Source organism: Somniosus microcephalus, chromosome 27 (genome assembly GCF_052327205.1).
Source record: "Somniosus microcephalus isolate GS21.2 chromosome 27, FLI_Smic_1.0, whole genome shotgun sequence".
In the NCBI taxonomy this organism is placed as follows: domain Eukaryota; kingdom Metazoa; phylum Chordata; class Chondrichthyes; order Squaliformes; family Somniosidae; genus Somniosus; species Somniosus microcephalus.
In genome coordinates this window covers 36,396,484-36,684,841 of record NC_141013.1, presented here as the reverse complement: position 1 = coordinate 36,684,841, position 288,358 = coordinate 36,396,484, and the positions used below count along the sequence as shown (strand labels likewise).

At 46.5% G+C, this 288,358-nt stretch overlaps 1 protein-coding gene and 1 long non-coding RNA gene across 6 annotated transcripts; one reads left to right on the top strand and one right to left on the bottom strand.

Moving 5' to 3' along the window:
- Positions 1-34,858: 34,858 nt before the first annotated feature.
- On the top strand, positions 34,859-47,332 carry LOC147100127 (uncharacterized). The gene is made up of 3 exons (XR_015073837.1): positions 34,859-36,755; positions 40,038-40,205; positions 41,037-47,332. It is a non-coding gene; the product is annotated as an uncharacterized LOC147100127 (long non-coding RNA).
- A 19,733-nt stretch (positions 47,333-67,065) lies between these two features.
- sh3gl3a (SH3-domain GRB2-like 3a) lies at positions 67,066-224,052 on the bottom strand. 5 transcript variants are annotated; one of them, XM_085968849.1, is made up of 10 exons: positions 223,792-224,052; positions 97,424-97,492; positions 89,723-89,795; positions 86,879-87,022; positions 84,610-84,743; positions 81,388-81,546; positions 79,602-79,705; positions 70,755-70,882; positions 70,124-70,177; positions 67,066-69,401 (listed from the first exon to the last, which is right to left on the bottom strand). In XM_085968849.1, the coding sequence occupies exons 1-10, from the start codon at positions 223,834-223,836 to the stop codon at positions 69,196-69,198; spliced, it is 1,116 nt and encodes a 371-aa protein (XP_085824975.1). In that variant the 5' UTR covers positions 223,837-224,052; the 3' UTR covers positions 67,066-69,195. The 5 variants fall into 5 exon arrangements, with proteins under 5 accessions (XP_085824975.1, XP_085824976.1, XP_085824977.1 ...); XM_085968850.1 differs by lacking the exon at positions 223,792-224,052 and adding an exon at positions 223,704-223,739; XM_085968851.1 differs by lacking the exon at positions 223,792-224,052 and adding an exon at positions 207,872-207,893.
- Between the last annotated feature and the right edge of the window lie 64,306 nt (positions 224,053-288,358).

Genomic DNA, 288,358 nt, shown 5'->3' with positions numbered 1-288,358 from the left:
GCCATGGTAGATTGGGAGACTACACTAAAAGGTATGAAGGTGGACATACAATGGCTAACATTCAAGGAAATAATGCATAATTTGCAACAAACATATATTCTTCTAGGGCATAAAAACCCAAAAGGAAAAGTGATCCAACCATGGCTAACAAAAGAAATTAAAGCTAGTATTAAGTCAAAGGAGGAAGCTTATAAAGTTGCCAAAAAAGCAGTCAGCCTGAGGATTGGGATCTTTTTAGAAATTAGCAAAGGGGGACCAAGAAATTGATACAGAAAGGGAAAATGGAATATGAGCACAAACTAGCAAAAAATATAAAAACAGATTGTAAAAGCTTCTATAGGTATGTGAAAAGGAAAAGACTGGCGAAGGTAAATGTAGGTCCTTTACAGTCAGAGATGGGAGAATTTGTACTGGGGAATGAGGAAATGGCAGAGAAATTAAATAAATACTTTGCTTCTGTCTTCACAGAGGAAGACACAAAAAACCTCCCAGAAATACGAGAAAACCAAGGGTGTGGCGAGAATGAGGAACTGAAAGAAATTATTATTAGTAAAAAAAAGTACTAGCAAAATTACTGGGACTAAAAGTTGATAAATCTCAAGGACCGGATGACCTACATCCTAGGGTTTTGAAAGAGGTGGCTATTAGGATAGTGGACGCACTGGTTGTCATCTTTTGGAATGGTTCCTGCAGATTGGAGGATAGCAAATGTAACCCCGCTATTTAAGAAAGGAGGGAGAGAGAAAACGGGGAACTACAGACCTGTTAGCCTCACATCAGTAGTTGGGAAAATGCTGGAATCTATTATAAAGGATGCAATAACTAGGCACTTAGAGACTAATAGTAAGATTGGGCAGTGTCAACATGGATTTATGAAAGGGAAGTCCTGTTTGACAAACCTATTGGAGTTCTTTGAGGATGTAACTAGTGGAGTAGACAAAGGGGAGCCAGTAGATGTGGTGTATTTGGATATTCAGAAGGCCTTCGATAAGGTCCCACACAAGAGGTTGGTGAACAAAATTAGGGCACATGGAATTGAGGGTAATATACTTGCATGGATTGAGAATTGGTTAACAGACAGAAAACAAAGAGTAGGGATAAACATGTCTTTTTCAGGATGGCAGGCTGTGACGAGTGGGGTACCGCAAGGATCGGTGCTTGGGCCCCAACTATTCACAATCTATATCAATGATTTGGATGAGGGGACTAAATGTAACATTTCCAAATTTGCTGATGACACAAAGCTAGGTGGCAGTGGCAGTTGCGAAGAGGCTTCAAGGGGATCTTGACAGGCTCAGTGAGTGGGCGAGAACATGGCAGATGGATTATAATGTGGATAAATGTGAAGTTATCCACTTTGATAGAAAAAACAGAAAGGCAGAGTATTTCCTAAATGGTGAAAGATTGGGGAATGCAGATGCTCAAAGGGACCTGGGTGTCCTTGTACATGAGTCACTGAAAGTGAATGTGCAGGTGCAGCAAGCCATTAGGAAGGCAAATGGTATGCCGGCCTTCATTACAAGAGGATTTGAGTACAGGAGTAAAGAAATCTTACTCCAATTATATAGGGCCTTGGTGAGACCACACCTGGAGTACTGTGTACAATTTTGGTCTCCTTACCTAAGGAAGGATATACTTGCCATAGAGGGAGTGCAACGAAGGTTCACGAGATTGATTCCTGGGATGGCGGGACTGTCGTATGAGAAGAGATTGAGTAAACTAGGCCTGTATTCTCTTGAATTCAGAAGAATGAGAGGGGATCTCATTGAAGCATACATAATTATTACAGGGCTTGATAGGGTGGATGCTGGTAGAATGTTTCCCTTAGCTGCGGAGCCTAGAACCAGGGGCCACAGCCTCAGGATAAAGGGTAGGCCATTCAGGACTGAGATGAGAAGAAATTTCTCAGAGGGTGGTGAATCTTTGGAGTTCTCTACCCCAGAGGGCTGTGGAGGCTCAGTCATTGGGTATATTCAAAACAGAAGTCGATATATTTCTGACTAGTAAGGGCATCAAGGGATATGACAATAAGGCCGGTGAATGGAGTTGAGGCAGAAGATCAGCCATGATCTCATTGAATGGCGGAGCAGGCTCGAAGGGCCGAATGGCCTACACCTGCTCCTATTTCTTATATTCTTATGTTCTAACTGGTCTATGCTCCATACAATCCTCCTCGCACCCTACTTCATCTAACCCTATCTGTGTATCCTTCTATTCCTTTCTCTCTCATGTACTAATCTAGCTTCCACTTAAAGGCATCTATGCTGTTCGCCTCAACTACTCCCTGTGGTAGCAACTTCCACATTCTAACCGCTCTCTGGCTAAAGATATGTCTCCTGAATTCTTCAGTGGAATTATTAGTGATTATCTTATATTTATGTCCCTATATTAATTGCAATAAAAGATGCAATCCTAAATTATATGGAGTTAGGGCATATATCAACCATGATCCCACTGAATGGCGGAACAGGCTCGAGGAGCTAAATGGCCGACTCCTATTCCTATGTTCCTATACCAGCAGGTGAAAGGCAAAAGTAGCTGCTACCTATATGGAGCTGGATTGGATTAAGTTTATGAGCTCCTGAAATGTCTGTGTTATTTCAGAAGACAGGGCCTAATAATGCATTACTGTGCACCATCTCCTAAATACTTCCATTTCTAATTGTAAAACTTCTGAACAAAACCTTTACCTGCAGCAGCAAAAGTGATGACAGTGCTTAATTTCTACATGACTAGTACATTTTAGGCACCTGTAGGGCATTATTTGCTTTGCGGTTAAATGCTGTAAGGGATGTTACAGATGGACATGCAGACAGCCACAGCAGTTTTAGCCTCAAAGCCAGCAGCAGCTGAGGAAAGCACGTTTTCAAAAATGTTTTTATTTGTTTATGGGTTGTGGGCATCACTGGCAAGGCCAGCATTTATTGCCCATCCCTAGTTGCCCTTGAGAAGGTGGTGGTGAGCCGCCATCTTGATACGCTGCAGTCCATGTGGTTAAGGTACTCTCACAATGCTGTTAGGTAGGGAGTTGCAGGATTTTGACCCAGCGATGATGAAGGATTGGTGATATACTTCCACGTCAGGATGGTGTGTGACTTGGAGGTGGTGATGTTCCCATGCACCTGCTGCCCTTGTCCTTCTAGATGGAAGAGGTCGCAGGTTTGGGAGGTGCTGTCGAAGAAGCCTTGGTGAGTTGCTGCAGTGCATCTTATAGATGGTACAGGAAACTTTGGTTTATCCGGAGGTTGTATGTCCGGAATACTCGATCTAACGGCAAAAATCAGGAGCCATTTTCTGTAAGGTTTTTTCGATCTCGTTCTTTTTTTTTCCCAGTCAGCCACTGCAAGGTCTGTAGCTATAGCAACAGCTTCAGCTACAGACGCTTGCAGCTGACTCTTTAGAAGCTGTTGCTAAGCAACAGTGTATGTTGTCAGATACGGAGATGAAAACCTCCGTATGCTTCAACATTAACTTTGTATGTCCGGCAGCTTTGATAGATCGGCAACACGCCGGTCCCGTCGGTGCCGGATATCACAAAGTTTCCTGTACTAGGGTTGCGAAGGGGTGGAAAGTTTCCGGTAAATTTCCGGAAATTTTCCACGGGAAGTTTAGCTTGGGAATTTTGTGAATTTTGCCCAAAAAAGTACGTTAGCATAATATTATTATTTTTTTTAATTTCTTTCATTTTTTTTCATAGGTCCTCTCTTAAAATTACTAACAGCGATGGAATCTTAATTATTAAGGAATTTCTTAATCAATATATGTTTATCTTCTTACTTGACTTGTTTTAATAATTACAAGTTTTGTGTGTGACTGTGAACAAATGTGTCCTAATTGGTTGGATGAGTGGATGAGCAATTAGCTCCCTCTATTGGTGATGTAGCATTGTGTGTGCACAGGTCATGCTTCCATCACATGGAGTATCAGGAAAAATGTGCTCACCCTGTTGCAATCGTGCTGATCGACCACAGTTCGACACAGAGAAGAATGCCCTTTATTTCTCTGCACAGAACAATGCCACGTTTACCGTCAGATGTGTGGAAGCATTTTACCCCAGGCATTAAAGATGGAAAAACTGTGTACATGTGCAAACACTGTACAAAGCCATATGTAAAGAATGCCACAAAGATGCAGCAGCATTTATCCAAATGCAACAACTTCACTCAAAGCTCATAGCAGTCAGCCCAGAGTTCCTCTGCTTCCATTCAAGAAGATGATGGTTCACATTCAGCATCAGGCTCCTTATCATCAGCAACTCCTGGCCCACTTGGAAGGTTCTTTGATACAATGGATAACCATAGCCAGAAGAATGCAGATGAGTGCCTTGCTTGAGCTGAATATGCGACAGGCTCACCCCTCATGCTCACAGCCAATGTGTACTGGAAGAGATTTTTCAATGTTATTCGCCTTGCATACTGTCCTCCCACCAGACATGCTTTGTCTACTTATTTGCTGGAGGCTGAGTATAAGAGTCCAAGGAAAGCTCAAAGAAACGATAGAGATGGCAGACTGTGTTGTAGTTATCTCAGATGGGTGGTCAAATGTACAAGGGGAGGGCATCATAAACTATATCATCTCCACTCCTTTCCCAGTGTTCTTCAAGAGCACAGACATGAAGGACAACAGACACACAGGCACATACATTGCTGATGAGCTGAAAGCGGTCATCAACGATCTTGGATCACAAAAGGTCTTTGCAGTAGTTACTGACAATGCTGCGAATATGAAGGTTGCTTGGGCTCAAGTGGAGGAGGCCTACCCTCATATTACGCCTATTGGGTGCGCAGCTCATGGGCTCAACCTGCTCCTCAAGGACATCATGGGATTGAGAACCATGGAAACACTGTACAAGAGAGCCAAGCAAGTTGTTAAGTATGTCAGGGGAAAACAGGTAGTTGCAGCAACCTACAACTCCAAGCAAACGACAAAGATCAAGAACACCACACTGAAGCTGCCCAGCAACACTAGATGGGGTGGCATTGTCATAATGTACAACAGCCTTCTGAAGGGTAAGGAGTCGCTGCAAGAAATGGCAATATCCCAGTCTGGGGATATGGAAACCACCATCAAGAAAATACTGCTGGATGATGTGTTTTGGGAGAGAGTGGTTAGCAGCCTTAAACTACTCTCACCAGTAGCATCTGCAATTGCTCAGATTGAAGGAGATGACACTGTCTTGTCAGATGTTCTCAGGCTTTTTGCTGATTTAAAAGAACAAATCAGCATTGCCCTACCCACATGCCTGCTGCTCAAAGCAGAGGAGAAGACAATTTTATGTCAGCTGATTCATGCTGCAGCATACATGCTGGACCCAAAGCATGTTGGGAGACCCAATACTTTCTGGAGAACAGATCAACAGCGCTTACAGTGTGATTTCTACCCTCTCACGCCACCTCAATCTGGACGTGGGCAAAGTTCTGGGAAGTCTGGCAAAGTTCTCTGCCAAACAAGGTCTTTGGAATGGGGACAGGATATGGGAATCATGCAAGCATATCAGTGCACATACCTGGTGGAAGGGACTTTCTGCATCTGAGGCCCTGTCACCCATTGCATCGGTGATACTCCAAATCATAGAAACATAGAAGATAGGAGTAGGAGTAGGCCATTCGGCCCCTCGAGCCTGCTCCGCCATTCAATAAGATCATGGCTGATCATCCAAATTCAGTACCCTGTTCCTGCCTTCTCTCCATATCCCTTGATCCCTTTAGGCTTAAGAAATATATCCAACTCCTTCTTGAATATATTTAATGAATTGGCCTCTACTGCCTTCTTTGGCAGAGAATTCCACAGGTTCACCACGCTCTGTGTGAAGAAATTCCTCCTCATCTCTGTCCTAAATGGCTTACCCCTTATCCTTAGCCTGTGACCCCTGGTTCTGGACTCCCCGACCATCGGAAACATCCTTCCAGCATCTAGTCTGTCTAGTCCTGTTAGAATTTTATAAGTTTCAATGAGATCCCCTCTCATTCTTCTAAACTCCAGCGAGTACAAGCCCAATCGACCCAATCTCTCCTCATACGTCATTCTTGCCATCCCAGGTATCAGCCTGGTGAATCTTCGCTGCACTCCTTCCATGGCAAGAACATCCTTCCTCAGATAAGGCGACCAAAACTGCACACAATACTCAAGATGTGGTCTCACCAAGGCCCTGTATAACTGTAGCAAGACATCCTTGTTCCTGTACTCAAACCCTCTCGCTACGAAGGCCAACATACCATTTGCCTTCTTAACCGCCTGCTGCACCTGCATGCTTAATTTCAGCGACTGGTGCACAAGGACGCCCAGGTCTCGTTGCACTTCCCCTTCTCCCAATCTATTGCCATTCAGATAATAATCTGCCTTCCTGTTTTTGACACCAAAGTGGTTAACCTCGCATTTATCCACGTTATATTGCATCTGCCATGCTTTTGCCCAATCACCCAACCTGTCCAAATCATCCTGGAGTTTCTTGGCATCCTCCTCACAGCACACACGCCCACCCAGCTTTGTGTCGTCTGCAAAGTTGGAGATATTACATCTAGTCCCCTCGTCCAGATCATTAATATATATTGTGAATAGCTGGGGTCCAAGGACCGATCCCTGCGGTACCCCACTAGTCACTGCCTGTCACTCGGAAAAAGAGCCGTTTATTCCAACTCTTTGCTTTCTGTCTGCCAACCAGTTCTCTATCCAAGTCAATACCTTGCCCCCAATCCCATGTGCCTTAATTTTACATGCTAATCTCTTATGCGGGACCTTATCGAAAGCCTTTTGAAAATCCAAATACACCACATCCATTGGTTCTCCCTTATCTATTTTACCAGTTACATCCTCAAAAAATTCCAGTAGATTAATCAAGTACGATTTACCTTTTGTAAATCCATGTTGACTTTGTCCGATCCGGTCACTTTTTTCCAAGTGCTCTGCTATTACATCCTTTATAATGGACTCTAGCATTTTCCCCACTACCGATGTCAGGCTTACCGGTCTGTAATTCCCCGCTTTCTCTCTACCACCCTTTTTGAACAGTGGGGTAACATTAGCTACCTGCCAATCCATGGGTACTGTTCCAGAGTCTATCAAATTTTGGAAGATGATCAGCAATGCATCTCCTATTTCTAGGGCCACTTCCTTAAGTACCCTAGGATGTAGATTATCAAGCCCTGGGGATTTATCGGCCCTCAATCCCATCAATTTCCCTAACACCATTTCCCTACAAATACTGATTTCTTTCAGTTCCTCCCTTTCATTAGACCCTATGTTCCCCGACATCTTTGGTAGGTTATTTGTGTCCTCCTTTGTGAAGACAGAACCAAAGTATGTATTTAATTGGTCAGCCATTTCTTTGTTCCCCATTATAAATTCCCCTGATTCTGACTGCAAGGGACCTACGTTTGACTTCACCAATCTTTTTCTCTTCACATATCTATAAAAGCTTTTACAGTCAGTTTTTATGTTCCCTCCAAGCTTACTCTCATACTCTATTTTCCCCCTCTTAATTAATCCCTTTGTTCTCCTTTGTTGGATCCTAAACTGCTCCCAATCCTCAGGTTTACTGCTTTTTCTGGCCAATTTATATGTCCTCTCCTTAGATCTTATGATATCCCTAATTTCCCTTGTTAGCCACAGTTGAGTCACCTTTTTTGTTTTATTTTTATGCCGAATTGGGATGAACAAATTCTGTAGTTCATCCATGCGATCTTTGAATGTTTGCCATTGCCCATCCACTGTCAACCCTTTGAGTGACAGTTCCCAATCAATCCTACCCAACTCGCACCTCATACCATTGTAGTCTCCTTTATTTAAATTCAGGACCCTAGTCTCTGAGTCAACTATTTCACTCTCCATCTTAATGAAGAATTCTATCATATTATGATCGCTCCGACCCAAGGGGCCTCGCACAACAAGATTGCTAATTAATCCTTTCTCATGACATAATACCCAGTCTAAGATGGCCTGATCTCTAGTTGGTTCCTCGACATATTGGTCCAGGAAACCATTCCGTATACACTCCAGGAATTCCTCCTCCACAGTATTGTTACTAATTTGGTTAGCCCAATCTATATGTAGATTAAAGTCACCCATGATAACTGCTGTGCCCTTATTGCACGCTTCTCTAATTTCCCGTTTAATGCCATCCCCGACCTCCGCATTACTGTTTGGAGGTCTATATCCCACTCCCACTAACGTTTTCTGCCCCTTGGTATTTCTCAGTTCTACGCATACAGAATCCACATCATCAGAGCTAATATCTTTCCTTTCAATTGTGTTAATCCCCTCTTTAACCAGCAATGCTACCCCATTTCCTTTTCCTTTTTGCCTATCTTTCCTGAATATTGAATACCCCTGGATGTTGAGTTCCCAGCCTTGGCCACCCTGGAACCATGTTTCCGTAATCCCAATCATATCATATTCGTTTACCTCTATTTGCGCAGCTAATTCATCCACCTTATTACAAATCCCACCTTCATCAGCGGCCTCTGAACAAAACTGGTCACTTTTTGGGAATACGCATACAAAGGTGCGCAACAGGCTGACTTAACAAGGGAGTGGAGAAACTGGTGGCTATCCAGGCGAACCTACAACTTATTGAGCCAGATACAGAAATGTCCACCACACAGCTAGACAGTGACACAGAGGAGGAAATGGACACGTCAGAGCCAGAGTCAGAGAATCAGGAGGAGCAATGATGAGTAGAAGACTCATGAGTAGAAGACTCAAAGGGACAAAATAAGAACAAATTACAGGCTAAATAAGCTGACGCTCTTTTTATTTTATTTTAGATGAGTCGTTTTTGTGGGGGTTCAATAAAGCTCAAAATTATAACCTAAATAAAGTTTTGAAAGCCTGTTTTTATTTGTATGGAACAGTATGTCTATTTTGATGGCAAAGATAATATAAGGGTCAGAGACAAAAACCATCAGTGTGCAAAAAAACTCAAAATTCCCATGGAAAGTTTCCTCTTTTAAAAATTCCCAGAATTTTGCAACCCTAGATGGTACACACTACAGCCATGGTACGCCGATGGTGGAGGGAGAGAATGTTTAAGGTGGTGGATGGGGTGCCGATCAAGCGGGCTGCTTTGTCTTGGATGGGGTCGAGCTTCTTGAGTGTTGTTGGAGCTGCACTCATCCAGGCAAGTGGAGAGTATTCCATCACACTCCTGACTTGTGCCTTGTAGATGGTGGAAAGGCTTTGGGGAGTCAGGAGGTGAGACACTCGCCGCAGAATACCCAGCCTCTGACCAGCTCTTGTTGCCACAGTATTTATGTGGCTGGTCCAGTTAAGTTCCTGGTCAATGATGACCCCCCAGGATATTGATGGTAGGGGATTCGGCGATGGTAATGCCGTTGAATGTCAAGGGGCGGTGGTTAGATGCTCGCCTTTTGGAGATAGTCATTGCCTGGCACTTGTGTGGCTTCCTAAAGGTGCAGGGCATCACAGACGGTGCCCACAGTATCAGTTATGATTCTCCCACCAATTCAATGGCTTATATGAACAGTTGACAATTTCGACCTCAGGATGTCCCAAAGCACTTTACAGCCAATGAAGTACTTACATTTTGAAATGTAGTCACTGTTGTAATGTAGGAAACATGATTGCCAACTTGCGCACAGCAAGGTCCCACAAACAGCAATGAGATATTGAGGTAATCTGTATTTTAGCAATGTTGGATTAAATGTGCAAATGATGTATGATAAAAGTCTATACATCAATCTTCACTTCCTATGAGAAACCAATGATTCTTACATACTGAGATAATCAAGTTTGCCTGAGGTATTTGAAGTGCACGTTAGACTGGATAGCTGGGTGATGGATAATGTGGCATTCCCACTGAACTCTGTTGGTTGACACCTTTGTAGCACCTACCAGGAGGTACATGGCCGTACAAGGACACTGATAGAGCAGATGATTGTGTTCTGAAACAACAGTTTCTGCCTGGACCATTCTAGCCTAGGCTGACCATACGTCCCCGGATGAGATACTGTGTCCCTGAGCAAACAACGTCCCCGGTTCAGGAAACTCATCTCCGAAAATAATGTTCAGCGATTAAATGTAAAATAGGCAATAAACAAGAACTCTGGCCTACATATTTAAGAAAGTAAATGTAAAATTTCTCCCCCATCAGTTACATCCAAAAACAATATACTATAATTAGTCATCGCAGGTGCGGCTGATGTTTACAGTCAACAACCTTGGTTGTCACGCGCCATGTTGTCAAACCGGGGTGACTGATGATTGATGGCGGAATTGACCAATCAAAGCAGGGGGAAATTCAGCTGCCTCTACGTCATAAATAAATTAGATGAATGAAATGCAGGCAGAGGAGGGATTATCCGGTGAAAGAGGGAGGGCGAGTGGGTGGTGTATTTGTGAAAGAGTAGAGTAAGAATTGAGCAAAGAAAGCGCACCAAATTTAAGAAAGTAAGTTCATTTAACCAGCATCTTTTAAGTACTTGAATATGTTGTGTACTTACTAAGGGGGTTTATTCAACCCCTAGTTTTAAAGAATTCTGGTCCTAAAAACAGTTTTTTTCATAGATGCTGATTGAGCTGTTTGTTTTTGTTTCAAATTTCTAGCCTATGTTGTTCTTTTATCTTGTCTTATCAATCTTTACCGCCCACAGATTCACTTTTTAGGCCCTTTCGTCTTAGTTTTTAGCTTGAGTGCAGTGACACTGAAATAAACACTAGTAGTACATTGGTGGCCAACAGTTTAGTGGGAATGGAGTCAAGCGAGCCAGGAGGTGGGTCTCATCCACAATAAAAAGAGCAGGAGGTAAGGGAGAAACTAGAGAAAGACATGGGTTCAGGGCCAGGGCACAGGGAGCCTTGGGAGAGGTTTGGTTTGGTGGACGAGGGGATTGCGGGATGTGGCAGAGGCAGAAAAACAGATGGTCTTAACCTTCGTGACAAACAAGTCTGTGAGCTCCTTCCACATGTTGTTGGCGAGAACATTGGAATTTCCATCATACATACACTGGAGAAAATTCTGAAAGCTAATTTTCTTTTAAAACTCAGATTTAGGAGGGAAGGTGGGCTGAAGCAGGAGCAGAGATGGGCAATGTTACGGAGGTGGAAGTGGGCGGTCTTTGTGAAGGAGAGGATTATGGAGTTGTGCAGCTCAGTCTAGGGAGGCTGCGGTGGCAAACCATTTGGTTCAACCTGAGATCGTGGCCAGGGAACAGAGAAGGAATCGGTGGCCAAGGAATGGAGTTTGTGGTGGGGCTGAAAACAATGGTTTAGATGTTCCCAATGAATTGTTGGCTTATCCAGGATTGGGTGTCCGATAACTCAAAGGCAGTGGAAGTGTTGAGAGAGGCAGTAGCGAGGTAGAGCTGGGTGTCAGTCAGTGTACTAACGGGTGGAAGCTGTTTGTTTGTACTTTGTGGTCATCAATGTGCAAACTAAAGATAGGAACATGGGTAAACCATCAGAGACCCTCCCATGTAACCTTTCACATCCTGGAACTAGCATTCCACATATCCACATTATCATTGACTGCGTGATGGTTGATGGAAGTTAATCTCGAACGTGTTTGTTTTGCATTTGTAGCATATATGTGCAAATGTTATAATATAGGCTGCTAAACCATTTTGTCTCGCTACGCTGTGCAACCTACATTTTCCGTCCTGGCTACCTTGCTGTGCTCCCTCCCTGTGTGTCCCTGGATTCGGTTTAGAAAATATGGTCGCCCTAGTCTAGGAGGAACCTTTTAATATATCACAGTAAAGGTAAATAAGATGGCAGTTGTGCCCTCTATGCTACATTATATTTCCACTGAAAGAGGTCACCCCATGCCTAAGGATAAGTACCAGCAGCTGAGATATCTGAGCAGGCAGATAGCTAATGGACCCGATGGATAGCAAGTCTCTTTATAAGGTTGCAATATTTTACACATGCCAATATTAGGACAGATATTATCATTCTATCTGCACGTAGTACATGCTGCGGCTAATCTTCCTTCTTTTCTTCAATGCTTATGTTGTGCTACATTCATTCCAGTTGCAATAAGTGCAAAGAAGCACAGAGCTCCATGTACTTGCACGACTAATTACATTTTATTTAACAATTTCTTCAACCTGTGAGTGTAACTTGTGCTCAGCACCTTAGTGCGTGCCCTTAGCGAAACACAAATTACCAAGCAAGACAGCTCCTGATTACTGCTAAGTATAACCCCTCGTGGAAGGAGGACAAGTGCTGGGATTTGTAAAACTGCAGGCATAGCCATAGAGACAGGAGGCATGACATGGTCTATCGGTGACAACGCCTGATGTCCCAGCACAGTGACAGGGATGTCCCATGGCTGCAGTTACTATGCCCCGAATATTTACTGACAAACTGCCTTCTGTTACGTGGTTAATCATGGAGTGCGCCAAACCCGTGATGACCGGAGAGCCAGCGAATGCCACTTGTGCTGGCAATGGCTTCCTACTGATCAGAGCTGGCATTGAACTGTGAGCTTGACAGAAACTAGGGCCAGGATTTTCTGGGGTCCATGCGGGTACGATTGCAGGCGGGTTGGGTGGGAAAATTGCAGTATCTTGGAGCGTGTCGGAAACCCGCCATCATCCCACCCCCACGTGCCTTTCCCTTGGGCGCGTTTGCTGGTGCAGCAGCGACCCAAACGGCAGAGGCGGGCGAGCTAATTTAAATTAATATCAGACCCTTAAGAGTCTTTTTCAACCTACCTTTCAAATTTGCCTGGAGGACCACAGGAATCACGCAGCTCGGGACGCACGTCTGTGAACCTGAGGTGGAAGTTGAGTGGCCATTGATCCAGCTGATTAGTGCACAGAGTACAATAAAAGTACAATAAAAACACCCACCTCACAGCTGAGCACTTTCCTCAGGCAGAAGCTGTTGCTGACTGCATTGTCAGCACAGATTTAGCTTCTTACAGGCTGCAAGTGTTTCCAGCAAAGTTGCCCTCCAGTGTCACCTCATGGTTAGAACCTTGTTAGAATCTCTACTTGACCTGCTATCTATTCCATCAGCATTGGTGCCATCTACACTGTCTCACCTTGGTCCTCAGAATCAGAGCACGATGAGCCCCAATACCAGCAGCACCAAGCACACCAGCAGCACCAACAACACCACCAACCTTCTCCACAACCACCTGATGCTGCACAGGACAGAGGACATCAGCACAGGGCTGCACCACGCAGTAGGTGATATTGCCAACACAGGGTATACAGGCAGAGGATGAGCTTCCTCAACATGACTGAGCAGCAGTGCCAAAGGTTGTTGCAGACGTCTGTACATTGCTGGAGCAAGACCTGCAGCCCAGAGGAGCGGGTGGACACAACTTACCAGTGGCTGTCAAAGTCACCAGCGCCCTCAACTTCTTCACCTCAGGCTCTTTCCAGGGATCTGCAGCAGACATTTGCGGCACCTCGCAGTCGGCCACCCACAGATGCATCTCACAGGTCACCGATGCCTTGTTTGACAAGTCAGCCAATTATATCAATGTTGCCACTGATGAAGCCAGTGTTACTGAGCGGGCGCTGGCCTTTGCCACTCTGGCTGGCTTCCCACTGGTGCAGGGTGTCATCGACTGCACACATGTGGCCATCAGGGCATCCCATCATCACCCAGGAGTCTTTGTCAACCGTAAGAACTTCCACACCCTCAATGTGCAGCTTATCTGCAACCATAGGAAGAGCATCATGCATGTGTATACCAAATTCCCAGGCAGCTGCCATGACTCTTTCATCCTGCACCAGTCCATCGTCCCTCAGCTCTTTGCTCCTCCAAACAGACTTTTCGGCTGGCTGCTTGGAGACAAGGGCTATCCACTGAAGACGTGGCTCATGACACCCTTGAGGAGGCCAAATACTGAGGCCGAGGAGAGATATAATGAGATATAATGTCATAGAGCAGACAATAGGCATGCTGAAAATGCACTTCAGATGCCTTGACAGATCTGGAGGAGTCCATCAGTATGCACCAGCCAGGGTCTCCAGAATCTTCGTGGTCTGCTGCGCCCTGCACAACATAGCGCAGCAGCGAGGATTAGCGCTGCATGAGGACCAATGCTCGAGTGCACAGCCTCTTCAGAGGAGGAGAAGGAGGAGGAGGAGGAGCAGCATCAGCGGAAGACGAGGAGGAGGAGCAGGAGGAACCTGCGGTCCAGATCCCACCAGCACCCGAGCATATTGCTGCCCAGGAGGCCAAGGATGGGCTCATCATGGCCAGATTTACTTAACTTCACACATTACACCCATATGGCTGCTACATGCTGCGCCAGGCTCCCAGCACCCCACACCAACACCATAAAGCATCCCTACAATGACCAAGCCATTCCTTTCACACTGACCACCATTGCCGGAGGTAACATTATGTGTCAACATTCACTCCAACTCACTAAGCCACTTCCAAAGGTGCACACAAATTTGTCCATGACCGGAAAGTGGTGAAAATAAAGATTTTTATGTGTGACATCACACTAACGGAAACTTTACAGAAACATTGAATAAAACACCCAAGTGGCAACCCTTGTGAATATACTTGTGTGTCATCTTTCTCTTCCGCGTGCTTCTATGAGGTGCTACCCCTGTGGCTTCAGCAGAGGTGGAGGCAGCCTGCTCACTTCCCTGCTGCGACTGCTTAGACACTCTTGGCGGATGTCCTCTGGGCCGTGGAGCCTGTGAGGGCCCCGTCAAAGTCTGCTCCTCCTGCGACTGTGCAGGAGCAGACTCGGCCATCGCTGTCCAAGGAGGCATGTGGGGTTCTGACTCAGGGGGTGGCAACGGGGGAGAAGTGTGAGCGTTTTGAGAGGAGCCCTCACTTCCATGTGCCCTCTCACCATCATCCCTCTCAAGGGCCACCTGCGCATCCCTGCTAGCAAGGAGCTGGAGAGCACCTTGCTGCACTTCAGTGGGGCCATGAGCACCCATGTCCACGTTGACATCCCTCCTAGACAGGAGGTCTATGAGCCCCTGTCATCTATTCTCCATAGATAGCCATCTATTCTCCATAGAGACCATGTGTTCCTGTGAGTGGCGCATTAGCTGCTCCATTTAGATGGCCATCCTTATCCATGGAAGAGTCTACAGTCGCCATCGCCTGCGACACAGTGGCGGTTGCCACCCTCTCCATGGCGGAACATTCATGCGCCATTGCCTCCACAATGGCAGTGCTCATGTTAGAGATAGACGCCTCCATTCTCGGCACACTCGCAGTTACCCTGGATGCAAACCCTGTCGGAGACTCCTGCACTTGCTCCTGGAGTTCCAGCACCGCTCTCTTTCTGGATGGCCCCGAGGCACAGCGTCTGCATGCAGCTGAGCAGAGCTAGGGGAGTCCTGCGACCTCCGATGAGGACTCTCCACTGCTGTTGCTGCCTCCACCATCTGCTGATGCTCACTTGTGAGCTGTGATACACCAGGTGACAACACTACTCTATGTTGCGAAGGCCCCACCGAGGTGTGCGTTGCTGCGCTGGTGCTGGGTGCACTGAGTCCTGGTGACGCTGGTCCCTCAGAGGCTGCAGGTTCCTCTGACGAGTTGTCCGGCTCTTCCTCCTGGACAGTGGGGAGGGGGGCGCTCGATGGTCCTGTGGGAAAGTAAAGGCATGAGTTAGACATCTGATTTTTAGGTAGCAGACACATCCTTTTCTGCAGATGATACAAAGTGAATCTCTATGAACATCATGTGCCATTGCAGTCAATCATTAAATGTAAATGAGAGGGATGAAACTCTATTCTGTCACCAGCTTTGTCTAGTGCGCCCGTCTCTCCGTCCCGCACTTCCAGCTCCTCGCCACCTCCAACAATCTTGTGCACAGCCTCCTCAGCACTTGTCAATGTTGCGAGGGATGGTGTACCTCCTCCAGTCGGTGCTCTCTCCCTCTTATTGTGGGCTATCTTTTCCTGCAAGGAGGGACACAAGTGTTGTTTCAGCGAGAGTGATGGAGTGACTGTGACGAATCCATAACATAGAAGGTTAGAGGGAGACGAAGATGGAGTGAGGTGCCAAGAGGAAGCTGGCTCCCTGTACGTTGTTAGTTGGTGTCATTGCATAACAGTGAGAGCAAGTCTGAGGGGTGCATTGGAGGATGGTGAGGTCATTCAGTAGAGAGAGAGAGAGGGATAGGTAAGGGTGCAAGGGAAGTAAGGGTAAGGTGGGATGTGGAGGAGCAGGCTGACAAAGCAGAGTGCTGGTGATGAGAAGAGAAGGGAAGCAGATTGAAGGTAAGGGTGATGTGGTACTCACTTTTGCTGATCGCAGAAAATCATTAAACTGTTTTCGGCACTGGATCCAGGTGCGTGACCTTGCGCTGACCTCCTCAGCAATTCGCAGCCAGGCTGCTTTGGTCTGCTGAGGAGGCTTCCTCCAGCCATCGGGAGGGAACAGAATCTCCCTGCGTCCTCTTACTCCCTCCACAAGAGGGAGTCCTCATTGAAGCGTGGAGCAGCCTTTGGTTTGGAAACACTCATGGTGACCTTGCCACATTCAGACACCAGCAGAAACAAGAAATGAAAGGCTGAGGCTGCATGGGACCCTTAAAAACATCTGCACCAATGACGTCATCAGAGGCGACTAACAGACCCGATCCCGGTCACTGGACCGGCCAGCGCGCACCACAGTACTTAAGGGGCCAATTAAATTAAAATTTCAACTCGGGAGCGGCTGCAGTGGCAGTGGGTCCGGACCCCGCCCACCAGGCAACCCGACTCCAAGCCGCCTCCTCAATTAAATTTGCCACCATAGAGTACAAAAGCGTGGAAATTATGATAAACCTGTATAAAACACTGATTCGGCCCCAACTGGAGTATTGTGTCCAATTCTGGGCACCGCACTTTAGGAAGGATGTGAAGGCCTTTGAGAGGGTGTAGAAAAGATTCATGAGAATGGTTCCAGGGATGAGGGACTTCAGTTACGGGGATAGACTGGAGAAGTTGGGGTTGTTCTCCTTAGAGCAGAGAAGATTGAGAGGAGATTTGATCGAGGTGTTCAAAATCATGAGGGGTCTAGACAGAGTAGATAGAGAGAAACTGTTCCCATTGGCAGAAGGATCGAGAACCAGAGGACCCAGATTTAAGGTGATTGGCAGCAGAACCAAAGGCAACGTGAGGGAAAACTTTTTTACTCAGCGAGTGGTTAGGATCTGGAATGCACTGCCTGAGAGGGTAGTGGAGGCTGTTTCAATCACGGCTTTCAAAAGGGAATTGGATAAGTACCTGAAGGAAAAAAATTTGCAGGGCTACGGGGAAAGGGCGGGGGAGTGGGATTAGCTGAAGTGCTCTTGCAGAGAGCCGGCACAGGCTCGATGGGCCGAATGGCCTCTCACTGTGCTGTAATGATTCTATGATTCAGTCCAATGGTGCAGTGTGCTGCCTGCACACTCCTAGACGAACCTTCAAATGCACTGTGGCCATGGCTCCTTTAAATATCCTAGCTGAAAGCGCGTCATCGATGACATCATCAGACCCGCACCATTTAATAGGTCCGGGTAACGCGCAGGGCGGGCTTAATAGGCCCCATTAACACAAAGTCGATCTGAGAAGCAGGATGGAATCAACAACGGAGTCGCGACCGCCAGCACCTGACCCGCCCAGATAACCAAATTTCCAGCCTCAGTCTCTTCCTGTTTGCCTCATGTTTGTTATGAAGCAATGACTTACTTTCTGCTCGTGATCTGAGTTTCCACAGCAACCACTGGATTGGTGGCAGCTGTCCTGAAAGATGGGCCCCCTGTGTCAATTGGATGCATGTTAGAGGTCACTGCTGCTGCCACGTGCTCCGTGCAGTAGTGCTGTGCAGAAAACCATTCCCCATGACATCTCACAAGCTTGTAGTGCTAGAGCCCAGCTGCTTAGAGGACTCCAGAGATTTGAGCACGTAATCCAGGCTGTCACTCCAGTGCAGCGCTGAGGGAGTGCTGCACCGTCGGTGGTGCCGTCTTTCAGATGAGACGTTAAACCGAGGCCCCAGCTTCTCTCTCAGGTGGACGTAAAAGATCCCACGGCACTATTTCAAAGAAGAGCAGGGGAGTTCTCCCTTAGCCAATATTTATCCCTCATCTAATATCACTAAAACAGATTATCTGGTCGTTATCATACTGCTGTTTGAGGGACCTTGCTGTGCGCAAATTGGCTGCTGCATTTCCTATATTCCTGAGGTTGTGAAAGGTGCTATATAAATATAAGTCTTTCTTTGTTTAATGCAAAACTGATTCATGGCACCAGTCAAGGCAGTGATCAACAATTCATGTCAATGACTGGCTCTCACTGTACTATATTAGCCCCTACTTCCAAACAGGCCCTCTGACATCTATAGAATCATAGAATGATAACACACAGAAGGAGGCCATTCAGCCCATCATGATTTCCTGTTTTTCCCCGTAGTCCTGCAAATTTTTCCCCTTCAAGTATTTATCCAATTCCCTTTTGAAAGTTCTTGTTGAATCTGCTTCCACCGCCCTTTCAGGCAGTGTATTCCAGATCATAACAACTTTCTGTGTAAAATAAATTCTCCTCAACTCCCCTCTGGTTCTTTTGCCAATTATCTTAAATCTCTGTCCTCTGCTTACCGACCCTCCTGCCAGTGGGAAACAGTTTCTCCTTATTTACTCTGTCAAAACACTTCATGAGTTTGAACACCTCTATCAAATCTCCCCTTAGCCTTCTCTGCTCTAAGGAGAACAACCCCAGCTCCTCCAGTCTCTCCACGTAACTTTATCCACTTGTAAATGCATTGAACAATGTAAGCCCGTGTTGTCTGAGCCTTGTTCCTTAAACTTGGTTGATTAGCATGTGTCGTGTATTGATTGCGAGTTTGACACCAATCAATACGGTAATGTGATGTGCGAGTTTAACACCAGTTAATACGGTAATGTAATGTGCATTGCATTATGGGAATTACCCGGGAAAGCTGCAGTCAGCCATTTTACCAATAAAGTAAAGATCACAGTTATAAGCCTGTCTGCCTGACTCTGATTTAATTCGACGTATCTACATGCTTGATTGAACGTATTAAAGCATAGATATAACATTGGCAACGAGGATAACGAAAGGAATCATTTTAAATAGGTAGATGCCCAAGTTTTTGTTAGCTAGAATGGAGAAGACCGGCATTCAAAATTTTCAATGTTTCGCTGAGCCAGCCACGTTGGGTCCAAGATGGACGAGGTGGTTAACGTCTTTTGAGCTTTATGCCGACGGCAAAGGACTCATTATTGACGATACCTCTACAGCTGCCACAAAGCAGAGGAGAAGAGCTCTACTTCTACACCTAGCAGGACCAGATGTCCAGGATATCTTTTCGACTCTACCGGACACAGGAGAGCCAGCAGACTACACGGCGGCGGTTAATGCTTTGAATCACTACTTCGTGCCCCAGGTCAACGCAGCATTTGCTAGACAGACTTTTCATAAGTTGTCCCAGAAGACAGGTGAGACTGTGCAACAATTTGCTACTCGCTTGCGGCAGGCTGCTAAAGACTGTGCTTTTGGGGGGGCTGCGGATAATCAAATAAGAGACGCTATCCTGAGTAGGTGCACGTCAGCCTATGTGCGGAGGAAATTGCTAGAGGAAGAGCATGGTCTAACGCTCGCCCGCACATTACAATTGGCCTCACAATGTGAAAACGTCGAGGAGCAGATGTCAGCCATGTCATGTACAGAGAAGGCGGAGACAGATACTGTTCATCGTGTTACACAGAAAAGAGGGTATTATATGAAAAGCTCGACAGAGAAACCAAAGGGAAATGGCGATAGGAACGAAAGGAAATGTTACAGATGTGGACACACAGACCACATAGGCAGAGATCCGAAATGCCCAGCACGCGGACAAACGTGTCATAAGTGCAAGGGAAAGGATCATTTCTCCAAAGTATGCCGCACAAAGGGTACAAAGAAACACAGTGTGAACAATGTAGAGGAACAAAATAACTGTGCATTTGCTGTTACTGGAAATAACGGGACAGAGAGACTTACCTTTTGTGTGGGGGGAGTAAACCTGAGAATGTTAATTGATTCGGGTGCAACTAGTAATGTGATAGATGAGAATACATGGGAAGGATTAGAGTCAGAACACATTAAGTGTCAGTCACATGTCCCTAAGACAGAGAGAAAGTTATTCTCTTATGCTTCTAGCCGACCACTGTCAGTTAAAGGTGTATTCACATGTGGGATTACAATAGGTAAGAGAACTGAGCAGGCGGAGTTCATTGTGGTTAAAGGCCATGGAGAGCCGTTGCTAGGAAGGGAGACAGCCATGAAACTGGGAGTTTTAAAAATAGGCGCAGATGTCTCAGCTGTGGCAGATGTAAGACAGCTACTAGAACAGCGGTATCCAAAGGTGTTCCAGGGAGTAGGAAGGCTGAACACAAAACAGACCAGTTTGTATATCGACCCACAAGTGAAGCCTGTGGCCCAGCCACTCAGGCGTATACCATTGAACCTAAGGGGTGCAGTAGAGGCCAAAATAAAACAATTGAGGGACATGGACATTATCGAACCTGTAACTGGTCCCACCCCATGGGTAAATCCTGTGGTTATTGTACCAAAAGCGGATAAGGATGTAAGGTTATGCCTAGACATGAGACGAGCAAACCAGGTAATAGTGAGGGAACAATAGCCAATACCAACCGTTGATGAGATACTCCAAGGTATGAACGGCTCGACGGTGTTTAGCAAGTTAGACCTGAAATGGGGTTATCACCAGCTAGAACTGACCCCCGAGTCACGAGAAATCACAACGTTTGCAGTACATAACGGAGTATACAGGTACAAGAGGCTGATATTCGGTGTATCTTCAGCTAGTGAGCAATATCAGCACGAGATAGCTAATGCCTTAGCTGGAATAGAGGGTGTTGAAAACATCTCAGACGACATTATCGTGCATGCACACGACCAGGAAATGCACGACAGACCATGCTGTCATGACCAGACTAATGGAAAGTGGACTGACACTAAACTCAGAGAAGCGCCAATTCAACATGGACCGATTGATTTTCATGGGAATCCTGTTGTCTGAAAAGGGCATTGGACCAATAGCAGAGAGAGTGCGAGTGGTGGCAGAAGCTCGGGAACCAGAGAATGCTACAGAGGTGAGGAGTTTCTTGGGACTCGTTGGGTAAAGTAGCAGATTCATCCCACAGTTTGCAACGCTATCAGAGCCACTGCGACGCCTGACGAGAAAAGGCACACCATTTAAATTTGGATCACAACAGAGACAGTCATTCAGTGCACTCAAGGAAGAGTTGGCCAGAGCCGGCACTTTAGCATATTTTGATAAGGACACACCAACCAAGGTGATAGCAGATGCCAGTCCTGTAGGTTTAGGCGCAGTACTAGTTCAGGACCAACAGGGACAAGAGGTGCCAATATGCTATGTAAGTCGTAGTTTAACAGACTGTGAGAGGAAATACTCTCAAACAGAGAGAGAGGCCTTAGCTCTTGTATGGGCTTGTGAGAGGCTGCATCCATATGTGTATGGCCAAAAATTTAACTTGGTAACTGACCATAAGCCATTACAGGTGATATACGGCCCACAATCTAAACCCTGTGCCCGTATAGAGAGATGGGTACTTAGATTACAGCCGTACGATTTCAAGGTGATACACATTCCAGGCAAGCAAAACATTGCAGACCCACTGTCACGATTGCTGGGGGAGACAGCAAAACAAGAGAGATATTCTCATGGCTCAGATGAATATGTGAGATTTGTAGCTGTGAGTGCGACACCAAAAGCACTCACTACTAGAGAGGTGGAGGAAGCTTCTGCTACCGACCCAGAGTTGATTGAGGTACAGAAGGCAATCACAAACGGACATTTTGAGAACTGTAAAGCTTATGCAGCAATTGCAAACGAGCTGTGCGTAGTGGGGTACCTAGTTCTTTGGGGAACACGCATCGTGCTACCCACAGTGTTACACGCACGAGCCCTGGTGTTAGCACATGAAGGACACTTGGGAATAGTTGGAACAAAGCAACATCTCAGAACCAAGGTTTGGTGGCCTGGCATGGACAAGGCAGCTGAAAAACACTGTAAAGCGTGCCACGGCTGTCAGATAGTAGCCAGACCTGACCCACCGGAACCGTTGAAACCAACACCATTACTGGAGGGCCCCTGGCAGGATGTAGCTATAGACTTACTGGGACCCTTGCCATCCAACCACTCCATTCTTGTGGTAGTTGATTATTATAGTCGCTACTATGAATACGACATCATGACCTCCACAACAACAGAGAAGGTTATTGATAGTCTAGAGTCAATCTTCAGCCGTCATGGTTTGCCAATCACCTGCAAATCTGATAATGGTCCCCAATTCAGATCTGAATTATTCAAAGAATACTGTGAAAACAACGGGATCAAACACCTGAAAACAACAGCAAAATGGGCTCAGGCTAACGGAGAAGTCGAGCGCCAGAATGCATCGCTGATGAAGAGAATCAGAATTGCTCAGTCAGAAGGACTAGATTGGAAACGTGAACTTAGGAAATATGTGACTGTGTACAGGAGCATTGACCATGCCACGACAGGAAAGAGCCCGGCAGAGCTGCTCTTTAAACGGAAAATGAGAGGAAAGCTGCCAGACATCACAGAGTCACGCGCAGACATGGAAGTACGTGACCGGGACGCAGAACAAAAAGGTAAGTCCAAACTGTACGCAGATGAACAGCGGAGAACATAATACTCAGAGGTGGAAGTTGGCGACACGGTGCTGGTACGGCAGGACAAAGTGGACAAGTTCACCACTCCTTTTAATGCCACACCGCACAAAGTTTGGAGTAAAACAGGGAGTCAAGTTGTAGTAGAATCTCCAGATGGAGCACGCTACTTGAGAAACACTATGTTTGTGAAGGAATACAGAACCAATGGACCAAAGGAGACACTCCGTGAGCAGGAGGAAACACAAGGGACTGAGGACAGTATAGTAGACCCTGACACACATACCACTGTGACACAGGCAATACCCACTGACACCAACATGTCAGACATACCCAATACAGCCAGACCTCAAAGGGTTAAAAGAAAACCCCAAAGACTGTCTGATTATGTCACAACATAAACTGTGCGAGAACTGCATGGGTGATGTTAAATATTTAAACCTGGGAATTATTTAGTTGTGTGGTAAGATGCAAGTTTGTAAAAAGTTTATAAATCAAATAAGTTATGCAGTGTTATTGTAAGCAACTGTTTGTAAATTGCAAGTTTGTTTCCAAGGAAAAGGGGGATGTCGTGTATTGATTGCGAGTTTGACACCAGTCAATACGGTAATGTAATGTGCATTGCATTATGGGAATTACCCGGGAAAGCAGCAGTCAGCCATTTTAGAGAATAAAGAGAACATCGTAGTTATAAGCCTGTCTGCCTGACTCTGATTTAATTCGACGTATCTACATGCTTGATTGAATGTATTAAAGCATAGATACAACAACATGGACCTGAGACATTAACGAAAGGTGGAACAGACTGGTGTTCCTGTGTCTGAAACCTGATATTGAGCCTGAGGCAATCTGGATTTCTTTCAGGTCTACATTGTACAATCGCACTGTATATAACGGGGCTTTATATAATGTAATGCAGCAGCAAGTATTTAATATGCACTATGCCTGGCAATCTGTATAACAATCTCTAGGACATTACAATCCATTCTTTGATTCATACTAGTAAACATTGCTTGTTAAATGAAAACAATTCAAGAGTCTTACCTTCGGCAGAATTTCCTTTTTCAAATAAATGTCGATAATTTACAGGGAAAAATATAACATTGCAGTTGCATACTACTTCATATGGTACATCACCTGAAGGGCCCAAAAACAATTATTATTACATTATTAGTCTATTTAAAATGCACAGTTATATGATTTTTTTTTAGTAACAGTATGTAACTTTTTTGCATTCCTACATCTATACATCGGGCACAAAAGCACTGCAGATGCTGGAAATCTGAAATAAAAACAGAAATTGCTGGAAACACTCAGCAGGTCAGGCAGCATCTGTGGAAAGAGAAACAGAGTTAACATTTCAGGTCGAGGTCATCGGATTGCCTCAGGCTCAATATCATGTTTCAGTGCAGGAACATCAGTCTGTTCCAGCTTTCATTAAAATGTATTTATGTTAAGCATTTTTTTTTAAATAGAGAGGGTGTATGTATGTGTATGTGTATGTATGTGTATGTGTATGTATGTATATGAGTGTGTGTATGAGTGTGTGTGTATATGTGAGTGTGTGTGTGTTTATATGAGTATGCATGTGGGTGTTGTATGTGAGTGTGTGCGTGCGTGCGTGTGAGTGTGTATGTATGTAAGTGTGTGTGTCTGTGTGTGTGTATGTGAGTGTGAGTGTCTATGAGCTTGTGAGTGTTGTATGTGATTGTGAGTGTATGTGAGTGAGTGTATGTGAGCTTATGATTGTTGTATGTGATTGTGAGTGTATGTGAGAGCGGCGAGTGTATGAGTGTGTGCGAATGTATGTGTGTGTGTGTGTGTGTGAGTGTTGTATGTGATTGTGAGTGTACATGAGAGCGTGCGAGTGTGCCAGTGTGTGCGAGTGTGTGTGAGTGTTGTATGTGATTGTGAGTGGATGTGAGAGCGTGCAAGTGTGTGTGAGTGTGTGAGAAAGAGAACAAATGACAGTGTTCTGATTAAACACCGGTCATAGCTTTTGTTTTTGTTCTAGAAATTTTCAAAAGCATATAAGAGCTAAGGGGGAGAGAGAGAGAGAGAGAGGGAGAGGGGGGGGGTGAAGTTTCACTTTTATCACCGGGTGGATCGGCAGCAGCAGATCAGCCGCCTGTTACACACCCTGCCCAAAGCTCCTTTCCATTTACTACAATTGAAACATCGAGCTGCCGATCCACTACCGCCCATTTTCCACCTGTTTTTATTTTCAGATTTTTGCCTGTGTTTAAAATTTAGGCCAAGAAATTCAGTATCGCCCCGTTTGGAGCGCCAGCCTCGCCAGGGCGCTAAAAGTAGCGCCCCGGAAGCATTCGCGGCCGCCCGCCGGAAATTCAGTGGTAGCGCCCCAAAGGGAAGCACGGCGTTACTGGAGGCGCCCCGCATCCCTCTTGGGGCGCTGCGACTGAATATCGTGGTGCAACGTGCCGCAGCGCCACACGCTGCAGCACGTTGCGCTGCGGTACTGCAGGCCTTTCTCCCCTACTTAAAGGGGAGGGGCCTTGTGCAGCGCGACCTGGGGCCCAGCTGGGCCCCCGAGGATCGCGAGTGCTGGCAAAAGAGCCCGGCACCGAGGAGAAGTGACGGGCTCTTGGAACGCAGCCGGCACTCCGCGGGGGGGGTTCAGGAGGCTGGGGACGGCAGCGCAGAGAGGTGCTGGCAGGCGGCCAGCAACAAAAATGGCCGCCCCGCACCTCCTTTAATTTGCGCCTCCACCGCCGCAGGTAGGCCCCCCTGAACCGGTCGCACATAGCGTCCGGCGGTAAATCAGGGGGCGCATCCAAATATCGCGGCCGGGGCATCAGCAGGACGCTGCGCACACCGATGTCGGCATCGGTAGCGGCGCAGCGCTAACGGCTAGCGCCACCACTAGCGTCCCGCTGAATTTAGCGGGAGGTGTGGCCAGTGGCTTCCGACCCACTTAGCGCCCTCTTAAGGTGCTAATGGGTGGCGCAGCCAACTGAATTTCTCCCCCCTTAGTCTTTTAAGTAATATTTTCTTTTTAAAATTGTGTTTGGTGCCCACAGCTCACATTAATGGGCTTCACAGGAGAGTCATAGAGTCATAGAGTAATACAGCACGGATAGAGGCCCTTCGGCCCATCGTGTCCGCGCCGGCCATCAAGCCCTGTCTAATCTAATCCCATATTCCAGCATTTGGCCCGTAGCCTTGTATGCTATGGCATTTCAAGTGCACATCCAAATGCTTCTTAAATGTTGTGAGGGTTTCTGCCTCCACAACCCTTTCAGACAGTGAGTTCCAGACTCCAACCACCCTCTGGGTGAAAAAGTTCTTTCTCAAATCCCCTCTAAACCTCCCGCCCTTTACCTTGAATCTATGCCCCCTAGTTATTGACCCCTCTACTAAGGGAAAAAGCTCCTCAGCATCCATCCTATCTATGCCCCTCATAATTTTGTACACCTCAATCATGTCCCCCCTCAGCCTCCTCTGCTCCAAGGAAAACAAACCCAATCTGCCCAGTCTCTCTTCATAGCTGAAGCGCTCCAGCCCTGGTAACATCCTGGTGAACCTCCTCTGCACCCTCTCTAACGCGATCACATCCTTCCTGTAGTGTGGCGACCAGAACTGCACACAGTATTCCAGCTGTGGCCTAACCAGTGTTTTATACAGCTCCATCATAACCTCCTTGCTCTTATATTCAATGCCTCGGCTAATGAAGGCAAGTATCCCATATGCCTTTTTTACCACCTTATCCACCTGTTCCGCCGCCTTCAGGGATCTGTGTACTTGCACACCCAGATCCCTCTGACCCTCTGACTTGCCTAGGGTCTTTCCATTCATTGTGTATTCCTTTGCCTTGTTAGTCCCCCCAAAGTGCATCACCTCGCACTTTTCCGGGTTAAATTCCATTTGCCACTGTTCCGCCCATCTGACCAACCCATCTATATCGTCCTGCAGACTGAGGCTACCCTCCTCGCTATTTACCACCCTACCAATTTTTGTATCATCCGCGAACTTACTGATCATACCCTTTACATTCATATCCAAGTCATTAATGTAGACCACAAACAGCAAGGGACCCAGCACCGATCCCTGTGGTACCCCACTGGCCACAGGCTTCCAGTCACAAAAACAACCTTCGACCATCACCCTCTGCCTTCTGCCACTAAGCCAGTTTTGTATCCAATGTGCCAAGGCACCCTGGATTCCATGGGCTCTTACCTTCTTGACCAGTCTCCTGTGCGGGACTTTATCGAAGGCCTTACTGAAATCCATGTATACCACATCCACTGTGTTACCCTCATCCACACACCTAGTCACCCCCTCAAAAAATTTAATCAAATTAGTCAGACATGATCTTCCCTTGACAAAGCCATGTTGACTATCCATGATTAATCCTTGCCTCTCCAAGTGGAGACAAATTTTGTCCCTCAGGATTTTTTCCAATAATTTTCCTACCACTGATGTTAGGCTCACTGGCCTGTAGTTCCCCGGTTTTTCCCTACTACCCTTCTTGAATAATGGTACTACATTAGCGGTTCTCCAGTCCTCTGGCACATCCCCTGTGGCCAGAGAGGTCCTGAATATATGTGTTAGAGCCCCCGCAATCTCCTCCTTTGCCTCACACAGCAGCCTGGGATACATTTCATCCGGGCCTGGGGATTTATCCATTTTTAGGCCAGCTAAAACCGCCAATACCTCCTCCCTCTCGATGTTAATATGTTCGAGCATATCACAGTCCCCCCGCCCTATTTCTATGTCTACATCGTCCTTCTCCATAGTGAAAACAGATGCAAAAAATTCATTTAGAACCCCTCCTACATCTTCCGGCTCCACACACAGATTGCCACTTTTGTCCCTAATGGGCCCTATTTTTTCCCTAGTTATCCTCTTACCCTTAATATACTTATAAAACATCTTCGGATTTTCCTTTATTTTGCTCGCCAGTGTTATTTCATGGCCCCTCCTTGATCTCCTAATTTCTTTTTTAAGTATCCCCCTGCACTTTTTGTACTCCTCTAGGGCTTCCTCCGTCTTTAGCCTTTTGTATCTACCAAAAGCCCTCCTTTTTTTCCTAATCCATTCTCGTATATCCCCTGACATCCAAGGTTCCCTGTGGTTTTTGGAACCACCCTTGACCTTTACGGGAACATGTTGCCATTGTATGATCTCAATCTCCCTTCAGAGGGATTCATACTTACAGATTGTTCCCTGTGTTTAAAGTTTTGTGTCGTGAAAACCGTGGTTTGCAGCTGTTGGGCAGGTTCCATTTTGCATTTGGTGTAATTTTGCCTTTTTTTCTGTGTCCCTCCCTTGGTCCCTGTCAATTTGTGCGGTTTCAATTATCTCAATTTGTGTCGCTTCAGTGCTGCCCAGTGTCAGCCATGAGTCGGAAGGTTGTGGGTTCAAGTCTCACTCTAGAGACTTGAGCACATAAATCTAGGCTGACACACCAATGCAGTGCTGAGGGAGTGCTGCACTGTCAGAGGTGCTGTCTTTCAGATGAGATGTTAAACCGAGGCCCCATCTGCCCTCTTGGGTGGATGTAAAAGATCCCATGGGCACTATTTTGAAGAAGAGCAGGGGGAGTTCTCCCCGGTGTCCTGGCCAATATATATCCCTCAATCAACATCAGTAAAACAGATTATCTGGTCACCATCACATTGCTGTTTGTGGGAGCTTGCTGTGCGCAAATTGGCTGCCGCGTTTCCTACATTACAACAGTGACTACACTTCAAAAAGTACTTCATTGGCTGTAAAGCGCTTTGGGACATCCAGTGGTCGTGCAAGGTGCTATAGAAATGCAAATATTTCTTTATGTACTGGACAAGGAACCAACTGAATCATTTTAAATTGTGTGATTTTAGTATTTATTTAAGTTCTTGTATGTTTTCATTTGTCTTTTTGTTGCCCGAGGAGTATCTAGTGTGATTATAGAGTTATGCTGGGTTGGCTGAATAAATGCAGTTAATTTTAGTAATAAGAACATAAGAAATAGGAGCAGGAGTGGGCCATCCAGCCTCTTGAGCCTGCTCCGCCATTCAATAAGATCATGGCTGATCTTCTACATCAAATCCACTTTCCTGCCCGATCCCATATCCCTTGATTTCCTTAGTGCCCTGACTTATCCTTGCATGCTGCGGGGCCAATCATGCCCCATCTTCTAACTCTGCTGGGCCTGAACAGCACTTGGTCTTGACTCTGTGCGCAACACAATGGGAAATACACTGATAATAAATTATGTGTCTGGTTTGATGTGGACATACCACAGCTTCAGTGTCATAGAAACATAGAAAAATAGGAGGAGTAGGCCATTCGGCCCTTCGAGCCTGCTCCGCCATTCAATATGATCATGGCTGATCCTCTATCTCAATACCATATTCCTGCTCTCTCCCCATACCCCTTGATGCCTTTTGTGTCTAGAATCTATCTATCTCCTTCTTAAATATATTCAGTGACTTGGCCTCCACAGACTTCTGTGGTAGAGAATTCCACAGGTTCACCACCCTCTGAGTGAAGAAATTTCTCCTCATCTCAGTCCTAAATATCCTACCTCGTATCCTGAGATTGTGACCCGTCGTTCTAGACCCCCCAGCCAGGGGAAACATCCTCCCTGCATCCAGTCTGTCTAGCCCTGTCAGAATTTGATACGTTTCAATGAGGTCCCCTCTCATTCTTCTAAACTGAATACAGGCCTAGTCGACCCAATCTCTCCTGATACGACAGTCCTGCCATCCCATGAATCAGTCTGGTGAACCTTCGCTGCACTCCCTCTATGGCAAGTATATCCTTTCTTAGGTAAGGAGACCAAAACTGCACACAGTACTCCAGGTGTGGTCTCACCAAGGCCCTGTATAACTGTAGTAAGACATCCTTGCTCCTGTACTCAAATCCTCTTGCAATGAAGGTCAACATACCATTTGCCTTCCTAACTGCTTGCTGCACCTGCATGTTTGCTTTCAGTGACTGGTGTACAAGGACAACACCCAGGTCCCTCTGTACATCAACATTTCCCAATCTATCACCATTTAAATAATACTCAGCCTTTCTGTTTTTCCTACCGAAGTAGATAACTTCACATTTATCCACATTATACTCATCTGCCATGTATTTTCCCACTCACTCAACTTGTCCAAATCGCCTTGAAGCCTCTTTGCTTATGTTGTTTTAAAGAACAAATCAGAAAATTAAAAAGCTGGTATCGGCAAGTGTGACCATGAAGCTGTCGGATTGTTGTAAAAACCCAACTGGTCATGAATGTCCTTTAGGGAAGGAAATCTGCCGTCCTTACCCGGTCTGGCCTACATGTGACTGCAGTCCCACACCAACATGGTTGACTCTCAGGCTGGAATTTTGCCGGCGCTCAGAGGGCGGGTTTGGAGGCAGGTCCGCTGTCAAAATAGCAAAGATTGACAGCGGGTAGGAAACCCGCTGTCAACCCGCCCCCACGCGAGTCTCCCAGGTGTCGGGTCTGTCAGCGGAGAACTGACCCGACACCAAGTAGCGGGGGAGACAATTGAGCTCATTAAATGGCTTGTTAACAGCCAATTCAATGGTATTTTGAGGCTTCTTTCCAATTTTACGTTCTCCCCCACAGGTTACCCGCTGTTCGGGGAACATACCAGCTCACCCTGGCATGAGTTCAGTTTGCTCTGATGTTTCTGATAAGCTGACAGCTGCAGAAGTGGTGTGAAGGATACCATGTTGTAGATGGTCAGTTTCAGAGCGCAGAAACTGTTGGTTACTGCATTTGTAATACATATAGAGATTTCTTTAGCTTGCATGTGTTTAGAGGCAACTGTATGTCCAGTGCCACCTCACTGGAACAACCTCTCTCACCAGTGACAGATCGCTTCTATCATCTCACCTGCAGCTGCCATCTATTCCAGCAACATCGGTGCCCTTGAAAAAATCAGACCTTGGTCCTCTGAATCCTTCCACGATCAGCCCCAACACCAACATCACCAACCTTCTCCGCCATCACCTGATGCTGCCCTGGACACAGGGCATCAGTCCCTGACAACACTGCTGCCCGGGAGGCCAGCGATGGCATCACCATGGCCAGATTTACTTCACTTGACGCTGTTAACACTGGCTGTCACATGATGCACCAGGTTGACACCATCCCACACCTGCACCATAAAGCATCCCTTTAATGTCCAAGCCATTCCTTTCACACTCATCACTATAGCGGGGTGGGGGGGGGGGGGGGGGGGGGAGGTAGGGGTGGGGGGGGGGGTAAGTTATTTCTCAACATTCACTGGAATTCAGTAAGACACTTCTCAAGGTGTGCACAGATCTGTCCAATAAGGGGCAGTGTTGAAAATATAGATTTCACTGTCTGACAACACATGACCAGAAACTTCACATGGACATTGGCTAAACCTCTCAAGTGCCCACCCTTGTGTGTTGTTAGTTGGTATGCTTGCAGTAGGATGAGGGCGAGTGTGGCTTTGCAGTAACATTTCGTGATCCACTGAGATCATTGAAAGGTTGGGGCCACTGCAGCCAGGGACCCCTAACGACATCCCTGCTTTTGCCCTCCTGTGCAATGTGCAACCAGGCTGCGTTGGTGTCCTGGTGTCTCCATAAGCATATGGAGGGAAGCATTGGAAAGCCTGGGTACAAGCGTCCGCCTTTGTGCAGTGCTTGTCAGTGTTTGCAGCTCCTCAATGCTGTCAAACACTGACAGAACAACCGTCAAACTCAATGTGGCCGTGGTCCCTTTAAGGAAACCGGCTGGTGACACGTCATCAGACCCGCTTCCTGTTAATTGGCTGGGAAGCCCGCAGGGCGGGCTTAATAAGGCCAATCAAGGGAAAATCCCATTGGCAGCCGGGACTGGGACTGGAACCCAGAAACCAGCTCTCCCGCCACCATCCCGACACCGCTGAGAAAATCACAGCCTCAGTTGTATCAAATCGCTTCTCAGGGCAACTAGGGACGGGCAATAAAAGCCCGCCTTGCCAGCAACGCCCACATCCCAAGAATGAATTTTTGAAAAAGCATTATGCACCTCAACCCAGTAATAAATGGCTAAATGAAGATGGTATTAGAGATCATGTGCTGATCTTTCTGCAAAGTGGTCTCAATATTCCACATTTAGCTGTGTGTCATCATTCAGCCCCAGTCATACTGACTGCCAATGTAAACTTATGCTGTGAGCTTTATACTCAAGGTCAGTGTTTATTATAGTTAGGGATTAGGTGGATAGAACAGGCAGGTTGGACCTGTGGAATCTCTTTCCCTGAGGCACTGAACCATCCTCACTAAAGTAGCAGAATTCCAATAATGATTTATTCTTGGGGATTTCTGTGCACAGACACAGTAGCCCTAAAATCCAACTTTTCAAAATTCAAGTGTAAAAGCCATGTTTACACTCGTAAATATACCAGTAGAATAATTGATTTTTAAAATTACAATCTGCAGTACCGAACAGATTTGAAAAAACCTGCCCACGTTAAATGTTCGAACAGCAGGTGCATGGGATGTCGTCATAATAATTAACAGTTAAGTTAAAAACATACATGAATAAAACCTCCGGAACACTTTTTTTTTTAAATACGTGATTTTTTTCTTCACAACACACTTCAAAAATATGAATGAGTTTAGCGAAAGATACAATGGTCATTTCTAAATAATCTGAACTGACCACACTCTCTAAACTTAGCAACAAAAGCATCCCTTGAAGTCAAAGCACATTCACTCACTCTGGCGGAAATTCCAGGTCTAAAAAAGTTTGGGTGGTCGAATGTTACGTGCAATTGCAGCGTTCGCGTATTTACAGCCTTTCAAATGTAAGTTCACTTTGACCGACCTGGGAAAATAGGTTGACAATCACTCGGGTGTCGAGACTTGCAGCTTTTCATTCAGTGACTGGCGAGTTTCTGACATTGATCTCGACAGTGTCAGCCCTGAAACTGAGAAAAACAAAACCCCTTCGTTCCTGGCTCCAGGAAAACGCTAGTTTCCTGCAACTTTTCCACGTATTGCCAAACCCCTCCTCGCACAGTTAGAAATTGGTCCCGATATCATCGTCTCAACTAACACAGCTCAGTAATTCACCGACTCAGCAAAAATAACAGGCAGAAAAATCAATGAAACTGACGGACACAGCGGTCCAAATTCCCAATGCAGTTCTTAAATACCCTGGTTTCAAAATAATGCTTTGCAATTATGTAATATATCCGATAATTAAGCCTACACACAGACAAAGGCCCAGGGGAGATAAAACTGGGTCAGGAGGATGACTGTCACCAGTTGAACCCTCCCCTATTGACGTCTGATTATAAGTCCACAGGCCCTTGCTCAATGCGGATTGTGCAGCTGAAGGGGAGATGTATGCACCGAGAGAAACTAACTCTCGGGGTGCTTGTTCGTGCTGTTCCCTTGCAATCCTGTGGATTGTCACCGGTAATTTACAGTGATTTACATTAAAACTTCTCACTGGGGATATATTATGCATGTGTTGAGGCTGCATTTACACTACAAAAGGGGCCTTGATGTTACAGCTCTAGTGTAAATACAGTCTAGTCCTGCACTGCCTCTCACATTCCACTAGGACAACAACTTGCATTTCTATAGCACCTTTGATGTAGTAAAATCATCCCAAGGTGCTTCACAGGCGCGTATGCAGACAAAATTTGACACCAATCCACATAAGGAGATATGGAGAGATGACCAAAAAGCTTGGTCAAAGAGGTAGGTTTTAAGGAGCGTCTTAAAGGAGAGAGAGGTAGAGAAGCAGAGATGTTTAGGGAGGGAATTCCATAGCTTAGGGCCTAGGCAGCTGAAGGCACGGCCACCAATGGTGGAGCGATGAAAATTAGGATTGCGCAAGAGGCCAGAATTGGAGGAACGCAGTGATCTCAGGGGGTTGTAGGGCTGGAGGAGGTTACAGAGATAAGGAGGGCCGAGGCCATGGAGGGATTTGAAAACAAGGATGAGAATTTTAAAATCGAGGTGTTGCTTAACCAGGAGCCGATGTAGGCCAGTGAGCACAGGGGTGACGGGTGAACGGGACTTGGTGAGAGTTAGGACACGGGCAGCAGAAGTTTGGATGAACTCAAGTTTGCAGAGGGTACAAGTGGGGGCCAGCCAGCAGGGCATTGGAATAATTAAGTCTGGAGGTAACAAAGTCATGGACGAGGGTTTCAGTAGCAGATGAGCTGAGGCAGGGGTAGAGACCAATGTTCCTGTTATGCTGCGTGGCCGCGCAGTGGTCTGGAGGTCCCGTGCAGGCTGCTCACTGGCTTTTAAATGGAAGAAAATGCACATGTGCGACAATTTAAATGGGCCGCACAGCCCGTTAAAGGGGCCGTGCACCCAAAAAAAATTAGCAGGAACATTGGTGGAGACGAGCGATATTACAGAGGTGGAAGTAGGTGGCCTTGGTGATGGAGTGGATATGGGGTCTCAGCTCAGGGTTAAATAGAATGCCAAGGTTGCGACCAAATACATAGAAATGGAACCAGGCGAGTGCAGTCCCACCCCACTAGACAACGGAGGAGAGGCATTGGAGGAGGATGGTGTGGTCAACTGTGTCAAAGGCTGCAGACGGTCACAGTCACACAGGATGTTATTTGTGACTTTGATAAAGGCTGTTGCAGTGCTGTGGCAGGGGCGGAAACCTGATTGGAGGAGTTCAAACATGGCATTGCGGGTAAGATAGGCATGGATTTGGGAGGCGACAACACGTTCTAGGACACCAGCTGCTAAACAAAACAAAATAAGTAACTTGCATTTATATAGCACCTTTCACGTTTTTGGCATATTCGAAAGCGCATCACAGCCAATAAATTACTTTTGAAGTCACTGTTGTTATGTAGGCAACTGCAGCAGCCAATTTATGCACAGCAAGATCCCACAAACAAGAACAAAATGACCATTCAATCTGTTTTGGTAGAGGGATAAATGTTGGCCAGCACACCAGGAGAACTCCCCTGCTCTTCTTCACAGTACCATGGGATTTTTGCATCCACTTGAATAGGTGCACGAGGCCTCCATTTAACATCTCGTCAGAAAGACGGTACCTCCGACATTGCAGCACTCCCTCAGTACTGCACTGAAGCGTCAGCTTCGATTTTGTGCTCAAGTCGTGATGTGGGGCTTGAACCCACCACCGTCTGACTCAGAGGCGAGAGTGCTACCACTGAGACAAGCTGCCACATGCTGAAAAATGGATTAAGCCTGTCCCTTCTATTCCACAGTCTCCAATATAAAAACAGAGTAAATACATCAGAATTTTACAAAGTGGTAGTGAGAAGTTCAAATGATAATTGTAAACCTCTATGCCAGGCTATGTGATCACCTGAACAGCTTGATGGAGATTCTCTCTCTCTGCATTCAGTCTCCTCTCCTGTATGTTGCTAGGTCCATTGTTGCTATAGTACCAGTCAGATGATGTCATAGATATGGGAGTTCTAGGTCACTATCTTGCCCTTTCACCTAAGTCACACTACATTTACATTGTTCAATGTGCTCACAAAACAACGGTAACAGTTCTTCAAAATTGTTCAGATGATAAATAAATACTTACGGTAGTAATCCCACCCTGAGGTTCTTTTGACAGTTTAAGATATCAGAGCTGTTTGACTGCATTATTCCCTGTCATAGCTGCACTATAAATTCTATAACGAATATATACTAGAACCATAGACTTTTACAGCACAGAAGGAGACTATTTATTCCTCCCATTGTGTCTGTGCTAGCTCTTTGCTCGAGCTGTCCGAACCTGATCCCACTGCCCACCCTCTCCCCAAAGGCCTGTGTCTTCCACTGCTTCAAAAACATATCCAATTTTCTCTTAAAAGATGGTCCCTGTCTTATTTATTTGATCCCCAAGGTGCCTCTATTTACCCGTTAGCATCTTTCCATTCAGTGTATACTCTGATTCTTTGTTTCTCTTTCCAGGATGTATTACCTTGCACATATTCACATTACAATGCATTGGCTACCTGACTGCCTGTTGTGCTAACCTCTCTATGTCTTCCTGAAGTCTCTTACAGTCCTCTCTGTTTGCCAAACTTGCTATTAGTAGATATCCTGTGGGATATACTGATGGGAAGCATGCCTGAGGCAGAAAGAAAATGATATGTGATCATGTTTTAGAATGAGATAAATAAAATATATAATCCCTCACTTGAAGCCACAGGCCTTTCCAAACATCCATATAACACATAGATTTGCATTGGTGAACTGCAGCCTTGACCACGGCTGGGAGCTGGACCTTTACTGAAAGCAACTTTTTACAATGTGGCTGCAAATAACAATTAAAATCCACTTTAATCACTGCACTTTGATATTTATATGGTGTCTGTTGACACATGGAAGGTAGGAAGAAGATTCGAGAGAGTTAGTCTAGCCACAGTTGATAAAAAACAGGAAGTCGCTCATGATTAAAGGCAAGTCCAGGCACGAAGGAAAATTACTAAAGGGGGAAGCACCATATGAGGTCATGTGGCAAGAGGGACCCAATAGAGGAGAACAAGTTTTTAGTACAGGTGGCTGGTGTAATACCTGAAGGGTATCTGAAGCTGAAGAACACGTGACCACGCCTGAGTGTACACTGCTTGTGTAACTTCTCCACGCCGAGCTTAATAAAGGCGAAACAAGAAAACTCTGACGTCTAAGGTGGCCTCGTCTGCTCTCTCAGGTGGACATAAAAGATCCCATGGCACTATTTCGAAGAAGAGTAGGGGAGTTATCCCCGGTGTCCTGGGGCCAATATTTCTCCCTCAACCAACGTAACAAAAACAGATTATCTGGTCATTTTCGCATTGCTGTTTGTGGGAGCTTACTGTGCGCAAATTGGTTGCCGCGTTTCCCACGCTACAACAGTGACTCCACTTCAAAAATACTTCATTGGCTGTAAAGCGCTTTGAGACGTCCGGTGGTCATGAAAGGCGCTATATAACTGCAAGTCTTTCTTTCTTTCTAAAGACTCGCACTTAATTCAACTTCGTAATTAATGAACAATTCTACATTGGTGAGCTAGTCCCGACCTGAACTTGAGGCTTTACGAAGACCGGGGACAGTCGACACCGGCCTGAAGTGAAACCTGAATCGCCAAGCACTCGATCCGGACGAGCCCTGGGACAGGAGGTAGACTACTTCCACCGTCGACAACCCACGGTGACAACTATGCAGCAAGACACAGGCTAAAGAACACATACATGAGTGAGTAGTAATTAAATTGGATAGTGAAAGTAAGACAAGTACAAAGTTGTACGGCGTTATGACATGCTAGTGGCTGAGGAAATTACTAGACTAGTTGCACAGTCCTCAAATCTTATAGTCACCTAGTTAGGGGGAGTTGTTCTAAGGGGTAAAGCCATAGTACGGGAGACTGATCATCTCCACATGGGAGCCGGACCCAAAGATAAAGGCACTAAGCGGGTCTGTATTGTAGCTTTTAAAAGCTCCTTATAATAATGTGTCCGTGACTACACAAACCACTCAGGGTCCAGGTATATTGTGTATTAGTAAAACAGGTTTATTAAGCATTAAACATCCAGTACAGAGAAAGTAATACTTAACAAAACGATAGTCACAATCTGATCGTTGAACCCCAGCGTTCCTTACGAGTGACTGTGGCACGGTCTCTTTATTCTCTTGCTGTGTTCTGTTGACTGAAGCTTCTCATCCTCTGGTTTCTCGCTGTGCGCTGCTTTTAGTGTTCAATAGCTGTTGCTTTATATCTTTTTTTTCCTTCAAAATACATAGCAATTTGCAGCTGCTTGGGCTATCTCACCATTCTGACCTTCACAAGAACGGTCTAACATAGAAACATAGAAGACAGGAGCAGGAGTAGGCCATTCGGCCCCTCGAGCCTGCTCCGCCATTCAATGAGATCATGGCTGATCATCCAAATTCAGTATCCTGTCCCTGTTTTCTCCCCATACCCCTTGATCCCTTTAGACTTAAGAAATATATCCAACTCCTTCTTGAATATATTTAATGAATTGGCCTCTACTGCCTTCTGTGGTAGAGAATTCCACAGGTTCACCACTCCCTGGGTGAAGAAATTCCTCCTCATTTCTGTCCTAAATGGCTTACCCCTTATCCTTAGGCTGTGACCCCTGGTTCTGTACTCCCCGACCATCGGGAACATCCTTCCTGCATCTAGTCTGTCCAGTCGTGTCAGAATTTTATAAGTTTCAATGAGATCCCCTCTCATTCTTCTAAACTCCAGCGAGTATAAGCCCAATCGACCCAATCTCTCCTCATATGTCATTCCTGCTATCCCAGGTATCAGCCTGGTGAACCTTTGCTGAACTCCTTCCATGGCAAGCACATCCTTCCTCAGATAAGGCGACCAAAACTGCACACAATACTCAAGATGTAATCTCACCAAAGCCCTGTACAACTGCAGCAAGACATCCTTGTTCCTGTACTCAAACCCTCTCGCTACGAAGGCCAACATACCATTTGCCTTCTTAACCGCCTGCTGCACCTGCATGCTTACCTTCAGCGACTGGTGCACAAGGACACCCAGGTCTCGTTGCACTTCCCCTTCTCCCAATCTATTGCCATTCAGATAATAATCTGCCTTCCTGTTTTTGCCACCAAAGTTGATAACCTCACATTTATCCACATTATATTGCATCTGCCATGCTTCTGCCCAATCACCCAACCTGTCCGAATCATCCTGGAGTTTCTCGGCATCCTCCTCACAGCACACACGCCCACCCAGCTTTGTGTCGTCTGCAAACTTGGAGATATTACATCTAGTTCCCTTGTCTAGATCATTAATATATATTGTGAATAGCTGGGGTCCAAGGACCGATCCCTGCGGTACCCCACTAGTCACTGCCTGCCACTCGGAAAAAGAGCCGTTTATTCCAACTCTTTGCTTTCTGTCTACCAACCAGTTCTCTATCTAAGTCAATACCTTGCCCCCAATCCCATGTGCCTTAACTTTACATGCTAATCTCTTATGCGGGACCTTATCGAAAGCCTTCTGAAAGTCCAAATACACCACATCCACTGGTTCTCCCTTATCTATTTTACCAGTTACATCCTCAAAAAATTCCAGTAGATTAGTCAAGTACGATTTACCTTTTGTAAATCCATGTTGACTTTGTCCAATCCTGTCACTGTTTTCCAAGTGCTCTGCTATTACATCTTTTATAATGGACTCTAGCATTTTCCCCACTACCAATGTCAGGCTTACCAGTTTGTAATTCCCCGTTTTCTCTCTACCACCTTTTTTGAAGAGTGGGGTTGTAGGATTTGACGAATTCCTACGAATAACTGAGATCGACACAGGAGAACAATGAAACAGGTCTTTACTCAACAGAGATGCCACGAGGACTGCCTGGGCAGTCACGTGGTTTGCGATGTGACGTCATCGCGTTTGCCCGCGCTCTTAAAGGGACCACGCCCCGTACATGCAAACTCTATATACAAAACACAGTAATGCCTAACACAATGGTACAGGTTTAGGCTGGTGTTAGAACATCGTTAAAGAGAATTATATACAATCAGCCAGAGTCATTCAGTGGTTCTGCCACAGGGTAACATTAGCTACCCTCCAATTCATGGGAACTGTTCCAGATTCCATTGAATGTTGGAAGATGATCAGCAATGCATCTACTATTTCTAGGGCCACTTCCTTAAGTACCATAGGATGTAGATTATCAGGCCCTGGGGATTTATCGGCCTTCTATCCCATCAATTTCCCTAACACCATTTCCCTACAAATACTGATTTCTTTCAGTTCCTCCCTTTCATCAGACCCTATGTTCCCCGCCATCTCTGGGAGGTTATTTGTGTCCTCCTTTGTGAAGACAGAACCAAAATATGTATTTAATTGGTCTGCCATTTCTTTGTTCCCCATTATAAATTCCCTTGATTCTGACTGCAAGGGACCTACACTTGACTTCACCAATCTTTTTCTCTTCACATATCGATAAAAGCTTTTACAGTCAGTTTTTATGTTCCCTGAAAGCTTACTCTCATATTCTATTTTCCCCTTCTTAATTAATCCCTTTGTCCTCCTTTGTTGAATCCTAAACTGCTCCCAATCCTCAGGTTTACTGCTTTTTCTGGCCAATTTATATGTCCTCTCCTTGGATCTTATGCTATCCCTAATTTCCCTTGTTAGCCACGGTTGAGTCACCTTTTTTGTTTTATTTTTATGCCAAACTGGGATGAACAAATTCTATGATTCCCTCTCTTTTTCTGCTGTGAGCTTTTCTCTGCTTTAGCCTTTCCCATAGCCCATTATCTATGTTTTGTCCTTCACTGTCTTTTTGTTTTTAACATAACAGAAAATCTACATGACCTCAGCACTATTCTCGCAGTTAACATAATGTTGGCTTAATTTTACCATCATGCTTTGGTCTTAGTCATTCGCCATTTTATACTGGCTTTTTAGGTTTTTAACATACAATTTCACATATTATAGTTATTTAATAATGGTTATAGAATCTTAATAATGTTTACTAAATCCTACAGGTACATTCTATTCTACAGTGTGACCGAGAGGGTCTGTATGACCGAGAAATGGAGAAGGTCCATCTTATCAACTTAACTGAAGTCGAGACAGCATTGATTAAGAAATTGGAGAAGACCTGTGTGACCAACCTGATCTCCGTCCTTACCAGAGAAACTTACAGAGAGGCTGTGAGTTTCATTCAGAAACAGATAGATGATGAGATAGTCTGGAACCGGGTAAAATCCTGTTCGAACGAGGCGGGTCGGATGCAGTCAATGGCTGCTACTGTCTCTGAGGATTGTGCAGGAGGGAGCAGAGTTAATACCAGCAAAGTTAATATCAGGCCTGTCACGGCATACTAATGTGGTAAAAGAATTCCTTAAAAAAAAACCTGGGTTGGACACTTGAGGTGTAAAAAAAGGGTTAGGAAAAAGAGAAAGAAGTTAAAAGCCCACAGCCAAAGTTAAAATTGCTGTGCAAAAGAAATAGGCTGTGCTGGTTGCCATGTTGGGATGGGCAATAACGTACCGTTGCCTGCGTGCGCCGGAAGAATTCAAATGAGGCAGGTCGTGACGTCAATCAGCGTGTAATGCTGATTTGACCCACGACCTGATATTTTGGACGTCGCTGCTCGGCCGTACGCTCTCTTTCTTAAAGAAGTTGGTCTCACACCTTTAGAGCTTCCAGCACTTCAACCTGCTTTTGAATGGCTAAACCAGAATGCCTGCTGCAACACCTAGATGGTTTGCTGCTAGCTACAATAACAAAGGAGGAACATCTCCTGTTGTTAGGTGAGCTGCTTAAATTGTTAAAAGGGGGAGGGGGCTGGGAGGCTAACTGGGAAGGTCCGTATGAAATCATGGATAAATTGGGAGAGACCGATCTGAAATTGGCCATTCAAAAACGGGGAAAGAAAATCCAGTACACATGGTATCATGGGGATCAGTGTAAACCCTATAACAAGAAGGGTGCAGATGCTGAATAAAGAATGGATGTCACATTTGGTTTTGCCTCCACAGGTAAACGATGGCCAGGAATATGGAGACAACATGTGGAAGGAGACGACGTATGTTGTGATGATGAAGGAGGAGCAAACGGTGCGATCTTTCCGCAAATATAAAAATCGTATTGAAACCAAAGAATGACACAACAGAACCAGAAAAGAAAAAAACCCGGCTGTCCGGTCCAAATAAATAACCCCAGCGTCAACGGACTGGAAGTACAGGAAACTCTCTTTTTACCGGCACCTAAATAACCGGAAATCTCTCTTAACCGGCAAAATTCAGGAGTAGGTTCAGGTAAGTTTTACTTCATATTAGTGGCCATGTAACCGGGGTTCCTGCACCTGTTGCCATGCAACAGGGACGCCTGGATCTGTGGCCGTGTACGGGGCTCTCGTACCTTAGTAACTATACCTCTCTGTAATCCGGACTTTTTGATCAACCGGCACCGCGCCGGTCCCGTCGGTGCTGGATAAAAGAGAGCTTCCTGTAATAGAATCAGCAACTATTATATAACGATGTGCGCTTTGAGATTGTACCGGTTGTGTTAAATATGAGCTTGAATATGTCAACAGAATTATGTGAAGGGAGTTATTCACAATTAATAGACAAAATGTTAAGAGAATTGGTAAAAGAATTGCGAGTGAAAAATCGGAAACAGGAACCGAGGGCTGAAAGATGTGCCTGAGGGGTCCAGATCATGAAGGAAACGAGGTTTGACAGAATGGCTCGGAATAGGAGCCACAGCAGGGTTGGCAGGAGTAAATAGGATAGATACAGACAGCATGTGGGAACACGATGAGGTAATGAAGAGACGACTAAAGGGATTGTTGGCAAAAATGAACCAACAATGAATTCACTGAGATCATGGCTGACCTGCGACCTAACTCCATATACTCGCCTTTGACCCATATCCCTTAATACCTCTGGTTTTACAAAAATCTATCAATCTCAGATTTAAAATTAACAATTAACCTAGCATCATTTGCGGAAGAGAGTTCCAAACTTCTACCACCCTTTACTTGTAGAAGTGTTTCCTAACTCCACTCCTGAAAGGCCGGGCTCTAATTTTTACACTATGTCCCCTAGCCCTAGACTCCCCAACAGCGGAAACAGTTTCTCTCTATCTACCCTATCAGTTCCCCTTAATGTCCTGAAAACTTCGATAAAATCATCCCTTAATCTTCTAAATTCCAGGGAATATAACCCTAGTTTGTGTAATCGTCCTCGTAATTTAACCTTTGGAGTTCAGGTATCATTCTAGTAAATCTACTCTGCACTCCCTCCACGGCCAGTATATCCTTCCTAAGGTGTGGTGCATAGAACTGAACGCAGTACTCCAGGTGTGGTCCAACCAGGGCTTTGTACAGCTGTAGCATGGCTCCTAACCCCTTGTATTCTAGTCCTCTAGATATAAAGGCCAGCATTCCATTAGTCTTTTTGATTACTTCCTGTACCTGTTCATGACATTTTAATGATCTATGTACTGGACCCCCAAGTCTCTTTGGACCTCCACTGTTTCTAGTTTTTCACCATTTAGAAAGTACTCTGATTTATCCTTTTTAGATCCAAAGTGGATGACCTCACACTTGCCTAATGGATTGAAATCCATTTGCCACAGTTTTGCCCATTCACTTAATCTATCAATATCCCTTTGTAATTTTATGCTTCCATCTACACTGCCTACAATGCTGCCTATCTTTGTCTCATCTGCAAATTTGGATATGTGGCTTTCTATCCCATCATCTAAGTCATTAATAAATACAGTGAATAGTTGAGGTCCCAACACAGATCTCTGCGGGACACCACTAGTCACATCCTGCCAATTTGAGTAACTACCAATTATCCCTACTCTCTGTCTCCTGCCGCTCAGCCAATTCCCGAACCAAAAAGCTAATCTAGCCATTTTAACTCGCTATCTCAGGAACCCTTGCCTCTCCATTGTGGGAGGGTTAGCAGTACTGCTTAATAGTGCTGAACTAGCTGATGGCTTCAAGGGATTGCAAAGAAATGCCAGATATTTCTCCAAATCCAAGCAGTCCAAACCAGTGAGGGATTTCACTGGTCACTAAGGACACTGGGGTCAGATAAAAAAAAGATTTCATATGGGAAGGAGGCAGAAACACTCACAACTCACTAGTGGGCCAGAAATTCGGGGGTCCACACGGGTGAGTACGTGCTGGGTACTCACGCCTAGGCCCAACGGAAGTGCCGGTTTCATACATGCACTGTGCATGCGTGGGAAACCGGAACTTCCGTTCCCTTAAAGGAAGCGGTTCACAGGTCGAACGCGTGCGCCGGAGAGGCAGCGTGTACGCCTGGAACTTCCATTTTTTTTGCAGGTTTCTCCAGGAGGGTAAGTCTCCAGGAGCTACGCTTGTAAAAAGCAGTCGCAGGGCCTGCTTTTAACAAGGTAAGTGGTGAATTAAGTTAAATTAAAACATTTTTTCCACAGGTTTATTATTTTTAAATACTTTAAAGGTAAGTTTATTTTTAGCCCCATTAGAAACTGTAATTCATTTTTTCAAAAATTAAAATTATTGTTTAAAATAGTTACTTTATGTAATTTATAGTTATTTTAAAAATGTGATTTAAAAAAAAAATGTATTTGAAGTTTTAGTGATTTTTGGGGCTGAATTGTATTCATAGATTTGACAGCTCTTCCTGTCAAATCTATGAATACAGATTCCCTGCTACCATTGGCTCTCCATGGCCCACATGATCCCAGGGGACATATCGAACTAACTGCGCCCCTGGGATACGCAAGTACTGCGCGTCGGCAGTTGGAGGAGGCCCAGGATCGGAAACCCACGCGGACCCACAGCTCAAAGGCCGGCGCGTTAGGTAAGTGCAGGTCGGAGGCTTGCACCCACGGGAAGCCTCCAACCCGAATTCCTGGGCCATTGAATACCCATAAAAGAAAGAAAGACTGACTTGTATTTATATAGCGCCTTTCACGACCATCGGACGTCTCAAAGCGTTTTACAGCCAATGAAGTACTTTTTGAAGTGGAGTCACTGTTGTAATGTGGGAAACATAACCATAACATAAAAAAATTATTTGTCAGTGGCACAAATTTGAGCTGTCATTAAAAGACACTTAGAAAGCCAACACCTTTCATGTTTTGAGGAAGCCACGTATATTTAAGGTTGATTCATGGGTACCTGCCATTCCAAAGGAAGTGGGAAATCTGGCATCAATATTCTTGAAGGTCACACACACACACACTAGATCAACTGGGGGAGTAAGTACAACAACTGGGGAAGAGTGTTTATTCCAAGTGCATAGACTCTGCCTGCATTTAATGTGGCAATGCACCCCAAGAGGCTGAAATCATTAAAAATTATATACATAATCAAAGAGCAATTAATCCTATATAAGGGTGTTAGTAATCAACGCCATCCAGTATTTGAACTCTCCTTAGAACCAGTTCTTTGATCGAGCTGTTACCCGGCTAATGTCTCCTGCTTTGGCTCAGCGTCCATAGTTGCCTGATTACGCTTCTGTGAAGCACGTTGGGACGCGATCCGATGTTAAAGTCGCTAGATAAATGCAAATTGTTGTTCAGCTGTGGCTCATCCAAAACTGCAGGAAGTTTCATTAAAAGAAAAATAGTGAAATAAAATAGCTGAGTAAATATCTGTTTTTGAGATTCTGAGAGGTGTGCGGGGGAAGGGGAATAAATCTGAGTGTTACAGTTTTATCGGAAATAATTTACAAGTGTACCCTATCATTTGGTAATCCCGGTGCGGGTGTGTTCAGGGGCGCTGTGGGTGGTAGAGCGATACAGTTGTTTTCAGTTCAAGAAAATTAATCGTCCTGTAAAAATGGCACGAACTGAAGACAACAGCTGTTAATTCGATAAGAGTGAATTACCACAGTTAGCAGTGGCAATTGCAACAAAGGCTTAAAATAACTTGCTTTTAGAACCGTTGTTCATTAACAATCAAAAAATTGTGGGGAAAAATAACCTATTTAAGTAGGATAATGATATTGGTCTGGAATTTGCGGTCCAGATGACGACGAGCTGACAGCATTCGGCGCCAATCTGCCTTTGAAACTGACCGCACCTTCGGGATTTGGCGCATGTGGAAATCCTGAAGTTGCGGTCTGTCATTCACTGCTCCGACACAGGCTGCGCTGTGCCCCCACCCTCCCCCCACAGAGCCGGCAAACCATGAAATCTCTCAAATCAGGGAAACTGACGAAATTGGCTCTTCTGCGGTAACACCGCTGTTAAATTCCCCACTAAAGGTTAGACCCAAAGGGATTAGGTGTAACTGGGGTTTTAACAGTGGATTGACTGCTAAACAAAGGTTATGGGCCTGTATAACTAATTTTAATTTTGTGCAGTGTGAAATTCATACATTTTAATAAAAATTAAAAATTTTAAGAAACTTTTTAAATAAACATTTTTTTAAAATTTTGTTCATCTTTATTTCAGGTTTGTCTTTTCCTCATGTGAGAGCCCCAATCTTTGTTTTGCTCTCTTTAACATTTTTGTAAAAAGTTAGAATTTTCAGAGCTTACCGACTTCCTTGTTCGCTATCGGTGAGAATTCTGCGTTTTGATTGGTTGCTTAGACAGCTTGTTGACGTCACAGCAGCTCGCACTCGGGGAGCCCCACTATACTCCGTTGATATGAATTGAACGTCAGAAAACCCGAACTTCTCGACACAGGGATCGCAAGATCTTTGAGCGAAGCTTACTTCGGGGCCGGCGGTGAACGCATTCACTTCGCCACTGACCGCAAATTCCAGATCAAGACATGATAAAATCCAGATAACCTTTAGCACTTTTTAAAAATTCATTCATAGGGATGTGGGGGTCGCTGGAAAAGCCAGCATTTATTGCCCATCCCTAATTGCCCTCGAGAAGGCGGTGGTGAGCCGCCTTCTTAAACCGCTTCAGTCCGTGTGGTGAAGGTACTCCCACAGTGCCGTTAGGGAGGGAGTTCCAGGATTTTGACCCAGCGACGATGAAGGATCGGCCGATATACTTCCAAGTCAGGATGGTGTGTGACTTAGAGGGGAACTTGGAGGTGGTGGTGTTCCCATGCACCTGCTGCCCTTGTCCTTCTAGGTGGTAGAGATCTTGGGTTTGGGAGGTGCTGCCAAAGAAGCCTTGGCGAGTTGCTGCAGTGCATCTTGTAGATGGTACACACTGCAGCCATGGTACGTTGGTGGTGGAGGGAGTGAATGAATGTTTAAGGTGGCGAATGGGGTGCTAATCAAATAGGCTGCTTTGTCCTGGCTGGTGCCGAGCTTCTTGAGTGTTGTTGGAGCTGCACTCATCCAGGCAAGTGGAGAGTATTCCACCACACTCCTGACTTGTGCCTTGTAGATGGTGGAAAGGCTTTGGGGAGTCAGGAAGTGAGTCAATTGCTGCAGAATACCTAGCCTCTGACCTGCTCTTGTAGCCACAGTATTTATATGGCTGCTCCAGTTAAGTTTCTTGTTACATACACAGTGTTATGTAACATAAAAAGCAATTGTGGCTCTTTCCAAGCAAAATGTTGGCTTAACAGCAGAAAAATTAATGTCAGAGTGAGCTAATGCTGATAGAAATGCACAATGAAGGAAGGGAACAGCGAACATCTAATTAAACATGTATATTCCCCTTAATGTGTCCAATTTTTGGCAATAACATTTGAACAAGTCTCAACAAGCAATGCCCTGAACATGGGGGTAAAGTCCTCATTTAACAAAGGCTAACACAAGGATCTTCTCTTCAACATCATTCTCCTAGAAACAGACATTCTGGTCCCACAGCCATACAGCATTTTCAGTAAATATACTTTTGCTGGCCAATATATCAGATGAAATTTGGAATGAGGTAACTGAAGTCTGAAACAATCGGCTGGTTTATTGTTTTGAGTGTTTGATCTATCCCTCTCTGAAAGAATACAAAACGTCTATATTTTATTTGAACCATATTACATTTTTGCAACAGAATACATGCCAAGAGAAAAAAAACATTAAAAAAATTTACATTCTGTAATGCCATTTATAAAATTACAGATCACGTTTACTTTGCCCAGACAGTGCCTTGTATAAGCCAAGGAATATTGCAAGAAAATGGAAAAATGATGACAAGATGATTATGTGTAACCCAGAACACCTGGATTTGAAAAAAGGCATCATCTGTTCTCGTCTGTGTGGAACTTATTTAATTTACTCTTAAGCCAAAATCTGAGACACTGAAAGTTCTTTATATAAATAGCCTGTAAAGTTAATTCTTGTAATATAGTGATGGATTGCCCTCAATTTTTATATTTTGGCTAATAAAAGTAATCCTGAATCAGGATTTCCCTATGCTTGTTCTAAATATTTGTAATCATTAAGGTCTTTCCCACAATCTCTACGTAGTTGACAGCAGCTTCACATACAACATGCCTTGGATCACATCTGATAGTTACATTAAAAGATGACTATTGATAAAAGCTATCGGTCAATGCCAAATGGAATTGTGAGATGCTGGTTCAACATTCCCAACTATCCCGAGTTCCTGATCTCAGCCATGTCACAAACTGCGCCACACAGAATCTGGAATTTTAACCTCCCTTGCCTGGCGAGAATGGTGCGTAAGGGAGGGTGAAAATTAGGCTGAGCCCACTTACCTGAGCCTGAGGTCGCTCCGTTCCCGGCCGGCGTCATTTCACCGTCGCCGATTTTCAAGTTGGCCGAGGCTCCCGCTATAGCCAGGCAGGGGCCTCTATAACATTCAAAAGTCACGGCCCAATGACATCATCAGCGTCGCAATGTGATATTAACTTAAAGTCAGGAGGAGAGCCACACTGTCTGCAGCAGAACCACAGCAGGAGATACCAACTGGCCAGAAGAGGCCAAGTTACATTTTAAAAAACGACTTCTGTCAGAACTCCTTGTGGCCCCAGAGGAGCAGGAGGGCTCCCCCCAGGCCCCGCAAGCGTCCTTGGGCCTCTCGAATCCTGGCCTCCCTCTGATCACTTCCAGACCCCTCGTCCCAGTGAGTGTCAGGGACTGTTCCCAAGAGACACCCTCTGACCCCTCCTCCCAGTGAGTGCCAGGGACTGTTCCCAAGAGACACCATCTGATCCCTCCTCCCAGTGACTGCCAGGGACTGTTCCCAAGTGACACCCTCTGACCCCCTCATCCCAGTGTCAGGGACTGTTCCCAAGAGACACCCTCTGACCCCTCCTCCCAGCGAGTGCCAGGGACTGTTCCCAAGAGACACCCTCTGACCCCTCCTCCCAGCGAGTGCCAGGGACTGTTCCCAAGCAACATCCTCTGACCCCCTCCTCCCAGTGAGTGCCAGGGACTGTTCCCAAGTGACACCCTGTGACCCCCTCATCCCAGTGTCAGGGACTGTTCCCAAGTGACACCCTCTGACCCCTCCTCCCAGCGAGTGCCAGGGACTGTTCCCAAGCAACATCCTCTGACCCCCTCCTCCCAGTGAGTGCCAGGGACTGTTCCCAAGTGACACCCTGTGACCCCCTCATCCCAGTGTCAGGGACTGTTCCCAAGTGACACCCTCTGACCCCTCCTCCCAGCGAGTGCCAGGGACTGTTCCCAAGCAACATCCTCTGACCCCCTCCTCCCAGTGAGTGCCAGGGACTGTTCCCAAGTGACACCCTGTGACCCCCTCATCCCAGTGTCAGGGACTGTTCCCAAGTGACACCCTCTGACCCCTCCTCCCAGCGAGTGCCAGGGACTGTTCCCAAGCAACATCCTCTGACCCCCTCCTCCCAGTGAGTGCCAGGGACTGTTCCCAAGTGACACCCTGTGACCCCCTCATCCCAGTGTCAGGGACTGTTCCCAAGCGACACCCTCTGACCCTTCCTCCCAGCGAGTGCCAGGGACTGTTCCCAAGAGACACCCTCTGACCCCTCCTCCCAGCGAGTGCCAGGGACTGTTCCCAAGTAACACCCTCTGACCCCCTCCTCCCAGTGAGTGCCAGGGACTGTTCCCAAGTAACACCCTCTGACCCCCTCCTCCCAGTGAGTACCAGGGACTGTTCCCAAGTAACACCCTCTGACCCCCTCCTCCCAGTGAGTACCAGGGACTGTTCCCAAGCGACACCCTCTGACCCCTCCTCCCAGTGAGTGCCAGGGACTGTTCCCAAGCGACACCGTCTGCAGCTTCCTGCTGCAAAATTCCCGCTCCTGCCAGCCGGCCAGCCAGGTCGTGGATCTGGCTGGGCCCCTGGGAGCATTTATTTAAAGGAGGCCCTGTCGGCCTCATCCCCGGACTCTCCGTGTGAGCCGCCCGCTTTGGGGCTCGTGCGCACCGCTCCCGCCCCCCTTTTAAAATCAGGGCTAGAGATTCAGTGCCTCCCCACAGGGAAAAGGGAAGGCAGATCAGTGGGTAAGACATAGCTGGGCTGGTGCCATGCCTCCCCTAGTGGACAGCTAAACAGCACTTCAGTGGCTGTAAATTGGGCTGTTTGCTTTCTTAAACTAAGTGAATCAAGGGATATGGGGATAGTGAGGGAAGGTGGTGTTGAAATAGATCAGCCATGATCTTATTGAATGGCGGAGCAGGCTCGAGGGGCCGTATGGCCTACTCCAGCTCCTATTTCTTATGTTCTTATTAAACATGGTGCTCAAGCTTCCCATTGGGACATCTGAATTGGTGAATATTTAATTTTTCATTGGAGCTGTACAGCTCTTTAAGGTGCCAGTGATTATCGTGGCAGCATGCTGATTGGTTACTTCAATTAGAAAACCCGAGCCCTGATTTTAACTCGGCACATTTGGGGTGGGTGGGAATCGCCTGCAGAGAGGTGAATGTGAGTGCCGGGTCATTTAAACTGTCCTGAACTATTTACTGCCCAAGGTCAACAGGAACGACATCAAGGCCGGTGGGTGGAAGCGGGAGTTCGCACCGGTGTAGGTGGTTTGCCTTGGTGGTTCGAATCATTTCTCCTACTTAGTTCTGGACGACAGGAATTACGGTGAACAGGATTGGAACACAGACAAGCTTTTCAGACTCAACCGTACGGTATTTAATGAGGTTAACACACACACCCGCCTCCAGTACGTAAAATGCCTGGTGGCATAAAACAAACAGTACAACAATACAACTTGGCCCGTCGAACAGGCCCCTGTCTCATATTAAGACACCTAAAATCACACTGTGTTGCTATACAGAGTATAACATGGACTTGTCCCACAAACCCCAGAACATACACTATATAATACACACAGAACCTCCCCACTAAACCCCTCTGGCTTGGTTGGGACACACAACACCCCCTCGCACAGTACCGGTGGTCTTAAGGATGCGTGGGCTTGGACAATGCTCACCCCCATTGTCCATTTTCTTGCTCGCTGCTTCCCTATGTAAAGCGTGTCTCCTGGTTCCGTATCGCCGATGCAGTATCCAAGTCCCAGTTTCGAGGTTCGTTCCTACAGTCGGAGAGCAAGGCGAGGCTCTTGTCACTCATGGTGGTTTCTCTTCTCCGTCCCGGACGGAGTGCTTGGTTCTTGGTTCAGAGATGAGGGCACGTGAAGGCGAGAGCAAACGAGAAGGCCAAAGCTGCCTTCTCTTATACCCTAAAAGTTCATTAAGGTCTGTGTATTGCAGTGATGTCTTTTTAATCACCCTTCTTTGTCTGGTTTCCTGCCTTTCGGGGCTATCCCATCTAGGTGCTAGTGTTAATGGCAGATGATGGGCCGCACTTCTCACCCGATCCCGGGTTAAGTGGTTTCTCATTCATTTACAATGGCCCTCCATCTTCTGCCCGTTACCGTATGAGTCACCTACCCGGGTCCATTGTTTCCCAGAGAACTCTGTCTGCTCAGACATTCTCCCCTAATCAGTTTGTCGGCCTGGCTGGATTCTCCTGTCCATCACGAACACCTGGGCCCCCCTCCCATCTTCTCCAAACAGGCTGCTGGTCAATCAGCAGTAACAATCGTACAAAATGTCCGATACAAAAAATCCATGGGGCCTGCGCTGATGCTTACACCAGAGCCTGAAACACGGGGGACCTAAGGGAACAGTCCCCGGCATAAGGTTAATGCTGCGGAGGGCGGGTGTCTCTAAACTGATGCCGGTGCTGGGAGGGAGAGGACTGACCTGGGCTGGGAAGGCTCAAGGATTCTTTGTGGGACCCGGAACAGCACTCCTGCTCCTCCGAGCCCACAAACAATCATCTCAGAAAAATTATATTAAAAATACTTACCGTCAAGCTCTTCTGACCACTCTGCTGTGCCCGACCAGGTTTTGTTGGTGGCTTTTGTGCCGTTCAGGCCTCCCGATTTTTCCGGTTAAAATGTTTGCATTGCGGTGCTGATGACATCACCAGGCCTCGACTAGGTCTGTGGTGGGCTGTCCTCCTCCCCCCACTGAAGAATTTTTTTGATGAGTTAAAATGGTGTCCGGGGGGAATGTAACGTGAACCCCACCCTAACCATCGGTTAACCCCATTCGTGCCGGGCGGGCAGGGTGATCTAATGGAGGCCTATAGATTTTGAAAGGTTTTGATAGGAGTAGACACAGAGGGGGTGATTTTCATTCAGAAGTCAGGAAGGAGGCGGGACTACAACTTTCGGGGTTGTAGTCCCACCTCCATCGAGATGCGGCCAATCCACACGATTTTGACTTGATTGACCTTGTTGAGCCTGCCCAGCGGGCTCAGCAGGCCAATTAAGGGCCACCCGGCAACAGGTGACGTCACAGACTGAAATGTCATCTGTCAAGACGTTTTGACAGATGAAATATCAGTGTTTCACAGCTGTTTGAAGCTGTCAAACACTGACAGTCTTACTTCTAACCTGAGTCCTTCTACACAGATTCAGTTAGAAATCTCACCGGTACAGAAAGCTGCAGGCTGTCACTTTTGACAGTTCACAGCCATTTTGCTTTCTGTGCCAGTTAGATGATGGACTCCCGAAACCTAGAGGAAGGAAGGCTGAAAAGGTAAGTACAGGTAATTTAAACTTCTTTACACAATTTAGACACACCAAACACACTTACCTTTGCACTCATGCACCCATCACTCACCTGAACACCGACATCTCGACCCCTCCGAGTCCTTCAACCCGACGGCCCGACTCCTCTAACTTGGCGTGGTTTGGAGCCGTCGGGAATCCCACACTTCAAGCTTTAAAATAGGGATTAGGCTAAAAACTGCCTGTTAACAGGCAGTTAATTGGCACTAATCCCTTCCCGCCTCGGGTCGGCGAGTCCCAGTGCGGGGCGGGTACCCACCTCCTTTGAAACTTACATGGAGGCGGGTTGGGAGCGGGATGGTGTCGGGACCCCCGAATTCAGGACTTTAACCCCCCGCACGCCTCCAATCCCGACTCCACGGGTCAATGAAAATCGACCCCAGAGTGTTTCCACTTGTGGGGAAGAGCAAAACTAGAGGCCATCAATGTAAGATAGTCAGCAAGTAATCAAATAGGGAATTCAGAAGAAACTTCTTTACCCAGAGAGTGGTGAGAATGTGGAACTTGCTACCGCAGGGAGTGATTGAAGCGAATAGTATAGATGCATTTAAGGGGAGGCTAAATAAGCATATGAGGGAGAAGGGAATAGAGGATTATGCTGATAGATTTAGATGAGGAAAGGCAGGAGGAGGCTCGAGTGGAGCATGGACTGGTGGGGCCGAATGGCCTGTTTCTGTGCTGTATATCCTATGTAGTCCTATGTAATCCTATACAAAATTGGGGCTCAGGTAACTCGGATCTGCTAAAAGGGAGCTGTATTGTGGCCACTTGTTTGTAACTTGCTGCTGTACACAAGCAATTGCTCCACTGAAGGCCCAAATAACCAGTAACGATTACCACCCCTCCCCTGTTTCTAGAATTAGATTCCGAGATGCTCACTGCTCTGAACATAGTAACAGAGTACTGCACACATCCACTCAGTGGAGTTTGTCTTCTATTTCTGATGTGCATGAAGCAGGTAATAATGATGAAATAGTAATTTCTTAGAATTCAGCAATTTTAAGTAACGGCTTATTTCTCCTGGGTATCCATATACCATGGTGGCATATCAAGTAATGTTGGTCAGCGAGTCAGGTGGACAAATGAAGATTAAAGCCGTCAGAAGGTCCACCTTCTGTGCCAAGAATTTACTATGGGACATTTCAGGCTCAAAAGAAATTAACATCAGTCCATACAATTTAACTCCAAATTTTGATTCGCTTTCCCAAGAGTGTCTGGTTTCCAAGCCTATTTTCATCAAACTAGACAAAAAGGTTTCATGACTGAGCTTCCTGCTATAAAACAGTGGCAAGCAGCTACCTCTGCTGCACGGAACAAGTTCCGAGACTAAATGTTAGTCATCAAAGAAAGGGAGTTCCCAAAGAAAGAAGAATTGTCATTCTGGAAAACTTGTCCCCAAAGCATCACTGAGTGGTAGGTTGTATCACTCTCTACAGTAAGCCTGGGGTAATTTTCTTATTCTGTTCAATAACCAGGCACTCAGTTCTAGGTTGGTTCATGTGGCGTGACAGAATTTCTGGTGGCAAACCATTCCTTTCTTGGACAGTCAGTATCAGAATTTCCAAGAGAAAGGACGGTGTACATTTCCCAATTGGTATTTGTTTTTGTATGAATGCGGAACGTGCTTGTACCAAATTACTCCCTGTGCTATTTTAACACAGGAGTTAACTAGTTTCAAAGAAGTGGGTCAACATCTGCACAAATCAGTGAAGAGGAAATGTTGGTACGAGTGCATTAAAAAATCAGCACCAATCAGAAAATACATCCCAACAGGCCCTGGAGCTGAGGCCTTTGTGACTAAGGATAAACTTGGTTCTCCTGTCTTTCCAGAGTACCATCAAATGGAAAGGAATTAGGACATTCAATTTCCTGGCTGGAGAATTATTGTAAGATCCTGGAAGAGCTTTGTTTTTCACTATGTCAAACAGGCTTATTTCTGGCACCAATTACTGCGCTGGGCAGTCAGCGATGCGGTTTCCAATATCCTTGCCCATTGTCCAGTATAGCATTACAGTGCAATCGATTTGAAGGACTGTCTGGCGTGTAAAGATAATTCCCTACCTTGTAGAGTCATCTTCCTTCTGCAAATGATAGAAGCTTGGCCAAGTCTGATTGGTCTGGGGATGCTGAACATTTAAAAAAAAAATGAATTCCCACAATGTGGGCGTCACTGGCAAGACCAGCATTTATTTCCCCTCATTAGTTGACCTGATGATTGAGTGTCTTGCTAGGCCCACTTCAGAGGGCAGCTGAGAGTCAACCACGTTGGTGTGAGGACTGGAGTCACATGTAGGCCAGGCTGGATAAAGACGGCAGGTTTCATTCCCTGAAGGACGTTAGTGAACCAGCTGAGATTTTACGACAATCCGACAGATTTGATTTGAATTCAAATACTCCAGTGCATTACTGAGCGAGTGCTGCAGTGCTGTCTTTCAGATGAGATGTTAAACCAAATTTGCCCTCTCAGGTGGGCGTAAAAAATCCCATGGCACTTTTCAAAGAAAGGCAGGGGAGTTATGCCCAACATTTATCCCTCAACCAACCTATTCAAAAACAGATTATCTGGTCATTTATTTCACTGCTGTTTATGTGACCTTGCTGTGCACAAATTGGCTGCTGCATTTCGTACATTGCAACAGTGACTACACTTCAACCATACTAAATTGGCTGTATCCTGAAGTAGTGAAAGGTGCTATATAAATGCAAGTCTTTCTTCTTAAACTGCCATGGTGGGATTTGAACTCACGTTCTCTGGATTATTATTCTAGTAACATAACCACAATTACCGTACCTGCTATATATGTGAAGATTTTTGTACTGATGACATGGTGGATGGTGACACACATATATCCCTGTATAAAATGACAGGACCTGAACAATAACACTGGTTCACTTTTGACCTGAAGCTAACCTCTGCTGATTTCTCTCTCAAACCTCTAACCAAACCCAAAACAAACATAGCAGAGCCTGAAGGGATGGTTGAGTGAGGTCATGGTGTGTGAAGCAATCCTATTATTTGAAGAATAAAAGAAAGCCTATAAATTAGGCAATCTGTCTTCTTTATTGAGGCAGTGTATGGACTGATGGTTATTGATTGGTTTCCGCTTGTAATCTCAGTTTAAGAGTGACTGATGGGGGACGGAGGATTGTGTGTGGCTTGACTGGTACTTTTGATTGACAGCAGCTTGTAAATTCTTGGGTCCTGCCTTTAGGGGAAGCACCAAAGTACGTCATGGGACAAATACTTGCAGAGCTGTCTAGTGGGTCATCTTGCAGCGTGCCCAGTTAGTTAAACTTTTTCCCTCATCCTTCAGCTCAGAAATCTTTTGCACAAGTTGTTGGAAGTACGAGGGCAACGGGGTATCTGGGATCTTGCTGAACGACAGAACCAACCGTCTACCTCAACCACTGAGATTTAAAGATTGAGAAAGAAACAGAGGAACAGCAGAGAAGGAAATAAGGTGAATTAGAGTACAGAAAGAGAAATAGAGAGAGAAGGAAAGAAAGATTGGATTGAGAGAAAAAAGAATGAAAGGAAAAGTAGGAAAAAACTTTCTAAAGTTAAAATTTAAAAAATTTCTAACAACAATTTACTACCTGCAGGAATGAGACTCCGCAGTTCCAATCGTTCCCTTTCTGGGCCAGAGAGGTTGAGCTGCATTGCATAAATTAAAGGGCAAGACTGTTGAAATGCAGTGGCGGACATTTAAGGAGATATTTCATAACTCTCAACAAAAATATATTCCAGTGAGAAAGAAAGATTTTAAGAGAAGGGAGCACCATCCGTGGCTAACTAAGGAAGTAAAGGATGGTATTAAATTGAAAATTAAGGCATACAATGTTGCCAAGATTGGTGGGAGAGCAAAGGATTGGGAAGTTTTTAAAAACCTGCAAAGGATGACTAAAAACATAAAGAGAGAGATGAAGTATGAGAGAAAACTGGCAAGAAACATTAAAACAGATAGTAAGAGCTTCGACAGGTATATAAAAAGGAAGAAGGTAGCTAAAGTAAACGTTGGTCCCTTACAGGATGAGACTGGGGAATAATGGAGAACGGGGAAATGGCAGAGACTCTGTACAAATATTTTGTATCTGTCATCACGGTAGAAGACACTAACATTCCAAAAATGGATAATCAAGGGGCTACAGGGAGGGGGGAACTAAAGACTATCACTAAGGAAACAGTACGTGGTAAAATAATGGGACTAAAAGACGACAAGTCCCCTGGACCTGATGGCCTGCATCCCAGGGTCTTAAAAGAAGTGGCTGCTGAGATAGTGGATGCATTGGTTGCAATATACCAAAATTCTCTGGACTCTGGAGAGGTCCCAGCGGATTGGAAAAGCGCAAATGTAACACCCCTATTTAAGAAAGGAGGGAGACAGAAAGCAGGAAACTATAGACCAGTTAGCCTAACATCTGTCGTTGGGAAAATGCTGGAGTCCTTCATTAAGGAAGCAGTAGCAGGGCATTTGGAAAATCATAATGCAGTCAGCATGGTTTTATGAAAGGGAAATCATGTTTAACAAATTTACTGGAGTTCTTTGAGGAGGGTAGATTATTATCTAAATGGCAATAGATTGGGAGATGGGGAAGTGCAGAGGGACCTGGGTGTTCTTGTGCACCAGTCACTGAAGGAGAGCATGCAGGTGCAACAGGCGATTAAGAAGGCAAATGGTATGTTGGCCTTCATATCAAGGGGGTTCGAGTATAGGAATAGGGATACCTTACTACAGCTGTACAAGGTGCTGGTGAGACCGCATCTGGAGTATTGTGTACAGTTTTGGTCGCCCCATCTGCGGAAGGATGTTCTTGCCATGGAAAGAGTGCAACGGCGATTCACCAGGCTGATACCTGGAATGGCGGGAATGACCTACGAAGAGAGATTAAATAGTTTGGGCTTGTACTCACTGGAGTTTAGAAGATTGAGAGGGGATCTCATCGAAACATATAAAATTATGGCAGGCCTGGACAGGCTGAATTCAGAGAGAATGTTTCCAATGGCCGGGGAGCACAGAACCAGGGGCCACAGTCTAAAAATAGCGGGCAAATCATTTAAAACAGAGATGAGGAAGAATTTCTTCACTCAAAGAGTGGTGAGCCTGTGGAATTCCCTGCCACAGAGGGCTGTGAAGGTTAATTCAATAAATATTTTCAAGAGAGAATTGGATATATTTCTGAAGGCTAAGGGGATTAAGGGTTACGGAGAAAAGGCGGGGACGGGGTACTGAACTGGTAAGATCAGCTATGATCTCAGACGAAGATCAGCCATGATCTCATTGAATGGCGGAGCAGGCTCGAAGGGCCGAATGGCCTACTCCTGTTCCTATCTCTATGTATCTATGTATCTATGATATAACAAGCAGGGTGGACAAAAGTGAACCAGTAGATGTGGTGATAATTGGATTTCCAGAAGGCATTTGATAAGGTGCCACATAAAAGGTTACTGCATAAGATAAGAGCTCACGGAATTGGGGGTAATATATTAGCATGGATAGAGAATTGGCTAACTAACAGAAAGCAGAGAGTCGGGATAAATAGGTCATTTTCCGGTTGGCAAATGATAACTAGTGGGGTGCCAAAAGGATCGGTGCTGGTGCCTCAACTATTTACAATCTACATTAATAACTTGGATGAAGGGACCGAGTGTAATGTAGCCAAGTTTGCGGATGATACAAAGATGAGAGGGAAAGCAAGTTGTGCAGAGGCCTCAAAGAATCTGCAAAGGGATATAGGCGGCTAAGTGAGTGGGCAAACATTTGGCAGATGGAGTATAATGTGGGAAAGTGCGAGGTTATACACTTTGGCAGGAAAAATAGAAAAGCAAATTATTATTTAAATGGAGATTACAAAATGCTACAGTTCAAAGGGACCTGGGGATCCTTGTGCATGAAACACAAAAAGTTAGCATGCAGGTACAGCAAGTAATCAAAAATGCAAATGGAATGTTGGCCTTTATTTCAAGGGGGTTGGAGTATAAAAGCAGGGAAGTCCTGCTACAACTGTACAGGGTATTGGTTTGACCACACCTTGAGTACTGCGTACAGTTTTGATCTCATTTAAGGAAGGATATACTTGCATTGGAGGCAGTTCAGAGACGATTCACTAGGTTAATTCCAGAGATGAGGGGGTTGACTTATGAGGAAAGGTTGAGCAGGTTGGGCCTATACTCATTGGAATTTAGAAGAATGAGAGGTGATCTTATTGAAACATATAAGATACTGAGGGGGCTCGACAGGTAGATGCAGAGAGGATGTTTCCCCTCGTGGGGAAATCTAGAACTCGGGGGCACAGTTTTAGAATAAAGGGTCGCCCTTTTAGAACTGAGATGAGGAGGAATTTCTTTTCTCAGAGGGTCTTAAGTCTGTGGAATTCTCTGCCCCAGAGAGTCATTAAATACATTTAAGGTGGAGATAGACAGATTTTTGCAAGATAAGGGAGTGAAGGGTTATGGGGAGTGGGTGGGGAAGTGGCTTTGAGCCCAAGATCAGCCATGATCTTATTGAATGGTGGAGCAGGCTCGAGGGGCCAAGTAGCCTATTCCTGCTCCTATTTCTTATGTACGTAAATTTTACCATTAAAAAGGTACTTACACTGTTAAGTAGCAGCTCTAACTTCCTGCGGCGGGATTAATTGGCAATGAATGTGTAAATGCAGCAATTCCTTGAAACCCACAGGGAGGTTGAAACCGAGCTGCCGCTATTATGAGGCCAACGGCAACTTGCAGAGATCCGCAATTCACGGGATATCTCTTCCTTGACTTAAGTTACTGGACGATTTACACATTAATAATGGCATGCGCATTAAACTCACTGCTATATTTGCCGCAAATTCTGGCCAATTATGTCAGTAGGCGAGTGGTAAATCTGTGTAACAGGCTCCCTAGGGAAACAGACCAATTCGAATTGGATAGATTTCTTTCAGAAAATATTATTTTGGGAGTGTATATGGATAATTTGAGATATGACGTGGTGAGTGTAGCATGCTCGAGAGGGAAAAAGGGTGTTGTGTATGTACCTTTAAGGGGAGAACTACTTTTTACAGCTCCTGTATACTGTAGTACCGGCAGTGACCACACCTGTATATAAACCCTGAGTAGGGATCTGTACTTTAGTTTTAGAGTAACCCTCATCCAGTAAACACCTGTTGATTGTTCCTCTGCAGTCTGTCGATTTATTGAAGGACACTATACATCAAGATTCACGGATTTAACATTGGCGACGAGTGGATTCAAACCTACCTGCAACTCTGCATCACCTCCCAGGGATTCGCTCCTGGAGAGCAGTGAAAGGGGAAGACCGAGTCCAGAAGTGCGGGCGTCGACCATCCCGAGAGGACTTGAACATCGCAGAGGAGGCTGTGGAGAGTTGGGCTTGGTTCTCCAGTTGCGACGATCCAGCGCAGCGGGCTGGCAGCAGGTACGGCGCAGACCCTTCCCGGACAGCGGCGGTGGGAGCCGACCGACGGCACAGAAAAAGGCCGAGCAGCATCGACGAGGTAAGAGAGGGTAAAGCGCACAGGGTGCAGCCGGGGTTGAAGACCGAGTGGCGTCAACGAGAGAGGGTAAAGCGCACAGGGTGCAGCCGGGGTTCAGGACCGAGCGGCGTCAACGAGAGAGGCGCACAGGAAAACGCGCAGAGCGCAGCCAGTGTTCAAGGGCCGAGCAGCGTCCGCGGAGAAGGGAGACGCCATTTTTTTTTTTAGCCACAGCGGAGAAGAAGGGAAAGCGCGGGAGATGCCATTTTGAGCCAGCAGAGAAGAAGGGAGAGCGCGGGAGACGCCATTTTGAGCCGGTCTAACCACACCGAAAAAAACAAAAAAATGCCGAAGAGTGGCAGTATCACAGCGTTCGACAATGAAGTCGAAGATTGGACGACATATGTCGAACGCATTGAAGTGTACTGCAAGGCGAATGAAGTGCCAGATGACAAGAAAGCGCTGGTATTGTTGAATTCAATGGGTGCAAAAACATATGGCTTACTGCGAAACCTAGTAACCCCAGAGAAACCAGTGGAAAAGAATTTTGAAAACATAGTGTCAATCCTACGGGACCACTTAAACCCCACACCGCTGCTGATAGCAGAAAGATTTAAGTTTCACAAAAGGAACCAGCATAAAGATGAAGGTAATGCTGAGTATTTAACGGAACTGCGCAAGCTATCGAAACACTGCCAGTTTGGAACGGGACTAGCAGATACTTTAAGGGACAAGTTCGTGTGTGGGCTTCAAAGTGAAGGAACCCAGAAAAGGCTTCTATCAGAAAAGGATCTTATGCTGGACAAGGCTTTCAGCATGGCAGTATCACACGAAGCGGCAGCACGGGGCGCGGCTGAGATACAACGGAGACTGCAAGAATATGGCACAAATGAAATGGCATACGGAACAGTGCGGTGCTATCGCTGCGGCAGAACAACACATGACCATAAGGATTGCTGGTTCAAGGACCAAGTGTGCAGACAGTGTGGAAAAGTAGGACACATAGCAAGAGTCTGCAGGTCAGAAAAGAAAACCAGCAGCAAGAAATCTCCACAGGAGAAGTACAAGAAGGTACATAAGGTGACGGAGAGTAGTTCAGACGAACAGAAAAGGGATACAGACTCCGGAAGCAAGGAGCTGGGTTGTCTGAAACTACATGTGATCAAAACGGAGGATCACCAAACTATTTGGGTCACGCTCAAGACAGCCGGAGTCCAAGTGAAAATGGAATTGGACACAGGATCAGCCCTAACAGTCATAAACCAAAGGGACTACAATCGGCTATTCTCACATATACCCTTGAGAGATACAGAGATCGTCTTGAAGACGTACACGGGGCAAAAAGTCTACCCCAGAGGAAAAATAAGGGTGACCGTTATATATAACGGCAAGGAAACACCAAAAATGGACCTATATGTATTGCCAGAGGGAGGACCACCACTACTAGGACGTGAATGGATCTGGAAGATACAGCTAGATTGGCATTCCATACAAGCGCTGACTGTAGATGCCAAAAAGGATGACTGCGCAACGGCTACAAAGATGGTCCCTTTTTCTAGGGGCGAACCAATATGAAATCGAGTATAAGGGCACGAAACAGCATGGAAACGTTGATGGGCTATCACGCCTGCCACTGCCTACTGCGGAGGAAGCACCAGCAGTCGACCCTGTCGAAATATTTCATTCGACTATAATTGAACGCTTGCCTGTAACTAACGCTGATATAGAGAAGGAGACCCAAAATGACCCGACACTGTCTCGGGTATATGACTTGACGGTAAAGGGATGGCCAACACATGGCGACTCACTGTTGCCAGCATTCTCATCCAGAAGAGAACAGCTGTCAGTATGCCAGGGGACCTTGATGTGTGGATCCCGAGTGGTAATTCCACCCAAGTTAGAGAGAGTGCTCAATGAGCTTCACGAAGGCCATCTGGGAGGGGTGAAAATGAAAAGCCTTGCAAGGGCTTGTGTGTGGTGGCCGGGGATCGATCAGCAAATCGAGGACCTGACAAAGAGCTGCTCAGGATGCCAGAAGGTCCAAAATGCACCACCACATGCCCCTCTACACCCATGGGAGTGGCCCTCATCTCCATGGCAACGGGTGCATATTGATTTTGCTGGTCCATTCATGGACTCAATGTTTTTAATAGCCGTGGATGCGCACTCGAAATGGCCTGAGGTGATCAAAATGTCCTCCACCACCACGGAGAAAACTATTGCAGTCCTACAGACCATATTTGCCAGGAACGGCTTGCCAGAGCAGATTTGCTCTGATAACGGACCACAGTTTGTGTCCGAGGAGTTTTGAAGATTTATGAAGAGGAATGGGGTAAAGCATTACACATCCGCCCCGTATCATCCAGCCACAAATGGATTGGCTGAGAGGTTCGTACAAACCTTTAAGAAAGCAGTAAGGGCCATGTGCGATGACGACATTCCACTGCAGCACAAGGTGGACAATTTCCTGTTAGCCTACAGAAATGCAACACATGCAGTCACCAACCAGACCCCGGCCATGATGTTCTTTAACCGAAGGTTGAGATCTCGTATGGATTTGCTCAGACCAAATGTACGAAGAGATGTTGAGAATAAGCAATTCCAGCACATCAATGAGAAGCCGACAAGGAGCTTCAATGTAGGGCAACCAGTCTTGGCCCGCGACTACCGAACAGAGAAATGGCAACCAGGAATGATATGCACACGGCAGGGGCCACTCATGTACACAGTGGATGTTGGGGAGAACATTGTGAGACGCTATGTTGACCAGATCCTCGAGTCACAGGAACGAGTCAACCCCATGTCTCGCGTACCTGGTGATGAACCCGACATACAGGTAGCATCTACCCCAGAAACAGTAGCATCGGAAACTGATGAACCAACCGATGACAGGGGGCCAGAATTGCCTCCGCACCAAGAGCAAGACACTCAGGAAAGGCGCTATCCAGAAAGGATCAGGAAGCCGCCCCAAAGACTGAATTTATAAATGGACTATTTTCAGTTAATGTTGCATGTTAAAAGTGTTAACTGTTAAATGAATGTTATGGTATTGTTAATCTAAAAAGGGGAGGAATTGTTGTGTATGTACCTTTAAGGGAAGAACTACTTTTTACAGCTCCTGTATACTGTAGTACCGGCAGTGACCACACCTGTATATAAACCCTGAGTAGGGATCTGTACTTTAGTTTTAGAGTAACCCTCATCTAGTAAACACCTGTTGATTGTTCCTCTGCAGTCTCTGTCGATTTATTGAAGGACACCATTGATATACCTATCAATTCGTCCAATAAAAGGCGACGAGTTAGGAACGTAACTAAAGGTTTTTATTGACTAAATAACAGAGCCCACCCTCGTGGGTGATCGGGTCCAACAAGGAGGAATACCAGCCAGTCGACTACCTTTATACCTGGGCAGGTAGGTGGAGCCATGGGCGGAGTCGGAGGTGGTCAGCCCAGGTATAACAGCGCGACAAGAGGCGACCTCGTATCGTGATACAACAGTGATAACGGTGATAACAATACAACAGTGATAACTATAGTGTAACGATAAAAGTGGTTTACCACATTCACCCCTTGTTTAGATTTGAGTCCGGCGGGGTGAAGTGTACTACCAGTTCTGGTATGTCAGTCTGTCCGGAGGCCTCGTAAGCCTCTCCGATCGTCGCAGCGGCGGTGCTGCATTATCCGGTGTTAGTGCTGGTGTCTGCGTGGTCGGCGAAGGCTCGTGGGGTTCCGGCATGCTGTCTACCTGGGCTGGAATTGGGGGGGTGGTAAGGGTGGTGTCTCCGGAGTGCCCGAGGGTGCGAGGTCTCGTAAGGAGACAGTGTCCTCCCGCCCGTCTGGGTAAGCCACGTAGGCGTACTGGGGGTTGGCGTGCAGGAGGTTCACCCTCTCGACCAGGGGGTCTGTTTTATGGGCCCTCACGTGCTTTCGCAGCAAGACGGGCCCCGGAGAGGTCAGCCAGGTTGGTAGAGTGGTTCCCGTAGTCGACTTCCTGGGGAAAACAAACATTCGTTCATGGGGGGTGGCGTTAACGGCAGTGCAAAGTAGTGACCGGATGGAGTGCAGCGCTGTCGGGAGGACTTCCTGCCAGCGGGAGGTTGGGAGGCCCTTAGACTTTAAGGCTAAGAGGACGGCCTTCCATACTGTCGCGTTCTCTCTTTCCACCTGGCCGTTCCCTCGGGGGTTGTAGCTGGTGGTCCTACTTGCTGCAATACCTCTCGCTAGTAGGAACTGACGGAGTTCCTCGCTCATGAAAGAGGAGCCCCGGTCACTATGTATATAGTTTGGGAACCCGAACAAGGCGAAGAGGTCGTTCAGGCATTTAATGACCGTGGTACTGGTCATGTCTGGGCAGGGGAAGGCAAAGGGGAAACGGGAGTACTCATCAACAATGTTGAGGAAGTACACATTACGGTCAGAGGACGGGAGGGGCCCCTTAAAGTCGATGCTCAGGCGCTCGAAGGGGCGGGTCGCCTTGATCAGGCTTGCTCTGTCTGGCCTAAAGAAGTGCGGTTTGCACTCGGCACAGGTCTGGCAGTTCCTGGTTATGGTCCTGACCTCCTCGATGGAGTAGGGCAGGTTGCGGGCCTTAATGAAGTGGTAAAGTCTGGTGACCCCGGGGTGGCAGAGGTCGTTGTGGAGGGTCTGAAGTCTATCACTTTGCGCGCTGGCGCATGTAATTCGTGACAGAGCATCGGGGGGTTCGTTCAGCTTACCTGGCCGGTACAAGATATCATAATCGTAGGTGGAGAGCTCGATTCTCCACCTCAAGATCTTGTCATTCTTGATTTTGCCCCTCAGCTTGTTATTAAACATAAAAGCGACCGAACGTTGGTCGGTAAGGAGGGTAAATCGTTTGCCTGCCAGGTAGTGCCTCCAGCGTCGTACCGCCTCCACAATCGCCTGGGCCTCCTTCTCGACCGACGAGTGTCGGATCTCAGGGCCCTGTAGGGTCCTTGAGAAGAAGGCCACCGGTCTCCCCTCCTGGTTAAGGGTGGCGGCTAGGGCGAAGTCGGATGCATCGCTCTCGACTTGGAAGGGGATGGACTCATCCACTGCGTGCATAGTGGCCTTGGCAATGTCTCCCTTAATGAGGGAGAAGGCTGCGCACGCTTCCTCCGTAAGGGGGAAGGATGTGGACTTCATGAGGGGTCTGGCTTTGTCCGCATAATTGGGCACCCATTGGGCATAGTAGGCGAAGAGCCCCAGGGTTCTCTTAAGTGCCTTAGGGCAGTGGGGGAGGGGTAGCTCCATGAGGGGGCGCATTCTTTCGGGGTCGGGGCCGATGAGTCCGTTCTCTACTACACAGCCAAGGATGGCAAGGCGCGAGGTGTTAAACACACATTTCTCCTTATTGTAGGTGAGGTTCAGCCGTTGGGCTGTACGGAGGAATTTCTCCAGATTCACGTCGTGGTCCTGCCGGTCGCGGCCGCAGATGGTGACGTTATCTAGGTAGGGGAATGTGGCCTGCAGTCCGTTCTGGTCAACCATCCGGTCCATCTCCCTTTGGAAGACCGAGACCCCGTTGGTGACACCGAACGGGACCCTAAGGAAGTGGTATAGGCGCCCATTCGCCTCGAAGGCGGTGTACTGGCGATCCTCGGGGTGGATAGGGAGTTGGTGGTAGGCCGACTTAAGGTCGATGGTCGAGAATACGCGGTATTGTGCAATCTGATTGACCATGTCAGATATGCGGGGAAGGGGGTATGCGTCCAGCTGGGTGTATCTGTTTATGGTCTGGCTGTAGTCGATGACCAGGCAATTTTTATCGCCGGTCTTAACGACCACGACCTGGGCACGCCAGGGGCTGTTGCTCCCCTCGATGATGCCCTCCTTCAGGAGACGCTGCACCTCAGAGCTAATGAAAGCTCTGTCCCCAGCGCTGTACCGCCTGCTCTTGGTAGCGACGGGTTTGCAGTCGGGGGTGAGGTTAGCGAACAGGGAAGGTGGCGGCACCTTGAGGGTGGATAGGCTGCAGGTGTTACGCGGTGGGCGGTTTAACCTTCGCTGGTTGTCGACTGTGAGTGGGGGGAGGGGTCCACCGTATGCTAGGGTTACACTTTGGAGGTGGGATTGGAAGTCCAGCCCTAGTAGGACGGCAGCGCAGAGCTGGGGGAGGACGAGGAGTTTAAAATTTTTATACTCTGTACCCTTAACCGACAAGGTCACAGCACAGTAGCCGCTAATGTCCGTGGCGTGGGACCTCGATGCCATCGAGATTCGGTTGCGCGTTGGCAGGACAGGGAGGGAGTAGTGGCTCACCGTGTCTGGGTGGATGGAGCTCTCCGTGCTTCCGCTGTCGAACAGGCAGGTCGTGGCGTGGCCGTTTACTTTGATGTCCATCATCGACTTGGACAGGTGGTGTGGGCGGGCTTGATCCAGAGTGACGGAGGCTAGTGTGTAGGTAAGCGAGTCGTTGTCGTCTGCGGGCGAGGCGGTCGTCGGGTCCGGGGGCCCGGTGGCAGTCGGGCGCGGTGGGTAAAATGGCGTCTCCCACGAGGTAGGACAAAATGGCGGAGAAGATGGCTGCCCCTATAACTCACATGAGGCACTATTGGGGTCGGTTGCCTTGATCAAAGATGGCCGCCCCCATGACTCACGTGTGGGGATGCTGGCCTCAGTTGCCGTGAAAGAAGATGGCCGCCCCCACAGTTCGCATGAGGCACTGCTGGCCTCTGAAGATCTGCTCCTGCAGGCCTTAGAGAAGTGGCCTTTCTTCCTGCAGGTTGCGCAGGTAGAGTTCCTGGCTGGGCAGCGCGACCTCGGGTGCTTCTCCTGGCCGCAAAAGAAGCAGCCGGCGGCCCGATCGCAGGTGCCCGATGTCGGAGCCGGTACCGGGGGTGGCGGGCCCGGTCGGGTCCGGGACGCCGACGCTGAGGTAGGTCCCGGGGGCGGCGCTGCGAAGGGTATTGCGGTAGGGGTCGGGCCCGAGTCCCAGGGTCGCGAGCAGTACCTGGAAAACGCCTCCTGGTCCTGATGGGCCACCTCCAGGGAGAGAGCGAGGGCTTCAGCTTTGTCCAGGTCGAGGTCTTTAGCTTCAAGCAGTCTTTGCCGTGAGTAGTCGGACCGTAGGCCTTTCACAAAGGCATCGCGGATATTATCTTCCGTATTTTCAACAGCCGTCACCGCTTTAAAGTCACAGTTCCTGCCGAGTGCTCTTAGCGCCCGTAAAAATTCAGCTACAGACTCTCCTGGCTGTTGCGGGCGGGATCTTAGGAGGTGCCTGGTGTACATGTAATTTACCGGGCTGCGGTACTGCTGTTTCAGTAGGTTGATAGCGGCCTCGTATGTAGTCGTGTCCTGGATGAGTGCGTATACTCTCGGGCTCGCTTGGGCGTTCAGAAGTCTTAGTTTGGATCTCTGCGGGACGCCGGATTCTTCCAGGTAGGATTCGAAGCAGTCCAGCCAGTGTTTGAAGTTGAGGGCTGAGTTTGCTGCCTGTGGGTTTAGATCCAGGTACGGTGGTTTGAGGGCTTGCAGCCAAGCCGGCTGGTGTGGCTGGCGTAGCCCGGTGTCTGAAAGCTGCTGTGGCTGTGCTTCTGGGAGGGCTTCTGGCTGGCCAGTAGTAGACATCTTTAAAATTTAGTCAATAAAATTGATATACCTATCAATTCGTCCAATAAAAGGCGACGAGTTAGGAACGTAACTAAAGGTTTTTATTGACTAAATAACAGAGCCCACCCTCGTGGGTGATCGGGTCCAACAAGGAGGAATACCAGCCAGTCGACTACCTTTATACCTGGGCAGGTAGGTGGAGCCATGGGCGGAGTCGGAGGTGGTCAGCCCAGGTATAACAGCGCGACAAGAGGCGACCTCGTATCGTGATACAACAGTGATAACGGTGATAACAATACAACAGTGATAACTATAGTGTAACGATAAAAGTGGTTTACCACAACCATACATCAAGATTCACGGATTTAACAAAGGGGACTTTGAACCTATGGTTCCTACAGCTCTCCACTACTTTCCTCACCTCATTGCTACGATTAGTCAACAACTCCATTATCATTGAACCCATTATTGATGTATCATGTGACTTACCAGGATAGTATAAGGTGACCTTGGTCATCTTTTGTCTATTAATTCCTATGTTCTCATTTTTGCACCTTCTACTTTCCTTATGGCTCTTCCGACGTTTTCCTTACTTCCTTTCTTTGAGATTTTCACTACCGAATCCCTTCGCACAACAGAGAGACAAGCTCTGACCCCCTTCATTAAAGGGTAAAACCTTGGCATTATGTAAAAACAGAAAGCACAACGCTCAACATTATTACTGCTATTCCTCTTATGATCGTACTCTGACTGGCTACAAGTACAGGTATCAGCTTTGTGTCGCTCTTCTCTCCGTGTGCTGCAGCCAGTGTCGCTCTTCTCTCCGTGTGCTGCAGCCAGTGCAGCTCTGTCATGCAAAGGACATTGCGGACATCCCTAGACCTAACGTGGGTGCTTCAACGCTCTCTCTATTAATACTGCGCAACTTCAGCATCTTGGCAGCCTAATGTTGAACTACTTCCAGCTCTACCACTCCCAGGTCCTCATTATTCTCACAGTCGAATGTTGCCACATCTTTTTCTGAAAGCTCAATACTCGGTTGGTACATGCATTGGAAGGATGTTGGTGTGCAATAATTGCCTTTGGTTAAGGCAAATTTAGATAAAAACAGAATGCAAATTTTAAAAATATACAACAAAGACAACTTGAGCAAGACAAAAGATAAAAGAGGTCTTACAGCATTTTGATTCCATTTTTATTGGCAAGTATATTTTCAAGTGAGTTATCTCCATTCTTCCGCTCACCTGGATTCACACCTGCGACTGAGGAGAGGGGAGGGGAGGTGTCTCCTTGTTTCCATCAATGTCTGATCGCCCTGTCCCTTTCTCCCCATCCATGTAATGCTAAAGTCTTCACCTGGCATCTCTGGCTCAGTGTAGTTTAGATCAGGAACTGAGCAGAGTAGGGAACTGAACCTCTAACACTGGGGTACCGAGTACCAGTACTTCAATGTGTAGCATCATGGCGCCCTCTCGCATTAAGGATCTTGACTCTTTCACATACCAGCAAGAGTCCGCTGCTGCTTTTCCTGTTAACCGAGCAGAAAGCCAGAGCATTGTGTAATCTTAAATAGTGAGTGGTTCTTAGATGAATCCTGAATAAAAGTACATTCAAGTCTTTTTTTTTCCTACAAATAATCAAAGCACATAAAATCCAAATACATAATTGGCAAAAGCTGCGTAACAACAAGAGCTAGTGCTACTTAAATTACAGTTTTTTATTCACATTTATTATAACATCTTTTTGCATAACAATAAGTTACACTGCCAAATAAAATGGCTCAAGAACACTTGTCAGAGTCTTAAAAAGGAGTTAATAACAGTTCATTATAACCACAATAATTGAACTGTATCAAGAATATTCTTCATTACAGCTCGATAGAAAATGTCCCCACTGTATCACTGTAATCAGCAACAGAAGGTTCTGAGCAAACAAAGAAAAGTTAAATAGATAAAGCCATATACTTAGAAACTGTAAACTTCATGGCAGAAATAGGTTAGATTTGCATTACTCTTGTAGCAAATGACGTAAACATTCTCAATACAAATGGAACATGTAAAAAAATAAATACACAAATAGAAGACATGTACAAAAGTCGATCAAATAGCAAGGCTTTCACAGAATGCCACATTGATGAAATGTCTGTGTTCAATCAGCTTTCAGCACGAGTTGATATCCGAAAATTTACAAAAGCAGATCAAATGCAGTTTCACTGTGGCAAAGGCACAATCACTTGAACATAATTAATAGGAAAGAAGCCAGATTCACCACTTATCATGCCTTCAAACCAATTCTCGTCGATCTGATTTGTCAGAGTGATGATGTCGCCTTCCTTGAATCCAAGTTCCCCCTCATTTTCAGGCTCAAAGTCATAAAGAGCTTTACAGCAAGGCTGATCCGCTTGTGTGCAAGAAGCTGGATGTAATGGGGAACAGCAATTCTGTATTACATCACGTTGTATAAGAAATTAGAGTCATTAAACAGGCTACATTCAGCCAATAACTAACATTTAAATATACAAGGTAGTTCACTGCAAAGCATAAAAATCATTCCTTTTTGGGGGAAAAAAGGCTCAGAAAACACATGAAATAAGATGCGCCTTGTTCCTGTTTCTAACATTTTCCCAAGACACTCCTTCATTGTGAGCTGGCACACACCAAAAAACATCTCCAGTTTCTCTCAAAATTCCTGGCATTTTAAATAAAAAAAGTCAAGTGTTGTACCAATATTTCCAAATCCAAATACTAATTACTTAGGACAGCAGTAACCAAACACAGTGTCGTGCAAATAACCTGCAACAGTAAGAGCAAATTGAGACGGGTAATATGCCCCAACTGAAGTTCATTCACCTTCAGAAATTATGAGAATGGACTTTAGAATATAATAAAAATTAAGCACATTAGTTTAGGATTTAAAAAAAAAAAATTCCTTGGGACACTACCAGGAAAAGTTAGTTAGTCCGTCCTAAAACAGATAAGCAAGAACACATTCTATTTGCTATCACAGGGCTGATAGTGCATTAGTGATTAGTAATTAATCCAAAAACAGAGACACATTTTGGGGGAAAGTGATAGTGATCTTCAAACATGCAAAAATAGGGGTGCATCTCACACACATCAGCTTCAGAAACTACTCACAGGGTGAACATGTCTGCTTTGACCTGTGAAGGAACCTGAATGGGGAAGGTTTGGCTAAACGGTGACAGAAAGGGAAATGACGGATTAGGCATGCAGGGTGGTTCCAGTGCTATGAGAGCCAACAGATATAAACCACTCATTTTAGCAAATTAAATAATTGTACAGTCAGGTTCAAAACAGAAATTATAGTAATATTGCCATTAAAATTCAGTAAACTGAATAATAGTTATGTAGGATATCAAGCATTCAAAGGACCTAGGAAGGATTTATAGGAACAACACACAAAGGTAATGCTGGAAATACTCTTGTGATCGAGTAATATACACTTTATACGCTTATTGTGTGTTTCTATCCACCTCGAACTCTTGCAGTGTGGTAATCTGGTAATAAAGCATGTGTACGATCACCAAAGCACTTCATAAGAACATAAGAATTAGGAGCAGGAGTCAGCCATTCGGCCCCTCGAGCCTGCTCCGCCATTCAATAAGATCGTGGCTGATCTTCGACCTCAACTCCACTTTCCTGCCCGATCCCCATATCCCTTGATTCCCCCTAAAGTCCAAAAATCTATTGATCTCAGTCTTGAGATAGAAACTTCAATCTTCAAATATCCACAAGTAAATATTCCTACCAGATGACTTGAATGACGAACTGTATGAAAGACCATTGTGCTGCTGGTTATCATTAGGCTCAAAAGATGGAGCGACCACAGGCTTTGGCTTGAAGTCCCGCTTCGGACGGCTAGAGGCTGAACTTATCCTTTTGAGAAAAAGACACAAAGATGAAAAATGTTTAGAGAAAACAAAAATGGTATATAATTAATATAATGATTGTAACAGAGGGAGTCATTTTCCTTCGCGGGGGGGGGGAGCCTTTGCCCGCTGAGAGCGTCTATTGGAAATTCCATCATATGCTGTACATGACTTCCGACTATTAGGAACATAGGAAACAGAAGGAGGCCATTCAGCACCTCGAGCCTGCTCCAACATTCAGTTAGATCATGGCGGATCTGCACCTCACCTCCAATGACCTGCCTTAGCTCCATATATCTTGATACCCTTACCTAACGAAAATCCATCCATCGCAGTCTTGAGAGCTCCAATTGTTTCAGCATCCACAGCCTTTTGGGGGGAGGGAGAGAGTTCCAGATTTCTACCACCTTTGCATGAAGAAGTGCTTCCTGATTTCCCTCCTGAAATGGCCTGGGTCTGATTTTAATATTATGCCCCCTCACTCGTGATTCCCTCACCAGAGTAAATAATTTCTCCGTATCCACCCTATCCAATCCTGTTAACATTTTAACACGCCTTAGTCAGATCACCCCTCAATCTTCTCTACCCAAGGGAACACAAACCAAGTCTATGAAGCCTGTCATCGTACTTTAACCCTCTAATCCCCCAGTAGCTTTCAGGTGACTCTGCGCTGCACCCCATCCAAAGCCAATATATCCTTCCTGAGGTGTGATGCCCAAAACTGAAAGCAGTTACTCCAGATGGGGTCTGACCAAGGCTCTCTATCTCAAATTTTAAATGGTCAGAACATTGTGCAGTGTGCTGGAATTTCTGATCTGCATGTGATGAAATATGCCATTCATCAGGCACTCTGTATTCTCTGTGTTTGATTGTGCCTGTGACAAGCAGGGGAGTTTAGTTTCAGTTTCATTTCCTTACCTGTATTGTATTGTGTGTAGGGCTCCGCCCATACCTGGCCCCTACTTAAGCAGGCCCCAGCGTGTCTCACAGGCAGTACAGCAGATCTCTGGATGAGAGACACTTCTCCACTGTGTATTACTTTCTGAGTTAATAAAAGCCTTGCTTTGCTCCGTTAACGTTGAGTCTCGGATTCATTGAGGTACATCACTGCAGCCTGTGGGCAGGCTCCAGTAACTTTGTGGATGTCACACATTTGCCTGGCACAGACGTCCACATGTTGGAATCACCCACACCAGCAACATAAACCATCCAATCAATGACTACTTCCTTCTTTTCATCATCAGCACCATTGCTGCATGTCCAATCAACCCTGACCACACACTCTGCTACCTCCATTCTATCTCACACATCTGGCTGTGATTGTAAAGTGAGAGAAATAAATTATTTAATTACATAGCTCCATATTTTTACAATCATCATAATCATACTGATAAACACACCTGAGTGAAAACCTTTGTGACTATTTGTGTGGGATCTTTCTTTTCCGGGTGCTTCTACGTGGTGCTACCCCTGTGGCTGCAGCAGAGGTAGAGGGTACCTCCTCACCTCCCTGCTGCAACTGCTTAGACGCCTTTGGCGGTCGTCCTCTGGGTTTTGGGGTCTGTCAGGGCCCTGCCAAAGTCTGCTCCTCCTGCGACTGTGCAGGGGCAGACTCGGCCATCACTGTCTGGGGAGGCATCTGCAGCTCTGACCGAGGGGCTGGCAAACGGGTGGAAGTTTGAGCGCTTGGAGCCCCCACTTGCATGTCCGGTCCCACCATCATCCCTTTCATGGGACACCCGCACTTCCCTGCTAGCAAGAAGCTGGAGAGCACCTTGCTGCACTTCAGTGCAGACATTAGGGCCCATGTTTATACTGACATCCCTCCTAGAAAGGACGTCTATGAGCCTCTGGTTTCTCTCCTCCATGGATGCCCATCTATCCTCCATAGATGCCCATCTATTTAGAAGAGAAACCATGTCATCATGGTGCTAGTAAGAGTACAGAGCCACGTGCTAGTAAGAGTACAGAGAACAGGATAGTTAGGCTAAATACGTGGCTTGAGCAGTGGTGTAAGAGGGAGGGTTTTAAATTTTTGAGGCATTGGAACCAGTTTTGTGGTAGGTGTGACCTATACAAAAGGGACGGTCTACACCTGTGCAGAGATGGAACTGATGTTCTCGGGGTAATTTTTGATAAAGCAGTTCGGGAGCATTTAAACTAGTATGGCAGGGGGCTAGAAACCTATGTAGTGAAATAGAGGAAAGTGAAAGGCAGACAGAAATAAATGGTAAAAGGGTGAGGAACAAAAAACAAAGGGCCAAACTAATTCATAAAAAATGTGAGCATAAAAAAAGCCTGAGGGTTTTATACCTTAATGCGAGAAGCATCAGGAACAAGGTAGATGAATTAGCTGTGGAAATAGAGGTTAATAATTATGATCTAATTGGGATTACGGAAACATGGTTGCAGGGTGAGCAGGGCTGGGAGCTTAACATACAGGGGTATTCAGTATTTAGGAAGGATCGACAAAAAAGAAAGGGAGGAGGGGTAGCATTGCTAGTAAAAGAGGGGATAAATGCAATTGAAAGGAAGGATATTAACTCAGTTAATACAGAATCTATATGGGTGGAGCTAAGAAATAGCGAGGGGCGAAAAACATTAATAGGAGTGGTATATAGGCCTCCAAATAGTAAAATAGAGGTTAGGGAGGGCATCACGAGGGAAATTAGAGAAGCGTGCAATAAGAGCACAGCTGTCATCATAGGTGACTTTAACTTACATATAGATTGGACTAGCCTAATCAGTAAAAATAATGAGGAGGAGGAATTCCTTGAGTGTTTAAGGGATGGTTATCTGGATCAATATGTCGAGGAACCAACTCGGGAACAGGCTATATTGGACTGGGTACTGTGCAATGAGAAGGGACTAATCAGTAATCTTGTTGTACGGGGACCCTTGGGTCAGAGCGATCATAACATGATCGATTTCTCACTCGAAATGGAGAGCGAAGAAATTGACTCAGAGACTAAGGTCCTGAATTTAAACAAGGGGAATTATGATGCCATGAGACGGGAACTGAGTAGGTCTGATTGGACAACGTTCCTGAGAGGACTGGAGGTAGATAAACAATGGCAAACATTTAAAGATAGAATGACAAAATTGCAAAAATTGTTTATACCAATCTGGCATAAAAGGAAATCTAAAAAGGTGACTCAACCGTGGATAACAGGGGAAATTAGAGACAGCATAAAATCCAAAGATAGGGCGTATAAAATAGCCAAAAAAAGCGCCAGAGCGGAAGATTGGGAACAGTTTAAGATAGAGCAAAGGAGGGCAAAGGGCATGATCAAGAGGGGCAAAATAGCTTACGAAAACAAGCTGGCGGAAAATATAAAAACTAACTCCAAAAGCTTTTATAAATATATCAAAAGGAAAAGACTGGTGAAAACCAAAGTTGGTCCATTGCAGTCAGATACGGGGGAATATATAATGGGAAATAAGGAAATGGCAGATCAACTAAATGCATACTTTGGGTCAGTCTTTACGAAGGAAGACACAAAAAACCTCCCTGGGATATCGGGAAAAATAGGGACATTGGCAAAGGAGGAACTGACGCAAATCAATATCTCTAAGGATATGGTGTTAAGGAAGCTAAAGGGATTGAAGGTGGACAAATCCCCAGGGCCTGATAACATGCATCCTAGGGTACTGAAGGAGGTGGCCCTAGAGATAGCGGATGCACTAAGGATGATTTTTCAGAATTCATTAGACTCGGGAACAGTGCCGATGGATTGGAGGGTAGCTAACGTTACCCCACTATTCAAAAAGGGGGGTAGGGAAAAAGCAGGTAATTACAGACCTGTAAGCCTTACATCAGTTGTGGGCAAAATGCTGGAGTCCATCATTAAGGATGAAATAGCGGAGCACTTAGCAAATGGGGACAGGATAGGACAGAGTCAACATGGATTTACAAAGGGTAAATCGTGCTTGACTAATCTATTGGAATTTTTTGAGGGAGTAACTGGTAGAATAGATGGGGGAGAGCCAGTAGATGTGGTGTACCTGGACTTCCAAAAGGCCTTCGATAAGGTCCCACATAAAAGATTAGCATGGAAAATTGAGGCTCATGGGATAAAGGGGAAAGTTTTGGCGTGGATAGGGAACTGGCTGTCAGATAGAAAACAGAGAGTTGGAATAAACGGCTCATTTTCTGAATGGCAGGCAGTAACAAGTGGGGTACCACAGGGATCTGTCCTGGGCCCCCAGCTGTTCACAATTTACATTAATGACCTGGATCAGGGAGTCGGATGCAGCATTTCCAAATTTGCAGACGACACTAAACTAGGAGGGGGGGTGGGCTCAGAGGAAGAGACCAGGAAGCTCCAGAGCGATTTGGACAGACTGGGCGATTGGGCGGATAAATGGCAGATGCACTATAATGTGGACAAGTGCGAAGTTATCCACCTTGGGTGCAGGAACGGGAGGGCAAATTATTATTTAAATGGCAATAGATTGGGAGAGGGGGAAGTACAGAGAGACCTGGGTGTTCTTGTACACCAGTCACTGAAGGCGAGCATGCAGGTGCAACAGGCGGTCAAGAAGGCAAACGGTATGCTGGCCTTCATAGCAAAAGGGTTAGAATACAGGAACAGGGATACCTTGCTGCAGCTGTACAGGGCACTGGTGAGACCACACCTCGAGTACTGTGTACAGTTTTGGTCGCCTCATCTGAGGAAGGATGTTCTTGCCATGGAGGGGGTGCAGCGGCGATTCACCAGGCTGATACCAGGAATGGCGGGAATGACCTATGAGGAGAGACTATGTAGTTTAGGGATGTACACACTGGAGTTTAGAAGATTGAGAGGGGACCTCATAGAAGTGTATAAAATTCTGACAGGTCTAGACAGACTGGATGCAGAAGGAATGTTTCCCTTGGCGGGTGAAAACAGAACTAGAGGACATAATTTAAGGATAAGGGCTAAACCATTTAGGACAGAGATGAGGGGGAATTTCTTCACTCAGAGAGTGGTGAACCTGTGGAACTCATTGCCACAGAGGGCAGTGTACGCCAGCTCATTAAATATATTTAAGAGGGAATTAGATATATTTCTACGGGCAAAAGGGGTTAAGGGTTACGGAGAGAAGGCGGGGACGGGATACTGAATTAAAGGATCAGCCATGATCTCATTAAATGGCGGAGCAGGCACGAAGGGCCGAATGGCCTACTCCTGCTCCTATCTTCTATGTATCTATGTATCTATGTATCATTATACGGGCGCTGTGATTCCTCCATGCAGGTGGCCATCCTATCCATCGAGGAAGCTATAGATGCCAGTGACTGCGCCACGGTACTACTCTTGTTGGAGATGGATTCCTCCATTCTCTGCGCATGCGCAAAACCAGTCAGAGCCTCCTGAACTTGTTCCTGCACCTCCAGGATCGCCCTCTTCTTGGATGGCCCCCGAGGCTCAGCGTCTGCATGCAGCTGAGCAGAGCTAGGAGACGCCTGTGCCCTCCGACGAGGAGCTTCCACTGCTGTCACTGTCTCCACCATCTGCTCTTGCTCACTTGTGATCTGTGAGACACCAGGTGACAACACTACTCTAGCTCGCGACGGCCCCACCGAGGTGTGCGTATCTGCGCTGGTGCTGGCTTGCGTTCTGTGAGGTGATGCTGTGCCCTCAGCGGCAGGAGGCTCCTCTGAGGAGTCTTGTTCCTCTTGCTCTTGGACAGTGCAGGGGTGGGGGAGCTCCTGATGGGCCTGTTGGAGAGTAAAGACATGATTTAAATATATGACAGCTTAAGTGCAGACACATACCATTATACACATCATCGCCATTAATTTTCTGATCACATAACACCCCATATGAGTGACTGATGAAAGGCATATAACTGTATGGATAATAATTCTGTCACCAGCTTCTTCTATTGAGCCCCTCTCTCCGTCCCCCACTTCTGGAACCTCCACCACACCAGCAATATCGAGTGCTGCCTCCTCTGCGCCTGACAAAAGAAAGATGGACTGAGGGCCTCCTCCCGTTCTCTCCCTTTCCTTGTGGGCAATCCTTTCCTGCAAGGAGGCAAAGAAGGGAAGGTCTAAAGAGACGGATGGAATGACCGTCATTAATGGACTGGCATACAGCTTCACAGGGAGACTTTGATGGAGTGGCTAGACGAAACCAAGTTGTCTCCTTTTGTGCTGTTACTTGCTTTCATTGCACAACGATGATGCTGAGTGTGAGGGGTGGAATTTAAGATGGGGGCCTTATAATGTAAATAGAGAGAGACGGAGGGATGAAGGTCTAAGGGATCTGGGGCTGAGTCACTTTGCGCAGGATAATGGTTGGCAATGCACAGTGGTGGGGATGTGATGACAGGTACAGCATCATCAAGGTAAGTGTAGGTTTATACTTACTTTTCCTGATCTTAGAAGATCATTAAACCTTTCCCAGGTGTGAAACATTACTGAATTCGCCGTTATCTCTTCGGCTATATTGAGCCACGCTGATTTAGTCTGTTGGGGAGGCCTCTTCCAGCCATCCACAGGGAAGAGAACCTCCCTACGTGCCCTCACTCCCTCAACAAGATGCTGGAGGCACTCATCGTTGAAACGAGGTGCAGATCTCTGCCTTTCAGATCTCATGGTACAGACCTCCACTCACTAACACAAGCTTCACCAAAGAAAATCCAACGGTCAGCAAAGGGGGCCATGGCCCCTTTAAATGCACCGGTAAGAAGCGCATCGCCCAGTGACGTCACCGGACCCGCTCCCATTAATTGGAACGGGAAACGCGCAGGGTGGGCCTTAATGGTAAGATCTTATTTTTGGCCGGGATCACCGCAGGAGCGGGTTCATCAGCCGCCGCCGCCGCCATCTCCCGCCTTCACCCCGCCCAGGTTGGGGAAATCGCGGCCCATTGATGTATATTTTCCTCTGTGTGTAAAGGTGAAGAAAAATTCTACCACTAAACTAAAGACAGTTTTGTAAAATATTTTTCTTTAACTTTACACTTGGGGGGGAAAATGCACCTTTCAGCATTTGCTCAAAATATTGTTTAATTTTCCACAGTCACCTTCATGTTGAATAAAGAAATGTTTGCACTACAGTGACTTTCGCGCCATCTTACCCTCGTATTCTGTGCAGCAGTGGTAAAGCGTCCCATTCAACATTATTAAAGCCAGAGGACATTTTGATTATGAGGCATGTTGGCAATAGTGCTGCAGAAGCACATTTTCCAGGTGCGGGATTGCCAAATTCCTTCCGGTTGCACACATGCAGGTAAATTTTTATACATTTTTAGACCCTTTTTAAGTCTGGAAGCCAGGCTGTTTGAGCTATCGGCTCTGCCACGGTTCCCACTAGTACTGCTCCATGATCAGCTGACCGCAAGCTTCTTTTTTTCTTCCAAGGCAGGACTGGCCCCGCTCATCACAGAATCACAGAAACCCCAGTGCAGATAGAGGCCATTTCGGCCCATCGAGCCTGCACCGACACATATCCCACCCGATCCCCGTAACCCCTACACCAACACATATCCCACCCTATCCCTGTAACCCCACGTATTTAATCCCCCTAACACTAAGGGTCAATTTATCATAGCCAATCAACCTAACCCGCACATCTTTGGACTGTGGGAGGAAACCGGAGCACCCGGAGAAAACCCACGCAAACACGGGGAGAATGTGCAAACTCCACACAGACAGTCGCCCGAGGCCGGATTCGAACCCGGGTCTCTGGTGCTGTGAGGCAACAGTGCTAACCACAATGCCACCGTGCTCTTAAGTCTTCAGAGCACAGGGCTTAGTACATACATGCATCATCTGGCACTAATGGGCATTAGTCCAGAAATTACGTCATTCAAATGCTTAGCACAACTGTTTGAAACTCCTGTCTCTACTATTTTAGTGGGGATGTCAACCCACTTAAAATAAAAAGGATTAACTTTCACCAAAATTGTGAGAGAGGAACTTCAGACCACTGCATTCGATGTTGTATTCTAGTATCCTATGGCCTAATTGCAGGGCTCATGTCCACTGAGGAGAATGAAGTTCAAATGGGGATCCAGATTTGGAATTGAAGTCATCGCTTCTTAAAGGAGGTCTAGTCCTCCGTTGGTATTGCTAACTAGGCTGCTATGTCTACAATATCTTGTTTCATATGTGGAGCTAGAGGTTTACGCACAAGGATGCCTTTTCTCTTCGAACAAAATAATGCCTGTTTGGTGGGAGGAGAGAGGAGGTTTAGAAGAGGCTGTGATCAAAGTTATTAGCTACAAATTCAAGATGGTACAAGTGGAAGCAGGTAGAGAGATGTTTTCTGTTGGAAGGAAAGACTCCTTTCCTTTTTCATTATTGAGATATTGAGGTTGAATGAAGTTATTGGCAAATTGAGGCAAAAAAAGACATAAGCAAGCATTAAAAGTAAAATCAGTGACCTGTGCTCCTAGTGGAAGACTGCATTGGAAGGAAGCATGAATCAGAGATAGGGCTATGAAAATGTTGGTCAGATTCTCCAACCCACATTTCCGTCGAATACAACATCCTGCTGGGAGCATGATAGCGCTGATTTGATTACTATTAGCAGTTGTCTATGGGCTATTAAATCCCACCAAATATCACAAAAGGTGAAAATCATCTCGACCCTCTATCACGTTCAGAACTTTTGCTCTTTGCGTTCCGTTCTTCCTGCCCAATTTTGAAATGACAAAGAATCACACTGTCCTCTGCCTCAACCCCATATCCTTTGACGAAGGATTAGTAACATACATGGTTCACAATTTCACCTGTGCTGTAGTGTGCGATGAAGCTCCTCCAGAATTGTAGTGGATTCTTTATGATAGCTCAATGCTGCCTCCACTAGAGCTAACAGTTGGCTTATTTGCTCTACCTACAGGAAAGAGGAAACTTCTTTAGCAAGATAAGACGACTGGTTTTGAAAATTATCCAAAGCAAGTTTGTGATTACTTTTGGGAGGGGCATAAGAAATAAGAAGTTGACAAGAGGTTTAATTCCATGAAGCTTTAGTCACAGCATTTATTGTGCTAACCAGGAGTTTCGGTTTACTCGGCCGGGCAAGTGTTAATTTTTCAACCTGCAGTTAAATCACACTACACTTTTTCGGCCAAACTACCTGCATATCGCTCACCTGCTAATGAAACTTTCTCATAACAGAGACATTATCCAATTTTTCTTGTTCTATGTAAGCTGAAATTTAAAACGGTTAAAAAACAAGTCTTTTAAACGACGATCTTCTCAGAAACTAATGTACTTCAAAAATATCAGATTAAATGCTGGGCTGTAAATTTTTCAAATTCTATACGATACTCAATCTTTAATTCAAGATGATGTTTAGGAGTCATAGCAAGTCATGTTGTGCAGATAATACTTTTTAGTAATTTTACCCATACATAGCAGCTTGTACAAAATTCTGCATCAGCTTTTATTGAGGTGTGATTACAATTCTGTGTTTTTATACATTCCACCCCTGTTTAGCACTTTGTGAATTAATGCAATTAATTGATGAAGCTTGTTATCAAATAGCACAAATATCAACTATAATTCTGCAACAGCTAAAACTCTGTAAAGTGGTCCCAACCAAACCTAGTGCAATAGTAAAGGGAAAGCAATGGGAAGGAATGAACTTGCATTTATATAGCGCCTTTCCCGACCTCAGGACTTCCTAAAATGCTTTATAGCCAATGAATCGCTTTTTTTTGAAGTGTCGTCACTGTTGTCTTGTAGGGAAACATGGAAACCATTTAGCGCACAGCAAGGTCCCACAAACAACAATGAACTAAATGGCCAGATCATGCGTTTTAGGGCCAATCGCCGGGAAAATGCCCCTGCTCTTCTTCGAAATAGTGCCATGGGATCTTTTACGTTCATCTGAGGCGTCAGTTGGGGCTTCAGTTTAACGTTTGTTCTGAAGGAATGGCACCGCCGACAGCGCTCCCTCAGCACTGCACTGAAGTGTCAGCCTAGATTATGTGCTCAAGTCTCTGGAGTGGGACTTGAACCCACAACCTTCTGACTCGGAGGCGAGAGTGCTACCCACTGAGCCAAGGCTGACAACTTGCTGCCAGCGAGGAATGCAGATTTCTCAGCTCATAGCATGGTCTCAAGTGATTCTGGAGCAGATCTGTGGCCAGTTCGAAGTCACAATGTTTGCTATGTAATGATTTAGGGTTAGGATGCATGGGCAGGCTCCACCTCGGTTACTGTATTGGAGCAGACTCGAAGGGAGAAAGAACCAACTCAACGGCCTCCATGCTGGTAAGAAACGTGACTTTTTAATTAAAATGTCAGTCAAAATTCCCCATAGCCTAATATTTTCTCCTGTAAAAGGGGTAGTACTCTGAATAACCATTCCCCCCCCAGCCCGCAACGCTAGATCTTTCTCCCCTTTAATTATATACCAGCACACTTTATTAAACATATTTAAGATTAATGAACTGAATCATACTTGGGTGCAGTTTACGAGGTTTTATGGGCAGCTGGTTTTAGTTAGTTGTAAAAGGTTCATTGTAAACACGAGGGGTTTCTGTTAATGTGCATGTTTTGTAAACTTACATCGTTTTCCAAAAAGTTGAACATACTGATCTCAGCGAGCTCTTTGGACTCTTCAAATTTGTCTACAGCTTGTCTTATCTCTTCATCGGGGATCTTACCGTGCCGCTTCTTTTTGTAATCATAATCTAGACGCCGACCTTCCAACTTTTTTAAATGATGCTGATAAAAATAAGAAAACATCATGAGTCCCCCACGTGTCAAGGAATATGTACGTTTGAAACATCTCAACTTGTTGACTCCCTCCATTAGGGGGATCGGAAAGGAATTCTCCAGAGCAATTTTTCCCTTATTGGTCCTGGGTTTTTTCCTGTTTTTCAGCCTCTCCCAGGAGATTACAGGGCTGCGGGGGGCTTGGTGGGCACGAGCGGGTAGGAAGAGGAGGGAGGGAGAAAGTGATTAGTCACAATACTCTGCCCATCATGGTGTGGGGCAAGCTTTGATGGGTCAGCTGGTCTTGTCCTGCCCATCAATTTTGCATGTTTCATGTCCCATGAGACTTCCTTCATCAATTGAAATACGATAAATTGCCACTGATACTGCATGGGTTTCAGGGCCAGTTTTTAGTCTCCGCTACATTTCAGAAACAAGTACAGATGTGGCATAATGAAGGGTGGCATTCGACTTAGCTAAGTCCTGGCTACGTTCTGAGCATTCTGCATGCTGTTGGATTTTCCATCTTGGCTGGGGGTCCCATCCGAAATGAGGGGGCTTCATAAACATATTGAGGTGGAAGTGACATCAAGTAGACGACAATGGGATTTAATGCTGTTTCTACCAGGCTTACATCAGTTCCTTATCATGCCCGATGCAAGGCTGCCAGTCTGGGTTCAAAACATTTAAAAGGCCCTATTGCTTTCAACAGGTGCGTTGGGAACGTTGCATTGTTTGGCTTCTGGATAGCTTATTGTAACTTTTCTTTGCACTGTGTGGTCATCAGAAAGACCGGTGCAGAAGTGTGCCATCTTTTGCAAGCACCTGTGGCCACAATGCAGTATAGGATTGGTTCAGCCAGTGGCAGCACTGGTTAGCCGTAGCACTCACTCCTGTCTTCACTTGCTTGCAGGCCTGCTGTGAAGCTGACCCATGTGGATGGTGCCATGGAATAGCAAACAGGACTACCTCCTACATAACTACCGCAATCACCTCTACTTCAGCACCCATCAAACCAGGGTTGGGTGCTGATCTGCTCTGTCACTTGCCTCTAAGATGCATGTCTGCATGGACGGTTTCCTCGCCCTTCATTTTTGCCTTCTCTTTGCATTCTTCCCTTCCAGCCTTGGTAAAGGCTGCCCATGGGTTAAAGAAGCGCGCTGCGCCTTTCCAAAGGCTTTCATAAGTTTTGCCTCCCTCTTCTGACACGCCCCTTTAATTGTCCTCATCCCTTTAAATTTCATTTGTGGGTAATTTTCCACTAGTGTGCTCCATGCACCGATTCAAATCTGCACCTGGACCTATGCATAACTATGATATTGAACTGATTCCAGAAAACATAGATACATAGAAGATAGGAGCAGGAGTAGGCCATTCGGCCCCTCGAGCCTGCTCCGCCATTCAATGAGATCATGGCTGATCATCCAAATTCAGTACCCTGTCCCAGCACAGTACAGGAAAATCTCGATTTACCTGCACCTAAATAACCGGAAATCTCTGTTAACCGGCAAAATTCAGGAGTAGGTTCAGGTAACTTTTACTTCATATTAGTGGCCGTTCCGGGATCTGTGGCCATGTAACCGGGGTTCCTGCACCTGTTGCTATGCAACAGGGACGCCTGGATCTGTGGCCGTGTACAGGGCTCTCGTACATTTTACTATACCTCTCTGTAATCCGGACTTTTTGGATAAACCAGCACCACGCCGGTCCCGGATAAAAAAAAGAGTTTCCTGTACTAATGGCTCATTACCTCCTGGCGAGATCTGCACCCATTCTTAACCACTTACACCAGTTGAAGAAATTCTGCCCCTGTGAGCAATGAAGATGAATGATGTGTTCTGACCACCGCACCAGCTGCTGGTGATGGCTTGTTTTCTTTAGATTATAAATAAATTGAAGAAAATCAATTTTACTGGGCCCCCAATGAGGTAAATATACACCATAACACAGGAAGTGCGGGGCTTATTCGGTTGATTGTCTGTTTACAGTCTCATTGCAAATGATTTTTTTCCGCCATTCTGAGTATTTATATTTCAGCATAGAAATGTAGAAAACACAAGGCTGGGAAAAAAAGGTCCATCCTAGTCCATCTTCCTGCTGCTCCAGCAGTTGTATCTGTTGACTCAGGTTCTTTTAATTAAGCTTAAGTGCAATAAATTCTCAGAGACCCCGCTATTGACAGGGGCAGGTTTCAAAAGCGGGTGGTGGGCAGGAGTTTCGGACCCCACGTCAGGGCATTTGACCTCCACAGCATGCGTCTTATTTCTTCTGCAAGATTTACCCCCACTCGGAAGTCAGCCTGACTGACGGGTTTGGCTCCCAGTTGGGCGGGGAGATCTCCAGAGCAAGCCGCAGGAGCAGGTAAGGAACCTGGGGGTCAAACACCTCCCCCCACCACCCACCGCTTATGAAACCCGCCACCCTCAGTATCAGGCATCTCTCGGAGGTCCGATCCCGGCGGGCTTTGGATGGGGGGTGGGGGGGATGGGTCCGATGTCTGGGAAGAAGGTAAGCTTGGAGGGCTGGGGGGGAAGCACTCCTGCTTCTCTTGGCCCACAAGCAGTGCTGTAAAGGCACTTTACCCGTTCCCCAAAGCTGTCCTCGCCTCCCTTGAGCTGCCGGGTTTCCCGGGCCTCCGGCCAGGGTTAAATCTGCAAGACAGGTTAAACGTGAGGCTCCCAGCCTCATTATAATATGCTCGCCCCACCCCCCGCCCCCATCCCAACTCTGTTAAACCCGGAAGTGGACGGGTTGGGGTTGGATTTGAGATTTAAAACATTTTTTACATCTCACCCGGCCCCAACCCACCCGTTTTTGGTGGTTAAAATTACCTCCTTAAACTGAGACAATAACTTATTAAACAAAGGCACAGTGCAGTAGCTAACTGATGGAAGCAGCCTAAACTCGCTATAAAAACAAACAGCACTCCTGATGGATCAGAAGAACCACAACAATTTATGATGTTACCATCATTCACAGTTTTGATAATTAAATCAAATACTATTTAAAATTAACCATTTTAAAAGAGACTTTCGCACAATACAAATTGTGTTCACAAAGACAGGTACTCACCCCAATCTCTTTTAAGTCTTTTTCTTGTAAAATTTGCAATGGATCAATAAAGTTCTGTTTTACATCAATATCAAGGGAATCCTTTACTTCTGCCATTTGTTTCAGAGCTTCACCAACATCGACCAAAGCAGGGCCTATGAAAATCAGACAGAAAACCATGAAATAGAAACAACATTCAAAACCTACAGAAGGGAATGTCTAGAGGAACGTTCAAATTCAATCATTTTATGTGACTAATACTCAGCTTTGATAAATAGTCAGAAAAGCATCTTTATTGTACAAGCGAAGAACTACCTCGACTGAATCACAATTGGACAAATACCGATTTTAAAAATGGTTTTGAAACAATTTATTTCTATTTCAAAAAAAATTCTAATTGAGTAAACTAATTGGGGGGAATTTTTCGGAGGGGTCAGCGGGCGCGTTTGGTGGCGGGTCAGGTGGAAAAAATTTTTTGACAGTGGGTAGGGACTCCGCCACCACTCTAGTTTCCCAGATATCGGGCCTACCATCGCTGAATAGACCCGACACCAAGTGGCGGGGGAGGCAATTTAGATGATTAAGAGCTTGTTATCAGGCACTTAAAAACTATTTTAAGCTCAGCTTTAGATTTTAAGAGTTCGCCCACAGCTTCCCCGCTGCTCAGGATCGCGTCAGGTAAGCAGGTGGGGAGTTGTGTCAGCACGGGATGATTTCTTAACTTGACAGCTGCAAATGGTCTATAAAAGCTCCCAGCTCACAGCTGTTCACTTTCCAATGTCAGAAGCTGTTGCTTACTGCATTTGGAAGACAGATTGAGCTTTATGCAGCTTGTATGTGTTTGGAGCAAACTCTGTATCAAGTGTCACCTCATAGGAACAACCTCGCTCACCATTGACAGATCGCTTCTGTCATCTCAACTTCACCTGTCATCTATTCCATCAGCATGGGTGCACTTTATACTCTCTCATCAGAATCCCACCACTATCAGCCCCAACACCAGCAGCACCAGGCACATCAGCAGCAGCACCAACAACACCACCAACCTTCTCCGCAATCACCTGATGCTGCTCAGGACAGAGGACATCAGCACCCGAGCACATTGCTGCCCGGGACACCAGGGATGGCCTCACCATGGCCAGATTTACTTCACTTGACGCTGTACACCATGGCTGCCACATGATGCGCCAGGTTGGCATCACCCCACACCGACACCATAAAGCATCCCTACAATGCCCACGCTATTCCTTTCACACTCATCACCATTGTGGGGGGCATGTCTCACCATTCACTGCATCTCACTAAGGCACTTCCAAAGGTGCACACAAATCTGTCCAAGAATGCAATGTGTTCAAAATAAAGGGTTCAATGTTTGACACCACATTAACAGAAACTTCACATGAACATTGCATAAAACACCCAAGTTCCTACCCTTGTGTGTTGTTAGTTGGTATGATTGCACTAGGATGAGGGTGAGTGTGAGGGGTGGCTAGTGAGATGGGGAAGTGATTATGTAGATAGAGAGGGATGGGTGGAGGTGCAAGGTAAGTTGGTGTGAGTAAGGATGTGCAGGAGTAGGGTAGAGAAGGCAGAGTGATGGAGATGTGATGAGTGGCAGGGTAGGATGAGGTTAAGTGTGGCTTTGCAGTAACATTTCGTGATGTACTGAGATCATTGAAAGGTTTGTGTCACTGCAGCCTGGTCCTCCTGACCACATCTCTGCTTGTGCCCTCTTGTGTAATGTGCAACCAGGCTGCGTTAGTCTCCTGAGGAGGTCTCTTCCACCCATGGGAAGGGAAGAGGACCTCCCTGCGTGCTGTGACTCCCTCTAAGGGAGTCATGGGAGAGCCTGGGTGCAGCCCTGCACCTCTGTGCAGTGCTCGTCAGTGTTTGCAGCACCTCAATGCTGTAGAACACCGACAGCACAACTGTCAAAATAAATTTGCGCATGGTCCCTTTAAGGAAACCGGCTGATGACGCATCATCAAATGATGCCATCAGACCCGCTTCCTTCAGTTGGCTGGGAAACGCACTGGGCGGGGCTTAACAAGCCCAATCAGCGTAAGATCACTTTGGACAGCGGGCTGGAGCCAACAGCGGGGTCGCACCCCGCCACCGACCCGCCGAGGTTGGGGAAATCGCGGCCATTGTATTCATTCTGTTCACAACCCCACCAAAAATGAAATGCAAGATATCTTGATAAAACTTTGTCACGTTAACAAGTTACCAGAACAAATAATTACATGAATAGAAATCCGCATATTACTCAGAATGTCGCCAATTAACCCACCAAAATTGGAATCATCACCGAGGTCCTTTCCATTTCGCAGCATGCATTCACCCAACAGGCCTTCGGGCTGAGGGTAACCCGTTGTCTTCACTTGTCCTCGGATCTTTGACATGGTGTTCAGCATACCTAACTTGGCTCTGTAGGCTTCAAAATGACATTAATCATTTAAAAGGCATTAATGCAGCCTGTAACTTTCAAAGCGAAGATGCCAAATTATAGTAGAATTTCTTCAGAGAAGTCCGCAATTATCCTGGGGGCTTTCAGATGCTTTTATTTTGCGTAATAATCAAGTCACCAATACATAATTTTCTGACTTGGCACTACTGGCAGGGAGCTTTTGCCCGCTGGCTACGCAGGCACGATTTTCTGACCAGTTTAAAATTAAAGGTCGGAAAACTGTGCAGCGTGTGACTGAATTTCTGATATGTTCTGCAGGAAGGGAGGGCTCCCCACCAGCTAACGGTTGGAGAGTTAGCTGTAAAAGTGCAATAAGTGTATGCGCTTACCAGAAGCAAACTGAAAAAAAAAAAATTGGTGTGCGCTTATTCTAAATCTAAAGAAATCCAATTCTTAGTTTCTTATCGGAGGACGGCAGAAATTGGTTATTAAATGCATGGGGGTAATTTTAACTTTGGGCTATATTGAGTTATCCGCCCATTGTACACCAGATCCGATTGTGCTTTGCATCGAAGTTAATTAAAGGGAAAATGGGCGGGTAGTTCGATATCACCTGTTTTGCACTATTGCCCAAGGTTAAAATCATCCCCCATGATTTCTTCAAACTCACATTGTTAGGGAAAACAAGCTCAAATATAACTCAATATAATATAATAGCATGTTCGCTGAATTAAAACATTCAATTACATGAACATCTTTCAATTGCCTTGAGTATGTTACTTGCATACTGTAAGAAACATGAAGGCGCAAAGCCCAGCTGGTCTTTGTCCATGATCTGAGACATAGAGATCCTTATCCTGGCATGTTGCTGTGGGACCGTGCTGGTTACAGGCCAGAGTTTCCCCATATGGAAGGATAGAAAATTGGCTGAACAGTTGCTGGGGCCCATTATGCCTGTTAGTGAATGGTTTCAGAGTGATATTGGCCAAAGCTGGGAAATGGCTAAGAGAAACGTAAGGAATCTATTAAGATAACCATGGCAGCTCTATCTTTTTAATCCCAATTCCATGCCTTTTCTCCATCTCCCTTAATACTCATACTGCCCAAATATCTCTCCCATTTACTCCATCTCCCTTAATACTCATACTGCCCAAATATCCCAACCGTGGCTAACAAGGGAAATTAGGGATAGCATGAGATCCAAGAAGAGGACATATAAATTGGCCAGAAAAAGCAGCAAACCTGAGGATTGGGAGCAGTTTAGGATTCAGCAAAGGTGGACAAAGGGGTTAATTAAGAGGGGGAAAATAGAATGAGAGTAAGCTTGCAGGGAACATAAAAACTGATTGTAAGAGCTTCTATAGATATGCGAAGAGAAAAAGATTGGTGAAGTCAAGCGTAATGGGGAACAAAGAAATGGTAGACCAATTAAATACATACTTTGGTTCTGTCTTCACAAAGGAGGACACAAATAACCTCCCAGAGATGTCGGGGAACATAGGGTCTAATGAGAGGGAGGAATTGAATGAAATCAGTATTTGTAGGGAAATGGTGTTAGGGAAATTGACGGCATTGAAGGCCGATAAATCCCCAGGGCCTGATAATCTACATCCTAGGGTACTTAAGGAAGTGGCCCTAGGAATAGTAGATGCATTGCTGGTCAACTTCCAAAATTCTATAGACTCTGGAATAGTTCCCATGGATTAGAGGGTAACTAATGTAACCCCACTATTTAAAAAAGGGGGTAGAGAGAAAACGGGGAATTATAGACCGGTAAGCCTGACATCGGTAGTGGGGAAAATGCTAGAGTCCATTATAAAAGATGTAATAGCAGAGCACTTGGAAAACAGTGACAGGATCGGACAAAGTCAACATGGATTTACAAAAGGTAAATCATGCTTGACTAATCTACTGGAATTTTTTGAGGATGTAACTGGTAGAATAGATAAGGGAGAACCAGTAGATGTGGTGTATTTGGACTTTCAGAAGGCTTTCGATAAGGTCCCGCATAAGAGATTGGCATTCAAAGTTAAAGCACATGGGATTGGGGGTAAGGTACTGACTTGGATAGAGAACTGGTTGGCAGACAGGAAGCAAAGAGTTGGAATAAACAGGTCTTTTTCCGAGTGGCAGGCAGTGACTAGTTTGGTGCCGCAGGGATCGGTGCTGGGACCCCAGCTATTCACAATATATATTAATGATCTAGACAAGGGAACTAGATGTAATACCTCCAAGTTTGCAGATGACACAAAGCTGGGTGGGCGTATGCTGTGAGGAGGATGCAGAGAAACTCCAGTATGATTTGGACAGGTTGGGTGATTGGGCAGATGCAGTATAACGTGGATAAATGCAAAGTTATCCACTTTGGTGGCAGAAACAAGAAGGCAGATTATTATCTGAACGGCAATAGATTGAGAAAAGGGGAAGTGCAACGAGACCTGGGTGTCCTTGTGCACCAGTCGCTGAAGGCAAGTCCTCCATTTAGATTGTAATCCCATCTGCCGTCCTTGTATCCAAAATGTATTAAGTCACACCTTGTTACATTAAATTGCATCTGGCACTGTTCCGCCCACTCACTGAACCTTTCGAAATTTTCTGCTCTCGTCGTCTCGATTCACTATGCCTCCTACTCTAGTGTGAACGAAAAGTCTTATTCTCACCAAAAAGCACAAGAAGAAGAAATCATAATGGAAAATAAAATAAAAAATTTTAATGACCATTTAATACCTGGATTTGGCTGTAAGTACTCGGTGGTTTTAGACAGAAGCTCTGCCACGGCTTTGCTTGTAGCATCTATTTTCTTAAATAAGAAAAAAATTGAAGTTCTTGTGAAAATGAAATAAGGAATATACACAATAGTTAATACCTTTGTATAAAGCTGCTTCATAGTCTAACTAAACATAACGAGTATAGGTACTATTAGTGCTCCAAAAGCACTTTATTAGAGTTACCATCTCTCCACGAACCTTAGATAAGGCAAGATCTACAGACCAACATTTTTCTAGATAACTCATAGGGGGGAGAAATTGGGTGAGTAGTGCCACCTGTTAGCGCCTAAAGAGGCAGTCAGTGGCTGTAGCGCCACTGGCTGCGTCTCCCGCGATATTCAGTAGGGGCGCTAATGGTGGCGTTAGGCATTTGCGCTGCGCCGCCACCGATGACGTCATCGTTGTGCGCAGCGCCCCATTCGCGATATTTGGTAGCGACCGCCGCAGTTGCGCCGCTCGCTACCCGCGCCCGGTTCACGGGGCCTTACTGTGCCAGCAGCGGCGCAAGTTAAGGTGGAGGTGCGGGGCGGCCGCCTGCCAGCACCTCCGTCCCCGGCCTCCTAACCGCAACCCCCCCCCCCCCGCGGCATTGCCGGCTGTTTCCCGAGAGCCCGGCACTTCTCCTTGGTGCCGGGCTCATTTGCCGGCACTCGCGATCGGGGATCGCGCTGTTGCAGGCACCTCCCCCTTAACAGTGGGAGGAAGGCCTGCAGTACCACAGCGTGCCGTGCCGCAGCATGTGGCGCTGCGGCACGTTGCGCTGCGATAATCAGTTTCAGCGCCCTAAGAGGGACGCGGAGCGCCTTGAGCCTCGCCCAGTGTCCCTCGAGCGGCACTGAAACTGAATTTCTGGCGATCGGAATTACTCCGATCGCTGCACTAAATCCTGCGCTCAGGCAACTTCTGCGCCCCAATCCAATTTCTAGGCCATAGAGTCATAATGGCACAAAAGCAGGCCATTCGGCCCATCAAGTCCGTGCCGGCTCTCTGTAGAGCAATCCAGTCAGTCCTATTCCCTCGCTCTATCCCCGTAGCCCTGCAAGTTTATTTCCCTCAAGTGCCTATCCAGTCTCCCCTTGAAAACATTGAGTGTCTCCGCTTCCACCACTTCCGTCGGCAGCGAGTTCCAGGTCCTCACCACTCGCTGCGTAAAAAAGTTTTTCCTCACACCCCCCCTGTATCTCTTGCCCAAAACCTTAAATCTGTCTTCATTTGGAACTCAGAGCAGCTTCCTTCACAACACATGTAAGATCACTCCCTTCATAAATCAGCTTCAGCTCTGTCAATCAGAGAAGGATTAATATACACTATTTTAAATGTTGAGTTTCTTCATTGTTATTTAGTCAAAGCAAGCAACAAAACTGAGAACAAGGAATATGATTTGTTTTGTAGAAAACAACGTGTAAACAAGGGAGTAAATTCAAAGCTTTAAATCTGTGCTACATATATTTCTTCTTAGGCAGTCCCTCGGAACCGAGGATGGCTTGCTTCCACATTAAAAATGAACTCCCAGGTGACTGATAAGTCCAGTGCAGGTCCTACGGTCTCTGTCACAGGTGGGGCAGACGGTGGTTGAAGGGGCAGGTGGGTGGGGTGCTTGGGTTGACGTGCGCTCCTTGCGCTGCCTGCGCTTGCTCCTGGCGAAGAGACTCGAGGTGTTCGGCGCCTTCCCGGATGCTTCTCCTCCACTTTGTGCGGTCTTGGGCCAGGGATTCCCAGGTGTCGGTGGGGATGTTGCACTTTTTCAAGGAGGCTTTGAGGATGTCCTTGAAGAGTTTCCTCTGCCCACCTGGGGCTCTCTTGCTGTGTCGGAGCTCCGAGTAGAGTGCTTGCTTTGGGAGTCTCGTATCAGGCATGCGGACAATGTGACCCATCCATCGGAGCTGATCGAGCGTGGTCAAAGCTTTGATGCTGGGGATGTTATGCAGAGAACATAAAAACTGACTGTAAAAGCTTTTATAGATATGTGAAGAGAAAAAGATTGGTGAAGTCAAGCGTAGGTCCCTTGCAGTCAGAATCGGGGGAATTTATAATGGGGAACAAAGAAATGGCAGACCAACTAAATACATATTTTGGTTCTGTCTTCACAAAGGAGGACACAAATAACCTCCCAGAGATGCCGGGGAACATAGGGTCTGATGAAAGGGTGGAACTGAAAGAAATCAGTATTTGTAGGGAAATGGTGTTAGGAAAATTGATGGGACTGAAGGCCGATAAATCCCCAGGGCCTGATAATCTACATCCCCGGGTACTTAAGGAAGTGGCCCTAGAAATAGTAGATGCATTGCTGGTCATCTTCCAGAACTCGATAGACTCTGGAACGGTACCCATGGATTGGCGGGTAGCTAATGTTACCCCACTATTCAAAAAAGGTGGTAGAGAAAAGGCGGGGAATTATAGACCGGTAAGCTTGACATCGGTAGTGGGGAAAATGCTAGAGTCCATTATAAAAGATGTAATAGCAGAGCACTTGGAAAGCAATGACTGGATCGGACAAAGTCAACATGGATTTACAAAAGGTAAATCATGCTTGACTAATCTACTGGAATTTTTTGAGGATGTAACTGGTAAAATAGATAAGGGAGAACCAGTGGATGTGGTGTATTTGGACTTTCAGAAGGCTTTCGATAAGGTCCCGCATAAGAGATTAGCGTGCAAAATTAAGGCACATGGGATTGGGGGCAAGGTATTGACTTGGATAGAGAACTGGTTGGCGGACAGAAAGTAAAGAGTTGGAATAAACGGGTCGTTTTCCGAGTGGCAGGCAGTGACTAGTGGGGTACCGCAAGGATCGGTCCTAGGACCCCAGCTGTTCACAATATATATTAATGATCTGGACGAGGGAATTGGATGTAATATCTCCAAATTTGCAGACGACACAAAGCTGGGGGGGAGGGTATGCTGTGAGGAGAATGTCGTGAAACTCCAGCACGATTTGGACAGGTTTTGTGATTGGGCAGAAACATGTCAAATGCACTATAATGTGGATAAATGTGAGGTTATCCACTTTGGTGTCAAAAACAGGAAGGCAGATTATTATTTGAATTGTAATAGATTGGGAGAAGGGCAAGTGCAAAGAGACCTGGGTGTTCTTGTACACCAGTCGCTGAAGGTAAGCATGCAGGTGCAGCAGGCGGTTAAGAAGGCAAATGGTATGTTGGCCTTCGTAGCAAGAGGGTTCGAGTACAAGAACAAGGATGTCTTGCTGCAGTTGTACAGGGCCTTGGTGAGACCGCACCTTGAGTATTGTGTGCAGTTTTGGTTGCCTTACCTGAGGAAGGACGTTCTTGCCATGGAAGGAGTGCAGCAAAGATTCACCAGGCTGATACCTGGGATGGCAGGAATGACGTATGAGGAGAGATTGTGTCGATTGGGCTTATACTCACTGGAGTTTAGAAGATTGAGAGGGGATCTCATCGAAACCTATAAAATTCTGTCAGGCCTGGACAGACTAGATACAGGAAGGATGTTTCTGATGGCCGGGGAGTCCAGAACCAGGGGTCATAGTCTAAGGATAAGGGGTAAGCCATTTAGGACTGAAATGAGGAGGAATTTCTTCACCCAGAGTGGTGAACCTGTGGAATTCTCTGCCACAGAGGGCGGTGGAGGCCAGTTCATTAAATATATTCAAGAAAGAGTTGGATATATTTCTTAAGGCTAAAGGGATCAAGGGATATGGGGAGAAGGCAGGGACCGGGTACTGAATTTGGATGATCAGCCATGATCTCATTGAATGGCGGAGCAGGCTCGAAGGGCCGAATGGCCTACTCCTGCTCCTATCTTCTATGTATCTATGTTGGCCTGAGTGAGAACACGGACGTTGGTGCGCCTATCCTGCCAATGGATTTGCAGGATCTTGCGGAGGCAGCGTTGGTGGTACCTCTCCAGTGCTTTGAGGTGCCTGCTGTACATGGTCCATGTCTCTGAGGCATACAGCAGGGCGGGAATCACTGCTGCTCTGTAGACCATGAGCTTGGTGCTGGGTTTGAGGTCCTGGTCTTCAAACACTCTCTTCCTCAGGCGACCAAATGCTGCACTGGCACACTGAAGGCAGTGTTGGACTTAGTCATCGACATCTGCCCTTACATATATTTAATATTCTATAAAAACCCAGATAAATACAGCTGAGAAAATAATACCTGGGGAAGTATGCACAGATAAATCTGCAGAGTGCAAGAATCGTGAAATATTGAAGAGGAGGCATCCCTGGATAGCAAGTTGTGTAATGAATGCAGACACGGTCGATCTCCCAGCTTCCACACTCTAAACTTTAAATCATACAAAACTGCTGCCCGTATCCTAACTCGCACCAAGTCCCGTTCATCCATCACCCTTGTGCTCGCTGACCTATATTAGCTCCCGGTCTAGTAACACCTCGAATTTAAAATTCTCATCCTTGTGTTCAAATCCCTCCATGGTTGCGTCCCTCCCTATCTCTAATGTCCTCCAGCCCTACAACCCTCAAAGATCTCTGCGTTCCTCCAATTCTGGCCTCCTGTGCAACCCCAATTTCCTTCACCCTGCCATTGGCAGAGGTGCCTTCAGCTGTCTGGGCCTGAAGCTCTGGAATTCCCTCCCAAATAATCTTCGTCTCTCCGCCCCATCTCCTTTAAGAGGCTCCTTAAAACGTACCTCTTTGACCAAGCTTTTGGTCACCTGCCCTAATACATCCTCATGTGGGTCGGTGTCAAACTTTGTTTGATAACGCTCCTGTAATGCGCATTGGGATGTTTTACTACGTTAAAGGCGCTATATAAATACAAGTTGTTGCTGATGTAAGACTGTAACATCCGAAACCAGTACAGAGGGCAGCCAGAGTGGGGACACGTGTAGCCTTTTCTTGGAAGCTATTGGAAAATCTCAGTTACAGCTGGTACTTTCCTCAAAGTGTTCGAATCAATGTTGTTCTCTATTTGGAGGATTTCCTCTCGGCTTTGTCCCTATGCAAGGACGAATAACCTTTACAGTGAAGGCAGAGGGGGCTCCGTCTGCACTTGCCCTCTGAATTCCAAAGTTAAGACCGGCAATTTGTGCCAATTGTTGGGCAGCATCGCTCATCCTCTCAAATCTACTTCTCGTGCAAGGGCTTGCAAGCCTTTAAACAGCGGTCGAGCACTGATACGATCAGTAAATAGAAAAACGTTTCTGTAAAATTATACAATAATGGACGGTCAGCACAAGAGAAGCTTTCCTAAAATTTGGACAAACTTTTGATACACAGTCTAGAAAGTGCAAGATTATAACTGATGCCAGTAACAAGAGAGAGAAAAAGGCCTCAAGGTGAACCTATGAAGAGGCTCTCATATTGATGGAAGTATTGCATGGGTACTATCTGAAAATATTATAATTGTAGAAAAAGGTCCTAATTTTCCTGGTTGCATGCACAGTTTAAACATTTTATTCCATGTATAACCTGATATTTAATCATTTTGAGAAAGAATTCCTATGGAATTTAGGTCTCAAAAAAGAAACACAACACAACGGACAGTAAAGTAAACCAGGTTACAGGTACCATCTCAAAAGCCCAAATAAATCCGCTACACAACATCTAACAGTGAATATACTCGTTTTTTTTTAAAGGAACACTCTAAAATAAGGCTGCCATCTTATCATGGTTTCTGAGGCTGCAGAAAAAAAACGTGGTCACCCAGTCCACAGCTGGGAGTTCCAGCAAGTCTTTTTTCTGCCTTTCTGATAATACTTTATTTGGATAATTTGCAGACTAAAAATGTTTGAATCAACTGATAGAACAGGTACACAAAAAGATTTCATGGATTCGCTACTTTATTCCCAACTTCTATTACTGAACAATGAGCAATATAAATTTAAACCACACAAAATGCATTTGGACATGTACTACTGCATTTAGATTGCCATCTTTTCTAGGCAACATTTGTAAATTTTGAAGAGCCAGTTAAGTGGCTTAGATCTTGATGCACATAAGCAGGATGTGGGTTTTTTGCGGATATCATGCGCAGTGAATTCCCAGTCTGTGAGTCACTGCGGTAAACAAGTGAACGTACATTAAGTACTTAAGGGAGGGAAGGGGAAAATTGGTCCATCATTCTGGACTGCATTCGAATATCTCCTCGCAGCAGGGTAGAAATCTGCTAACAACCTCCAATTCTTTCCTCCTGAGCATCCCCGATTTTCATTGCTCCACCACTGGCAGCCATGCCTTCAGCTGCCTAGGCCCTAAGTTCTGGAGTTTCCTCCCTAAAGCTCTCCGCCTCTCTCTCCTCTAGACTTGACTATTCCAATGGACTGTTGGCTGGCCTCCCATGTCCTATCCTACACCAAGGCCCCAAGCTCTGGAATTCCCTCCCTAAAGCTCTCCGTCTCCCTCTCTTCCTTTAAGATGCTCCTTAAAACCTACTTCTTTGACCAAGCTTTTGGTCACCTGACCTAATATCTCATGTGGCTCGGTGTCAAATTTTGTTTGAGAACGCTCCTGTGAAGCACCTTGGGACGTTTTACTACGTTAAAGGCGCTATGTAAATATAAGTTGTTGTTGCCTGTTTGTTCCTTCAGTTGGGGAATGAATTGTGTTGCAAGGTTTGGGGAAAATATCTTTAAAAATAGGATAATAATTCAGCCCCTCCCACCCCCCCCAATCAAGTAAATAAATTGTTTGAGAAGATAAAATTTTACCTGCTCTTTAAAAGTAAGAATCAGGTATTTACATTTTACTGGGATGATTTATAAATTAGACAGCAGGTGGCACTCTCTGTTTTCGAATAAGCTTGTTTGAGTCAGAATACTGGAACAGGACTGTGGTGTTTAGTATGATACTGAATTTTAGAACATGGCAGTGCAGAAACAGGCCAACATCCTGGTGCTGGTGTTTCTCTCCATATGAGCCACCTTGTCTAATCCAAATTCCTAATCATTCCCCATACCCTTTATTATTCCTTGTTTTCAAATTACTATCTACTTCTCTTTTAAAGAATTTACGGACTGTGTTTCAGCCACAGTTTGTGCTAGGTATTTCCGCACTCCAACCACGGTCTATGTAAAGAGACACTTGGCTTTTTTCGAAGCGCCCCTTCAATTCTTTCTGCGATTATCTTAAGTTTGCTCCCTCTTGTTCCCATCTCATCGGCCAGTGGAAAGAATCCATCACTATTTACCTTGCCGTAAACCTTCGTAATCTTGAAGTCCTCTCATCAGGTCACCTTCTCAGCTGTAGTTTATCACAGAAATCACAGAAACCCCACAGTGCAGATAGAGGCCATTTCGGCCCATCGAGCCTGCACCGACACATATCCCACCCAATCCCCGTAACCACTACACCAACACATATCCCACCCTATCCCTGTAACCACTACACCAACACATATCCCACCCTATCCCTGTAACCCCACGTATTTAATCCCCTAACACTAAGGGTCAATTTATCATAGCCAATCAACCTAACCCGCACATCTTTGGACTGTGGGAGGAAACCGGAGCACCCGGAGGAAAGTCCTAACTTTTCAAGGCTTTCTTCATAAATGAAACCCATGTTTTACATACAAGGCTATAGTCAAGGAACGTCAAATACTTTCTTTCGTATACAACATTTGAAATATATTTGCTGTGTTTAACCGCCACTGCGCCCACCTGATGAATATTTTTGCGCCTATTGCTGTAAATCTTACACAGCAGCGCCTTCACTTACCCGTTCCATTTCTACAAAGTCTTCATCTAGTTTTGTTCCTTCAGCTCCACCCATTTTCTCACTAACAAACTGCAAAACAAAAATGTTAAAAATGTCAAAAAGCCAGCTGTACACACATGTACTGTACATGAAAATGCAAATAAAATTAACAGCTAATTAACACTTTTAATTTTTAAAAACTGCTACCAATTTATGGTACGCAGACTCCTTAGGAGTAGCATGTGGATACACTGCATGTGACCATGTGGATATAGGAGGAGAAACCATACGTACAAGAAAGAATGGAGGACATGCCATCAATGAGTGAGGTCTCGGTCAGGCTTGTGCTGTCAATACATCCATCAAGGATGAGATCATGGGGGAGGGATGTCTTGTTTGTTTGTAAGAAGTCACACAACACCAGGTTATAGTCCAACAGTTTTGTTTGAAATCACAAGCTTTCGGAGCGCTGCTCCTTCGTCAGGTGAAGTGGACGAAGGAGCAGCGCTCCGAAAGCTTGTGATTTCAAATAAAACTGTTGGACTATAACCTGGTGTTGTGTGACTTCTTACATTTGTCCACCCCAGTCCAACATCGGCATCTCCACACCTTGTTTGTTTGTGAGGGTGGATCTAGCAGATTTTGTAATGTAATGAAGAGAAAGCAGGAAAACACTGTTAGAGAAGGCAGGATTTTAGGACACATGGGAGAAGCAGAGTGGAGCGATGAGAACGTTGCAGTAAGTGGACCCAGAGGAGTAAGGCAGAACAGGCACGTGAAGGGAGAGGAGTTTAAACAGCTTGCAATGCTGTTTTTGGCATGTGCTGCTGTAAGTGAGATGGAGAATGCCCATTCTTGTTGGAGCAGAGGGGGTTTAGGGGCCTATGGGCGACGATCCTGGGATCGTGGCAGGACAGGAGTTCAGTGGGGGAGTAGTGACAGATGGAGAGGGCGATTGACACTAGCAGTGTAGCACGAAGGAGCATGCGAGGTCATTGCCAGGAGAGAAAAGGATAAGGGAGCAAGTAGGGTCGACAGAGGAACAGGAGAACTCAAGTCTGAGGCAACAGCCAAAATCGGAACTCTATACAGTTACAGAATTACATATGACCTCGGGGTTGCTAGTCCAGTACCTCGGACACCAAGCTGCCGTAACAAGCATCTGCAAACACAGACTCAGCTTTTACATACATGCCAACAACACCTTCAACTCCCACGTCTGCTGCTGTATTAACCTGCTTGGCCAGCATCAAGCCATGGATGAGCTGAAATTTCCTTCGGCCTAATGTCGGGAAAATCAAAGCCTTCCTTTCCAGTTCCCACCAGCATCCTCTGGCTTCAACCCCAGTAACCTCACTGTCAGTGCACTCAAATTGAACCAAATGGTTAGCAACCTCAACATTCTGCTCAGCCCCGAGCCGACATTCCCACCTGACATTAGATCATTTGCCAAGACTGCATTCTTCTGTGTCCAGAGCATCACCCACTTGTACCCTGCCTTATTCCATCTCCTGATGAAACCTTAATCCATACTTCCATCACCTCTGAAACAGATGTCTCCAATGCTCTGTTCACCAGCCTCCCTTCTTGCATTTTCCCAAACACCAGTTAATCCAAAATTGTGTGGCCCGAGTCCTGTCTCACTCAAAGTTCTATTCATCAAACACAGTTGCCCTCTCCAAGCTCCACTGTGGCCCAGTCCATTAACTTCAAAATTCTCATATTCAAATCCCTTTACAGTCACACAGTCCCTCTCTGAACAATATCTAACCATATATCCAGACCCTCGCTCCTCCAGACTACTGTTTCCTCACTCTCTTCACTCCCCCATTGATGGCTGTGCCTTCAGTGAATACATCTCCGCTCCTTGGAACGTTCTCCCTAAATCATTGTCTTGCTGCCCCTTTCACCTCCTTAAACAGCCTCGTACAAATCCTATTTCTTTGACCATGTTGCTGATCTGCCCCTGCTAAAACCTTCCCGTCTCTTAGTCAGTATCCTTTCCCTCTTGTAATGTGTTTTCAGAAACTCTTCTACGTAAGTGGCACTACAGGTAGACTATCCTTTATCCGAACTTCCGAAAACCGAAAACCTCTAAAAACCGAAAGTTTTTTCGTTCAGCGTAAGTCGTGCGCACGACATGACCAGAGTGGCGCAGGACTTACGCTGAGCAGGGCAGACGGTCACAGAGTTCCCTCCTGGGTAGGAGATTGCAGGCCGAGCCGGGCAGTGTGAAGGAGGTATACCGGGAGAGTGAACCCAACAATACAGCGGCCCGTCCGATAGCTGCAGCGGCCCGTCCGATATTCTTTTCTCTCCCCCCACCCCCGACCCGACCCGTCCGATATTCTTTTCTCCCCCCCCCCCACCCCCGACCCGTCCGATATTCTTTTCTCCCCGACCTGACCCGAACCGCGGCCCGTCCGATATTCTTTTCTCCCCCCGATGACCCCCCCCCCCGACCTGAACCGCGGCCCGTCCGATATTCTTTTCTCCCCCCCCCACCCGACCCCCGACCTGATTTGCGAGCCAGCTTAGTAGGAGTCAGCCGATATCTGGCTTTCCAGAGAAGCAGGAAGGGGAATGAGACACGGAACAGTCGCAAGAGGTAACCTGAACTTTTAAAATTTATATTAAATACAAATTTTCCAGTCTTATAATAATACCTTCTGAAATCCGAAAAATTCCGAAAACTGAAACTCAGCTGGTCCCAAGGCTTTCGGATAAGGGATAGTGTACCTGTATAAAAGTTGTTGCTGTTTATCTCTGCTCTGTTCTCATTGAGTGTCACTGCATTTTTCAGCCAACACTTGTAAACCATTTATACTAACCAGTTCAAGCCAAAGAAGTTTCAACTTTGCATCAGCTCAAACTGCGTAATGTAATGTCGGTGCAAGATTGTCAAGTGCACATAAGGCCACTTCCAGGAAGTAGGCACACGGTGCATGGGTTTGACACCATACTCAGTATAACTGTAGTCTGGTGCAATGTCAGACTTGAAAAGTTGCCAGAATGCTCCACTGGGAACTTTTTAAACTTGACATTTCATTCTAACAGAGAGCTGATGGTCCTGACAGCTCTTCCCTAAGGTTCAAATCTCATTTGGAAGATGAGGAGGACAGAACTGTTGCCCCTGGCCCGAGAGAGACTGAAACTGATGGTGTAACCTGGGGCTGCCAATCCTGTGCTGCACTCTAAAGGTATCTAAAGTAAAAAAGACCCACTTAACATCCAAACAAGATTATGTTTCCCACATTAACAAAAATACAGTCACTGCTGCTGTTTAACATTGTGGCTCAGTCAAATTAAAGTTGAAGTATATATGATCATTTGAACAGGAAACAAATTAATGGATATGATTGAGACAGAAGTTGTGTATAGGAGGCTGGGCGCTACATTAAATCCACATGTGGATTACAAATCGTTACTTTTGACAGCTGGGTACCAATTGGAATAGTTGGGAATTTTGAAGCTTCTGAGAAATCCACACAGGTAGAGTTCCAGTTTGCCTGATATGGAAAACTCACTCTCTTCTCATATGAACACCCTAAGGGCAGAGAACTTAGGAGCAGGTTGGTAACTGTCAAGACTGAAGAGCCCCAGTTGTATGTAATAGTAGTGCTTAAATTTAACCAGCTAAAACTGCAGTACTGAGCACTGCTAAGTTTCCAGCTAGGGCCATTCCTACCCATTTTGGATATTGGCTTGCGTTATTTGGAGGAGAGTGGGATGCATCACATCCAAAATGACAAGTCAACCCCTCCAGGTCCTTTTAAGAGGCTGGGCTGACTGGTCAAGCATCAACAGTGCCCTGGAGTATTGCAGACCTGCCTGCTTTAGGTCTCAGATTATTTTTGTGTGCCTTACAGGTAGGTGTTGACTTGGTTCCAATTTTCCATCGTTGGCATGTCATCTTAGAGCCACTGGTCCCTAAAGAGGTCCCATTTAGCTCTCCCCATGGAGGAGATTCTTCATTAGACGGCTGTCAAACATGAGTCTGACCCGTCATTACCAAGAACACCTCAGAAGTTCCTGGTGAGCAGCAGAACTCGCAATCAAATGTACAAGTACATTGTAGCAATCGCCCTGACTGCAGCATGGCACACACTGTACCAGTTGGGAGGTGCAGGCTTGAGCAGCAACTGCTTCCCTCTCTGTAACATAATCATGCTAGGCACCGAGTCTGGACATGAGCGAGTACATCAGCTGCAGGTAATGCACGTCAGCAGCTGTCATTCCAAGACGCAGGATTGCTGTCTCAGCTACAAGACCGACACCTGCCTTCAGAGTGCTCGAAGATCCAAACCGGCAAAGCTTGGATATGCCAACTATCCTAATGTTCTAGGTAACCATGTCCAGTGTTTCCATTTCTGGGTTATTAGACACAAATGGCTTAATCCAGATCCTCAGGCTTTGGCAAAGGGACATGTGATGTAATAAAACTCACTACGCACTTGGTTCGAGTATAAAGCAAGGCTTTAATCAACTTGTTTCAAAACATGGAGGTCGAGTTGCACTTCACTAGTTCCTGTCTTACAAAATGTCCCTGAACAAGCTGGGCCCACGCCCGAGTATTTATATTCCTTGGACGGCGCCACCAGCTGGCCATCCAGTGTTATTTCATGAGTCATTTCTTCATGATGATGAGATTTATAACAACATGTCGACTGTGAAGATACTGAGCAGGTCAGGAAACTCCTTCCCTTAACCGTTTCTCGTTTGTGCCACAAATCTACCTCACAGTTTGGTCTTAGACCTTGCACATGGCGAAGGTGAGTTTTTTGGTCTTAGACCTTGTACATGGCGAAGGTGAGTTTTTTGGTCTTAGACCTTGCACATGGCGAAGGTGAGTTTTTTGGTCTTAGACCTTGCACATGGCGAAGGTGAGTTTTTTGGTTGCATGCCTAAGGGATCTTAACAATGAAGGAGAATTGTTTGGATACATCTTATACACCATGAGCTTAACTTGCATTGGCATTTCGCTGTCAATAGAGAAAGATGAGTAAAACCAAAGAGATCTACATCCCTTCTTAGTGAAGTTCGAAAGATTGCATCTAATCAAAGTCGGCACCCAGCAGAACCCCCAAGTACTAATACGCTTCAACAATTGGGGACAGACACCCCTTGTATATTCCAATTTATACCTTTGCAATCCTCTCTTGACCCATACAAAGCCATGATAGCACATTATTCAATGTCTTGGCCATTGTTCAAGTTATCAAGTGAAGCACACTGAACCCTACAAAAGTCCACCAATGACACAGCATCATCTGTAGAAAGGATCGCCGTTGTTCTTTCAGAAATGCCTTTAACAGATACTCCGATGCCATCCAATGATGTCACAGATGAAGACATCGATTAGGACAGGTGACAATGGAACAAATTTAATGTATTCCTCTCCTGAGAGGAGTATGGCATCACAACTAGCCCAAAGCAGCACTTGATTCAAAACAAACTGACAATCTGAGTTCCTCGCATTATTTTAAAATTACAGCATTCCTATGATGTACAGTTGCCTCGGGCTGCACAGATGCTGAAGCTAGTCTAATGCTCATCATCTGCTGAGAGCACACTAGTACAAAACATCAGCGTCTTCCTTTTCAACCACAAATCAAAGGATTGACTGTTGGAGTATTTGGTTTGGTTTTTGTTATAGAAGAGCAATCACATAATATTCGGAATTATCCGCCTTAGGCTGAGATTTATGTATAAACACAGACTGTAATTGGTTTATGCGGCGTCCACAATGAAGAATGCCATTATGTTGGGTGCAGATTTCAGCCAAGCCCAAAACAGCACTTTCATGGAAGAAATATTTGTGCTTCAGCACTTTAATCTAATTTGAATGGAGTAGGTCTTGGCACTTCTTTGTTTTCCAAATGCTGATGAAACGTACAGTTGCGGTTACTTAAACCAGCATACTACAGGAAGTTACCTGGATTAATACCACATTCCTTGTCATTTTTCCAATTATTTTTTTCTCCCTCTAGTTAGAAGGTAAATTCAGCACCCCGACGTTCCCAGTTGTGAGCCTCCCTCGAAGGGAATGCAGATTGGAGAATCTACACTGCAGTGTTGCACATTTATTTTCCCTTATGCTCCCTTTGAGTGAGGCACCCTGCTGGGAGCTGAGTCACTGAATTTATCTTTAACAGATTGGCCTGGGGGGTCCAGCCATCTGATCACTTCTTGGAGGTGACTGCAAACAAAAGGTTTCCTGTCCTGTGGAAAATATGCTTGACAAGTCCCAGTTATGGACTTGCTTTGTGAAGAACTATATATTCCATAGAATTTGCAGCACAGAAACAGGCCATTCATCCCAACTGGTCCACATGAGCCTCCTCCCACACCCTACTTCATCTGACCCTATCCACATATCCTTCTATTCCTTTCTCCCTCATGTACTTCTCTAGCTTCCCCTTGAATGCATCAATGCTAATTGCCTCAGCCACTCCCTGTGGTAGCGAGTTCCACATTCTCACCACTCTCTGGGTAAAGTAGTCTCTCCTGAATTATTTATTGGATTTATTAGTGACTATCTTATATTTATCGCCCCTAATTTTGGATTCCCCACAAGTGGAAACATCTTCTCTACATCTACCCTATCAAACCTTTCATAATTTTAAAGATCTCGATTAGGTCACCCCTCGGCCTTCACTTTTCTAGAGAAAAGAGCCCCCGCCTGTTCAGTCTATATCCTGATAGGAATAACCTCTCAGTTCTGGTATCATGCTTGTAAATCTTGCTTGCAGCTTCTCCAGTGTCTCTATAGCCTTTTTGTAATAGGTAAACCAGAGCTGTACACAGCCACGGTTCTATATTAATCTTTGCCCTCTCAATCCAGACATCATAATCATCTGGTACTTTACAGACAAACTGAGCTCTTTATTGGTCAGGGTGAACATTTATTCAGTGCAGTAAGCTTGATCAAGAGGCTTATAGGGATGAGAAACTAGTCTGATTCTTCAAAAAGGATAAAGGCAAAGCACAGCATTTGTGCTTTAGAAAAGGGTGGGACTTTTCTGTACCAGACAGTTTTATTATTTCTGTTATCGGTTAATGTTCATTCTTCTGTATGTGATCTGGGTTCCTGAGGGGGGTATTATTTTTAAAGATTATTTTTGCCCCCTCAAAGATTTCTGTAATCTTCTGGGTTTTTTTTTTTTTTTTTTAAGGAGAATTGATTTTATATATTAGAGAGAGAAAGAAATGAGGAAAAGCAGGCTTCCCAACTTCAACATTCCAGTGAAGGCAGTCAGGTACGGGAGGAGTTCTTGTTTTTCTGATAGTAGAGTAAATGGTCCAAGTTGTTTGCCATGGGTTTCCTCAGTGTTACTCGGTGCTATTTAGGCACGTGGCTGAAATGGCAAATATTAAATCTTGCTGCAAAATCAAAATTGTGAAGTTGAAGCAGGGATGGGAGAGGGAATTAAAATATGGTTTGGGGAGCTTGTGGGGATAGACTTAGCAAAGTGAGCGTCGCAAGCATTTTTTGGCCAGTTACATTTTTATGATTCAGGCCTGTTGATGCAGAGGTGCACGTGATGGGAATGCAGGTAGTGAGTCGAGGAGGCTGACCTCTGCCCGCAAATTTCCAAAATGCATTCCCCTTGTACGTAGCTCAGTGCAGGAGCACCAAATTGTGAAATTTACCCCAAAGCACAGCTCAGATGGTGAGGTCTAAGGGATACTATTTGGCACATTTGCTCTTTTTCTCAATAGTTGAACTAACCCTAACTCTTCAAGCAAATACATGGGGGTAGCTGTCAGATACATTGGCCCCGATATTAACGCCCACCGCACCTCTTCCCCCCCCCCGCCCCCCACGATGGGCAGGAGGAGGTCGGAGTGGGTGGGGGATTAAAGATTTAAATATGGGGAATGCCCTCGCCGCCATTTTTACAGTCCCCAAGAGTCCCCGGCTGCATCCAGGTTGTAAAATTTGTCCGGCTGCCGGGCAGGAAACAGAACAAAAAATGATGAGATCTTGCCGTTAAATCCACCACCAGCGCACCGTGGCTGCAGTGTGTACCATCTACAAGATGCACTGCAGCAACTCGCCAAGGCTTCTTCGGCAGCACCTCCCAAACCCGCGACCTCTTCCACCTAGAAGGACAAGGGCAGCAGGCGCATGGGAACACCACCACCTCCAAGTTCCCCTCCAAGTCACACACCATCCTGACTTGGAAGTATATCGCCGTTCCTTCATTGTCGCTGGGTCAAAATCCTGGAACTCCCTCCCTAACAGCACTGTGGGAGTACCTTCAGCACACGGACTGCAGCGGTTCAAGGCGGCGGCTCATCACCACCTTCTCAAGGGCAATTAGGGTGGGCAATAAATGCTGATCTTGCCAGTGATGCCCACATCACATGAGCGAATAAAAAAATAATTCTGCAGCACTTGCGCGTCCCTGGCCGTAAATATTGGGGCCATTGAAAGGACTGGGAAAATTGATGAGAAATTAGAAATGAAGGTGGTATCTGGACTTAATAATATACTAGTATGGATATAGAAAAGCAATCGATGGTGGAGATAGCACGTCGCCAGGAATCTCCCATGGATAGAGACAGAGGACGCACCAATGGACTTTGGATAGTTTTAAAAACACAAATAAAAATCAGTACCATAGACAAATTGATGCACTATCAACAACACCAAAGACTACGAGTTGAACTTATACGAAGTAGGCTTTTATTGACTAAGAACTGGAGCATGCCTCTGCTAGTGGATCCATCCTAAGAGCTCCCGGGGGAAGGGTGGTGAGTCACCTTTATACCCGGGCTTAGGGGTGGAGCCAGGGGCGGAGACATGCCCGGACCTGTACAGAGTTAACAGTGGTTTACCACATTCACCCCTCGTTTAAAAAAGAGTCCGGCGGGGTGAAGTGTTTCAAAAGTTCGTATACGAAAGTCTCTCCGGGGGTCTTGTCTGCCGTAATGATCTTCGTGGTGCCGGTTGCGGCGGTTCTTTGCCCGCGGCCGCTTTTTGCGTGGGACGGAGCACTGGCGTGTCGTCCTCTCAGGGTAGGGATGGCACCGGCATGTCGTCAGTTCGTGGTAGACACCCCGGTGGTGCGTCGTGGGTAGTGGTGGTGGGTGGAGGTAGTGGATGGTGATCGATGGTGTTTCGGGTGGTACCTGAGGGTGCGAGGTCTCGAATTGAGACTGTGTCCTCCCGCCCGTCAGGATACGCCACGTAGGCGTACTGTGGGTTGGCGTGGAGGAGGTGAACCTTTTCGACCAGGGGGTCCGTCTTATGGCTCCTCGCGTGTTTCCTGAGCAGGACGGGTCCTGGAGACGTCAGCCATGGCGGTAGTGATGTCCCCGAGGTGGATTGCCTGGGGAAGACGAACATCTTCTCGTGAGGGGTGGCGTTTGTGGCAGTACAGAGCAGTGATCGTATGGAGTGGAGCGCATCGGGGAGGACATCTTGCCAGCGGGAGATTGGGAGGCCCTTGGATTTTAGGGCGAGCATGGCGGTCTTCCACACCGTTGCGTTCTCCCTCTCTACCTGTCCGTTACCCCGGGGGTTGTAGCTGGTAGTCCTGCTCGTGGCTATGCCCTTCTCGAGCAGGTACTGGCGCAGCTCGTCGCTCATGAACGACGAGCCCCTGTCGCTGTGGATGTAATTGGGGAAGCCAAATATGGCGAACAGGTCGTTGAGGCACCTGATGACTGTGGCGCTGGTCATGTCCGGGCAGGGGATGGCGAAGGGGAAACGGGAGTACTCGTCAATAATATTGAGGAAGTACGTGTTGCGGTCAGAGGAGGGAAGGGGCCCCTTGAAATCGACGCTGAGACGTTCGAAGGGGCGGGTGGCTTTAATCAGGTGTGCCCTGTCTGGCCTATAAAAATGCGGTTTGCATTCGGCGCAGACCTGGCAGTTCCTGGTCATGGTCCTGACCTCCTTGATGGAGTAAGGCAGGTTGCGAGCTTTAATAAAATGGAAGAACCTGGTGACCCCCGGGTGGCAGAGATCATTGTGGAGGGTCCGTAGCCTATCGACTTGTGCGTTGGCACATGTCCCATGGGATAGGGTGTCTGGGGGCTCATTAAGTTTCCCGGGCCGGTATAAGATATCGTAGTTGTAGGTGGATAACTCGATCCTCCACCGCAATATCTTATCATTTTTGATTTTCCCCCTTTGTCTGTTGTTAAACATAAATGCTACTGACCGTTGGTCAGTGAGCAGGGTGAAACGTTTACCGGCCAGGTAATGCCTCCAGTGCCGTACAGCCTCCACTATCGCCTGGGCCTCCTTCTCGACTGAGGAGTGTTGAATTTCGGGGCCCTGGAGGGTCCGTGAAAAGAAGGCCACGGGTCTCGCCGCCTGGTTAAGGGTTGCGGCTAGGGCGAAGTCGGATGCATCGCTCTCCACTTGGAAAGGGATGGACTCATCCACTGTGTGCATTGTGGCCTTCGCAATGTCCTCTTTTATGAGGGTGAAGGCCGCACGGGCCTCTGCCGTCAGGGGGAAGGAGGTTGACTTGATGAGGGGCCGGGCTTTGTCCGCATAGTTGGGCACCCACTGGGCGTAGTAAGAGAAGAACCCTAGGCATCTCTTCAGGGCTTTTAGGCAGTGGGGGAGGGGTAGTTCCAGGAGGGGGCGCATTCGGTCGGGGTCAGGGCCGATGACTCCGTTTTCCACCACGCAGCCAAGAATAGCGAGGCGCGTGGTGCGGAACATACATTTTTCTCTGTTGTATGTCAGATTCAGCCGTTGGGCCGTACGGAGGAATTTTTCTAGGTTGGCGTCGTGGTTGATATACCTATCAATTCATCCAATGAAAAGCGACAAGTTAAGAAAGTAACTATAGGTTTTTATTGGCTAAATAACAGAGCCCACCCTCGTGGGTGATCGGATCCAACAAGGAGGAATACCAGCCAGTCGACCACCTTTATACCTGGGCAGGTAGGTGGAGCCGTGGGCGGAGTCAGCAGTGGTCAGCCCAGGTATAACAGCGTGACAAGAGGCGACCTCGTATAGTGATACAACAGTGTGAACAGTGATAACCATAGAGTAACGATATAACAGTGATAACTATAGTGTAACGATAGTGAACGACAAAAGTGGTTTACCACATTCACCCCTTGTTTAGATTTGAGTCCGGCGGGGTGATGTGTACTACCAGTTCTGGTATGTCAGTCTGTCCGGGGGCCTCGTAAGCCTTTCCGATCGTCGCAGCGGCGGTGTTGCATTCTCCGGTGGTGATGCTGGTGTCTGCGTGGTCGGCGAGGGCTCGTGGGGTTCCGGCATGCCGTCTACCTGAGCTGGAATCGGGGGGGGGGGGGGGTGAAGGTGGTGTCTCCGGAATGCCCGAGGGTGCGAGGTCTCGCAAGGAGACTGTGTCCTCCCGCCCGTCTGGGTATGCCACATAGGCGTACTGAGGGTTGGCGTGCAGGAGGTTCACCCTCTCGACCAGGGGGTCCGTTTTATGGGCCCTCACGTGCTTTCGCAGCAGGACGGGCCCCGGAGAGGTCAGCCAGGTTGGTAGTGTGGTTCCCGTAGTCGACTTCCTGGGGAAAACAAACATTCGTTCATGGGGGGTGGCGTTAATGGCAGTGCAAAGTAGTGACCGGATGGAATGCAGCGCTGCCGGGAGGACTTCCTGCCAGCGGGAGGTTGGGAGGCCCTTAGACTTAAAGGCTAAGAGGATGGCCTTCCATACCGTCGCGTTCTCTCTTTCCACCTGGCCGTTCCCTCGAGGGTTGTAGCTGGTGGTCCTGCTTGCAGCAATACCTCTTGCTAGTAGGAACTGGCGGAGTTCTTCGCTCATGAAGGAGGAGCCCCGGTCACTATGTATATAGTTTGGGAACCCGAACAAGGCGAAGAGGTCGTTCAGGCATTTAATGACCGTGGTACTGGTCATGTCTGGGCAGGGGAAGGCGAAGGGGAAACGGGAGTACTCATCAACAATGTTGAGGAAGTACACATTACGGTCAGAGGACGGGAGGGGCCCCTTAAAATCGATGCTCAAGCGCTCGAAGGGGCAGGTGGCCTTGATCAGGCTTGCTCTGTCCGGCCTAAAGAAATGCGGTTTGCACTCGGCACAGGTCTGGCAGTTCCTGGTCATGGTCCTGACCTCCTCGATGGAGTAGGGCAGGTTGCGGGCCTTAATGAAGTGGTAAAGTCTGGTGACTCCGGGGTGGCAGAGGTCGTTGTGGAGGGTCTGGAGTCTATCAATTTGCGCGTTGGCGCATGTAATTCGTGATAGAGCATCAGGGGGTTCGTTCAGCTTACCTGGCCGGTACAAGATATCATAATCATAGGTGGAGAGTTCGATTCTCCACCTCAAGATCTTGTCGTTCTTGATTTTACCCCTCAGCTTGTTATTAAACATAAAAGCGACCGAACGCTGGTCGGTGAGGAGGGTAAATCGTTTGCCTGCCAGGTAGTGCCTCCAGCGTCGTACAGCCTCCACAATCGCCTGGGCCTCCTTCTCGACCGACAAGTGTCGGATCTCAGGGCCCTGTAGGGTCCTTGAGAAGGCGGCCACCGGTCTCCCCTCCTGGTTAAGGGTAGCGGCTAGGGCGAAGTCGGATGCATCGCTCTCCACTTGGAAGGGGATGGACTCATCCACCGCGTGCATTGTGGCCTTAGCAATGTCTCCCTTAATGAGGGAGAAGGCAGCGCATGCTTCCTCCGTAAGGGGGAAGGATGTGGACTTCATGAGGGGTCTGGCTTTGTCCGCATAATTGGGCACCCATTGGGCATAGTAGGCGAAGAGCCCCAGGGTTCTCTTCAGCGCCTTTGGGCAGTGGGGGAGGGGTAACTCCATGAGGGGGCGCATTCTTTCGGGGTCGGGGCCGATGAGTCCGTCCTCTACTACGCAGCCGAGGATGGCAAGGCGTGAGATGTTAAACACACATTTCTCCTTATTGTAGGTGAGGTTCAGCCGTTGGGCCGTACGGAGGAATCTCTCCAGATTAACATCATGGTCCTGCCGGTCGCGGCCGCAGATGGTGACGTTATCTAGATAGGGGAACGTGGCGTGCAGCCCGTTCTGGTCAACCATCCGGTCCATCTCCCTTTGGAAGACCGAAACCCCGTTGGTGACGCCGAAGGGAACCCTAAGGAAGTGGTAGAGGCGGCCATTCGCCTCGAAGGCGGTATACTGGCGGTCCTCAGGGCGGATAGGGAGTTGGTGGTAGGCCGACTTAAGGTCGATGGTAGAGAATACTCGGTATTGTGCAATCTGATTGACCATATCAGATATGCGGGGAAGGGGGTATGCGTCCAGCTGGGTGTATCGGTTTATGGTCTGGCTGTAGTCGATGACCAGGCGGTTTTTATTGCCGGTCTTAACGACCACGACCTGGGCACGCCAGGGGCTGTTGCTCCTCTCGATGATGCCCTCCTTCAGGAGACGCTGCACCTCAGAGCTAATGAAGGCTCTGTCCCCGGCGCTGTACCGCCTGCTCTTGGTAGCGACGGGTTTGCAGTCGGGGGGTGAGGTTAGCGAACAGGGAAGGTGGCGGGACCTTGAGGGTGGATAGGCCGCAGGTGTTACGCGGTGGGTGGTTTAAAGGCTGCTGGCTGTCGACTGTGAGTGGGGGGAGGGGTCCGCCGTATGCTAGAGTGACGCTTTGGAGGTGGGATTGGAAGTCCAGCCCTAGTAGGACGGCAGCGCAGAGCTGGGGGAGGACGAGGAGTTTAAAATTTTTATACTCCGTGCCCTTAACCGACAGGGTCACGACACAGTAGCCGCTGATGTCTGTGGCGTGGGACCTCGATGCCATCGAGATCCGGTTGCGCATTGGCCGGACAGTGAGGGAGTAGTGGCTCACCGTGTCTGGGTGGATGAAACTCTCTGTGCTTCCGCTGTCGAACAGGCAGGTCGTGGCGCGGCTGTTTACTTTGATGTCCATCATGGACTTGGACAGGTGGTGCGGGCGGGCTTGGTCCAGTGGTGACGGAGGCTAGTGTGTGGCTCAGCGAGCTGCCGTAGTCTGCGGGTGAGGCGGTGGTCGAGTCCGGAGGCGAGGTGGCGGTCGAGCGTGGAGGGTAAAATGGCGGCGCCCACGAGGTTGGACAAAATGGCGGAGAAGATGGCTGCCCCCACAACTCACATGAGGCACTGCTGGTGTCGGTTGCCTGGATCAAAGATGGCCGCCCCATGACTCACACGTGGGGATGCTGGCATCTGTGGCCTTGATGGAAGATGGCCGCCCCCACAACTCGCATGAGGCACTGCTGGCCTCTGTTGATCTCTGTTGGCCTCTGCAGGCCTTAGCAAAGTGGCCTTTCTTCAGGCAGCTTGAGCACGTCGCGTTTCTCGCTGGGCAGCGCGCCCTAGGATGTTTCACCTGGCCGCAGAAGAAGCAGCCGGCGGCCCGATCACGGGGGTCTGAAGTCGCAGCCGGTACCGGGGGTGGCGGTCCAGATCGGGTCCGGGACGCCGACGCCGAGGTAGGTCCCAGGGGCGGCGCTGCGAGGGGTATCGCGGTCAGGGTCGGTCCCGAGTCCCAGGGTCGCAAATTACTGTACCTGAAGTACGCCTCGAGGTCCCGATGGGCCACTTCTAGGGAGCGAGCGAGGGCTGCAGCTGTGTTCAGGTCAAGGTCCTTTGCTTCAAGAAGTCTTTGCCGTGCGTAGTCAGACCGCAGGCCTTTCACGAAGGCATCGCAGACATTATCTTCAGTATTTTCTGCCGCTGATACCGCTTTAAAGTCACAGTCCCTGCCGAGTGCTTGTAGCGCTCGTAAAAATTCATCTGCCGACTCTCCTGGCTGTTGCGGGCGGGATCTTAGGAGGTGCCTGGCATACATGGAGTTTACCGGGCTCCGGTACTGTTGTTTCAGCAGGTTGATGGCGGCTTCGTATGTTTTAAGGTCCCGGATGAGTGCGAATACTTTAGGGCTCACTTGGGCGGTCAGAACTCTTAGCATGGATTTCTGAGGCACGCCGGATTCTCCCAGGTAGGATTCGAAACAGCTCAGCCAGCGTTCGAAGTCGAGGGCTGAGTTTGCTGCCTGTGGGTTTAGATCCAGGTACGGTGGTCGGAGGGCTCGCAGCCAGGCTGGCTGCTGTGGCTGTTGTAGCTGGGCGTCTGGCTGGTCGCTTGGCTGGTCGTTTGACTGCTCAAGTGTCGACATTTTAAAATTTAGCCAATAAAATTGATATACCTATCAATTCATCCAATGAAAAGTAACTATATGCCGGTCATGGCCGCAGATGGTGACGTTGTCTAGATAGGGGAAGGTGACCTGCAGTGCGTTCTGGTCAACCATCCGGTCCATCTCCCTTTGGAAGACCGAGACCCCGTTGGTGACGCCGAAGGGGACTCGGAGGAAGTGGTAGAGGCGACCGTCTGCCTCGAAGGCCGTGTACTGGCGGTCCTCAGGCCTGATGGGGAGCTGGTGGTATGCCGACTTCAGATCAATCATCGAGAATACCCGGTATTGTGCTATCTGGTTGACCATGTCAGATATGCGGGGAAGTGGGTATGCGTCTAATTGCGTGTATCGATTGATCGTCTGGCTGTAATCAATAACCAGGCGCTGTTTTTCGCCGGTCTTCACTACCACCACTTGGGCTCGCCATGGGCTGGTGCTGCCCTCGATAATCCCTTCCCTCAGGAGTCTTTCTACTTCTGATTTAATAAAGCTCCTATCCCCGGCACTGTACCGCCTGCTTTTAGTAGCAATTGGCTTGCAGTCTTTGGCGAGGTTAGCGAACAACGGGGGGGGGGGGTTTGACCTTCAGGGTGGACAGGCTACATACTTTGCGCGGCGCCGTGTTTAAATTCTGCCGGCTGCAGACTGTAAGTGGGGGCAGGGGCCCGCCATATGCCATCGTGACGCTCTCCAGATGGCACTGGAAGTCTAATCCTAGCAGTACGGGAACGCAGGGCTGTGGCAGGACGAGGAATTTAAAATCTCTGTACTCCACGCCGTTCACTGTCAGAGTCGCTACACAGTAGCCGCCGACGTCCGCCATATGGGACTTTGAGGCCATAAAGACCTGGTGGCGTGTGGGCATAACCGATAGGGAGTAGCGTCGCACCGTGTCGGGGTGGATGAAGCTCTCCGTGCTTCCGCAGTCGAAAAGGCAATTTGTGGCATGGCCATTTACCTTTATGTTCATCATGGACCTGGCTAGTTGATGGGGCCTAGATTGGTCCAGGGTGATGGAGGCCATCGTCGAGGTCGGTGGGTCGCTGTAGTATTCGCCCGCGCCGGGGGCCTGGTCTCGAAATGGTGTCCAAGATGGCAGCTCCCCCGCGGCTGGTGGTGCCCAAAATGGCGGCCCGCACGGCTCACACGTGGTTGGTGGGGTCCAAAATGGCGGCCTGCACAGTTCACACGCGGCGCTGCTGGAATTGGGGGTCGATTTCGCCCTGCACACTCTCGCGTAGTGGCCTTTCTTGCCGCATTTGGAGCAGGTCGCGTCCTTTGCTGGGCATTGCTGTCTGGGGTGCTTGGCCTGGCCGCAGAAGTAGCATTTCTGGCCTCTGGTCATTGCAGCTGTAGTTGGGCTGCTGGCGGCTTGTGGCCTTACCGGGTCCCAAGATGGCTGCTCCCGTGACATCCACGTAGCCATCCGGTCAGGGGGGTAAGCGTCCATGTTCTGGAGGGCCACGTCTAACGAGTTAGCGAGGGCCACCGTCTTCTGCAGGTCGAGCCCCCTCTGTTCCAGCAGCCTCTGCCGAGTATAGTTGGACCTGATGCCGGCTACGCAGGCGTCTCGGATCAGGTCTTCCGTGCATTCCTTGGCCGTCACCGCTTTGCAATTACAGGCCCGGCCGAGGACTCAGTGCCAGTAAATATTCGGCACCCGATTCCCCGGGGCGCTGTTTTCGGGTAGCCAGGAGGTGTCTGGCGTAGACCTCGTTAACAGGCCTCACGTATTGTTCCTTTAGCGTCGCGATGGCGGCCGCGCAAGTTGTGGCGTCTCGGATGATCGAGTAGACTCGGTGGCTCACCCGTGAGTTCAAGACAAGCCGTTTCGCGTCATCTGTAGTGATGGTAGTGCTGGAGGCCTCCAGGAAGGCTTCGAAACAGCTCAGCCAGTGTTCAAAGTTATTGGCTGCATCTGCTGCTTGAGGATCCAGGTCTAAACGTTCCGGCTTCAAGATTTGCTCCATGTCGAAAATTTAGTCAATAAAATTGATGCACTATCAACAACACCAAAGACTACGAGTTGAACTTATACGAAGTAGGCTTTTATTGACTAAGAACTGGAGCATGCCTCTGCTAGTGGATCCATCCTAAGAGCTCCCGGGGGGAAGGGTGGTGAGTCACCTTTATACCCGGGCTTTGGGGTGGAGCCAGGGGCGGAGACATGCCCGGACCTGTACAGAGTTAACAGTGGTTTACCACACAAATGCAACATGAGATTGGCAAGGAGGTTCCTAGAATCAGGCCGATGAAACCATCTTGGCAATGGTTTACCACAACTAAAGTGCTGAGAAAAATTCTTGGGGCCATGTCAACAAACTGAACACAAGTCCAAAGGAGCTAATACTGGATTTGTGCAGTGCTTCAGTTAGGCCACTTTGTGCTCTGTTTAAGTCTCTATACTTACATTCGTTGTCCTAGATCGAGTGCAGCAAAAGTGTTCTCAGATTTATGAGCTATGCATACAGATTAAAGGAGAATAGATCATTCACGTTAAGTGATGTAGGGGGTGCGAACAGAATACAAGTATTTAAAGTGAGGTCAAAAATATCTGGCAGAGTGAAAATAAGTTATGAGTGCTTATGTAAACCATTAAATGACAGTGTACAACAGCAACATTTGGAGGATTATGTCAGAGTAGGAAATTAGTATTGGCATAATCTTCTGTCAGATGGTAGAAGGTAGATCATCTGTCTGAAAAGAAATGATCACATCTCTAAACTTAAACTATATTTTCCAGCTTTAATTCAGAGTTTGTAGATATGAAACATGGAAATTGAGGGATTTTATGTTGATGGGCAAATGCTGTGTATGCAGGTCCTTATCGATTCTTACAGTAATTTGCTTTGATCAGATGCAGTTATAAATCAAATGTACTGTGTGCTACAATACAATAATGTGTGCTATGCTTACTAAAAAAGGTTGACAATGTTTGAGATGGGAGTGCTGAATATTGCATGAAAGATGAAGGTCAATTTGAAATAAAGGGCATAGGAACGAAATGTAAATATGTGGAGCTATTTTTTGTGAGGTGAATTCAGAACAGAAAGGGTTAAAAATCTGTGGTTCTGATGGTACAAGCAGATTGGAGCTTTTTCTTGTGACTATTCTAGATTAAACACTCTGAAGTTAGAATGAGCAGAATGTAGTATGTGCTGAACCTGGATACCAAGTTGAGACCCCTGTGCAGACAGGAAGATAAATAATTGCAGTTTATTGCACTAGTTGGAGCGAGCCTTTGCCTTAGCGGTAGCATTCCCGTCTCCGAGTCAGAAGGTGCACGGTTCCAACCCCGCTCGAGTGGAGGCCGGAGCTCCGGCTCGGAGTTCTGGTTTGATGTCCAGCGGGAATCTCGCGTCTGGTTGGCATCGTTTGGGTTGTGGGAGCCCATAAAACCCTAAAATCATAAAATTAGTCCATATCGGACTAATCGGCTGGTTATAAAAGAAAGAAAGACTTGCATTTATATAGCGCCTTTCATGACCACCGGACATCTCAAAGCGCTTTACAGCCAATGAAGTACTTCTGAAGTGGAGTCACTGTTGTAATGTAGGAAACTCGGCAGCCAGTTTGCACACAGCAAGCTCCCACAAACAGCAATGTGCTAATGACCAGATAATCTGTTTTTTGTTAAATATTGGCCAGGACACCAGAGAGCTAACTCCCCTACTCTTCTTCGAAATAGTGACATGGGATCTTTTACGTCCACCTGAGAGCGCAGACTGGGCCTAGGTTTAACGTCTCATCCGAAAGATGGCACCTCCGACAATGCAGCACTCCCTCAGCACTGCACTGGAGTGTCAACCTAGCTTTATGTGCGCAAGTCCCTGGAGTGGGACTTGAACCCACAACCTTCTGACTCAGAGGCGAGTGTGCTACCCACTAGCCACAGCTGACATAAATATGGTTGCGGCTACAGAAGGAGTGTTCACATTGCGGCCTGTCAGACTGTTAATCAGCCTGAGAATCCTTCCGCTATTTCATGCTATTCCCTCCAAGGGAAGAGTATGAAGATGCGAAAATAATATTGCACGAAGTTTATTGCAGCCATTGTCTTGTTCTATGCACGAAGATCCACTTGAGAATAAGACTGATGCTTACTCTAATTGGTCAGTCTGATGTCCCTGAAGTACAGACTGGCAATATGAACAAAGAAAATGCCATGGTAATGCAATATCTTATGAGAGATTAGAGTACACTGACATGAGAATTTAAAGGGATCATCACTGCCAACTTTTTCCAAATCTAAAATTTAATCTAAACCTTAATACAATACTGTATGTTGTTTTTTGATTCACTGTGGTGAAATGATCTGTTCTGTAACCATGCCACTATGTGTTGCTACCCATTACAATAAATACTAGATAAAATCCAGAAAATTAATTTTGGATGATGTGGGGATAACGTACCCAACAGCAGCTTTGGGACTCAATTATAGAACAGTTGAAACAGTTGAAACTCTCGTTCACGTGACCAGGTTACTTATCATCTACGTTAGCATTTTCAAAATCAATTACCGCCCAGACTACCTTCATCTACAATGGTCATCTGACAATCTTACTGGGAATATGAACAAATGTAAGAAGTCACACAACACCAGGTTATAGTCCAACAGCTTTATTTGAAGTCACAAGCTTTCGGAGCGCTGCTCCTTCGTCGGGTGAAGTGGAGAAATGCATAAAGACACTTTATGCATTTCTCCACTTCACCCGACGAAGGAGCAGCGCTCCGAAAGCTTGTGACTTCAAATAAAGCTGTTGGACTATAACCTGGTGTTGTGTGACTTCTTACATTTGTCCACCCCAGTTCAACTCTGGCATCTCCACACCATGGGAATATGAACAGTTGAGACTTGAACCGATATGAAGAGCCACCTGGACATGTCTGAAGATGATGATCGAAGATTCCACTGATTCAGTAATATATTGTGGAACAGCCAGAGAGGGTTTAACTTCCTCGGTTGGCATGCAGTCACAGAAAATTCCGTTGTGCATTACTTTAACACAGAAATGTTAAATAAGGAGGTTAAAGATTGCAGCAAAATTGTGCACGAAGAAACCTTATTTGACGGCGTTGAGCAGTGCCCTACCAGAGGAAATTAAATCCCAACAGGTTATTGTGGCCAATTTAATTCAAATGAATTTGATTGCACTACTTGTCTATACTTAAATCTTTGACTATTGGCAGGTCCAAGGAAATGGCCACCTTCTTGGGCTAGCCAATGTGGTTTTCAGCTCATTCACCGTGATGGTGAAACTAACACTACTCTTATGGTGAGAATGCATCTCAAAAAATGCCACAAGTAGTTTCAGTGATGTAATTGTTACTTTCTATTACTAAATACCTAAAATACAATGTTGATCAAAATTTCAAACACCGAGCTTCTGCTCAACTACCCAACCTTTCCCATTCTCGGCCGTGTTTTTTATTTTCTTAGTCTTAATTTTACTTTTTTTTACTAACAAATCCAATTAATTCCTTAACTTGCATTTTTTGCCCTAAAAAATATCCTTGACTCATGTGTCCCTGTTCACATCGTCAATGTTGCTGGTGAGAACAGCTACTGCATTACATTGGCTAAAGGCTGGCTGCAAAAGGTCCACTGTGTCAGTCAATCAAAAACTAGCGAAAGACAGACTTGCACTTAGGCCCAGAAATTCGGGTCGGAGGCTTCCCGCGGGTGCAAGCCCCCGATCTGCACTTACCTAGCGCGACGGCCGTTGAGCTGTGGGCCCCCGTGGAATTCCGATCTGGGGCCTGCTCCAACTGCCGGCGTGCAGTGCTTGCGTATCCCAGGGGCGCAGTTAGTTCGATGCGTCCCCTGGGATCACGTGGGCCACGGGGAGCCAATCGGAGCAGGGAATGCTCCATTCATAAGTCTGACAGGGAGACCTGTCAAAACTTAGAAATACTACGGGCCCCATAACATCACTAAATCTTCAAATAATTTTTTTTTTTAATCACATTTTTTAAATAAACTATAAATTACATGAAATAACTATTTTAAACAATAATTTAAATTTTTGAAAAAAATAATTTTATTTTCTAACAGGGCTAAAAATAAACTTACCTTTCTTTAAAGTATTTAAAAATAATAAACCTGTGGAAAAAATGTTTTAATTTTAATTAATTCACCACTTACCTTGTAAAAAGCAGGCCTTACGCCTGCTTTTTACATGTCTAACTTCTGGAGACTTACCCTCTCGGGAAAACCTGGAAAAAAAAACAACGTTCTATACGCACGCGCTGCCTCTCCGGCGCACGCGTTCGACCTCTGAACCCCTGCTTTCAGGGGGACGGAAGTGCCGGTTTCCCACACATGCGCAGTGCATGCAGGAAACCGGCACTTCCATTGGTCTTACGGGTGAGTACCCCGTGCGTACTCACCCGTGGAGACCCGAATTTCTGGGCCAATGTCTTTCACGGCCTCAGGATGTCCCAAAGAAATACTTTTAAAGTGTAGTCACGGTTGTAATGTAGGAAGCGTGGCAGCCAATTTATACACCGCAAGTTCCCACAAACAGGAATGGGATAATGTCCAGATAATCTGTTTTTTTAAGTGATGTTTGTTGAGGGAATAATATTGGCCAGGACACCGGGGATAACTCCCCTGCTCTTCTTTCAAATTGAGCAACGGGATCTTTTAAGTTCACCTGGGAGGGCAGACAGGGCCTCAGTTTAACGTCTCATCCGAAAGACAGCACCTTTGACAGTGCAGCACTCTCTCATTGCTGCACTGGAGTGTCAGCCTAGATTTTGTGCTCAAGACTCTGTCGTGGGACATAAATCCACAACCTTCTGATTCAGAGGCAAGAGTGCTATCCACTGACACAATCTGCTTACATGATAGATGTGACTAGGCTACTTTCTAATGCATAAAAACATGTCAACATAGTAAGGATTGCCAATGTACAGGTAATCCATCAGTGGCCCACAAGATTGTTGTTTGGTCAAACGTATGCTTCAACATTGCTTTAGCAATTTATCAAGTCAGCATTTGGTGTTCTACTTACAAGAACAGAGCTCCCACAACTCTTTGTGTGATACATGGTTATGATTTGTTGAATATTACTAACCAACTAGTCCCACTCTCACGCTCTTTCCCCATAGCCCTGTAAATGTTTCCCCATGAAGTATTATCCAATTCCTTTTTGAAAGGTACTATTGAATCTGCTTCCACCACCCTTTCACTGCGATCACAACTCGCTGTGTAAAAAAATGTTTCCTCTGCCAAGCACCTTAAATCTGTGTCCTCTGGTTACCGGCCCTTCTGTCACTGGAAACAGCTTCTCCTTACTTGCTCTATCAAAACCATTCATGATTTTGAACAGCTCTATCAAATCTCCTCTTAACCTTCTCTGCTTGAAGCAGAGCAAGCCCAGCTTCTCCACATAACTGAAGTCCCCCATCCCTGGTACAATTCTGGAGTGTCAGTCAGTGGCTCAGTTGGTAGCACCCTGGCCTTTGAGTCAGAAGGTTGTGGGTTCTAGTTCCACTCCAGGGACTTGAGCACAAAAATCTAGGCTGACACTCCAGAGCAGTACAGAGGGAGTGCTGCACTGTCAGAGGTGCCATCTTTCGGGTGAGACGTTAAACCGAGGCCCTGTCTGCTCTCTCAGGTGGACGTAAAAGATCCCATGGCGCTGTTTCGAAGAGGAGCAGGGGAGTTATCCCCGGTGTCCTGGCCAATATTTATCCCTCAACCAACATCACTAAAGCAGATTATCTGGTCATTATCACATTGCTGATTGTGGGAGCTTGCTTTGCGCAAATTGGCTGCCACATTTCCTACATTACAACAGTGACTAACTACACTTCAAAAGTACTTCATTGGCTGTAAAGTGCTTTGGGACGTCTGGTGGTCGTGAAAGTCGCTATATAAATGCAAGTCTTTCTTTCTTTCCTTTTAAATATCTTCTGCATCCTCTCCAAGGCCATGACATCCTTCCTAAAGTGTGGTGCCCAGAATTGAACACAATACTCCAGCTGAGGCCTAACCAGTTGCTCAACTTGTCCTGCCACCTTCAAAGATTTGTGTGCATATACTCCCAGGTCTCTATGTTCCTACACCCACTTTAAAATTGTATAATTTAATTTACATTGCCACTCCTCATTCTCTCTACCAAAATGCATCACTTCACACTTCTCTGCGCTAGATTTCATCTGCCGAGTGTCTGCCCATTTCACCAGTCTGTCTATGTCCTCCTGAAGTTTATTATGATCCTCCTCACTGTTTACTACATTTCCGAGTTTCGTGTCATCTGCAAACTTTGAAATTATGCCCTGTATACCCAAGTCCAGGTCATTAATATATATCTAAAGAGCAGTGGTCCTAATACCGACCCCTGGGGAACACCACTCTATACTTCCCTCCAGTCTGAAAAACAACTCTTCACTACTACTCTCTGCTTTCTGACCCTTAGCCAATTTTGTATCCACGCTACCACTATCCCTTTAATCCCAATAGCTTCAATTTTGCTAACAAGTTGATTATGTGGTATTTTGTCAAATGCCTTTTCAAAGTCCATGTACACAACATCAATCGCTCTACTCTCATCAACCCTCCCCAGTACTTCATCAAAGAACTCAATCAAGTTAGTCAAAGAACTCAATCAAGTTAGTCAATGTTAGAGTTACCTATGAGCATTTGATAGTGACACTGGGCTTCCAAAATGGAAGACAGTGTTTCTTTCCTCAGCAACTACATTCCTCAACCTGAAGAGCACAAACAATAAAAAAGTACTTTAGTTTGATTCCTGTAAATGGTGCAGCAAGTTAAATTTTGAGACTGGAGCCAAAAGACCCGATTGTTTTGAAAGGCAGAAACTTGAGCTGGCAGGGTGACAAAGAAGTATGAAAATTCAGTATTGTTGAGACACCAAACTGGCATTAAGAACTAAATGTTTTGATCTTCCAAGTGTCTTTGTGAGCTTTGACATCCACCAGGGCATGTTAAACTGAAATGAGCTCCAGATTAAGCTTGTCTAAGCCTGATTTAAGATCTCAATCATCTAAAATTATGGATCAAGCAAGACTGTTGGAAAATAACATTTTAAGTAGTTGAAGTGGCTGTTCCAAGACCGATGAACAAATCTCATCCATTTTAACATTATGGATGAGAATTTGTGTCAACTGACCATGAGTGGTTGAAAATGGACCCTTTATGCCTTGAAAGTGGAAGAGATTTCGGATGCTACAGCAGTGCTACCATAGAAGTTCAAAGCCTTCGAACCTAGAAACCTTAGATAGCTTCCCAGTAGAATCCTGCATCTCAAGCTAAATTGCCCTGAAAGAATCTTATCTTGATGTAAGCTCAGAAATATTTGACATCAAGCATCTCAAAGAAACGTCCAGCATTTTTTCTTTGTTAGTGAGAAACCATAGCTTCCTTAATAAATTTAGCGCTTGTGAACTGTGGCCATTGCCAAATCCTGACTGTAAAGCAAGACTCAGTGACCAGTTAAGCAAATGTAAGGGTGCAGTAGCTGAAAGAAAGGTCCCTACTACTGAGAAACACTTGGTCAACACACTTGTTGCTGAAGTTAACTCCGCGTCGACAACCTTGTCTCCTGATTGGTGAATAAGTAATTTTGGTATTAGTGCTTATTTCAAAAGTACACATCCTTGAGGTCCAAAGCCGTCAGCTGTCTCCCAAATGTAAGGGATTTGCATTTGCATTCAAAGTTCTGTTTGAACATGGAGGTAGAGCTGATCCGTGTGAACTGAACTAAAAGAAATAGTAAAAGTTTGTTGTACTTATTCCCAGGTTTAGGCAGCTTGTAGCTACAGAACTGTCAATCAAAATCAGAACAAGACGCAAGCAGACCATGTTAATGAACTTCACAGCCAGTGACTGCAATGTACAGGAATTGTTAATGCTGAAATAATGTGCCCTGTAATACAAACATAGTATCTCCTTATAAATTACCAGATCAAACAATCTGACCTGCTTTGATGCAGGCAGCCTGACCCCATTCTCAGATGGTCTTAAGCGAAAGTTTTCATGTTAACACTTGCCAATCCAGAAATCTCACTAATTCTCTATATATGTAATTAAAGGAAAAATACAGAAGACCACAATCTTGTAATTTGAAATTGGATGGACCTACTCAGTCACAGTCCCAAGAGACCAAATGATCAAAAAAAGCAAAAACCATTTGTTTTCCTGCCCTCAGGAAGTTTCTCTACTTCTTGAACGGCCAGAAGCTAATTCTAAAACCAACAGGGCTTCTGCTGGTGTGAGACATAGCCAAAATATTAAGAACTGGGGCTAATCTGCCCGAATGGTACAGGAAACTCTTTGGTATCCGGCACCGACGGGACCGGGATGGTGCCGGTTGATTAAAAATTCCGGATAACAGAGAGGTATATCTACCAAGGCAATTTTTAACAAACAAAAATTTAAAAAAATCAAGACGTGCAGTATAATTGGGTACTCACCTACAGAATGTTGTGTTAAATGGATGGTGGAAGATGCTTGATTAAGTACAGTACTGCCAGTTGAGGGTAATCCGTAACTCTTTAATTACGCGCGGGAGAGTCAGACCCCTGTTACTGAGGTGTTCGGATCGGAAGAGACTTCTGACAGCGCCAAGAAGCCGAGTAGTGGCAGTTTGGAGAACTACCCCCACTGACTAACTCGGCCACCGCAGGAGACTCGGACTCGGCAACATTTCCGGTTATTGAGGTGTTGTTTTCGGAGTGAGAATTTTGCTGGTTATTGGAGAATTCCGGATATTTAGGTGCCGTTTAAACGAGAGTTTCCTGTAATATGCTAATAGCATTCAAATTTCCTGGAACCGCTCATTTGCATTATCGCCTTCTTCTTAGGCAGTCCCTTGGAACCGAGGATGACTTATCATTTTGAAGGGTGGAAGATGCCTGTGCGTGAATTCTTTTAACGTGGGGTGGCCGTTGCACACCAGCTACCACACGGGCTGACAGAGCAAGGTCTTGGTCCAATGGTGAGGGGTACAAGACGATTGGAGACCAGGCTCTGCAACATCGGCCTAGCACACACACACAAACATACTGCTACTGTCCGCCTCCCTCCTTCCCGCAGGTCCTCTCTGCCTGGGTTTCGTAGGATGCATTGTGGAATGTTGGCCTGTGCCGCACCTTCCCTGGGCCCCGACCCTGCTGCATTATCACCGATCCAGACAAGATCAAGATAGCAAGGCTGCATTTATTACTCAATGCATTGTTGCCGTGACAAGGTGCTGGTGGGCTGTCATCTTGAACTGCAGCATTTCTCCTGTTTGAAGAGCGAGCCGTGTAGTTCCTGAACTCATAAGGCTGGATGCAGAGAGAAGCCGGTCTTCTTTGAAGAGGCACCGATCATTCATCAAACGAGGAGTTTCCTCTATTCAAAGGGATCAGGCCAGTCTGTGGCGGTCCTTCTATCAAGCTGAAGATTCGCCGCATCGCTGATTTTGTAACTCAGGCTTGCGACGGCAGCTGTGGGAGGTGCTACCTGGAGACTGGGGATGAGAAGGTACGCTCACCAGTCCAGGGCTATGGAAGGGGGGCATTGCGCGTGTGGATGTCGAGTGAGGCGGGGATTGTGCTCTGCTGTGATGAGGCTCACTGTCTAGGCACAGGCGTCAACAGCTGTCACTTGGTTGAGGTTCTGCTGCTGGTCTCTTACATCAACAAAATCCAGCACCTCCAGGAGAAAAAGGGGAAAATGTTGCAAGCAAAATGCGGAATCGAGCAGAGCAGCAGAAGAAAGTGGAGCATAAAAGTGCATCAGCACTTGAGCGCTGAACCTGCAGATGTCTGGTTTAGCATCTCCAGGCAAGTTCAAATTATGGTAATCAGCAATTAGAACCAAAATTGTGTGCTAAAAGCTGACTTTCAAACAGACTAATCTTAATGGCACAACACCCATTTAGCGCCTGTTTTCACCCTTCGGCCAAAATAACCAAGGAAATCCCAAAGATGTTTTATAAATACATAAAGAGCAAGAGAATAACTAAGGAAAGAGTAGGGCCTATTAGAGACCAAAATGGTAACTTATATGTGAAGGTGGAAGACATGGGTATGGTTCTTAATTAATACTTTGCATCTGTCTTCACAGAAGAGAGAGACGATGCAGACATTGTAGTTAAGGAGGAGGAGTGCGAAATATTAGATGGGTTAAATGTAGAGAGAGAGGAAGTATTAAGAGGTTTAGCATCCTTGAAAGTAGATACTTTGCCAGGCCCGGATGAAATGTATCCCAGGCTGTTAAGAGAGGAAATAGCAGAGCCTCTGATCGTCATTTTCCAATCCTCTCTGGCTACAGACATGTTGCCAGAGGATTGGAGGGCTGCTAACGTTGTGCCATTGTTTGAAAAGGGAGAAAGGGATAGACCAAGTAATTACAGGCCAGTCAGCCTAACCTCAGAGGTAGAAAAATTATTGGAAAAAATTCTGAGGGACAGTATAAATCGTCATTTAGAAAGTCACGGATTAATCAAGGACAGTCAGCGTGGATTTGTTAAGGGAAGGTCGTGTCTGACTAACTTGATTGAATTTTTTGAGGAGGTAATGAGGAGGGTCGATGAGGGTAGAGCATTTGATGTAGTCTATTTGGATTTTAGCAACGCCTTTGACAAGGTCCCACATGGCAGGTTGGTCAAAAAAGTAAAAGCCCATGGGATCCAAGGGAAAGTGGCAAGTTGGATCCAAAATTGGCTCAGTGGCAGGAAGCAAAGGGTAATAGAAACATAGAAACATAGAGATAGGAACAGGAGCAGGCCATTCGGCCCTTCGAGCCTGCTCCGCCATTCAATGAGATCATGGCTGATCTTCGTCTGAGATCATAGCTGATCTTACCAGTTCAGTACCCCGTCCCCGCCTTTTCTCCGTAACCCTTAATCCCCTTAGCCTTCAGAAATATATCCAATTCTCTCTTGAAAATATTTATTGAATTAGCCTTCACAGCCCTCTGTGGCAGGGAATTCCACAGGCTCACCACTCTTTGAGTGAAGAAATTCTTCCTCATCTCTGTTTTAAATGATTTGCCCGCTATTTTTAGACTGTGGCCCCTGGTTCTGTGCTCCCCGGCCATTGGAAACATTCTCTCTGAATTCAGCCTGTCCAGGCCTGCCATAATTTTATATGTTTCGATGAGATCCCCTCTCAATCTTCTAAACTCCAGTGAGTACAAGCCCAAACTATTTAATCTCTCTTCGTAGGTCATTCCCGCCATTCCAGGTATCAGCCTGGTGAATCGCCGTTGCACTCTTTCCATGGCAAGAACATCCTTCCGCAGATGGGGCGACCAAAACTGTACACAATACTCCAGATGCGGTCTCACCAGCACCTTGTACAGCTGTAGTAAGGTATCCCTATTCCTATACTCGAACCCCCTTGATATGAAGGCCAACATACCATTTGCCTTCTTAATCGCCTGTTGCACCTGCATGCTCTCCTTCAGTGACTGGTGCACAAGAACACCCAGGTCCCTCTGCACTTCCCCATCTCCCAATCTATTGCCATTTAGATAATAATCTACCCTCCTGTTTTTACCCCCAAAGTGGATAACCTCGCATTTATCCACATTATAGTGCATCTGCCACGTATCCGCCCATTCCCCCAACCTGTCCAAATCGCACTGTAGCCTCCTGACATCCTCATCAGAGCCCACCCCTCCTCCTAGTTTAGTGTCGTCAGCGAATTTGGAAATATTGCATCCAATTCCCTGATCCAGATCATTTATATATATTGTGAACAGCTGGGGTCCCAGGACAGATCCTTGCGGCACCCCGCTGGTCACTGCCTGCCACTCCGAAAACGAGCCGTTTATTCCAACTCTCTGTTTTCTATCTGCCAGCCAGTTCTCTATCCACGTTAATACTTTGCCCCCAATCCCATGAGCCTTAATTTTGCATGATAATCTTTTGTGTGGAACCTTATCGAAGGCTTTCTGGAAGTCAAGGTACACCACATCCACTGGCTCTCCCCCATCTATTTTACCAGTTACTTCCTCAAAAAATTCCAGCAGATTAGTCAAACACGATTTACCCTTTGTAAATCCATGTTGACTCTGTCCGATCCTTTCCCCATTTGTCAAGTGCTCCGCTATTTTATCCTTAATAATGGACTCTAGTATTTTGCCCACAACCGATGTAAGGCTTACTGGTCTATAATTCCCTGCTTTCTCTCTACCCCCCTTTTTAAATATTGGGGTAACATTAGCTACCCTCCAATCCACGGGTACTGTTCCCGAGTCAATGGAGTTCCGGAAGATGATCCTTAGAGCATCTGCTATCTCCAGGGCCACCTCCTTAAGTACCCTAGGATGTAGTTTATCAGGCCCCGGGGATTTGTCGGCCTTCAGTCCCCTCAACTTACCCAACACCATATCCCTAGAGATACTAATTTCTGTCAGCTCCTCCCTCTCATTAGTCCCTATGTTTGCCGATATTCCTGGGAGGTTATTTGTGTCCTCCTTTGTGAATACAGAACCAAAGTATGAGTTTAATTGGTCTGCCATTTCCTTATTCTCCATTATATATTCTCCCGAATCGGACTGCAAGGGACCGACTTGGGATTTTACCAGTCTTTTCCTCCTGATATACCGATAAAAGCTTTTGCAGTCTGTCTTTATGTTTGCTGCAAGTTTACTTTCGTATTCTATTTTCCCCTTCCTGATTAATCCCTTTGTCCTCTTTTGCTGTATCCTGTACTGCCCCCAATCTTCCGGTCTGGTGCTTTTTTTTGCCAGTTGATATGCCCTTTTTTTTGATTTTATGCTGTCCCTAATTTCCCTCGTTATCCACGGTTGAGTCACCTTTTTAGGTTTATTTTTATGCCAAACCGGTATAAACATGTTCTGGAATTCTTCCATTCTATCTTTGAATGCTTGCCATTGTCTATCCACTGTCAATCCCCCCAGAAACACCACCCAATCAATCTTACCCAATTCCCGTCTCATACCCTCGTAATTCCCTTTATTTAAGTTCTGGACCTTAGTCTCTGATTCAATTTCCTCACTCTCCATCTCGACTGAGAGCTCGATCATATTATGATCGCTCTGACCCAAGGGGCCTCGTACAAGAAGATTGCTGATAAGTCCCTTCTCATTGCACAATACCCAGTCTAAAATGGCCTGATCTCGAGTCGGCTCCTCGACATATTGGTCCAGATAACCGTCCCGAAAGCATTCCAGGAATTCCTCCTCCTCAGAATTTTTACTAATTTGGGTAGTCCAATCAATATGTAAATTAAAGTCACCCATGATGACAGCTGTGCTCTTATCGCACGCTTCTCTAATTTCCCTTTTTATGCCTTCCCTCACCTCCATATTACTATTTGGAGGCCTATATATCACACCCACTAACGTTTTCCTCCCCTTGCTATTTCTCATTTCTACCCATACAGATTCCGTTTCATCCGAGTTAATATCCTTCCTTTCCATTGCATTAATCCCCTCCTTTACCAGCAATGCTACCCCACCTCCCCTACCTTTTTGCCGATCCTTCCTAAATATTGTATATCCCTGGATGTTAAGTTCCCAGCCTTGCCCACCCGGCAGCCACGTTTCTGTAATCCCAATCAAATCATACTTGTTTACCTCTATTTCCACAACTAATTCATCCACCTTGTTCCTAATGCTTCTAGCATTAAGATACAAAGCCTTCAGGCTTGCTTTTTTCACACTCTCATTATGAATTAGTTTGGCCCTTTGTGTTTCTCTCCTTTGCTTATTGCTTCTCACCTTTCTACCATCTATTTCTGACTTCATATGACTTCCCTCTTTTCCGCTACCTAGGTTCCCATCCCCCTGCCAAATTAGTTTAAATCCTCCCGAACCGCCCTAGAAAATATTACCCCGAGGACATCGGCTCCCTCACAGTTCAGGTGTAGACCGTCCCCTTGGTACAGGTCACTCCTCCCCAAGAACTGGTTCCAATGCCTCAAGAATTTAAATCCCTCTCCCTTGCACCGATAGGTCGATAGGTGTTTTTGTGACTGGAAGTCTGCTCCAATGGGGTTCCACAGGCCTCAGTACTAGGTCCCCTGCTTTTTGTGGTATATATTAATGATTTAGACTTCAATGTACGGGGCATGATGAAGAAGTTTGCAGATGATACAAAATTGTGGTTGATAGTGAGGAAGATAGCTGTAGACTGCAGGAAGATATCAATTGGCTGGTCCGGTGGGCAGAAAAGTGGCAAATGAAATTTAATCCAGAGAAGTGTGAGGTAATGCATTTGGGGAGGGTTAACAAGGCAAGGGAATACACAATAAATGGTAGGATACTGAGAAATGTAGAGGAACAGAGGGACCTTGGAGTGCATGCCCACAGATCCCTGAAGGTAGCATACGGAATACTTTCCTTTATTAGCCGAGACATAGAATATAAGAGCAGGGAGGTTATGTTAGAACTGTATAAAAACACTAGTTAGGCCACAGCTAGAGTACTGTGTACAGTTCTGGTCACCACATTACAGGAAGGATGTGATCGCACTAGAGAGGGTGCAGAGGAGATTTACGAGGGTGTTGCCAGGACTGGAGAATTTTAGCTATGAGGAAAGATTGGAGAGGCTGGGGTTGTTTTCCTTGGAACAGAGGAGGCTGAGGGGAGACTTAATTGAGGTGTATAAAATTATGAAGGGGCCTAGATAGAGTGGCTAGGAAGCACCTATTTCCCTTAGCAGAGAGGTCAATAACCAGGGGGCATAGATTTAAAGTAATTGGCAGGAGGATTCGAGGGGAGTCGAGGAGAATATTTTTCACCCAGAGGGTGGAGGAGGTCTGGAACTCACTGCCTGAAAGGGTGGTAGAGGCAGAAACCCTCATCACATTTAAAAAGTACTTGGATATGCACTTGAAGTGCCGTAACCTACAGGGCTACGGACCAAGAGCTGGAAAGTGGGATTAGGCTGGATAGCTCTTTTTCGGCCGGTACAGACACGATGGACCAAATGGTCTCCTTCTGTGCCTTAAATTTCTATGATTCTATGCCCCTAAGAGTGTGTGAATAGTAGCGAGTTGTGATCACTTTTGATTAGTGTGCTAAACAGCAGACGTTGTAAACCGGAGTGGGGCCGATATAGGAAGAAGAGAGTTTTGAACTACGTGATCTGTAACAGGTTTGAATTTGCCGCACTAAGCTACAAATGATAACTGACGTGACAATAACTTTTTTTTAAAAATGTGCGGTGTCAAATTTGTGTGACCAAACTTGATTTCTTTTCGAATCGTATCACAAACCAAAACACGCCTGGTACACATTTTGAATTGTCAAGCAGCTCCGTCCCCCCAGAGCTGTGGCCAGGTTCAGGATTCCTGTTGTTTACGTGCTTCAAGCCATGCATGAACCGTAGGGCACACTGAAAATGAAATGTATCACTTCAGTCGCTGTCCAAAGTTTTTCAGAATTAAGGACAAATTCAATTATTTTAAATTAAAATGCTTTGCTTGCCTTCTGTGAGGTATTTCACTCAGTCCTCGGGCTAAGTCAGAAAATGAATCAACTGCAGCTGCTGTGGCAGTGGAACAAGATGCCTACCTGCTCGTACTCCGGATCAATCAACTCTGGAGGGGAATCAATCTTTTTCTTCTGTTTCATGCAGATTCAGCATTTTAGTAACTTACCTTGGAGCAAATCGAGGTTTTTAATTGGATTCATAATTGGAAGTTCTGGCAGACGGAACGCACCTTGAAACTGATACTGAGGTTCGACCCGTGCTTCCAAACTGTGCTGATTGTCAGCTTAGAGGCAGCTTAGAGGCACAGAAAAACTGGAAGCGCTCCTACTTGGATGCTCAATTCTTCATAAGTACAGAGGAGAATGAGAAATGTAATTTAATTTGACTCCTTCCCCAAACTTTTCCACTTCCCTTTCCATCTTCAAAGCCCATCCGCTTGAACAAGCTTTCAGTCACCCCTCCTAATCTCAGCCTCCATGGCCCCATTGTCTGTTAACGTTATTTGTTTCTATTTTTAAAGCATCTTGGGATTTTTTTTTTACATTAAAAGGCATTACATAAAGTTATTGTTGCTGCTAAATCGCTCAAAGCCTTCAAATGCTCGCAGGCTGGTTCCCCAGGTAACCTGCCTATTTTCTAGCACTTAGGAAAATAATCCTGGCTAACTAACTTGTGAAAAACAAACTTGGATTTTATCTAATTATTCAGTTGCCTGTGCATTGGAGGATTTGTGCAGACATCCTCCCACAGTAGACTATTGGGCTCAGAGGGTTTATTGCAGGTGTACCAGTTAACAAATAAAGGTACTTTTAATGGGCCATAGGAGCCTTCATCTCTATCTCGCTTTTATCATTATGGATCAGTGAACATTTTGTATGAGATACATGTAGAATGCTCAATATGAAATATAAAATGGAAAACTAGATAAATTCTACAGGATATGGTCTCCGTCCTGGTGTAAATATTAAAATCTCTGATACATTCTGTATTTATCAGATCTTCAGTCCCCATGTTTGCTACTGCACAATAGGTGTCCAGTTTAGGTGAACCCAAGTATCAGTGAAAGTTAAGTACTGTACTGCTGTTTATCTGCCAATTAATTTTGCTTCTATATAATTTAACACTTTACAATAAATACAATTTGTTTAGCCTGAAATATAGTGGTCTGCTAACATGGTATGGCAGAGGTCAAAGTTCAAAACGCCACAAACTCCGGTGCCTGGCAACTGTTTCCATCCCTCTCCCTGGCAACTGTCTAAAGCTGAGCCAGACCATTTGCAATCTTGGTATTGTGTTTGACCCTGAGAGGAGATTCCGACCACATATCCGCTCCAACACCAAGACTGCCTACTTCCACCTCTGTAATATTGCCCAACTTCGACCCTGCCTCAGCTCATCTGCTGCTGAAACCCTCAACCATGCCTTTGTTACCTCCAGTCTTGACTATTCCAACGCATTCCTGGCCGTCCTCCCATCTTCCACCCTCCATAGAAACATAGAAGATAGGAGCAGGAGTAGGCCATTCGGCCCCTCGAGCCTGCTCCGCCATTCAATGAGATCATGGCTGATCATCCAAATTCAGTACCCTGTCCCTGCCTTCTCCCCATATCCCTTGATCCCTTTAGCCTTAAGAAATATATCTAACTCTTTCTTGAATATATTTAATGAACTGGCCTCCACCGCCCTCTGTGGCAGAGAATTCCACAGGTTCACCACTCTCTGGGTGAAGAAATTCCTCCTCATTTCAGTCCTAACTGGCTTACCCCTTATCCTTAGACTATGACCCCTGGTTCTGGACTCCCCGGCCATCGGGAACATCCTTCCTGCATCTAGTCTGTCCAGGCCTGACAGAATTTTATAGGTTTCGATGAGATCCCCTCTCAATCTTCTAAACTCCAGTGAGTATAAGCCCAATCGACACATTCTCTCCTCATACGTCATTCCTGCCATCCCAGGTATCAGCCTGGTGAATCTTCGCTGCACTCCTTCCATGGCAAGAACGTCCTTCCTCAGATAAATTTGTGCTCATCCAAAACTCTGCTGCTGTATCCTAACCAGCACCAAGTCCCATTCACCCATCACCCCTGGGCTTGCTGACCTACATTGGTTTCTGGTCAGACAATGGCTAAATTTTAAAATCCTCATCCTTATTTTCAAATCCCTCTATGGCCTCGCCCCTCCCTATCTTTAACCTCCTCCAGCCTTACAAGCCTTTGAGATCTCTGCGTTCCTCCAATTCTGGCCTCTTGCACATCCCCAATTTTAATCACTCCACCATTGGCGGCCGTACCTTCAGCTGCCTGGGCCCTAAGCTCCGGAATTCCCTCCCTAAACCTCTCCGCGCCGCTACCTCTTTCTCCTTCTTTAAGATGCTCCTTAAAACCTACCTCTTTGACCAAGCTTTTGGTCATCTGTCCAGATTATCTCCTTCTGTGGCTCGGTGTCAAAATAATTATTGATAACGCTCTTATTAATTGCCTTGGGACATTTTGCTACGTTAAAGGCGCTATATAAATGCAAGTTGTAGCAGTAGGTCATGCAGTGGCCATTTTGTACTATTTCCAGTGTAAACCTCACTAGTACAGAGGTACACTGTGAACCCTGAGGCACAGTATCCAATCACTTCCTATAAGATTTAAGTTTGGTTCATAAGAGGTGCAGATCTATCTGTGCAAACTGCCCCTTTTGCCCTGTTGGAAAGAGCCTCAATAGTTTCAATGTTATAGTCACAAAATCAACTAATCACAATGCAATTCTACAACCATGACAGCTCTCTATATTCCATCATAATTAAAGTTAAATGGGTAGATTTTAGTTATTTAATGCGTATGTTTATTGTTTCATTTACTATTTATATAGCTTGATAAAGTAAACATTCAAAACAATTAAATGTCTTTTTTTAAAATCTTTGTCCTTCTCCTAAAGACGATGCAGCTGTTTCTTGGGGTTTTCAGGAGCTGATAGCTGCGATCAGGCCAGCTATCTCGCTCATCAGTGGGGACACAAATCCAGGGCTCAGTGTAATGGTGACGGCTGGAGTCCATCTGCCTGATACTGCCATCTCTCAGGATAGCAACACGTGCCAGGCTTCCGCCCTTCCCCTTCAAAGCATCGCGCCAGTGGAATGTGAGAGGTGACACCCAGGCTTCCCAACAATGAGCTGCTGAGATGCAGCTAGAAGCAGCTCCCTGCCAGTAGCAAGCAGCCATGAGGAGAGCCACCTCAGTCTCATGATCCTTCTGTAGCCTAGGAGCAGCCAACCACCTCTTGTGATACTGGCCCGTAGGTTGCATCTAGGAGAAGCACTAGAATAGGTGAAAGAAAGGCATGTGCAGCCACCCAGCGGAAGCACGGTGTTAGGAAGAGTAGGCTGGGTTGTGTTCACTTTTATATTTTGCTGTAATAAAATAGAATGCGCACTGACATCGAGCTCTGTTATTTAAGGAGGTTAGAGTCATACTGAAGAATGTGCACTTATTGGTATTGACTTATTCAGTCAGGTGATGATTCTTAGCACGATCATGTAGGGGCAAAGAGGGCTGATGTGTTGCCATGTTGTAGAATGGGTAGTGGATTGAGAGAATGTCCCTTCATTTCACAGTGTCACAGAAGAGATGAGATGTGCTCCGATGCCCCTTGCATTGGTCACGGACAACTCCTCGGCGTGCCTGATGCTCTCCTCTATTTAGTTCCAATGAAGCCAGGGTCTCCTCATCAGCAATGTCAAAGTCCAGCCCTTTTTTAATGGCAAAGTTGTGAAAGGCACAACAAGCTACAACTACTTGTGACACATAATGGTCAGTGTTGGTTCCCAATGGTCAGTGCTGGTCCCCAATGGTCAGTGCTGGTCCCCAATGGTCAGTGCTGGGGCCACTGCTTGTTTTGAGATATATAAATGACCTGGATATTGGAAGAGAGAGTAGAATTTCTAAATTTGCTGATGACACCAAACTTGGGGGTGTGGCAAACAGTAAGGATGATATCAACCGACTGCAACAGGACGTAGAAAGGCTCGCAGAATGGGCAGACAAGTGGCAGATGAAATTTAATACAGAGAGGTGTGAGGTGATGCATTTTGGCAGAAGGAACAGGGAGAGGCAATATACACGTAATGGCACAGTTTTAAAGAGTGTGCAGGGACAGAGGGATCTGGGAGTTAATGTGCATAGGTCCATGAAGGTGGCAGGACATATTGAGAGAGTGGTTAGCAAAGCATATGAGATCTTGGGCTTCATAAATAGAGGTACTGAGTACAAAAGTAGAGAAGTTATGCTGAACCTTTATAAAGCGCTGGTTAGGCCACAACTGGAGTATTGCGTCCAGTTCTGGTCATCACACTTTAGGAAGGATGTGAAGGCCCTTGAGAGGGTGCAGAGGAGATTTACCAGAATGGTTCTGGGGATGGGGGATCTTAGATACAAGGACAGGTTGGAGAAGCTGGATTTGTTTTCATTAGAGCAAAGCAAGTTGAGGGGTGATTTGATTGAGGTGTACAAGATTATGACAGGTATGGATAGCCTGGATGAGGAAAGGCTGTTCCCGCTAGTTGATGGTACAAGGACTAGGGGACACAGATTTAAGATTTTGGGCAAGAGATACAGGGGGGATGTGAGGAAAACCTTTTTTATGCAGCGGCCTGGAATTCGCTGCCGACGGAAGTGGTGGAAGCGGAGACACTCAATACTTTCAAGGGGAGATTGGATAGGCACTTGGGGGAAATAGACTTGCAGGGCTACCGGGATAGTGCGGGGAAATGGGACTGACCGGATTGCTGCACAGAGAGCCGGCACGGACTCGATGGGCCGAATGGCCTCCTTCTGTACCGTATGACTCTATGGGGGAAAAATTTGGTTGATTTGCGCCTCCGGGCAGCGCCTCCTTAGGGCAACTAGTGCAAGGGCGCGGCGCCGCGAACGAAATTCAGCGGGAGGTTAGTGTCGGCGGTAACCATTAGCGCCCCGCAGCACTGTGCCTCTGGCGATGACGTCATCGCCGTGCGCAGTACCCCGGCCGTGATCTTGGGTGCGCCCCCTGACTTACCGCCGGACGCTATATCCGACAGGGTCAGGGGGGCGTACATGCAGTCGGGACAGCGTGAATTAAAGTGGAGGTGCCGGGCGGCCATTTTTGTTGCTGGCCGCCTGCCAGCACCTGCCCCAGTTGCTGACCCGGCCTCCTGTGAAGCCCCCCCCCCCCACTTTGTGGGGTGCCGGCACTCCGATCCCTGGTGGCCCAGCTAGGCTCCTCCTCTTTAATAAGGGGAGGAAGGCCTGCAGTACCGTGGTGCTGCGGCACATCGCGCCACGATATTCACTCGCAGGAACTTATAAAATACTAACAGGACTAGACAGAATTGATGCAGGAAGGATGTTCCCGATGGCGGGAAGTCCAGGACCAGGGGCCACAGTCTAAGGATAAGGGTAAGCCATTTAGGACTGAGATGAGGAGGAATTTCTTCACCCAGAGAGTGGTGAACCTGTGGAATTCTCTACCACACAAGGCAGTTGAGGCCAATTCATTAAATATATTCAAGAAGGAATTAGATATATTTCTTAAGGCTAAAGGGATCAAGGGGTATGGGGAGAAAGCAGGGACAGGGTACTGAATTTGGATGATCAGCCATGATCTCATTGAATGGCGGAGCAGGCTCGAGGGGCCGAATGGCCTACTCCTGCTCCTATCTTCTATGTTTCCAAGAGTGAGGCGGGGCACTTCCAGTAGCGCCCCGCCTCCCTCTTGGGACGCTACCAGTGAATTTTGGGCGCGGGGGCACTAACTTTTTCGGGGTGCTAAAAGTAGCGACCCAATTTTGCCCCCTGTGACTCTATAATCTGGAGCAGACTGCAGAGCCTCTCCCCACCTGTCCAGGTAGCAAAAGCATCTTTAAGACAAGGATGGCCCCTTCGATGACCAATCCTACATTACAGCAGTTCCTGCACTTCAAAAATACTTTATTGTCTGTAAACAACATAGGGGCATCCTGAGGCCATGGAAGGCACTATATAAATGCAAGCCTTTCTTTCTTTCAATTTAGTAGAGGCAGATGCCTCATTGTAGTCCTCCTGTTACTGTTTGGGCCACTCTTGGGGTCCTTATCCATGGGAATGGGGGGGGTGGGGGATAAGATTTTGTCACAGAGGCCATCCATAGGCCTGATTTTCATCTTTGAAGAGGTGAGGGAAGGCCACATATCGATGGGTGACTGTCTTGTGACAACTTGCAGCATATTGGGCGTTGACACGTGGGCTCCTCGACATGTTGCCGGACACAATCTGTACACGGTGGCATAGTGGTTAGCACTGTTGCCTCACAGCGCCAGAGACCCGGGTTCGAATCCGGCCTTGGGTGACTGTTTGTGTGGAGTTTGCACATTCTCCCCGTGTTTGCGTGGGTTTCCTCCGGGTGCTCCGGTTTCCTCCCACAGTCCAAAGATGTGCGGGTTAGGTTGATTGGTTATGATAAATTGACCCTTAGTGTTAGGGGGATTAAATACGTGGGGTTACGGGGATAGGGTGGGATATGTGTTGGTGTAGGGGTTACGGGGATCAGGTGGGATATGTGTCGGTGCAGGCTCGATGGGCCGAAATGGCCTCTATCTGCACTGTGGGGTTTCTGTGATTCTGTGAATAAGGGAGTGGAAGCCCTTCTTGTTGAGGGAGTTGGAAGGGGGTTTTCTGTCGAAACTCTGGGCCTTGGGGAAGTACGTAAAACTTTATGGGCCTACCTCGCTGCGGCCTTGCTGTGAGATCAGAGGTGATGAATTCGCCAGCTATCTGTAAAGTGTGCCAGCCATCTGATGAATGCATGCCCGTACTGCAGCCAGGCTGATACTAACAGAGGTTGCCTGTGGTTGGCTGAAATAAGCCCGTGCCATAAAAGTTAGTGTGGTAGTCACCTTCCTAGCCACAGCGAGAGCAATGTGGACAGATGAGCCTTGCTGAAGGTTCTCGTACAATAGGTGACACGGTTGTTCTATTGCCTCTTCAATGAAGCGTGTTCTTCTTATCCAAATCTCAATAGGATCCTCAATGTGACTTGTGCTGCCTGTAGATGCTGAGCAGGATACTATCTGATGGGCTGCATCTTCCTTTAATACTGCCTGACTCGCCTTTGCTCCAAACTGTGCTGCTGCTGCTGCTCCTCCATGATAATTGCATACAAGGGTATACTCGTAGGCAATGGTCACACCTGCCCCTGAGATGCCCTCAATGTGGGTAGGGGATGGGGCCAAAAATCTGCCAGTAGTCCGACCCGGTCAGAAACAAGTCCAGGTGCGTAGATAGAATGGGAGGGAAATCTCTGCAAAAGCGGTTTCCTGCTGAAGAAACTGCGAGTGAAACGCTCCACAATCCTCAAGCTTGAAACGCCTCACTTCCACCCGTTTCTGTGACCTTGGGACATTTTACTACATTAAAGGCGCTATATAAATGCAAATTCTTGTTCAGCTGATCTTGTCAACAGCTGGGCCTTATAATTCTCAGTCTAAGTTACCCTGAGTGTACTGCAAGTGCAAAAGCCGGAAACATGGAGCTGCAGCACCATTGAGCCTCATTACTATATAATTAAATTAGGTCACCTGGGACTTGGCGGGTGGAGTGCAGGATGGGCTAAAATGCGCAAGGTAAGCTTGGGGGAAAGTGATTTAATTGCAGAAAGCTGGAAGAAATTACTTCTGAAATTCTCATCATGTTCAAATTCCTCCATGGCCTTGCCCTCTGCAACCTCCTCGAGCCCTAAGACACTCCGACATCTCTGCCTTCCTCTAACTCTAGCCTCTTATGCATCCCCCCAGTCCCTTCGCCCACCATTGGCGGCCGTGACTTCAGCTGTCTGGGCCCCAAGCTCTGGATTTCTCTCCCTAAATCTCTGCGCCTCTTTCTCCACCTTTAAGAGCCTCTTTAAAACCTACGTCGTTGATCAAGCTTTTAGTCACTCAACATATCATCTTCTTTGACTCGGTATCAATTTTTGTCTGATTATGTTCCTGTGAAGCACCTTGGGGAATTTTACTTTGTTAAAGGCACTGTATAAATTGTAGGTTGTAGGTTTGTCTGATAACGTGACTTCAAAGTATTGGGTGGTTAAATACAGGGGGGTGGCGGTGGGGAGGAATTTTCGATTAGTGTGTAAATCGGATAGGTGCTGGCCGGGCTCCGCTACTCAACGCTCACTTCTACTATGTGGAGCGTGCGAACTGACCAGTGGAAGATCAAAAATACTTGGAGGGCTCCCCCAAAAGTACGACGTTGGACCCGGATTTGCGTATTCTGAAAAGGCTCCTGCCCATTTCCTGGCCTACTCCACAATCGCGTCGGACTGGACGTTGGCAAGAATGGGTAGTAAGTGCTGCACCATAGAATCATAGAAATGTACAGCACAGAAGGAGGCCATTCGGCCCATCATGTCTGTGCTGGCCGAAAATGATATATCCAGCCTAATCCCACTTTCCAGCGCTTGGTCCGTAGCCTTGCAGGTTACGGCACTTCAAGCGCATATCCAAGTACTTTATAAATGCGATGAGGGTTTCTGCCTCTACCACCCTTTCAGAGGTCCAGACCCCCACCACCCTCTGGGTGAAAAAAGTTCTCAACTCCCCTCTAATCCTTCTACCAATTACTTTAAATGAATGCCCTTGATTTTAGGTGAAAATTGCCCCCAGATTACTGGAAAAATGGCATTTTTTGTAGTATCAGGAAGGCTCACTTTTAAACCAGACCAAACTATACATCAATTTAAACAGATCATTAGAGAAAATTATTAAAACGTAGTACACTCGCATTTGTCTTTCGATTTCAGATTAGAATACAATTGAAAAATCAGCATTTATGAATCTAAGATGAGAAAAGCTAAATGGCACCATGAGTTAACTATACCATTCAAATGACATTACAGGTTGGTGAAATGTTTAGGGCGTACTTAAAAATAACACTGATTTGACTGTTCCCATATATCTCTTGGTACATTTTCACTGAAGGGGATATCGTGGAACATAGGAAAAACCCGATTGGCCAGTGCTGAATTTGGACAGAATAGCCGTTAGTTACAATTTTCTCATGTAGCGGCCCTCGGTTGCCAACAAACCTTTCTGGGAATACAGTTGCTTACTAAGCACCAACAATTTTGCAAGATAAAGCTTCACAAGGAGGCTGAAGATGGATTGTAAAACTGACACTCTGATCAAAGTTGACCATTGCCAACTTCTGGAAAACAACAGAATCAATACTTCAAAAAATAAATGACCCACTCAACCCCAATAAATTACAGCGCAAAAATAGTTGGCAGTGAAAATCAAAGCTTGGTCAATATGATTCATGCTCATTAGGCAAGTTGTTGGAAATGATGAATTTCAGACTATAGGCAGCTCATAATTGGATTTGGACATAATTGATCTGAGCACCACTCTGCTGAAACTGTTTCACAGCTGCCCATTTACTACAGCAAGATTAAAAAACACAACCATTACTCGTGCTTCCATTGGGTTTCATTGTGCATTTAAAGTAATTCACTCCTTGTGGAGCAAAGTGACAATTTAAAGGGGCAGCACAGTTCATGTTTGACCAACAAGCTGATTTTAAAGCCGCAAACCATTAAATCTACACTGAACAACCTCTGCAGTATCACTGTTAGCCAGTTTGATTAAATGTATGAGTGCGGGAAACCACTAATTTATTGAGAGCACTGAGCAATGTGGAGCGAGACACTTAAATGCAGTTATAGATCAACACTCCTCAAAATAATTGAACATTTACTATGTTCATGCAGTAATAGGTTTCAAAAGCATAAAAGCTGGCAACATCCTAACTAGTGGTTTAACAGCACTTGCGCATATTTCATAACTCTCAATCAAAACCCAACACTTAACATACTGAAAGCAACAGAGGAGCGCAGTGTCCTGAACCTCTGCCTCACGGACGGTGGGGCCTGGCTTGCAAGATTCGATGGCCGACAATGAAAGCATGTACAGAAGGCAATGGTTGTTCATTGAATATATTCAAGGCAGAGACTGACAGACATTTGAACTACAAGGGAGTCGAGGGGTATGGGGAGAGAGCGGGAAAATGGTGTTGAGGCCAAGATTGGATCAGCCATGATCTTATTGAATGGCAGGGCAGGCTCGAGGGGCCGATTGGCCGACTCCTGCTCCTGTTTCTTGTGTTGTGCACAATGCTTCAAATGGCACCTCCTGGTAGGTGCAGCGGTTGCTGAAGTTTATGTCACGGTTTAATAGCCCCACAAGAAATGTGTGCGAATTGAGCAGCACACTTACCTTTGTCTTGCTTCTGGAAGCTGCAAACCATATCATTTGCAGCATGATATGAGGGATGACGGCGACTGTCTTGGTCCCAGTCAGCTGCCCTCTGCTCCCACCAACAGCGGGCCACTCTCTTCCCACCTCACAGCCTCCCCACAAAAGAGACAGAGTAAGCGAGGTAGAGGTTGGAAAAAGGGGAGATTCAATAGGAGGAGCGAGCAGCACAAGAGAGAGACAGAGAAGCAGAAGAGGGGAGAGAGAGAAAAAAGGAAGTAGAAAAAGGGGGAAATATTGGGTCAGCAGCCCGCCTCCCTCTTGGGGAGCTGCGAAGGAATATCGCGGCGCTACGTGCCGCAGCGCCACATTCTTATTAAAGGGGAGGGGGGGAGAGCAGCTCGACCCGGGGCCCAGCTGGGCCACCAGGGATCAGAGTGCTGGCAAAAGAGCCGCCGGGCTCACGGAGCGCAGCCAGCACTCCACAGGGGGGCGAGTCAGGAGGCCAGGATGGCAACGGGGGCAGGTGCTGGCATGCAGCCAGCAACAGAAATAGCCGCCCGGCACCTCCCCTTTAATTTGCGCCGCCCCAGCCACAGGTAGGTCCCCCCTGACCCTGTTGGACATAGGGCCCGGCGGTAAATCAGGGGGCGCTACCGAAGATCGCAGCCGGGGCACTGCGCACGGCGATGACGTCATCACCAGCAGTGCAGCATAGCAGGGCGCTAACGGTTACCACTGCCGCTATCCTCCTGCTGAATTTCGCGGGAGGTGTTGGCGGCACCGCGCCCATGCGCTAGTTGCTTTGTGCCCCATTAGCGCCCTCTTGGCACAAAGCAACTAGCACATGGGCGCTAACAGGAGGCGCAAAGCAACTGAATTTTTAGGCCAAACACTTTAAAAAATGTATTACAAGCCTCAGTATCCTTAGTTTGAGAGGCGGGGTGTGTTTTGGTGCAGCTAGCTGTAGAAAGTGTTGACAATTACTGAATTGAATTGTTTTGCTGATATTTATGGTCAGCGATGGCATGTTGGATGTGTGAGCCGTGGGCTTAAAAAAAAAACCTTAAAGATAGCAGTTTGCTCTAGGATTTCAGGATTCTGTTCCAACAAAATTAGTTGTGTCCACGCTTGTTATCTCCAACACCGATCCTTTATTCCTTTTGTCAGAACACTGAATCTATTTGAAGAATAAGGAGGTCGGTTTCAAGGCCGTGACACCAAGCTCAGATTCCTGAAGCAGTGCACAATACTTGGGGTGGGAGTGGTTAATGCTCCAGTAAACCTGCTTAAATAAATGCATGGAATATATAAAATATAAGTATGTAACAAATATTCCACTCACTTTTTTTTTTACATGTAATCAATTTTCAGCTTTTTTTATAGTGTGCTTTTGATAATGGGAAATAATACCTTTAAAAATAGTGAGCATATCATATAAAATTTATGATGTGCATGTAAATCATTTTATTTTTACTCCTTTTAAATGAATACCAAATACGTGAAGGGGAATACTGTAGGCAAGCGCAGAATTACGGCAATACAGCTCTCATTATAGAAATGGGTCAATAGCACGATCTTCGATTGAAAGCCGTTAATTAGTCTCAAGATTCTGATTATAGACATGATTTAGGTTATAAAAGAAAAGCAACGGCATAACGAAAGGTTGATTTATAGTCTACAGCCTTCCCCCCTATATCCATCATTCAAAATCCTTTCAGGAAATATTACTGATCCGGTCCATCATTATTGTCAGTAAAAGTTCAGTTGTACAAACAAAAAAATAATCACATTGACTGTGAGTCCCGTGGAACTATAGGCTTGATTTTTTTTCCCTTTTTTGTTTCCCGCTGTGGTCCCCTGCTTTGTTTTTCTATAAAAAGGGTAGGATGATTTGAACAGTCTCTCCATGACTTATCGATTGACTGGCATGAAGGGAACTTTCTATGAATACGTGCAAGTGCTTATTTGTTTTGTAGGAAGGAAGACTTAATGATATGGTACGAGGAGGATTTACAGATGTTCCTTTTCTTCAGTTAAGTGTCCAGTTTAGTACAGACCAGTAATTGGTGGGGTGGAGCAAAGCTCAGTGAAGTGACACCAACAAGCATAAGTGCCCCTTCCCTGGGGAAAAGGACAACACTAACAATGGATCGTCTTTCTTGAAAGTGGGACTGGTTTTTCCAGGGTGTTTTTTGTTTCTTTCACAGCGTCATGAAATGCTCTGTTGCCATACAATAATTTTTCCAACTACCTGTCTAAGAATTGATAGAACAATGGTTGAATGGAGTTCAATCTCTGTATGATAATCATTTTTGTTTTGATACTGTGAGACACCAGATCTTTTCCAATTGCTTTTAAGCATCTATTATCAGCGAGTTGGCCTTCACTTCTTACTTAAACTGATATAGCAGATACTGTGAAATCCTCTTTTCAGTTCAACACAGTTGGTCGTCCCTTGACAAGTTATCTGAATCTGCAACAACCTTCCTTGCAGTAGGCACACACGATAAAAAGTTGAAAAGGGCATATGTTAGTTATGATAGGAAAAACAAGAACATTCAACAATTTGATATCTTAAGTGTCCATTTGTTTCTCTACAGTTTATATTCATAATGTTTGCAATACTTGCTCCATATACATATATAAAATAAATATATCAAATAATACATTTTCCATGTTTTATTGTATATAGTTTTGGGAGGTAAGCGACAAGTTGTACATGTTTTAGACCCCGTATACTACCTTTGTACTCTTCTTATGCATGGCCCCTTTTCTGACTTCAAGATAGCTCATGCAACGCAACCTTGTGTTAACTGCAACTGTAGCTTAACAACCTACCGTAGTATACATTCAGTTAACAGGTATATGTTGTGATCATCTATATACTTTTTTTTTTAAAAACAAGGTACGCACTTTCTGTCCACAAACCACACGCCCCGTTGTCGCAATTTTTTGCATCAAAATTTACCACTGCAAGTGGCCAACGTCGCCGTTTCCCATTCACCTGGGAATGGTTATGGTGTTGCTGCAGGTTCCGGCTGTGAGGTGGTTCCAAACTCTTTCCATCGCCATTTCGTATATTTGAAAATCTCATATTCACCAACTGACTGCGGCCAATGCTGGGAACAAGTTGCTAGTTGACAGCGGCCTGTAAACCCGTCTTTGAGCGGCAGCGCAGAACGGGTCGCAGCAAATTGACGTCAAATGGAAAAGAAAATCGGATGGCGTGTAAACAAGGCTGTCAATTTGCACATCTGCCCCAGGTGAATTTATACCCCAATATGTTTGTTTAAAAAAATAAAAAAAAATTCACCCATTTCTAAACAGAGGTAAATTAAATGTTTTACTTTATGTTAACTGGCCTCCTGACAGGAGCCGCTGTTTTCATTCCATTTAACACTGATTATAACAGCGTTGTTGAGGCTGCCGCGGAACACGAATGGAGGCCGAACTGATCTGAGGAACACATGGCTTTTATTACATTCTCTTGAGAGATGGCTGCCCCAGCTCCTCTCTCTGCTAAACCCGAAAACAGACTGAGGGCGATACCCGCGCTTTTGAGTACACACTGAGGGCGACGCCCGCTCCTTTGTCATGCCTTCAAGGCAGCATGCTTCTTAAAGGCAAGGTGCCCGATTTATTGTCCACGGACGGAAAAGTGGATTGCGCCCGTTTAGGTGGCGATCCGCCACAGCGTGATATTTCTGAGGATGGGGGCCAAGGCACAACTTGGGGGTAATTTTGACTTTGTGCAATAGAGTAAAACGGGTGATAGCGAGTCGTCAGGCCCTTCTGCACCTCTCCCGATTTTTATTTCTATTGACTTCAATGGAATTAAAAATCAGGAGAGATAACAAAACGGGCTGCCGACTCGCTGTAACCCATGTTACACTCTCGCACAAAGTCAAAATGACCCCGAACATCTCTGAACTCAGGCCTGGCTGCACAGTCTCTCCTGACGCACTGCTTTCGAGCCACTCACAGAAGTTCAGAGTTAACAGCTCAGTTTATGCTCTTTAGGAAATAATACTGCAGGAATAAGGAATCAGACTTCTGAGGAAAGGAGAGTTGGGTATTCCAACTTGAGTTTGCGATATTTTAATCCAGGCAGTTCACATTTTTTCCAATTCAAAATTAAGTGCAGCTCCATAACAACAGAGAACGCTGGAAAAACTCAGCAGGTCAGGCAGCATCCGTGGAGAGAGAAACAGTTAACGGTTCAGGTTGAAGTCCTTTTGTCAGAACTGGAAAAAAGCAGGAAAAGGAACAGATTTTAAAGCAAGTTTAGGGGCTGGGAGATGGGGGAGGGGATGAAGGAACAAAAGGGAAGGAGGTCTGTGATAGGATGGAAGGCAGGGGAAGAAAAGAGGCATTAAGAGATATTCAAGGCAAGAGGAGATGGTAATGGGACAGGTTAACAAATTATGGCGCTAGATGGAGTGTGAATTGCGCTGGCAGAATGAAAGACAGCTGCCATGTGGGAGGGAGAAAAAAAACAAGCACAAACAAAAAGTGTTGATAAAAAAAAAGTGATAGGGGCCAAGGTTATGATCTGAAATTGTTGAACTCTGTGTTGAGTCCAGAAGGCTGTAAAGTGCCTAATCGAAAGAGGAGGTGCTGTTCCTCGAGCTTACGTTGAGCTTCAGTGGAACAATGCAAGAGGCCGAGGACGGTGAGGTCTGAGTGGGAGTGGAGCGGAGAATTAAAGTGACAGGCAACCGGAAGCTCGGGGTCCCCCTTACAGACTGAACGGAGGTGTTCCGCAAAGCGGTCACCCAATCTGCGTTTGGTCTCCCCAATGTAGAGACCACATCGTGAGCAGCGAATACAGTATACTAGATTGCAAGAAGTACAAGTAAATTGCTGTTTCACCTGGAAGGGGTGTTTGGGGCCCTGGACAGTGGGAAGGGAGGAGGTAAAAGGGCAGGTGTTGTATCTCCTGCGTTTGCATGGGAAGGTGCCCAGCGAAGGGGAAGGGGTGCTGGGGGAGATAGAGGAGTGGACCAGGGTGTCGCGGAGGGAGCAGTCCCTACGGAATGCTGAAACAGGAGGCGAGGGGAAGATGCGTTTGGTGGTGGGATCACGCTATAATCGTATTTCCCCTTTCAACCCAAGCAGATTTGTCAAAACCGACTCCCTGTTAAGAGCCCCACTGTCAGTACTGAGATCAAACCACTAGGTGGAAATCCTTCTGCTGATTTTGGAACTTCCACAGTAATCATATACAGTTTCTTTTTTTTTAAATTAAGCAGAACTCGACAGTTAAAAGAACAAATGAAATGTGTTGCAAACTGACTCAGTGATTTCTAACATATTAAGGCCAAAATAACAAACAATTAAGACTGGATAATTGCCATGCTATGTGGTGCTGTTACTTCCTTGTAATAGGGAAAGCATTTGAAATGTTTCCCCAGCAAGCAAAGCTTCTGTCGCTTGGTCGATGCACTGGTGCACAGATAATGGCAAATGCCCCTAATGCCATCGAGATTTAATGGTGCGGTCACCGCCACAGCCATTGGGGACACACACGATCCCAGTGGTGGGAGCTGTCTGCAGGGCGGACTCAAGAATAACCAGAGACAACCAGGCATCCTTGGTGAAGAGTGGTGAGTGGGGGCAGAGGCGTCTTCTGAAAAACCCAAGCAGGCCGGCCTAAATATGAACGCCCAGTTCCTGGGACGAAGGCGGACGGGTACCAAATGCTTCAGGTGATACTGAATCTGCCTCCATAAGAAACTCCTCTTCATCCATATCTAGGAGTGCCATAAGAACGCTCAAAGGAATTCCCACACTAAGCATTTTGCTTCTTGCTCTTCAAATAACATCTTGTTGGCCAGGCACTTGTGGGAAAAGGATTTGAAAGACTTGCATTTATATAGCGCCTTTCACAACCTTAAGTGCTTTACAGCCAATGAAGTACTTTTGAAGCGTAGTCACTGTTGTAATGACATCCTTTGTGACTGTGACAAAGGTAAACTATCCCTCCTCGTCCTTCTTGACCTGTCTGCAGCCTTTGACACGGTTGTCCACTCCATCCTCCTCCAACGCCTCTCCACCGTCATCCAGCTGGGTGGGACTGCACTCACCTGGTTCCATTCTTATCTATCTAATCGTAACCAGAGAATCACCTACAACGGTTTCTCTTCCCGCTCCCGCCTCGTTACCTCTGGTGTCCCCCAAGGGTCTATTCTTGGCCCCCTCCTATTTCTCATGTACATGCTGCCCCTTGGCAACATCATCCGAAAACACAGCGACAGTTTCCACATATACGCTGACGACACCCAGCTCTACCTCAGCAACACCTCTCTCAACCCCTCCACGGTCTCTAAATTGTCAGACTGCTTGTCCGACATCCAGTTCTAGATGAGCAAAAATTTTCTCCAATAATGGGAAGACCGAAGCCATTGTTTTCGGTCCGAGCCACAAACTCTATTCCCAAGCCACTGACTCCATCCCTCTCACTAACACTTGTCTGAGGCTGAACCAGACTGTTCGCAACCTTGGTGTCATATTTGACCCTGAAATGAGCTTCCGACCACATATCCGCGACATAATGAAGATCACCTATTTCCACCTCCATAACCTCGCCTGTCTCCGCCCTTGCTTCAGCTTATCAGCTGCTGAAACCCTTATCTGTGTCTTTGTTACCTCTAGACTTGATCATTCCAACACACTCCTGGATGAGCTCCCACATTCTACCCTACGTAAACTTGAGGTCATCCAAAACTCGGCTGCCCATGTCCTAACTCGCACCAAGTCCCATTCACTCATCACCCCTGTGCTCGCTGACCTACATTGGCTCTCGGTTAAGCAACGCCTCTATTTCAAAATTCTGATCCTTGTTTTCAAATCCCTCCTTGGCCTCGCCCCTCCCTATCTCTATAATCTCCTCCAGCCCCACAACCCCCCACGCCGAGATATCTGCACTCCTCTAATTCTGCCCTCTTGTACATCCCTGATTATAAATCACTCAACCATTGGTGGCCGTGCCTTCTGTTGCCTAGGTCCTAAGCTCTGGAATTCCCTCCATAAACCTCTCCGCCTCTCTAATTCTCCTTCCTCCTTTAGACGCTCCTTAAAACCTACCTCTTTGACCAAGCTTTTGGTCATCTGCCCTCATTTCTCCTTATATGGCTCGGTGTCAAATTTGTCTTATAATACTCCTCTGAAGTACCTTGGGATGTTTTATTACATTAAAGGTGCTATATAAATACAAATTGTTGTTGTAGTAATGTAGGAAACACGGCAGCCAATTTGTGCACAGCAAGCTCCCACAAACAGCAATGTGATAATGACCAGATAATCTGTTTTGTGTTATGTTGATTGAGGGATAAATATTGGCCAGGACACCAGGGATAACTCCCCTGCTCTTCTTCGAAATAGTGCCATAGGATCTTTTACATCCATCTGAGAGGGCAGATGGGGCCTCGGTTTAACGTCTGATCCGAAAGACGGTACCTCCAACAGCGCAGCACTCCCTCGGCACTGCACTGGAGTGTCAGCCTGGATTTTGTGCTCAAGTCTCTGGAGTGGGACTTGAACCCACAACCTTCTGGCTCCGAGGCGAGGGTGCTGCCCACTGAGCCACAGCTGTTTCTTTGGGAAAAACAGTTTTGTAAATGGAAACAATCAGGGTAAACAGAACCAGGAAATAATGCAACAAAGGTGATGCAGATAAAGATACATCAGAAAGCCAAAAAGAACCACAACTATAGATCCAACAGTAAACACTCAAACACACCTTCAAGAAATAAGCCCCAAAAGGGCAGAGCAGCAATTCCCACCAGTACCTGTTTTACACGCTCGAGTGATACTCGAGGAATAAACAACTGAAAAATAATCACTGACTTAACATGGAGCTAATGTGATTACACAGGATATACGGCACAGAAACAGGCCATTCGGCCCAACCAGTCCATGCCGGCGTTTATGCTCCACTCGAGGCCTCCTCCCGTCTTTCCTCATCTAAATCTATCAGCGTAACCCTCTATTCCCTTCTCCCTCAGATGCTTGTCCAGCCTCTCCTTAAATGCATCTATACTATTTGCTTCAACCACTCCCTGTGGTAGCGAGTTCCACATTCTCAACACTCTTTGGATAAAGAAGTTCCTTCTGAATTCCCTATTGGATTTCTTGATGACTATCTTATATTGATGGCCTTTAGTTTTGCTCTTCCCCACAAGTGGAAACACTCTCTCTGTATCCACTCTATCAAAACCTTTCATAATTTTAAAGACCTCTATTAGGTCACCCCTCAGCCTTCTCTTTTCAAGAGAAAAGAGACCCAGCCTGTTCATCCTTTCCTGATAGGTATACCCTTGCATTTCTGGGATCATCCTTGTAAATCTTTTTTGCACCCTCTCCAGTGCCTCTATATCCTTTTTATAATATGGTGACCAGGACTGCACGCAGTACTCCAAGTGTGGTCTAACCAAGGTTCGATGCAAGTTCAGCATAACTTCCCTACTTTTCAATTCAATCCCTCTAGAAATAAACCAGAGTGCTTGGTTTGCACCATGGGATCTATTTTAACCTTGAAGGCACCTCTGGATTTCTACTCCATCTTGCCTGAACACTCTTTATTTATAGGTTGCTTCTCAGGTTAGCTATGACTTGGATATTCCTTAGTCATAATTCTTCAGTGACACAAGAGACTCAGGTTCAAGTACCTTAATCTTAATGCTTCCAACATTCATGTAATGCCTCTTATTACAGATTCACTTAATCTTTTAGCCTTCAATGTCTTCCAGTATTTCTCACTGTGTTCATGACCATTTATTGGCTAACATCCACTATTGATCAAATTTGCTTACAGCCACAACAACTTGCATTTCTATAGCGCCTTTAATGTAGGCGCTTTACAGGAGCGTTATCAAACAAATTGTGACGGCGAACCACACAAAATGATATTAGGACAGATGAACAAAAGCTTGGTGAAAGAGGGAGCTTTTGAGGAGCATATTAAAGGAAGAGAGAGAAGTAGAGAGGTTTAAGGAGGGAATTCCAGAGCTTAGGGCATAGACAACTGAAGGCAGAGTCCACAATGGTGGAGTGATGAAAACTGGGGATGTGCAAGAGGCCAGAATTGGAGGAGCGCAGAGATCACGGAGGGTTGTAGAGTTGGAGGAGGTTACAGAGATATAGGGAAGGGCGAGGCCATGGAGGGATTTGAAAACAAGGCTGAGAATTAAAAAATTTAGGCATTGCTGGCCCGGGAGCTAATGTAGGTCAGCGAGCACAGGGATGATGGGTGAACGGGACTTAGTGCGAGTTTGGACACGGGCAGCAGAGTTTTGGATGATCTCAAGTTTATGGAGGGTGGGAGGCCGGCCAGGAGAGTATTGGAATAGTTGAATCTAGAGGTCACAAAGGCAAGGATGAGATCCAATTCCACCCTCCTGCTCCAATCTAGATTAAATGATTCTCAATAATTACTTTGAGATTTCTTGCAAGCTTTGTGTTCATGTTCTATTTCACTGCAGTTATTCCCTCCTGTATCAGCCCTCTAAGTCCCAAAAATTATACATTACTTATGAAAGTTGCATTATTTTGCCTCACACTTATTTACATCCTCAATGTTCTTTGTAAACTCCTCTCCTTTAATAAACACAAGTATACCATGGCCGAAAAATTCATCTCAGATGGCAGCGCAAAACGGGTGGTATCGGATCAGCCGCCATTATTTACAGCACCCGATAACTTTTCTTTTATTCATTCACGGGATGTGGGCGTCGCTGGCAAGGCCAGCATTTATTGCCCATCCCTAATTGCCCTTGAGAAGGTGGTGGTGAGCCGCCTTCTTGAGCAGTCCATGTAGTGAAGGTACTCCCACAGTGCTGTTAGGGAGGGAGTTCCAGGATTTTGACCCAGCGACGATGAAGGATTGGTGATATACTTCCAAGTCAGGATGGTGGGTGACTTGGAGGGGAGCTTGGAGGTGGTGGTGTTCCCATGTGTCTGCTGCCCTTGTCCTTCTAGGTGGAAGAGGTCATGGGTTTGGGAGGCGCTGTCGAAGAAGCCTTGGTGTGTTGCTGCAGTGCATCTGGTAGATGGTACACACTGCAGCCATGGTACGCCGGTGGTGGAGGGAGTGAATGTTTAAGGTGGTGGACTGGGTGCCAATCAAGCGGGCTGCTTTGTCCTGGATGGTGTTGAGCTTCTTGAGTGTTGTTGGAGCTGCACTCATCCAGGCAAGTGGAGAGTATTCCATCACACTCCTTACTTGTGCCTTGTAGATGGTAGAAAGGCTTTGGGGAGTCAGGAGGTGAGACACTCACTGCAGAACACCCAGCCTCTGACCTGCTCTTGTTGCCACAGTATTTATGTGGCTGGTCCAGTTAAGTTTCTGGTCAATGGTGACCTCCAGGATGTTGATGGTGGGAGATTTGGCGATGGTAATGCCGTTGAATGTCAAACGGCAGTGGTTAGACTCTCCCTTGTTGGAGATAGTCATTGCCTGGCACTTGTATGGTGCGAATGTTACCTGCCACTTATCAGCCCATGCGTGAACGTCATCCAGGTCTTGTTGCATGCGGGCATGGACTGCTTCATTATCTGTGGAGTTGTGAATGGCACTGACCACCGTGCAGTCATCAGCGAACATCCCCATTTCTGACCTTATGTTGGCGGGAAGGTCATTGATGAAGCAACTGAAGATGGTTGGGCCTAGGACACTGCCCAACTGAATATCTGACGCTGCATATAACGGGCGGCCGTTCCGATATCTCCCGTTTTGCACCACCATCCAAGATGAATTTCTAGGCCCACGCTATTAGTTTCCAATTTTTATTGAATTGAGATGATTCTTGCACAAAAACCTTTTAAATTCCCTGTATCGTTTGTCTGTTTGCAATTAGCCTCTATGCTTCTCTTCCTAACACGTTCAGTAACCCTTCCAACCTCTCACATTATAGCTTAAGTAAGCCTATCGCTATTGGGGGCTAAGTTTGATAGCCCCAAAAACGGGCGCGGGGGTCGTAATGCGGGATTAAATTGCGCCCATTGCTTCCAATGCTGGCAGCACGCAAACTCCGTGCTGCCTGCTAATTTTAATAATTGTAGCATTAAGGCAGCGCTAAAGCACTGTTGAGCGACTGGACGCCTCAGCTGGGGGCCCAAGTTCGTGCGAGGCCAGCACCACTTAAAGCCAGCCTGCGCAAAAAAGAGATAAATATTGGCCATAAATCTCCTGCTCTTCCCTGAAATATTGTCATAGATCTATTACGTCCACCCGAGGGGGCAGATGGGGCACTGGTTTAATGCCTCATCTGAAAGACAACACCTCCGACAGTGCGGCACTCCTTCAGTGCTGCACTGGAGTGTCAGCCTGGATTATGTGCTCAAGTCTCTGGAGTGGGACTCCAGCCCACAACCTTCTGACTCAGAGGAGTGCTACCAGCTGAGCCATGTCTGACACCTTGAAAAGTACTTCGTTGACTGCAAAGCACTTTGGCATGTCCTGAGGTCTTGAAAGATGTTATATAAATGTAAGCTTTTTCTTCTTCCTAATATAATTGCTGAGTGTAGAAATATAAGTTTATTGTTTCAGCAGGGGATCAAACACGAGGGGGAGAAAAAGCAGGCAACATTTTTGGCCAGCTTGCAAGTAACGTTACATGACGTTGATGAAGGGTTCTATAAAATCACAATTGACCTGTTTCGACATAAACCCTTTTCATGCAATGACTGTCCAATCATTAATGGTGGAAACATGAATGGGACTTAAAGACTTGAATTAAAGACTGAAAAATAAACCACAAGAAAGTTAGATTGAAAATGAAGATGATTGAACAAGTACTTGTGTAATAACATAGATTGAAGACATTCTGCTGTGCAATTAAACCAGTCAATGTTGCTGCAGCACAAAATGGTAAATTGAAATGGGAATAGCGCTCAATTTTGCAAGTTCTTAACATGGAGAAATATCGACTTTTCTCCTGCAATTTTCAAGATGCTGTCATGATAGCACGAAGCATCTCTGAGCAATAGAACAGATGCTTTAATGATACTGATAACAATTGGTGGCATTTGACGAATTGCTCTTTTTAAAAAAACACAGCTTTTTAAAAGTAATTTTTATGTACTTGTTTTAAAAACATTCCTGGAAAACAGAAAAAAGGTCAATTTTTCTATCTTTCCTCCCCACTGATACCTCGATTGACCCAGTAGGTGTAGCCAATGAAAATGAAGGACTGTATTGTTTTAGTCTTATCTAGCTAGCAGTTTACTTCTTTTTGAAGGTTCCTCTCCTAATGTTTGAGGAGTTTGCTAGATATCTTGGAAAATTAAAACTGATAAAAGGTCTGTAGAAAGCCCCAGTAAGCTGGCTAGAGCAACAGCTTAACCAGAAAAGCTTAGTGTTCAGTCAAACGCTCCCTGCTAATTTTATATTTTTATAAATGGTAAAGCAGACCCCTTTGCCCTAGTCTGTCCCATCGCTATCAGCTGGAGCAACAAGAGTAATAAAGAGTGTTATTGTGTCTGGCATAGTACCATGCACTGGCTGGGAATGGGTTCAGGCTGCAGGTGGGTGGGAATGTGCAGTCTCGTCAGCACCCACACGTGTGAAATGGTAGAGTAATAGCAATGCCAGTCAGTTTGAAACTAATTTATGTATATGGCAGATTATTTACCGTAGATTTGCAAAAATACACTACCAGCATGTTACAACAGTTCACCTTACACTGGTATTGAAATCAAACACAGAGTATTTTAATACGGTGCATATGGACCCAGAATCTGCTGGTTCTGTATTACATCGTGTAATGCTTCTATCATTAAAAAACCTCATATCCTGGAGCTCACAGTGAGCAACACGAAGGGAAGTCTGCTCGTGTGAATGAATCCATTAATGTATCCATTAATCCATTTAAAATATTTATGTCCAGTTGCAGAGATAAAAGTAAAAGAGACAAACTGAATACAGTGCACAACTTGGCACAATTTTCTGCGCTCTTCAGGTTACCCAATGACTACTTCACGATACTGCCATGCTTCATGAGTGGCCTTACTTCAGAAGTACAACAATTCTGTCCTTTGGAAACTGGGTCTGGACTTCTACTCTGTTTCCAGACTTAGTAGGACCTCTCCCAACCCTCCCCCATGCCACCAGGATCAATTACCTTTGCCAATCAACATTCCCAGGATCTCAGCGGGACTTGCACCAGTTCTTAGCTGGGATGAGCTCCGCTGCGGCCTTTTACGGGTGTAAAGGATAGAATCGCTGGGGTTGCCCAGGAACTCCCACAGGCACACCCTCTTGCTGTCGCAGAGCAGGCAGAAGATCTGCCCGTCACGCCCGCCACTGGAAAATGGCTGCGTGGAAAACACGGAGCAGGATCTTGCCCCAGTTCCAATCCCCAGTGGGGTTTTCCACCCAGAGCATGATCGGAGGCCCATAGCTTCCAACACACCTTTCAACAAGCCCACTTAACTCTATGGCAAGCCTTCTCAGTATTTAGGGAAATCATCAGACTAGATTTGTGTAAGGAATTGACTGCATAAATAATTCTGAGACGATGCCTTCTGCAGATAAACAAACCCCAGTTGACCAGGGTGGGCCAATTTATGAATCACATGGTTCTGACAGGATGTCAATTTCTTCGCAAATAATTTAGAATCAGAATTCTGGAATGGTATTGGTCTATAGGCGCTGCAGTCGGAAGATTCCTGCCCTTCTACGGTTGAAGATAAATGAATGAATCTCTCCAAGTGTCAGGGGTCAAACAAGTGCCAGTAATTTACTGGAATATACATAGTCGAAGGGGAGCCAATTTGGGAAGGAGCTTTTTATAGACGTCAGCTGGATAGCTATCTGGGCAAGGCATCTTGCCAGATTGTAAAGACTTGAATGACCTCCCAAGGGTATTGAGAGAATCCAAAAGAACAGTCTTCCTCATCCAAACAAGACAACTGGCAACTCATTCCCTAATCGCAATTGAATTAGACATTTCCCTTTGCAGTCCAAGAGAATCTAATTCCCTCCTAGTCTCCTGGAGGGAATCAAAAAACCTTTTGAGTCTGAGTAACTTTAAGGACAGAAATCACTCTTCCAACTGAGGTAGTAAGAGACTCCTGCTTCTTAAGCTAATACAACAATCTTCCCAATCAAGACCATTTTAGAGCTAGATGATGGCCTAGGATTATGGTGAAACTTAAAGAATGGAAACAGACACCCTTGAATCTCCTCCAGAGAATGCAAATCCCCAAAAAGGGAGGAGGTCCAGTGTCATCTGCCTAAACCTTACTGGACACCCTAGCATATACAGATTATAAAGTCAACAGCGCACGATCTGAAAACTCTATTGAGCAAGAGATGATTGTAGTGACGAGAGAACAAAAATACATGATCAATCCCAGAGTAAAACTTGTGCAGACTCAAGCAGAACAAAGTGCAAGGTGGTTGAGCTATGGATCCACACATCCACAAGAGCAAGATCCTCATAGCCCAGTAAGGGGGATAAATCACCACCAGAAGTTTGTCTACTCTAGGCTGGAGAAAAGAATTAAAATCCCCAGCTAGTATGGCAGTCAGGAAAAGCTCATGAGCCAAAACAAGCCTAAGAGAAAAAGGGGGAGAATTACTTATAGCAGGAGGTAACAGCTTGGGATTGTCACTTTGGGGAAGTGGGCATGGTGCCTACTGATTTTTGTCTGCAAATGCGGACACATTTGCAGTGCCACCAAAATGCTGACTTCACTTTCAGGTGGCAGGCATGCGTGTGGTGATAGTAATCCTGTGGGTCACTGGGAAATATCACAAATGAGCCAAAACAAAACTTATGTGCTACCATCTCTGAGAATGAGCGTGACCAACCATTCAGCAATATTAAGTGGCATTAATTGATCGAAGTGACTGGTGGGTAATGAGAAACTATTAAATAGCTAGCAAATTTAGGTGTTCAACAGAGTGTCAACATTATTTACCATGTCACCCTCCTCAAAAGTCTCTTCTCCACGGTCCACGTCCACAGCACTTTTCTTCCAAGGGTCCATCCTACTTGTCATATTGTAGGCATTACATCACCCCAACACCTTCTCCTTTTATGCCTGCATGGTCACCTCTGATGCATCCTGGGGTCTCATGCTTGGCTGTCTCCTTCATTATTTATATGGTGCCCTTTAATTGTATCATGGGTCAGCATCCCCGTGTACACTTATGACATTCGGTTCTACCTCTTTCCCACCTCTACTGATACTAAAGCTGTAGCCAGTCTTGCCTGACATAAATATATGGATGAGTCAAAACCTCCTCTGGCTAAATGTTGGCACAACTGAAGCCTTCTTTTTTGGCTCTCATAAGCTCCTATACACCACAACCTCACCAGCTGCCATCTTAGGCTAAGATGAGAAGTACAAAACCTGAGGTTATTTCTTGACCCCCCCCCCCCCACCCCCCCGGAATCAGCTTTCTCTCCACAGCTAGTTATCAAGACTGCTCTTTTTCAGCTCCTACCATCACCCAACTCCAGGCCACCTCCCCCTTTGCTGCTGAAAGCTCTGTAAAAAGAAAAAGATTCGTGAAGACAAATGTAGGTCCCTTACAGTCAGAAGCGGGAGAATTTATAATGGGGAACAAGGAAATGGCAGAGCAATTAGACAAATAATTTGGTTCTGTCTTCACGAAAGAGGACACAAATAACTTCCCAGAAATGCTAGGGAACCAAGGGTCTAGTGAGAAGGAGGAATTAAAGGAAATTAGTATTAGTAAAAAAATAGTGCTGGAGAAATTAATGGGACTGAAAGCCGAAAAATCCCCAGGGCTTGATAATCTGCAGCCCAGAGTACTAACAGAGGTAGCCATAGAAATAGTGGATGCAAAATTCTATAGATTATGGAACAGTTCCTGCAGATTGGAGGGTGGCAAATGTAACCCCACTATTTAAAAAAGGAGGGAGAGAAAAAACAGGGAACTATAGACCAGTTACCCTAATATCTGTAGTAGGGAAAATGCTAGAGACTATTATAAAGGATGTGATAACAGGACACTTAGAAAATATCAACAGGATTAGACAAAGTCAACATGGATTTATGAAAGGGAAATCGTGTTTGACAAACCTACTGGAGTTTTTTTGAGGATGTAACTGGTAGAATAGATAAGAGAGAACCAGTGGATGTGGTGTATTTGGATTTTCAGAAGGCCTTTGATAAAATCCCACATAAGAGGTTAGTGTGCAAAATTAAAGCACATGGAATTGGGGGTAATATACTGGCATGGATTGAAAATTGGTTAACAGACAGGAAACAGAGAGTAGGAATAAATGGGTCTTTTTCGGGGTGGCAGGCAGTGACTAGTGGGGTACCGCAGGGATCAGTGCTTGGGCCCCAACTAGTCACAATATATATCGATGGTTTGGATGAGGGAACCAAATGTAATATTTCCAAGTTTGCTGACGACACAAAACTAGGTGGGATTGTGAGTTGTGAGGAGGATGCAAAGAGGCTTCAAGGTGATTTAGACAAGCTGAGTGAGTGGGCAAATACATGGAGGATGCAGTATAACGTGGATAAATGTGAAGTTATCCACTTCGGTAGGAAAAACAGAAAGGCAGAGTATTATTTAAATGGTGATAGATTGGGAAATGTTGATGTACAGAGGGACCTGGGTGTCCTTGTACACCAGTCACTGAAAGCAAACATGCAGGTGCACCAAGCAGTTAGGAAGGCAAATGGTATGTTGGCCTTCATTGCAAGAGGATTTGAGTACAGGAGCAAGGATGTCTTACTAGTTATACAGGGCCTAGGTGAGACCATACCTGGAGTACTGTGTGCAGGTTTGGTCTCCTTACTTAAGAAAGGATATACTTGCCATAGAGGGAGTGCAGCGAAGGTTCACCAGACTGATTCCTGGGATGGCAGGACTGTCATATGAGGAGAGATTGGGTCGACTAGGCCTATATTCACTAGAGTTTAGAAGAATGAGAGGGGATCTCATTGAAAGGTATAAAATTCTGACAGGGCTAGACAGACTGGATGCAGGGAGGATGTTTCCCCTGGCTGGGGGGTCCAGAATGACGGGTCACAATCTCAGGATACGAGGTAGGACATTTAGGACTGAGATGAGGAGAAATTTCTTCACTCAGAGGGTGGTGAACCTGTGGAATTCTCTACCACAGAAGGCTGTGGAGGCCAAGTCACTGAATATATTTAAGAAGGAGATAGATAGATTTCTAGACACAAAAGGCATCAAGGGGTATGGGGAGAGAGCAGGAATATGGTATTGAGATAGAGGATCAGCCATGATCATATTGAATGGCAGAGCAGGCTCGAAGGGCCGAATGGCCTACTCCTGCTCCTATTTTTCTATGTTTCTATGTTTCTCCTTGCCTTTACTACCTCAAGGCTCATTTTTTCCAAAGCTCACCTTTCCAGCCTCTACAAACTACAGCTCATCTAAAACATCGATGCCTGCTCCCCCATTACCCCTGTCCACGCCAGGCTCTGCTGGCTCCCCATGCCCCAGTGAATCAACTTTAAGATCCTCATATTCAAACACTTCACTGGCCTCACCCTGCCTGACCTCAGTGATCTCCACCCATGCATCTCCACTCCTCCATCACCAACCTACTTCTTGTTCCCACATCTCCTCCCTCCACCTGCTCCAACAGCCACCACGCCCCCTCCCGCTGGAGGTCCCTTCTCCAGCACCTCCATCTTGCCCTTTCTCGCCCTGCCTTCAAAAGACTCTAAGAACCTTCGCCTTGGCGGTACTTTCACCCCTCCCACCCACCCACCCTCCGCCGCCACCCCCCCCCCCCCCCCCCCCCGCCCCACATTTATTTTTTCCCTTTCACTCTTTGTCCACCATCCTGTAAAGCACTCTCGGGTGTCTCTCATCAAGCAGGGAGAGCTATCCAAATACATGTTGTAGTTTATGATTTACACTAACCAGGCTGACTTGGCTGCATGCAGGTGCCAACTTGCCTTCCACAATAAGGAGGCAAAATCAATGGAAACTTGATATTTGACATTCACCTTAGTCAACTCAGACTTGGAAGCAGAAGCGCATTGACCAACCTTCACAAATCTAGGCCGACAATGAAGAATAATGCCATTGTTCCCTGGGTACATACACCGATAAAGTACATATTAAACAGATCCAACCGTATAAAACACAAACATACCAAACAAATTAACAAAGATTCCTTTCCAGCACTTAAACAAAAGTCGTGCCAATTTATAAAGATAGGCTGCATAGTCCCCAGACAGAACAATATGACCAATCTAATCACAGCAGCAGAACATTGCACAGACTGCCTTCCCCTAAAGAATAATACTTCAGCATGCCATGAGAACAATTAAAAGAACAATTATTTCAACGCTGAGCAAACTAGAATAGCAATTAAACACCTAATCAGCACAGTAAAAGCTCAGCCCCAGAGAATGGGCAAAGTATGACCTGAAGAGTTCGCTGAAAAAGGCCAAGAATACATGTGATTAGATCCAAACCGGTCCCCATTACTCATGATGTTAAAGCCTGAGCAGTGGGTTCGACCTGGTCTGCCTAGACAACAGCAACAACTTGGATTTATATAGCACCTTTAAAATAGCAATGCGTTCAAAAGGCGCTTCACAGGAGCGTTACCAGACAAAATTTGGCATCAAGCCACATGAAGAGCTGGGTTACCAAAAGCTTGGTCAATGAGGTAAGTTTGAAGGAGTGAATTAAAGGAAGAGAGGTTCAGGGAGGGAATTCCCGAGTTTAGGGCCTAGGCAGCTGAAGGCACGGCCGCTAATGGTGGAGTGAAAGAAATCGGGGGATGCACAAGAGCGCAGAGAATGTCGGAAGGTTGTAATGCTGGAGGTTACAGAGATAGGGAGGGGCGAGGCCATGGAGGGATTTGAACACAAGGATGCAAATTTTAAAATCGAGTCTTTGCAGGACCGGGAGCCAATGTCGGTCAGCGAGCACAGGGGTGATGGATGAGCAACAGCAAACTTTTAATCTTTCACTCATCTGCAGCTTCTAATGTCATACCTAGCACAAAGGAAGATGGTTGTGGTGGTTGAAGGTCAATCATCACAGCCGCAGGACATCGCTGCAGGAGTTCCTCAGGGCAGTGTCCTAGGCCCACCCATCTTCAGCTGCTTCATCAATGACCATCCCTCCAACATAAGGTAAGAAATGGGGATTTTCGCTGATGACTGCAGTGTTCAGCGCCATTCACAACTCCTCAGATAATGAAGCAGTTCATGCCCGCATGCAACAGGACCTGGACGACGTTCAGGCTTGGGCTGATAAGTGGCAGGTAACATTCGTGCCACACAAGTGCCAGGCAATGACTATCTCCAACAAGCGAGAGTCTAACCACTTCCCCTTGACATTCAATGGCATTACCATCGCCGAATCCTCCACTATCAACATCCTGGGGGTCAACTTAACTGGACCAGCCATGAAAATACTGTGGCAACAAGAACAGGTCAGAGGCTGGGTATTCTGCAGCGAGTGTCTCACCTCTTGACTCCCCAAAGCCGTTCCACCATCTACAAGGCACAAGTAAGGAGTGTGATGGAATACTCTCCACTTGCCTGGATGAGTGCAGCTCCAACAACGCTCAAGAAGCTCGACACCATCCAGGACAAAGCAGCCCGCATGATTGGCACCCCATCCACCACCTTAAACATTCACTCCCTCCACCACCGGCGTACCGTGGCTGCAGTGTGTACCATCTACAAGATGCACTGCAGCAACTTGCCAAGGCTTCTTCGGCAGCACCTCCCAAATCCGAGACCTCTTCTACCTATAAGGACAAGGGCAGCAGGCACATGGGAACACCACCATCTCCAATTTCCCCTCCAAGTCACACATCATCCTGACTTAGAAGTATATCGCCGACCCTTCATCGTCGCTGGGTCAAAATCCTGGAACTCCCTCCCGAACAGCACTGTGGGAGTACCTTCACCACACGGACTGCAGCGGTTCAAGAAGGGGGCTCACCACCACCTTCTCGAGGGCAACAAATGCCGGCATTGCCAGCAAAGCCCTGATCCCATAAACGAATTTTTTAAAATGTTTAAAAAAGGATTTTGAATTTGAATCCTTTTTCTAATAGGACTCTCCTGCAGCCTCCGGTGTTGGACACTGCATACTCAACATGCAAGTGGGGAAACTAAATCAAAGAATAGTACATGTCTTTTTACTTCATGGCGCACTTGATTGCGTCAAAGAACCAATACTTGATCGGATCATTGCCTCTCTTTTTAAAAAGAAAGACTTGCATTTCTATAGCGCCTTTCACGACCACTGGATGTCTCAAAGTGCTTTACAGCCAATGAAGTACTTTTGAAGTTTAGTCACTGTTGTAATGTGGGAAACGCAGCAGCCAATTTGCGCACAGCAAGCTCCCACAAACAGCAATGTGAAAATGACCAGATAATCTGTTTTAGTGATGTTGATTGAGGGATAAATATTGGCCAGGACGCCGGGGAGAACTCCCCTGCTCTTCTTCGAAATAGTGCCATGGGATCTTTTACGTCCACCTGAGAGAGCAGACAGAGAGCAGCACTGCACTGGAGTGTCAGCCTAGCTTTTATGGTGACCTAGCAGTTGCTCCCGACTTCTGATAGATTTGATAAAAAATTTCCTCTTCAGTTTTATAAAGTAAAGAATTGGACCACAATAGCTCTAGAAGGAGCTGTTACTGAGAGGGCATCATATCAAAGGGGACTGTGTTAGAGCTGTGCAAACATCTCACCTGGAATTGATTTCTTTCTCTTTTGGTGTCGAAGACTGTTGACAGCCCAACACCTCCCCCTTCGCCCCCCCCCACCCCGGCCCTCCCCACCACACCGAAACCCCCCTCACCCTGCGTTTACTCTTTGCGGAACTAAGTGTCAGTTGTGGCTCAGTTGATAGCACTCTCGCCTCAGAGTCAGAAGGTCATGGGTTCAAGTCCCACTCCAGACATTTGAGCGCAAAAGCTAGGCTGACACTCCAGTGCGGTGCTGAGGGAGTGCTGCACTGTCGGAGGTGTCGGCTTTCGGATGAGATGTTAAACTGAGGCCCCATCTGCCCACTCAGGTCGACGTAAAAGATCCTATGGTGCTATTTCGAAGAAGAGCAGGGGAGTTATCCCAGGCGCCTTGGCCAATATTTATCCCTCAATCAACATCACTAAAAAACAGATTACCTGGTCATTATAGAGTGGGGTGGTAGAGTCAGGAACCCTCACAACATTCAAGAGGCATTTAGATGAGCACTTGAAACGCCATAGCATACAAGGCTACGGACCAAGTGCTGGAAAATGGGATTAGAATAGACAGGGCTTGATGGCCGGCGCGGACATGATGGGCCGAAGGGCCTCTTTCTGTGCTGTATAACTCTATGACTCTATGTGACTATTATCACATTGCTGTTCGTGGGACCTTGCTGTGCCAAAATTGGCTGCTGCGTTTCCCACGTTACAACAGTGACTCCACTTCAAAAGTACTTCATTGGCTGTAAAGCGCTTTGGGATGTCCTTAGGTCATGAAAGGCGCTATATAAATGCAAGTCTTTCTTTGTAAATGGTTGGTGTTTTATTCTACTCTGGCAATTTGAAGCTTGTTTTATTAAAGGGGATAAAGAAAACAAATACAAATCGAATTAATAAAATTATCAGGCTCCTCTGTTTGAGCTCATTGGGGCAGTAATTCCTCCCCAAACGCGTGAGTACGGAAGGGGTACTCACGCTTCTGGCCGGAGGAAATGCCGGTTTTCAGCATGCACAGCGCATGCGCTGAAAACCGGCATTTCCTCTCCTCTAACCCAAGAGGTGAAGAGGCTAGCGCGTGCGCTGTAGGGGGTAGCGCGTGCGTCTTGGATTTCCTCTTTTTTGGGGGATTTGCCCATGTGTAAAGGCCTCCGGTCTTCACGCTTGTAAAAAGCACACGTAAGTATTTATTTTTTTTTTTTTAACAGGTAAGTGGTGTTTCAGTGCAATTTAGAATTTTTTTTCCCCACAGGTTTATTATTTTAAAGAATCTACAATAAGGTAAGCTTAGTTTTAGACCCTTTTTATTAAAAAATTATTTTTTTCACAAAAAAAAAATTGTTTAAATTATTTTTTTTAAACTTATTTATACTTAATTTAATGATTGGGATGTTTTTTACATTTTTATTTAAAGTTTAAATAGTGTTTTGGGCCCCCCGTAGTTTTCATGAGTTTGACAGCTCTTACTGTCAAACTCATGAATGAGTTTCCCCTCCCCTGATTGGCTGCACAGTGCTCACCTGATCCCAGCCGGCACATCGCACTAACTACGCCGCTGGATCAGGTAAGCACATCGCGCCGACAGCTGAACCGGACCAGTGACAGGAAATGCAAGCAGGCCCGGGCTTCAGATGTCAGCGCGCAGGGTGAGTGCAGATCGGGGGCTTGCACGTGCGGCAAGCCCCCGATCTAATTTCAGGGCCAATGTCTCCTGCAGCCTCACCAGATGGCACCTCAATTATCGTAGAAGACAGATAGACAAAAGGAAAAATAGAAAAAAGAGGGTATGAATAAAATAAAAATCGCAGTGCAGGCATCAGAGCAAAGAGGATGAAAGGGAGAGTGAAGGGAAAAAATGGACAAAAACTACAAGGGAAGAAAGCTCAATGACCTTTTGTCTAAGGCTGTCTGCAGTGACTGCCCGTTACTCTTGCTCCTGTCCATTCCCACCACTGGTTCATTATTCCTTTTCATCTTTGCCTGAATTTACACTTCTGTCAGTGCTGCAATTTTTTAGCTCGCAGCAAGTGCAGAAAGAAACTTAGCAAGCCTTCTTTAAAATTTATTGCAGCGCCTACTCATTCAACTATTATGGATTTAGACACCCTGCCCTCAGCCATATGTCCACCTCTTAGGCAGCTGCTAGGGAGGCTCCTGGTAGGATATGCAGCTCCTGCCATCTTCTCTGTGCTAATATCAAATGAAACTCAGGCCATCAGGCAATAACTCACAGTGCTCTCCGAGATGAAGCACTTTAAATCTGCTTGCTCCCAGGAGGTAGAGACACTACTGATGTGGACATTGAGCAATTTTCATCTTTTGAGGTGAAAACTGCAGTTGGGAATACTCTTTTTGGAATACATCGGTGAGTTAAAGAACGGGTCTACGCAGTCTAATACAGGAAACTTTCTGGTATCCGGCACGGACGGGACCGACGTGGTGCCGGTTCATCAACAATTCCGGATAACCGAACGCTATAGTAAAAGATACAGACCTTAGAGCTCCGTATAAAGCAACAAACCCTGTTGCTCAGCTTCAGAACAATGTCCACAAGTTGCAAGCGTCTCTGTAGCTTAGCAACAGCTGCAGCCAAACCCTTGCCTTCCTCCATTTGTTGCTGTGCAAGTAATAAAAGTTACTGAACCGACTCCTGAATTTTGCCAGTTAACCGACATTTCCGGTTATTTAGGGGCCGGTTAATCGAAAGTTTCCTGCATTTGGATGTTTATACTGCTGGCGGAGCTGAAGGTGACTCCATGATTGATAGATGAGGAAGGCCATTTGTCCCATCTACAACAACAACTTGCATTTATATAGCACCTTTAACATAGTAAAACGTTCGAAGGTGCTTCACGGGAGCCTAATCAGACAAAATTTGACACCGAGTCTCGTGAGATATTAGGACCGGTTACCAAAAGCTTGGTCAAAGCGGTAGGTTTTAAGGAGCGTCTTAAAGGAGAGAGAGGCGGAGAGGCTTCGGGAGAGAATTGTGGAGCTTAGGGCCTAGGCAGCTGAAGGCACAGCCGCCAACGGTGGGGTGATGAAAATCGGGTATGTGCAAGAAGCCAGAATTGGAGGAGCGCTGAGATCTCGGAGGATTGCAGGGCTGGAGGAAGTTACAGAGATAGCTCTTTCTTCTATAGAAACCTACTATTTGCCCATCACAGCAGCTAAATGTGCATTTATACGTTAACATCACTGCCAAGCAATTGCCACTTCACACTTCTCACCCCCCACCCCGCTACTGAAAGCCTAATCCATGGTTTTATCACATAGCTGGACTTCTTCAATACTCTGTCAGCCTTACTGCTTCTAAGGGGGTGATTTTGCTAGCCCTGGGGAGGCGGATCTGCCGGGAAAATGGCAGAATTTGGGGGCGGGTGACCGCTGGGCGGGCTTAACAAGGTCAATCAAGGGAAAATAGCGTGAGTTGGCCAGAAGTTGTTGGAGGCGGGACTGAAACCCGACAAGTGGGAGTCCCGCCTCCAAAAGCTCCCCATTGAGAAAATCACCCCCTAACGTTCATAAACTACAAGTTAAGCAGAATCCACAGTCTGTGTCTTCACCTGCATTAAGCCATGTCCCCACCCCCAACCCCTCCACTGGCTTCCCATGGTCCAGAAAACCAACAACAACTTGCATTAATACAGCACCTTTCACACAGATAACATCACAAGGCGGTTCACAGGTGGCGGGGAGGAAACAGGTGAATGGAACAGATGCTGCACCAAGAGTTAGGAGGGTGACTGAGAGCTGGATTTGAGAAGTATTTTTTTTCAAAAGGTGGAGACACGGTGGGGCTCAGGTAGAACATTGCAAAGAGAAGGGCCAAGGCAGCTGAAGACTCCACCAACACTGGTGCGCAAAGGTTGTGAGATATGGAACCGGAGGGGACGCAAGGAGAGAAGAGGTTCCGGGGGTTGACGGGGCAAGACTGCGGAGGGATTTGAAGATGAAGAGAAGGATTTTAAATTTAATGTGCTGGTTAAAAGGGAGCAAGGACAGGGGCGAAGGGAAAGTGGGGCTTAATTTGGGACAGGATATGGACAAATTGGAATTTATGGAGGGTAGAGGATGGAGTTTAGAAGGATGATGCTAGAGAAATTGATTCAAGCGATGTCACAAGCATGATTAAATGCTTTGGTGATGAGGCTGTATATAATGTGCAAGATGTCAAATAGCGCTGGACAAAATTCTATTAAAAAGATAGGTTTCCCAAGTGATCTCCCGTAGTGCTCTTCCCATTCAATTACCAGACTACCTACAGGGTGATGAGGATAATGAAGGAAAAACAATGAAAGGAACTCAGAGACCAATAAACAGATGCTATTTATATTTGGTGAAAATCTAATTAACAGTTTATAAGTTATTGTGACAATATCTCTGTTTATTGGTATAGCCACAATTCTCATCACCATTGTTTTGTACAGTGACAATTTAGCCAACAGAGAAGACAAAATACATGACATTGTCACAGCTTTGGGAAGGACGGTTAAGATATTCATATATGGTGCAAAAGAAACATTCCACTGCATCAGAATGCCATTCAAACAAAGGCTTTGTAATACTGGAAACAGTACCAGCACAAATCAATGATACGAAGACAGACAAATCTGTGTCTTTGAAAGAGAATGACTCATTTTCGCACTAGGCAGCCACATGTTACAGAAATACAGTACAGTAGAACCATGCATTTACTTAACACCAATTACATTCATCTGCTAAAACCGTTATTTACAGTAGCACTGGGTTGGGAAGGGCAATCTATATTTAATGACTATTACTGCACTAATACCTGCAAAATATTAATAGCATCACTAACACCAGCACCTTATAAAACTGAAATTATATGGGACGCTTGCAAATAAGCCATTGTGCTTGCGAGTCACAGCTTCAGATCATTTATGAAGATATTAAACAAGAGGTCCCAAAACAGGCCCCACTGGATACATTCGCCCACGCTGATGACAATCCCCATACCACCACCCTCTGGGTTCTATCGGGCAATCAGTATATTTCCACTGATTCCTGCTTCCTTTATTTTCAGTACTAGCCTTTCCAGAGGAACTGTACCAAAAGATTTACTGAAATTCAAGTATAGCACATCCACTGCCTTACCCTCCCAAACTCCACTGTCACACCCTCTTGTTTTGTCTTTCGGATGAGACATTAAACTGAGGCCCCGTCTGCCCTCTCAGGAGGGCGTAAAAGATCCCATGGGCACTATTTCGAAGAAGAGCAGGGGAGTTATCCCCGGTGTCCTGGCCAATATTTATCCCTCAATCAATGTAACAAAAACAGATTATCTGGTCATTATCACATTGCTGTTTGTGGGAGTTTGCTGTGTGCAAATTGGCTGCCGCATTTCCCACATTACAGCAGTGACTACACTTCAAATAGTACTTCATTGGCTGTAAAGGGCTTTGGGGTGTCTTAAGGTTCTGAAAAGTGCTATATAAATGCAAGTATTTCTTAGTCTTTTTTCAAACAAAACCAGTAAATTAGATCAGCAAGACCTCCTGTTCATGAACCTCGATTGGCTACATTTTATAATCTTATTTCCATCCTGATGCTCCATGGTCATGTCTTTAATAAGGGTTATATAACTTTACCCACTGTGGACATCAATTCACCGGTCTGTAGTTTCCTAGGTCATTTTTGCTACCTTTTTAAAAAAAATAGGAGTAACATCTAGGAAGAGAGTAGCTAAAATAAACGTTGGTCTCTTAGAGGATGAGGCTGGGGAATTAATAATGGGAAACAAAGAAATGGCAGAGACTTTGAACAAAATTTTGTATCTGTCTTCACGGTAGAAGACACTAAAAGCATCCCAATAATAGTGGAAAATTAAGGAACAAAAACTTTAGGAGGGAGGAACTTAAAACAGTCACTATCACTAGATAAAAAGTACTAGGCAAACTAATGGGACTAAAGGCTGACAAGTCACCTGGACCTGATGGCCTGCATACTAGGGTCTTAAAAGAGGTGGCTACAGAGATAGTGGATGTGTTGGTTGTAATCTACCAAAATTCCCTAGACTCTGGAAAGGTCCCAGCAGATTGGAAAACTGCATATGTAACACCCCATTCAAGAAAGGAGGGAGACAGAAAGCAGGAAACTATAGGCCAGTTAGCCTAACATCTGTCATTGGGAAAATGCTGGAATCCATTATAAAAGGAAGTAGTAGCAGGACATTTAGAAAATCATAATACAATCAAGCAGAGTCAACATGGTTTTATGAAAGGGAAATAGTGTTTGACAAATTTATTAGAGTTCTTTGAGGATGTAACGAGCAGGGTAGATAAAGGGGAACCAGTAGATGTAGTGTATTTGGATTTCCAAAAGGCATTCGATAAGGTGCCACATAAAAGGTTACTGCACAAGATAAGAGCTCATGGTGTTGGGGATAATATATTAGCATGGATAGAGGATTGGCTAACTAACAGAAAACAGTGAGTTGGGATAAATGGGTCATTTTCAGGATGGCAAACTGTAACTAGTGGGGTGCCACAGGGATCAGTGCTGGGGCCTCAACTATTTACAATCTAGATTGATGACTTGGATGAAGGGACCGAGTGCACTGTAGCCAAATTTACTGACGATACAAAGATAGGTGGGAAAGCAAGTTGTGAGGAGGACACAATGGGTAGGATTTTCATTGGGCCGTGGAGGTGGGATTGGAGGCGTGTGGGGGGTTAAAATTGCGAAATCGGGGGGCACGAACCCATCCCGCCCCCATGCCAGTTTCAAAGGAGGTTGGGGAAATGTGAGGTTATCCACTTTGGTAGAAAGAATAGAAGAGCAAAATATTATTTAAATGGAGAGAGACTACAGAATGCTGCGGTACAGAGGGATCTGGGTGTCCTCGTACATGAAACACAAAAAGTTAGCAAGTAGGTACATCAAGTAATTAGGAAGGCAAATGGAATGTTGGCCTATATTGCAAGGGGGATGGAGTATAAAAGTAGGGAAGTCTTGCTACAACTGTACAGGGTGTTGGTGAGACCACACCTGGAGTACTGTGTACAGTTTTGGTCTCCTTATTTAAGGAGGGATATACTTGCATTGGAGGCAGTTCAGAGGAGGTTCACTCGGTTGATTCCTGAGATGAAGGGGTTGTCTTCCCCTTCCAGGCTGATACCAGGAATGGCGGGAATGACCTATGAGGAGAGACTATGTAGTTTAGGGATGTACACACTGGAGTTTAGAAGATTGAGAGGGGACCTCATAGAAGTGTATAAAATTCTGACAGGTCTAGACAGACTGGATGCAGAAGGAATGTTTCCCTTGGCGGGTGAGAACAGAACTAGAGGACATAATTTGAGGATAAGGGCTAAACCATTTAGGACAGAGATGAGGGGGAATTTCTTCACTCAGAGAGTGGTGAACCTGTGGAACTCATTGCCACAGAGGGCAGTGTACGCCAGCTCATTAAATATATTTAAGAGGGAATTAGATATATTTCTACGGGCAAAAGGGGTTAAGGGTTACGGAGAGAAGGCGGGGACGGGATACTGAATTAAAAGATCAGCCATGATCTCATCGAATGGCGGAGCAGGCACGAAGGGCCGAATGGCCTACTCCTGCTCCTATCTTCTATGTATCTATGTATCTATGTCTTATGAGGAAAGGTTGAGCAGGTTGGGCCTATACTCATTGGAGTTTAGAAGAATGAGAGGGGATCTTATTGAAACATATTAGATTCTGAGGGGGATTGACAGGGTGGATGCTGAGAGGATGTTTCCCCCCGTGGGGGAATCTAGAACTAGGGGGCATAGTTTCAGGATAAGGGGTCGCCCATTTAAGACGGAGATGAGGAGGAATTTCTTCTCTCAGAGGGTCGTGAATCTTTGGAATTCTCTACCCCGGAGCGCCGTGGAGGCGGAGTCAGTGAATATATTCAAGGCTGAGATTGACAGACATATGAACTACAGGGGAGTCACGGGTTATGGGGAGCGGGCAGGAAAGTGGAGTTGAGGCCGGGATCAGATCAGCTATGATCTTATTGAATGGCGGAACAGGCTCGAGGGGCCGAATGGCCTACTCCTGCTTCTTATGCTCTGATGTTCTCCAGTCCCCATTTTCAGTGTCAGACAGGTTGATTGGCAGTAATTGGGCAGTAGGGACGGGCAATAAATGCTGGGCTTGGCAGCGACGCCCACATCCCAGGAACAATTTTTTTTTTTAATTAACACTTAGCACGTCATTAAAAGGGTTATTAGACTTGAAATGACAAGACTTAACTTTCTGCGGCGGGTTTAGTTGGTATCTGCCCCACAAATACAGCAAACTTATGTCATTCAACGCCGATCAATGGTGCGGCAGACAGCGAGATGCCGTTTTCGCGAAGCTAACAGTGGAGCAGCGCAACGCGGGCAGCAACTTTTGGATATTCACGTTTAACCGCACATCTGCCCCTCGCCTGAAGTTGCTGTACCATTTGTGCATAAATAACGGCGAGCCGTTATTTTGACAGCAAAATCTGGCCATTGGGGAAAAAGGAATTTCCACTTTCCACTATGAAACTGGACATTAAACCTTTCACAGGGGTATTCTGCATCGTGCTGCTGCAGTTCTTGTATTACCTTGCTTATTGTAGTACACAGGGGCATACCTCTCCCCTGGTCAGTCAACTGTGATAAAAACAACTATTCTTATTGAACCACACTAGAGATTTCTTTAAGGCCAGGCCTACACTACAAGCCAGAATATCAGGTGCAGACTGTGCCATCTATTTAGGGCCAAGAAATGTAACACTTAAAATAACAAACTAATTTGCACCTTTCCATCATAGTTCCATCAGAAATATCGTTGCAGTACTTAGGGTTACTAAAAGGTTCTGCTTAAGCAAACAGATTTAAATTCAGGGTGTTTAATTATACTTCCTTCGAAACTGAAATAATTCCACAGTTCTTCCAGAATTTCCTGCTCTGGTATTAATCCTTTTCTTCCAGCGGATGATTTTCAGATACACATGAATAAATGAATTCCACGTGCTCTAGCAATTTAGAATGCCTAATGAGCATTAAACAAGAGTGCATTGCTTCACTTATCACATACATGTCTACAATGATTGCAGCAAGATTATGTCAGATAATTTATTATTGCATTCCTCATCTAGATACTTGCATAGATGGTATGTGACAGCATGCTTTATTTATTCTGTTTCCCAAGCCGAATTTTGATCAGATATCGTTGCTCAGTATTGTCTTTCAGTAAGTCTAAACGGAGTTCCCCGAAGGCACTTATTATAACTCTGCAGTTTCCAGGGATTGCCAACAACCACGTCAATCATTTTCACCCTTCAAGCTGATTTAACCGAGATGTCTGCCCCTGGAGATGGGATCTGGAGCCTCAATTCATATTCTATGCAGCATTTACCATGCATCACTACTGTACCCTGCAGCAATAAAATTGCTTCATTTCGGTTTAAAATTTCAACATTTGTCCATTTCTTATGTTTTGCTTTTTATCATCTTTTGCCCTCGCTAACTCAGCAAAATTATTTCACAGCAGACATCCAGGACGTTTGCAGCCTGAAAACACAGCACAATAACAAGCTCATCATTGGATGCAAAAAGCAATTCAATGTTCTCTGGAAGATGATACTGGGCAGTTCCTTAAATACCACTGCTATCAATGTAGCTCATACTATTTATGTTGATTGGAATCCACAAAGCAGCTTTTTAAAAACGTAGTTTATCTTTATTACAATGCTGAAAACTTAACCTTTACTACAAAATGTATTTATCGTAAAGGTTACACAACAATCACCCACTGCAAATACTTTTGGCAGGAGTCATATTCTATGCCCTAAAAAAAGTGAATTAGGGCTGTGATTCCAATAAAGGTTCAAGACAAAACACTGAACTATATGTAATACAGTACCATTTTTCATTTCACAGTGAAGATGAACGTCATCCATGTACCACTTTGGACACGGGACCTATTTAAATTTAACAGCAAGATCAGAAGTGTTTAAATGCTAGACTCCAATACACTGCCCTTTTACACAGTACTGTACTGCAGTGGTTAAAGGACTGGGCTTGCAATCCCACCACGGCAAGTTGTGAAATTGAATCCAAAAATATCTGGCATGTTGCAGCTAAAACCAGAAAATAAATGACCATGAAAGCTTCAGATTGTTGTAAAACCCCAAGTGGTTCATTATTGTCCAACAGGGAAGGAAACCTGCCACCATTATCTGGTCTGGCCGACGTGACTCTTAAATGCCCTCGCAAGCCACGTAGTTGTACAACAATCAATACTTTGCTCTAGATAAGAGAAGGCTGAGGGGTGACCTAATAGAGGTCGTTAAAATTATGAAGGGGTTTGATAGGGTAGATGTAGAGAAGATGTTTCCACTTGTGGGGAAATCTAAAACTAGGGGTCATAAATATAAGAGAGTCACTAATAAATCCAATAAGGAATTCAGGAGAAACTTCTCTACCCCAGAGAGAGGTTAGAATGTGGAACTTGCTACCACATGGGGTAGTTCAGGCATATAGCAAAGATGCATTTATGGGGAAGCTAGATAAATACATGAGGGAGAAGGGAATAGAAGGATATGCCGTTAGGGCGAGATAAAGTACAGCGGGAGGAGGCTCGTGTGGAGCCTAAACACCAACACGGACCAGTTGGGCCGAATGGCCTGTTCCTGGGCTGTAAATTCTATGTAATGACCACCACCACCTCAGGGCGACTAGAGATGGGCAACAAATGCGGCCTTGCCAGCAATGTCCGCACTCCGAGAACAAAGAAGAAAATATTGTGATCTTTCTACATCAATGCAAAACCGTCAGCCACATGGTTATGTAACTGCTGCAGCTCGATCAGTAGTGAAAGCAACAATAAAGCACATAAAAATGATGCCACAGTGAAAATGCTCATTATCTGAAAATATTTCAGACCTAAAAAAACTCAGAAGAACATTATTCCAATTCAATTTCTGATAAATCTGCCACAGACTGGTCACGCAATTATTTGTCTCCAAAATAAGCTTTAGCACTTCTCTAATCAGAATTTACAGTAATGTCACAACAATCTGGCAGTAAATCGGTATTAACATTTTTATGAAGTACCAAAAATATCACAATGAATGATTACCATGGCAATGAATGCTACAGTGCAAATACAGGCTTCATTGCTTCTATCTGTAGTGAATAATAAGTGAATTGATCTATTTAAGAACATGAGTTTTGAGGTACAAGCAAATGTGGGTCTTAACACCAACAACCTTCCTTCTCACCATGTCCTACAATCCCACCTGCCTCCAGAAACACCGCTATGTGCCTCTTAAACTTGTTTACACTATTTGTACAAATGGGCTTCCCTGGTGAGATGCTGCACAGTCTATTGACCTCCGTATATAAAAAAGATACAGCTGACTTTCCTTCTCATTCCTAATTATTAAACTTGTGAGCGTGGCTCATTTGGCAGTATTCTTGTCACGGAGTCGGATGGTTCAACTGCCACGCCAGGACTTGAGCACATAAATCTCGGCTGAACCTTCGGTGCAGTACTGAGCGAACGTTGCGCTGTTCGGATCAAACCATGGGTCCATTGGCCTGTTCAGCTGAATGCAGTGTTTTTCCGGTGTCTTACCCAACATTTCCTCCTTAACAAACATGACCAAAGAAAGGCTAACTGGTCAATCATCTCATTTGTGGGATCCTGCTCTGCGCAAATTGGCTCCATGTTTGCCTACATTGTCAAAAGGTAATTCATTGGCTGTGAGGCACTTTTGTGATAAGATGCTATCGACATGCAAGCTCTTTCTTTGTTATTCTTTGCCGTAGTTGGATTGGATTAACTTTGTCAAACTTCTTCAGAATCTTGAGAACTTCACCGTGGCATTTTGTTGCTGCCAAAAGAAGCAAGCACAACTTTCTTAACCTATTCCCATTTTAGACTTCTGACACACAGAATAATTATGGTTGCTGGCCTCTCTACCCTCTCAAGGGCATAGTTTATTTCCTAGGATTGGATGAGCAGAATTGTGCACCGTTCTTTACTAGGCTAACGGTTTCAGAGATTTATCATCACTAATTCTTACTTTCCTGGTCAGCAGATTGTGTAACTGTTGCAAAGTGTTCAACGTGAACTATGGCATATTTTTTTTCTTTAGTGCTTTTGTGGGTTTAATCACTGATCCATGGTGTACGATTTTATATACTAAATCACAAGGTCTTAAGTCAAATCTGACAGAAATTTGAGTTGCAGTCTTCAACATAACTGAACACCCTGAAATCTCCCTCACCATTAAACCTAACGTTTCCTTCCAGGATGCATACTGCTAGTACAACTTGCAGGTCACTGGTCTTCAGATAATCCATCAATAATAATACATTTGATAATGGCCGCTTTTTTTGAATAATGTACATAGGAACCTGTGAGTTATGTTGCTCCATTTTCCTATTGATGCATTAGGGCTAGAAAATGGAGATGTTCTGCAAGAGCTTCAGAAGACAATTTCTGAATTTAAGAAGATATTCTGTTATTTTTGGAAGGAATTCCATCTCTCGCCCAACAATAAAGGCTCGTTCAATTATATCTAGATGGATGTAAATTCTAAAGGAAAATTGGGAAGGCTGCAGTTCAAGCACACTCCGCTCCATTCCCAATTGTCCGATCTGCCCTCCTTTCAAAAGAGACTCCGCATCGGGAGCACGTAACTCATAAAAATATACATACAGTAAATGTACAATAAAATGTACCCACATGTGCCAATTCTCAAGGAAGGGAAATTAAATGTACATTAAAAAACTACTAATAATGGCAAAACATTCTGCAAAGATGGTAACAGATGTGAATCGCTTGTCAAGCTTTCCAAAAAAAAGTTTTAATTTTTGTCTGCTACTTTTCAGAACACTGGTTCCTGAAGTCACTTAGCAATTTACTGTCAGTAATGTTGCTACTGTACAAGTTTCTGAATCAAATGAGAACGCACCAAATTTTGTGATGTGATTTCCAATTTTTTGTAGATCAAATAATCAAGTGGAAAATCACCATTATCTTTCATGACAAACATTAATGTATCTGAAATATTTTCAAACACAAATCAGGATATATTATTTTTCCATGCTCTGGTGAAGCTTGTATATTTGTATTCAACATTTATACATCCAAACCACGGTGCTAGACATGTCTGTCCAACACTGAAGACATGACTAATGACCAGAACACCATTCCAAACCATGTTTAAAAATGTTGCATCTTTTCTTCCTCTTCCAATTTGTCAGCTGTGGCTCAGTGGTAGCACTCTCACCTGAGTCAGAAGGTTATGTGCTCGAGTCCCACTCTAGAGGTTTGAGCACATAAAGGCCAGTACTGAGGGAGTGCTGCACTGTCGGTGGTGCCGTCTTTCGGGTGAGACATTAAAGCGAGACCCCGTCTGCTCTCTCAGGAGGACGTAAAAGATCCCGCGGCACTATTTCCAAGAAGAGCAGGGGAGTTATCCCCGGTGTCCTGGCCAATATCTATCCCTCAACCAACAGCACTAAAAACAGATGATCTGGTCATTATCCCATTGCTGTTTATGGGTGCTTGCTGTGTGCAAATTAGCTGCCGCGTTTCTAACATCACAATGACTACACTTTAAAAATACATCATTGCCTGTAAAGCCCCTTTGGGACGTCTTGAAGTCATGAAAGGTGCTGTATAAATGCAAGTCTTTCTTTTTCATTTGATATTTAGCATACACTATAAGGTCTCCCACTTTAAAGGCTAGTTTCCATATATGATACAGTCTTTAAGTTATTTAAACTGAAATGTGCTATGCAGCACCATTATAGCACCATCCTTAGCCTCACAAATAAAACTGATTCCAGGCAGCACTTTGCTGCATTAACAAATTACCTTTTTCTATATATATATTTTACGAATAGTAGCTAGGGAAACAACATTACTACATAGAGAGAATAAACAGCTTCCATTAGTGCAAATTTATTGCATAATTTATTGTGATTATTGGCTTGGATTTTGCGATAAGATAATAACGGTGAGGCTATTAGCACTTACTGTTATAACGGAGAAAATATGACGCACTAGGCCACACAGAAGAGGGATGGAGGGATCGGGTGCCGGCCCCCGGAGGATGGGGGGGAAGATCGCTGACATCGTGGAACCGGGGAGAAGATCACCTACATCGAGGGATCAGGAGTGGGGAGGTGGAAAAGGACCAGGGGCATGGAGGGGTCACTTCGGAGCTGGCCACCAGAGGATCGGGGCCAGCCTCAGGATGATCACTGGGGGGTGGTGATTGGAGGCCTTTTGAGGGGGTGTCCGATCGCGGGGGGTGGGTTGGGCATGGACACTGAATCCAGGAGGTAGCTATAAAGACACTTAGCTCCTGGATCCAGCAGTCCCAGCCTTGCTGTAACTGCCGGGTTTTATGAAGTGTGTAAAGCCCGTCCACGTGCAGTTAAAAACAAAATGGAGGTTAAAAAAAGGTTCCCAGCCTCAATGTAATATTTAAATTAACGTCCTGCCTCCTGGCAGGTAGTTGGCTGCCCGCTCCCATCCTGCATCCCGTCCCGCCTCTGTTAAAGCCAGAAGTGGGCAGGTTGGAGGTGGGTTCAGATCGGGAACCCAATTTTTGTAACTATTTAATTACCCCCACGCTCCAAACCCACCCATTTCTTTTAGGTAAAAATTTCCCGTGTGTCTCGGTGAGGGTTCTTGAATCTGATTGGTTGAAGAGCCTCGCTGTTTCTTGTTCCGCTCACAGATCCCCTGTAGAGGGCGCCACGCTGAAACAGACGCCGGATTAGAGCAAGTCAGCGCTCTGAAGGCCCCAAAACCTTTGTGGGCAGTTGTCAGTGATGTGCCTCAATAATTCCGAGACTCGAAGGTAGCAGAACAAAACAAGGCTTTTATTAACTTAGAACGAAACACGTAAGCGAGAGAGATGTCGTCCTTCTGGAGATTGGGGCTAGACTGAAGCTAGCTTACAAACGGGGCCAGGTATGGGCGGAGCCCTACACACAGCACATTCCAGTACACAATACAATGAGGTCTGGGGGAAGGGAAATGACACTGAAACCGATCTCAGTCACAGGCAGTGATGAATGGAAATATTTCATCACATTCACCCCTTCTATAGATTTAGTCTGTTCGGGGGTTTGATAGTCCTCTGCGGCCGACGTGGCTGTTGCGGTGCCGCGGGTGTCGGCTGGGTGTCCCCGGTAGCCTCCTGGGTCTCTGCCGGGGGTGCCGCCAGGGTTGTTGAAGGGGTAGTTGGTGGGGGTGCCGTTGGTCGGTGTTCTTCCGGGGGTGATGAAAGAGTAGTGGGTGGGTAAGAGTTGCTGTGATCGTCGTTGCCGCTATTGCCGTGGTTGTTGTCGATGCCGGCTGGGGCGACGTCTTTTATGGACACGGTGTCCTCCCTTCCGTCGGCGTGCCGGACATATGCGTATTGGGGGTTGGCGTGGAGTAGGTGTACTGGCTCCACGAGAGGGTCCGTCTTGTGGCCCCTCACATGCCTTCGCACGAGTACCGGACCTGGGGTGGAGAGCCATGACGGCATGGATACGCCTGAGGTGGATTTCCGGGGAAAGACAAACATTCGTTCATGAGGCGTGGTATTAGTGGCCGTACACAATAGCGACCGTATCGAATGGAGCACATCCGAGAGGACTTCCTGCCAGCGGGAGATAGGGAGGCCCTTGGTCCTTAGAGCTAGAGTGACTGCTTTCCATACTGTCCCGTTCTCTCGCTCCACTTGGCCGTTACCCCGGGGGTTGTAGCTGGTGGTACGGCTCGTGGCGATCCCCCTGGACAGCATGTACTGGCGTAGCTCTTCACTCATGAAGGACGCCCCCCTATCCGTATGGATGTAGCTCGGCATACCGAACAGGCAGAACAGGCTGTTGAGGCATTTAATGACCGTGGCGCTGGTCATGTCTGGGCAGGGGAAGGCGAATGGGAAACGGGAGTATTCATCCACAATGTTCAGGAAGTAAACATTGCGGTCGACGGACGGGAGGGGGCCCTTGAAATCTAAGCTGAGCCGCTCAAAGGGCCGTGTAGCTTTGATTAAGTGGGCTCTATCTGGGCGGTAGAACCGAGGCTTGCACTCAGCGCAAGTGCGGCAGTTCCTGGTCAGAGACCGAACTTCCTCAATCGAGTAGGGTAAGTTACGGGACTTTATGAAGTGGAACAGCCGCGTGACCCCTGGGTGGCAGAGGTCGTTGTGGAGGGTCTGTAGCCGATCCCCGGTGGCGCTGGCACACATCCCTCGTGAGAGGGTGTCAGGGGATTCGTTAAGGGCCCCTGGCCGGTAAATGATGTTGTACTCGAAGGTGGAGAGCTCGATCCGCCACCTAAGAATCTTATCATTTTTAATCTTCCCCCTTGTTTATTATTGAACATAAACGCTACCGACCGCTGGTCGGTAAGTAGGGTGAAGCGTTTGCCAGCTAGGTAGTGGCGCCAGTGGCGCACTGCCTCCACGATGGCTTGGGCCTCCTTTTCCACGGAGGAGTGTCTGATCTCGGGCCCTTGGAGGGTCCTCGAGAAGAAAGCTACGGGCCGCCCCGCCTGGTTGAGGGTGGCTGCCAAGGCGAAGTCAGACGCATCACTTTCCACTTGAAATGGAGTGTTCTCGTCCACTGCCTGTAGCGTGGCCCGCTCAATATCCTGCTTAATGCTTTTGAAGGCCGCGTGGGCCTCAGCAGAGAGCGGGAAAGAGGGTGCTTTCAAGAGGGGGCGGGCTTTGTCGGAGTAGTTGGGGACCCATTGGGAATAATAAGAAAATAACCCCAGGCATCTTTTCAGGGCTTTGGGAGTGTTGGGCAGGGGCAGCTCCCGTAGGGGGCGCAATCGGTCGGGGTCTGGTCCGATTTCCCCATTCTCCACCACGCTGCCTAGTATGCAGAGGCGCGTGGTGTTGTAAACGCACTTGTCCTCGTTGTAGGTGAGGTTGAGTTTTTGTGCGGTTTTCAGGAACCTCTCGAGGTTCGAGTCGTGATCCTGCTGGTTGTGACCGCAGATGGTGACGTTGTCGAGGTAGGGGAAGGTTGCCTGCAAGTGGTGGTCATCGACCATGCGGTCCATCTCCCTCTGGAAGACCGAGACCCCATTCGTCACCCCAAAGGGGACTCTGAGGAATTGGTAGAGGCGTCCGTTCGCCTCGAAGGCGGTGTACGGGCGGTCCTCTGGTCTGATAGGGAGCTGGTGGTACGCTGACTTGAGGTCGATGGTGGAGAACACCCGGTATTGGGCGATTTGGTTCACCATTTCTGATATGCGGGGTAGCGGGTAGGCGTCTAGTAGGGTGTACCTGTTGATCGTTTGACTATAGTCGATCACCATCCGTTTCTTCTCGCTACCCCTTACCACTACCACTTGGGCGCGCCACGGGCTGTTGCTGCGTTCAATAATGCGCTCTTTCAGGAGCCTGTCTACCTCGGTCGCGATAAACCGCCTGTCCTCCCAGCTGTACCTCCTGCTTTTGGTCGCTATTGGCCGGCAGTTAGGGGTATGGTTCGCGAATAGCGAAGGCGGCTTTACCTTCAGGGTAGCCAGACCGCACACTGTGAGGGGCGGCTGGGACCCACCGTACTTGAGCGTGATGCTTTGGTGGTTGCACTGGAAATCCAGGCCCAAGATCACGCTCGCACATAGGTTCTTCATGATTAATACTTTAAAATTATCATATACAGTTCCGTTAACGCACAATTGTACCGTGCAGTAACCCAGAATGGTCGATGTCTGGGTTTTGTCAGCCATAGAGATGGTACCCTGAGTAGGGACCACCTTTAGGGAGAGTTGTTGTGCCAGTTCTGGGTGGATAAAGCTCTCCGTGCTTCCACTGTCAATTAAGCATTTAACCCGGCACCCGTTTACCTCGATGTCCACCATTGATCTGGATAGCGGGTGCGGCCTGGTCTGGTCCACTGTGACCGATGCCACTGTAGGGCCCTGATCGATACAAGATGGCGTCCACGCTGTCTGCTCACAAGATGGCGGACCCCACGAGGTCGGGCAAGATGGCGTCCAAGATGGCCGCTCCCACGGCGCACACGCGGCGGTGGCGGGTTTTCCGGCGGGGTTCCCTCTGCACACCTTCCCGAAGTGCCCCTTCTTACCGCACTTAAAGCAGGTGGTGCCTTTCGCCGGGCACAGGTTTCTGGTGTGCTTTGGCTGCCTGCAGAAGTAGCAGTTGGGTCCCTGACACGTCGCGGCTGTCGTAGGGCTTCTGGGGGGAGAGCGGGGCCCAGCCAGTGTCGGGCTGTCCGGCGGGGAAGATGCCTTCCAAGATGGCGGCGCCCTCGGTGCACACGTGGCGGCGTGGACGGCGCGGGCTGAAGAGTAGGCGTCCGAGTTTCTCTGGGCCACATCCAGGGATCGCGCGGTGTCCGCAGCCTGTTTCAGGTCCAACCCCGTTTTTTCCAGCAGTCTTTGCCGGATGTAAGTGGAGCTGAGGCCTGTGATGAAGGCATCGCGAACAAGCTCGTCAGTGTACACCGCGGCTTTTACATCTCGGCACTTGCAGTCTTTGCCAAGCATTTTCAGGGTGCTTAGGAACTCCTCCACCGATTCCCCAGGTCGCTGTGCGCGGGTGGCGAGCAGGTGCCTAGCATACACCTCATTCGTAGGCTGCTGGTAATGCGCCTTTAAGATGTCGCAGGCGGCCAGGTACGTCTCGGCGTCTTGGATGAGGGGGTAAACCCGGTGGCTTACCCAATTCCGCAGAATTCCGAGTCTCATCCTTGCAGCGTCCGTAGCGTCTTTGACGGCTGCGGAATTGTCCAGGAAGAATTCCATACACTCAAACCAGTGTCCGAAGCGTGCTGATGCGTCCGGAGCATGTTGATCCAAATCCAAACGTTCGGGTTTCAGGAGTTGATCCATAGTGTTGAAAAAATAAGTTAATAAAATTGATGTGCCTCAATAATTCCGAGACTCGAAGGTAGCAGAACAAAACAAGGCTTTTATTAACTTAGAACGAAACACGTAAGCGAGAGAGATGTCGTCCTTCTGGAGATTGGGGCTAGACTGAAGCTAGCTTACAAACGGGGCCAGGTATGGGCGGAGCCCTACACACAGCACATTCCAGTACACAATACAATGAGGTCTGGGGGAAGGGAAATGACACTGAAACCGATCTCAGTCACAGGCAGTGATGAATGGAAATATTTCATCACAGTCAGCGAGGTTAACGCCGAGCACCATTCCTTCGCCGCTGACTGCAAAATCCGAGCCATTGTATTCCTAATGTAAAATACAGAGGACCTACTTGGGACAAAAATTCCACAGGATTTGGTAGGAGAGTGCAGCTTCACCTCTAGGACTCAGGTTTCAAACCACAAACTGCTGGCATGAAGTCTTCACATGAATGACTTCAGTGAAGTGAGTTTGGGAAGCCTCAATCTAGTTCCCGGTAGGAAATAGGCCTACAGTGCAACACTGCTGACCAGAGACCACAAGAATGATGGCGTGAAGAATGGGGGAATTCCCACAGGTACAGCGGCAGGCCTGTTTCTGAGATGAGGAGGAGCTCTGCATGTGGCTGCACTTCATCCCAACACTGTCCAAGCTTTTCATTAACCAGCAGAAATCAATCAACTCAAGGAGCACAAAAATAATCCCTTCAAAAAAATGATTCATCTAAAATTAAAAGATAAACTTTATTTTGAAACAATATGCTGGTTTAAAAAAAAAACATATTCAAATGCATTATTTTACTGGAAGAATTTTTCAGATTGACTCCATAAGGATCTTTTCTGGAAATACTTAATTCAAGAAACAGAATAGTAAAGATAGCAATTTAGTATACTGTATTCGCTGCTCACGATGCGGTCTCCTCTACATTGGGGAGACCAAATGCAGATTGGGTGACCGCTTTGCGGAACACCTCCGTTCAGTCCGTAAGGGTGACCCCGAGCTTCCGGTCGCCTGTCACTTTAATTCTCCGCTCCACTCCCACTCTGACCTCTCCGACCTCGGCCTCTTACACTGTTCCAATGAAGCTCAACGTAAGCTCGAGGAACAGCACCTCATCTTTCGATTAGGCACTTTACAGCCTTCTGGACTCAACATCCAGTTCAACAATTTCAGACCATAACCTCGGCCCCATCTTGTTTTTCTCTCTCACATGGCAGCTGTCAATCATTCTGCCATTTACACTTCATCTAGAGCCATCTTTTGTTTAACTTGCCCCATTACCATCTCCTTTTGCCTTGCACCATCATCTCTTTTGTCTCTTAATCTCTCCTGCCTTCCATCCTATCACAGACCTTCCCTTTTGTTCTTTCCTCCCCTCCCCCCTTTCCCTGCCCCTGCACTTGCTTAAAAACCTGTTCCATCTCCGACGAAGGGTCAGCGACCTGAAACGTTAACTGTTTCTCTCTCCACAGATGCTGCCTGACCTGCTGAGCATTTCCAGCATTTTCTGTTTTTATTTTAGTAAAGATAGCCAGGTCAGCTGTGATGAAAAGAAACCTTCAGCTCATTTGAACTCTTCCAGAATAACAGCATTTAGCGATTTCCTAAATTACCCAGGGTCCTGGGCTCAACCACACTCTCCTTGCAACCATTCCAGCTGTGGATATCGATGGAAAAAATTCCCTTCACAACCTTGGACAATGTGCCCTTTTCTTGCTGCTTTGGCATATTCGAAAATAATGCTATTGGTTTGAGCTTCATCTGTCTCGCCCAAGATGTGTTTTTAGCTCTTCTAACACTGGAATCAGCCACATTGCTCTCCTCTGCCTTGCTCGTCAGGCCTGGTTGACAACATTATTCCTGCAGTGACTCGAACTGGACACAGTCCTCCAGATGTGGTCTGATCAGGGCAGTATGCAGGTTCAACACAACGCCTGGAGGTTTGATCTCCGCTGACTCAGCAATTTAACCAACATCCAATTTGCTTTTTGTTTTTAACTGCTGCCTCACATTGCAGGACTACGGGGAAAGAGCAGGGGGAGTGGGATTCGTTGTTAGCTCTATCAAAGGCACGATGGGCCGAATGGCCTCCTCCTGTGCTGAATGATTCGATTATTGTTTGGGCATGGTGAGTGACAAGTGAACTCATTTCTCAAAGCCTGTTTCAACTTGTCGCTTGGCAAGTCCTATCCAACCTACAGTGTATTATGTGCCTCATATTCTTACTTCCAATATGCAATGGACTGCATCACCCATATTGAGCTTCATTTGGCATTTAAACCTAGTTGAGCTCCCACCTTAAAGTCCTCAGTCGCTCAGCTGGCTATCATGTCCAATTTAACTGCCGTGCATTAAAACTGTAATTCCAGATCATTGATGTTTACCAGGAACAGAGGTGTTTCTAAGGAACTCCATTTAATCCCCTCCCCCCTCCCTGTATGACTTGCATCTTCTTATGACTATCTGCTACAGCCAGTTACAAGTTCACCTCCATATCTTATCTTTGATTTCCACTGACCTTAGGTTGTGAAGAAATTTCTCATAAAATATTTTATCAAAGGCCTTTTGGACGTCCAGGCACACATCAGGCCCCTGTCAGTTTGAGATTTGACTGCCTCAAAAAAACATCTACAAGATTGATCAGATAAGATATATCCCTTCTAAAGCCACCTTGCTGCCCATTTTTTTCTTTATTATTGATTCCATTAGTTTTCAGATGATTGAGCTCAGGGTAATGGGTCTGTAGGTCCTAAGAGGGCACTAATGGGGCGCAAAGCAACTAGCGCCCAGGCGCGGCAATGTTTGCGCCACTCGCAAAATTGACCAGACATTTTGCAGCGGCGCTAAACACTACCGCCACGATCTCCTGCGCCCACAGATCGTGACTTCAGTCGAACATGCAACACCCCAGTAGTGCCCTGGACCGGATATTGAGTGGCGCCCCCTGCCTTTCTGCCTGCCACTAGCAATGACAGGTTGAGGGGAGCGTTTTGCAGTCGGGAAGGGACGGGGGAGCGCTATTTAAAGGCGGCCGCTTCCTGCCTTTTTTTCCAGCGACATTTTTGCACCACGCATTCGGAGAGAGAGAGAGAGAGAGAGAGAGAGAGAGAGAGACTGAGACTTCTGGAGCGATTCAACGCTGTGTGAAGGAGTTTTGGGTACTGAGCAGCACTTTGCAGGTTCATTCTGATTTGACCTTCCTTGTATCGATTTAGAAGAGACTATGGGGGCTGCACTCTGAGCTCTTTCCCTGGGCCTCTCCATTGTTCTGTCCAGCAGAATTGATGTACAGGTCTCTCCAGGCTGAGATTCAAGGCCGCAATGAGCAGGATGTGGATGGAGAGCAAGACCGACCCTCCCCTTTAAGAACTGGCCGGCGCCAGTGTGTCTGTGTTCCATTGCTAACTGACATCAACTGAACTTCGCCAGCGCTCTGAGGTAGCGCCTCGCTCCTCGGTGTTAGCGCCTTAAGAGAGGTGTGTAGCACCTGATTTAGTGCTCCAATCACCTCCAGGGGCGATAGAAACCAAGTTTGCAGTTGGAGGCGATAATTAGCGCCAGGCGCTAAACTTTGCGCCCGGCCGATAACTGCACCCCAAACGGGGCGATACCGAATTTCTCCCCCTATATGTATTGCTTCAAGCCAGTCCGAATCTCCCCACTGATTACTGTCTCCCTGAAAATAACACTCAGTGCTTCAAAAGTCTCCTCCCTCACCTCGTTATGTACCTGGGGATACTGTTCATCTCTCCCAAGCATTTATGGTTGAGTAGTTAACCCCTCTCCCAATGTTGCTAAGCTTGATCCTCAAAATCTTTAGGCTTGCCTGCCTAAATTTGTATGCCAGGAGTTTGGTTATGTGCCTGCACTGTTCTCCAGGTCAGTTTGAAAGTTACCATGCCTTGCTTCCATATGTTTGGTCATTCAGGTGTCTGATATGCTCAGAAACAGGCTTGGGTCTCCAAACAAAGCTGCCAAGACATTTACACATGTAGCGTGTCTTTTTGCCCAATATGGAGTTCACACTTTCTCCCTGTAGAGCTTCACCCCACTTATTTAAGGCCAGAGATCTTCAGTGCAGGTGGGCAATAAACAAGATTCAGGGATCTCCAAATGTGTGTAGAACATTGAAAGAGCTGTGCAAGTTTACCAAAGAGCCGGCACAGGCACGACGGGACAAATGGCCTCCCTCTGTGCTGTAAGATTCTACGGTTCTATGTGGTGGGGACCAGTGGGGAGCTAGCGCAGCGACATCCAGACAACCTCCCTCCCCACAGGAGAAGAAAACCTGGTGAATCAGCAAAACGTTAATAGCCCTCAAGCCTCAAGTTCCTCCAGGCTCCGCTTGCTCTATCACAGTTAGAACTTCAAATCTTCCATGGAAAGATCAACCAAGGCTTTGAAGCCAAAGATGGGAAAGCTCTGACTTTTTCTGAAAATGGATTTTGAAGATCAATTAGTCAGTCGTGTTTGAAAATCGTGATTGTTTGATCTAAAGGAAAGCTAAAATTTACAGTTTCACACAGGTTTCCTCTGTGCACTACGTATAATTAAATCAGGAACCCATTCTTTTTGTTTGCCTTTGTTGCACATAGTGCGTAGGGGAAATCTTCCCCCACGGACTGCTCAACAGAATACCGTCAGACAGCTGCTGGCCTCTGATGCACAAGGACCTTCATTAATACATCAGCCAACTAGAACACCCTGCTACATTTATTACAAAATGCTTTTATTATTCCCAAACTGTGTTATTGGTACAATCCCTGTTACTGACTTCACGAAGGAGCCTACATACATAATTCTGGCTTTCTGGAAAATGACAGTATCCTCCGCCCTGGAAACTGTTTCACTTGGTGTGTAGAACATTGAAAGAGCTGTGCAAGTTTACCAAAGAGCCGGCACAGGCACGACGGGACAAATGGCCTCCCTCTGTGCTGTAGGATTCTATGATTCTATGTGGGGGAGACCAGTGGGGAGCTAGCGCAGCGACATCCAGACAACCTCCCTCCCCACAGGAGAAGAAAACCTGGTGAATAATTTTGTTCTTAACTGTTTTCACGCTTTAATAAAATATAAGTAATTGGTCTTGCCAGCCTCCATATTTGTCCGGGGTCAATTGCAGTGATGAGCGTACTGAATCCCATTTAATATGTTACCGTGGAAAAAAGTGTTGCCACATGTAGTTGGAGACCTGGGTTAGTTCCAAGATGGAAGGCCTGGTGCCAGAAAACCAGCACATCTTTCTTTCCCTGCATGTGTGATCAATAAGGAGTTCCTCCAGGCTCCGCTTGCTCTATCACAGTTAGAACTTCAAATCTTCCATGGAAAGATCAACCAAGGCTGCTACTGACTGGTAAATTGAAGTATCCTTTTTTTAAGTTCCTACACCAAGTGCACAACTGAACCAGACTCGGGCACACTGCCTCCTGGACCCCTCCAATGCGATTCCCTTGGTTCCCAACAGATGCAATTTTCTAGGCCCCCTAGTAACCATCAGTGTATCCCACCAGGACTTGGGCAGGAGAACCCCCTTCATCCCATTAGCATTGGACAAGACAAAAAAATAAGCATTTTCATCTTGCTGTAGCTTGCAATAGGTTCCTTTAACTCAGTCGCAAGACATAGTGTTAGATCCGTGGTTCAGTGGATATGCTGTTATTAAATAATCACACGGATGCTGTACATTAACAATAAACAGGTCTTTACTGGAGGAGGGTAGTCTCAAGACTGGGGGTACAGAGGCATGCGCAAAGCTTATATACAGGTGTGGTCACTGCCGGTACTACAGTATACAGGAGCTGTAAAAGTAGTTCTGACTTAAAGGCACATACACTACACATAGAAGGTGGATTTTTGACTCTACTGCCTGGACATAAAGTGTTACCTGGGGAGAGCGTAGAGGAAAATTGGGCAGGAAGAACGCAAGCTTGTAATGGAGCCCAACCAATTTTCTTTCCATGCAAGTTAATGGAAAGAAATTCAGGCAAGTTCCATTACAGACATGTGACCCTCCCTGCCCAATGTGCGATTTGCTCAGTTAAGTGTATGTCAGCCAGTTACTTTTCAACTGGCTGATTACTTATTCACATCCAGGAATCCCTCAGCAACTGTTTCTTATCCTTGTGTTCAAATCACTCCATGGCTTGGCTTCGATCCTCTCTATCTCTGTAACCTCCTCCATCCCGACAACCCTCGGAGATCTCGGTGTTCCTTCAATTCTGACTTCTTGTGCTTCCCCGACTTTCTTCGTTCCACTATTGGCGGCCGTGCCTGGTATTCCCTCCCTAAACCACTCTGCATTTCTACCTCTCTCCTCCTCCTTTAACATGCTCCTTAAAATCTACCTCTTTGGCCAAACCTGTCCTAATATTTCCTTATGTGGCTCGGTGTCAAATTCTGTCTGATAACGCTCCTGTGAAGCGCCTTGGGATGTTTCACTGTGTTAAAGATGCTATATAGATACAAGTTGTTGTTGTAATTAGCGAGCCGAGGCTGTTTAACGAGCAGATCAGTGCTGAGTAGAGTCAAGTCATCAGTTGGAACTTTCAGACAGAAAGATCACACTAGCACGCTAGAGTAGTTAGACAAGACTAAGAAAAAAAACTGTTATAAAAGGTATCCATGAAAGATTAGCTTAGCATGCAGATTATGATCTTTTATTATTTTTCATTTGAGGAGTTCCCTACTGTTAATATATATACACAATAGTCATTCTCCCATGGCATTGCACATGTGGAGTCCAAGTGTAGTCTTCAGCTGAAATTCCGTCCCCATTTTAAAGTCAAACATGCTGTCCTTATTTATATATTTCCACTACAAGTTCCCTGTACACAAATTTATAATAATGCAAATTGCCTATGTAAACTTGTCACGCTGTAATTACAGCCTCCTGCCAGTGATGGCACTGCAACACCACTGGGGGGGGTGGGGGTGGCAGGAGGGTTGTTTACAGAGAAATTTTCATTATAAATAAGAGTCACAGGAATTTATAATGGATAAAAAGTTGACAGGACGTGAGCACTGATGCAAAATAGCTTCCTTATCAAAATACAAAACATACATGTGCACAGACACAAATAAACTTCAGAACAAAACCCTCAGGAAACAAATCAGAGTATCATCGATAATTGCTTTAAACATATTATGATGGTGCAGCGCACACACTGGCAATGCCGCTGAATCTCTGATCAATTCTGATCTCCGCTCTACTGCGCAGGGAGAAACCAGGAAAAGGCTAGACATTTCTCCGCAGGAATAAAGAGGGAGGAAAAATGAAAGGTCGGCATCTCCATCCGGCTGCTGTCACATGGTTCCTGTCAGCCGTGGTGGTTACGGCTTGGGAATAGACAGCCAAAGGAGGAAAATGTGGGAAAGCAGAAGTTGCATGTACATTTAAGAGTCAAGATACTCTTCAAAGTCCATTTTTAAAATACGCATTAAATACATTTCCCCCATTAAACACAGGGTGAAGCTTTTGCTAAAACAGAAAGCAATATTTATTTTCATAAGCAGCCGGCGATACAGCTGGTATATTAAGTAATTTTTATTGTTAATTTGATCCTGACTAGAAAGCTCTTGCAAAATTATTGATCAAAAGTGAATTAAAATGCAGTTCTGACTGACCACGGTCAATCTATCAACAATTAAGAAATTTACCAGTTTGTAGCGAGCTAGGAATCAGTACTTACTTAAAACTCACCGTAAGCCATATAGTCCTATCAGTTTGTATAAATAATAAAAGAACTTCCATTTCCATAGCGTCTTTAATGACCTCAGGAAGTCCCAAAGTGCTTTTTTCCCTTCACTCTCCCTTTCATCCTCTTTGCTCTGATGCCTGCACTGCGATTTTTATTTTATTCATACCCTCTTTCTTTTTTCTATTTTTCCTTTTGTCTATCTGTCTTCTACGATAATTGAGGTGCCATCTGGTGAGGCTGCAGGAGACAATGAGCTCAAACAGAGGAACCTGATCATCAATTTATTAATTCAATTTGTATTTGTTTTCTTTACCCCCCTTTAATAATACAAGTTTCAAATTGCCAGAGTCCAATGGAACACCAACCATTTAGAAAGAGACTTGCATTTCTATAGCGCCTTTCACGACCTCAGGACATCCCAAAGCGCTTTACAGCCAATTAAGTAGTTTTGAAGTGGAGTCACTGTTGTAATGTAGGAAACGCGGCAGCCAATTTGGGCACAGCAAGCTCCCACAAATAGCAATGTGATAATGACCAGATAATCTGTTTTAGTGACGATGGTTGAGGAATAAATATTGGCCCAGGACACCGGGGAGAACTCCCCTGCTCTTCTTCGAAAAAGCACCATGGGATCTTTTACGTCCACCCGAGAGGGTGGACGGGGCCTCGGTTTTACTTCTCATCCGAAAGACGGCACCTCCGACAGTGCGGCACTCCCTCTCGGCACTGCACTGAAGTGTCAGCCTAGGCTTTGTGCTCAAGTCTCTGGAGTGAGGCTTTACCCCACAACCTTCTAGCTCAGAGGAGAGAGTGCTACCACTGAACCATGGAATAAATCAGTGGCGCCGATGAGCAATTGACCCTGAGCTGGGAGTTTTGCCCCTACTTGCCGAGTTTAGTCAGATGCGAACAGTCTAATAGCCTCTTGATTTCTGTAGACTGACAGATGCCTGCAAGACTTCAGCTTCTATCTGAGGGAGGGGAGGGAGGCTGGCTCTGACTGGAATGATTCAGCAGTGTGGTTGTAATGTTTAAGTATTTGGTGCATTAATCTGTGAATTTAGATCAAATCTAACGAAGCAAGCCTATACAAACTTGCCAGTTTGACTGATGGTGAGTTGAGGAGATACAAATACAACAATTCCCATGTCTATTTACAACTGAAGAGATAGATTATCACAGCTCTTACACCTGTCAATCAACAGGGGCAGCCACACCTCCCTAGGTCAAAGGCACGATTTGTAATCGATTTGAGTAGAAATTGATCCAGTCCAGCAATGACTCTTAATTATGGTTTAATATTGGTGATTTGTAATATTGTCAGTCTGTGTGAAAATTTCTTCTTGTTTAGTTCGATTTACTTGATTTGTTTCCCCACCTGGAACTGGAACTGGGTAAAAAAAAATTTGTACAACGCCTGCCTTCCCCCGACAATCCGAGAGTGGAAACGTGTACGGATAATTCTCTTTTTAGCGTGCTACAGAGTACAGTACTTACTGGGTCTGGGTCTGAACAGATACAGACCTCGCTCAGTTCGTGCTATTTCCTCGCCTAAGTATCTTAGGCACAACAGCAGTGATCAAAATGGTGAATCCTTATCTCCCCACTCTAATCATATCATGTCCTAGTCTGAATTTAAGATTAAGACTAAGCTCTAAATTTGGTGTGTGTGTATCTACAAGGCTGGGTCTTAGGGTAAAGAGTAGATCCCAAGTTCCCTCTTGTGTGGGGGAAACCACTCACCAACTTAAAAAAGTGAAGATTTATGCTGAAAAATCCATCTAAAATAACAATCCATCCACTGTCAGCTGTGGCTCAGTGGGTAACACACTCGCCTCTGAGTCAGCAGGTTGTGGGCCCCACTCCAGGGACTCGAGCACATAAAAATCTAGGCTGACGCTCCAGTGCAGTGCTGAGGGAGTGCTGCACTGTCAGAGGTGCCATCTTTTGGATGAGACGCTAAACCGAGGCCCCGTCTGCTCTCTCGGGTGGACATAAAAGATCCCAAGGCACTGTTTCGAAGAAGAGCAGGGGAGTTCTCCCCGGTGTCCTGGCCAATATTTATCCCTCAATCAACATAACAGATTATCTGGTCATTATCACATTGTTGTTTGTGGGACCTTGCTGTGCAGAAATTGGCTGGTGTGTTTCCCACATTCTTCTTCTTCTTAGGCAGTCCCTCGGAACCGAGGATGACTTGCTTCCACATTAAAAATGAGTTCTCAGGTGACTGATGAATCCAATGCAGGACCTACAGTCTCCGTCACAGGTGGGGCAGACGGTGGTTGAAAGGGCGGGTGGGTGGGGTGCTTGGGTTGACGTGCGCTCCTTGCGCTGCCTGCGCTTGGCTTCCGCTTGCTCCCGGCGAAGAGAATCGAGGTGTTCGGCGCCTTCCCGGATGCTTCTCCTCCACTTTGTGCGGTCTTGGGCCAGGGATTCCCAGGTGTCGGTGGGGATGTTACACTTTTTCAAGGAGGCTTTGAGGGTGTCCTTGAAGCGTTTCCTCTGCCCACCTGGGGCTCTCTTGCCGTGCCGGAGCTCCGAGTAGAGCGCTTGTTTTGGGAGTCTCGTATCGGGCATGCAGATGATGTGACCCGTCCATCGGAGCTGATCGAGCATGGTCAAAGCTTCGATGCTGGGGATGTTGGCCTGAGCGAGAACACTGATATTGGTGCACCTGTTCTCACATTACAACAGTGACTACACTTCAAAAGGACTTCACTGGCTGTAAAGCGCTTTGAGACGTCCGGTGGTCGTGAAAGGCGCTGTATCTTAAGTCTTTCTTTCTTTAAAAAAAACCCACAACAACATTTCCTGAGAGTCTCAAGTATTAATGTTTAAAAGCTCTTAAGTACATACAGCACAGAAACAAGCCAATGCCGGTGTTTATGCTCCACACGGGCCTCCTCCCACCTTACTTCATCTCACCCGATCAATATATTCTGCTATTCCTTTCTCCCTCATGTGCTTATCCAAGCTTCCCCTTAAATGCATCGATGCTATTTGCCTCAACTGCTCCCTGTGGCAGCGAGTTCCACATTCTAACCACTTTCTGGGTAAAGCCCAGGCCTGCTGAAGGCATGAGGATGTAGCACTCTAACAAAGTCATTGAGGACAATGGAGTTCTTGCTCAAAAATGGGGAGTTTTGCCAGATTAGTTAAGAAAGCCTAGTGTCCTGGAGCAGCAAGCCCCGGCGAGCTTGCACACAAGGAATCAACTGGAGGAGGAATAGCTAAAAGTCGCGCGAAAGCTAAAATCTGTAATTGTCTCTTGCAGGGCCTGGCTCTGGAAATCGAATAGACACTGGGAGCTTGGAGAACCTTCTTCAAAATTTGGTGAAATAACAGGTGTTGTGGAGGTCCTGAACCTTTATACAGAGTACGGCCAGTGAGGTGGGGATGGGGGAGACAGACCTGATGATATCCCGTCAAAGGAAAAAGTGATTCCCCAGAACCAATTAATACTGGAGAAGCCTGAAAGGCAAACTATTTAATATTGTATAAATGTAAAATTGTGCTGGCTCTGCAAGTTGAACAGATGTATCATAGGTTTATCTGCAGCCCCTGTCCTACAGTGTAACCACCGTTAGCTGGACTGCCTTAATCCACTCACCTGATTAGTCATCAGAATTATCACAGAACAAAACCACGCACGATATCTTAAAACTATCTGATGGCCCGTAAATCGCGACAATGGCGATATTGGCGACGAACGCCTTAAGTTAGACCGTTATGCTCCCCAAACCCCCTGTGGCAAATTCACGCCACAATTCTCTGGGAAAATAATTAGAATACGGCGCAGCAAGCAGAGTGGGGGATCGGGAGCAGCGCGGCCAATGGCCAAAGATGCTACTCGGGCCCGCGAGTGCTTAAAATAGACGTTTGAAGGTTGAACTGATGGGCGGAAACCAACACAAATTCAAATTATAGAGAGCCGATTCATCTTAAGGATTGTTTTTACATCTGTCTGGTTAGTTCATTAGATGGAACAGTGACTCCCCCACTTCCCACTGAAGTTGTACAAACAGTACGGAAACCAGAGGCTTTTAGTCTTCAGATGCTCAAGTAGTCTGCAATCCCAGTGCTATTTCTGACTTGTTACTTGGATTGGAATAAAGTATAAATGGGCACATTGTGATTAGTAATGACTACATTCACTACGCATAGGATTAATGACCTGAATTACATGTTAAAAAGGTCACATTCAGATGGTAGTTTGTAGCTAGGAACCAGCAACCCACTCTCCCCCCCGCCCCAGATATATATAACTTCTGCTGCTTTGTACTTACACCAACCGCATTGAATAATAAAAAAAGGAACCTAATGAGGGCAACATAATTATTTCTTAATTTACACAGTAAACAATGATACCTGTGATTGCACTAAACATACCGAGCGCACTGGTGCCATTCTGTAAAATCCAAAGGGTAGAAATTTGTCTCGGGCGCTATCGGATCGCCCGCCTGTTATACACAGCGCCTGATGTTTAATTCCATCGGCGGCAATGGAACTGAATACCAGGCGCTGCTTATGATGGGCGGCCAACGGATAATGCCTGCTTTGTGCCACTTCCTAAGACGAACTTCTAGCCCCATGTGTCTGTGGTGATCACAGGGGTGTTAAATTCAGCAAAATCGATCTCGCCATTGATTTTAATAGGGGGGAGGCGCTAATATAATTAGTTGTTCAACTTTTTCGGCGAGGGTCTCTGTGGAACGGCGCAAAAGTCCCAGGAAATTATGGCATGGGATAAGTCACTCACTCCATAATTTCCTGGAATGTCTTCACCATAAGGAACTTATGATGACTCGGAGTTATGATGAACCTGTATAAAAAACTGCTTCAGCCTCAACTGGAGTATTGTGTCCAATTCTGGGCACCGCACTTTAGGAAGGATGTGAAGGCCTTAGAGAGGGTGCAGAAAAGATTTACAAGAATGGTTCCAGCGATAGACGGGAGAGGCTGGGGTTGTTCTCCTTGAAGCAGAGAGGAGATTTGATAGAGGTGTTCAAAATCATGAGAGGTCTAGACAGAGTAGATGGAGAGAAACTGTTCCCATTGGCGGAAGGGTCGGGAACCAGAGGACACAGATTTAAGGTGATTGGCAAAAGATCCAAAGGCGACATGAGGGAAAACTTTTTTACGCAGCGAGTGGTTATGATCTGGAATGCACTGCCTGAAAAGGTGGTGGAGGCGGATTCAATCGTGGCTCTCAAAAGGGAATTGGATAAGTACCCGAAGGGAAAAAATTGCAAGGCTACGGAGAAAGGGCGGGGGAGTGGGAGTAGCTGAAGTGCTCTTGCAGAGAGCCGGCACGTGCTCCACGGGCTGAATGGCCTCCTGTGCTGTAACCATTCTATGATAATAGCGCACGGCGTGCATACACCATTACTACGGCGCACGTTTTCAGCAAATTCTGGACCATTTTCATTCCCATGCCACAGCACATGTGGCAAGACCAAAATTTGGGGGCTCTTTAATAATCCCCAATTTCCATCACCCACTGACAGGGTGGGGGGGGGGTGTCTCCTCCATTATTGCGGATATTGGAGGTCCCACTGTATTTAATACATTGGGGGTGTGAAAGGTTGTTATTTTAATACAAACCATGAATGCCCTCTGACAAAATTAATCCAATTAGGACAGAACAAGACAGAGGATGAACATAAAGTAGTGCATCAAGGAAAGCAACTCATACTGTTCACGAAGTATTAGAAACAAACATCTCAAGCTGTTTAGAAAGGCTACAAAAATATTAACCACCGAAAGATATATAAAAGATGGCATCTTGTAAATTATCGCAAGCAATACATCAGACACTCGTCAGGAAATGGAAATTGTGCAGTAATTATTAGGTCAACCTATAAAGAGAATTCTTAAATCCAAATCAGCCCAAATTGGTACACTTTAGGAGAGAGGGAGCTTTTGGAGGAAATTAGGGCCAGTTATTAGTTTAAATTGTATGTTTTGCCAGAGCTGCTTAAATATGTAAACTAAAGTTGCCCACCATAAGAAGACATAAGCCATGGTTTTTCGATTGGCTTTATCTTAAAATGAATGGGTTAATGGCAGAGTTAAAATAATCATAAAATCTAGGCTATAATCTACTGGAGGGGAATCCAATCTGTGGTCCCTCCCACCCTGGAAATCTGGCTTGTGAAGTTCAGGCAGCTCAATCTCATTTGCACTGAAATCCCTTATCTGCTGGTTTGTCCAGTGTGACTTTCGTGGGAGCTGTTCTTAGAGCTACTGCCTCATTGGTGAATGAATCCTAAATCGGAATGCCAAGTCCTGTTGCTACCAGTAACTTGAGATATACACAGATTAATGTAGACATGGATTTCAACTCAATATATATATCTGTGGTCCCCATGGTAAGCATCCATACAGCCAGTGTGAATGCCCCAGTGTACAGTGTAGAACTTTCATACATTGTCAAAACATATCGACTCGCAATAATGTTGTGTAAAGCACCAAGCGGCAGCTTAAGCTACAAGTGCTACTGTAGTTAAAACTGTGATGCTGACAGCTTCAATTTACTTAGCTGCCTGTCAATTGTGAGATGGTGCTTGCCAAGAAAAAAAAACCCAAAAATTGCATGGTTGAGTGAGGCTTCAAAAACAATTTTAACAAAAATATTAAATTCAGGAGGCACGACTGTGCCGATGTAGCAGCACTGACCTGTTGTTACTGGATTAGAAAAGGGCACAGCAATTATCGGTCTCAGTAACACAAGCACTGAAACTTGGTTCAACAGAGAGAGCAGCGCTCTGTAGTAACGCAGGAGGACGCTGAAACTGGCTGTGTATTATGGTGCAACCACAAGCTTAGCATTGGAGGTGAAGTGGGGTCGCCAACCCTCCAGGATTGACTCGGAGTCTCCAGGAATTGAAGATTTATCTCCAGGAGACAACTGTCATCAACCAGGGAGAAAAATCATTAGGCGTTAAAAAACAAAGGGGGAGAAATTGGGTGGAGCCGCAAACGGGGCGCCAAGCTCGCCTGGGCGCCGGATTTAGCGCAGCGTTTGGAGCAGTAGCGACCACCGGAAATTCAGCTTGAGCGCCCCAAGAGGGACAAGGGGCGAGGCTCGGGGCGCTCCGCATCCCTCTTAGGGCGCTGAAACTGAATATCGCAGCGCAACGTGCCGCAGCGGACGGCAGGCCTTCCTCCCATTCTTAAGGGGGAGGGGCCTGCACCAGCGCGATCGGAGATCGCGAGTGCCGGCAAAAGAGCCCAGCACCGAGGAGAAGTGCCGGGCTCTCGGAAAACAGCCGGCAATGCCGTGGGGGGGGAGAACAGGAGGCCGGGGACGGAGGTGCTGGCAGGTGGCCGCCGGAAAAAACGGCCACCCCGCACCTCCACCTTAATTTGCGCCACTGCCACCACAGGTAGGCCCCGTGAACTGGGCGCCATTTGCGAACGGCGATAGCGGGGCGCTGCGCACACCAATGACGTCATCAGAGGCGGCGCAACGCAACAGGTTAACGCCGCCATTAGCGCCCCAGCTAAATATCGCGGGAGGCGCGGCCAGTGGCGCTAAAGCCACTGAGTGCCCTCTTTAGGTGCTAACTGGTGGCACAGCCCACCGAATTTCTAGGCCAAAGTGTTTTATTGTCATTTGCTTTGAACACTTTTGCTCGTTATAAAAAGTTGGAGATGGGGAAAAAACTGAGTCAAGAACCATCCAATCGGGTAATGAAGAGTCTGTTCATTTCCCAAGTGGCGTGGGAAGGCGGTGCGTTGCAAGGATGGACATGTTGGGCAACCAATGGCGGGAGCGTGGGGGCGGGGTGGTTGGATAAGGGAGGTCATGTGATAAAACCTCCAGGAATACATCCAACCAGAGTTGGGAACCCTAGGGTGAAGTGAACTCAGCTTCTCAAAGTAGAATTCTAACTCTTTTGTCCTGGTGCCAATTTAGATCTCGACTCCAGATTCAGGCTGAATTGACACTAGAACTGCAGCTTTGATCCAAGATAAAAGCACTTCATAAGAGCATAAGAAATAGGAGCAGGAGTCGGCCATTCGAGCCTGCTCCACCATTCAATAAGATCATGGCTGATCTTCTACCTCAATTCCACCTTCCCACACTATCCCCATAGCCCTTGATTCCCTTCACACTCAGGCAACAATTGTAGTGCGAACGCACCCTTAAAGTCTCTGGTGCTTTTAGTTGCTACTGCTTGCACTTATACATCACGATTAACATAGCAAAACAAAATCTCAAGGTGCTTCGCAAGGGGGACACTGAACAGGATTTGTGAGACGCGTTCGAGGAGGAGAACTAGAATTTGAGAAGGATTTTAAAAGGTGGGAACATATGCAGTAAGGGTTAGGAAAAGAGCCCCAGAGTGCAGGAGGGCAAAGACTAAAGGCTGTGCTGCTGGTGGTGGATGGAGTGAGGGGTGGGCCAACAGTAGAGCAGAGGTGGAAAAGTATAAATGATGTGAACTGGAAGGTAGGGCTGGAGGAGAAGTGGAACGAGGCTCTGGAGGGGTTTGTGAACAAGGACAAGGAGTCAGTGGATGTCGACATAGACGGGTGATGCACAAATGAGACTTAGTACAGGACAGGATGGAGGTGGAGGAGTTCTAGATGAAGGAATTTGTGCAAAAGGGAGCTTGGGAGACTAGCGACAGGAGTCTTAAAGAAGTCAAGGCTATAAGGAATGAAGGCAAGGATGACAGTTTTAGAAATATTAGCATGAGGTAGGGTGGAGATGGGTGATGTTACACAGAAGTGGAAGTGGGTTAAGAAGGGCATCAAGGGAGGATACAGTCCAATTAGCCAGAAAGAAGGCTGGGATTAGGGGCTAAGGTGCAATGGTTCTGTCAGCAGCTGAACAGGATGGCTTCAGTTTTGCTGATGTTCAGCTGTAGCAACAGGAAGTTCTGACTTGATATCAGACAAGAGTTACAGAATCAACTATAATGGCAACATCACTAAAACAGATTATCCGGTCATTATCACATTGCTGTTTGTGGGACCTTGCTGTGCGCAAATTGGCTGCCGCATTTCCCACATTACAACAGTGACCACACTTCCAAAAGTACTTCATTGGCTGTGAAGCGCTTCGAGACATCAGGTGGTCGTGAAAAGTGCTATATAAATGCAAGTCTTTCTTTCTTTCAGAGAGGTTAAGTTGGGTGCCATGAAAGCAGACCTCCAGGATAATTCTAACAAAGGGAAGGATGTAGATGTGAAATAGGAGGGGACCATGAATGGAACCGTGGGATTTGCTGGAGGTGACTATGGGGGAGGAGAATCCATGGTGGGGAATGGTAACTACATTAGAACAAGTAGCGATGGAACCATCTTAATGTGTTGCCATGGAGATAATCCACACTGGAGAGATAGTGGAGGAAGATGGAGTGGGCAGCCATGTTGAATGCGATGAAACCAATGGAAATGAAAACTGGGTGAGTTCTATAATGGGCGGCAATCTGCAATGCCAATTTTAAGCCTAGGGGACAAGTTGAAAATCTGCCCCATAATATTTTTGAGTGTGTGACTCGATGGACATGTGTTAGAAGCAAGAATTTTAAATCTACAAGCACTTTAGGACATCCTGAGGATATGATAAAGTGCTTTATAAATGCAAGTTCTTTCTTTTATTCAATACATTGTGCATTTTGTAGAATAGTGTTTAGTTTATATATTGTTTGCAGTTTAACTGCATCTTGATTGGTAATCCCTTACATTGACTTTCAATGGAAACCCTAATCAGGTTGTTTGTTGTTGAAGTAATTCTTGGTTTAAAGTCCTGGTTTTGCAATTTCCTGGAGCACAACTATTACAGCAACAAATGTTCTGATGATATAACACACAGAATTTCTAATTCACCTCAAACATTTTAAGCTAGCAAAAGTGAAATGTAATTTTTCTGTATCTCTGCAGCTAAATAATTCTAGGACTCCCAGCACAGAACTGCTCCCAAATGGAAAATGGAAGGGAGAACACATGTAATTTCCTGTTGTACACACCTGGCAGAAACCTTAGCCCTGATTTTAAGCTAGCCTGCTCGATGGGAATGGGCTGGGTTCGGGTCAGATGCCGGTCTTACACCCTGCCCAGTTTTCTCACTACAGGAAACTCTTCTTTATCCGGGACCGGCGTGGTGCCGGTTTATCAAAAAGTCCGGATTACAGAGAGGTATAGTAAAAGGTACGAGAGCTCCGTGCACAGCAACAAATCCAGGCTTCCCTGTTGCTTAGCAACAGGTGCAGGAACCCCGGCCACAAGATCCAGGTAACCCTGTTGCTTAGCAACAGGTGCAGGAACCCCAGTTACACGGCCACAGATCCAGGAACGGCCACTAATATGAAGTAAAACTTACCTGAACCTACTCCTGAATTTTGCCGGTTAACAGAGATTTCCGGTTATTTAGGTGCTGGTAAATCGAGAGTTTCCTGTACTACCTTCACTGGAGAGCCAAATCGAACAGGGTGTAAAATGAGCATCCCGCCTGATCCTGTCCCATTCCCACTGGACGGGTTATATCAAAAACATGGCTTTTGAGTTCAATTTTATCAGATGAATTTTATTAAGCACTATAAAGATCGTCCAAAGCTAGTAATAACAGTAAACGGAAGTTTTTTTTTCTTAAAAATCAATCTCTGATTGCAGTAATTATTGCTTTCTGTCTATTTATACTCACCATATCCTCGAGGATATACTTCCCAAGTGTACTTCAATTATTTTTACATATGCTCGTGCTGTTGAAGCCACACTTAGTTAAAAAAAAACGTTTCAAACACCCCATTTCAGCTTCTTTGCAGTACTATCCTTGCCAATATTTCTCTCTCAATCAACATCACTAAAAAGAGTTTATCTGGTCATTATCACATTGCTGTGCGCAAATTGGCTAAAGCGCTTCCTACATTACAACAGTGACCACACTTCAAAAGTACTTCATTGGTTGTAAAGCGCTTTGGGACATCCTGAAGTCATGAAAGGCGCTATATAAATGCAAGTCTTTCTCTTTGAATCAGTCGCCAGTCAATTGCAACGAAAGAAATTTGAGAAAAAAGATTGCCCAGAAGCACTTTAAAAATGAATTTAAGTGATGTGAGGTCTTTCTCTTGAATTTAAAGGCTCATAATATCTAGTGTGAAAATCTTAATCGCTGCTGCAAAATAAAATGCTAATAAAACATTTTAAATTTTCTAGAGGAGGTCCACATCTGGGCAGGTGTTAGAAAATGTTTGCATCCCTCTTCATACACCACTGCTAGCCAGTGTGTTTAACGTTGAATAAAATAGTCAGTAATTTGATTACTATTTTCACTCAACTTTTTTTTCCCCTTTTCTTTTTTTCTTCTCTGGACCCAACATGTGTCAGCCACTTTTCTGGTCAACAGAGCAGATACGTGAGCTGCTATATATACACTAGACCTTTCCCTATGGCTACAATGGCACGAAGCTTAGCAAACAGGCTAGATGTTGGAGTAGCGCCAGGTCTGGCCTGGAGTAAAATACCGATTTCTCCGAGCGGCAACAGAACGGTGCACATCTCCCTCGTTAATAGTGTTAATAGGGCCCTAAAAAGCAAAGCAAGGCTCTTTACTCACTTGTTGCTAACGCTCATTAAGATCAGTCTAGTGATAAATTATAAATAGTCTACACTACTTTTTACAAATGTCTAAAATTAGCCAAGGCAGGAATTTCAGGACCCATACGTTCTGAGGCAAGATCAATAACAGATTAACCTGGAAATCTGCTCGCCAATCTGCAGCATCTTTTAATCACAAAGATATAAGAATGCATAGGAAAGTTGGAATATAGTAGTGGTTGATTGCTGGCGGCGAGCATTGTATCCTGATTAATATAAAAACTGCTATAGTTGCAAACCAAAAGCAGAAAGGCCAGCGACCTGAAACCGTAACTCCGTTTCTCTCTCCAGAGAGGCTGCCTGACCTGCTGAGGATTTCCAGCATTTTCTGTTTTTATGGCAGAAAGAATAAACGTGTTTTACTATTAGCACATTCGAAGCTTCTGCAGTGTGGCAGTAAGCGAGGTAAATCATGAGACTCGACAGGAGACAATGTAATAATGGGCCGGATTTTCCGACCCCCACGGGTGTGTACACGCCCGTAGGGGCCTCGCAAGTGCCGGTTACAGGCGCGCGAAGTGCATGCGCTGAAAACCGGCACTTGCGATGTCAAGACTTCTCTTGACAGATCCTCCGCCTGCCCGGGAAAAGTGCCTCTGACGGTGGAGAGTTGCGCTTTTTGCACAACTTCCACCTGCTGAAAGACCGTAGAATTCTTACGCCTGGTAAAAGCATGTGCAAGGCCTGCTTTTACCAGCTTAAAGAGTGTTAAAAAATAGAAAAATGAAATTTTATAACTCATTTAAATTAAATATACTCTTCAAAAAAGGTAAATTTATTTTTAGCCCCGTAAACATTAAAAAAAATTTCCAAAAAATTAAATGTTTAAAATATTTAATTAAATGGAATTTTAATTATGGAATTTAAATATATTTTTTAATGTTTTAGTGTGTTTTTAAATATGATCCCCATTCATACTTTTGACAGTTCTGTGCATAGAGACCTGTCAAAAGTGTGAAGGGTGATTCCTTTCTTTGATTGGCTCCCCATGGCCCACGTGATCCTAGGGACGCTTGCCAACCGCCTGCGCCCCTGGGATATCTGGGCCTCTGTGCATTTCGAAGAGGAGAGGCCCAGGATCGGAAACCTCGGGATCTACGGAACCAGCAGGTAGATTCGTAGATTTTTTTTCCGATCGGAGGCATCTGCCCGCAGGAAGCCTCCGATCAGAAATTCAGGGCCAGTGACTTTCCAATTCAAATCAACACGGTGATTGATCAGCTGAGGAAGGCCAAGAATGAAATGTTACAGGTGTGCGGCAATTTCCCTGAAAGAGATGTGGAAACCAGTAGAAGCACATCATCCCTACTCTGACATAGTACTAATCTACATAGTTGTTCTATAGTTGCTCTACAGTCACATTACAGCAAGGTACTATGCATCATCTATAACAACTGGCCAATGTATGACCAGTTTGGTGATCGAAAGGCCATTAGGCTCTCATTCACTGCATCTCATTAGTGATTAGACAGCTGAAAGAAAGGGAAAGAACCTCAAGACTGATGTTAAGCATAAAGGTGGTTGATTAAAACATACCATAAAAGCCACAGAAGCCCATTCTAATCATTTCCATGAATTAAAAAAGAGACTTGAAACAAAAGGGTTGCGCGGTTATAAACTGTAATTTTCTTTAGAACCAAAAGTGGATGCCACAAGTCAGTGTTTCAAGTTACAGAGCAGTGTCTCCGTGTGATGGTAAAACGAGATGGCATGGGTTGCCAGTATCTTGATTAGCATAGAATTGCTCATTTTGCAGTCGTCCAATCCCAATCTGTTATCTTGTCCTGCCTCAAACAGACACTGAAAAGCAACACAAATGTATTTTCTTTTTGTCATCAAAAATGCTCATTAGGAAGCAGCAGTCCATGGCGTCCCTAATGGTTTTCCACACCACTATTCGAAGAAGAGCAGGGGAGGTCTCCCCGGTGTCATGGTCAATATTTATTCCTCAACCAACACCTAAAACAGTTTATCTGGTCATTTATCTCATTGTTGATTGTGGGAGCTTGCTGTGCGCATTTTAGTTGCCACATTTCCAACATTACAACAGCGACTACACTTCAAAAGTACTTCGATGGCTGTAAAGTGCTTTGGGGCGACCCGGGGTCGTGGAAGACGCTATATAAATGCAAGACTGTCTTTCTTTCTTTCACTCTAGCAGACTAATAAATACAGGTAGATCAGTGATTCAGCAGGAGGACAGTTCACTCACCCACCCTCACCAAATTGCAGACTGCTCAATAATGCACTTCTATTCATTATTTGCTGCGCGTTTAAGGATAATGCACCATCTATTGCGTTTCATGTGATTTCCCAATACAAATAAATTATATTTCAAAACTCTATGAAACCCTGTAAATACTAAATATACAATTATAAGGTTTTGTGACAATATCTTAGGGTTACAGTGCATCATCCACCTCCACCTGGTTAGGATTCTGTAGCGTCTATAAGACATCAAGTATTGCTGAATATGGAAGCAACAATTTATTGAGATGATTTCCATACCAGCGCTACTGGTAAATTATTACAATACCGTGCACAGTGACAGGAAAATTATATTCATGGTTATAATGCAGTTTTGTAATGGTTGAAATATTCGTGTATTTATTTAAATGAGTTTCTAGCACTATTTTGTCAGGGTATGTGGGATAAAACATAGCCCTCTGGAGTAAAATATAATGGCCTAGTATCTAAAAGTTATTCATTGCACAGCTGTCGCACTGATACAGAATTACTGTCTTGTTAAATACCTTTCATAGTATCTGAGCAAAGACCATTAGTGTCTTTGGTTCTTTCACATTAAAATATTTTAAATTAAAATCTGCAACAGTACACATTCTCTAGGCTTGAGAAACTGCACACATCATTACACAGTCGGAATGAACAGATGCCTTAGAGTACAGTGCTCACAGTTAAAATAAAAGCTATCTGGCACAGCAGTAATATCCCACGTGCATGCAGTGTCTCTATAGCGCGCTTTGAATAGCAAACTTCACCCGGTTGCAACAACAACAACGTGTATTTATATAGCGCCTTAATCATCCCAAGGCGCTTCACAGGAGCGTTATCAAACAAAATTTGACACCGAGCCACATAAGGAGAAATTAGGGCAGGTGACCAAAAGCTTGGTCAAAGAATAAGGCACCTTAAAGGAGGAAAGAGAAGTAGAGAGCCAGAGAGTTTTAGGGAGGGAATTCCAGAGCTTAGGGCCTAGGCAGCTGAAGGCACGGCCACTAATAGTGAAGCGATTAAAATCGGGGATGCTCAAGAGGCCAGAATTAGAGGAGCTATTTAACTGTGACATGGAAATAAAAGGAAAAACATTTGTGACAGTTAAATGCGCGCATGTCCACTAAGACTAGAAGGCCTTTCAACATAAGAAATAGGAGCAGGAGTAGGCCATTCGGCCCTTCAAGCCTGCTCCGTCATTCAATGAGATCATGGCTGATCTTCTGCCTCAACTCCATTCACCGGCCCTATCGCCATATCCCTTGATGCCTTTACTAGTCAGAAATCTATCGAATTCTGTTTTGAATATACCCAATGACTGAGCCTCCACAGCCCTCTGGGGTAGAGAATTCCAAAAATTCACCACCCTCTGTGTGAAGAAATTTCTTCTCATCTCAGTCCTGAATGGCCTACCCTTTATCCTGAGGCTGTGGCCCCTGGTTCTAGACTCCCCAGCCAAGGGAAACATTCTCCCAGCATCCACCCTATCAAGCCCTGTAATAATTTTGTGTGCTTCAATGAGATCCCCTCACATTCTTCTGAATTCAAAGCAAAACATAAAATGGGACTCATTACATGTTTATAGAACTTACTCATTTTCTGGACCACTACGAAGACAGACATCACCAAGAGGAATGTGTTTTCCTATATTAAGTGTCAGCTTAGTTCAGCAGTAGCACTCACCTCTGAATGAGAAGTTCTGGGTTCAAGCCCCATTTCAGGGACCCGAGTAGATAAACTAGACTAACACTTCAGTGCTGTATTGTTGGAGGTACTGTTCTTCAATGAGACAGCTGTCAACATAGGCCGCCCCATGTGCCTGTTCAGAAGACTCCTTGGCATTATTGAAAGAAGAGGAGGGAGGGTTCTGGTGTCCCGGCCAATGTTTATCCCTCAACCAACACAAACCAAAATGGAAATAAGTAGTCATTTATCTCACTGCTAGCTTTCTGTGCACAAAGAGCCTGCAGAACAACAGTGACTGCACTTCAAAAGTAATTCATTGGCTCTGAAGGGTTTGGGCACATCACGAGGACCTAATAGGCACTATATAAATGCATGTTCTTTCTTCTAAGGTACACTGTACTCTCACTGTTCTGCTATACATTCGTTTGTAATTAAAAATAAACTGCATGCATTTATGTTAGAGCTCTTTCTACTATACCTTGCTAGTCCCTGATGCAATGTCACATCTGCCATGACTCTAATAGACAGCTATGGATCAGATTCAGGCTATAGATGGATGGAAAATCAACAATTACAGATTTCTTGGTCTGTCCATATTAAAATGACAACTTTGACAGGGGTAGATGTTGCAATTTTTTAAATATTACATTCCGCTAATGTCCTAATGGGTAACGCCATCATCCACTGCAATATTGAACCCATACAGATCAGGAGGTTCAAGTTTGGAGTTGGCTGATTGGAGTCAGGACAGCAATTGGACGCTGAGCCCCCGAACCAGGGAGAGGAAATGGTCATCCAGGGTTCCTACTCCAGATAGTTGTGTAGGAATTCCTGCTGGAAAGACCACGTGGAGATGTTGAATGGGGGCAGGACTGAGTTTGGATGTGATGTACCCCATGCCGACGCTCACTGTCTAAGTCCATAGATGAGGAGTGCTATTTGGGCGGGGTATTGAAGCATCAACTGGAACCAAACCCAGCCAGAGTCAACACCTTCAGGAAAGGAGGGGCAGGGGAATTGGCAAAAAGAAAGTTTTATTGCAAGAGGTGATAAAGTACTTGGCCTTAATTCTTGTGGTTTACAGCCCGTCACTGAAACCCAATACGACAATATTAACTTGAAATGGTTATATATTTAAAAAAATATATAACGCAGAGAGGGTGGGCAGCTTTGCTTCATTTTCTAACAATGCTTTGCATCCACGCAACTAACAACAGCCAGCACATTTCATTCAGTTTGATGGCGTTCTGCACTGAAGGATTTGATCAGTGAGCTTTAAGTGATAATCTACACTTGTTTATCAGAAAATAACACCGATGATCGCTGCATTTTTAGAACAATCCCTGCACCTAAAGGTCAGAAATGGAGATGTTCGCTGATGACTGCAGAGTGTTCAGCACCATTCACAACTCCTCAGATAATGAAGCAGTCCATGCCCGCATGCAACAAGACCTGGACGACGTTCAGGCTTGGGCTGATAAGTGGCAGGTAACATTCGCGCCACAGAAGTGCCAGGCAGTGACTATCTCCAACAAGTGAGAGTCTAACCACCTCTGCTTGACATTCAATGGCATTACCATCACCGATTCCCCCACCATCAACATCCTGGGGGGTCACCATTGACCAGAAACTTAACTGGACCAGCCACATAAATACTGTGGCAACAAGAGCTGGTCAGAGGCTGGGTATTCTGCGGCGAGTGTCACACTTCTTGACTCCCCAAAGCCTTTCCACCATCTACAAGGCACAAGTAAGGAGTGTGATGGAATACTCTCCACTTGCCTGGATGAGTGCAGCTCCAACAACACTGAAGAAACTCGACACCATCCAGGACAAAGCAGCCCGCTTGATTGGCACCCCATCCACCACCTTAAACATTCACTCCCTCCACCACCGGCATACTGTGGCTGCAGTGTGTACCATCTACAAGATGCACTGCAGCAAATCGCAAAGGCTTCTTCGGCAGCACCTCCCAAACCCGGGACCTCTTCCACCTAGAAGGACAAGGGCAGCAGACGCATAGGAACACCACCACCTCCAAGTTCCCCTCTAAGTCACACACCATCCTGACTTAGAAGTATATTGCCGATCCTTCATCGTCACTGGGTCAAAATCCTGGAACTCCCTCCCTAACAGCACTGTGGGAGTACCTTCACCACACGGACTGCGGCGGTTCAAGGCGGCGGCTCACCACCACCTTCTCAAGGGCAATTAGGGATGGGCAATAAATGCGGGCCTTGCCAGTGATGCCCACATCACATAAACAAATTTAAAAAAAACGAAGTGGTGAGCTCCGAGGAGCCCCTGATATTGGGCCTCGGACCTCATTGTAACAGAGTCGGTGCAGCGCAACAGCTCGCCGGTAAAGACTAGAGAAAAATCGGGTCCTCGGGTAAGTAGGGGCCGGAGGTCGGGTCGGGTCGGAGATGGGGAGACTAGACAATGTGGGCCCCGCAGGAGAGGGCCCTGGAGTTGTGGCGACTGACTGACTGAATTGAATTGGCAGAGAATTGTAGGATTGTAATACAAGTGATACCACTAACAAAGAGCCAATTGAAGAAAGATTCCTGCTCAGAGGGTTAGAAATTGCAAGGTTATGATGTGTAGGTAAGCCATATATTGTGTTGATTGTGTGGCATTAATGTAATCCCACACTACTTGCCATGGAGAAATTGGTTGTCCATTTTGAAAATTAGAAAACATTTCCAAACAAAATATAACAAGTTAATCATCATTTCACTCAACAGAATCTCACGTATGTTAATGTGTGCAGTGTATAAAATAATCTCCCATTTAGATTTTAATTCTGATTTCCTGGAAAGGTCAACTTATTTTTGTATGCCAGAATAATTTGTATCACATCTGTATATTTTAGAGATTAACCTTCATAGAATATGACATGCCATACTTGGTGAAATGCAATTAGAAAATTCAGTTGAAATGAACAAAACAATGTACCCATGACTTTTGGGTTACTTTTTCTCTAAAGCATTGGTGAAAACTGATTAGACCTGGTTAGGGAAGTTTTGTTTTTTTTAAAACAGAAAAATGGACGGAATCAGAGAATTTTATCCAGTAAAAACCCTGTGTAATAAAAATGGAATACAACTTATTCAGTGACCGTAAAAGAAAGAATGAATTTGCATTTAAATAGCACCTTTCACGTCCTCAGGATGTCCCAGAGCGCTTTACAGCCAGTTAAGTACTTGTGAAGTGGAGCCACTGTTGTGATGTAGGAAACGCAGCAGCCAATTTGCACACACCAAGCGCCCACAAACAGCAGTGTGATAATGACCAGATCATTCGTTCTGGCAATCTGTTTTACACGAGGGAGGGCTCCCCTGCTCTTCTTCGAAATTGTGCTGCGGGAATCTTTATGTACTCTTGAGTCGGTTGAACATCTCATCCAAAAGATGGCGGGCTGGATTTTACCAGCCCCGAGGAGGCGGGACTGCTGGGAAAGACTAAAAGAATGGGAGCGGGTCCCGAACCCGCCTCCAACCAATCTTCCCGGGAGTCGGGTCCCCGATTTGCACAGGGACCTGACTCCTAGCGGTGGGAAGAGGATTAAAGCCACTTAACTGCCTGTTAACAGGTAGTAAACAGGCAGTTAAGAGGCTTTTCCCAATTTTTCGACTGCTGTTGCGGGCTTCCTGACGTCAGGGAACCCCGCCAGGGTAAGTGAGGCATGCTGTGGGTCTGTTGTTATGTTGATGTTTGGATAACAGCTGCAGAAGTGGTGTGAAGGATGCAATGGAACTGGTTAGTATCAGAGGTAAGGAAATGTTGTGAAAGTAATTTTTAATGTGGTTAGAAGTTTCTGTAGGTGACAAGCTGTGAAGTTTGTGTAGCCTCATCTCATCGGGAGAAGTGACAGATGGCTTCTGCAATCTCAGCTGCAGCTGCCATTTGTTTTATCCTAAGGAGAGAGTAATTGGAGAGCCTGGGTGAAAGGGCTCACCTGTGTACAGTGATTGTCAGTGTTTGACAGCACCTCAATGCTATCAAACACTGACAATTCATCTGTCAAACAAGTGTGGTGCATGTGCCTTTAAGAAAACCCGCAGATGAAGCATCATCAACTGATGTCATCTGACACTGGCTTTCCCTTAAGTAGCCAGCAACCCCGCAGGGTGGGCTTAACAAGGCCAATCAGGGCAAAATAGCGTCTGTTCGTCAGACGTCGCTGGGGGTGGGACTAGAACCTGGAAGGCAGCAGTCCCGCCCCCAACTCGTCTCGGCAAGTAAAATCCAGCCCGGCATCTCTGACATCGCAGCACTCCCTCAGTACTGCACTATACCGTCAGGCTATATTATGTTCTCAAGTCTCTGAATGGGACTTGAACCCACTACCTACTGACTCCGAGGTGAAAGTGCTACCGCTGAGTCACGGCGGACACCACCGATGTAAACCAGTAACTCTGGATAAGAATTATAAGCAGATCCCTTTACAGGGTGACCTTGAAGATCATGAAGCGTTATAAGATAAACAACGATGGAGTATTTCCACTGGTTGCTGAGACAGTAACAAGAGTACATAAATTAAGATAGTCGCAAAAAGAATTAAATGGAAGTTTAGGGGGAAAAAAATCTTTGCACAGAGGGTGGTTGAAATGTCTCTGCCACAAACCACCATTATTCAAACAGAGTCTGTAAATTAGTAGCATGAAAATAAAGGAAAGTTGATGGGTAAGAGGAGCGAGCAGGACAGTGAGATTAGACTATTTTGGTCATGTAGGAAAAAAAAAACAAAGACTTGAATGGTCTGTTTCTGTCTTGTAAAATTTTATGATTTCATGTATATTTTTTAAACAATCAAAAATAAATTAGCAGCTGTAATTACAAAGATTTAGACACTTGGTAAAACTTACCATTTTTTGTTGTCTCAATTATTTCCAGTGGAACAGTCTAAAATTAATTGCAGAGGAAAATGAAAACAAGAATTTTTTTTTTTTTAAATCATATTATTTAAGATGCCAGCAAATTAACCGATTAAACCATTTTCAAGAACTCTCAAAATCTAATTAAAGCACAATCTGTTTCAGATGAAATGCAAATGTCATGAAGCTATTACTGCTGATGTTCCTGGATTGACACCTTAAGACACAAAGATCAGGAAAAAGTGGTACTTTGCTGGGTCTCTGCCCCTCTCCATAGCCCCAGGATTTGGAGTGGGAGGGAGAGAGTGGAGGGGGCGAGGGAGAGAGCGGAGGGGGCGAGGGAGAGAGCGGAGGGGGCGAGGGAGAGAGCGGAGGGGGCGAGGGAGAGAGCGGAGGGGGCGAGGGAGAGAGCGGAGGGGGCGAGGGAGAGAGCGGAGGGGGCGAGGGAGAGAGCGGAGGGGGCGAGGGAGAGAGCGGAGGGGGCGAGGGAGAGAGCGGAGGGGGCGAGGGAGAGAGCGGAGGGGGCGAGGGAGAGAGCGGAGGGGGCGAGGGAGAGAGCGGAGGGGGCGAGGGAGAGAGCGGAGGGGGCGAGGGAGAGAGCGGAGGGGGCGAGGGGGAGAGCGGAGGGGGCGAGGGGGAGAGAGGGAAAGGGGCAGGGAGAGGGAGGGGACAGGGGGAGAGGGAGGGGACAGGGGGAGGGGACAGGGGGAGGGGGAGGGGAGGGGACAGGGGGACGGGGAGGGGACAGGGGGAGGGGACAGGGGGAGGGGACAGGGGGCAGGGAGAGGGAGGGCAGGGAGAGGGAGGGGCAGGGAGAGGGAGGGGCAGGGAGAGGGAGGGGCGGGGGAGAGGGAGGGGGAGAGGGAGGGGGAGGGGCGGGGGAGAGGGAGAGGGAGGGGGAGGGGGAGAGGGAGGGGGAGAGGGAGAGGGAGGGGGAGGGGGAGGGGGAGGGGGAGGGGGAGAGGGAGGGGGAGAGGGAGGGGGAGGGGGAGGGGGAGAGGGAGGGAGGGAAGGTGGTCTTACAGGAAGTGCAGGCCTGTCGGAGCTATGCAGATGAGATGGGCAGAGCCATTCCCAGACCGCGGGCCTCATTTTCCAGGACCAATATTTGCTGGGCACACGAGTGCATGGGCCCAGATCTAGTCGGGACCCTCTCGCTGCTAGGAAACTGATGCCATCGAATTGGCTGCACCCCACTCGATTTAATTTTGTATTCAACAACAACGTGGTATTTATATAGCACCTTTAACGTAGTAAAACGTCCCAAGGCGCAGCACAGGAGTATTTTAAGACAACAAATTTGACACCAATCTACATAAGGATAAATTAGGACAGGTGACCAAAAGCTTGGTCAAAGAGGTAGGTTTTAAGGGACATCTTAAGAACATAAGAAATAGGAGCAGGAGTAGGCCATTCGGCCCTTCGAGCCTGCTCCACCATTCAATGAGATCATGGCTGATCTTCTGCCTCAATTCCATTCACCGGCCCTGTCGCCATATCCCTTGATGCCTTTACTAGTCAGAAATCTATCGACTTCTGTTTTGAATATACCCAATGGCTGAGCCTCCACAGCCCTCTGGGGTAGAGAATTCCAAAGATTCACCAGCCTGTGTGAAGAAATTTCTTCTCATCTCAGTCCTGAATGGCCAACCCTTTATCCTGAGGCTGTGGCCCCTGGTTCTAGGCTCCCCAGCCAAGAGAAGCATTCTCCCAGCAGCCACCCTATCAAGCCCTGTAATAATTTTGTATGCTTCAATGAGATCCCCTCTCATTCTTCTGAATTCAAGAGAATACAGGCCTAGTTTACTCAATCTCTTCTCATACGACAGTCCCGCCATCCCAGGAATCAATCTTGTGAACCTTCATTGCACTCCCTCTATGGCAAGTATATCCTTCCTTAGGTAAGGAGACCAAAATTGTACACAGTACTCCAGGTGTGGTCTCACCAAGGCCCTATATAATTGGAGTAAGATTTCTTTACTCCTGTACTCAAACCCTCTTGTAATGAAGGCCAGCATACCATTTGCCTTCCTAATGGCTTGCTGCACCTGCACATTCACTTTCAGTAACTCGTGTACAAGGACACCCAGGTCCCTTTGAGCATCTGCATTCCCCAATCTTTCACCATTTAGGAAATACTCTGCCTTTCTGTTTTTTCTACCAAAGTGGATAACTTCACATTTATCCACATTATATTCCATCTGCCATGTTCTCGCCCACTCACTGAGCCTGTCGAGATCCCCTTGAAGCCTCTTCACATCCTCTTCGCAACTGACACTGCCACCTAGCTTTGTGTCATCAGCAAATTTGGAAATGTTACATTTAGTCCCCTCATCCTAATCATTAATATAGATTGTGAATAGCTGGGGCCCAAGCACCGATCCTTGCGGTACCCCACTCGTCACAGCCTGCCATCCTGAAAAAATAAGGAACAAGAGGCAGCGAGGCGGAGAGGTTTAGGGAGGGAATTCCAGAGCTTAGGGCCTCGGCAACAGAAGGCACGACCACCAAAGGTTGAGCGATTCAAGTCAATAGAGAGGTAAATCAGCTGGTGACGGGGTGTAAATCGGACGGGGTGTAAACCAGGCCGCCAATCTGACCCAGTCAGTTTCCCACCAAGTGAGTTAGGTTCAAATGAACCTGGCATTTTCTTCTGGGAAGAAATCAAGGTATGTAACAAATTAAGTTGAGCAGTGAGAAACGTACAATAAATCATCACTGGGAGTTAAAACCCTCTGGCCTAGAAATTGGGTTGGGGCGCCAAAGTGGCGCAACAGTCGCCTGAGCGCAGGATTTAGTGCAGCGATCGGAGTGATACCAATCGCCAGAAATTCAGTTTCAGTGCCGCTCGAGGGAGACGGGGCGAGGCTCGAGGCGCTCCGCGTCCCTCTTAGGGCGCTGAAACTGATTATCGCAGCGCAACGTGCCACAGCGCCACACGCTGCGGCATGGCACGCTGCGGTACTGCAGGCCTTCCTCCCCCTGTTAAGGGGGAGGTGCCTGCAACAGCGCGATCCCCGCTCGCGAGTGCCGGCAAATGAGCCCGGCACCAAGGAGAAGTGCCGGGCTCTCGGGAAACAGCCGGCAATGCCGCCGGGGGGGGGGGGGGTGGTTAGGAGGCCGGGGACGGAGGTGCTGGCAGGCGGCCGCCCCGCACCTCCACCTTAACTTGCGCCGCTGCCGGCACAGTAAGGCCCCGTGAACCGGGCGCGGGTAGCGAATGGCGCAACTGCGCCGTTCGCTACCAAATATCGCGAACAGGGCACGAATGGGGCACTGCGCACACCGATGACATCATCGGTGGCGGCGCAGCGCAAATGCCTAACGCCACCATTAGCGCCCCTACTGAATATCGCGGGAGATGCAGCCAGTGGCGCTACAGCCACTGACTGCCTCTTTAGGCGCTAACAGGTGGCGCTACTCACCCAATTTCTCCCCGTGTTGCGGTTAACACATGCACTGTCGTGATTTTATGCAATAGCAGAGAGTTCAGTAATTTTTGCACACACTCCAAAATTCCTCTGGGAGCTAACCCTGTCCAACGCACAAAGATGGCATTAATGCAGCAGAACGAAGTCCAGTCCAGAGAAAAGCAGGAAACAGTGTCAGGAGTGACTGAACCGTTTGAGTCCACAGTAACATGGGTGCATCAGCAAGTCTCTGCCTTACTGCAGAGGAGGAGCAACAGCAGAGGAAGCCCACCTGAGGTCACAGGAGGAGGATCACCAATACCAATACCTGGCATTGTGTCTACTGCGGACAGCGGAGCTAGCTCAGCCGCCCAAAGATTACCACCTGAGGAACCTGTACCTCACCAAGAGACTCACAGAATAACTGCGGCATCTCCTGGAACCAGACCTGTAGCCAAGGAACAGCTATTATGCTGCCAATGGTAATAAAAGTGATAACAGTACTCACCTTTTTTGCCACAGGATCCTCGTATTAATGGCTGGAACTTTGGCAAGGATCAGCCAGTTTGCTGTTGACCACTGATCGTGAACACATAAAATTTGGCAGCAGATTCCACAACAGCAGGAAAAGCGCACAGGATATTTTGAAAGATGCAACATACCCAGGTAAAGGATTCCATCGACCGCACTCATCCAAGCATCTCCAGCAGATCCCATGGCTTTCATCAACACAAACCGATCACTCTCTGAACATCCAAATACTGTTCAACCAACACCAAAGAATTCTGCATGTCAATGCACAACTTCCAGGCAATATCCATGACACCCATAACTTTAGGGACTCGAGGGGTCCTCGCTTGACTGAAGAGTTGGCTCTGGAAAGTTGCAGGGGAAAGAGGAGCAACTCCACTCGTCGGCAAGTAGCTCATCTTCGGCCCACCTCTGCCCAATCCACATCCGTGATAATAACTCACCCCTTTCTCTTCTAAATCGTGTGTGTGTCTGTCTGTGTGTCTGTGTCTGTCAAGTCCTGATGAGGCTAAATGTCAGGGGGAGACTTGTCATTCAGGACCTGACTTGTTGCTTTGGGGGATTGGCCTATCTGTAACACAGATACATGCCAAGTACATGTGAATAGTTACTCACTTTGTTCATACACAAACAATACATGGGACACCACACGTGCTGCCAAACACCTGCTGAAACACATTTGCACAGATAAGGTACGTGACTGTAATTATACACATGTAGGAAGTCACACAACACCAAGTTGTAGTCCAACAGCTTTATTTGAGATCACAAGCTTTCGGAACGCTGCTCCTTCGTCAGGTGAAGTGGAGAGAAGCATACAGGCACAGCATATATAGTCAGAGAAAACTGCCAGATGATTACAGGTAATCTTTCTAACTGCTCTTTATCACACCTCGGCAGAGAGATAATCACAGCAATCAAAGGTGTGAATGGTGTCCAAACAGGTCAGTCAGGAAAACATTACATCAAAGAACAATGAGGTGGGGTCACAAGGGGTCAAATGTTGCAGATGCTGGGGTCTGTATGAAAAACAGAAAAAAAACCAAAAAACTTTGCTGGAAATCACAGCAGGTCCGGCCGCATCTGTGCAGAGAGAACAAGCCAACGACGACTCGAGTCTGGATGACTCTACGTCAGGTGGGGTTACATGTAGCGTGACATGAACCCAAGATCCCGGTTGAGGCGGTCCTCATGAGTGCGGAATTTGGCTATCAGTTTCTGCTCGACAATTTTGCGTTGTCGTGTGTCTCGAAGGCCGCCTTGGAGAATGCTTACCCGAAGATCGGAGGCTGAATGTTCTTGACTGCTGAAGTGTTCCCCGACTGGGAGGGAACACTCCTGCCTGGCGATTGTTGTGCGGTGTCCATTCATCCGTTGTCGCAGTGTCTGCATGGTCTCGCCGATGTACCATGTTCCGGGGCATCCTTTCCTGCAACGTATGAGGTAGACAACATTGGCCGAGTCACATGAGTATGTACCATGTACCTGGTGGGTGGTGTCCTCACGTGTGATGATGGGATCTGTGTTGATGATCTGGCATGTCTTGCAGAGGTTGCCGTGGCAGGGTTGTGTGGTGGCGTGGTCGCTGTTCTCCTGAAAGCTGGGTAATTTGCTGCGAACGATGGTCTGTTTGAGGTTAGGCGGCTGTTTGAAGGCGAGTAGTGGTGGCGTGGGGATGGCCTTAGTGAGGTGTTCGTCGTCGTCGATGACATGTTGAAGGCTGCGGAGAACATGGCATAGTTTCTCCACTCCGGGGAAGTACTGGACGACGAAGGGTACTCTGTTGGTTGTGTCCAGTGTTTGTCTTCTGAGGAGGTCTATGCGATTTTTCGCTGTGGCCCGTCGGAACTGTCGATCGACGAGTCGAGCGTCATATCCCATTCTTACGAGGGCGTCTTTCAGAGGAGAAGTGTGACAGGAGAAGTGTGACAGGAGAAGTGTGACAACAGCATGCACGACATATATTGGTTTATTATATTAATTATTGGCAGTTCTCCTATGGAAATTCCAGTGATGGACTAGATGGAGGTGGTGCTGTTTTATAAGGACCACCTTGTAGCATATAATGCTGGATGTATTATTTCTGCTGCAAAGGTATGGCTGCTGTCTCTTTAAGGCCACAAAATCTAATTATTGTAAAGTAATATTTTCCTACAAAACAGCAATGACCATTCCTCTAAGATACTTCATTGACTGTGATAAGATTTGTTCCCTGGGCATCTTACTGTAAAAGCGGAGTGGCGGGCAAGGAACTGCCTAGGGAGGTGCTTGCAGTGCCTTGTGGCCGCAAGGATCAGTGTTGGGGCCTCAGCTATTTAAATCTATATTAATGACCTAGATGAAGGGACTGAGTGTAATGTATCCAAGTTTGCTGATGATACGAAGCTAGGTGGGACAGTAAGCTGTGAGGAGAACACTCAGAGTCTGCAAAGGGATATAGATAGATTAAGTGAGTGGGCAGGAAGGTGGCAGATGGAGTATAATGTAGGGAAATGTGAGGTTATTCACTTTGGTAGGAACAATAGAAAATCAGAATTTTTTTTAAATGGTGAGAAACTTTCAAATGTTGGTGTTCAGAGAGATTTAGGTGTCCTCGTGCAAGAAACACAGAAAGCTAGCATGCAGGTACAGCAAGCAATTAGGAAGGTAAATGGCATGTTGGCCTTTATTGCAAGGGGGTTGGAGTATAAGAGTAAGGAAGTCTTGCTACAATTGTACAGGGCCTTGGTGAGACCACACCTGGAGTACTGTGCACAGTTTTGGTCTCCTTATGTAAGGAAGGATGTGCTGGCTTTGGAGGCGGTGCAACGAAGGTTCACTAGATTGATTCCTGGGATGAGAGGGCTGTCTGATGAAGAGAGATTGTGTCGAATGGGCCGATACTCTCTGGAGTTTAGAAGAATGAGAGGTGATCTCATTGAAACATACAAGATTCTGAAGGGGATGTACAGGGTAGATGCCGAGAGGTTGTTTCCCCTGGCTGGAGTGTCTAGAACTAGGGGGCATAGTCTCAGGATAAGGGGTCGGCCATTTAAGACTGAGATGAGGAGGAATTTCTTCACTCAGCGGGTTGTGAATCTTTGGAATTCTCTGCCCCAGAGGGCTGTGAATGCTGAGTCTTTGAGTATATTCAAGGCTGAGATCGATAGATTTTTGGGCTCTAGGGGAATCGAGGGATATGGAGATCAGGCGGGAAAGTGGAGTTGAGGTGGATGATCAGCCCTGATCTTATTGAATGACGGAGCAGACTCGAGGGGCCGTATGGCCTACTCCTGCTCTTATTTCTTATGTTCTTATCCATAGGCCAGGCATTAGTTTCTTGGCATCTGGACTAAGGGGTGTGCACACATTCTAATTCTGTGCTTCAGTATTTATGGGCAAACAACATTTAAACTCAGCACATCTGATAATACCTGGGATAATCTTACTTTATTTCATAAAAGAGGATATAGTGTTTTTCACAACCTCTGGACGTCCCAAAGTGCTATACAGCCAATGAAGACTTCTGAAGTGTAGTACATAAGAACATAAGAATTAGGAGCAGAAGTCGGCCATTCGGCCCCTCGAGCCTACTCCGCCATTCAATAAGATCAGAGCTAATCTTCGACCTCAACTCCACTTTCCCACCCGATCGCCATATCGCTTGATTCCAAAAATCTTTCTATCTCAGCCTTGAATACAATCAACAACTCAGCATCCACAGCCCTTTGGTGCAGAGAATTCCAAAGATTCACAACCCTCTGAGTGAAGAAATTCCTCCTCATCTCAGTCTTAAATGGCCAACCCCTTATCCTGAGATTATGCCGCCCGGGTTATACACTCTCCTGCTAGGGGAAGCAAACTCTTAGCATCTACCCAGTCAATCTCCCACAGATTTTTTTTAAAAAATTGTTTATGGGATGTGGGCATCGCTGGCAAGGCCAGCATTTATTGCCCATCCCTAATTGCCCTCGAGAAGGTGGTGGTGAGCTGCCTTCTTGAACCGCTGCAGTCCGTGTGGTGAAGGTGCTCCCACAGTGCTGTTAGGGAGGGAGTTCCAGGATTTTGACCCAGCGATGATGAAGGATCGGCAATATACTTCTAAGTCAGGATGGTGTGTGACTTGGAGGGGAACTTGGAGGTGGTGGTGTTCCCATGCATCTGCTGCCCTTGTCCTTCTAGGTGGAAGAGGTCGTGGGTTTGGGAGGTGCTACCGAAGAAGCCTTGGCGAGTTGCTGCAGTGCATCTTGTAGATGGTACACACTGCAGCCACAGTGCGCCGGTGGTGGGAGTGAATGTTTAAGGTGGTGGATGGGGTGCCAATCAAGCGGGCAGCTTTGTCCTGGATGGTGTCGAGCTTCTTCAGTGTTGTTGCAGCTGCACTCATCCAGGCAAGTGATGAGTATTCCATCACACTCCTTACTTGTGCCTTGTAGATGGTGGAATGGCTTTGGGGAGTCAGGCGGTGAGACACTCGACGCAGAATACCCAGCCTCTGACCTGCTCTTGTTGCCACAGTATTTATGTGGCTGGTCCAGTTAAGTTTCTGGTCAATAGTGACCCCCAGGATGTTGATGGTGGGGGATTCAGCGATGGTAATGCCGTTGAATGTCAAGGGGAGGTTGTTAGACTCTCACTTGTTGGAGATAGTCATTGCCTGGCACTTCTGTGGCACGAATGTTACCTGCCACTTATCAGCCCAAGCCTGAACGTCATCCAGGTCTTGTTGCATGCGGGCATGGACTGCTTCAGTATTCGAGGAGTTGTGAATGGCACTGAACACTGTGCAGTCATCAGCAAACATCCCCATTTCTGACCTTATGTTGGAGGGAAGGTCATTGGTGAAGCAGCTGAAGATGGTTGGGCCTAGGACACTGCCCTGAGGAACTCCTGCAGCGATGTCCTGGGGCGGTGATGATTGACCTTCCACCAACACCACAACCATCTTCCTTTGTGCTAGGTATGACTCCAGCCAGTGGAGAGTTCCCCCCGGCCCCCACCTGCCCCAATTCCCATTAACTTCAGTTTTACAAGGGCTCCTTGATGCCACAATCGGTCAAATGCTGCCTTGGTGTCCAGGGCAGTCACTCTCACCTCACCTTATATGTTTCAATGAGATCACCTCTCATTCTTCTAAACACCAGAGACTACAGGCCCTCTCTACTCAATCTCTCCTCATAGGGCAACCCTCTCACCCAGGGATCAATCTAGTGAACCTTCGTTGCACCGCCTCCAAGGCAAGTATGTCCTTCTTCAGATAAGGAGACCAACACTGTGTACAGTACTCCACAGTAGTCATTGTCGTAATGTAGGAAATAATCGACTTCCCTAGTAACCCTGTAGCAGTAGCATCACAATGTTAATTGCTGTCAATAAATATCATATTAAAGTATTGAGAAACTGGAGTTATCTCAGTGCAAATCGACTGCCTTTAACAAAATGTACCTTGAGTTTTAGCATAATACACATTATTATACAAAATATCACAGAACATGAATTCAAGGCTGTAAATTATCTCAGAGTTGAAATAATGTTTTGAACAGCTTGTGCTTTTCTTTTACAGCTGACAGTGTCATGTGAAGTGCCTGATTAGATTACAAACCTTGTAACTCACTTGCGGTTGCTATATTTTACAGATGCACACTGCATTCGCCAACACAGACTATTTTTTTTCTAAAAACAAGAGACTTTGCTGCAGCATGTGTGACACATCACAAAAATCACCCATGCTATGTGTAGGATATCCCCAATACACACCTTGCATAACAACAGCAAGCAGCAACAATGGCGTCAATAGTGTGCGGTAAGTAGTAAGTCAGTATACCGAGTACAAAGGTGGGAGGTTTATGCCCTCAATTCTCCACACTGTGAGCTTCACCCAGTCAAAATATTAAGAAAAGGCATCAAGTAGATGTGGGAAGGGTAGCAGAGAACTTTAGATGCCTAATCACTTCCCCAACAGCTCTTGCAGGTATCTTAGTGGTCTGTGACAAACAGCACTGGCTCAAGTCTGGGCCACTTCTCACTGTGATATGGCAGAGTTGTGACTGATAGAGTTGGTTCCACTTGCAGAAGATCTATCATGAGAAATGAAGTGAGAACAAGTGTTTCATTAGTGGATGTTGGGGGACGGTGAGTGGGGGAAGTGAAAACAGAGTTCCAGGATGTGCTACGTGGACTAGACTCTTCGGTGATAATTCGCACACATCTATGTTATTTTTGGGCACTGGGCTTCAGTGCCTTATCACATGGCTTTGAAACAATCTTACGAATCCATCAGAAATTTTCCATCGGTAGCACGAGTGATATCAGGGACTAAAACAGTTTTGGAGGCCGAAGGGTTGAAGTAATAAAGTCAAATACTTGCTTACGAGAAAAACCCGTTCACAAACCGAAGGCATTCTGAAATTCTGTGACGAGTGACATTTTTATGCAGAGTTGTAGATTTTTTACATCGAACTCAGAAGATAGCAGACAGCCCAGTGCATCTGTGAGGAGAATGCTGAGCATTATAGAGGCAGAACGCAACCCAAAATCTTGGGCTGTGAGGGGCATATTGATAGAAGAGGTGGAGCAAAGGAAGCAGTAAAGAGACAAATTCAGAAAAATGTTTACTGGATGCTATATATTGCCACAGAAAGGTCTATCGGTACCAGGTTGCTTACAACGAATGTACCAGTGTTTCAGCAATGTATGGATTTTCCAGATTGTGAACTATTTACAGCATTAAATAAAAGGATGCACGAGTCTGAACACAAATAGTTTGCATAAAGTTTTAGATTGTTCTTGTAGTTTAACCTCGAACTCAGTAGCAATAACCGGGAAAATAATAAATATTTGTAACAGAATCCTTGAAAGGTCATCATTTACAAGTGTGGAGCCAAGGATTTATTTTGTGTTTTTTTGAGAGAATAAGACACTGATTTCAGAAAAAGCCAATAAAGTTAAACACAAGGGAATAGAAGCACATGTGTGCAGAGAAATGGATACTGACCCTGGCAAGATAGTCCTAATCTCAGCGTGGGTACGCCAATATTTTGTAATGGAAATGCACAAACAAACTAGCATACATTGTAAAAATCTTGAAGTCAGGAAGTAGAATCAATTACTTGTATTTATATAGCACCTTTAAATGTAGAAAAACACCTCAATGATAAATCTGAGTGCAATACAGCCCTGACCCGTCACCTGATTGCCACACTAAGGCTTGTCATCAATTGCCCAGCATGGCTCAAGAATGGAGGTGTGTCAAGATCAGGGCCTTGCTTCTCATATAATTATACAGCACAGGAGGAGGCCATTTGGCCCATCGTGCCTGTGCCGGCTCTTTGAAAGAGCTCTCCAATTAGTCCCACTCCCCTGCTCTTGCCCCAAAGCCATGTAAATTTTATCCAATTCCCTTTTGAAGGTTGCTATCAAATCTCCTCTTAACCTTCTCTGCTCTGAGGAGAACAACCCCAGTTTCTCCATTATCTCCACATAACTGAAGTCCCTCATCCCTGCAACCATGCCAGTAAATCTCCTCTGCACCCTCTCAAAGGCCTTCACAACCTTCCTATAGGGTGGTGCCCAGAATTGACCACAATACTCCACCTGAGGTCTAACCAGTGCTTTATAAAGGTTTAGCATAACTTCCTTACTTTTGTACTCTCTTCCTCTATTTATAAAGCCAAGGATTCCACATGCTTTTTTTGACAGCCTACTTAACTTGTCCTGCCACCTACAAAGATTTGTGTACCTACACCCTCAGGTCTCTCTGTTCCTGCACCCCCTTTAAATTGTACCATTTAGTTTATATTGCCTCTCCTCATTCTTCCTATCATTCCACACTTCTCTGCTTTAATTTTCATCTGCCATGTGTCTGCCCATTTCACCAGTTTCTCTATGTCCTCCTGAAGCCTGTTACTATCTCCCTCACTGTTTACTACATTTCTGAGTACCGTCATCAGAAAAGTTTGAAATAATGCCCTGTATACCTAAGTTTAGGTCATTAATATAGATCAAAAGGAGCAGTGGTCCTAATACCAACCCCTGGGGAACACCACTGTACACTTCCATCCAGTCTGAAAAACAACTCTTCACCACTACTCTCTGCTTTCTGACCCTTAGCCAATTTTGTATCCACACGGCCACTGTCCCTTTAATCCTATGGGTTTCAATTTTGCTAACAAATCTATTATGTGGTACTTTATCAAAATGCCTTTTGAAAGTCCATGTACACAACATCAACCGCACTACCCTCATCAACCCTCTCCGTTACTTCGTCAAAGAGCTGACATCAAGTTAAGTCAAAACCATTTACCTTTAACAAATCAGTGTTGGCTTTCACTTATTAACCCATACATTTTGTAATGCCAATAAATTTTGTCCCGGATTATTGTAGCTAAAAGTTTCCCCACCACCGACGTTAGTCTGACTGCCCTGTAGTTACCAGGTTTTAAACAGGGGTGTAACATTTACACTCCTCCAGTCCTCTGGCACCACCCCCATATCTAGTGAGGATTGGAAGGTTGTGGGCAGAGCCTCCGCCATTTCCATCCTTACTTCCCTCCACAACCTAGGATGCATCCCATCTGGACTGGGTGAGCCTTCTACTTCGATTACCGACAACCTTGCAAGTACCTCCTTTTCATCTATTTTTATCCTATCCAATAGCTCCACAACCTCCTCCTTTACTGTGACATTGGCAGCAACCCCTTCTTTCGTGAAGATAGATGCAAAGTATTCATTTAGTACCTGAGCTATGCTCTCTGCCTCCACAAAAAGATCTCCTTTTCGGTCTCTTTTACTATTTACATCTTTATTAAAATACTTTTGGGTTCCCTTTTATGTTGGCCGCTAATCTATTCTCATACTCTCTCTTTGCCCCTCTTATATCCTTTTTCAGTTCTCCTCTGTACTTTCTATATTCGGTTTCATTCTCTACTATATTATGAACCAGGCATTTGTCATAAACCTTTTCCTGTTTCATTTTAATCTCTATATATCTTGAGTCATCCAGGGAGCTCTAGCTTTGGACACCCTGACGTACTAGTATGTCAACCTGCCAACCATCCAATCTCCGTTCACAAAAAAGATAATACAAACAAATCGTATTTTTACATAAAAAGGTAGTCTTTGTAAAAGAACATAGAGGTCACTTTCCTGTATAAACAAAATATAGCGAGAGGATAGGAGTAAGTCATGGAAAATTGAGCACTTGTGACACAGCCACCATAGTACATTGGCACCTATCTGGTAGTTGACAGTGGTGGGGATGTTTTATGAATTATATTCCAAAATTCTATAGACTCTGGCACAGTTTCCATGGATTGGCGGGTAGCTAATGTAACCCTACTATTTAAAAATGTGGTAGAGAGAAAATGGGGAATTATAGACCGGTAAGCCGGACATCCTAGAGTTCATTATAAAAGATGTAATAGCAGAGCACTTGGAAAACAGTGACAGGATCAGACAAAGTCAACATGGATTTACAAAAGGTAAATCGTGCTTGACTAACCTACTGGAATTTTTTGAGGATGTAACTGGTAGAATAGATAAAGGAGAACCAGTGGATGTGGTGTATTTGGACTTTCAGAAGGCTTTAGATAAGGTCCTGCATAAGAGATTAGCGTGCAAAGCTAAAGCACATGGGATTGGGGGTAAGGTACTGACTTGGATAGAGAACTGGTTGGCAGACAGGAAGCAAAGAGTTGGAATAAACGGGTCTTTTTCCAAGTGGCAGGCAGTGACTAGTGGGGTACCGCAGGGATCGGTGCTAGGACCCCAGCTATTCACAATATATATATAAATGATCTAGACGATGGAACTAGATGTAATATCTCCAAGTTTGCAGATGACACAAAGCTGGGTGGGCGTGTGTGCTGTGAGGAGGATGCCGAGAAACTCCAGTATGATTTGGACAGGTTGGGTGATTGGGCAGATGCAGTATAATGTGGATAAATGCGAGGTTATCCACTTTGGTGGTAAAAACAGGAAGGCAGATTATTATCTGAATGGCAATAGATTGGGAGAAGGGGAAGTGCAACGAGACCTGGGTGTCCTTGTGCACCAGTCGCTGAAGGTAAGCATGCAGGAGCAGCAGACGGTTAAGAAGGCAAATGGTATGTTGGCCTTCATAGTGAGAGGATTTGAGTACAGGAGCAAGGATGTCTTGCTGCAGTTGTACAGGGCCTTGGTGAGACCACACCTTGAGTATTGTGTGCAGTTTTAGTCACCTTATCTGAGGAAGGATGTTCTTGCCATGGAGGGAGTGCAGCGAAGAATCACCAGACTGATACCTGCAATGGCAGGAATGACATATGAGGAGAGATTGGGTCGATTGGGCTTATATTCGCTGGAGTTTAGAAGAATGAGAGGGGATCTCATTGAAACTTATAAATTTCTAACAGGACCAGAAAGACTTGATGCAGGAAGGGTGTTCCTGATGGCGGGGGAGTCCAGAACCCGGGGTCACAGTCTAAGGATAAGGGGTAAGTCATTTAGGACTGAGATGAGGAGGAATTTCTTCACCCAGAGAGTGGTGAACCTGTGGAATTCTGTACCACAAAAGGCAGTTGAGGCCAATTCATTAAATATATTCAAGAAGGAGTTAGATATATTTCTTGAGGCTAAAGGGATCAAGGGATATGGAGAGAAGGCAGGGACAGGGTACTGAATTTGGATGATCAGCCACGATCTCATTAAATGGCGGAGCAGGCTCGAGGGGCCGAATGGCCTACTCCTGCTCCTATCTTCTATGTTTCTATATTGATTTTACTAACCGCCTCGGAAATTATTCTTCACCGTTTCAAAAAAAAAATCCTCTGCCTACTCCAGAATGTATTTTCTTAACTCAACACTTCCACTGGCTACTGGTAATGTTGCATAAGGCTTGTCGTGCAACGATTGTGTTTTGATTATTGAAACGGCCAAAACGATACAGATGATCAATGTGGAGTATTTACTGGCAAATTTCAGGATTCTGAATTGCAGCGAATTGCACCATCAGCCTCATTCAAAAGTCAATGGTTCGACCCCTTCCAGCAAGCTTAAGATTTATTTGTCAACCTTTTTACGGCACTTTTAAGTTGTGTGTTGCTTTTTGGGGGGGGGGGCTGGCCTGCACGCCATACCGGTTTGAAACAAGGAAGCACAACGTATCACTACCGCGACAATGCAAAAACAGATCCTTGTCCACATTCCCAGTCAACAGTAAATACAGCAGCTTGATCAACACACGGGATTGCGTGTGCTCTCCCTGCCATTGATGGTCTGCTTAACCATTGCCACTTATACTGAACCTCACTGCCCAATGCAAGATTACTGAACTCGACAGACACATCCATAAAACGTTTAATTTCAAGAATTGCAGTTTCACAGCGCACGGACTGCCACACCACAGCATAACATAAGTTGGAGGTTCGATATTGCCTGCGGTACAATGCACACACAGGCGGAATGCCGAGGGGAACTGGGACATTTTCATGCAATGTGACACCAGCTCCAAAAAAAAATCAGCCCCGAGGAGCAGCAGAAACCTCCCCCCCCTGGTGAAATGGAAAGCAGCCAGAAGGGCCCAGTCTGAGGACTGCTCGCCACCAGCCTCAGAGGTTGCAATCACTCAGTTTGGGCAATGTTTATATTCAACTAATGCAATAATGGATTCAGGAGTTGGGGAGAGGGGAGCAGCACAGAGCTTTGCACATCGATTATCACGTTGGGGGGGGTGGGGGGAAGAGAGACTATCAGTCCCAATTTACAAAAAAAAATGAAAAAGTAATTTGCAATTTGGAAGAAAAATAAATCTTAGCTGCAAAATGTGACTGCATTTGCAATTATGCACGACCCAGAGGGGGGCGCAGCTATCCAGCACCCCCCACACACATACATATTATTTATTTATATGCATAACCAGTAGCTACCGTTACTGGGTCCAGTGCCATTAAAGGAGCTTCTCACTCTCCTGCAAGCTGTGCCAACAGGCAAGAGTGGCATTGGGGCGTCTCCTACCTGACTGGCTTTATGGAATTGCTTCTTCAAGCCGGCAACCGACATCTTGACCCACTTGAGGGAGACAAAAAGCTGGCTTCTTTTTTTTTTCTCTCTCTCTAACAACTGTTATGGTTGCTGTTTTAATGTATTTCTGAACTAGTGTTGCAAAGCGAGAGCCCCCCAGCCACCCACCCCGCCAGCTGAGGGCTGCGATGGGTAGCCAGCTCTCGCTACAGTAACACTGCCTCTCGCACTGAAACTGTATCGCTTCACACACTCGGCCACTGCCGCCGCCGCCGTCACTCACTGTGACAGACGGGGGGGGGGGGGGGCAGATAATCCCGCCCCCTCTCCTCTGACGTCACCACGTCACGACGTCGCTCACATCTGGATTGTCAATGAAGGGGGCGGGTTCAGTGGGACAGCTGTGGTGAGCCGCCAGAGTGGTCATCCCTCCACTGCAACAACAACCACAAAAAATCAAAATGATATTTAGCTTTTTTTAAATAACAACAGAAAATGCTGGAAAAACTCAGCAGGCCAGGCAACATCAGTGGAGAGAGAAATAGAGTCAACATTTCGGGTGAAAACCCTTTGTCAAGGCTAAAGAGGCACAGGGAATGAAATAGATTAAGAGGCCAGGCTGGGAGAGAACAAAAGAGAAGAAGAGACATTAAGAGGTATTCAAAACGAGACGAGATGGTGATAGGACTAGTGGAGACAAAAGACGGCTCTAGATTAGAATTTTCTGTTGTTATTTCGGATTTCCAGCATCCGCAGTATTTTGCTATCGTAACAGAAAATGCTGGATGGCAGGAATGACGTATGAGGAGAGATTGGGTCGATTGGGCTTATACTCGCTGGAGTTTAGAAGAATGAGAGGGGATCTCATTGAAACTTATAAAATTCTAACAGGACTAGACAGACTAGATGCAGGAAGGATGTTCCCGATGGTCGGGGAGTCCAGAACCAGGGGTCACAGTCTAAGGATAAGGGGTAAGCCATTTAGGACTGAGATGAGGAGGAATTTCTTCACACAGAGAGTGGTGGACCTGTGGAATTCTCTACCACAGAAGGCAGTAGAGGCCAATTCATTAAATATATTCAAGAAGGAGCTAGATATATTTCTTAAGGCTAAAGGGATCAAGGGATATGGGGAGAAGGCAGGGACAGGGTACTGAATTTGGATGATCAGCCATGATCTCATTGAATGGCGGAGCAGGCTCGAGGGGCCGAATGGCCTACTCCTGCTCCTATCTTCTATGCTGGAAAAACTCAGCAGGCCAGGCAACATCCGTGGAGAGAGAAATAGAGACAACGTTTCAGGTCAAAACCCTTTGTCAAGACTAGCTTTTTTAAAATGCCCCCCCACCTTTAAATTAGACCCTAAGCTAACTACGGCGCAACTTGGAAGTCTGAAATGGAGACAGAAAATGCTGGAAACAGCTCAGCAGGTCAGGCAGCATCTGTGGAGAGAGAAACTGGATTAACAACAACTTGTATTTATATAGCGCCTTTAGCATAGTAAAATGTCCCAAGGCGCTGCACAGGAGTATTTTAAGGCAAAAAAAAATTTGACACCGAGCCACATAAGGAGAAATAAGACGAAAGGTCATCAACCTGAAACGTTAACTCTGTTTCTCTCTCCACGGATGCTGCCCTGGCCTGCTGAGTTTTTCCAGCGTTTTCTGTTGTTATTTCGGATTTCTAGCATCCGCAGTATTTTGCTAGCGTAAGGAGAAATTAGGGCAGGTGACCAAAAGCTTGGTCAAAGAGGTAGGTTTTAAGGAGCGTCTTAAAGGAGGAAAGAGAGGTAGCGAGGCGGAGAGGTTTAGGCAGGGAATTCTAGAGCTTAGGGCCTAGGCAATGATATACCTATCAATTCATTCCATGAAAAGCGACGAGTTAAGATAGTAACTATAGGTTTTTATTGGCTAAATAACAGAGCCCACCCTCGTGGGTGATCGGTTCCAACAAGGAAGAATACTAGCCAATCAGTCACCTTTATACCTGGGCAAGCAGGCGGAGCCATGGGCGGAGTCAGCTGAGGTATGCCTAGGTATAACAGCGTGCGTGGCAAGAGGTAACCTTGTGTAGTGATAACAACAGTGTAAACAGTGATAACAACAGTGTAACAATAGTGAACGGTTGTGAACGATAACAGTGGTTTACCACATTCACCCCTTGTTTAAAATTGAGTCCGGCGGGGTGAAGTGTACTACCAGTTCGTGTATGTCAGTCTATCAGGAGGCCTCGTAAGCCTTTCTGATCGGCGCAGCAGCGGCGGCGGTGGTGCAGTATCCGATGTTAATGCTGGTGTCTGCGTGGTCAACGAAGGCTCCTGGGGTTCCGGCATGCCGCCTACAGGAGCTGGATTTGGGGGAGTGGTGGGGGATAATGGTGGTATCTCAGGGGTGCCCGAGGGGTCTCGCAAGGAGACTGTGTCCTCCCGCCCGTCTGGGTATGCCACATAGGCATACTGGGGGTTGGCGTGCAGGAGGTTCACCCTCTCGACCAGGGGGTCCGTTTTATGGGTCCTCACGTGCTTCCGCAGCAGGACGGGCCCCGGAGAAGTCAGCCATGTTGGTAGCGAGGTTCCCGTAGTCGACTTCCTGGGGAAAACAAACATTTGCTCATGGGGGGTGGCGTTAATGGCAGTACAAAGCAGTGACCGGATGGAATGGAGCGCTGCCGGGAGGACTTCCTGCCAGCGAGAGGTTGGGAGGCCCTTAGACTTTAGGGCTAAGAGGACGGCCTTCCAAACTGTCGCGTTCTCTCTTTCCACCTGGCCGTTCCCCCGGGGGTTGTAGCTGGTGGTCCTGCTCGCAGCAATACCTCTCGCGAGCAGGAACTGGCGAAGTTCCTCGCTCATGAAGGATGAGCCCCGGTCGCTATGTATATAGTTCGGGAACCCGAACAAGGCGAAGAGGTCGTTCAGGCATTTGATGACCGTGGTACTGGTCATGTCTGGGCAGGGGATGGCAAAGGGGAAACGGGAGTACTCGTCAATAATGTTGAGGAAGTACACATTACGGTCAGAGGACGGGAGGGGCCCCTTAAAATCGATGCTCAAGCGCTCGAAGGGGCGGGTGGCCTTGATCAGGCTTGCTATAGAAATGCGGTTTGCATTCGGCACAGGCTTGGCAGTTCCTGGTCATGGTCCTGACCTCCTCGATGGAGTAGGGCAGGTTGCGAGCCTTAATGAAGTGGTAAAGTCTAGTGACCCCGGGGTGGCAGAGGTCGTTGTGGAGGGTCCGCAGTCTATCAACTTGCGCGTTGGTGCATGTACCTCGTGATAGAGCATCTGGGGGCTCGTTGAGTTTACCAGGCCGGTACAAGATATCGTAATCGTAGGTGGAGAGCTCAATTCTCCACCTCAAGATCTTGTCGTTCTTGATTTTGCCCCTCAGCTTGTTATTAAACATAAAAGCAACCGAACGCTGGTCGGTGAGGAGGGTAAATCGTTTGCCTGCCAGGTAATGCCTCCAGCATCGTACCGCTTCCACAATCGCCTGGGCCTCCTTCTCGACAGAAGAGTGTCGGATCTCAGGGCCCTGGAGGGTCCTTGAGAAGAAAGCCACAGGTCTCCCTGCCTGGTTAAGGGTTGCAGCTAGGGCGAAGTCGGATGCATCGCTCTCCACTTGGAAAGGGATGGACTCATCCACTGCGTGCATTGTGGCCTTCGCAATGTCTCCTTTTATGAGGGAGAAGGCTGCGCATGCTTCTGCTGTCAGGGGGAAGGAGGTGGACTTCATGAGGGGTCTGGCTTTGTCCGCATAATTGGGCACCCATTGGGCATAGTAAGCGAAGAGCCCCAGGGTTCTCTTCAGTGCCTTTTGACAGTGGGGAAGGGGAAGCTCCATGAGGGGGCGCATTCTTTCGGGGTCGGGGCCGATGACTCTGTTCTCTACTACGCAGCCGAGGATGGCAAGGCGCGAGGTGTTAAACATACATTTCTCCTTATTGTAAGTGAGATTCAGCCGTTGGGCCGTACGGAGGAATTTCTCCAGATTAACATCATGGTCCTGCTGGTCGTGGCCGCAGATGGTGACGTTACCTAGATAAGGAAACGTGGCCTGCAGCGCGTTCTGGTCAAGCATCCGGTCCATCTCCCTTTGGAAGACCGAAACCCCGTTGGTGACGCCGAAGGGAACCCTAAGGAAGTGGTAGAGGCGGCCATTCGCCTCGAAGGCAGTATACTGGCGGTCCTCAGGGCAGATAGGGAGTTGGTGATAGGCCGACTTGAGGTCGATGGTGGAGAATACCCGGTACTGTGCAATCTGGTTGACCATATCAGATATGCGGGGAAGGGGGTATGCGTCCAGCTGGGTGTACCGGTTTATGGTTTGGCTGTAGTCGATGACCAGGCGGTGTTTATTGCCGGTCTTAACGACTACGACCTGGGCACGCCAGGGGCTGGTGCTCCCCTCGATGATGCCCTCCTTCAGGAGTCGCTGCACCTCAGAGCTAATAAAAGCTCTGTCCCCGGCGCTGTACCGCCTGCTCTTGGTAGCGACGGGTTTACAGTCGCGGGTGAGGTTAGCGAACAAGGAGGGGGGCGGGACTTTGAGAGTGGAGAGGCCGCAGGTGGTACGCGGCGGGCGGTTTAAAAACTGCTGGTTGTAGACTGTGAGTGGGGGGAGGGATCCACCGTATGCCAAAGTGACACTTTGAAGGTGGCATTGGAAATCCAGCCCTAGTAGGACGGCAGCGCAGAGCTGGGGCAGGACGAGAAGTTTAAAGTTTTTATATTCCGTGCCCCTAACCGACAGAGTCACCACACAGTAGCCGCTGACGTCTGTTGAATGGGACTTCGACGCCATCGAGATCCGATGGCGCATTGGCCGGACAGTGAGGGAGTAGCAGCGCACCGTGTCTGGGTGAATAAAACTCTCCGTGCTCCCGCTGTCGAACAGGCAGGTCGTGGCGTGGCTGTTTACTTCGATGTCCATCATGGACCTGGACAGATGATGCGGGAGAGCTTGGTCAAGCGTGACGGAGGCCAGTGTATGGCTGAGTGAGCTGCTGTAGTCGGCAGGTGAGGCGGTGGTCGGGTCTGGAGACAAAATGGCGGCCGAGTGCGGCGAACAAAATGGCGGCGCCCATGACGCAGATCCCCACGAGGTCGAAGTTGAACAAAATGGCGGAGAAGATGGCCGCCCCCATGACTCACAAGAGGCACTGCTGGCGTCTGTGGCCTTGATCAAAGATGGCCGCCCCCACGACTCACATGAGGCACTGCTGGCGTCTGTGGCTTTCCCCCTGCAGGCGTTTGCGAAGTGGCCTTTTTTTTTGCATCTGGAGCAGGTCGCGTTCCTTGCAGGGCAGCGCGCCCTTTGATGTCTCGCCTGGCCACAGAAATAGCAGCTGGCGGCCCGATCGCGGGGCTCCGCTGCCGCAGCAGGTCCCGAGGGTGGCGGTCCCGATCGATTCCGGGACACCGACGCCGTAGTAGGTCCCAGGGGCGGCGGTGCAAGGGGTGTTGCGGCCGAAGTCGGGCCCGAGTCCCAGGGTCGCGCAGCACTGTACCCGGAGTACGCCTCGAGGCCCCAATGGGCCACTTCCAGGGAGCGAGCGAGGGCTGCAACTGCTTTCAAGCCGAGGTCCTTTGATTCGAGCAGTCTTTGCCGTGAGTAGTCGGACCGAAGGCCTTTCACGAAGGCATCACGGATATTTCCTTCAGCATGTTGTGCAGCCGATACAGCTTTAAAGTCACAGTCCCTGCCGAGTGTTTGTAGCGCCCGTAAAAATTCATCTACAGACTCTCCTGGCTGTTGCGAGCGGGATCTTAGGAGATGTCTGGCATACATTGAATTTACTGGGCTCCGGTACTGCTCTTTTAGCAGGTCGAGGGCCTCCTCGTATGTAGCAAGGTCCCGGATGAGTGCAAATACTTTAGGGCTCACCTGGGCGGTCAGAACTCTTAGTTTGTCGGCTTCCGATGGCACGCTGGAGTCTACCAGGTAGGATTCAAAGCAGCTCAGCCAGTGATCGAAGTCGAGGGCTGAATTCGCTGCCTGTGGATTTAGATCCAGGTACAGCGGTCGGAGGGCTCGCAGCCAAGTCGGCTGCTGGGGCTGTTGTAGCTGGCCGTTTGGCTGGTCGTTTGGCTGCTCCAGTCCATTCATTTCAAAATTTCGCCAATAAAATTGATATACCTATCAATTCATTCCATGAAAAGCGACGAGTTAAGATAGTAACTATAGGTTTTTATTGGCTAAATAACAGAGCCCACCCTCGTGGGTGATCGGTTCCAACAAGGAAGAATACTAGCCAATCAGTCACCTTTATACCTGGGCAAGCAGGCGGAGCCATGGGCGGAGTCAGCTGAGGTATGCCTAGGTATAACAGCGTGCATGGCAAGAGGTAACCTTGTGTAGTGATAACAACAGTGTAAACAGTGATAGCAACAGTGTAACAATAGTGAACGGTTGTGAACGATAACAGTGGTTTACCACAGGCAACAGAAGGCACGACAACCAAAGGTTGAGCGATTATAATCAGGGATGCTCAAGAGGGCAGAATTAGAGGAGCACAGATATCTCAAGGGGTTGTGGAGCTGAAGAAGATTACAGAGATAGGGAGGGGTGAGGCCATGGAGGGATTTGAAAACAAGGATGAGAATTTTTCAAACGAGGCATTGCTTAACCGGGAGCCAATGTAGGTCAGCGAGCACAGGGGTGATGGGTGAACGGGACTTGGTGCGAGTTAGGACACGGACAGCCAAGTTTTGGATGACCTCAAGTTTACGTAGGGTGGAATGTGGGAGGCTGGCCAGGAGTGCGTTGGAATGATCAAGTCTAGAGGTAACCACAGAAACCACAGAAACCACAGAAACCCCACAGTGCAGATAGAGGCCATTTCGGCCCATCGAGCCTGCACCGACACATATCCCACCCGATCCCCGTAACCCCTACACCAACACATATCCCACCCTATCCCCGTAACCCCACATATTTACTCCCCCTAACACTAAGGGTCAATTTATCATAGCCAATCAACCTAACCTGCACATCTTTGGACTGTACAAAGGCATGGATGAGGGTTTCAGCAGCAGATGAGCTGAGGCAGGGGCGGAGATGGGCGATGTTACAGAGGTGGAAATAGGCGGTCTTTGTGATGTTGTGGATATGTGGTCAGAAGCTCATTTCAGGGTAAATATGACACCAAGGTTGCGAACAGTCTGGTTCAGCCTCAGACAGAGGCTAGGCAGAGGAATGGAGTCAGTGACGGGGACCGAAGACAAAGGCTTCGGTCTTCCCAATGTTTAGTTGGAGGAAATTTCTGCTCATCCAGTACTGGATGTCGGACAAGCAGTCTGACAATTTAAAGACAGTGGAAGGATTGAGCGAAGGGGTAGCGAGGTAGAGCTGGGTGTCGTCAGCGTACATGTGGAAACTGACGCTGTGTTTTCGGATGATGTCGCCAAGGGGCAGCATGTAGATGAGAAATAGGAGGCGGCCAAGGACAGATCCTTGGGGAACATCAGATGTAACAATACGGGAGCAGAAAGAGAATCCGTTGCAGATGATTCTCTGGCTACGATTAGCTAGATAAGAATGGAACTGGGTGAGTGCAGTCCTGCCCAGCTGGACGACGGTGGAGAGGCGTTGGAGGATCATGGAGTGATCAACCGTGTCAAAGGCTGCAGACAGGTCAAGAAGGACGAAGAGGAATAGTTTACCTTTGTCACAGTCATGGTAACATTTCATGTTACACAATGCACCATCGTCCCTTTTGTCATTTAATCACTCCTGCCCTCCAGCCTATCACAGCCTTTCCCTTTTGTTCTTGCCTATATCCCCCCTCCTCACCCCCCACACCCCACTAAGCATTTTTTATGGCAATTAAATACTTTAGAAGTGCAGTCACTGTTGTAATGTAGGAGACACAGCAGCCAATTTGCACACAGCAAGCTCCCACAAACAGCATTGAACTAAATGACCAAGTGACAGGACGAGTTGAGAAAGCTGTTAAAAAAAGCACATGGAGTCATTGGCTTTATCAATAGAGGAATAGAGTACAAAAGTAAGGAAGCTATGCTAAACCTTTATAAACCACTGGATAGGACTCAGTTGGAGTTTTGTGTTCAATTCTGGGTGCTACACTTGAGGAAGGATGTCAAGGCCTTGGAGAGGGTGCAGAGGAGATTGACCAGAATGGTACCAGGGATGAGGGACTTCAGTTATGTGGAGAGACTAGAGAAGCTGGGGTTCTCCTCAGAGCAGAGAAGGTTAAGAGGAGATTTGATAGAGGTGTTCAAAATCGTGAATGGTGTTGCTAGAGTAAATAAGGAGAAACTCGACACAGTGCATTGCGCAAGCGTTACCAAGATTTATTTTTTTGCAGTCAGATTGTTACATTGATTTACCAATGCCAACGGATAATGCAGTGAATTATCTGAAAACGCCAATCATTTAATTGCCTTTGCAAATGTCTATTAAAAGGAAATGGATTCTGCGATTCTGATCAGGCACCTGCCCACAATGTAACCCTATTTTTGTTATAGCCCAGCACCAAGAACGTGTAAACCTCACTGAAGGTTTGCAGTGTATGGCATTTGAGGGCATTTTTTAAAAAAATGATAACATTTCAATGCAATGGCCAATATTTATCCATCAATCAACATCACTAAAACAGATTATCTGGTCATTATCACATTGCTGTTTGAGGGAGCTTGCTGTGCACAGATTATCTGCTGCGTTTCCTACATTACAACAGTGACTCCACTTCAAAAAGTACTTCATTGGCTTAAAACTACCTCTAGTTTTATTATTCCTCTTATCTTTGAGTTCCAGTGTTAGTGGTGCAAATGGTAACAGCCTACTACCCAGATTCCCTCAGTTTTAGGTTACTGAAGGCAGTATGCATAGAAGCTACGGTCTTATCTTTGGCACTGCACTAAAACTCTGCACGCTGGCCCTCCCTAAAGGCTTTTGCAGTCTGTATTCTATCCTCGGCAAGAGGCATTGAGTATATTGTCCTGCTAAAGCAAAGCACACGTTTGACACACTGACAGAACTGCTGGCTGCTGTTCCTTGAGGCATACCCACAGCTTGGAAAATCTGCTTACTGGTCAAGGACATTTGATTAGAAGTTGAAACAAGTTATCCTAATCTTGTATGCATTATTAGTAAGACCATATTTGGAATATTTTGTGCCATGAACCCATGTCATCCCATCCCATGGTGCAGTACGTTGGAGATCCAGGTCACTCCACCATCACACTCCCACAATGTTCAAATTTCAGCTAAATATTCATCAATGAGCTCACCTTGCTGATGTTCTATAATAAATACCGAAATTTGTCAGAAACACCTTTATGTTTCAGTTTTAGCACTGGCAGTATAACTCGGGTGTAGTGGCTCCATTGCCAGCCTCATACAATAATAACCCCGTCAAACCCAAAGTCCTTGCCTGGACGAAATGTATCCCAGGCTGCTGTGTGAGGCAAAGGAGGAGATTGCAGGGGCTCTGACACAAATTTTCAGAACCTCTCTGGCCACAGGGGATGTGCCAGAGGACTGGAGAACAGCTAACATAGTACCATTATTCAAGAAGGGTAGTAGGGATAAACCAGGGAATTACAGGCCAGTAAGCCTAACATCAGTGGTAGGGAAATTATTGGAAAAAATTCTGAGGGACAGAATTAGTCTCCACTTGGAGAGGCAAGGATTAATCAGGGATAGTCAGCATGGCTTTGTCAAGGGAAGATCATGTCTGACCAATTTGATTGAATTTTTCGAGGGGGTGACTAGGTGTGTGGATGAGGGTAGTGCAGTGGATGTGGTATACATGGATTTCAGTAAGGCTTTTGATAAAGTCCCGCATAGGAGACTGGTCAAGAAGGTAAGAGGCCATGGGATCCAGGGTGCCTTGGCACATTGGATCCAAAACTGGCTTAGTGGCAGAAGGCAGAGGGTGATGGTCGAAGGTTGTTTTTGTGACTGGAAGCCTGTGTCCAGTGGGGTATCGCAGGGATCGGTGCTGGGTCCCTTGCTGTTTGTGGTCTACATTAATGATTTGGATGTGAATGTAAAAGGTATGATCAGTAAGTTCACAGATGACACGAAAATTGGTGGGGTGCTAAATAGCGAGGAGGGTAGCCTCAGTCTGCAGGACGATATAGATGGGTTGGTCAGATGGGCGGAACAGTGGCAAATGGAATTTAACCCTGAAAAGTGTGAGGTGATGCATTTTGGAGGGACTAACAAGGCAAGGGAATACACAATGAATGGTAAGACCCTAGGAAAGACAGAGGATCAGAGGGACCTTGGTGTGCATGTACATAGATCCCTGAAGGCAGCAGAACAGGTGGATAAGGTGGTTAAAAAGGCATATGGGATACTTGCCTTCATTAGCCGAGGCATAGAATATAAGAGCAGGGAGGTTATGATGGAGCTGTACAAAACGCTGGTTAGGCCACAGCTGGAATACTGTGTGCAGTTCTGGTCGCCACACTTTAGGAAGGATGTGATTGCTTTGGAGAGGGTGCAGAGGAGATTCACCAGGATGTTACCTGGGCTGGAGCGCTTCAGCTATGAAGAAAGACTGGACAGGCTGGGGTTGTTTTCCTTGGAGCAGAGAAGGCTGAGGGAGGACCTGATTGAGGTGTACAAAATTATGAGGGGCATAGAATCACAGAATCACAAAAACCCCACAGTGCAGATAGAGGCCATTTCGGCCCATCGAGCCTGCACCGACACATATCCCACCCGATCCCTGTAACCCCATGTATTTAATCCCCCTAACACTAAGGGTCAATTTATCATAGCCAATCAACCTAACCCGCACATCTTTGGACTGTGGGAGGAAACCGGAGCACCCGGTAGATAGGGTAGATAGAAAGGAACTTTTTCCCTTAGTAGAGGGGTCAATAACAAGGGGGCATAGATTCAAGGTAAGGGGCAGGAGGTTTAGAGGGGATTTGAGGAAGAACTTTTTCACCCAGAGGGTGGTTGGAATCTGGAACTCACTGCCTGAAAGGGTGGTAGAGGCAGGAACACTCACAACATTCAAGAAGCATTTGGATGAGCACTTGAAATGCCATAGCATACAAGGCTACGGACCAAATGCTGGAAAATGGGATTAGATTAGACAGGGCTTGATGGCCGGCGCGGACGCGATGGGCCGAAGGGCCTCTTTCTGTGCTGTATAACTCTATGACTCTAATTATCCTTGTTACAGTAATATGAATCCTCTTCAATGCACCAAGGTCCTTTCGGAGTAGGGTACCAAAACTGAACCAAAAAACCCACAAAAGGTGGACGTAAAAGATCCCATGGCACTAATTCGATGAAGAGCAGGGGAGTTCTCCCCGGTGTCCTGACCAATATTTATCCCTCAATCAACATCACTAAAACAGATTATCTGGTCATTATCACATTGCTGTTTGTGGGAGCTTGCTGTGCACAGATTCTCTGCTGTGTTTCCTACATTACAACAGTGACTCCACTTCAAAAAGTACTTCATTGGCTGTAAAGCGCTTTGGGACGTACTGTGGTCGTGAAAGGCGCTATATAAATGCAAGTCTTTCTTATTTTCTTTCAAAAAAATCAAATGCACAGGCCGCCAATAGGCTTTGTAGATTTTACGGGATGGGAAAGGTTCCGGATTTATTTTTAAATTTCTGTTTCACTAAATTCAATCTTTTGTCAGTATTTTCAATCACAAAATAAATCAGCTTAAAGTGGGTTTTTTAAAAGTATTAAAGGAAATATAAGCAAAACAGTCCTCAGTCACGCATTTTTTGATGCAATCATAGATTTTAAAATCAGACTGATGGACTGAAGAGAGCTCCTGGTGGCAGCAATTTGTTTGCTTTTTACTTTCAAAGTAAATACTTCTAAATTTTGTGGTTTGAGCTCATCTTGGTTAACAAGCAATCGTGATGGGGAGGAGCAGGGGGCAAAACCAGGGAAAGTTGGTCCAATGTTGCAAGTGTGCTCCAAGAGCTTAGTAGAGTACACTCCCGAGTGATGTGTACATGTTTTTAAGTACTTTGAGGCCCTCGTATAGGACTTGGCATTGAGCTCTCCCATCTTGAATCTGATAACAGTATTCTTAATGTTGTAACTGGAAATGACAATTTATCCTGAAATGTTACTTCATTTCTGGTCGTATTTTCTTTCACTAAGTCGCCCGTCATTGCACAACTTTTTTTAAAGAGAGGGAGGTGTTCATTTTTGTGATCGTTTAGTGTGTAACTACTGGTAAAAACTGCCGTCAATCCTTGTCGGACCACGTGAAGTATTCTAACTTGGTTAGGGTTCCACTTGAAGCAAAGATTTCCAAATTTAAATGATTTGATTATAAAGACAGTCCATAAAGATTGGACTTTGTTGATGAATTCAGTGACTTGCAGACCAAATTCTTTCATAATAGGTTCTGTTTATATAAAGACTACTTGCTAAAAGATCTCAGAATCTGAGGCCTGCTGTGTATCTCTGCCAACAGATCTCGAAACAACAAACAAGTTTTGCTCTGCTGAGCACTTGTTTTCTCTCTAGGGACAGCAAACCCTTTACGTTTGAAATAGAAAAAGTTTAAAAGCATACAGGCATCGGTACAGCTGAACTCTTAACCTTTCCTAAGATGTTGATTGAGATCTAAATGGTGAGTAAAATCTTCATTGGCATTGGCTGGCAATAGAATTTGGCTTAGTGCTAAAGTGCCTTTTGTGGCTCAATGACTATATTGCTTATGTGCAGCTCAATTGTGAAATACTGCAGAGCAAATTACAGTGAGACAGCTTTGATTGTGCTGTTCACAAGTGTTTTGTGTGCACTTAGATGGCATAACAACATTGTGTGGCTGGATGCAATTGTAAAGTGGACAGATGTTAGACAAAGTTGAAGTAGATGTGGACCTATACCATATTGTAGAAAAACGTGACACTACCATTTCGAAAGGGATTTTATTCTTCTCATCCTGAACATAACTGCCATCTTGATCTTACAAAGTCATCATCTAAAGAACCAAAAGCAATACTGCTTATTGGGTGTCAGCCTTGATTCAGTGGTAGCACTCTCGCTGCTGAGTCAGAACGTATAGCACCCACTCCAGAGACTTAAGCCCATAATCCAGGCTGACACTTCAGTGCAGTACTGAAGGAGTGCTGCACTATTGGAGGTGCCGTCTTTCGAAGAATATGTTAAACCAAGGCCTGGTCTGCCCTCTCGGGTGGACATATAAGATCCCATGGTATTATTTGAAGAAGAGCAGGGGGGTTCCCCAGTGTCCTGAACAATACTTATTCCTCAACCAACATCACTAAAACGTATTACCTGGTCATTTGTTGATAGACTATGGGGATAGGCAATCAACAAACATCCAGTATAAGCCCACTGACTCCCACAGCTACCTGGACTACACTTCCTCCCACCCTGCTTCCTGTAAGGACTCTATCCCATTCTTCCAATTTCTCCGTCGCATCTGTTCTGACAATGCCACCTTCCACACTAGTACTTCCGACATGTCTTCCTTTTACCTCAACCGAGGATTTCCCTCTACTGTGGTTGACACGGCCCTCGACCGTGTCTATTCCATTTCCCACACTTCTGCTCTCACCCCTTCCCCTCCCTCCCAGAACCATGATAGGGTTCCCCTTGTCCTCACCTTTCACCCCACCAGACTCCACATTCAACGGATCATCCTCCACCATTTCCGCCACCTCCAGCGTGATCCCACCACCAAAAATATCTTCCCCTCCCCTTTCAGCATTCCGAAGGGACCACTCCCTCCGCGACACCCTGGTCCAATCCTCAATCACTCCCAACACCCCCTCCCCTTCCCACGGCACCATCCCGTGCAAGCGCAGGAGATGCAACACCTGCCCTTTTACCGCCCCACTTCCCACTGTCCAGGGCCCCAAACACCCTTTCCAGGTGAAACAGCGATTTACTTGTACTTCTTGCAATTTAATATACTGCATTCACTGCTCACAATACTGTCTCCTCTACATTGGGTACACCAAACGTAGATTGGGTGATCGCTTTGCGGAACACCTCCATTCAGTCTGCAAGCGTGACCTCGAGCTTCCGGTCGCCTGTCACTTTAATTCTCCGCTCCGCTCCCAGTCTGAGCTCGCTGTCCTCGGCCATTTACGCTGTTCCAATGAAGCTCAATGTAAGCTCAAGGTGTAGTGTATGTACCTTTAAGGGGAGAACTACTTTTTACAGCTACTGTATACTGTAGTACCGGCAGTGACCACACCTGTATATAAACCCTGAGTAGGGATCTGTACTGTTAGTTTTTGGGTGACTCTCATCCAGTAAACACCTGTTGATTGTTCCTCTGCAGTCTCTGTCGATTTATTGAAGGACACCATACATCAAGATTCACGGATTTAACATTGGCGACGAGTGGATTCAAACCTACCTGCAACTCTGCATCACCTCCCAGGGATTCGCTCCTGGAGAGCAGTGAAAGGGGAAGGCCGAGTCCAGAAGTGCGGGCGTCGACCATCCAGAGAGGACTTGAGCATTGCAGAGGAGGCTGTGGAGAGCTGGACTTGGTTCTCCAGTCGCGACGATCCACCGCAGCGGGCTGGCAGGAGGTACGGCGCAGACCCTTCCCGGACAGCGGCGGCTGGAGCCGACCGATGGCACAGAAAAAGGACGAGCAGCGTCGACGGGGTAAGAGAGAGGGTAAAGCGCACAGGGCGCAGCCGGGGTTGAAGACCGAGCGGCGTCAACGAGAGAGGGTAAAGCGCACAGGGCGCAGCCGGGGTTGAAGACCGAGCGGCGTCAACGAGAGAGGCGCGCAGGAAAACGCGCAGAGCACGGCTGGTGTTCAAGGGCTGAGCAGCGTCCACGGGAGAAGAAAGGAAAGCGCGGGAGACGCCATTTTGAGCCAGCGGAGAAGAAGGGAGAGCGCGGGAGACGCCATTTTTAGCCAGTCTAACCACACCCAGGGATGCCGAAGAGTGGCAGTGTCACAGCGTTCGACAATGAAGTCGAAGATTGGGCGACATATGTAGAACGCATAGAAGTGTACTGCAAGGCGAATGAAGTGCCAGATGCCAGGAAAGCACTGGCATTGTTGAATTCCATGGGTGCAAAAACGTATGGCTTACTGCGAAACCTAGTAACCCCAGAGAAGCCAGTGGAAAAGGATTTTGAAAGCATAGTGGCAATCCTACAGGACCACTTAAACCCCACACCGCTGCTGATAGCAGAAAGATTTAAGTTTCACAAAAGGAACCAGCATAAAGATGAAAGTAATGCTGAGTATTTAACGGAACAGCGCAAGCTATTGAAACACTGCCAGTTTGGAACGGGACTAGCAGATACTTTAAGGGACAAGTTTGTGCGTGGGCTTCAAAGTGAAGGAAACCAGAAACGGCTTCTATCAGAAAAGGATCTTACGCTAGACAAGGCTTTCAGCATGGCAGTATCACACGAAGCAGCCGCACGGGGCGCTGCAGAGATACAACGGAGACCGCAAGAATATGGCACAAATGAAATGTCATATGGAGCAGTGAAGTGTTATCGCTGCGGCAGAACAACACACGACCATAAGGATTGTTGGTTCAAGGACCAAGTGTGCAGACAGTGTGGAAAAGTAGGACACATAGCAAGAGTCTGCAGGTCGGGAAAGGAAACCAGCAGCAAGAAATCTCCACAGGAGAAGTACAAAAAGGTACATAAGGTGACGGAGAGTAGTTCAGATGAACAGAAAAGTGATACAGACTCCGGAAGCAAGGAGCTGGGTTGTCTAAAACTACATCATGTAATCAAAATGAAGGATCACCAAACTATCTGGGTCACACTCAAGATAGACGGAGTCCAAGTGAAAATGGAATTGGGCACAGGATCAGCCCTAACAGTCATAAACCGAAGGGACTACAAGCGGCTATTCTCACATATACCCTTGAGAGATACAGAGATTGTCTTGAAGACGTACACGGGGCAAAAAGTCTACCCCAAAGGAGAAATAAGGGTGAACGTGATATACAACGGCAAGGAAACACCAAAAATGGACCTATATGTATTGCCAGATGGAGGACCACCACTACTACGACGTGAATGGATCCGGAAGATACAGTTAGATTGGCATGCCATACAAGCACTGACGGTAAATGCCAAAAAGGATGACGACGTCACACCTGGACGACTGTCCAAAATGCTAACTGATGCACAAGAAGTGTTCCAGGAGGGACTCGGAACACTAAAAGGCATAACAGCGACGATCAAAATAGAGGAAAATGCAAGCCCAAAGTTTTTTAAGGCCAGACCAGTGACTTATGCGATCCGCCCAGCCGTCGAAGCAGAGCTGGAAGGTTTGGAACGTTCTGGAGTACTGTCCAAAGTGGACTGGAGCGAGTGGGCTACACCCATCATTCCTGTAATGAAGAGGTCGTTGAGTAATACGCCTGGGGAACCAAAGAAGGTTCGCATCTGTGGGGACTTTAAGGTGACAGTGAACCCAATCCTTCACACGGTACAATATCCGCTTCCGCGGATTGAAGATATTTTCGCCTCGCTATCTGGAGGAAAACGCTTCACTAAGATTGATCTGGCCCAGGCGTACCTGCAAATGGAGGTAGAAGAAGCCTCGAAACAGTACCTCACGATCAACACTCATAAAGGTCTCTACCAATACAACCGGCTGGTGTTCGGGGTAGCATCAGCTCCGGCTGTTTGGCAAAGGGCAATGGATCAAGTCCTGCAAGGGATTCCAGGGACCCAGTGTTATTTGGACGACATCCTGGTCACGGGCAAAAATGACAGTGATCACCTCGCCAACCTGGAGCAGGTGCTCACTAGATTGAAGGAATATGGGCTCCGAGCTAATCACCACAAATGTGAGTTTTTCCAGAAGCAGATCTCGTATTGTGGCCATGTTATTGATGAAGAGGGGTTACATAAGTCCCCTGAAAAGATTGAGGCAGTAGTCAAGGCTCCAGCACCGGAAAATGTGTCACAACTGATGTCGTTCCTCGGGCTGGTGAACTACTACCATAAGTTCTTGCCGAATTTGTCTACAGTACTACACCCACTGAACACCCTACTGCAAACGGGGGTACCATGGAAGTGGAATGACGAATGTAAACGAGCTTTCCAGAAGTGCAAAGAATTGATCACATCAAAAGAGGCGTTGGCTCATTTCAACCCAGCACTACCAACTCGGGTGGCGTGTGATGCATCACCCTATGGTATTGGAGTGGTGCTGTTGCACAAATTCCCGGACGGCTTGGAGAGGCCAGTAGCCTTTGCGTCTCGGTCACTAACCTCAGCCAAGCGTAACTATGCCCAGATTGACAGGGATGCCCTCAGCCTAGTGTGGGGAGTAAAAAATTCAACCACTATCTGCACGGGCAGAAGTTCACCTTGCTGACTGACCACCAACCACTTGTCTCCATTTTTAATCCAAAGAAGGGCGTTCCGGTGATGACTGCGCAACGGCTACAAAGATGGTCCCTTTTTCTAGGGGCGAACCAATATGAAATAGAGTATAAGGGCACGAAACAGCATGGAAACGCTGATGGGCTATCACGCCTGCCACTGCCTACTGCGGAGGAAGCACCAGCAGTGGACCCTGTCGAAATATTTTATTCGACTATAATTGAACGCTTGCCAGTAACTAACGCGGATATAGAGAAGGAGACCCGAAATGACCCGACACTGTCTCGGGTATATGATTTGACGGTGAAGGGATGGCCAACACATGGCGACTCACTGTTGCCAGCATTCTCATCCAGAAGAGAACAGCTGTCAGTATGCCAGGGGACCTTGATGTGTGGATCCCGAGTGGTAATTCCACCCAAGTTAAGGGAGAGAGTGCTCAATGAGCTTCACGAAGGCCATCTGGGAGGGGTGAAAATGAAAAGCCTTGCTAGGGCTTATGTGTGGTGGCCGGGGATCGATCAGCAAATCGAGGACCTGACAAAGAGCTGCTCAGGATGCCAGAAGGTCCAAAATGCACCACCACATGCCCCTCTACACCCATGGGAGTGGCCCTCCTCTCCATGGCAACGGGTGCATATTGGTTTTGCTGGTCCATTCATGGACTCAATGTTCTTAATAGCCGTGGATGCGCACTCGAAATGGCCTGAGGTGATCAAAATGTCCTCCACCACCACGGAGAAAACGATTGCAGTCCTACGGACCATATTTGCCAGGAACGGCTTGCCAGAGCAGATTTGCTCTGATAACGGACCACAGTTTGTGTCCGAAGAGTTTCGGAAATTTATGAGAAGGAATGGGGTAAGGCATTACACATCCGCCCCGTATCATCCAGCCACAAATGGATTGGCTGAGAGGTTCGTACAAACCTTCAAAAAGGCAGTAAGGGCCATGTGCGATGACGACATTCCACTGCAGCATAAGATGGACAATTTCCTGTTAGCCTACAGAAATGCGACACATGCAGTTACCAACCAGACCCCGGCCATGATGTTCTTTAACCGAAGGTTGAGATCTTGTCTGGATTTGCTCAGACCAAATGTATGAAGAAATGTTGAGAATAAGCAATTCCAGCACATCAATGAGAAGCCGACAAGGAGCTTCAATGTAGGGCAACCAGTCTTGGCCCGCGACTACCGAACAGAGAAATGGCAGCCAGGAACGATATGCACACGGCAGGGGCCACTAATGTACACAGTGGATGTTGGGGAGAACATTGTGAGACGCCATGTCGACCAGATCCTAGCGTCACAGGAACGAGTCAACCCCATGTCTCGCGTACCTGGTGATGAACCCGACATACCGGTAGCATCTACCCCAGAAACAGTAGCATCGGAAGCTGATGAACCAACCGACGACAGGGGGGCAGAATCGCCTCCGCACCAAGAGCAAGACACTCAGGAAAGGCACTATCCAGAAAGGATCAGGAAGCCGCCCCAAAGACTGAATTTATAAATGGACTATTTTCAGTTAATGTTGCATGTTAAAAATGTTAATTGTTAAATGAATGTTATGGTACTGTTAATCTAAAAGGGGAGGAATTGTAGTGTATGTACCTTTAAGGGGAGAACTACTTTTTACAGCTCCTGTATACTGTAGTACCGGCAGTGACCACACCTGTATATAAACCCTGAGTAGGGATTTGCACTGTTAGTTTTTGGGTGACTCTCATCCAGTAAACACCTGTTGATTGTTCCTCTGCAGTCTCTGTCGATTTATTGAAGGACACCATACATCAAGATTCACGGATTTAACACAAGGAACAGCACCTCATCTGTCGATTAGGCACTTTACAGCCTTCTGGACTCAACATCGAGTTCAACAATTTCAGATCATAACCTCGGCCCCTATTTTTTCAGATGGCAACTGATTCTGCCATTTACACCTCTTCTAGATCCATCTTTTGTTTCTTTACTTGTCCCATTACCATCTCCTTTTGCTTTGTACAATCATACCTTTTATCATTTAATCTCTCCTACCTTCCATCCTATCACAGACCTTCCCTTTTGTTCTTCCCCTCCCCCCTTTCCCTGCCCCTGCACTTGTTTAAAATCTGTTACATCTCAAATTTTTTGCAGTTCTGACGAAAGGTCATCGACCTGAAACGTTATCTCTGTTCCTCTCTCCACCGATGCTGCCTGACCTGCTGAGTGTTCCCAGCATTTTCTGTTTTTATTACCTGGTCATTACCTCATTGCTGCTGTGGGACCTTACAATGTGCAAATTGGTTGCCGCATTGTACTACATTACAGCAATGTTTACACATCAAAAAAGTAATTAATTGGCTGTAAAGCGCTTTGGGACATCCGGTGGTTGTGAAAGGCGCTATAGAAATGCAAGTCTTTCTTTCTTTTGTTTTTTGGTCAATTTGATGATGTCGACTCATATAACTACTCCATACATTGCAAAGCAAAAATGATTCACAGATCATGGAAAGAAACTATCCTTTGTATACCAAATTGTGTAATTTGGAAAATTAAATTCTTTGAGTAACTGCAGCATGTTGCCTTGTAAGGCAACAAGCAAAATCCAGTAAAAGAAAGAAAGACTTGCATTTCTATAGCGCCTTTCACAACCTCCAGACATCCCAAAGCGCTTTACAGCCAATGAAGTACTATTTTGAAGTGTAGTCACGGTTGTAATGTAGGAAACGTGGCAGCCAATTTGCGCACAGCAAGCTCCCAGAAACAGCAATGAGATAATGACCAGATCATCTGTTTTAGTGCTATTGATTGAGGGATCAATATTGGCCAGGACACCAGGGATAACTCCCCTGCTCTTCTTCGAAATAGTGCCATCGGATCTTTTACGTCCGCTCGATAGGACAGACGGGGCCTCGGTTTAACGTCTCATCCGAAAGACGGCACCTCCGACAGTGCAGCACTCCCTCAGCACTGCACTGGAGCGTCAGTCTAGATTTTTGTGCTCAAGTCTCTGGAGTGGGACTCACTCCAGAACCCACAACCTTCTGACTCAGAGGCAAGGGTGCTGCTCACTGAGCCATGGCTGGCACTGTATCCGGAGGGCACAGTTCAGTCAATGGTTTGTGATAAATTGGGCAATTTTTTCTGATTATTATTAAAAAATAATCTGACAAATAAATTGTAGCTTTAAAAATGTGACTGGAATCCCAATTTCCCCATAGTGTATTCATCTCCTTAGGAAGGTGGTTTCATGGCTGCAGCTCTGAGGTGCAAATATGTTGAACTTGTACGTCAGGTACCTGCTGCGTCAGCTTGGCTCAGTGGGTAACCTCTGAATCATGAAGGTTATGGGTTCAGGCTCCACTCCAGGGTGTGAGGCAACAATCTAGCTTGAAGAAACGCTGCCTTTATCAGAGGTGCTGTCTTTCAGATGAGCTGTTCAACCGAGGCCCTGTCTGCTTTTCAAATGGGCATAAAAGATCCCATGGCACAGTCTGAAGAAAAGCAGGCAGTTTTCTTGGTGTTCTGCCCAATATTTCTCCCCAATTACCACCAAACTCCTGCCCTCCCCCCCCCCCCCCACTAATTATTTGGTCATTTATCTCATTGCTGCCGGTGGGATCTTGCTTTTTGGAAATTGGCTGCTGTATTTGTCTAGACACATGGCTAGACTTCAAAAGTAATTCAACAACAACAACAACTTGTATTTATATAGCACCTTTAACATACTAAAACGTCCCAAGGCGCTGCACAGGAGTATTAAAAGACAAAAAATTTGACACCGAGCCACATAAGGAGATATTAGGGCAGATGTCCAAATGCTTGGTCAAAGAGGTAGGTTTTAAGGAGCGTCTTAAAGGAGGAAAGAGAGGTAGCGAGGCGGACAGGTTTAGGCAGGGAATTCCAGAGCTTAGGGCTTAGGGCAGCTGAAGGCACAGCCACCAAAGGTTGAGCGATTATAATCAGAGATGCTCAAGAGGGCAGAATTAGAGGAGCGCAGATATCTCGGGGGGCGGGGGGTAAGGGGGGAGATGTGGGGCTGAAGGAGATTACAGAGATAGGGAGGGGCGAGGCCTGGGAGGGATTTGAAAACAAGGATGAGAATTTTGAAGTCGAGGCGTTGCTTAACCGAGAGCCAGTGTAAGTCAGCAAGCACAGGGGAGATGGGCGAACGGGACTTGGTGCGAGTTAGGACATGGGCACGTTTTTAACATGTGAAAAGTCAAAATATAAATGCAAGTTCTTTCTTTCAACAGCATGTATGAAGTACCCCACAGTTGTATCGATAAAGGAAGTATTTTCTGTATTTGTTGCTCTTCAACTTTCTCTCCTCCTCTCTGAAGGAGCTGGCCTCTACTGAGGTTCAATTCAGTTGGCATCTCCTCAGTATATCTCCCAATGTGTGAACCTCAACAGTGTGTCAGTAGGCTATGTGACCAGGGGGAAGGGGAGGCGGGGACGGCAGAATCAAAGGCAAACTTGATTCTATCCTCTCCCAGTGCCCACACACTTGCACTTTCTAGAAGGAATCGTGTGGATAGTAATCTGGAGAGGGAACCCTGGCCTCATTTCCTCCTCCTTGGCTTAGGGAGATAAGGCCAATTGTAACAACCCTACTGCCACCCTGTCTGACCTCAGAGTAGATCAAGGATCAAACCTGGGATCTTTCTGATCTGTATTGCCCAGCCCCACATTGGGCACTGCAGTTGTTACCAGAACCATCAGGGGAACAAGAAAGTAGTATCAGGTTTACAAATATGTTTCTATCTGTGATGTGATGCAAAATAATGTCCGTCACCATTCACTTTTCTCTACTACTGCAACTGAAAGATTTGACTAGTACTGTAACTAGATTAATTAATTAAACTCAGATCTGATTAATACTGTAATTAGATTTATTATTAGATCAGATTGTTAATGTAAATAGATTTATTATTACTTAGATCTGATTAGTACTGTACACATTTATTAGTGTGACTCAGATCTGGTTAGTGCAAATACATTTATTATTGTCTAGGAAGTGATTAGTACTTCAAATAGATTTATCATTGCTACTCCGATCTGATTAGTACTGTGTGCATTTTATTCCTGATCATGGCAAGACCATCAGGAAATGCTGGAGTGAGAACAAACTGCTCCCCCCAGGGCAGGTAGAACAATGAGAAGATGAATCATCCAGGTTGCTGTTACGCAGCTCGCAGTATCTGATCACATATAGAGCAGGGACCTGGAAAGAGCCAGAGAATGCTGCATGGACCTAGTGTTTATTTTATATTGGTTCTCTGGATGTGGGTGCTGCTGAGGAGGCTCCACTTATTGCTCATCTCCAGTTACCCTGAGAAGGTGCTGGGCTGCTAGCTTGAACTGCAGCAATGTTTATGCAAATGAAAATCCTTAGTGACCCCGCAACGATGATAGAAACATAGAAACATAGAAGATAGGAGCAGGAGTAGGCCATTCGGCCCCTCGAGCCTGCTCCGCCATTCAATGAGATCATGGCTGAGCATCCAAACTCAGTACCCTGTCCCTGCCTTCTCCCCATACCCCTTGATCCCTTTAGCCTTAAGTGATCCCTTTAGCCTTAATGATGGTGTGTGACTTGGAGTTTATGGTGTTCTCATAACATTGTCCTTCTCCGTGGTTGAGGCCATGGAATTGAGAGGGACTGCTGAAGCATACTTGGTATTCCTACATTACAACAGTGACTCTACACTTCAAAAGTACTTCATTGGGTGTAAAGCACTTTAGGACACCCTGAGGTCGTGAAAGGCGTTATATAAATGCAAGTCTTTCTATTTTTCTTGGTGAGTTCTGTAGTACATTCTATAGATATAAGAACATAAGAAACAGGAGCCTGAGTCAGCCATTCGGCCCCTCGAGCCTGCTCCACCATTCAATAAGATCATGGCTGATCTTCTACATCAATTCCACCTTCCCGCACTATCCCCATATCCCTTGGTTCCCTTAGTATCCAAAAATCTATTGATAGTGTACATGGAGACATTTAAAAAAAATAGTAACCCCAAAATTCCAGGGTTTCCTGTTCTACCCCTGGAAGCGCGAAGGAATAGGATGGTATTGACCCCATTCCAAATCCCAGGGATGGGGTCATTCGCATAGTATGGGTGGGTGGTCTGCACTCCAACAGAGGGACCTCGAAGCCGAGGAAAGGCCGAAGAGAAATGGTGCCAAAGTTTTTGACTGAACCTCAGGGAGCAAAGGGGCAGGATTTAAAAGTAATTCATCCCTCAGAGTTTATCAACTGACATACTGGGTGGAACTACTGGGGAAACCCTCCCCTCCCCCCAGACATGCTCCCTCCCCTTGAAAGGGGTGATCTAATTGAGGTGTTTAAAATGATAAAGGATTTGACAGGGTAGAGACAGAGAAATTATTTCCCCTGGTGGAGGCACAATCTTGAAATTAGAACTAGTCCATTTAGGAGTGAAATCAGGAAACACTTTTTCACACAAAGGGTAGTGAATCTCTGGAACTCTCTCCCTCCAAAAGGCTGTGGGTGTTGGGTCACTTAAAATTTTCAAGACTGAGACCGATCGAATTTTGTTGGGTAAGAGTATCAACGGATACAGATCAAAGGCAGGCAAATGCCACGATCACACCTGCAGTCACACACTTCTAATACCAGATGGAGTCTCATAATTTCTAGAAGCTGCACATCATCATACCTACATTATAACATCACTAAAGCACTCTGAAGGAAGCCGCAGGAAGTCCAATAGCAGAGAAAGAAAACTGAAGTATACAAAAGTTATTTTTCCATTGCAGAATTCAAATGGGGAATGTGAATTCTGATGGTGCAAAATGAACCTGTGGAATTCTCTACCACACAAGGCAGTAGAGGCCAATTCATTAAATATATTCAAGAAGGAGTTAGATATATTTCTTAAGGCTAAAGGGATCAAGGAATATGGGGAGAAGGCAGGGACAGGGTACTGAGTGTGGATGATCAGCCATGATCGCATTGAATGGCGGAGCAGGCTCGAGGGGCCGAATGGCCTACTCCTGCTCCTATCTTCTATGTTTCTATGTATTTCTTTGGGGTGGGGTCCTGGGGTATGTCCGCCCTCCGGAAAATTTTGATTTTTGGCACTCTTCTGATGCATTATCCAGCATTTTGAAGAGTACTGTGAGTCAGGATTTGAAGGCAAAAATAATTTATGCTGGAATGGTCTGGCCCATCAGGTGGACTCGGAAATATTTGCTAATCTAGAATTTTGCAGCCAGGACCCTTCCACGCCAGTTTTTCTTAAAGCGACCTAACGGACCTCACTCAAGGCTCTGGATGGGCTACAAGTCTTGGAGGCTGAATCATGGTTCGTGCCATTGAACAGTCCCAATTTCTGTGGCCGTGTCATTACAAAACAAAAAATTACAACACCTGGTTCTTTAAATGTACCTAAGTAGCTCGGTCTGGCATCTTAGCATAAAACTAGGAGGCGTGTGTGATGCACACAGAAAGGTCAAGAGGTAAAGCATTTATGGATGTGGTGGTGGGTTTGCTTTATGCTACTTTGAATAGTACAAGCTAATTATATCATTATGCAAAACAAAGAATATGAGTATTTGCCAAATAGTTCAACTTTTTTTTGCAATGCATGCAAGGTAAAATGTATAAAGTACAACCAGATCTACCTACATAATCTGGTGAGGTGTAACTGTCATTGGAAAACACAGCTAGATATGAAGCTAGTGGCAATTTTGCTATCGGAGTTTGTAAGCAGCATGCATTCTCTATACTAACCCAAACATGGCCCTCTGAGGAATGTCTCCATTCTAAGATAGAGTGGATTTCAGCTTCCAAGAGTAACAGAAGCACTTGAAGATTGAGATGAAGGAAAGTCTTGCATTTCTATAGCGCCTTTCATGACCACCGGACGTCCCAAAGCGCTTTACAGCCGATGAGGTGCCTGACCTGTGGGGAATTGTACACAATTGAAGGTCAACTGATGATAAAGGGTGTTGAAGCCTAATGGTTATTGCCCTGGACTAGCTTCGCAGAGGTTGTGAGTTCATAATCCCACCACGGCAAGTTGTGAAATTGAATTAAATAAATCTGGGAATTTGTGGACTGGCACCAACAAAAGACATGGATGTGAAGGCTGCTGGATTATTGTAAAACCCCAACTCTTTTTTTTATATTCGTTCATGGGATGTGGGCGTCGCTGGCAAGGCCAGCATTTATTGCCCATCCCACTGGTTCACTAATGTCCTTCAGGGAAGCGATCTTGCACCTCTAGATATGACACCAGTCCCACATCACATGTTTGACTCTCAGGACAACTAGGGAAGGGGCAATAAATACTGAGGCCTAGAAATTGGGTTTTGGCGCAGCAACGGCTTTAGCGCCGGAAGTTAGTGCCGGAGCTAAGTCGCACTGGTCGGGCCAAAAATTCACTACTTCTGCGCCCAAACGGCTGCCGGCGCTGCTGAAAGCTGTTAGCGCCTGAAAACTGGCGCTATGCGCTGAATTTCGGCGCTATTCCGGCGCTGCGGCGCCCGCTGCGGTGCGGCAGGTTCGGGAAGTGCAGGCCTCCTCCTTCCCTTAAGGAGGACCTGCCTGCACCCGGCCGCGGCCCGCGATAATCTTATTAAAAATGAGCCCGGCACCTCGGACAAGTGCCGGGCTTGCTTCTGTTCCGGGGGGGGGGGGGGGGGGGAAGTCCGGGGAGGGAGCTGCGGCCAGGCGGGCGGCGGGAAAGCGGCCGGCCGCCGCGGGGCCTTTAATGCGCCGGCGCAAACTTGTGCAAGGCACCTCTGCCAGAACGTTGCTTGCGGCTGCCACGGGCGAGGCAGCCGCAAGTCAATTTCCCAGTTCGGGCGGGTTACCATGGCAACCGGGACGCTGCGCACACCGATGACGTCATCGGTGCCGGCGCAGCGCTACCGGTCTACCGCGGCGGAAGGGCCCCAGGTAATTTAGGCGCCGGCGCCAATTGCAGCGCTAGGCCCTCTAGCGCCGCAAAATCGGCGCTAAGGGCACTGAATTTCTAGGCCTGAGTGTTGTTCACATCCCAACATTAAATATAAAAAAGCAAGGATGTACATCATTCCCAAGGATTTGGATAATGAAGTGATCCAAATTCTTAACTGGCAGCAATTAAAAAGATAATACTATCGTTCAGAATTCTAGTTCTATTGATTGACAAGAATAGGCTATCTAGCAGTATCTCCATGAATGGTCAAGAGAGTGACAAATATCACCCTTTGGTCCTGGCCTGCTAACCGAATTCCAGAGCAGTCCGAGCTGACTCATATGCGAGAGGCTTGATTGCAGGGACATACAATTCGCTGAAGACATGAATACTATTACCACCTACGGCAGAACAAATTCTCTGCAATCTCTATACAATGAAATGAAGGGAATTATGAACTCAGCACACGCTGTGAATGTTATTTTAAGCTTCCATTGGAGGTAGTTTGCAATTAACAGCAACTGAGATGGAAGAGGTTGCTTATTACGAAGCTGTCTGATGCAATAATCCAGCTGCAGCTCCACTGCATCAGCGCTCTGTGAGGCTTTGTTTACACCTTATTGACAGCTCATTCGCTTTGCAATCGATATGAGGTTAGGGCAGCACTCACCAGATGAATGCAGTGTTTGCAATAGGCCTTAAAAGAAACAGGTCATTCTGCAATTTGCGTCGCTTCACCAGCAGCGGTTACTCTTTGATAGGAAGTAACTGTATGAGGTGCACTTGTTACGACTGATCCTCCCATTTCTGGAAAGGAAGTGGTTGAGGCAACAAATCGAAAAAGCACGACAAAAGAGCCTAACTGACAATACTCTTCCTCCTCCCCAAAGTCTTGCTGGTACATCTTCCTCTTTTAAAGTAAAAGTGAATTTTGTTACAAGTACGCATTATTTTGAACAAGAGGATGTGGAATGTGCGTTGCACAGTCTACTGCATTGCCCAGCAGCTAGTGGCACCACTGCATTAGAAGCCACTTGTTAAATGTAAGTATATACAGTTCAGTAGAGCGCAGTGAGATTACTGTACGAGCTGTTTATCGTTCCAGAATTAGAAAATAGAATCATAGAATGATACAGCACAGAAGGAGGCCATTCGGCCCATCGTGCCTGTGCCGGCTCTTTAGTAGAGCTATCCAATTAATCCCACCGCCCTGTGCTTTCCCCATAGCCCTGTGAATTTTTCCCTTCAAGTTTATATCCAATTCTCTTTTGACTGTTACTATTAAATCTGCTTCCACCATCCTTTCAGGCAGTGCATTCCAGATCACTGGAATCAGATGAGGATTTTGATGGGGTGGCCTACAGAAGGGCATGCACAATGAAATGCTTAGTGCATTGGCAGGTTTGCCAAAAAGCCTGACTGCAATGTCAAGGAGCATGGAGGTGTCCGACACCAACCTTGCACAGGGCATTGCGCAGAACTTGGAGCCCATGCTTTCCAGCATGGAAGTGATGGGCAGATCCATTAGCACACTTGTGGACCCAACCATGATGCAGCGTCTGATGGCCGGTGTCTCAGCTTCCGTTGCAGCACAAGCAGAAGCCACCCAACGTCTGAGTGCTGCAGTGGAAGCTCAGACTGAAGTCATACAAGCTCAGCTTGCTGCTCTCATGCAGGCTCAGCTTGCTGCCATCGTGGCTGGGTTTACCAGTGCAGGATGTCACAGCATTCCAGCAATCTGTCCTCCAACAGATGGCTAGGATTGCTGAGGCACCGCCTCAGGGGAGTGGCAGTGGCTTCGTGGAGCAAGAACCTGCTGTCCTCTCTCAGGATGACAGCATTCGTCCTCTCACCACTGCCACTCCGCCAGTGCCCTTGCTGTTGCCTGTCAGCCAGCTAGCCCAGACTGCTGCCGCCCATGCCGAGGTGGGGCAGTCCTCAGCCGGGCCTTCTAGGGCCAGAGGTGCTCGAGGTCATCCTGCAAGGCCGTCTGCAGTCTCCCCCACTGTAAGTCAGCAGTCTTCCACCAGCCATGCTGCAGCCACTGGGGTAGCACTACGTAGGAGCACCAGGACAGGCAAAGGCACACTGAAGACAGGCACTAAGGGAATGCACAAGGGTGATTGGTTCACTTTGTTATGTAATATTGGATGGATTGATAGATAAAGTTGGATTGGAATGTTTCTTTTGTGGTGGTTTTTATTTCAGCATTTTGGCAAAGAGGACGCTGTGATGGTCAGTAATAGAGGGAAGGGAAGGTGTGGGGCTGTTGTTGAATGGGAAATTGTTCACTCGTACCACAGTCGGATGAGTCGATCATGGGCAGCCTATGCAGAAAGGGGATGTATGGGTTGCCTCCTCCCTCCCGCTTCCTCCTCTTCTGCTTCCTCCTCCTCCTCTTCCTCCTCAGCTGGTCAACGTATGCCTGGTGGCAAGGGCTGTGCCCTCATGATAGCGAGTTTGTGGAGCATGCAGCAAACCACGACGAATCTTGAGACGCGTTCTGGTGAGTGCTACAGGGCTCCTCCAGAGCAGTCCAGGCAGCAGAAGCATTGTTTAAGGACATCAATGGTCTGCTCTATCAGATTCCATGTGTCAGAATGGCTCTCATTGTACGCATGCTGCTATGTGTGGTTGGATTGCGGAGTGGAGGCATGAGCCAGGTGGTCAGTGGATAGCCCTTGTCACCCAGTAGCCACCCTCTGGTTTGTCTTGTTGGCTCAAAGACAGGGAACAGCGGACTGGCGCAGAATAAAAGCATCATGACTGCTGCCAGGATACCATCACGATGTGCTGAGCATGGTCACACACCAACTGTACAGTCAGTAAGTGATAACCTTTGCGGTTGCGGTACATCTCAGCATTTAGATGCGGTGCCTTCAAAGCCACGTGCATGCAGTTAATGGCGCCCTGCACCATGGAGAAGTCCGCTATCCTGGCAAAGCCATGTGCATGCTCCGCCTGCTTCTCTCTGGTCACAGAGAAGACAATGAAGTCCCCTCTCCTGCCATAAAGAGTGTCTGTCATCTCTCTTATGCAGCAGTGGACGGCGAACTGGGAGATGTTACAGATGTCACCTGGTCCAGCCTGGAAGGACCCTGATGCAAAGAAATTCAGGGCCATGATCACCTTCACTGCTATAATAGTTTTTTGGATCAATATTGCCATCTTCCCTCCTTTTTTTCCTTCCCTATCTTTCCTGAACACCTTGTAGCCAGGAAATTTAAGCTCCCAATCCTCCCTTGCTTTGAGCCAGGTCTCTGTTAGTGCCACAATATCATTGTTCCATGTGGTGACTTGTGCCTGCAGCTCACCAACCTTATTTACCATGCTCCGTGCATTTACGTACCACATCCCAAACCCATCTTAGACTGCTTCGCATTTGCCCCCTGCCTGATCCCTCCTATTTCTGAACTATTTACTCTAGTGCTATTTGCCTCTCCTAGTCCTCTGTGCACCTTGTTTCTCCTCTCTATTGTTTTATCATTGTGATGAAATATGTCATTCATCAGACTCTGTATTTAACTACATATATTGTATTGCCTGCTCCTGTGTTTGTATTGCCTGCTCCTGTGTTTTTACCTTGTATTGTATATAGTGCACCACCCCCTTTCTCCCCATTGGGTGTGTCGGCTCCACCCATACCTGGCCCTACTTAAGACAAGCCCAGGCTTGTCTTGCAGCAGAACAATCATGGTGCCCATCCCCTTGCCCATCCCCTCCCCCACAGCACTACTTAACCTACCTGTGAGGACATTGGTCCCAGTTCTGCTAAAGTGCAACCCATCCACCTTGAACGGGTTCCTCCTGCCCTAGAACTGGTCCCAATGCCACAGAAATCTGAAGCCCTCCCTCCTGCAACATTTCTCCAGCCACACGTTAACCTGATTCATCCCACTATTCCTATACTCACTAGTGCGTGGCACTGGGAGTAAGCCAGAGATTACAACATTTGAGGTCCTGCTTTTTAACTTCCTGTCTAGCTCCTGAAACTCTGACTGCAGGACCTCAATCCTTTTCTCTCCTATGTCATTGGTTCCCACATGGACCACAACTTCTGGCTATCTGCACCCCCCCCCCCGTCTCAAAATGTTCTGCACCCTCTCAGTGATGTCTTATACCCTGGCACCAGGGAGGCAACACACCATGTGGGACTCACGTTGGAGGTTGCAGAAATGCTTGTCTATCCCTTGACTATCGAATCCCCTACGACCACTGCATTTCTACACTTTGCTGTGCCCCCCCGTGCAGTCATTTGCCCCACAATGCCGTAGATGTGGTCTAGACTGCACTCCCCCAAGATGTCGTCACCCTCGCTGGTATTCAGCGCTGAAAACCGGTTTGAGAGCTCCACACTCCCGGAGGACTCCTACACCGTCTGCCTCTTTCTACCCTGCCAAATGGCCACCCACTTTTTTTAAAATTTGCTTATGGGATCTGGGCATCGCTGGCCAGGCCAGCATTTATTGCCCATCCCTAATTGCCCTTGAGAAGGTGGTGGTGAGCTGCCTTCTTGAACCGCTGCATTCCGTGCGGTGAAGGTGCTCCCACAGTGCTGTTAGGGAGGGAGTTCCAGGATTTTGACCCAGCGACGATGAAGGATCGGTGATATACTTCTAAGTCAGGATGGTGTGTGACTTGGAGGGGAACTTGCAGGTGCTGGTGTTCCCATGCACCTGCTGCCCTTGTCCTTCTAGGTGGTAGAGGTCGCGGGTTTGGGAGGTGCTGCCGAAGAAGCTTTGGCGAGTTGTTGCAGTGCATCTTGTAGATGGTACACACTGCAGCCACGGTACGCCGGTGGTGGAGGGAGTGAATGTTTAAGGTGGTGGATGGGGTGCCAGTCCAGCGGTCTGCTTTGTCCTGGATGGTGTCGAGCTTCTTGAGTGTTGTTGGAGCTGCACTCATCCAGGCAAGTGGAGAGTAGTCCATCACACTCCTGACTTGTGCCTTTTAGATGGTGGAAAGGCTTTGGTGAGTTAGGAGGTGAGAAACTCGCCGCAGAATACCCAGCCTCTGACCTGCTCTTGTTGCCACAGTATTTATGTGGCTGGTCCAGTTAAGTTTCTGGTCAATGATGACCCCCCAGGATGTAGATGGTGGGGATTCAGCGATGGTAATGCCGTTGATTTTCATGGGAAGGTGCTAAGACTCTCGCTTGTTATTCTCCTGAACTCTCTGTAGCTGCAGGGTGACCACCTCCTGGAGTGTGCGCTCCAGGAAATTCTCAACCTCCCGTATGCCCTGCAGTGATTTCAGCCGCTCCTCAAGCTCAAAAATCCTGAGCTCAAGTTTGAGCGAGTGGAGGCACCTTCCTGCACATGTGGTTATCCAGGTCACATGAAGCGTCCTGGTGTTCCCACATGGCAGGCAAGGGGTCTCAGCTGTCCAATCATTTTTCTTTAAAAAAATCCCTTTAGATCTAATTAATTACTCTGAATATTTATATATTGACTCTTGCCCCTTGGTTTAAATTACTTAGCACCTCCTCCCTCCTGTGCACCGAACTCCCATGCTCACCAAATTCCCATTGCCACTCTGTGCACACAGCTCCAAATACTTTGCAGTGTACAATCATTTATCAAACTCCACAATCGGAAAAAACATTACTGAGTTCCTTTCCCCTCTTCTCCCTCTTAAAACTGTACAATCAGCTTGTTCTCCAGCTTAAACCCAAACTCCATGGCCTGCATGCTATCCTGCATTGTCTCGCTCCCCCATCACACCTGTCCTTGACAGCCTCCAATAGCTCCCTGTCTCTCCGTACATTGAATTCAAAATGCTTAGAACTTGTTTACAAATCCCTCTATGGCCTCGCCCCAACCCACCTATGCAATCTCCTCCAGCCCTGTATGCCAGTGCTCACCCTCCATTTTTCTAACTATGGCCTCCTTTGCATCCCTTCTCCCTCACTCAACCATTGGTAGCACAGTCTTCTGCTGCCTTTGTCCTACAGTCTGGAATCCTCTCCCGAAAATTGCTGCCTGTTCCTTCTCTGTCCACCTTCAGAAGTCTCTCAAAATCTATTTCTTTGATCATTCCTTCAGCTGCTCCCAAGGACTACAACCCGTCTTTAAGAACATAAGAACATAAGAAATAAGAGCAGGAGTAGGCCATTTGGCCCCTCGAGCCTGCTCCGCCATTCAATAAGATCATGGCTAATCATCGACCTCAACTTCACTTTCCCGCCCGATCTCCATATCCCTTGATTCCCCTAGAGTCCATAAATCTATCGATCTCAGCCTTGAATATACTCAAAGACTCAGCATTCGCAGCCCTCTGGGGCAGAGAATTCCAAAGATTCACATCCCTCTGAGTGAAGAAATTCCTCCTCATCTCAGTCTTAAATGGCCGACCCCTTATCCTGAGATTATGCCCCTAGTTCTAGACACTCCAGCCAGGGGAAACAACCTCTCTGCATCTACCCTGTCAATCCCCTGAAGGCCTTGGGATATTTACTCCTTTAAAGGCACTGATATATTTCACTGGGTTTATGCAGCATTTCGATAGTTTTACCGAGATATTGTGACAGATGACAGATCATAGACTTAAAGACCGTGTTGCACCTACTTACTATTTTATCAGGGCTACCTGTTTAATTTATGGGAACACTTAGGCGTTTGGCTCATCTATTTTTAATACCCCGTCTTTATGCAGGAAATTTGATTGGTTAGATGACTGGGCTGCTTGAGGAGTTTGGATGAATGCTTTCCTCTCACAGTGCAAGCCCTGCGAGTGCCTTAGGGGACGAGCCCTGCTGCACTACCATAACTTGTTAGTGAGTGTTAAAAGTAAGTTGCCACACTACTTCATGCAAGAGTCTGCTCATCTGTTAAACTATAGAAATTTTTTTTGTACAAGTTCAAGATAAACCACTTCCTGTACTACTGTAAGAACAGTAATGACCTGCAAAGTACCAAGAAGCTCTCCAGATGGATTCTCAGTAACAGCCACGGTCTTTTGCCTGCAGTTGCCACTTATGGACTGCGTGGGTCAGCTACTGGCATGGATTGATCTTTCTTTCACGTGGTGAAAGCATTTTGGTTCTATTCATTGGACCTTTCCTCATGCCCACTTTCCTTCGCCCACCACCTGGCCATACCTTGGATCAGCTTGAGTATGAACACTAAAAATTCAACCCTGCAAACACTCACAAAAATACCACATCCCAAGAGTTCAATAGGCAACCACACAACCCACAGTTTGAAATATATGTTTAAACATAGAAATACATGAAGTTACAACATGGAAACAGGCCATTCAGTTCAACCAGTCTTTGTCGGCATTTACCCTCCACGCGAGCAAATAGCTCTCATCACATTTACCCAGGTTTCCAGCTCAGGTGAAAAGCTAGACTTTGTGATGAGGCCGTTGGTCAGGGGCCATCCCACCTCTACTTCATTTCATAAAACTGACTAATTTCCTCACAAAGAAGGAGTGAATCTGCCTTAAAAAAGCAGATCCTTCTTAAAAAAGCGTGATTCTTCTCAATAAAAAGTAACTAACACTGTGCTGGCAAAGAGCAAGTTTGGAAAAGCTTCACCAAGGGACATATATAAGTGATCAATTTCTATATTAAAAAAATACAAAAAGGTTAAACACATCTGATGGCTTTGAATGAAGATAAGTCACAATCTGTCACTGGAACCCCACAGCACAAATTGTCAAACAACTGTCACCCATCGCCCAGTGCTCCCACCCAACACCCAGTGCTCCCACCCAACATCCAGTGCTCCCACCCAACATCCAGTGCTCCCACCCAACACCCAGTGCTCCCACCCAACACCCAGTGCTCCCACCCAACATCCAGTGCTCCCACCCATTGCCCAGTGCTCCCACCCATCGCCCAGTGCTCCCACCCAACACCCAGTGCTCCCACCCATCGCCCAGTGCTCCCACCCAACACCCAGTGCTCCCACCCAACATCCAGTGCTCCCACCCATTGCCCAGTGCTCCCACCCATCGCCCAGTGCTCCCACCCAACACCCAGTGCTCCCACCCAACATCCAGTGCTCCCACCCATTGCCCAGTGCTCCCACCCATCGCCCAGTGCTCCCACCCATCGCCCAGTGCTCCCACCCATCGCCCAGTGCACCCACCCATCGCCCAGTGCTCCCACCCAACCCCCAGTGCTCCCACCCATCGCCCAGTGCTCCCACCCATCGCCCAGTGCTCCCACCCATCGCCCAGTGCTCCCACCCATCGCCCAGTGCTCCCACCCATCGCCCAGTGCTCCCACCCATCGCCCAGTGCTCCCACCCATCGCCCAGTGCTCCCACCCAACCCCCAGTGCTCCCACCCATCGCCCAGTGCTCCCACCCATCGCCCAGTGCTCCCACCCATCGCCCAGTGCTCCCACCCATCGCCCAGTGCTCCCACCCATTGCCCAGTGCACCCACCCATCGCCCAGTGCTCCCACCCATCGCCCAGTGCTCCCACCCATCGCCCAGTGCACCCACCCATCGCCCAGTGCTCCCACCCATCGCCCAGTGCTCCCACCCATCGCCCAGTGCTCCCACCCATCGCCCAGTGCTCCCACCCATCGCCCAGTGCTCCCACCCATCGCCCAGTGCACCCACCCATCGCCCAGTGCTCCCACCCAACACCCAGTGCTCCCACCCATCGCCCAGTGCTCCCACCCATCGCCCAGTGCTCCCACCCATCGCCCAGTGCTGTCACCCATCACCCAGTGCTCCAACCCATCGCCCAGTGCTCCCACCCATCGCCCAGTGCTCCCACCCATCGCCCAGTGCTCCCACCCATCGCCCAGTGCTCCCACCCATCGCTCAGTTTGGGAGGTGCTGTCGAAGGAGACTTAGCGAGCTGTTGCAGTGCATCTTGTCGATGGTACACACTACAGCCATGGTGGTGAAGGGAGTGAATGTTTAAGGTGGTGGATGGGGAGCCAATCACGCGGGCTGCTTTGTCCTGGATGGTGTTGAGTTTCTTGAGCGTTGTTGGAGCTGCACTCACCCACGTGTTCCCTTCCAAAAAGTTCAGACTGGGGAAGACAGAGCTCCTCCACATTTCTTAGAGAGTCTCCCACTCACTAAACCGACTCACGCACTCCTGACTTGTGCCTTGTAGATGGTGGAAAGGCTTTGGGGAGTCAGGAGGTGAGTCACTCGCCGCAGAATACTTACCCTCTGATGTGGCTGGTCCAGTTAAGTTTCTGGTAAATGGTAACCCCCAGAATATTTATGGTGGGGGATTTGATGATGGTAATACCGTTGAATGTCAAGGGGAGGTGGCGAGACTCTGGCTTGTTGGAGTTGGTCATTGCCTGGCACTTGCGTAGCGCAAATGTTACTTGCCACTTATCAGCCCAAGCCTGAATGTTGTCCAGGTCTTGCTGCATGTGGGCATGGACTGCTTCATTATCTGAGGAGCTGCGAATGGAACTGAACACTGTGCAACGATCAGCGAACATCCCCACTTCTGACCTTATGTTGGAGGGAAGGTCATTGATGAAGCAGCTGAAGATGGTTGGGCCTAGGACACTGCCCTGAGGGTCTCCTGCAGCGATGTGCTGGGCTGTATGGAGAGGCTTGATGGACCAGCTAGTCTTTTCCTGTCTGTCATTTATGGATGTTCATAACTTGTGTGTTCCCCTCCAAAAAGTTCAGACTGGGGAAGACAGAGCTCCTCCACATTTCTTAGAGAGTCTCCCACTCACTAAACCCACTCACGCAGAGACTGGTTTCGAATTCTTAGTAGTTCATACGGACACACGATCCACTTTAGGTTACTATACCTATACCTGTCAACCCCTCCTTCTGTGGTTCTGGAAACTGTCACTGTGGCCCCGGCTGGCTCGTCCCCATGTAACACAGTGATGCGCCATTTCCCTGTAGCCACAGGAGAAAAATAGCACAAGGGTTTGGGGGGGCGGGAGGGGGGGTTTGTTAGCCCCAAAACAAAGTGAGCAAAGTGAAGATTGCGCGAGTATGGTTAGCATAGCATTGAATGAGAATTGTTAATCACACGTTGAGGATTTTGTTAGTTGTTTGAAAGCTGTCGTGTTTCTGTGTTGGCAGTAAACTGCTAGCGCCCCCTGTTGGTTTTGTGTAATTTTCCCCTTTTTTGCCACTATGATGTGCAGTAAAATCAAATTCAAACTTCTGCATTGTACCTTTAACTCTTTATTTCCTGCACACTTTACTTTGTTTTATAGATGCATTTACAAAATGTCTTTGATCTCTGCAATCTTTTCCAGTTATTGTTTCAACTGAGGTCATTTTATTTACTTGTAAATTATCTTTCAGTATTTGCTCCTATGTGTAACATTTAGTGAATTTAAGGAAGCAATGGAGGATAACATTTGGAAGAAAGAGAACTATGTGACTTTCAGTGAGTCACTACTAGAGGTGTCCAGAAATATCTTTGTGACGGATCAGTGATTTGTCTTGTTGAAATCGCAAGACTGTGGGGGAGAAATTGGGTGAGTAGCGCCACTTGTTAGCGCCTAAAGAGGCAGGCAGTGGCTGTAGCGCCACTGGCTGCGCCTCCCGCGATATTGAGTTGGGGCGATAATGGTGGCGTTAGCCTTTTGTGCTGCGCCGCCACCGATGACGTCATCGGTGTGCGCTGTGCCCCATTCGCGCCCCGTTCGCGATATTTGGTAGCGAACGGCGCAGTTGCGCCATTCGCTACCCGCGCCCGGTTCACGGGGCCATACTGTGTCGGCAGCGGCGCAAGTTAAGGTGGAGGTGCGGGGTGGCCGTCTTTTTCGGCGGCCGCCTGCCAGCACCTCCGTCCCCGGCCTCCTAACCGCCCCCCCCCCCCCCCCGCGGCATTGCCGGCTGTTTCCCAAGAGCCCGGTACTTCTCCTTGGTGCCGGGCTCATTTGCCGGCACTCGCGAGCGGGGATCGCGCTGTTGCAGGCCTCTCCCCCTTAACAGTGGGAGGAAGGCCTGCAGTACCGCAGCGTGCGGCACGTTGCGCTGCGATATTCAGTTTCAGCGCCCTAAGAGGGACGCGGAGCGCCTCGAGCCTCGCCCCGTGTCCCTCGAGGGGCAATGAAACTGAATATCTGACGATCGCTGAAGCCTCGAACGCTGCGCTAAATCCTGCGCTCAGGTGACTTTTGCGCCACTTTGGCGCCCCAACCCAATTTCTAGGCCACATGTGGGCTGTAAGTTGGGCTCCTTTGCGGCTCCCGTTGCCGCCTCCGGGGGGCGCTAATGGGGCGTGGCGATATCAACGCCTCCCGCTAAATTCAGTGGGAGTTTTGTGGCGGCGGTAAGACGTTGCGCCCCACTCTCCTGCGCCCAGAGGTCGTGACGTCATTGCCATGCGCAGCGCCCCGGTTGTGCCCCGGATGAAAAATTCCCTCTCGACCCCTGCTTGTGCACCTGCTGTTAACAATGACAGGTAGAGGAGGCGGCTTTCAGTCGGATGCTCCCTGGAGGAGGCGGCGCTATTTAAAGACGTCCACATCCGGTTTAGTTTTCGTCAGCGAACAATGCTGCGTTGTTAGTTTCACATCGGCGAAGAGTCCTTTTGACTGATTTAAGCATTTTGCTCTTTAACGCGTGTTCTGGCACATAAAGATTCTTCAGTTTCATTGAGGGGAGATTTGAAAGTGCAATATTTGGATCCTTTCGTGGGGGCTGTACTGGCACTGGACCCCGCCCTCCAGCATCAACGTCGGAGGCAACTGAAGCACAGAGAAAGAGTTCAAAATGTGGCCAGAGGTAGGAGGGCCAACAGGGCTCTCAACAGGAGGCCTTACCCGCCCAGGGTATTCCGGCAGCAGTTCTCCTACATGAATTTCACTGAGGACTAGTGAAGGCTCTGCTTCAGCAAGGACATGGCCACAGAGCACTGCCACCTCCTGTAGCCATACCTCGAGCCTCAGATCAGGATCCCCACGGCTCTCAGTGGCAGTCACAGTCACCATCGCCCTTAATTTCTACACCAGCGGATCATTGCAGTGTGCGACAGGCGACATCTCCAACATCTCCCAGTTTGCCGTCCATTGCTCCATCCACCAGGTCACAGATGCTCTGTACAGAAGGAGAAGGGACTATATTTCCTTCCCCATGACCACAGAGAAGCAGGAGCAAGCTCAAGGGGCCATATGGCCTACTCCTGCTCCTATTTCTTATGTTCTAAGCAGGACGAGCATGCATGTGGCTTTACCAGGATAGCGGGCTTCTCCATGGTGCAGGGCACCATTGATTACACCCATGTCACTTTGCGGGCACCTCATAACAATCCTGAGGGATTCCATAACCGCAAAGGCTACCACTCACTTAATGTGCAGTTTGTGTGCGACCACACACGGTGAATCCTGACCGTCAATGCCTGCTATCCTGGCAGCAGACACGATGCCTTCATCCTGCACCAGATCTGTTCCAGCCACCACATGAAGCTCGCGGCTGGCTGCTGGGAGGCAAGGGCAATCCGCTCTCCACCTGGCTCATGACTCCCGTCCGCAACCCCAACACTCGTGCCCAGCACTCATTATATGCTACCACCAGGAACATCATTGAGCAGACCATCGGAGTGCTCTAGCAACAGCTCCGCTGCCTTGACCGCTCAGGAGGAGCCCTCCAGTACTCGGCTGAACGGGTGTCAGATTTCGTCATCGTCTGCTGCATGCTGCACAACTTGGCCATTATGAGGGTGCAGCCATTGCCACCAGGCATAGCGGGACCACCTCAGGAGGAGGAGGACGAGGAGGAGGAGGAGGAGGAGGAGGAAGAGGAACAGGAGGACAAACAGCAGCGACAGAGGAGGCAGCCACTCAATCGGCGTTCTGCAAGGTCGGTCCGTGACCGCCTCATCAGACTTTGCTTCCACTGACTTCGAGTCCTCTTTCCGGTTGCTGAGCACGTCACCATCATTCCATCACTTTGTGATTCCATCAAACCCCAGAACTGAAATATGACACAGCACCAAATCTGCAACATTCCAGTAAAAATTTATCAAAAACCATTAACCACATATATACAACAACAATATTGACTAATCACTCTTGTGCAAACCCTTGCCTCCCCTCTTTACAGTCCCCTTTCCTAATCTAGAGCTCCTACGTAGTGTCTCCCCAGTGGCTGCAGCAGGGCTGGTGGAAGGCTGTTGAGTGTCGGTGCCAGAGACTACAGATGGCCTTGCAGGACGCCCTCGACCAGCTCTGGGCCTGGAAGGCCCGGCTGTAGATTGCACCACCTCAGGCTGGGCGGCGGCAGTCTGGGCTGGCTGGATGACAGGCAGCAACAAGGGCAATGGTGGAGTGGCAGTGGTGGGAGCAGGAATGCTGTTACCCTGAGAGAAGACAGCAGGTTCCTGCTCCACTGACCCACTGCCACTCCCCTGGGGCAGCACCTCAGCATCCCTACCAATCTGCTAGAGCGCAGATTGCTGGCCTGCTGCGACACGGTGAGATCCCCGGTGGACTGTGGTGGACCCAGCGATGATGGCAGCAGTCAGAGCTTTCGTGGCATCAAGCTGAGACTGCATGAGAGCAGTCTGAGACTCGATGGCAGCAACCATTGACTGCATTACTGCACTAAGACATTGTGTCGCTTCCGCCTGTGCTGCAATGGAAGCTGCCACATCGCCCATGTCATGAGGTCTGGATCCGCACGGTCTCTCTGGGAGTCTACTGTCCTCTGCACAGTGGAAATGATGGGCTCCATGGTGTGCGCAGAGCTCTGTGTAATATTGGAGACGGACTCCTCCGCGCTCCTTACCATTGCTGATAGGCCCTCAGGCACACTTGCCATTGCACCTATCATCTCGGTGTGCATGCCCATCACCCTTCTTGTGAACGCCAACCCACCGAGGTCCTCATCTGAGTCCTGTGCAGCAGAACTCACCCTCTGGGGAGCTGGCTCCCGAGCTACCCTTTCCCCCTGGCCTTGCTGCAGCACTGCTCCTCCCCGGTGCCTCACCCAGTGCAGACCCCTCTACTAAACCTGCCTCTAAAGATTGCGTAGTGCCAGTATCTGAGGTGGTGCCTGCGGGTGAGAGACGCAGTGACGCGGTGCTTTGCTCCTCCTCCTCTTCTCCTTCCTCACTCTCAGTGCGGGGCTCAGGGACAGGCTGGTCATCTGGTTGCTGATTATCTGAAAGCATAAAGGCACAAGACTCGCGTTAAGGTGAGGGCAGGGGGGCAGGAAGGGAGCAAGGAATGCAGACAGTATCAGGAGCTGGAAAATGAGAAAGGTTTGTGGTGTGAGGGGGAGGTCGGATGAGAGAAGGAGAGGGGATGAACATACCGTTGTTGCCCCCAACGGGGTCGACGTCGCTGACGGCCATGGCGCCAACCACCTGCTGCCCAATGACTCTCAGCGCTCGCTCCTCAAGGTCTGAAAGCTGCTGGAACTGCTCATCACCCCCACCTGTTCTCTGCTGCTCCCTCCTGTTGTGGGCCATCTTGGCCTGCAAGAGAAACAAATGTGTGTGAGTCAGAGTCCAGCTATGTGTTTGGGAGATATGCCTGCCGTCGTTGAATAGCTGTGATTATAGGCAAGGCGTGAGATGTGGATGTAGTTTGAGTCGGTGAAGATGTTTGGTGGGTGAGTGGTGGCGGTGTGGTTCTTTGCGCAGTGTGCACAGACTGAGGTTCAGATGCTGGTATGTAGCTGATCCAAAGCTCTGCTGCCTATATCTTATTCTGCACCAAGTCCTGCTCACGTTGAATCACAAATCACTTCCCATCACTCCTGTCCTCACCGACCTCATGTACTGTCTGTCCCCCAATACTTCAAATTTAAAATTCTTATCCTCATGTTTAATCCCAATTCCTGGCCTCACTCCTCTCTATCTCTACAACCTCATTCAGCCCTGTAACTTTTCCCCCTGAACTCTCAGTTCCTTTGACTGGCTTCCTGTGTATCTCCCTTCACCACACCATTGGCAGTGGCACCTTCAGCTGCCTAGGCCCCATGCTCTGGAATTCCATCCCTTAACCTTTTGCTTCCCTACCTCACTCTCCTACTTTAAGACCCGTCTTTCAAATCCATCCATATTACCAAGCATTTGGTCACTGCTCCAAATATCCCTTTCTCTGCCTTGTTGTACATTTTTTGATTATGCCTCTGTGAAGAGCTTTGCAATGTCTTTTTACATTAACGGTGGGATAAAGAACATTTCTACCACACCTTTCACAACCTCAGGATGTCCCAACATGCTTTACAGAAAATGAAGTACTTTTGAAGTGGAGTCTCTGTTGTAATGTAGGAAATGCGGCAGCCAATTTGCACACAGCAAGCTCCCACAAACAGCAATGTGATAATGACCAGATAATCTGTTTTTGTTATGTTGATTGCGGGATATATATTGGTTAAGTCACCGGGGAGAGCTGCCCTGCTCTTCTTTGAAATAGTGCCGTGGGATCTTTTACGTCCACCTGAGGGGGCAGGGCCTCAGTTTAACAACTCAACGGAAAGACGGCATCTCCGACAGTGCGGCCTTCCGACAGTGCGGCACTCCCCCAGCACTGCACTGGAGTGGTAGCCTAGATTTTGTGATCAAGTCTCTTGGAGTGGGTCTTGACCCCACGACCTTCTGAGCCACAGTGATACCAAATGAGCCAACAAATGTAAGTTAATATTGTTGAATCACAAATCCCATTGGGTGGAAGGTGCTCACTGTTTGTATCAGACTTTTATCATTGTGGAAGAATCTCTGAAAATTCCAATTCCACGAAAAACTTTGCATCACTGGTGAGAATTTTGAGAGATTTTATCGTTTTGGAACAAGGTTTGTATGTTTAAAGTTTTTAAATCTGGTTTGAAGCTGCTGCAGTGTTATTTGGACTAACTTCAACAACCCATTGTGAATGCTTACTTCGCTCAATAACTATTTGTAATTAAAGCCGTTTGGCTATTTGGTCTGTTACAAAAGTATCTGGTGTAACTGCCATTAATGGTCTTCTGAAGTGATGTGGGCATGTTGTAGAAATCCTATGTGTAATCCAGTTCCATAATGGGTCCATGTTCCCCGGGGCATGCTATTCCAGATTACTTTGTGCACAAGATCTCGCTTCAGCTCATAGGAGTGGGCTTGGCAAACGGAGCTGGCTTTTGTGTCAGACATGAGGAAAATATCATCGCACGATAGAAATATTATTCAGCTTTACTGTTTTATGTGCCCGTCAAAATTGTAAATGACAGTTTTTGATATTAATCACTGGTAGATGTAGGGTAAAATTTCCACTGGGGTTCTCCCAATTTCACATTAACTTTGGTGGAAGGTTGGCTGAAACCCAGGAGAAACAGTGTACATTGCCATTTTAAGCCGTTTACGTCGTTTTTACGGGGATTCTGCTAATCTTCCCCTGAAGATGCGGCAGAAAATGAGAAGAACTCCCACGGAAGTGCCAGGCGACAATGAAGAAATTGCTTCATCTAAGGAGCACTGTGGTCATAAGGATCAGCATAGTTTTAGAAACAATTGCTACACAAATCCATTGGTAAACTTTGAAGAGGAAATTCAGTCAGTGGACAAAAGCAATCGAGTGATCTTATCTGTCTGGATTTCAGAGGGTAGTAGTTAATGTTCCACACGTAAGGCTCTAAACCAAAGAGAGAGCTCTTGGAATTAATGGCAGATCAGTTGACTGGATTGAAAATTGCCAGCGAATAGAAGGCAGGAAGTGATGAAGAATGAAAAAGGCTTACCAGTGGCTGCCCACGGAAGTATTATTACTAGTTCCACTGTAGTTAACACCATATGGAGAACACTGATGTAACATTTGCTGGTAACTGGTAATGATATAAAAGAGATTGATAGCATTCAAAGGACTTTGGACCAATTAAATAGGTAGTCAATGAATGGCAGATGTATTTTTTATGTAGGCGAGTATGAGGTAATGTATAAAGGAACAAGAAACATGAAATATGTATGTAATGAATGGGTTGTTCATTGATATAGGGAGGTAAAGGAAAAGGAGTTGGGTGTGAGTGTCTGGTCAATATGAAGCTATTATCAGTAATGCTGATTCAAGTACCAGATGTGCTTTTGGAGTGTTTGATAAGTTAGTTTAACTCACTGATTTGTAAGCGATATTTAGAACATTGTGTGCAATTTTGGGCACCCTATCTTCAAGAAGGCATTGACACATGTTGGATGGGTTCAGAGAAAAAAGACCAGTGTAATTCTGGGACTTAGAGCTAAGGGGGGAAAATTGGGTTGGTTTGCGCTTCTCGTTAATGGGGCGCGGCCCCGCCAACGCCTCCCGCGAAATTCAGCGTCATCGCCATGCGCAACGCGCTGCTCGTGCCCCGCCCACAAACTTTGGTTGCGCCCCCTGACCTATCGCTGGACGATATGTCCGACAGGGTCAGGCTGGCATTTTTGCAGCCGTGGCAGCGCTACTTAAAGGGCAGGTGTCGGGTGGCCATTTTTTTTGGGCCGACTGCCAGCACCTGCCCCCTTCCTCTTATTTCTTCGGGGTGCCGACCGCGATCGCTCCCCAGTGGTCCAGCAGGGCCCCGCTGCATGCAGCACTAGGCCCCTCCCCTTTAATCAGGGGAGGGAGGTCTGCAATGACGCGGCGCTACGTGCCGACACGCATGGTGCTGTAGCACGTAGCGCTGCAAACTTCAGTAGTAGCGCCCCAAGCAGGAGGTGGGGCGCTTCCAGTAGTGGCCCATCTCCTGCTTGGGGCGCTACTACTAAATTTACTGCGGAAGAGCGCCCCGGCGACGTTAGCGCCCCAAAATGGCTGCCACCCAATTTTTCCCCCTTATCTTTTAAAATGAAAATTCTATTAAAGATAATATTAGGTTTGTAAACAAATAACTAATTATTTTGAAAGAAAGATACCACATAAATATAAATACAAAAATCTATTAAAGGTTTTTTATGACAGCAGCTCTCCAAAGCCGCATGCTTGACCAGACTATATGTACCTGTAGAGGGAGACAAACCCTGCTTAAAAATTGAAATTTTTCCAGTGAAAATCATAGCTATACAATTATGTCACGTCACCAACATGAATATTTTTAATGTCATGAAAATGAGATTTTAACCAAAACATTTGATATAAAAACATTTGCAAGATTTTGATCAACTTTTAATATCTGAACTAAATGCACTCACAATGCTGAAAAGAGCAAACTTGATTCTTGTTGAAAGAAACGAAAAACAGGAGAAATAAAACAAAATAAAAAGTAAGGGAAACAAAAGACCGAGTTAGGCGGTAAGTGTGCAGTTAACTGAAGATAGTGGCACAACAGACCTAAGTTATACTGCAGTCTGTACATCATTCTATAACCAGGAGAAATGGTACAAGGACTAGGGGACACAGATTTAAGGTTTTGGGCAAGAGATACAGGGGGATGTGAGGAAAAACTTCTTTACGCAGCGAGTGGTGAGGACCTGGAACTCGCTGCCGACGGAAGTGGTGGAAGCGGAGACACTCAATGTTTTCAAGGGGAGACTGGATAGGCACTTGAGGGAAATAAACTTGCAGGGCTACGGGGAGAGAGCGGGGGAATGGGACTGACTGGATTGCTCTACAGAGAGCCGGCACGGACTTGATGGGCCGAATGGCCTCCTTCTGTGCCATTATGACTCTGACTCTATGACTCACAGTATAGTATTTCTTCAAATGTCTTTGCACTATGGTGTATTCTCACCTTTAACTTACTAGAACATTTTTTGAAAAATATGTAAAACTAGGCAGGGATTACTGAAATCTGTGTTGAGTTTGAAGATATCTATCCCTACAGACGAAATGATATGGTCTACAGCACTTAGATTCTCCAATGTAGTCTACAGTGCATAGATTATTCAAAGAAGTTTACAGCGTATAGATTCTCCAGTGTGGTGTACAATGTATAGATTCTCCAGTGTGGTGTACAATGTATAGATTCTCCAGTGTGGTATACAATGTATAGATTCTCCAGTGTGGTGTACAATGTATAGATTCTCCAGTGTGGTGTACAGTGTATAGATTCTCCAGTGTGGTGTACAGCGTATAGATTGTCCAGTGTGGTGTACAGCGTATAGATTGTCCAGTGTGGTGTACAGTGTATAGATTCTCCAGTGTGGTATACAGTGTATAGATTCTCCAGTGTGGTGTACAGTGTATAGATTCTCCAGTGTGGTGTACAGTGTATAGATTCTCCAGTGTGGTATACAGTGTATAGATTCTCCAGTGTGGTGTACAGTGTATAGATTCTCCAGTGTGGTGTACAGTGTATAGATTCTCCAGTGTGGTGTACAGTGTATAGATTCTCCGGTGTGGTGTACAGTGCATAGATTCTCCAGTGTGGTGTACAGTGTATAGGTTCTCCAGTGTGGTGTACAGTGTATAGATTCTCCAGTGTGGTGTACAGTGTATAGATTCTCCAGTGTGGTGTACAGTGCATAGATTCTCCAGTGTGGTGTACAGTGTATAGATTCTCCGGTGTGGTGTACAGTGTATAGATTCTCCGGTGTGGTGTACAGTGTATAGATTCTCCGGTGTGGTGTACAGTGTATAGATTCTCCAGTGTGGTGTACAGTGTATAGATTCTCCAGTGTGGTGTACAGTGTATAGATTCTCCAGTGTGGTGTACAGTGTATAAATTCTCCAGTGTGGTGTACAGTGTATAGATTCTCCAGTGTGGTGTACAGTGTATAGATTCTCCAGTGTGGTGTACAGTGTATCGATTGTCCAGTGTGGTGTACAGTGTATAGATTCTCCAGTGTGGTGTACAGTGTATAGATTCTCCAGTGTGGTATACAGTGTATAGATTCTCCAGTGTGGTATACAGTGTATAGATTGTCCAGTGTGGTGTACAGTGTATAGATTTTCCAGTGTGGTATACAGTGTATAGATTCTCCAGTGTGGTGTACAGTGTATAGATTCTCCAGTGTGGTGTACAGTGTATAGATTCCCCAGTGTGGTGTACAGCGTATAGATTCTCCAGTGTGGTGTACAGTGTATAGATTCTCCAGTGTGGTGTACAGTGTATAGATTCTCCAGTGTGGTGTACAGTGTATAGATTCTCCAGTGTGGTATACAGTGTATAGATTCTCCAGTGTGGTATACAGTGTATAGATTCTCCAGTGTGGTATACAGTGTATAGATTCTCCAGTGTGGTGTACAGTGTATAGATTCTCCAGTGTGGTATACAGTGTATAGATTCTCCAGTGTGGTATACAGTGTATAGATTCTCCAGTGTGGTGTACAGTGTATAGATTCTCCAGTGTGGTGTACATTGTATAGATTCTCAAGTGTGGTATACAGTGTATAGATTCTCCAGTGTGGTATACAGTGTATAGATTGTCCAGTGTGGTATACAGTGTATAGATTGTCCAGTGTGGTGTACAGTGTATAGATTGTCCAGTGTGGTGTACAGTGTATAGATTGTCCAGTGTGGTGTACATTGTATAGATTCTCCAGTGTGGTATACCGTGTATAGATTGTCCAGTGTGGTGTACAGTGTATAGATTCTCCAGTGTGGTGTACAGTGTATAGATTCTCCAGTGTGGTGTACAGTGTATAGATTCTCCAGTGTGGTATACTGTGTATAGATTGTCCAGTGTGGTGTACAGTGTATAGATTGTCCAGTGTGGTGTACAGTGTATAGATTCTCCAGTGTGGTGTACATTGTATAGATTCTCAAGTGTGGTATACAGTGTATAGATTCTCCAGTATGGTATACAGTGTATAGATTCTCCAGTGTGGTGTACAGTGTATAGATTCTCCAGTGTGGTGTACAGTATATAGATTCTTCAGTGTGGTATACAGTGTATAGATTCTCCAGTGCGGTGTACAGTGTATAGATTCTCCAGTGTGGTATACAGTGTACAAATGCTCTAATGTGGTGTACAGTGTATTGATTGTCCAGTGTGGTGTACAGTGTATAGATTCTCCAGTGTGGTGTACAGCGTATAGATTCTCCAGTGTGGTGTACAGTGTATAGATTCTCCAGTGTGGTGTACAGTGTATAGATTCTCCAGTGTGGTGTACAGTGTATAGATTCTCCAGTGTGGTATACAGTGTGTAGATTCTCCAGTGTGGTATACAGTGTATAGATTCTCCAGTGTGGTATACAGTGTATAGATTCTCCAGTGTGGTATACAGTGTATAGATTCTCCAGTGTGGTATACAGTGTATAGATTCTCCAGTGTGGTGTACAGTGTATAGATTCTCCAGTGTGGTATACAGTGTATAGATTCTCCAGTGTGGTATACAGTGTATAGATTCTCCAGTGTGGTGTACAGTGTATAGATTCTCCAGTGTGGTGTACATTGTATAGATTCTCAAGTGTGGTATACAGTGTATAGATTCTCCAGTGTGGTATACAGTGTATAGATTCTCCAGTGTGGTATACAGTGTATAGATTCTCCAGTGTGGTGTACAGTGTATAGATTGTCCAGTGTGGTGTACAGTGTATAGATTGTCCAGTGTGGTGTACATTGTATAGATTCTCCAGTGTGGTATACCGTGTATAGATTGTCCAGTGTGGTGTACAGTGTATAGATTGTCCAGTGTGGTGTACAGTGTATAGATTCTCCAGTGTGGTGTACAGTGTATAGATTCTCCAGTGTGGTATACTGTGTATAGATTGTCCAGTGTGGTGTACAGTGTATAGATTGTCCAGTGTGGTGTACAGTGTATAGATTCTCCAGTGTGGTGTACATTGTATAGATTCTCAAGTGTGGTATACAGTGTATAGATTCTCCAGTGTGGTATACAGTGTATAGATTCTCCAGTGTGGTGTACAGTGTATAGATTCTCCAGTGTGGTGTACAGTATATAGATTCTTCAGTGTGGTATACAGTGTATAGATTCTCCAGTGCGGTGTACAGTGTATAGATTCTCCAGTGTGGTATACAGTGTACAAATGCTCTAATGTGGTGTACAGTGTATTGATTGTCCAGTGTGGTGTACAGTGTATAGATTCTCCAGTGTGGTGTACAGTGTATAGATTCTCCAGTGTGGTATACAGTGTATAGATTCTCCAGTGTGGTATACTGTGTATAGATTGTCCAGTGTGGTGTACAGTGTATAGATTGTCCAGTGTGGTGTACAGTGTATAGATTCTCCAGTGTGGTGTACATTGTATAGATTCTCAAGTGTGGTATACAGTGTATAGATTCTCCAGTGTGGTATACAGTGTATAGATTCTCCAGTGTGGTGTACAGTGTATAGATTCTCCAGTGTGGTGTACAGTATATAGATTCTTCAGTGTGGTATACAGTGTATAGATTCTCCAGTGCGGTGTACAGTGTATAGATTCTCCAGTGTGGTATACAGTGTACAAATGCTCTAATGTGGTGTACAGTGTATTGATTGTCCAGTGTGGTGTACAGTGTATAGATTCTCCAGTGTGGTGTACAGTGTATAGATTCTCCAGTGTGGTGTACAGTATATAGATTCTCCAGTGTGGTATACAGTGTATAGATTCTCCAGTGCGGTGTACAGTGTATAGATTCTCCAGTGTGGTATACAGTGTACAAATGCTCTAATGTGGTGTACAGTGTATTGATTGTCCAGTGTGGTGTACAGTGTATAGATTCTCCAGTGTGGTGTACAGTGTATAGATTCTCCAGTGTGGTGTACAGTGTATAGATTCTCCAGTGTGGTGTACAGTGTAGAGGCTCTCCAGTGTGGTGTACAGTGTATAGATTCTCCAGTGTGGCATACAGTGTATAGATTCTCCGGTGTGTTGTACAGTGTATAGATTCTCCAGTGTGGTGTACAGTGTATAGATTCTCCAGTGTGGTGTACAGTGTATAGATTCTCCAATGTGGTGTACAGTGTATAGATTCTCCAGTGTGGTGTACAATGTACAAATGCTCTAATGTGGTGTACAGTACACGGATACTCCAATATGCTACGCTACAGAGTGGTCAGGCACAGTTTAAAGCTGCAATTAACAAAATTGTGGAATACCTAGAACACAGGTGAAGTTGTAGCTCAAGAGAAGAACTGGTGGCCAAATTAACCTGACCTTGATTCATTTCTTGGTGGCTGCTCAGATAGCAGCTTGAGCAAGAGCGTCCAAGCAGCTTGACTTCCTACTTTCCTTTACTGTAGAATGTTGTACAATGATGGAGACAAAGGAATAGGAGAAAATAAATTAACTCTGAAATGGTGACAAACAGGTTAAAACAGCTTCTGCTTAAATCTATTGGGAAAGGGAATTATCCAAGTGAAAACATATATGTCAATATTTCAAATGTGTGACAAACATGGGGCTCAAAATGTCTGTATACCAGCAAAGCAAATAGAATGGCGTATGTAGCCAAAATAGCATAGTATAAGTTAGAGGAACTTATGCTTAAATTGTACCAGTCAATTACACCTGCAGTACTGTGTCCCGTTCTCATCTTCAAGGCACTTCTTCTTCTTCTTCTTAGGCAGTCCCTCGGGAACCGAGGATGACTTGCTTCCACACTAAAAATGAGTTCTCAGGTGACTGATGAGTCCAATGCGGGACCTACAGTCTCTGTCACAGGTGGGGCAGATGGTGGTTGAAGGGGCGGGTGGGTGGGGTGCTTGGGTTGACGTGCGCTCCTTGCGCTTGGCTTCCGCTTGCTCCCGGCGAAGAGACTCAAGGTGTTCGGCGCCTTCCCGGATGCTTCCCCTCCACTTTGTGCGGTCTTGGGCCAGGGATTCCCAGGTGTTGGTGGGGATGTTGTGCTTTTTCAAGGAGGCTTTGAGGATGTCCTTGAAGCGTTTCCTCTGCCCACTTGGGGCTCTCTTGCCGTGTCGGAGCTCTGAGTAGAGCGCTTGATTTGGGAGTCTCGTATCGGGCATGCAGAAAAGGCACTAGGAAAACATTCAAGAACTGGAAATGGGGCAGAGAAGAGCCTTGATACTGATCCTCAGAAACGGAGTTATGAGGGAAGACTAGAGAAATCTGTGCTCTTCAGGATCAAAAAGTGTCATGAGCGATAATCTAATAAAGGTATGTAAAATAGCAAAAGGTGTAGATGATGTAAATCCAGAACACTCTTCAAATGAAACCATATCAGTAGGACAATGGGCACAAGGTCAAACTAGAGCAAGGCAAACATAGCACTGATATTGGGAAGCTTGTCTTGACACAGAGTGATCAACACGTGGAATGGATTTTTATGTATGGCAGTGGAAGCAATAATCCTGGGGTTAATTTAAAAAATTGGATGATTGGGGATTCTATCCAGATGGATGAGTCAAGATGGACTGTATCCAGAGGACATGAGTTGAAATCCCACCATGGCAGTGTGAGAATTTGAATTTGAATTCAATTTTTAAAAAATCTGGTAAAATAAAAAGCTGGTACCAGTGAAAATGGCCATGAAGCTGTCAGATTGTTGTTCAAACCCAACTTGTTCACTAATGTCCTTAAGGGAAGGAAATCTACCCTCCTAAACCGGTCTGGCCTATCTGTGACTCCAGTCCCACAGCAATGTGGTTGACTCTTAACTGCCCTCTGAAATGGCCTAGCAAGTCACTCCGTCGTATCAAACCACTCACAGATTGCAGCAGTTCATGGAGAAGGCCCACCATCACCTTCTAAGGGCAACTCTAGGTTCTCAGAACAAATAGGGATGGGTAATAAATGCCAGCCTTACCAGCAACGCCCACATGCCGAGAATTAATTAAAAATAATCTATGGCAGGTCAGCTAGACTCTTGTAACTTCTAGTTCTTAGATATGGTTCTTCGGTGTGCAATGAATATGGAAATAAGATGAAAGATGGATTTCCTTTCTTCATCTTCTAATGATACACATCCTCCTCACATCATAGTTCTGCACCCCCCCCCCACAAGAGATCTGTAAGACAAATGGAATGTTGGCCTTTGTTGCGAGGGGGATGGAGTATAAAAGGAGGGGAGTCTTGCTACAACTGTACAGGGCGCTGGTGAGACCACACCTGGAGTACTGCGTACAGTTTTGGTCTCCTTATTTAAGGAGGGATATACTTGCATTGGAGGCAGTTCAGAGAAGGTTCACGAGGTTGATTTCTGGGATGAAGGGGTTGTCTTATGAGGAAAGGTTGAGCAGGTTGGGCCTATACTCACTGGAGTTTAGAAGAATGAGAGGTGATCTTATTGAAACATGTAAGATTCTGAGGGGGCTTGACAGGGTAGATGCTGAGAGGATGTTTCCCCTTGTGGGGGTATCTAGAACTAGGGGGCATAGTTTCAGGATAAGGGGTCGCCCATTTAAGACGGCGATGAGGAGGAATTTCTTCTCTCAGAAGGTCGTGAATCTTTGGAATTCTCTTCCCCAGAGAGCTGTGGAGGCGGAGTCAGTGAATATATTCAAGGCTGAGATTGACAGATGTTTGAGCTACAGGGGAGTCAAGGGTTATGGGGAGCGGGCAGGAAAGTGGAGTTGAGGCCAAGATCAGATCAGCCATGATCTTAATGAATGGCGGAGCAGGCGCGAGGGGCCGAATGGCCTACTCTTGCTCCTGTTTCTTATGTTCTTATGTTCTTGTGTTCTAAGAGTATAGGCCTAGAAATTGGACATCGACAAAAACCTGCCAGTGTTACTGTGGTTTCGGGTTTACGGCCACTGAAAATGGCCGCAGCGCCACTGGGCATAAATTCGGGCTGGGGGCTAATGATTTTTAGCCCAGTGCTAACTTACAGTGTAATGTCCTTCTAGTGACATTAGTGGAGGCATCCGACCCGAAGTTCCCATCCAGGAGCGGCGTTGCAGCTTCTTACAGCCTCTGGGAGTGAGGCTGTGGAGTTCACAATGAATTGTGGGCAATTAAAAGGGCTATGAATTAAAGGGGCAATGCATTCAGAACTAATAAAAATTAATATCAAGTGAAAAAAAGATTAACAGTAAAAAGAAGTCTCAACTAGGAATCTTCCGCACTTAAAGCTGAATTCTCTTCCAAACCTCAAAAAATGGAAAAAGCACTATCACAAATAGCTCAGCAAGCCAGAGAAGGGGCACCCAGGGTCTTGCACGCAGCACTCCAGCATTGTGAAGGGGGTCAATACTGCAAGAGAGTTCCTCTAACCACAGGGGACAGGAGGCCTTCCAGAAAGAATGATGTGGGATCACATCACCGAGGCCGTCACTGCCGCGGCAGTGTCGCCCCCGACCACCTGTCTCCAGTGCCCAAAGAAGCTTCATGGCCGGAATTTTCCGGGGGGTGGTGGGGGTCAGCAGGCGGGATTGGTGGCGGGTCAGGTGGAAAAGTGTTCTTTTTTTGACAGCAGGTCAGAAACCCGCCGTCAACCCCGCAGCCACGCGCCTTTCCCAATGTCGGGTCTGTCAGCAGGGGACCCAAATAAGCTGATTATTGCCTTGCTGACAGATCATTAATAATACATTTGAGCTTACCTTTTCTCTTGAACTGCTTGCCCACTGGGTCCACGCTGGTTGGGGATCATGTCTGTTAAGCTGAGGCAGGAGTTGAATGGCCGTTGAATGAGCTGATTACTTGACAGCTTGAAATGTGCTATAAAAGCTCCCACCTCACAACTGTTAACTTTCCAAGCTCAGTAGCTGTTGCTTACTCCATTTGGAACATAGATTGAGCTTTATGCAGGCTGTAACTGTTTGGAGCAAACTCTCTATCCAGTGTCACCTCATTGGAGCAACCTCTCTCACCATTGACAGATTGCTTCTGTCATCTCTACTTCACCTGCCATCTATCCCATTAACATGGGTACCATTTATATGTTTCACCTTAGTCCTCAGAATCTGACCATGATCAACCCCAACACCAGCAGCACCAGGCACACCAGCAGCACCAACAACAACACCAACCTTCTCCGCAATCACCTGATGCTGCTCAGGACACAGGGCATCAGCACCCATGCACATTGCCGCCTGGGAGGCCAGGGATGGCCTCACCATGGCCAAATTTACTTCACTTGACACTGTACACCCTGGCTGCCACATGATACGCCACATTGGCACCACCCCACACCAACACCATAAAGCATCCCTACAATGACCAAGCCATTCCTTTCACACTCACCACCATTGCAAGGAATACTGTTCGGTCTCACCATTCACTGCAACTCAGTAAGCCACTTCCAAAAGTGCACACAAATCTGTCTAAGAATGGAAAGTGTTGAAAATAAAGGTTTCAATGTTTGACAGCACATTCACAGAAACTTTACTTGAACATTGGATAAAACACCCAAGTGGCTACCCCTCTGTGCTGTTAGTTGGTATGGCTGCATTAGGACGAGGGTGAGAGTGAGGGGTGGCTAATGAGATGGGGACTTGATAATGTAGATAGAGAGAGAGGGATGGGTGGAGGTGCAAGGAAAGTTGGTGTGAGTAAGGATGTGCAGGAGTAGGGTAGGGAAGGCAGAGTGATAGGAATGTAATGAGAGGCACAGCAGGATGAGGTTGAGTGTGGCTTTGTACTAACGTTTCGGGATCTACTGAGATCACTGAAAGGTTGGCGCCACTGCACCCAGGTCCTCCTGACCACATCCCTGCTTGTGCCCTCCTCTGCAATGTGCAACCAGGCTGTGTTGGTCTCCTGGGGAGGTGTATCCACCTATTGGAAAGGAAGAGGACCTCCCTGAGTGCTGTGACTCCCTCCATAAGCATATGGAGGGAGTCATGGGAGAACCTGGGTGCAGCCCTGTGCATCTGTGCAGTGATTGTCAGTGTTTGCAGCACCTCAATGCTGTAGAACACTGACAACACAAATGTCAAGATAAATGTGGCCATGGTCCCTTTAAGGAAACCAGCTGATGAAGCATCATGAAATGACATCACCAGACCCGCTTCCTCTAATTGGCTGGGACACGCACTGGGCAGGCTTAACAAGCCCTATCAACGGAAAGTCATTTCACAGAGCGGGATGGAGCCAGCAGCGGGGTCAGGACCTGCCACCGATATCACCCGCCACGGACCCGCCGAGGTAAGTAAAATCACGGTCCATGACTTCAGACCACTGGTCAACGTCAGTGAATGCATCTTCAAAAGCCGTCTCCTACCCACTGAATCACTAGCCTCAAGCACTGCTCAATGCACGACTGACCCCCCCCCCCCACCCCACCCACTCCGCCAAACCATCACTCATCTCCCAACAATCTGTACCAATCACGAGGCATATCTCCCATTACCAGCCTCACCTCATCCCCTTGGAGGAGACGGTGCAGGCCATTCTTGGCAGGGGCATGGCTGAGCCCTTGGACAGCGGCGGGGCTGAAAGGATACAAGATGCTCACATCCTCATATGTTATCCTCCTTCTGGCATGCAGCTCTTGCTTTCACGCCCTCCCCTCACCACAACTCCACCCTTGTGCCTTCCTCATTTCACACATCCAAGGAATGCAGCCTGCCCATCCAGTGGTTGGTCAAGAAGAGGGAGAGGAGAGTGAAGAAGAGAAGAAGAAACACCGTCATTCGATTTCACACTCCCAGCCACCAGCTCCCCAAGGTCGACCAGCAAGGCCATTTGCAGTGTCCCCCACTGAAAGTCAGCAGCCTTCCACCAGCCATGCTACAGCCACTGGGGTAGTACTGTGTGGCTTCACGGGGTAGGCAAAGGCACACACAAGACAGTCACTAAGGGAATGCATAAATCTGATGAGTTAATTTCTTGATGTCATATTGAATGGAAAGACGTATAAAGTTGGATTGGAAAGATAGCTTTGTGGTGGCTTTTATTTTAGCATTGTGGCCAAAAGGACACTGTGATGGTCAATAACAGAGGGAATGTAAGGTGTAGGGCTAATGTTGAAAGGGGAATTGGGGTTGTGGTCACTGGGACCACAGGCGGATGATTCCATCCCAGATATCCCGGCCAAAAAGGGGCTGTCTAGGTTGCATCCTTCCTTCCGCTTCCTCCTCTTTGGCTCCTTCCTCTTCTGTTTCTTCCTCTTCCCTCTGTGAGCGGATGCTGTAAATCTGAAAAGACAGCATAAAATGTTGGAAATACTCAACTGGTCAGGCAACATCTCGACCTGAGACATGAACTCTGTTTCTCTCTCCACGGATGTTGCCAAACCTGCTCAGTATTTGCAGCATTTTCTGTCTTCTCAGAGGCTTTCCTGTACCATGCGAGGCCTTGCAAGCGGCCAGTAGCACTCCCTACACACTTAAAAAACATATAGCATGTATTGCAGCAAGCCACTACGTCAATAAAATCAAAGAAAATCCAGTACAAAAGCTTAAATGCAAACTTACCTGAAAGGTGTGTGTGCCTCCCAAATCCAAGCCCATCTTTCCCACAATTCCATGTTTGATTCCCTTCAATCAGGTTTCCGTCCATGCCGCAGTTCTGAAACGGCCCTTATTAAAGTCACATTCTATGTAACTATGACCATGGTAAACCATCCCTCCTCACCCTTCTTGACCTATTACAGCCTTCAAAAAGGTTGACCACACCATCCTCCTCCAACGCCTCTCTTCAGCTGTCCAGCTGGGTGGGTTTGCCCTTGTCTGGTTTCATTTTTACCTGTCCAGTCATAGCCAGAGCATCACCTGCAATGGCTTCTCTTCCCATTCCCACATTGTTACCTCTGGTGTCCGCCAAGGATCCTTGGCCCCCTTCTATTCCTCATCTACTTGCTGCCCCTCGGCGACATCATCCAAAAACACAATGTCAGGTTCCACATCTACGTTGATGACACTCAGGTCCATCTCACCACCCCCTCCCTTGACCCCTCCACTGTCTCTGATTTGTCAGACTGCTTGTCCGACGTCCAATATTGGATGAGCAGAAATTTCCTCCGACTAAATATTAGGAAGGCCAAAGCCATTATCTTTCGTCCCCACCACAAACTCCGTTGCCTGGCGACCATTTCCATCCCTCTCCCTGGCAACTGTCTGAAGCTGAGCCAGACTATTAGCAATCTTGGGCCTAGAAATTGAGGTTGCGCTGCGCCGAGGCTTAACGCCGGAAATTTAGCGCCGGTGCTAAGTCGCGCTGTGCGCGCCAAAAATTCAGTAGCGCCGCGCCCAAACGGCTGCCGGCGCTACTGAAGGCTGTTTGCGCCTGAAAACTGGCGCTATTCCGGCGCTGCGGCGCCCGATGCGGTGCGGCAGGCTCGGGAAGTGCAGGCCTCCTCCTTCCGTTAAGGAGGAGCTGCCTGCACCCGGCCGCGGCCCGCGCAAATCTCTGCAAAAATGAGCCCGGCACCTCGGACAAGTGCTGGGCTTGCATCTGTTCCGGGGGGGGTGGGGGAAGAAGTCCGGGGAGGGAGCTGCGGGCAGGCGGCCGGCGGGAAAGCGGCCGGCCGCCGCGCCTCCTTAAAGCGCCGGCGCAGACTCCGGCAACACTCGTTTGCCGGAGTCTTAGTTGCGGCTGCCACTGGCGAGGCGGCCGCAACTGAATTTCGGCTTGGGGCCGGGTTACCACGGCAACCGGGACGCTGCGCACACCGATGACGTCATCGGTGCCGGCGCAGCGCTACCGGTCTACCGCCGCGGAAGGGCCCCAGGCAATTTAGGCGCCGGCGCCAATTGCAGCGCTAGGCCCTCTAGCGCCGCAAAATCGGTGCTAAGGGCACTGAATTTCTAGGCCTTGGTGTTGTGTTTGATCCCGAGATTAGTTTCCGACCACATAGCTGCTCCATCACCAAAACTGCCTACTTCCACCTCTGTAATATTGCCCGACTCCGACCCTGCCTCTGCTCATCTGCTGCTGAAACCCTCAACCATGCCTTTGTTCCCTCTAGACTTGACTATTCCAATGTTCTCCCACCTTCCACCCTACATAAACTTGTGCTCATCCAAAACTCTGCTGCCCATATCTTAACTCGCACCAAGTTGCGTTCACCCATCGCCCGTGTACTTGCTGACCTACACTGGCTCCCGCTCTGGCAACGCCTCAATTTTAAAATTCTCATCCTTGTTTTAAAATCCCTCCATGGCCTCACCCCTCCTTCTCTCTGTAACCTCCTCCAGCCCCACAAGCCTTTGAGATCTCCGTGCTCCTCCAATTCTGGCATCCTGCACAACCCCTATTTTAATCACTCCATCATTGGTGGCTGCCTTGGCCCTAAGCTCTCGAATTCCTTCCCTAAACCTCTTCGCCTCTCTACCTCTCTCTCCTCCTATAAGATGCTCCTTAAAACCTATGGGCCAGATTTTCGGGGAGCCATCAGGCGGGGTTTCAGGCGTGTCGGTGGGGGGGGGGGGGGGGAATCCCGACTTTGGAGGTCCCAACACCATCCCGCCCAAAATCCCGCCCCACGTAAGTTTCAGGGGTGGCGGGTACCCGCCCCGCACTGGGACCTGCCAAAACCAGGCGGGAAGGGATTAGTGCCAATTAACTGCCTGTTAACAGGTAGTTAACAGGCAGTTTTTAGCCTAATCCCTATTTTGAGGGGTGTTGTGTGGGATTCCCGACGGCTCCAAACCACGCCAGGTAGAGCAGGCGGGCCGTCGGGTTGAAGGAGTTGGAGGGGTCGCGATGTCGGTGTTCAGGTGAGTGATGGGTGCATGAGTGCAAAGGTAAGTGTGTTTGGTGTGTCTAAAGTGTGTAAAGAACTTTTACTTACCTTTACTTACCTTAACAGCCTTTCTTCCTGTAGCCGTCGGGAGCGCATCACTCAGCCGGAACTGAAAGCTGAACGGCTGCGATCTGTGAAAAGTGACAGCCTTCAGCTTTTAGTGCTGTTGAGATTTCTAAATGAGTCTGCGCAGAAGGACTCATCTTAGAACTCAGACTGTCAGTGTTTCACAGCTTCAAACAGCTGTAAAACACTGATATTTCATCTGTCAGAAATCTTGACAGATGAAATTGCAGTCTGTGACGTCACCTGTTGCCGGGTGGCCCTTAATTGGCCTGCTGAGCCCAATGGGCGGGCTCAACAAGGTCAATCAAGGGAAAATCGCGCGGATTGGCCGGACTTCGAAGTAGGCGGGTCAGAAACCCGAAAGGGGAAGTCCCGCCTTCTTCCCGACAGGTTCGACAAAATCGACCCCTATGTCTTTTACCAAGCTTATAGTAATCTATCCTAATATCTCCTTCTATGGCTCCATATCAAATTTGGATTGATAACGCTCTTGTGAAGTGCCTTGGGATGTTTTTTGACATTGAAGGCACTATATAAAAGCAAATTGTTGTTTTTGTTGTTGTTGTTTAATAGCTCACTGTACTCTGAGACGGTTCCTGTAGATTTGAAAGAGGCTAATATATTCCCCATCTTTAAAAAAGGTGACAAGATGGACCCAGGTAACTATAGGTCCAATAGTTTGACATCAGTAATAGGAAAGATGCTTGAGGGAATTATTAAGCATGCAATATATGATTACTTGGATAGAGAGGGACATATTAGGGACACCAAATATGGCTTCATGAAAAAGAGGCCATGCCTTACAAATTTGATATTTTTTGAAGAAGTCGCCAAGATGATGGATGAGGGAAGCCCAGTAGACATTGTTCACTTAGACTTCCAAAAAGCTTTTGACAAGGTACCGCAGAAGAGGGTTCTCAATATAGGTTGTAGCCTCTGGTATTCGTGTTAATATATTGAGCTGGACTGAGAACTGGCTCGAAGGACATAGGTAGAAAACAGTTATAGATGGATTTGGCTCTGTTTGGAGATCGGTCGCGAGTGGTGTCCGGCAGGGACCGGTGTTGGGACTGTTGCTCTTTATTATATTTTTATTAATGCTCTAGATGTAAGTGTTGGGGACATGCTCTACAAATTTGCAGATGATACTAAGGTCTGTGTGAGTGTTAGGACTGTAGATTATGTTCGACTGCTTCAGGTGGAGCTTGATGTGTTGGGAAATTGGGTTTGTGACTGGTAAATGATGTTTAATTTGGAAAAGTGCAGTGTTATGCATGTGAGCAGGGCGAATGCTCAACATACATACACCCTACAGAGAAAAGCATTAAAGAAGGTGGAGAAAGAAAAAGATCTGGGCCTTCTAGTGCATAGATCTCTAAAGGTTCATGGCCAATGCTGTGAAGCGATAGCGAGATTGAATATAATGTTGGGTACATTCATAGTGCAATTGATTATAAGACAAGGCATACTATTTTATCCTTGTACAATACCATGGTCAGGCCTCACTTGGAATATTGTGTCTAGTTTTGGTCTCCTCACATAGTGGGTGATATTGAGGCTTTGGAAAGGGTGCAGGGGAGGGCCAATAGATTAATTTCCGGTCTAAAGCATCTTAATTATCAAGATAGGCTAAAAGAGTTGGGACTCTACACTTTAGAGAAGCATAGACTTAGGGATCGAGATTTTAAGGTGAAGGAAATAGATTGTGTTCAAGTTGACAGTTTGTTCCAATTAAATAGGCTAGGGAGGACCAGGGTCACAATTTTAAGTTGTTTAAGGACAGATCTAGGTTCGATGTCAGGAGGTGGTTCTTTTCCCAGAGACTAGTGGACCTCTGGAACAAGCTGTTGACTCGGACGGTGGACGCCGCTTCACTGAATTTCTTCAAGCGAGAGCTGGACCTGTTTCTAGCTGGGGTGGAGAGCACCTCTTACAAAAGGTAAGTACTGCTAGGAATTCAGGGCCAGGGTGATCTCCTGGACTAGAGTCGATCACCTAGGGCGGTCGGAGAGGAATTTCCCAGATTTATTTCCCCCAAAATGGCCTGGGTTTTTTTCTGCTTTCTCGCCTCTCCCAGGAGATGACATGGTCTTTGGGTGGGCTGGGGTGGGGCGTGTATATATTGTGATGCACAAGGTATCATCATTGTGTGAGACAGGCTGGGTGGACCAGAGGGTTGTTGCCTGTCCGTCATTGTTCGTATGTAACACGTAGCACGTGGTTTCATGGAAACCAGTTAAACTCGGCTCCACTCTCAGTGTTTGGAAGATGCTCATAATTCAAGGAATGAAAATGATTCCACAAGGTAGTAATTTGTCTTTGTAGCTCATCAATATTTTATACTTAGGTACTGAAAAAAATCTAAGAGCCATACGAATGAAAAATTTATCAATCATAGTATAAATTGATTACAGGAAATGGGAGAGCTTGTTTATAGTGTTCAAAGAGTGAGCTCTGTTTACAGTTCAGCAGTTGTCACAGTTACTGTATTATTCCAAATGCATTTAGACATTACAATGTTGGTAAAACAATTATTATATTAAGACTGTCAACACAGTTCACATTTAGTACAAGGATATAGTGCTTTGTTTTACAGGCTGTGCTTTTAAATTATCAAACAGTTAATCTACATTAAAGATTTGATGCACTAAGGACTGGAACACTAAATTTACACTAAATAACTACAGTGTTTCAATCAATTGTTGAAAAGAATGGGGAAATGCGTTTTGTTTGTTTAATTCTCCTTTATAATATTCAGTATTAGGAATCTATAGAAAATAATCTAATTATAAGTCATGAGTGGATGATGTTGTTAAAAGCTGAAAAGTGCATTGGATATTGACTTAGCATTCAGTATTAGAATCCCTGCAACAAAGCTCCTTGTGCTTACCTTCACAGAGATGTTTAATTGATGCAGAATTATAGTTCAGTGAAGGAGATGGTTAAATACTACAGTATTTGTTATTTGCAGAAATTAAAATGTCAACACAATTGCTCCAAACATTAAGAGTGCCAGTAAATTAATATTTAGACAGGGCACTAATGCCACTTTAATGGCCTGGCTTTGAGTTTCATCGAACAATCAGACGTTCAGTTATACTAGCATTTTAAAGACATGACATATCGGTCCCGGACTGGATTATTTGACTCTGATGATAAATACTGATTATAGAGCAACATTAATGTTTTCTTTTAAGGGAGAATGTAATTAGTTGACACTATAGAATAATTCAATATAAATTAATATTGATGCATATGCAGAGTTAAGTAGGCTTGAAAAAAATGTACTTCAAATATACACAAATCAATAGTGTCGTTTTAATTTATAAAAATCATAGGTCCTTTCAGTAGCATTAATACATGAATATGTTTATAAAATAATTAAGACTGTTGTTTTAAAAAGCCGCTATACAATCTAGATATTGTCTTAATATTTTAATACAAAATTGCTATGTATTGTTAGAATTTTCTGTATAAAAACACTTTTAGGTGTCTATATTCCTCTTTCATTTATGAGCCTTCTTGTAATCCTTTCCTCTTACTGCTTTCACTCTTGGCTAACGATAGGGACTTGCCCCTTTTCCCATTCTCTGTTCAAGTGCCTCTAATCTGGGCTCCAAGAACCTCACAACGTCGAGCTCTGGTCAACATAATAAAGCACAGCCCCCCTGTTTGATAAGGCATGCTGTATGACTCAGACCATGTTTTGCTATTCCTCCTCGATCTCTGCTCCTTTTGACACGATTAGCCATTTCATTCTCCACCACGTGTCTTGTGTTTGCACTCCTACCTATACCAATACAGCCTTATCTTCTCAAATAGTTTCTCCTTCTGTGTCCACCTGGTTACCTTCAACATGCCCTGCTCCATTCTTGGTACTCTCCTGCTCTAATCTTGGCAACACATTGTGAGCATAGAGTCGGGCTTCTCATGTATGCCAACACATAACACTAGCTGTCCAGCATCACTGTTGACTGCTGGTGTACTCTTTGATTGGTTATCTGACATCCAAGTCCTGAATGAGTCCAAATTTCCTAGAGTTTAGCATCTGTAAATCTGAAGCCATCTGATTCAGCTCTCATCAGCACATATGACCCACTAGCTCCAATTCCATCAATCTCCCTTGCTGCCTGTTCTAGCTGAACCTGGTGGTGGGCAACCTCGAGAGTGCTATTCAACCGTGGCTCAGTGGGTAGCACTCTTGCCTCTGAGTCAGAAGGTTATGGGTTCAAACCCCTCTCCAGAAACTTGATCACAAAATCTAGGCTGACACTTCAGTGCAGTACTGGATGAGTGCAGCTCCAACTAACACTCAAGAAGCTCGACACCATCCAGGACAAAGCAGCTCACTTGATTGGCACCCCATCCACCACCTTACACATTCACTCCCTCCACCACCGGCGTACCGTGGCTGCAGTGTGTACCATCTACAAGATCCACTGCAGCAACTCGCCAAGGCTTCTTCAACTGCACCTCTCAAACCCATGACCTCTTCCACCTAGAAGGACAAGGGCAGCAGACACATAGGAACACCACCACCTCCAAGTCCCCCTCCAAGTCACACACCATCCTGACTTGGAAATATATCACTGTTCATTCATCGTTGCTGGGTCAAAATCCTGGAACTCCCTCCCTAACACCACTGTGGGAGTAGCTTCACCACACGGACTGCAGCGGTCGAAGAAGACGGCTCACCACCACCTTCTCAAGGGCAATTAGGGATGGGCAATATATGTTGGCCTTGCCAGCAACGCCCATATCTCATGAATGAATAAAAAAAGCATGAGGGGCTCTATATAAATGTTGCTGTAATGGATCATCTGTAGGCTCCATGAAATGTCTCAACTGAATTTTTGTTGACCAGCTGTTAATGTCTGACACAACATTATTGGAAACTGTCCACGTTATGCGTTAACTGTCCAAGAATGTTGCAACAGCTATTTTCAAAATGTGCCTGGAGTTAGCTTCCCAATAATTCTGACAGCAGCCAGCTATGTAACCTCTGTGTTGATTGCAGCTCAATGTAGTGTGTGAGTGTGTATTGCGGGGGGAGTATAGTCCAGGATGTTCGCACATTGATCTTACCGGGGAGGTGGTGCATCTATATTGCATTTTGAAGTTACCAACGCAGCATTTGTGCATCGGGAGGAGGCGACAAGTTGCAATCGAAGCAAAATTTCCAAGTGTAAATTAGAACTCAGTAAGACTCTATTAGCACATTAGAAGGGTTAATTAATAGGAGGGAATAATTACGAGTGCAAGTAATTTTTTGGAAAAAAATCTGCATAAAATATTTCCCCTAAGATTAAAATGCAGCAAAACATGTAAAACGTCCCCCAAAAATGTAACAAATCACTAAATGGTGTCAGCAAAATATATTCAGCAGGTGTAAGGTGAATTGGTTGCTTGAGCAAATACACGACCCCGCTGAAAATAAGGCATTGAGATCATATAGTCACTTCTAGAACTAAAAGTTCAACAGTAATACTGCGAGAGCGGTACACAGAAATCAAAAAAGAAGGTATTTTGAGGGGTAAATAGGGTTTGATGCCCGCACAGCATTAGACATGTTGGGTCCAAATTTCCTTGGCTGTTCTGTCGAAGTTTTGCTGTAACTCCAGCGAGAGTTGTGGCAGAATAGCTCAGAAAAAGGCCGGGTCCCAGATATTCTGGGTCCCAACCTGAATTGAGGTTTGCTGCTTGGCATTGTCAGGGGTGCAGCCCCCCCCCCCCGCCTGCCCTTTACAAGCACACTGACATAGAGGTGGCAGGGCTGGAAGCAGGGTGTCCCCATTCTGGGAGTTCCAGCCTCCTTGATCCATGGAGAATCCAGTGTAAAGCTGAAGGCAAGTGCCCCCAGCCTTCAGAAGGGCAGAAGTGGGCCTCAACAGGGGTGGGATACAGGCTAGGAGGAAGCAGTCTGGGCCCCCAAAGAGGCAGGAAAGTTTTTTTTTTAAACGCTGGGATTGGATACCTTACACAGGGGGCTGGGAGTGGGGGTGTGGCACAGGGGGAAACTGAATGGGGCCTCCGTGAGGGGGATGGGCATTCCCCTCTCCATGACTGTCAGCTGACAGAGTTTCTGGCAGCACGGGGGATGTGGTGCAGACACCCATTAACACTGAGCAACTGAGCTTTCCCTGTATTACAACCGTGACTTTCAAAACTACTTCATTGTCTGTAAGGCGCTTAGGGACGTCCTGAGGTTGTGAAAGGTTGTAGCAACTAATATAAAAACAGACAGTAAGAGCTTCTACAGGTATATAAAAAGGAAGAGAGTAGCTAAAGTAAACATTGGTCCTTTAAAGGATGAGACTGGGGAATTAATAATGGGAAATAGAGAAATGGCAGAGACTCTAAACAATTATTTTGGATCGGTCTTCAGGGTAGAAGACACGAAAAACATCCCAATAATAATAATCAAGGGGCTATAGGGAGGGAGGAACTTAAACCAATCTCTATCACTAGAGAAAAAGTAATAGGCAAACTAATGGGGCTAAGGGCCGACAAGTTCCCTGGACCTGATGGCCTGCATCCTAGAGTCTTAAAAGAAGTGACTGCAGAGATAGTGGATGCGTTGGTTGTAATCTATCAACATTTCCTGGATTCTGGAGAGGTCCAAGCGGATTGGAAAACCGCAAATGTAACGCCACTATTCAAGAAAGGAGGGAGACAGAAAGCAGGAAACTATAAGCCAGTTAGCCTAACATCTGTCATTGGGAAAATGCTGGAATCCATTATTAAGGAGGTAATAGCAGGACATTTAGAAAATCATAAGACAATCAAGCAGAGTCAACATGGTTTTATGAAAGGGAAATCATGTTTGACAAATTTGCTAGAGTTTTTTGAGGATGTAACAAACAGGGTGGTTAAAGGGGAACCAGTAGATGTGGTGTATTTGGATTTCCAGAAGGCATTCGAT

Bases quoted from the DNA above. Each gene is read 5' to 3' on its own strand.
- sh3gl3a (XM_085968849.1), bottom strand. From the start codon at position 223,836: ATGTCGGTTGCCGGCTTGAAGAAGCAATTCCATAAAGCCAGTCAG. The intron at 97,493-223,791 runs GTAGGAGACGCC...TTTGTTTTGCAG, and splicing joins AATTCCATAAAGCCAGTCAG to TTTGTTAGTGAGAAAATGGG. The intron at 89,796-97,423 runs GTAAGTGAAGGC...TTCTTATTTAAG, and splicing joins ACTTTGTAGAAATGGAACGG to AAAATAGATGCTACAAGCAA.